This window comes from Bubalus bubalis, chromosome 2 (genome assembly GCF_019923935.1).
Source record: "Bubalus bubalis isolate 160015118507 breed Murrah chromosome 2, NDDB_SH_1, whole genome shotgun sequence".
In the NCBI taxonomy this organism is placed as follows: Eukaryota; Metazoa; Chordata; class Mammalia; order Artiodactyla; family Bovidae; genus Bubalus; species Bubalus bubalis.
In genome coordinates, this window is record NC_059158.1 from 21,254,557 (window position 1) to 21,538,148 (window position 283,592).

Consider the following 283,592-nt stretch of genomic DNA (forward strand, 5'->3'; position numbering starts at 1 on the left):
AAAACAATGCCATCAATGTCGGAGGAGCAGGCTGTCTTGCTGGGGGCTGTAGTTTCAGCTCTGGGGCGGAGGTGGGTGGAGCGAGAGAGCTGAGAGTTGGCCAGGAGCCACACTCGGTTGGTCGCGGACAAACCCGAGGGAATTTAGATTTAATTTTGTCAAAGGTAATCAACAAAATAAAGCACGAAATTTGTCAGTCGAGAGAACGTCAATGTTTACATTTATTAGATGTCTTTAAGGAGCACTAGCACAGCTCTTCCTCGTTAGTATAGTGGTGAGTATCCCCGCCTGTCACGCGGGAGACCGGGGTTCGATTCCCCGACGGGGAGGCTATCTGTAGATTTTTGTGTCTCGTCACCTATTTTAGAATTTTAAACAATCATGTTGTCACTGTTTAGAATGAAATATTACACTCCCTCTTTCTTTCATATAAAAGCCCCGAAACTCACTTTGGTTAACGATCTTGAGCAGGGGAACGCAGATTCTGCGGCCGCTGCTGCGGCTTCTTCAGAATTGTGTGTGTTCAACGATGGCCCCTATTGGGTTCTGGGACTGAGAACTGAACTACCTAGGGACCCTCCTGCCGGTTTTTCGCAACAACCGCACCCTACCCCGCATCCGTCTTTTCTAGTCCTGGCTGCTGTAATAAGAGAAACATTTCAGCTCAGTTAAGTACCAAAGCCAAAGCTACTTTAAGGCCCAGAGGGGAATAAGTGACATAGAACTTTGAATGTTCATTGAGAATTAATATGATTCTGGTTGTCTGGCACCTACCTTCCGTTTACATCCAGAAAGAAGTACTGGGGCAAAGAGCCAAGAAAATCTAAAAGCCCATGTTCAAGTCCTCCATCCTGCTAGACATCAAGCTCTGAAATGCTGATAGGGACATGGCACAGCTGAGGGCTCGTGTGTGCTTCAGCTGAACTGGCTGACTAGGCTACTCCAAACTAGTGCCCCTGGATGAATATAAATTGTGTGGAGGAACATGACAAAAGTGATCACAGACATGATTTGTTAGAGTTTACCAGAGAAACAAATGAATAGGATGTGTGAAGGAGGTTTATCCTGAGGAATTGCCTCCTGTGATAATGGAGACTGGCAAGTCCAAAATCTGCAGAGTGGACAGCAAGTCCATGACCCAGGAAGAGCTGATGCTACTGGTCCAAGTCTGAAAGCTGACTATTAGCACAATTCCCTCTTAGAAGGGAAGCCAGTATTTCAGCGTATTTTTGCAGTTGGATGAGGCCCATTCATATTATGGAGGGTAATCTGGTTTATTGAGTCCACTAATTTAAATATCAATCTCTTTCAAAACATACTCAAAGAAACATCACAAAAACACAGATTAATGGTTGACCACATATCTGGACACTGTGACCCAACAGGTTGACACATTAACCATCACAAATACCTACCTACCTGAAGGGTTACAATAATATCAAAGGCAGATAATACCAAGCATTGTTTAGGATGTGAAGCAACTGGACTCTTTCATACTTGGGAATATAAACTGGTTCAATCACTTACAAAAGTGTTTTGGCATTACATACTAAAGCTTGAACATACACAATTACTATGACTCTGCAATTCCATCCTTAAGTGTTTCCACCCATCAAAAATCCTTATTTGTATTGACTGAAAAACATATATAACAATATTCATAGCAGCCACATTAATAATAGCCAAAACTGGAAACAATCCAAGTGCCTTTGTAGAAGAGATGGACTTTAGTAATGCGTTGATATCTGGGCCTGATTTTGAAGAGTGGAGATGGTACACAGATGCTTGTCAGAACAAGAGAGAAGGGATTAAGGGGCTTCAACGACAGAGGAAGCTCAGAGTAAGAGTATCCAAGAGGGATGAGGACATTCCTGTATTTGACACCCTGCTGGCTTCTCTCCTGCTCCATCCCTTCCATCTCCTAGACTTCCTCCTCCCTTACACCTTTCTCCTTTTTACTTTTCCATGTATTCTCTACTCCTACCTGGACCTTATTTCCCCACTTTGTTCTGCATGGGAATCCAAGTACTGAGTTTCTGAATTCATATTTGTTTCCTGAATTGACTGTAAAACCAAATAAATGTTTACAACCACATTTAATAAAGTTGACCAAAAAAAAAAAAACAATCAAAAAATGAGCAGATCTAAATAGACATTTCTTCAAAGAAGACATACGTATGGCCAAAAAGCACATGAAAAGATACTCAACATCCTAATTATCAGAAAAATGCAAATCAAAAGTACAATGAGGTATCACCTCACACCAGTGAGAATGACCATCATCAAAAAGTCTACAATCAGTGCTTGCTTGTTGAGGGTGTGGAGAAAAGGGGAACCTCCTACATTGTTGGGAGGAATGTAACTTGGTACAACCACTATGGAGAACAGTATTTTGAGGGTCCTTAAAAAACTAAAAGTAAACTACAATATGATCCAGCAATCCCATTCCTGGGCATATATCCAGAGAAAACTATAATCCAAAAGGATACATGCTCCTCAGTGTTCATCACAGCACTGTTTACAATAACTAAGGCATGGAAGCAACATAAATGTGCATCAACAGAGGATTGGATGAAGAAGACGTGGTGTATATATACAATGGAATACTCAGTCATGAAAAAGAAATAAGCAATGCCATTTGCAGCAACATGGATGGATATGGAGATTACAATACTGAGTGAAGTAAGATTAAATATATGATATTGCTTATATGTGGGACCTAAAAAAGGTAGAAATGAACTAATTTAAAAAACAGAAATAGAGTCACAAATGTAAGGAACAATTACTTTGCCAATAAAGGTCCGTTTAGTCAAGGTTATGGTTTTTCCTGTGGTCATGTATGGATGTGAGAGTTGGACTGTGAAGAAAGCTGAGTGCCGAAGAATTGATGCTTTTGAACTGTGGTGTTGGAGAAGACTCTTGAGAGTCCCTTGGACTGCAAGGAGATCCAACCAGTCCATTCTGAAAGAGATCAGCCCTGGGGTTTCTTTGGAAGGAATGATGCTAAAGCTGAAACTCCAGTACTTTGGCCATCTCATGCGAAGAGTTGACTCATTGGAAAAGACTCTGATGCTGGAAGGGATTGGGGGCAGGAGGAGAAGGGGACGACAGAGGATGAGATGGCTGGATGGCATCACTGACTCGATGGACGTGAGTCTGACTGAACTCCGGGAGATGGTGATGGACAGGGAGGCCTGGCCTGCTGCGATTCATGGGGTTGCAAAGAGTCAGACACGACTGAGCAACTGAACTGAACTGAACTGCACTGAACTGTGGTTACCAGATTGCTGGGGTGGGGGTGGATAAATTGGGTAATTGAGATGGACATATATATACACTACTGTGTGGCACAGGAAACTACTCCATACTCTGTAATGACCTATATGGGAAAAGAACTGAATCACTTTTGCTGTACAGCAGAAACTAACACAACATTGTAAATCAACTATACTCCAACAAAAATTTTTAAAAGGATGCTGATGGTTCAGATACCATTTTACAGTGCGTTACTGTGCAAGTCAATCCTGTTTCTTCATCTTTAAAATGGTGCTAATATTATCTACCTGATTGGGTTAAACTGATAATTAAGTGAAATAATCCATGTAATGCCAATTCAGTGCCTGTAGTAAGGGTTCAAAAATTGTAGCTGTTAGAGAATATACTATTTTTATAAATCTTGAGTTCCCTAGAACAGATAGCAGCTGTGAAAGCACCTCCACCCTAGAAAAGGATGGAATCTAAGTTTGATGCTGAGGACCCAAGTTGACATGGCCAGTAAATAAGGAAAAGTAAGTCACCTTCCTCAAATCAGGATTAATATTATCTTCACACAGTAGTAGATTTAGTGCTGCATTTCAGATTGATGTCAATGTTTCAGACACTATACTCCCTGGAGTTGGCAGGTTGTTGGACCTGACTTGAGTGACTGCAGAGCGGTTTCAGTTGATTGTGTCATTGACGTGAGAGTCTTCGGTAACCTTCCTTGTGCGGATAAAACCGTAGTCGGCAGGATTCGAACCTGCGCGGGGAAACCCCAATGGATTTCAAGTCCATCGCCTTAACCACTCGGCCACGACTACCTGCTGGGAGTGTTTTATTGTTAGCGAGTTTGAAGGTACAGTGAGTGATATGCCATTTAATCACTAGGCACCAAAGCATAGTGAAAGTTGTTTTGGTGTACAACTGGCGTGGTAACAAAGAATTTCCTAAGCCCATTCTCACTTTCGGATGAAATAAGTCATCCATGGCAAGTAGAAATTCAGTGGAGGAAGATGGAATTCAAAGAATCATTCTGAGACAAGGGATTCGAATTTTCTATGCCCTAGAACTGAGGGTGACCCTAGTAGTCTCACACCTGCAAGTGCCAATGAGACTGGAAACGGGTTGGAAGAAATTTGAGGAAATCGGAAAGCGTGCAGTCAGTCGCGTTTGCTTTCAGCGTTAAGCTCTAAAACAGAAGTATCTCCGATAACCTTCAACTGCGTTGACATTTCCCTGTCTCAGAAGTATTTGAAACCCAATTTGAGCCAGAGTACGAGGTGAGAGAATGGGGAAGGTCCAGGAGCTGAAGAAAAAGATGCTGGGAAGATCTTCAACCCTCATGCTGGGAAAATCTTCAACTCCTCACTCCTTTTCTTCTTCCCTGAGAGGAAAGCCCGTAGCCCAGGAGCCTTAGGGAGAAACAGCTTATATAACAGCTTGAGGACATTCACGGTATAGAAAAACAAACCAAATAAAATAAAATAACCTACATGACCATGTGTGTAATGCCAGACTAACTGTATTAATAGGATTGTGGATTTAGAGACTTAACTCAATGAAACCCCATAGAACTGGATTCTCTTTCCTTTTTTTTTTTTTTTTTTTTTTAATGAGGAATTTAGGACTATAGGATTGACTTCTGAGAGTTGAAGTACTTTGCCAAAAGCACCATTAAGTAGATTTAGACAGACTTTCAGATACAAAGGGAGAATGCCTTTCATGGCTGAGGCCCTCAAACTCTGATAACTAAAGCTCTCCCATATCTTGTCATTTAGGGAAGGCAAAGAGACAGTTTTTCCTGTGGTGGGTTGAACTGTGTCACCCAATAAGAAATGTTGAAATCCTAAGCTGAGGTACCTGTGAATATGACTTTGAGTATATAGTTCTTGCCAAGAATATCAAGTTAAAATGAGGTCATACTGGATTAAGGCCCTAAATCCAATGATAGAGTCCTTATAAGGAGAGGAAGATTTGAAACACACATAAAAATAGACACACAGGTACAAAGGCCATGTGAGAGGGAGGCGGAGATTGGAATAAAGCAGTTGCAAACCAAGGAACTACAGGGATTTTCAGCAACCACCAGAAGCTAGGAGAGAGCCATGAAACAGATTTTCCTTCAGACCTTCTAGAACCACTTTAAACACACCTTTAATTTAGATTTCTGGCCTCTGGAATTGGGAAAGAATAAATCACTGCTGTCTTAAGCCACCCACTTTAATGGTAATTTGTTAAGACAGCCCTATGAAGCATTGCTCCTGTCTGTTTATGCTTGAAACAAGATTCTTCTTGCCACTTTAGCACTTCCAAATTCCACCAGAGAGCCTCGTACAAATATTGGGTTGGCCAACAACGTTCATTCAGGTTTTCTGTAAAACTCGAATGAACTTTTTGATCCATCCAGTAGTTACTCCCTTTCATATAGTAAACTAATTTTGGAGAAAACTCTCCTAGGGAGGTAATCCGAACTAAAGGAAATCATTTATGTGCAAAGACATATATGATACTTTTAGTTATAACAATAAAATAAACATTTCCAACAATGGAGAGGGATGATTATGTAACTCGGGTTATATATACCTGGGAGAATATTACCAAACCATTAAAGACAATATTTTGTAAGAAGTTGTGAATGGCTCAGGGAAAAAGTACAAGATATAATGTTAAATGAAAAGAGTAGGATAAAAAAATGTATATGCCATAAAACCTCAATTATGTAAAATTTTACATATTTTACATAATTGTGGGAGAAAATACACTGAAGTGTTGCTAGTGTGGTTTCTTGGTTATGCAATTGTGGGTTATTTTTTTTTTTTTCTTTGTTTTTCTAATGTGAAGCAGACATCATTACTCAAGTTTTAAAAACGAAGAAGCAGAAATAGTGATTTTATTGCTGGAACAAGAGAAATACAATCTCTAGATACAAGGCTTTCATATTAGTCTGTAATCAAACATTTAGCTCAAGTGGTCATTTTCTTTTTTTTTTTTAAAGTGGTCATTTTCAAAGGGATTATGTTTGCTACAGTGGTGAAACCCAGGGCTTTATCTTTGTTTTCTTATGATGCTAATAAGTTAACAATAAAAATAATTTTAAAAAAAGTAATCCCACAATGATGAAAAGAGCATGAAAGCAAATGACAGATGGTAAGAAACATAGTTTACCTCCCCAAATTTCAGTATCTTGATGCAGTTGAGATTTAGTTCTTAACTCATGCAAGAGTCCATTGTAGACTTTTGAGTCAGCAAAGAAAGGGGAGCCCATTTTTGCCCTTGTGGTGATTCAAGGACCCAGGCTTTTTCTATCTTAAGGATCTGCTATCTCATAGGGCTGGAGAAAGTTCACACGTCTTTAAAGTCTAGGGGTACATGTTACTTTTGCATTCATAATCTGTTTGTTGTGACTAATCACTCAGCCACCCTGAGATGCAAACTGTTATGCAGATTGTTACACAAATTGTTATGCAAATTGAGATGCAGGTATAGATGCTGGCTGGGTAACTTATTCCCATAGACAACTCCCATAGATAACTATGGAGGATGGAACATGGATTGAGGTGAACATTACAATTACCAGCAACATTTGGGGAGGCAGAAAAGAATTCAATAAATAGCAACTGAGTTAGTAGAGTGAATAAAGCTGAAACCTTACTGTCTGCAAGGTGGAAAGCTACCAATTATAAAGTTATTAACATCTGTAAAGGATATTTCAGATCCTTGGAAAAGCTAATAGGAATTGGGAAAGAAAAAAATAAACAAGATTAAAGGAAATTACTCTCTGAGAAAACTGTCATGGGAAGACCAAACCACAGAGGACATATCAGGCATCCTGATTGCAATGGTCTGTCATATAAAATCATTCTAAAATGGGTCCATCTACTGGTGTATCAGGTTCATAATACCAATTAGGCTTTGCAGGCTACCTCTTAAATAGGATTGGACTGCTAAGGGGCCACCAGAATTCTGAGGAAAGATATGTACCAAAGCAAATAAATAGAAGAAAGAGCCTGATGGAACTAGAAACTAGTAAATAACAGAAGGGGGGGAAAAAAAACTATTATTAACTTTCTCAGAGAAATAAGAGAACATTTTGCACCTATGGGACAATAATAGGATGCTGTTATTTTTGAAAGAGCATCAAGAGAACAAGAACTCTTGAAATTTTTAAAAACTGTGATGATAGGAAAAAGTTTGATGGAAGAGTTGGAAGATAAAGTTGGAAAATTTTCTCATAAAGAGGAAGAGAAAAGAAAGATGAAAGATAGGAAAATGGTAGCTAAATTAAAAGCTCATTCTAGGAAGTCCAACTATGTCTGATTGAAAGTGTTCCAGGACAAGACAACAAAGAAAATAAAGGGTGACAATTACTTATAAATGCCCCCCAAAATTCACCAGACCTAAAAGTTCCACCTATTGCTCAACACAGTGAGCGAAAAAGACCAAGAATCTACCCAAGTGTCTACATTATTTAAGAATGGCATTTAACTTCATCACCACAGCAATATCTAGAAGACAAAGGAGTCATGCTCACCAAGTTGTAAAATAAAGTGATTTCCACTCTGGAAATCTCTACCTGACTAAACTAAATCATTTGTGAAGTTAGTAAATATCTTTTCAGAAATGCATTATAGTTGGTGGTGGGAAGGGATAACCAGGAAACAGAGACCTCATGAGAACTTAAATCTGGGTGTCTCTAATGGGAAATCAGAACCCAGGGGGTGGAATCACCTTCTGGCAGCAGGCATGTCTGGCAGGATCTGGAGTTATGGAGGAGAGACAACTGCTACTGCCAGGAGATGTTACATGAGGCAGAGGGGGCAGTTACAGTGCGGCCTCTTCAACTTGGACGTATTTCTTCCGTATTTCAGACATCTTTATGCAACTCAAGCTGTCTTGGCTGAATGCCCATACTTCTCCGGGGCTTTTGTTGGGAAGGTTCAAATCCGCATAGCTACAATTATTTACTTTTAGTAAAGACGTTTCTCCTCAACCCTTTGGGTTGACAGTCTGGATTCTTCCATCTCTTGCTGTTGCCTTCCTCTAAGGCAATAAACAGTCCTGTCACGTCTCCTGCTTGACATCAGAAAAACTTCACTGCCCATGAAAGAGGTAGGTCACAGCTTTGGAACTGTGGTGCTGGAGAAGACTCTTTGAGAGTCCCTTGGACCTCAAAGAGATCAAACCAGTAAATCCTGAAGGAAATCAACCCTAACGATTCATTGGAATTCCAGGACTGATGCTGAAGCTGAAACTCCAATACTTTGGCCACATGATGCAAAGAGCTAACTCATTGGAAAAGACCCTGAGGCTGGGAAAGACTGAGGGCAAGAGAAGGGGGCGACAAAGGGTGAGGTGGTTGGATGGCATCACCGACTCAATGGACACGAGTTTGTGCGAACTTCGGGACAGGGGTTTAGTGAAGGACAGGGAAGCCTGGTGTGCTGCAGTCCGTGGGGTTGCTAAACAGTTGGACACTGAGCGACTGAACAACAACAGCTTTCTCAGTGAAAACCAAGTTACAAAACCCTGTTTTGAAAACATTCAAAGTGCTTTACCCTTGGTCTCCACGAGGTGGAAGCGTTCCGTGAAACAGAAGTCATCTCTTGGCATCCCACTCTCTCCGCCCCCCGGTCCACCCCTGCCACAGCGCCAGGACTGGTTGGCACATCACGTCAAATAAAGTCATTCACAATTTATGTATCACGAAATTCAACTTCCAAGAACGTCCCTTACGTTCGAAGTCGAGAACTCGGAACAAACACTCGGGATGCAGCGAGCCCCGCCGTTCCTCCGACAACGCCAGCAGGGAGCGCGGCTCTGCAAACACCGTATCTGAGCGCCGGTCACTGCATCTGGGCAGCCCGGGTGACTGGTCGCGCGGAGAGCCGCCCCGCGAGCTGCAGAAAAGGCAGAGGAGCGCGAGAAAGCACGGACCTACCACTTCTATCCCGAGAAACCGATTTGCTCTTGAGTTTTGCACTAGGAGCTCTGGTTCGCGCAAGAAAAGGTGTGTGTGTTATGGAGGCAGATAAGAAAACAAGGATGAGGATGCAAATTTCGGCTTTTCAGAGGACGTGTTATGGCAGAACTGAAACTATATGGTATCAGGAAGGAGTGCTATGGGGCTTGCTAGTTGTAGGGTTCCATGGTGTAATGGTTAGCACTCTGGACTCTGAATCCAGCGATCCGAGTTCAAATCTCGGTGGAACCTAGCTACTTTTACTTTCTGACTTTATTTACTTATCTTTCCAGTTTTCCTTTTAGGGAGAGTTGGCGGGGAATCTGCAATTCACATTTCGCCTTTTCTTTATAGACTTTAGTACATCATTTTGGAGTTTTGTGAAAGTTTAAAATGGCCATTTTAAAGTATACATTCTGTTTTAAATTGTCTTGATACCAAATAGGAAGAATTTTAAAGTACAACTTTAAATACTCAAAGCCAAAAGTAAAACTAGTTTTTTAATTTGTTTTTAAAATATTCTAGAAGTAAAGAATTAAGATGCAATCACATCCTTGTTATTCCTCATCATATTCTGATGAAAATGTTAGCTAAAGAATGCTCTCATTGTATTAATTTTATATTAACTAATTGAATTTTTACTAATTATTAATATTAGATAAAACACACACAAATTACTGTTTCCCCACATTATTAATTATTGCTGCTACTGCTAAGTCGCTTCAGTCGTGTCCGACTCTGTGCGACACCATAGACGGCAGCCCACCAGGCTCCCCCGTCCCTGGGATTCTCCAGGCAAGAACACTGGAGTGGGTTGCCATTTCCTTCTCCAATGCAGGAAAGTGAAAAGTGAAGGTGAAGTCGCTCAGTCCTGTCCAACTCTTCGCGACCCCATGGACTGCAGCCTACCAGGCTCCTCCATCCATGGGATTTTCCAGGCAAGAGTACTGGAGTGGAGTGCCATCGCCTTCTCCGATTAATTATTGAAGCCCTTGAAATAGTGAAAATCCACCCACACTTTAATTGATTCATAGTGTTTCAACATATAAAGCATACTAAGGAGATTTTTTACTCTATGTTAATAGCTGAAATCCTTATTCTCATTTATCTATTTTTTGTTCTTAGCTGAATTTTCAATTACCAATAGATGTTAGTGATCAATCTGGAGAAGCAAATTGCTAAAATAAAGGGGGAAAAGCTACCTACCCATACTTTTTCTTTCTTTGTTATGTTCTTATGTTTGCAGATACTTCAGCCTAACATATAAACTGCTTTTATGAAGACACCAACTGCCTGATTGTAATTTGAAATCTTAACTCCTTAGAAATTTAGGGAAAGGCCATATTTTCATGTCTACCAAAGATACAGTTTATGCAATGTCCTGCATGAACACCATTATCAGAAACTGCTTCCTGGTCGATGTATATCCCTGGGGCCTCAAAACCCTTCGTTGTAGGTACACATTTTCTCACCTTCCCTGAGTTCATTTACTTATAAAGCCATGAAAATTTGATAGGTACAAAGGACCTCAGTTGGCACTGATTCCTATACTAAGGATGTCCACAATACTATTTTTAAATATAGGACTCCATAATAAAAACATTTACTAATTCAATTCCAATACTTGACTTCAAAATACGGAGAAACCACCTAACAATGTCAACAACCGCTATAGGCAGTGGAGTCCTCAGGGAACCACCTTCTACTTCTGTTGGCACAGTGGAACCAGCATGGTAGGATGGGAAATGGAGACGCTCTGGGACTGAATTCTTAACTCTGTGAATGTCTAACTGTGTAATTTTCAAGATGTAAAACTACTCTGTACCTCAATCTCTTTACTTTATGTAAAAGAAGGTAAGGCCTTCTTTGCTATGTTTTACGATGGTAAGTACCTTGCTTAAGGAAGACGCTCCACAAATACCAGTGCTCTTAAGGACAACACTCCACAAACACTAGGGCTGTCTTTTCCCCCTTTTTCTTTTCTCTCTTCCTCTCTATATTCCCCCTGCCCCCTTCTCCTCCTCCTTATTCTTCAGAAAGAAGGGTACCTGAGAATGGAAAGGGGACATTTTGGTGCATTTGGATCAATTCAAGTACCATGGTCAGTGATGCTTCCTTCCTAAAAATATTCTTGCTACCAGAAGCAGCCTATCCTCTATTACAAAACACTAGCCTATACTTGGAGAAGGAAATGGCAACCCAACTCCAGTACTCTTGCCTGGAAACTCCCATGGATAGAGGACCCTGATAGGTTATAGTCCATGGGATCGTGAAGAGTTGGACACAACTGAGCGACTTCACTTTCACTTTTCCCTTTCATGCATTGGAGAAGGAAATGGCAACCCACTCCAGTGTTCTTGCCTGGAGAATCCCAGGGACGGGGGAGCCTGGTGGGCTGCCATCTATGGTGACGCACAGAGTTGGACACGACTGAATCGACTTAGCAGAAACAGCAGTAGCACCCTCAGTTCAGTTCAGTCGCTCAGTCGTGTCCGACTCTTTGTGACCCCATGAATTGCAGCACGCCAGGCCTCCCTGTCCATCACCAACTCCCCGAGTGCACTCAGACTCAAGTCCATCGAGTCAGTGATGCCATCCAGCCATCTCATCCTCTGTCGTCCCCTTCTCTTCCTGCCCCCAATCCCTCCCAGCATCAGAGTCTTTTCCAATGAGTCAACTCTTCGCATGAGAGGGCCAAAGTACTGGAGTTTCAGCTTTAGCATCATTCCTTCCAAAGAAATCCCAGGGCTGATCTCCTTCAGAATGGACTGGTTGGATCTCCTTGCAGTCCAAGGAACTCTCAAGAGTCTTCTCCAACACCACAGTTCAAAAGCATCAATTCTTCGGCGCTCAGCCTTCTTCACAGTCCAACTCTCACATACATCTCCATACATGACCACAGGAAAAACCATAGCCTTGACTAGACGGACCTTTGTTGGCAACGTAATGTCTCTGCTTTTGAATATGCTATCTAGGTTGGTCATAACTTTCCTCCCAAGGAGTAAGTGTCTTTTAATTTCATGGCTGCAGTCACCATCTGCAGTGATTTTGGAGCCCAGAAAAATAAAGTCTGACACTGTTTCCACTCTTTCCCCATCTATTTCCCAGGAAGTGATGGGACCGGATGCCATGATCTTCGTTTTCTGAATGTTGAGCTTTAAGCCACCTTTTTCACTCTCCACTTTCACTTTCATCAAGAGGCTTTTGAGTTCCTCTTCACTTTCTGCCATAAGGGTGGTATCATCTGCATATCTGAGGTTATTGATATTTCTCGCAGCAATCTTGATTCCAGCTTGTGTTTCTTCCAGCCCAGCGTTTCTCATGATGTACTCTGCACAGAAGTTAAATAAGCAGGGTGACAATATACAGCCTTGATGTACTCCTTTTCCTATTTGGAACCAGTCTGTTGTTCCATGTCCAGTTCTAACTGTTGCTTCCTGACCTGCATACAGATTTCTCAAGAGGCAGATCAGGTGGTCTGGTATTCCCATCTCTTTCAGAATTTTCCACAGTTTATTGTGATCCGCACAGTCAAAGGCTTTGGCATAGTCAATAAAGCAGAAATGGATGTTTTTCTGGAACTCTCTTCCTTTTTCCATGATCCAGCAGATGTTGGCAATTTGATCTCTGGTTCCTCTGCCTTTTCTAAAACCAGCTTGAACATCAGGAAGTTCACGGTTCACATATTGCTGAAGCCTGGCTTGAAGAATTTTGAGCATTACTTTACTAGCATGTGAGATGAGTGCAATTGTGCGGTAGTTTGAGCATTCTTTGACATTGCCTTTCTTTGGGATTGGAATGAAGACTGACCTTTTCCAGTCCTGTGGCCACTGTTGAGTTTTCCAAATTTGCTGGCATATTGAGTACAGCACTTTCACGGCATCATCTTTCAGGATTTGGAATAGGTCAACTGGAATTCCATCACCTCCACTAGCTTTGTTCGTAGTGTTGCTTTCTAAGGCCCACTTGACTTCACATTCCAGGATATCTGGCTCTAGGTCAGTGATCACATCATCGTGAATATCTGGCACCCTATCCTTGCTTAAAAACCAGGTGAAAAATCTCAACTGAAGTAGTTACCTTGCTTGAGGATATTGATTTTTTTCAAGACCTACCCCCACCATCTTGCACTGCCTATAGGACTCAGGGAATCACTATATATTTCTATTTTATATACTGAAAGAATTGTAATATAATGCTAATTCATATCAAAAAGAAAACCAGAGTAGGGTGTGGGGGAGTGATAGATCAGGAAAAAAGAAACACAATGTAGAACTAAATCAAATTTATCAATATGGGTACACTTAATGGAGATTCTGAAGTTAGTGTGTTAGCTAGAACAGCTGGGAATTGTAACAGTGTGTATGGTAAGTTGACTGTAACCTGAAGTCAGTATAACTACAGTAAATGAAGAAGCCAAGATTTCTTTGGTATGAGGTAGAGAAAGATATCGATATCTTAGATTGTTTTAAAACACATAGGGAACGTGCAATGGATTTATCACACGTGACACCCACTCATCTTCCCTCTATTATCTCCCTGGAGGGCTCCCTTACAAAACCCCCTAAGAAACAGATTGGTGACGAGAGAGCCAGGGTCCTTGGGAAGTTCTCTAGAACCTGTCCTCTGTAGAAAGGTTTGATGGTAATGGATACATCCCTAATTTTTTTTTAATTATTTACCTTTTTGATCCGCTTCCTCCATTTCTCCCACTTGCCCTAGCCCACCTTTACCTTTAGTAACCACACATCTGTTCTCTGTATCTATAAACCTGTTATTTTTTCTTTTTTTAGATTCTACATATAAAAGGTATTTGTCTTTCCTGTCTGGCTTATTTCACTTAGCATCATTCCCTCAAGGTCCATCCATGTTGCAATAGATGGCAAGATTTTATTCTTTTTTATGGCTGAATAATATTTCATTGTACATATACTATAACCTCTTTATTCCTTCATCCATCGATAGACAGAGGTTTTCATACCTTGGCTGTTGTAAACAGTGCTGCAATGAACATGGGAGTGCATATATACTTTTCAAATTAATGATTTCATTTTCTTCAGATAAATATCCAGAAGTGAAATTGCTGGATCATATGATAGTTCTATTTTTAATTTTTTGAGCAATCTCCATACATTTTCCATAGTGGCTGCACCAACTTATCTTCCCACTAACAGTGCACAGAGGTCCCCATCCTTGTCGACATTTGTTATTTCTTGTTTTCTGGATAATAGGCATTATAACAGATGTGAGATGATATCTCATTGTAGTTTTGATTTGCATTCATCTGATGATTAATGATGTTGAGCATTTTTCATGTACCTCTTGGCCATATATATGTCTTTGGAAGACAGATTTATTCAGATCTTCTATCCATTTTAAAATCAGATGGTTTTCTTGCCTTTCACTTGTATAAGTTCTTTCTATATTTTGGATATTAAACCCTTATCAGATATATGATTTGCAAATATTTCCTCCCATTCCAATGGTTTTATGGTTTTAGATCTTACTTTCAAGTCTGTAAGTCATTTTAAGCTCCTGGACATAGGTCTTGGTGATGGTTTTTTTGGATTTGGCATCACATAAAAGTAAAAGCAACAAAAGCAAAAATAAACAAGTGGAACTATATCAAATTAAAAAGCTTCTGCACAGTAAAGGAAGCACTAAAAAAGCAAACAACAAAACATTAATCTCCTCTCTTCAAACCATCAGAATAAAGAATCCTTGCAGTTTGAGGAGGAAGTGTTACCTGCCAGTTTGACACAATAGCCTATGTGTCTGCTGCTGCTGCTGCTGCTAAGTCGCTTCAGTCGTGTCCGACTCTGTGCGACCCCAGAGACGGCAGCCCGCTAGGCTCCCCCGTCCCTGGGATTCTCCAAGCAAGAACACTGGAGTGGGTTGCTATTTCCTTCTCCAATGCATGAAAGTGAAAAGTGAAAGTGAAGTCGCTCAGTCGTCTGCGACTCCTAGCGACCCCATGGACTGCAGCCTACCAGGCTCCTCCGTCCATGGGATTTTCCAGGTAAGAGTACTGGAGTGGGGTGCCATTGCTAAATGATGCCAAAGAGCAAGAAACTGCTTAATACAAATACAGTTTCTGATAGAAAATGTGACATTCTGAAGAGAATTGAAGTTCTCTCCACTCCAGTACTCTTGCCTGGAAAATCCCATGGACGGAGGAGCCTGGTAGGCTGCAGTCCATGGGGTCGCTAGGAGTCGGACACGACTGAGGGACTTCACTTTTACTTTTCACTTTCATGCTTTGGAGGAGAAAATGGCAACCCACTCCAGTGTTCTTGCCTGGAGAATCCCAGGGACGGCGGGGCCTGGTGGGCTGCCGTCTATGGGATTTCACAGAGTAGAACACTACTGAAGCGACTTAGCAGCAGCAGCATAGCTACTTAGACCAATGAGCTTACTACCGTCTAAGTAGTCGTGGCCGAGTGGTTAAGGCGATGGACTAGAAATCCATTGGGGTCTCCCCGCGCAGGTTCGAATCCTGTCGACTACGACATCCTTCTCTATTGAGACATAGCCAGTTGGGGAAGAATGCTGTTACCTTAGAGAGAAGCTGGATTGTTCTCCAACCTGGCTCTTTATGTTGCCGGTGAAAGGCTCCCCGCCGCTGGAAGCACACGGATTATACCTCCCCCCCCACCCCAACAGCAGTATGGGGTCTAATTTATTATTAATTTTAAGTAATTCGACCACAGCCCTAACGGTGCTTTCTTTCCCCACTACAAGAGCCCAGGCTTTGATGGTACCTTCCTCTTTCCTCCAGTCAAAATCCTGCTTAGAAGGCAACTTTTCCTAAAGAAAAAACTTGGCAGAAACCTTTCCCCTTTATCAGGACTCTTCTCCAGTCAGGTATGTCTTTGTTCATGTACAAAAGGAAACTCCATGAAATCTTGGCTCACATATAAGTGAAAGCCAGAACTCATAGCTATGGTAATGAACCCAAATTGGATTTTAATAGGCAAGCCACTACATAACTGAAGAAATTATTTAGGCCATTCTTTTGGTAGCCAAAACAAAAAAGTCAGCATTATGCCAGATTAACTTGTCCTGGGGTCAAGGACGCTGGTAAAAAGAGAGGAGCTAAAAGTGAGATGAGGTTTTGACTCATTCTGGGCACAGAGTTCAGATGCAAAAATCCCATTGGGTCATTAACATGTGTGAGTTAATGCATTTAAGTGTTAAAGCAATGTCAACCACACTTGAATGCCTTTCTAGGAATTCCTAGGAAAATTAGATTATCTCACTTGGCAATTTAATGGGGCTGATCCTCACCTCTCTTGCGGAGATCTGCACAGTTGTCATACTTTACTGCATCTCAAGAATGCATCTATTAATTTTTCTTAAACCCAATGCATTCCACATTCATTGATTAAATGCCAGATACTTTCCTCTTTCATGCATGTGTTCAGAGGAATGAAATAGTTAAAAAAAACATCGAGTTGCAACCTCAGAAGGGTCAGTGATGTTGAGTTGTGATAAGTTTTCTTTGCTGAGCAGGGCCTGCTTAATGAAAATAACTTGGTTTTGGCTATTAAGACCTGGATTTCCAAAGGATGAACTTGATATTTCTTTGCAAAACGCATTTCTCATCTCTCCATCTCTTACATTCAGCATACAGGTTGCTTTGACTCTCAAAAACTAAATAGAATTCTAGAATGTTAAAGTCATGAAATGTTAAGGCCCTTCTGTGGAAACAATTCCTAACTTTAGAGTTGTGGAAAGTGACCCACATGACATCAATGTACAGAATTTAAAAACAAAAATTTGTTCAAAAAGATACCTTAGAGAGAATGTTGATAGTTTAAGCAGAAGTTCTTCTCTTTCCAAATACTGCTTTCTGGAGGAATCCCATGGAAAATGAAGCTCCAGTTCTGGGGTCTGGAATAGCGATACTGAGCCAGGACTGACCATTACACAGAATCTTGCTTTGTGGAGTATCAGCCTGTAATCTGGTTTCTGAATGCTGCTGTTGGGATTCTAGAACTTTTCTCATTACATTTTTTTTTTTTTTTTCTGTTTTGGTTACACCCTGCAGCATATGGGATTTTAGTTCCCCAACCAGGGATGGAACCCAATCCTCCTGCATTGGGAGCATGGAGTCTTAACCACTGGACCACCAGGAAAATCCCTTTCTATTTAGCTTTAAATCACTGAAATTTCTTATGAATAAGGAAAATAAAACCAAAAATAAAACTGGTGAACAGTGTAAGAAAAACAAGAATTACAGCAATTGCAACAGAGAATGTAAATTAGGAAGTACATTTCCAATTGAAATAAATCTGAGCCACTGATTTAATTTAAAATTTTCTAGTAGCCATATTAAAAAGTAAAAAGAGAAGGCATAATTCTTTTAATAATATATTTTATTTTAACCCAACATATTCAAAATATCATTTCACTATGTAAGAAATTTGAAAAGTTGACAGTGTGATAGTTTACTTTTTTTTTTTTTCATACAAAATCTTCAAAGTCTGCTGTGTATCTTTCACTTAGAGCTCAAGTAGGACCAAGTGCTCAATAGTCACATGTCAGAAGTGGCTAAAGTATTGGACATCACAGATTTAGAGTGTGAAAACATACGACTGAGTTGATAGACGATTGAAACCAAGGGAGAGTCTACACTGAAAGCAATAGGCTATGGTCCAACATAGAAGTATTCTTGGCATGCACTTCTTGGAGCTTTTGGAGCTAGTGCTGCTGTAAGTAAACTTGCTATTTCAGGGCACTCTTTCCTAACTTACTCAGGAGTATCTGTGAAAGCCCAGTGAGTCCTGCTGCCAGCTCCTCTTCCAGGATGGTTGGGGGACAGGTCTTACCCAGCATCATAAATAGCTCCTGTTTCAGCATCAGGAGCATTGTCAAACCTCCAGAGTTTCTATTTCTAGGAAGGCAGAGGCCAGAAAGTCCATGAGCCTCCTTCACCATGTCTTTTTACATTTGTTTCCGTTATGGGAATCATTCATCTCTGATTGGCTGACTTGCTGTCCTTAAAGTCAAGGTGCAGCCTTAAAGTCAAGATAGAATTCCTCAAATGTAAAATTGATTATTGCTTATCCAGTGTTGTCACTCCCAGGTTCTTCACCTTCTGAAATCCCATGCATCCTTAAAGATTGCCTGTCTGTGTCTCCTCCTTTGAAAAGTCCTCAAGTTCCATCCTTCATTCCCCTTCTTCAGTGACCCTTATAGTGTCTTTGCCATAACATTGTTTAAGAAAATGCAATGGTAATATTAGTGCTTCCATATATCTTTGTTTATATGTCTCATATGAAACTACTTCTGTATTTATCATTCTGCCTGGTAGCATATGTGTTTTTGAAGAAATGAACTGGTTAAGTCATCACTTTAGATTACGTAAGCTAATATAGTAGAAACTAACCCCATTTATGAATCTAACTGCTGTGTGTCCTTTAAATAGTACATCCCTTTAGTGCATCCTTTCCTCTCTTTTGTTTCCTTGGCATCATTTAAAAGTCTCAAAAAAGTCATTGGTCGATTAATCCATTATTTTCCTTAAATATTTTATGAATTTTTATTATTTCTTTTGCTACATATGTTAGTCTTTCAGAAGCAACAGAACATCCTAAATTAAATGCTACTATGAGACATCTATGACTTTGAAATGAAAAGTGGCAACAGCAGTAAATGGAAATTGGAAAAACAGAATTCAGACTATTCATTAAGAATTAAGAGAACTAAAGTTGTCTAGCATCTGTTTCCCTTTTGCATGCTTCCTTTTTCAACAAGAAAGGGAGACTATCACAAATCAAGGGCTTCTTCTCAGTGGAGATCTTAGAGTAAGGACTGAAAGGGAACTGAGATAGAGGTTCTAATAACCTTTGGTTGAACAAGGTTCCATTCCATTCTGTTGGACATATGTTTCATTCTCATGTCCCAAATGTGCACTGAGAAACCCACACCCATTATCCCTCTGAAAAAGGGACGCTTTGAGAACTGGTTTGACTGGGATTATAGCTTCAGGCATGGGTGAACTTTGGCTTCCTAATTTACAAAATTGAGGTTAATGACTCACATAGCCATATTTCAAAGGTGATATTTATTCAGCAACTTTCTGTTTAATTACAGTTTAGTAACATTTGTTAGTTAAAAATGCTTATTCGTTGAAAATAGGTTTTGTAACATAAAAGAGACTCTTCAATGCAGAGGGTTCTTAGTCTTGTGTCTATGTTCTCTAACAGTATTTATGAATCCCTGACATGGTTTCTACAGTTGTTAGCTTTGAGTCAGGGCCAATCTCTCTGTGACAGGGTGAACAAGTTTTATTTTACCGTGGGATTTTGAGGCAAAAAATAATTTGAGTCTCTGTCTTAATAACTGCACGACCATCAAATGAGAACAATTTGTTAACTCTATTTTGTTGTTTTGGGAACACATAAAATGACTATGAAAAGATATGTGGGCTCCAAACAAATTCCTTCTAACTGTCTTAATAGATTTGTCTGACATGAACCCAACATCTGTCTTCCCAATGATGAAGTATCACTTACTACTATACCAGGGAAGAAAGTTTTATTGAAAATCACTATCCTCACTGTGTGTGGACTTAAGTTCTAGTGTGTGTGTTTCTTTTAATCATTGTTATTACATGTAATTCTGAAGGGAATGTTAAAGTTTATTCCACTTTGTGGTCTATTTCATGAATCTCCACCAGAGGCTGACAGAGAAGACACTGATCTCACTCCAATAACCCATCAAATGAGGTCTCTTTCCAGTTCTAAGGATAATGTTTTCCCTGGTAATATGGTATAACAGCATGACAGTCAGTCAAATGACACCAAAGAATGGTCACATTGACTGCAAATATACTTTCTGATATGTGACTCAATCTTTCTGGTATGTGATTTAATTTTATGAAAGCTAAGCTTTAGCATGGCTATTTATTCTCATAGCATGTTGTCCTACTGTGTAGTCGTGGCCGAGTGGTTAAGGCGATGGACTAGAAATCCATTGGGGTCTCCCCGCGCAGGTTCGAATCCTGCCGACTACGCAGTAGTTTGTGAAATAATTCCTTCTTAATACTATGCTTTTTGACAAATTCTGGAGTTGCAAGTCCAAACACAAACAGGAACTCTAACCAAGATGTAGGCAGTTACTACCCTTTCCAGCTTATAATCCTGCAATTAACTCACCCTTGCCAGAAAAAACCAAGTCATAATTATTGCATTTTTCCAATAGGTTTGACCTGAATCCTAATATATTTTCTTTTCCCCTGAGAAGAGTCCTAACTTCAGAGATACGTTGGTGTTTCCTGCTTTCAAAATCCTACTTGCTTCTCCATGAAAATTTTACCTTTTCAGGGATTTCTTTTCTCATATGTAACTAAAACCTGTATATCTCCAACACACATATTTTTATCTGTCTAAGGGAAATCGATCAATAACTCCATGCTTGCGTCACACAACTCCAGCATGTTTATGGGGTAAAGAGCCAGAAGTAAATGCTATCTAAAGAAAGCAAAATTCCTGACTGGAAAACTATCTCTACCAAAAGGCAGTGATCAACTGATACAAAGTTTATTTTCCATGCCTATTAAGAATTTTAATATTTATATAATTAAATATAATAATCATGATATGAAGTTCAAATGATATTGAGAGTATATGCAATGAATAAAATCTATCTTCTACCCATGCTCTAGCTTTTCACTTTCTCTCCACAGTGAAATAAATTTTTGTATAACCATCCAGAGTATATATTATTATTTTTCATGTATAGTATTCAATCCACTCTTTATTTTAAGCAAATTTTAGCAAACTAATGTTTAGTAATTGTCTTAGTTATTTCCTTCCATGAAAAATATATTCTGACCTCTACAAAATATACCCAATTGATTTTTTTGACAATAGTACAAAAAAAAAAAAAATTCACTGGAAGAGAGAGAGATAGCCTTTTCAACAAATGGTGCAGAAGCAATTGGACATTCATAGGCAAAAACAAAAACCTTTTTTTGATGTTGATCTAGACCTCATTCCATATATAAAATTGGAATAAATCACAAACTAAAATGTAAAACTATAAAACTTTCAGAGAATAACATAGGAGATCTTCAGAATCTTTGTCCTTTAGACTTGATACCAAAGCCCAATCCTTAAAAGGAAAAAATTGGACCTCATCAAAATTTAAAATTTTACTCCACAAAAAGACACCATTGGGCTTCCCTGGTGGCTCAGTGGTAAAGAATCTGCCTGCCAACGCAGAAGACATGGGTTCAACCTGTGATCCAGAAAGATTCCACATGCCGCAGAGCAACTAAGCCTGCATCATTATTGAGCCTGTGCTCCAGAGCCCAGGAGCCTCAAGTACTGAGCCCATATGCCGCAACTACTGAAGCCAGCACTCTAGAATCCATGCTCTGCAACATGAGAATCCACCATAATAAGAAGCCTGTGGACCGCAATTAAAGAGTAGCCTATGGCTCACTGCAACTAGAGAAAGCCCAAGCAGAAATGAAGACCCAGCACAGCCAAAAACAAATAAATAAACAAAATTATTATTTTTTTAAAGACACTATTAAGGGGTTGAAAAAACAAGCTGTAAATTGGGAGGAAATGTTTGCGCACCACATACCTGACAAAAGACAGTATCTTGCAAATGCACAAGAATTCTGGAAACAACAAATTTTTTAAAAACCTCAACAATCCAATTAGAACATGGATAGAAGACACGAAGAGACATTTCACTAATGGGGACAGATGGATGGCAAATCAGCACGTGATTAGGAACTTGGGCAGAGATTTTGACAGGGCAAAACTGGCTCTAGCAATGGCAAAGTCCCTAGCCATAATGGTGTTACAGCTTTCCTGCATCTGAAGCTTTCAGGTCTGGGCTCAAACCTTTCCATTTCTGAGAAAGTGACTGAAGCACGGGTGCATAGGCCAAGCGAACCTCTTCCAGAAGAAGACTGTATTCTGTTAATGCTGGCAGGAGAATATTGGCAGTGGATACAGATAAAGTGATGACCCCTGCCTCCTCACTGAGACATTGTCTTGGGTTGCCAACACTAGGTCTGAAGCTTCTGTGGCAAAGAATAAGGAAAAGAGCAGAAACTCCAAGAATCTATTGGAGACAAGGCAAGTGATCTGCAAAATTCAGAAGTGAAGTCGCTCAGTCGTGTCTGACTCTTTGCAACCCCATCGACTGTAGCCAACCAGGCTTCTCCATCCATAGGATTTTCCAGGCAAGAGTACCGGAAGTGGGTTGCCATTTCCTTCTCTAGCAAAATTCAGAAGAGAATATATAAAGGATGAAGGACAGCTCAAGGAGGAAACCAGTCAGCACCTTCTGAGGTTTGACTTCTTGCTACCACAAACCATGCCTGCCTCAGGGAAAGTTTGTCCCATAATTGGTGGCAAAATCCTCATTGCAGAAAAAGGCTTGTCCCTACCCTTGGTGGGAGCTTTCGTTTTCAGTTAAGGACCTATTGAGTCCCTGGGGAACTATCTTAATTCCTAAGTCTCTCAGGTTCTGAGCAATGAGACCACATTCAAACAAACTTGCCATATGACTAGACCTCTGAAAATAGAAGAGCTAGATGACTCCATGTTGGGGTGGGGAGGGAAGGAGTCACAGTTGGCTCTGAACCTCGCAAGAAGGGGACTTTGGCAAAATGGAGCCTTATTTCGGAGTCTCCAATAATCAAGAGCAGCAGAGCAAGAGAAATCTGTGTAGCACCCAGGAAAGGGAGTAACTTAAGCTGAACACGAGATATTGTCCACTTTTGCCTGATAAATCTAAGTACATGCTTGGAAGGAGGGAAAGGAGAAAAAAAGGAGAAAGGCAGGACCAAGAGGAAATTCAGAGGAAAGGGCTTTGGGTGAGGGAGAAACTGACTCTTGAAAGGTTTTAAAAGGCTTTGCTGAGTTCTTGTTCTGGAGAGCTGACATTCTAGCCATCATTATTCCCTACCTAGCTATCATAATTCCTGATCCAAAGGGAATGATTGTCATCCTCTTGAAGAAAGGGTTGAAGATTTGTGAGGACTGCAAACTAGAGATCGTGTGACATTAATATTTTGAGAATGACACAGACTATAAGGGCCAGAAAGAAAGCGAAAAGCATAGAGGAGACAGATGAAGAAAGAGAATGGTGAAAAGAGGACAGAGAAAATGACAGTATTAAACTTGGAGGTGTTGGGGAAATGCGAAAGAATCAAGGTTGAAAAATATTCCCTAGCACCTCCCATTAACATAAGCAGAGTGGCGCAGCGGAAGCGTGCTGGGCCCATAACCCAGAGGTCGATGGATCGAAACCATCCTCTGCTATGTGTGGTCATCTTTTTCCTCAAGAGTACTTCACCTACTGAAACATTCGCAAAGCAGAGACTGTAGACAAAAGCCACCAGAAAAAACAAAGCCACCGGAGATGATCTCATGCCATTCTCACCCTCTGGGCTTCCTGGGACAGGAATATCTTATTTTCTCTGCTCCAGCTGTCTTCAGAAGCCTACAGAATAATGGCAAGCACTACCTAGTCTTAGCTTGTCTTCCACTTCAGCTGTCTACTCCCTCACTGCTTGCTTGACTCTCTCTTAGAGAGGCTCAAAAAATATATGTTGACTCCAAGAAGCTTTACTTATAACCACGGCCACACTCATTTCTTCAACTGCTGGTCATTCCAGTATTTGAATGGGATGAAGTCAAGATAAACTGTGGAAGGAAAACATTAGAGAAAGACCTCGAATGATGAGGAATCTCCACCTGTTTGGCAGAAGCAGAGGTGGATTTATATGATTCCACCTTGTCCTAGAGGAAGGAACACAAAGGAGAAAGTGTCCAGTTGAGAGATGCTGGGTAACAGCAGAAGGGGAAAAGGAGCAGAGAGAAGAGGGGAAAAGAATGGAAGACAATGAAAAAGAAGATGAAAGTATTGGTGGACAAAAGGGAAGACATAAGGAGAGAAATGAAGAAGGAAATGGCAACCCACTCCAGTGGGCCTGGGAAAACCCATGGACAAAGGAGCCTGGCGGGCAACAGTCCAGGGGGTCACAAAAGAATTGATTATGGCTTAGCAACTAAACAACAGCAGCGACAACAAATGAGAGAGAAGGAAAGGAGGAGCAGTTGAGTGGAAGTTCAGGAAAGGAAGGAAAAAGTACAGAATTGAGACCACACAGAGTTTGAAGGAGATGGTCCTCACCAAATTGAAACAAAAATAACTTCAAGCTCCGTTTATCTGGTTTCAGGTATGGGACCAGGAGGGAACTTGACACCTGAACCTAGGACTTCCTGACCTGCCACTACATACGTAAAGGAGATCAAGCAAATACCTCGTGCTAGGGTCTCTTCATCAGCTGTGTGCTCCTTCTTCCTCAAGTGACAACCAGTTTTCCTCTGCAAATTTTATGTAACTTGGGTCTGGTTCTTTTCTCCTGATTATGCAGAGGTAAAATGCACCCCCACGGTACAAGTGCAGCCTTTGATTCCAGGAATAAAGCCCCAGAATCAATCTCACCCTAAATACTCAGCCTGACCTTGATGGATGACCCTGAACTTTTGCTTATTTGTCATCAATAATGCAGGGATCAACAATGTTCTGCTTAGCTGCCACTGATTCCCCTATGACCAAGGCCTGGAGTGGATTAGAAATTACCAAGACTTGCTGATTTATTTCCATATTTTCCTTCATGGATTATTTTTTATTTCCACCCCACCAGGTATGACCCACCACCTGGATGATCACTGCCCACCAGAGACTATCTGGGGACTCAGTAAGTTAAGAGTAAGAAAAAAGTACAACTGGCAGATCCATCTACAGGCATACCCATCACTGCTTTTGGGCCCCAGGACAAGTCCACCAGATGCAATGTCATCGTCCTTATCTAGTTGGATCACCAAGGAAATGGTTTTACTTAATTTCTTTAGTTGTGTAGTGGTTTGCTTATTAATACCCATTTTGGATTCCCCACTTAGCAACCATAACTTTAACTTTCACTTGCATTTCATCCAAGATTTCATGGAGTTGCCTTTTGTACGTGAACAAGGACGAAGACGACCCCTGATAAGGGTGAGGTTCTTTGAGCAAGGAAACGCTCGTTTCAAGTTTTTTTCCTTAAGAAAGTCTGTCTGCCTTGTAAGCAGGGTTTTCATCACAGGAAAAGGGAAGGCATCACCAAAGCCCTGACTCTCCTAGGGAGAAAAGAAAACACCATTAGGAGTATGGTAGAATTTCTTAAAGTTAATAATAGTAGTAAGACCCCCATGCTGTTTGGGGCACCATCCGAATGCTCATGCCTTTCCCCAGCAGCCATAAAGAGCCAGGTTGGAGAACAAGCCTTCTCACTTTAAGACACGCACGGGCATTCTTCCCCAACTGGCTATGCCTCAATAGGATTAACCTCTCCCTGGGGAAAGGTACCGTAGTCGGCAGGATTCGAACCTGCGCGGGGAAACCCCAATGGATTTCTAGTCCATCGCCTTAACCACTCGGCCACGACTACTTAACAATTGTGCTGACTACTTGGCAATTGAGCTGTATCTTTACATGACTAAACAGTACAGAATAAAGCTCTTTTCAAAGAAATTTTCTACCAGAAAGTGTATTCGTATTAAGTGAAATTGCTTACTCTTTGACATCATTTAGTCGAATATCTCGCTACTGTGGCAAACTGGCAAGTAACACTTCCTCCTCAGTCTGGAAGGACCCCTTATTCTGATAGTCTGATAGAAGGCGCCTGTGAAGAAGGCTGAGCGCCGAAGAATTGATGCTTTTGAACTGTGGTGTTGGAGAAGACTCTTGAGAGTCCCTTGGACTGCAAGGAGATCCAACCAGTCCATTCTGAAGGAGATCAGCCCTGGGATTTCTTTGGAAGGAATGATGCTAAAGCTGAAACTCCAGTACTTTGGCCACCTCATGCGAAGAGTTGACTCATTGGAAAAGACTCTGATGCTGGGAGGGATTGGGGGCAGGAAGAGAAGAGGACGACAGAGGATGAGATGGCTGGATGGCATCACTGACTCGATGGACGTGAGTCTGAGTGAACTCCGGGAGTTGGTGATGGATAGGGAGGCCTGGTGTGCTGCGATTCATGGGGTCGCAAAGAGTCGGACACGACTGAGCGACTGATCTGATCTGATCTGAGCGACTTCACTTTCACTTTTCACTTTCATGCATTGGTGAAGGAAATGGCAACCCACTCCAGTGTTCTTGCCTGGAGAATCCCAGGGATGGGGAAGCCTGGTGGGCTGCCGTTTATGGGGTCGCACAGAGTCGGACACGACTGAAGCGACTTAGCAGCAGCAGCAAGTAGAAGACATTCTGAGAGACCAGCTTCCTGCTGTCAGCTTCTGATGGGGATCCACGAGATACATACACTCATCACTAAATAACAAATAAATTAGTAAAAGACATTGTTATACCTTTCGCTTACAAAACTGGATGATTACTTTACATTGTAAAAGGCAACAACAAAAAAATTAACTTGTAATCCTGCACAAATTAACCCAGAAACCAGCACTAGCAATATTTTGAAGTATTCCTTCTCTATTCTCAGTATTTCATATGCAAAAATTGTGCGTAGTTGAAGTCATGTTCATTTCATCCTGCTCTTGTCAATGAACATTACATTATAAATATTTTCCCAGAATAATTACAAAGTCTTCCCAAATTTTGTTTTACTGACATTGTAATGATCAATTACACAGATAAAGCAAAAATATTTAAACAGTTATCTTTTTAATGCCTTTTTTTGCTATTACAATGAGAAATAAAAATAAATATTTTTATGCAGTACATGTTTCTCTTTGTTAAGATTATTTCCCTAAGAGAGTACTTCTCAAACTTCGATGGGCATCAGAACCACCTAGAGGGCTTTTTATTAAAACAGACTGCTGCATCTCCTCTTACCTGCCTGCCCCACTCCTAGCAACTTTTTAATTCTGCAGATCTGAATCCAAGCCCAAGAATTTGTATTTCTCACAAGTTCCCAAGTGGTGCACACTCTGCTGGTTGGGGGCGATACTTTGATTAGACCATTCAAGGACAATAAACTTCAAAATAAATTTACTGTGTTAAAGGTTATAAACCGTTTATGAGCCTAAATGGATGTATATAGCAAGTGCCTTAGTTGCAAGACCAAATAACATTTGCAAGAATATGGTGAGGGGAATATAATTCTTATTATCTTAAACAGATGGTTTCTTTTAACTCCCATCGAAGTATATTCCACCTCCGTCATGGTGATCATGTTCTTTTCATAGTTGAAATTCTCTCTACTAGTTTATGCCCCAGCGAAACACTTCACTCCTAGAACTCAGAGATAAAGTCCTTGGTTTTGAAGAGATTCCCTTGGACTGCAAGATCAAACCAGTCAATCCTAAAGGAAATCAATCTTGAATATTCATTAGAAGGACTGCCGCTGAAGCTGAAGCTCCAGTACTGTGGCCACCTGATGCGAAGAGCAGATTCATTAGAAAAGACCGTGATGCTGGGAAAGATTAAAGGCAGGAGGAGCAGGGGACGACAGAGCATGAACTGGTTGGATGGCATCACTGACTCAATGGACATGAGTTTGAGCAAGCTCCACGAGATGGTAAAGGACAGGGAAGCCTGGTGTGCTGCAGTCCATGGGGTGGCAAAGAGTTGGATACGACTGAGCTACTGAAAAACATTTCCATGAAAAGGAATCAGAGCCAAGTCTCCCCTTCATTATCACATTCTCATAAAGCAGATAGTCTCTGACTCAAGAGTCAACTTTATTAATTTAGCTGGATTTTTTTCCCTAACATTTACGCGTTTTCATGTATTTTTGCGTTGTTCTGCATTGAAAGGGACCAAGAATGTCCTCCGGCAGAAATCGTATCCTTGGGAAACCTGTACTGAGTGCCTCCCTTTTCCCCAGGCTCCGGAGGCTGAAGGCTTAGGTAGTTTGGGAATTGTCTCACGGCCTTCACTAGGATGACACAAGTGACCTTCAAAGAAAGGAATCCAGAACCTTGTCTTTTCTAGTTAGAACAGAAATTGCTCAGTCCCCCCCACCCCCCACCCCCAACCCCTCACTCTAAATTGTCGCGGTAATCTGATTTTAATCGTTCTTTTGGAAGCACAAATCAGTTTGATGCCATGGAAGAGATTCCTGATTTAGATTTTAAACCTGAAATTAAATACAGATGACCACCCCCACCCTGCACCTCCAATTCTCGCATTTTTCCTTTATTCGAGTTCCTTCTCCCATTAGTATTTGCGACTGGAGGTTGTTTGGAACTAACTCTAAAGACAAAGCTCCCCTTCTGCGGGTTCCCGAGAATTAGGAGTGATCGTGCGTGTCCGCGATTGTCAGCGGCTAGTGGACAAGCTCCAGCATCCAGGAAGATCCAGTCCTTTGTCTAGGAGCTTTTTATTGAATTACATCACCAGCTGCTTCTTGATTTGCTCTCTTTCATACACGAGGGAGAGACCTGGACAGGGCTAAGAAACTTTTTGTTATCAGACCAACTGTTGCAGAACTTGCCACTAACTAGTTTTCACTTTGGCCTACAAGAGAAGAAGTAAGTCAGTAGTCGTGGCCGAGTGGTTAAGGCGATGGACTTGAAATCCATTGGGGGCTCCCCGCGCAGGTTCGAATCCTGTCGACTACGGTTTTAGTGGGCATTCTACATAGTTAACACCAACTCAGACTGGCTGTCCGTCTTGCTGTTAAAAGCATCATGATATATTCATTAACTGGAGAAGGCAATGGCACCCCACTCCAGTACTCTTGCCTGGAAAATCCCATGGATGGAGGAGCCTGGTGGGCTGCAGTCCATGGGGTTGCGAAGAGTCGGACACAACTGAGCGTCTTCACTTTCACTTTTCACTTTCATGGATTGGAGAAGGAAATGGCAACCCACTCCAGTGTTCTTGCCTGGAGAATCCCAGAGTCAGGGGAGCCTGGTGGGCTGCTGTCAGTGGGGTCGCACAGAGTCGGACACGACTGAAGCGACTTAGCAGCAGCAGCATACTCATTAACTACTGTTGACTCGTCACTATGGTCAACTCAAGGAATGCTGGGGTTCATGTAAAGCAAGATGCACTATAAGCATGAGCCCTGTAATATTTATATTCCCATTTGGTATATATACTGTGTGATGGCAACAACATATGCAATAAAAACAGAGCTTTACAGTTACAGAGTAGACATCTTTTGCATTTTCATCTGGGAATATGTATCTATAAATAGAAGAAAGAATAAAGCAAACTAAAATTTTGAGCAAAGTAAAAATGATCTGTTTATATGGATAATGGAGTACAAAGAGTAGATTCCACATTCTTTGAAGGTCAAAGGAATGTAATGAGACCGTTAAGTAGTGTTTTCTCTGTACAGTATTTGCAAAAAAAGAAGAAAAAAACAAATTAATATAGGTGCATAGTGTCTTAAAGTTAGTGGCACACTGTGAGAGAGAAAATCAGCACTCTGGTTTTGAACAAAGGAGCGTGTTTTACACGTCGAAGCAGGAACTTCACAGAACTCATTATGAAGGAGAGCCTAGACATGAATGTTTGAATAAGTGCTTTACACAAAGGGCTAATGTTGAGAAGCAGCAGATACTATATAAGATCAGTATATGGGTGCAGAATCTTCATATGTGTTCGTTGTAAGAAAAAAAAATTTGCTTTTAAATCTCCCACACAACCTGGTATCATAGTAAGACTATGTAGGGGTGGGGGTGGAATCTTCCCAGCCTCTATGCTATGCTAAGTCACTTCAGTCGTGTCGGACTCTGTGTGACCCCATAGACGGCAGCCACCAGGCTCCCCCGTCCCTGGGATTCTCCAGGAAAGAACACTGGAGTGGGTTGCCATTTCCTTCTCCATCCCAGCCTCTAGTTCATGTGAAATGGCTGCAAATGTCTAATCCAAGAAAACAAAGCAAAACAACTCAAACTTCATCCAAGACAAATACTATATTAAAAAAAAAAAAATCCCGAGTCCACTGCAAAACAGTAGAAGAACAAGGTGGGGGGGGGGGGCGCGGGGAAGGAAAACTGACACCAAGAATGTAATTAGTAAGGAAATAGCAGTAGTCAATCATTTTATCTCATAAAAGGAGATGTTTGGTATTATGTGTATAGCCCAATGCGCAGATGAATACGGCCATGAAAATGTCATTATGGATTCCCCACCCATTTTAAGCTGAAATAGGTTAAATCTGTAGATATTTTAAAAATGACTATTGCGTGCTTGTTTACTTAAAGTCACCTACTTTAAGATTTTCCACCTTTAGTTTCCCTCTCTCTCTCTCTCACTCTAGGTTCAGTGGCCCTGTGGAAGGGTGGAGGGAGTCAGAAATTGTGCAGGTAGAGATCATGGGCAGAAAAGAAATTTGCTGTTCATATATTCTCCAATACTATTAGATTAATTTACTTCCCACTTTTGAAATATTGAGCAATTTCAAATATTCTTTTAGTGTGCACTGAAAGTAAACTTTATTAAAAGAATCGTTATTGCTTTTTATTAGAGTTTTTTTCCCTAGTCGCAGCACAGTGCAAGGTTTTTGTCGTCTTGCACTTGTACTTACTTCTGATACTCCTTTTCTTCCTTATAAAATGAACTCCATTAAACCAGAATGGGATTTCACTTCTGCCTCCTCACCCAAATGCCGATGTGTTTGGACTTACAAGAAATAAAATAGGCCAAATTGATTTCGTCAATAGTTGGACAATATTTTTCAGGGAAAAATAAAGAGACAAAACGCTGTGAGGTTCCACCGAGACTTGAACTCGGATCGCTGGATTCAGAGTCCAGAGTGCTAACCATTACACCATGGAACCATGCATGCCACATATCCCGCCATAACTGTCAGTGATGTGTCACAGTAACTCTACTAAAACCATTTAGTTTAAACTATCAAAATACTTAGTCTACATCCCCTCACGACACTTGAAAAAAAAAATCCTGAGGGATTTAATTTTATTTATTTTTTTTCTCCTTTTTTTTTTGGCCAAATACAAGACCCCAAAGAGTGTCCGCTCCCGCCCCCGCCATTAACTCAGAAACTTGGTTCTAGTCCTTGCTTTCTTCTTAAAAACAAAACAAAAACAAAACACACACAGAATGAGTATTTTGAACATTTCTTGTATCACCAGCACTGGATTGAACGTGTTATATTCATTGTATGATGTAATACTTTAAAACTCGTCAAGGTATTTTTAGTCTTCATATGACAGGAAAATTGAACCTTTGAGATTTTATAGTTTATCTGTACCTCTGCTCAGTTTTGGCCATAAATTAATGTTTCTTCACATAGATTATTTAGTTACCAGGCCCATTGCCTCTAGGAAAGCAAGCTTTAATGTGCTGATTTCTGGCACATTCACGGAAGAAACCTTGCAAGAGAAGTTATGTTTTCGAGAAAGTGGAAAAGGTACACTTGAAACAAAAGTCTGAATTTTGTCAAGTGTAGGGATTGGTGAGCAAATCAGAGATTCAATATTTCAAGATCAAAGACTCATCATACTCTACTTCATCAAGAGAAAAATGTCCAGTAAAGACTGCCAAATTGTACTAAAGATTTTTCTTACTACTATTCTGCGGACACCTTTTTTTCTTAAACCCAGCGCGCTTCCTTAAAGACTAGGTTTCTGGGGCGGGGTCGGTGGATCCCTTGGCGTCTCGCAAGCAATCTCTAGAGCCCCTTTCATCTCTCCTAGTCTCTTACCTCCGTTCGGCTAAGTTCACCGAGGCCGCCCAGCAGCAAATTTCTGTCGAGATTTCAACAGAACTTTAGCCGAGATGAGCCTTGGAATTTGTGCGGGTGGAATTCCGGGGATGCTGGCTGCTTCCCGTCACCCACTGTCCCCGTGGATGTATGTAGGCATTATTCTACAAATGCATGACCTTCAATTTAACGGAAAGACACCTGCTCCCGTAAATGAGGCGGTGCTGTGACTACCCGGGAAAAACACAGGTCCGCGCTCAGGACTATTCTGATAGTTCAGTGCCAGGCCTCCGATGGCAGCCAGAATGTCACCAAGCATTGCCCTTCATTTCTTGTTCACAGAGGTCCTTGCAAGATGGTGTGCTTGCCCGCGCGTCTGGAGGCAGCAGAATGGAGCTCTCCTGCTAACTGTGATCGAAAAAATTGCAAAGGGGGCCCACTTCTCTCAACATCTTTAAATTCAAGCTCCATAATTCATTAACCCCAATGCGGTAACTTAAGAGGCAAAGTTGCACCCACGCCTGAGGCTGAGATTCTAGTCAAACCAGTTCTGGGTTTCTCTCTTCTCTCAGAGAGGTTATGGGGTTTGGGTTCCTCCTGGGTTTGAGGAGGCCAGAAGTTAGACTTCTGGTCAGCACCAGTGGATGGAGCCAGACTCATTTTGAAGCACAAGAAGATCAGAATCTGCACTGCAGCTTATCCTTAATCTTTACCCAGAGTTTCCCATGAGATAAATTATATTTAAATTGCATTTTCCTCATTTCTTTTGAGGAAGGAAACATATAGAACTATCTCTTAAGTAGCAGCATTTCTCTTAAGTCTCAATGGCTAGTCTAAAGTTTGCATAAATTAAATAGATTTTTTCCTAGGCCTTTCTTGTTGGAATTGTTCAATTGGTGGTAGCACCTGGAGTCTCCAAGTCATAATTCTTACATAGATCATGGCTTTATCCAGAATGTCTAGCTTCTGGAAATTTAAGAAATGGAGGGAAATTCCAGGAATTGATGGAAGTATCAAGAGAAAGATAAAAATCACGACCATGGTGGGATTCTTGGTGGTATATTTTTATACAATATACCTCTCTGAAAAGCTAAAAGAAACATAAAAAAAAACCCCATAAAATAAAGTAGTGCAAGCCATATAATATACATATATAGAGAACAGTGCACATATCAGCTTCCTGATTCAAACTTTTTCCAAACACACATGAAATTATCTCTATCTTGACATTTTACCGGCCACAAAGCAAGTCTCCAAAAACACAGCATGATTAGATACAAGCTATTATTTCAAAGCAATATAACTACTGAGGCCATAAGCTCCAGGAAAGTTCATGGAAACCCTAGAGCTTTCTGAAGAAATATTGAGTCTGTTATATACTCAAGGTTTAAAAGGTATGGTTGCCTTACGAGGAAAATAAAGTAATGCATTTTGAAAATGGGGGAGGGGGGGAAGCAGGCATCGAAATATCTATCCAATAAAAATGAAAATTTGCATATGCTAAAGTTAATAGCATTCCCCCCCACCCCCCACAATTGCCCAAACCTGGAAACAACCTTGAATAACCAGGTTCAATGGATGGAAGAAGAAATAAACTGTGGTACATCCACTCAATGAAATTCTATTCAACTGCAAAAAGGTGCAAAATTTTAATGCATGCAACAACTTGCATAAATCTTAAGGCATGTTCTATCTCATGTGAAAGAAGCTAATCTTAAAAGGTTACATTCTGTATGATTCAATTTCTACAACATTCTCAAAAAAGTCAAACAAGGGAGCAGAAAACATATCTGGTTGTCAACTGCTATGTATAGAATTAGGAGATGACTATAAAGTGATTACATGGGGAGGTTTATGGATTGATGGGACTTTGCTGTATCCTGATTATGGTAGTGGTTACACGAATAAACTCATATAATTTCGAAAAGCCAATTTTACTCTGTGGCAAATATTTTAATAAAATGTGTAAGTGATTTAACATTTCACCCAAGTGTCCCTTTGGGAAGGGAAAACTGAAGACACCCTTGAGCCTTGTATAACGATCGGGTTGGGGAATTACTAGAAAGTGAAAGTGAAGTCGCTCAGTCGTGTCCGACTCTTTGCGACCCCATGGACTGTAGCCTACCAGGCTTCTCCGTCCATGGGATTCTCTAGGCAAGAATACTGGAGTGGGTAAACTTCCTGAGAATGTAATCAGAACTAGCTTTGCTTTTTCCCGCAGCACTGCTGCCGCTGCTGCTGCGTCGCTTCAGTCGTGTCCGACTCCGTGAGACCCCAGAGACGGCAGCCCACCAGGCTCCCCCGTCCCTGGGATTCTCCAGGCAAGAACACTGGAGTGGGTTGCCATTTCCTTCTCCAATGCATGAAAGTGAAAAGTGAAAATGAAGTCGCTCAGTCGTGTCAGAGTCAGCTCTTAGCGACCCTATAGCACTACATAGGTTAAAATTTCCGCCGTAGTCGGCAGGATTCGAACCTGCGCGGGGAGACCCCAATGGATTTCTAGTCCATCGCCTTAACCACTCGGCCACGACTACATGTATAGAAAGAAGTTTTTCATTATAAGAAGATACCTGGTAGACATAAAGACAAGACTTTTGTAGACAAGCGTGTGCAGTGAGTTGGGCAAAAACCCTCAGATGAATGAAAGCTTAGGGGTGTGCGTGTGTGCCCAGTCGTTCAATCGTGTTCGACTCTTTGCAACCCCATAGATTGTAGCCCACCAGGCTTCGGTGTCCATGGGATTTCCCAGGCAAGAACACTGAAGTGGGTTGCCATTTCTTACTCCAAAGGAAAGCTTGGCGAGGGAGGTCAAACTCTCCAGCAGCCTCCGACATTTAGGAGCACTGCGATAAGAGCGCTGGAGAAGACAATCCTAAAGGAAATCAACCCTGAATATTCGTTGGAAGGGCTGATGCTGAAGCTGAAGCTCCAATACTTCGGCCACCTGATGTGAAGAACTGACTCATTGGAAAAGACCCTGATGCTGGGAAAGATTGGAAGCCGAAGAAGGGGACTACAGAGGGTGAGATGGTTGGATAACATCAACAACTCGATGTACATGAGTTTGAGCAAGCTCTGGGAGTTGGTGATGGACAGGGAAGTCTGGTGTGCTGCAGTCCATGGGGTCACAAAGAGTCGGACACAACTGGGCGACTGAACAATAAAATCTATACAAGTATCTTTGTTTTCAACAAAGTTCAGGTCATCATCAGCTAGGGCCTGCCTCCCTCGGGGATGAGTTGGGTTCGTGCCGGGGGCTGGGGTCTCCGAAATCGAACCAAATTTACTCAGCAGCGAGTTGAAATCAAACTAATCCTTTTAGGCGTGAGTGGGACCAACACTTCTGCTTGAACTTACAGCCTCCTCGATGAATGATATTGTGCTCAACGGGTTTCAGGGAAGGGAATATTCCCTCTGATTTGTGTCTAAGGTGGAAGGAGAGAAAAACGAGGTTGAAAACCTCTGGATCCCCTCACTCGCTGTCCGTCGGTTCCTAACTTAGGCTCAAAGTATTGTGTTTGGCAATGTATTTACAGAAGCGAATGCGCTTTCACTTTCCAGATGGGTTAAAAAGAGCTATAGTTTGTCCATGAATTTCTTTTTTCTTTTCTTTCTTTCTTTCTTTTTTTTTTTTGAGTGTGTGAGGTCCTAACTGCTTTCTAGAAAATGGATTATGTGGTTCAGTTTGGGGGAGGCAATGCAAAGGCTCATTTCCTCTAAATTAAACCAACATTGCATGTTTCCCATTCTCCTTTTATGTTTGTAACTTGCTGTTCCTTCAGCAGAATCTCCAGACGTTCTACAGAAATGTTTCAGGATAGAATGGTTAAACGTAGATACCAGATCCTAAGATGCATAGATAGACAGGCCCCCATTTTGTGGCCAACAAACTGTTCATAGGTAAGAGGTGTGAGCGGATGAATAGGATGCATCTTGAAAAAGTTGCTAATTGCTTGGATTTAATACATAATATTTAACCAGAAGTAACAAAAGTATTCTTTAAATAGAGTTCTATTCAATTCGTCTATCACTGAGAAAGTCTTATGGCGGGGGGCGGGGGGTGGGGGGCGGGGGGTTGGGGGGACGGGGATAGATCTAACTGAAGATCACATAATTTACTTGTATCTATATCTAGAAAAGATCAACTAAGCCATGCCTGACAAATGGACGAAATGTGGTCAGGAAAAGCAAATTCACATTGCTCACAGATTCAGAGCATTTCTCATGTGTTTTTCCTTTGGCAATCTGGAAAATTCCCAACCATTTTCTTTAAGAGATTGCCAAATCTGTTTTAAAACTTCATACTCTGCTTGTTCCTGGAGGAATATTTGGGGGGTAAGACTTCTATCCTGAGGGTTCCTAAAATGCTTTTTAAATATTACAACTTTTCGTTATGAAAAGCAAAAGTAGCCGCGGGCTTCCCTCATTCGAAGAGGGCCTCTGGAACGTTCTCGCCTCCTTTACTAAAGAGCAGAGAGGTGAGATTTTTCTGAGCGACTAGGAGACAGTCCCGGGATTCTCCTTTTCAACCGGTATTCCCCCTCGAGCAACGTATCGAATAGTCCTTTGGGTCAGGGGAAGGGCAACCCAGGGTACTCTCATCAAAGTCAATCCCTACTTAGCGTCCGATGCTTTCGATGCCTTCATTCCGGGTCCTTCTCGCACTAGCGTTTCCAACTCTGAGGCTGCCCTGGAGATGCCGCTCACCTCCGGCCCTCCTTTTCCGCAGCTCCCAAAACTTGGACTCGAACCGACACGCCTTCAAAGACGTGAGGCTGGAGAAGAATGAATAAAGAAACTTGGTCAGATCTACCTATCACTTCCCTAGTCTCTAGGTTGCCGGAAGTTCCGCTGTGGCGCTAAGAGAAAGGTAGATGCGCTGCCAGGTCCTGGGAGGAGGCGAGAGCGGGGTGAGCACCCGCGGCCCGGAGGAGGGGATAGAGCGAGGGGCTAGCGGGGGAGGGTGGGCTGCGGGTGTGAACGCACAGGCTCTCAATACCCAGGCTCCTAGGCTCTAGGGCTACAAGGACTTTCTCACTCAACTCAAACTTCAGCTTTTGTCTAACACGTCCTTTCTGCTTTGCGTTTTTGCTGACAGTCGGTTCAGAGTTCGCGTTTTATCTTGTAATTTTCAGAATAAATTATTTTCATTTCTGATATTATGTGGAGTTGAGAGTTTGAGGGCCGGGAGAAGCTCCTTTCCCGCATTCTTTGTTACTCACTAGTGTGTAGAGAGCTTGAGTGATCTTCAAGCTCCTGGCTCATGTTCTAGTCTCCCCGTGAAAGAGCGGGTCATATTTTTTCTATCATATTGCTCTGTCTTCCCTTGGTAGGGATGACCTGAGATTTCTTCTCTTCCTTCCACAACTCTCCTCCGATTTCTCAAGTCACAACTACCCTCCTGCTCCTCGTCAACAAACCTTGGCCTCTCCCGCACTCAGTGACCTCCACTGTTCGCATCCCTTTCTGTCCGCAAAGACTTCAAGCCGCTTATTGACCGATGGTCACTGAGGGAGCCACTGCGACTGGACCATACAGTCTCACAGAAAAGCGGCAGCGAAGAAACAGCCGTCTTTTGCATCTCAACCCAAAGAGTCATCAAAAGAAAATTCCCGAGTTAGAAAACCTGAGATCTTTCCAAAGCTTCCTGGACTCTTTTAAAAACTGTAGCCTTTTCCTTCGAGAGAGAGGGCAACAATGCGATCTCGTTGCTCCATGAGCCCATTGACAAAAAAACGAACTCTTCTTTTTCAGAAAGAACACAAAGATGAACAAGAAGGGCCCCCGGATCAAGAGAGAACTCCAGAAGTGAGCAAGAGGAAAGAGAGTAGTGGGGCCCCGCCATGGATTTAAAATATATCCCAACGCCATTTTGCTGGAAGTTCCTCAAATTCCATTTTTGCAAAGCCAACGGTCCCGAGCCTGAGCTTGGAGAGACCAGATGAAATGAGATGTTTTTTTGAGTCTTGAACAAACTATTCCTTACTTCGTGAAAACGAATGACAGCAGTCACGGAAAGGCTCAGAAATCCCCCCCATGTTGTGCATTGATGTCCCTTACATTGTCTTGTTTTTATGTTTCTTGAACTTTCACAGTGACTGAAACACAATGCTGCTGCTGCTGCTGCTGCTAAGTCGCTTCAGTCGTGTCCGACTCTGTGCGATCCCAGAGACGGCAGCCCACCAGGCTCCCCTGTCCCTGGGATCCTCCAGGCAAGAACACTGGAGTGGGTTGCCATTTCCTTCTCCACTGAAACACAATAAATCTCCACAAATTGTATTTACTGATAACCAAATAAATCACCAACAGTGTTTGGGATCCAGCCAACCATCAAAAACCGCCGGGCTCTGTGGCGCAATGGATAGCGCATTGGACTTCTAGCGCAGCAGTGAGGCATTCAAAGGTTGCGGGTTCGAGTCCCGCCAGAGTCGCGAGTGTTTTTGTCACCAAGCGGATAACCTTGCCACCCACTGGTGCATTGTTCTATGAATTGGACGCAGTCTGTGAATTCCAGGTGCTTACATTACTCACTGCAGTTGATTCCTACTTTCTGTAGCTTGCATTTCAGGAGCTCCTTCATAAGCACTCCCACACATGTCAACAGTGATTTGATGACCAAATTATATATCCCTACCCATCTTTTGTGTGCGTATATATACGATAGCAGGAGGAAAAGAAGACTCATAAAGCCAGATATCACAGATAATTGTTGGGGGCTTAAATTATACATGAAATCCTGTGGGAGGCAAAGTAGATTCTGTCACTCTCAAAGTTCAAAGTGTCTTTCTCTTCCCTGGGAGTGGCTACATATTGTAAGTAGAGCTGTTACTAGAGCCCAGCACTTCTGAATAAGAATTTTTAAGCGACCACAAATGGATCAAAGGATAGACAGGTTATACTGATGTTAATGAGAATGCAGTAGTAAGGCAGAAGTAGAAACAGACAGGTGCGTGGGTCATTCCTGGCGTCCAAAGATAAATAGTCACAGAGGGGGGCATTCATAAGGAATGTGATCTGTCACAATGAGAAAAACAATTGCTTGAATGCTTTGCTCAGTTTGTGAGAGTGGGTTCTAATAATGCCTATGTTTTAAGCCATAACTATCTTATGTCACTTCTGTCACTTAATTCCTTTGCAAATCAAAATTATATGTAAAAGTAACTGATTCACAGAAGAGGCTGGTGATCCTTTCCTGGGAGAAAAATATAAGTTAAATGGATGTGAACTCAGCTGAGGAAGTTATATGGTCCTGGCTTCCATACCTGGATGGCAACACAATGTCTGCACTTGCTGTGGCAGAAAATTGGGGAAAGAACAGAATGCTAGGAATCGCTTGGAGAAGAGTAGCACCATGTAGAATTTAGAGGGAAATCGAGAAAGGGTTAATGATGGGTCCTGCACGAGTTCAGTCAGCATCTCCTCAGTTTGGACAAGGCACAGTTGCCCTGGGCTCTGGAACCTTGGGCTAGTTTCACCACAACATCTTATCACTTGGAGAGAAATTGTTTCTTTTTCCTTAGCATGCTTAAAGTATTAGTATACTCTATTTGCAGAATCCCACTTAAAACCTTACCTTCTCACTGGTAACAGTGTTTTGTTTCTAAGAATTTTTACTTCAGAGCAATGTGAATTAACTGAAAATTAAATAGGCTAAAATTATGTATTTGAAAGCTAAGGGGCGAATATGGCTAACTCAGCACCTGGTCACAAGGAAGGAGACTAAAACTGGCTCTGGTCTTGGATGTGAACAAAATCTTTGATGAAGGATCATAAGTTCAGACCCTAATTACTTAAAAATTAATAATAATCCAGAATACCAAGGGATATAAGATCTGCACAGACTTAAGGACAGTATCAAAAATGTTGAAACAAGTTGTCACTAAAAATTGCTTGACAAAGAAGGAGCTTCTTTGGGAGGATAGAAAAAGGAGGAAGTTAATCTTTGAGAACAAGAACTAAAGAGGAGGGAAATGGCTTTGCCTAAAAAACATTTAATAAAAAAATTTTAAATGGCTTTGCCCAACTCCCCATCTGGAATAATGGATTGTCACTGACCAAAAAAAAAAAAAAACCTATGGAGGTAACCAAAAAGTGGGTATCTTTGGTTCTATTTTCTGGTCCATCATCCATAAACCAAATGGTCAAAACACTACAAAAAAAAAAATCAGTTTCCTATATAAAGTGAAATGACCATTTCAATTTTATTTTAAAAACAAATGAACAATATAGACAACAATACTGTATTTCAATCATCAAATTTGCTAAGACTAGAACTTAATTATTCAAACTACTAAAAAGAAATGGTAATTACTCTAAGCTAAGAAATAGCCTACTACAATTTCATAGATACTGGCAGAAGACATGAGACTTCTGGATGAGAGACAAAAGACGGTTTATTACTCACCACAACAGTAGTAGCCAGAAAGCATCATTTGTACTGATTCCCCAAGCATCAAATCCCCACAGGGATCACTGGAGGGACATTTTGGAGGCTAGCTTCCAGATATGCCTAAATGTGCCTAAATGTGGTTTTCTTTGTATTTATCCAGTTTGGATGTAGTAGGGCTTTTTGAATGTTCAGATCAATTTACAGTCATTATTTTTTCAAATATTGCTTCTTTTCAATCTTTTCTCTCCTTGCTTCTTGGCTTTATTAAGTCAATGTGTTATACTTTCTCAACTTCTTGATTGTGTTTTCCTTTTATAACATTTTTATTCTGGATATTTTCATCTTCAGTTCAGTTGCTCAGTCATGTCTGACTCTTTGCGACCCCATGGACTGTGGCACGCCAGGCTTCCCTGGCCATCACTAACTCCCAGAGCTTGCTCAAACTCACGTCCATCAAGTCGGTGATGCCATCCAACCATCTCATCCTCTGTCGTCTCCTTCTCCTCTTGTCTTTAATCTTTCGCAGCATTAGGGTCTTTTCCAATGGGTCAGTTCTTTGCATAAGGTGGCCAAACTATTGGAGTTTCAGCTTCAGCATCAGTCTTTTCAATGAATATTCAGGACTGATTTCCTTTAGGATTGACTGGTTTGATCTCCTTGCAGTTAAAGGGACTCTTAAGAGTCCTCTCCAACACCACAGTTCAAAAGCATCAATTCTTTGGTGCTTAGCTTTCTTTATAGTCCAACTCTCACATCCATTTTCATCTTACCAGTTTATTAATTTTCTTTTTCCTAATTTGTTTTAAAATGCATCCACTATTCTTAAATTACTTTTAAAAGATTTGTTTTAAAGTTTCTGTTTCCTTTCCCTATTGTCAGGTTTTTTTTTTTTTTAATGAGTCAAAAGTTCTTAATTTTATGTTTCATTTCCTTTGTCTATATTAATTTCAGCTAATTTTGAATCACTCTATTGGAACTCTATTGTATGGATTCCAGGAGAGTCTATTTCTGCTGTCAGATGTTTCTCTTAGTTAAGGTCAGTTTTATCGGTGCTTTGGAAATTTGCATCAGAAATCTTTTATCAACAAATAGTGTATTGAATAATTTTATTTTAAACCTCCCCTTGGCATGGGCCCACTGGTAAAGTAAGATCACTTGAAACAATATGTAGTGGTTTGCAGACTATGCTTATAAGTCAGTATGCTTGCTCCTTGGAAGGAAAGCTATGACACACAGAGGGTATTAAAGAGCAGAGGCACCGCCTTGCTGACAAAGGTCCATCTTGTCAAAGCTATGATTTTTCCAGTAGTCATGTACAGATGTGAGAGCTGGATCATAAAGAAGGCTGAACAATGAAGAACTGATGCTTTCAAACTGTGGTGCTGAAGGAGACTCTTGAGAGTCCCTTGGACTGCAAAAGAGATCAAACCAGTCAATCCTGAAGGAAATCCACCCCAAGGATTCATTGAAAGGACTGATGCTGGAGATGAAACTCCAATACTTTGGCCACCTGGTGCAAAGAGCCAACTCATTGGAAAAGACCCTGATTCTAGGAAAGATTGAAGGCAAAAGAAGAAGGGGCAGCAGTAGGTAGCATCACCAATTCAATGGACATGAATTTGAGCAAACTGCCAAAGACAATGGAGGACAGAGGAGCCTGGTATGGCACAGTCTACAGGGTCACAAAGAGGTGGACACAACTCAGAGACTGAACAACAACAAATGCTTTCCAATAGCCATCAAATTTTAAAATGACTTAAAGCTAGCTTGATTTGGTTCAACTTAAAATTTTTAGGTGGGTTAGAAATTACAAGGAATTTCTATAAAAATTTTCATCCATATTAAATTAAGATATTGTTGAGATAGAAATTATAATTTTTATTGTACGTCCCCTGAAAACTCACTAAAACTACAGTAAAAAGATTTTTTTTAAGCTCAAATATGAGAACACAAAAGAAGTGGAAGGTAAGAAACACTAAAACTGAAAAATAGGTAGACAAATCATAACAGACTTCACAGAAACAATCTGATTAATACCAAAGTTTCTTTAAAAAGCTCAGGAACTGAGAGCACTGTGTATTGGAGGCTAAAGGGAAACGAAAAGCAGATTGTTTAAAATTTGAGAAAGAGTTAGAGCCCTAAATTCTCTGCACTTATACTGAGTGTTTGCCCTTCTACCACCCAGGAAAAAATCTGGAGATTTATTCTACAAAGAAAATAAAGAATGGGATTAGACTATTACAGATGAGGATCTGAGTACCTTAAAGAGAACAGGAGAGGATCTGTTCTGTATCTGGATGTAAGGGAATGCTAAAGGCTGAGCTCTTTTTCCTCACCTAACTCTCAGATCTCTGACAGTTAGGGCTTTACCCTCATGGCAGGACTGAAAAAAAAAAAAACGAAAAACAAAAAACAAAAAAACTGGTGTTCAAAAACAAAAGGTAAAAATGCTAAGAATATATGTGAGGCAACTGGTGTAATTTGGTATAGTCTAACTTAACATATAAGCATACTGAGGGCTCTTCTCACCATTACCTCAGACTCTGAGTTATTTTTATAACCTAAAAACCAAAAACCTTGAGAATACTTTCCACTGAAACAGTGGAGCAAATAAATGAACAAAAAATAGATTATGAACAGATTAGCAAGGGAAGATTCAGATGACGGCAGTGTAGCAGGTCTATAGAGCAACCAATTCAGACTATAAGCATGTAGAAGTCAACTGGAAAAATATCCTCAATAAAAAATATTTGAGCTGATTTATTATCTGATTTGATTGATCTCATGGAAAGTTCCACTGAAAGATATTTGGAAGTTAAGGAAGAATTAGCAATTATCAATACATATGAAGGGACTTAGGCACATTAAAAATTTTCTTTTTAAAGCTTGCCTTTTTAGGCAATTATAAGCATCCAGTAAAGAATGAAAACAGAATCATAGCTCACAACAATGCTGTGTATAAGACTTTCATAGAAAAATGACATAAACACTGAATTAAACAAAAGGTAAAGCATAAGTATTTTGGGAGGATAAGAAATAGTGGGTGGTAGTGGCATAAAGCAGTTAATTATTTAACAAATGGAAAATAAGTATATAATGTCTAAATCAATTAATCAATAATAGGAGTTATACTTATTATTTAGGAAAATAAAGTTCTCCAAATCCAAGAATGAAACATTTAAAATGTTAATTTTGGTGGCATCCAGACAAGATAATCTGAAGAATTAAAGTGCATAAGACATATATTTCACAATAAACTTTCTACTAAAAAATGTGTTCAGCTAGAGAAAAAACACCAAGGAGAGTGTCGTTCTCCAGGACAAGCAGCAGTAGGGGTATTATTACTTCTGTACCTGAAGAGGCATGAAGAGAGTGTAATTACTTGAACTCAGAAGACAGCCTTGTAGTGAGGGCTTCCTTGAATGAGGTATGGCCTCCGGTCTAGGAATGTAGCTCTTCTGAAGTGACCTGCAGGCAGAAAGACAAGAAGTAAATACCTGCCGCCAGCCCTCCTAGCGGAGAAGGCAATGGCACCCCACTCCAGTACTCTTGCCTGGAAAATCCCATGGACGGAGGAGCCTGGTAGGCTGCAGACCATGGGGTCGCTAAGGGTCGGACATGACTGAGCGACTTCACTTTCACTTTTCACTTTCATGCACTGGAGAAGGAAATGGCAACCCACTCCAGTGTTCTTGCCTGGAGAATTCCAGGGACGGGGGAGCCTGGTGGGTTGCCGTCTATGGGGTCACACAGAGTCGGACACGACTGAAGTGACTTAGCAGTAGCAGCAGCAGCCCTCCTAGATCCACCTATCTCCTGTTGGGACTCCCACTGACCTAACCCAGATGGAAACCAGAGAGCATGAAAACCCATACAGGGCAGTTCCAAGAGCCTGTATCAGCACAGAGCAGGGTGAAGAGCGTCTCCTATATATATATATCATGAGCACAGAAATAGAATTGACAATGAGGAAAACTGCAAACAATATAGAGGATAGTAGAAAAGAAGGAAAAAAACAGAACTAAAATTTCAAATAAGTTAGGCAGAAAATGAAATGTAAAAAGAAAAGCAAAGAAGATCCAACATGTGAATTACTAGATTTACAAAAGAAATCAAAGTAATAAAGCAGAATATATATTTAACAAATAATTTAGTATCTGGTAGATAGAGCCACAGTTAGGGGCAATGGGACCTGGACAAGTTCCTTCCTTCCCCTCTCTCTCCCTCTTTCCCTTTATTTTTATAAAAACATCTTGTTTTTAAAAATCAATCCTGGTTAAGAATCACTGTTCTACTTCTCCTCTCTCCACAATTCTCTTGTCTTATGTCATAGAATATATCTATCACATCCATCCTCTTCACTTTACAGCAAATACCTTTTGACTAGCAACCCGAGATGTGATGGGAGAAGGTACGCAAAAACAGGAAAGAGTAAGACGAAGAAGAAAAGAGTCAGGTGAGGGCAACAGAGAGGGAGGGACAAGCAGGAGATCTGTGGAAGAATATTCAAAACTTAACCTTCACAGAACAGTTAAAATACTGAATACAGAAATTTATAACCATCACTTCACATATATGTTAAGACCTGCATTTTAATACTGATATATAACTATTCTTCCATGTAGACACTCATAAACAGGCAATTTTTATTGAAAAAGAAAGAACAAAAAGGAAAGGAGGGAGGGAAGGTAGGCATGATGAGAGGACAGACATCTAAATAGCACTGGTCTGAGAAGGGTGACTGAAGGCAGGAGGAGAAGGGGACGACAGAGGACGAGATGGTTGGATGGCATCACCAACTCGATGGACATGAGTTTGAGCAAGCTTCGGGAGCTGGTGATGGACAGGGGAACCTGGCGTGCTGCAGTCCATTGAGTCGCAGAGTCTGACCCGACTGAGCGACTGAACTGAACTGAAGAAAGGGTGAAATATCGGTGGTAATGGGTAAGATCTGGCAATGCAGCCTAAGAAGGTGGCTATGATTTACCAACAGAAGTTGCAGAATTTGAGCATAAGAACAAAAGAACATGTCAGAAGTGGGATTCGAACCCACGCCTCCAACTGGAGACCAGAAACCCCAAGTAGGGGAAGTAGGAACTTGAGTCTGGCGCCTTAGACCACTCGGCCATCCTGACAGGTTCGTTTCTGTATTACGTATAATCTGTTGCTGTGATTAACAACCCATGTGATTAGTATTACATCCAGAGTGCACAGAGTGAAACGCAAGCTCCGAACCGACTGCAAAACGAAAGAGGCAAAAAAGACAAGTTTTGGTGGATGGATGCTGGAGACTGTTGCGATGGCACAAAGTCAGCCGAGGAGCCCAGCCAGGGGATATTGAAAAGCAGCACCCGCCGCACGTCCCTTTACCTCTCCCGCACCGCGCTGCCTGCCTCCCAATGGCCCAACAGTCCCACAGCCCCAAACGGTCCCCGTAGTGTGGGAGTTTCGTAAATCAAAGAAAAGGGGTCTGTGCATTGCAGGCAGATTCGTTACCAACTAAGGTACCAGGGAAGCCCAGAACCGAATAAGCGCTGGTTTCGAAGATTGCTTCAGTCTGCTTCCCGCGGTGTTTAGGCTTTTTCATTTCCACGATGAATTAAAAAGTAGCATAGGCAAGGAGAGAGTCAGTGAGAAGGGCTAGAACTCCCTTTCAATAAACGTGTTTAAACATTAAAACTGTCCGTCGAGGAGTACAAGGCGGGCATATTGCACCCTCTTCCGGCATTTCTCCCCATAATCTCGTTATTCTTCAGTAACGTCTTTCTCCCTCCTTTCTTTTCTCCCATTAATCTCTTCCCAATGGCCTAGGAAAAGGGGATGCGATATAGGACACAGGATAATAGATGTACGAGTTTAAATGGTTGATGGCCGTTACCAAGTAACAAATAGTTTCTCTTTGTCTCTCTTTCCACCCTCACCCCAGCCTCCAGTCCCTGTGGTAAAGGTGACAGGTTTTTAATATATTGTTTATTCTCCACTTTGAGTCAAGCTAGTTCATATTGTCCTTGTTTCCATTTTCTATGATTAGGGTTCCCAGTAGTGCAGACACCAAGTGTAAATCAGTTATTGCAGGCTACTTCGTGTATGGACAATGGTAGAAGAAGAGTTGGTTTTACTTATGTTGTTGTTATACTTGTCTGTAATTTTTGTCTAAATAAGCACCTAAAATATTATTTACTGCTTTCTTGACCTACACTTCCCAAGAATGTGATCTTTTACTTTCTTATGAAAAAAAAAGGCGACTCTTTATTTATTCGTGTATTTATTTAACAATATTTATTTAATGAATACTCAGATTCTGTGGTTGGGTCTGAGTAGGGAGAGGTGACAATACATGAAGCTAGTGAGTGCCAAAGCATACTCCTAAAGTTGGTTTTGCTAACTGTTGCAGCAAGAGAGAATGCACATCAGGAGAACAGTGGAGTGTCTCAGTAAGAGAGTTAGAAAGAAGTGATTATAAGAATTGGACTTTGTAACCTTTTTTCGGCTCAGTTCAGCTGCTCAGTCATGTCTGACTCTTTGGGACCCCATGGAGTGCAGCATGTCAGGCTTCCCTGTCCATCACCAACTTCCAGAGCTTGCTCAAACTCATGTCCATTGAGTTGGTGATGCCATCCAGCCATCTCATCCTCTGTCATCCCCTTCTCCTCCTACCTTCAATCTTTCTCAGCATCAGAGTCTTTTCTAATGAGTTAGTTCTTCACATTAGGTGACCAAAATATTGAAGCCTCAGCTTTAGCATCAGTCATTCCAATAAATATTCAGGATTCATTTCCCTTAGGATTGACTGGTTTGATCTTTCAGTCCAAGGGACTCTCAAGAGTCTTCTCCAACACCACAGTTCAAAAGCATTAATTGTTTGGCACTCAGCTTTTGTTATGGTCCAACTCTCACATCCATACATATCTACTGGAAAAACTATAGCTTTGACTGGACGGACCTTTGTTGGCAAAGTAATGTCTCTACTTTTAAAAATATTGTCTAGGTTGGTCATAGTTTTTCTTCCAAGGAGCAAGCATCTTTTAATTTCATGGCTGCAGTCACAATCTGCAGTGATTTTGGAGCCCAAGAAAAGAAAGTTTCCATTGTTTCCCCACCTATTTGCCATGAAGTGATAGGACCAGATGCCATGATCGTAGTTTGTTGAATGTTTATTTTTAAGTCAGCTTTTTCACTCTCCTCTTTCACTTTCATCAAGAGGCTCCTCAGTTTCTCTTTGATTTCTGCCACAAGAGTGGTGGTCATCTGCATATCTGAGGTTATTGATATTTTTCCCGGCAATCTTGATTCCAGCTTGTGCTTCATCCAACCGGCATTTTGCATAATGTATTCTGCATATAAGTTAAATAAGCAGGGTGACAATATACAACCTTGACTGTAGTTCTTTCTCAATTTAGAACCAGTCTGCTGTTCCATGTCCGGTTCTAAGTGTTGCTTCTTGACCTGCATACAAGATTTCTCAGGAGGCAGGTAAGGTTGTCTGGTATTCCCATCTCTTTAAGAATTTTCCACAGTTTGTTGTGATCTTTTTTTAGGTGATCACTTTTGTTAGGTGATTTGGGGGCAATTTTAAGAAAGTATGGCTTTGCATTGGTTTGTATACTGTCAGGAGGTGGGGGGTAATTCTGTGGTTGGATATCTTAAATCTTACCTAAAGTAGGGCAAACTAAAAATAGAGCTGAAATTAGTGAAGAAATGGTAGTTGTTTGTATGATGTGGGAGAGGGAAATGTTTGGTACTCTCTGGCTTGGACAATGTTCTGTTTATTTATGTTCAGACATGATCATAGAGTTGTCCTGTTTCTGTCTTAATCTATTACAGAAGTCTTGCCTGATATTGATGTTCTGGAAAATTGCTTATATTCAACAAGAAAACATTAAGACATAGCTATAAATGCCAGCTCAGTTCCTGGATGTTCAGGGTTGCTTTTCTCTGATTCATAATTTATACATGCAGACAGCTAGATGGTGATAAAAAGCCATGAAGAAACAGTAAACAAAGAAATATGGGATGTAAGGGAGATTTTGACAATGAATGGGAAGGACTAGAGCTCTCTTCTAGAGAATTAGAGATACCAAGGCAACATTTCATACAAAGATTGGCACAATAAAGGACAGAAATGGTATGGACCTAACAGAAGCAGAAGATATTATGAAGAGGTGGCAAGAATACACAGAAGAGCTATACAAAAAAGATCTTCAGGATCCAGATAATCACAATGGTGTGATCACTCACCTAGAGCCAGACATCCTGGAATGTGAAGTTAAGTGGGCCTTAGGAAGCATCACTACAAACAAAGCTAGTGGAGGTGATGGAATTCCAGTTGAGCTATTTCAAATCCTGAAAGATGATGCTGTGAAAGTGCTGCACTCAGTATGCCAGCAAATCTGGAAAACTCAGCAGCGGCCACAGGACTGGAAAAGGTCAGTTTCCATTCCAATCCCAAAGAAAGGCAATGCTAAAGAATGATCAAACTACTGCACAATTGCACTCATCTCACATGCTAGCAAAGTAAAGCTCAATAATTTCCAAGCCAGGCTTCAATAGTACATGAACTATGAATTTCCAGATGTTCAAGCTGGTTTTAGAAAAGGCAGAGGAACCAGAGATCAAATTGTCAACATCTGTTGGATCATCAAAAAAGCAAGAGAGTTCCAAAAAAACACACATCTACTTCTGCTTTATTGAATATGCCAAAGCCTTTGACTGTGTGGATCACAACAAACTGTGGAAAATTCTTCAAGAGATGGGAATACCAGACCACCTGACCTGCCTCCTAAGAAATCTGTATGCAGGTCAAGGAGCAACAGAACTGGACATGGAACAACAGACTGTTTCCAAATTGGGAAAGGAGTACGTCAAAGCTGTATGTCGTCACCCTGCTTATTTAACTTCTATGCAGAGTACATCATGAGAAACTCTGGGCTGGATGAAGCACAAGCTGGAATCAAGATTGCAGGAAGAAATATCAATAACCTCAGATATGCAGATGACATTACTCTTATGGCAGAAAGTGAAGAGGAACGGAAGAGCTTCTTGATGAAAGTGAAAGAGGAGAGTGAAAAAGTTGGCTTAAAACTCAGCATTCAGAAAACGAAGATCATGGCATCTGGTCCCATCACTTCATGGTGAATAGATGGGGAAACAGTGGAAACAGTGCAGACTTTATTTTTGGGGGCTCCAAAATCACTGCAGATGGTGACTGCAGCCATGGAATTAAAAGATGCTTACTCCTTGGAAGAAAAGTTATGACCAACCTAGACAGCAGAGACATTCAAAAGCAGAGACATTACTTTGCCAACAAAGGTCCGTCTAGTCAAGACTATGGTTTTCCCAGTGGTCATGTATGGATGTGAGAGTTGGACTACAAAGAAAGCTGAGCACCGAAGAATTGATGCTTTTGAACTATGGTGTTGGAGAAGACTCTTGAGAGCCCCTTGGACTGCAAGCAGATCCAACCAGTCCATCCTAAAGGAAATCAGTTCTGAATATTCATTGGAAGGACTGATGCTGAAACTGAAACTCCAATACTTTTGCTACCTGATGTGAATAACTAACTCATTTGAAAAGACCCTGATGCTGAGAAAGATTGAAGATGGAGGAGAAAGGGACAACAGAGAATGAGATGGTTGGATGGCATCACCGACTCAATGGATATGAGTTTGAGTAAGCTCCGGGAGTTTGTGATGAATAGGGTGGCCTGGCGTACTGCAGTCCTTGGGGTCAAAAAGAGTTGAAGATGACTGAGCGACTGAAGTGACTGAAATACTGTTATTATTGAAGGTTTGGGTGGCATTTGAACAAAGACCTGAAAGAATAAAAGGATTGAGTCATGTGAATATCTGGGGTCGATATTTCCAGGCAGAGGGAATAGCAAGGGCAAATTTGACAAAATGGGATAAAACCAGATGTTTTTGAATAAAGGTAAAGAAACCTATAAAGCTGACAGAAATTGTGCAACATATAATCTCCTTACTAAACCTGTCTCCAGTTCAGTTCAGTTCAGTTGAGTTGCTCAGTCGTGTCCAACTATGCGATCCCATGGGCTGCAGCACACCAGGCATCCCTGTCCATCACCAACTCCCAGAGCTTATTCAAACTCATGTATCCACTGTTTCTCAAATCAAAATTATCATCCCTTCCCACCCATTCCTTCATCCCTAGGCCTCATCCAAACTCTCATCCTATCTTTTTTTTTCCACCTCTGATTTTTCTCTTATCAGTGACATTGAGAGACAGAAAAAGTACCTAAAATTTCGTGAAGCTCAGAGATAGAATAAGGATGTTTATTTTAAACATATCTTGGACATCAGGGGAAAAAATCCTTCAGGAGGGATGGTTTGTTTTTTAGGTCAAGTCAAAATGATCTCTGATCCACATTTAGTAATATCTAAATATTTTCTCCAGGTATATATCTGTTATATATTTAACTTCTGAAGTTCTCTGTGTAACTTCTATAATAAAATGGCATTTGCACATGATTTCATAATGGCTAGTATTATGGGTAATATATGAGTCTGTATTTACTTCATGTTTGGTCAGGATTGCACTTGGCTTCACATACAGAAAAAAACAGTAAATAATACCTTAAATAATTTAAGGATTATTGACTCAAAAATTCATAGTCCTGAATTTGGCAGTCCTCATGGAACTAAGTGGTTTCTATCTCCTTTTCTGCACTTATGCTTTGGGATTTTGCTCCTGTGATCTCTTTGCTGCTGCTGCTGCTAAGTCGCTTCAGTCATGTCCAACTCTGTGCGACTCCATAGACGGCAGCTCTCCAGGCTCCCCTGTCCCTGGGATTCTCCAGGCAAGAACACTGGAGTGGGTTGCCATTTCCTTCTCCAATGCATGAAAGTGAAAAGTGAAAGTGAAGTCGCTCAGCCGTGTCCGACTCTTAGCGACCCCATGGACTGCAGCCTACCAGATTCCTCCATCCATGGGATTTTCCAGGCAAGAGTACTGGAGTGGGGTGCCATTGCCTTCTCCATGTGATCTCTCTACAGGTGCTCAAAAACTGTCTCATGAATCAATAAACACTGAATGAACCAAGAACACTATTTCCTTAACTGTCAAGCCATTCCTGTCTTTGGATGAGTTGGGCTGCTAGATAAAACGTGGAGGAGAAAATTAGAGGAAGCCTTGGATTTCTTCCCAGACATTTCATTTCTGAAATTGAGGGCGGGGCAAGGGGAGGGGGACACCAAAGGGTACAACCAAATTTGATGCCCCTACATTATGTCAAGATTAGAAACCTCATCTTTGCCCATCTTTTTCATTCTTTGGAAGATTCTCCTCAGTTACTTTAGTTGTTCCTTAAAAAAAAAAAAAATCTCCTCCAGGTTCTCTTACAGGTTGGTGAGGGACCCTTGTGCATCTTCTCTTCAAACTTATCTGAGAAGTAAATATGATCTCCTTTGACCCAGATTGGCGAATCCTCTTCGGCAGTAATTGACTCTAGGAATAATCTTGATTTCCCCAGCAATTAAAAATGTACTTAAAGAATGTACAGTGCAGAGGTTAAATGGTCTGTTTGGTGAGTAGATGACTTAGGTGGTCGAGCCATGCTTTTGAAAGACCCGGGTTGTTTCTGAAATTATGGATTACTCCAGTTCTTCCTGGAGATTGAAATTGCTAATGAGATTTAGTTATTTATAGGACAATTCAACTTCTAAGCTCAGGGCCTGGATAGCTCAGTCGGTAGAGCATCAGACTTTTAATCTGAGGGTCCAGGGTTCAAGTCCCTGTTCAGGCGCTAGCTTATCTTTTTAAGGCAACACAGGTTGAGGTTTATGTAATATATTTACATGACTCAGTAAAACATGATATAGAAGAAAATAATAAAGACATAGGGTAAAATGTTAAGGAAAGGTGGATCTGGATATAGAGTGTTCCTTATAAAATTTTTATTTTTGTAACCTCTCTTATGTTTGAAATTATTTCCAAATAAAAAAGTTCAAAAGTATATTAGTAAATGTAGAATCACCAGACTTTGAAATTTTAAACATATTTTAGTAAGCTGTGTATGTCCGAATTTCAAAACATCCAAGTATAAACAAAACCAGCATATTTTCAATACATATTTAGGTGTACTGTACAACTTATGTTAGCTAGTATCTAATAACTTCATCAGGTGTTTTTTTTTTTTTAACCAACGTTATACATTTTCCTTTTTTACATATAAAAATTAAAGTACTTTGGCCAATTAGAGCTATGGAAGGTGTCAGTGCAAATGTCCATAATTTTGCATGAATTGAAATTATACTATCCCCACTGCACACTTTGGCACTCTTGTGGTGACTACCTGATTTGGAGGAGTAACACTAAGTTACTTTTATTGTTGCTGCATAATGTGTAGTAACAATATGATCCATGTTAGATCGCTAGTGGGTTTTTTTTTTAATGCTTTACAAATAGCTTACATTTTATATTAAATACAATAATAATTTGAATGTTAGTAACATTGTCAGAGTAACTAACCAGAGAGAAATGGTCAGCTGCTCCGAAACTTTGAGGCATATTGAAATTACATGGTGAGAATTTTAAATTCCTACTGAAGCCTGGCTACCACCTCCGGACATTCTAATTTAATTAGTATGGGTTGCCACCCTTCCGTCAGGAATTTTCATTTTGCCGACATAGGTCTGTATGGTCAAAGTTATGGTTTTTTCCAGTAGTCAAGTAGGGATGTGAAAGTTGGACCATAAAAAAGGCTGAGCACCGAAGAATTGATGCTTTCCAGTTGCGATGTTGCAGAAGACTCCTGAGAGTGCCTTGGACTGCAAGGAGATCCAATCGATCCATCCTAAAGGAAATCAACCCTGAATATTCATTGGAAGGACTGATGTTGAAGCTAAAGCTCCAATATTTTGGCCGGCCACCTGATGCGAAGAGCGATCTCATTGGAAAAGACCCTGAGGCTGGGAAAGATTGAAGGGAAAAGGAGAAGAGAGCAGCAGAGGACGAGACGGTTAAATGGCATCACCGCGTCAATGGAAAAGAGTTTGAGCAAATTCCGGGAGATACTGAAAGACAGGGATGCCTACCGTGCAGCAGTCCGTGAGGTCGCGAAGAGTCGCACATGGCTTAGCGACGGAACAACAAGGTTATTCTAATGTGCACCAAAATTTGGGAACCACTGAGACTTTTCTAAGGGCGGTTCCTGTACAAGCAACATCTCCGTCACCTCAGTTGACAAATGAAAATTCATATTGCACGATCTCGGAATATTTCGAGTCAAATGGCACACTTTGAACCCCCGCGCTGTATCTGACTTCTCTCAGAGAGATGGCAGCCGTGGGTTTCCATCAGAAGGGAGTTGCTTGCTCGGTGAACACACTAATAAGTCAACACGGGAGAATTCAACTTAGAAGAACAAAACCAAAGAGCAGAAAGATTTCCTTTCTGAAAAAGGTAGTATTGTAGTCTCCCCGTCGGGGAATCGAACCCCGGTCTCCCGCGTGACAGGCGGGGATACTCACCACTATACTAACGAGGAAGACCCGCGAACGGACTTTAAAAGAATCTCGGTTAAAGAGACATTCACATGTTGTGCCCTGAACTCTTTCTGGGCAGTGAGTTCCTAGGAATTTCACGGATCTTTAACGATAAGAATATAGGAAGAATCTTTACAATAACAGTCCATCAAAAGGGATTCCTCATGTTATCTAAATTTTATCACTAGTAGCAAAGAAATGTTCATTAATATCAAGGAAGGCATTAAACTTAAAAAAACAAACAAAAAACCTCCCTCCATTCTAAACGACTTCTTTTCTTCAAGTTTATTCATTGTTTTAGATTCATCCCAAGGATTCACTTTCCCCTGGAACTTTCTCTCATGTTAGTGTGCTATTACTGTCTCTGTGTTCTGAAGACTAGGACATCGAAATTAAGATATTGGCAGGGCCATTCTCTCTCTGAAGGCTTGCTGAAGGACTCCTTCCTTGCTTCTTCCTAGCTTCTAATGGATCCCCAAAATCCATTATAGTTTTTGGCTATAGCTGTATGATTTCAGTCTTTGCCTCTGTCCACATATGACTTTCTTCTCTCTGTCTGCCTCCTAGTGTTCTCTCTTGTAAGGATAGGGTAAACCAGTGGTAGGGTTTAGGCTCCGCCCTAATCCAGTATGAATGACCTCATCTTAATGTAACTACATCTGCAAAAACCTGTTTCCAAACAAGATCACATTCAGAAGTTCTAGGTAGACACAAATTCCTGCCTACAATATTTAACTCACTAAAATTAAGGATGAAAGATGAGGTGTTATGTGCAGAAATATAGTTAACGGCACCAAAGTATACATTAAAAGGTATAAAAGTACTGATTAAAATTGCTTATGGGTGAGACAGAAGGGAGGTTTATGGTGTTCAGTCTAAAGAAACAAGAAAATCTCTAGACAAAGACAGGCATCAAACACCTCAAAGGCAGTATTCATGGTTCAGGTTCTTTGTTGGGTGAGAGCTTCCTGGTTTATAGGCTGCTGTCTTCTCACTGTTGTTTCACATGGCAGAAGGGACAGAGAACTCCCTGGGGTCTCCTTTGAAAGGGCACTATTTCTATTTATGAGAAATTAACTCATAACCCAATCAGTTCTCAAAGGTCCCACCTCCTAATACCATCACATCGAGTTCACCCAAATTGTTCCCTTCTACTCCCAGATTAATGAATCATTTTAAGGGAACTTTTAAATGACATACTTCTAAATCTATCACTAGTTTATTACTTTTAAATGATGCCCTTTTTTGATTCCTCTTAGAAACTTGGGAAAGTGTTTTTGTTAATATTAGAAAAGGAAAATTAATGAAAAACTAAACGGTAAACTATTTTAGGGCAGTGACCTTCCTTGATTTGACTGTTAAGGCTTCCTCACCTTCAGAGGCATTCTTAAATGGGCTGTTATCCAAATAGTTTTTAAATAAACACTGAAAACAAATCGAGACCTTAGCGCCTGAACAGGGACTTGAACCCTGGACCCTCAGATTAAAAGTCTGATGCTCTACCGACTGAGCTATCCAGGCCCTCTAAGAGACGCTTTAACTCATTATGTAAAATAAGAACACTAAAGGGATTCTAGTAATAGTCATGCTGCTGCTGCTAAGTCGCTTCAGTCGTGTCCGACTCTGTGCGACCCCATAGACGGTAGCCTACCAGGCTCCAACATCCCTGGGATTCTCCAGGCAAGATCACTGGAGTGGATTGCCATTTTCTTCTCCAATTCAGGAAAGTAAAAAGTGAAAGTGAAGTTGCTCAGTCGCGACCCCATGGACTGCAGCCTACCAGGCTCCTCCATCCATGGGATTTTCCAGGCAAGAGAACTGGAGTGGGGTGCCATTGCCTTCTAGTCATAGTTTTTGAAATTACTTGGGTCTTCCAGGGGGCTTTGATTCTGTTTCACCAGTGACATCAGTAAGTGGGAAGAATTTCAGGAAAATCAAAGATTGGGTAAGGAATGAAGATTGTGATACAAGGAGGAGGGTCATTCCCCATTGTTTCCTCCAGTGTGTTCTTTCAGAGTTGGGATTTCCTGGAATTTTCATGCCAGAGCAAGAAACAAACTTGACGCCCACGTTGAAGTGGTGGTTCCGTCCAGGAAAGGAACTCCCAGAAAACTCACTTATTCAAAATATTCATACATCTTACTTTCAGCACGTGCACCTTTCCTCATCTTTCCTTCACACGTTTTTCCTTCACTCTCCCCAGTCTCCTTTCCCCTCTACTCTTCTCTACATCTTTCCAACCTCCCATTTGCCAATTTGGAAAGTCCACATTTGTCCCCTCCTATTCTACTTTTCAACTGCACGTTTTATCTTGAGCTCCATTCTACTTATAAAGACAAGAAGGATCAGGCAGTTGAAACTGTATCCCCTGCCTCTGTAAGAGCAGGTCTTCATTTGTTCATGAGACTATTAGGAAAGTGGGCTTCAGCTGCCCGCAGCTCTAAAACCAATACTCTATAGGTAAAGTTGGTGGAAAGGAAAGCTTGCTTTATTCTGTAGCCCTACAACCCAGGGCGGACTTGTGTCCAAAGGCCAACTTCCCCCACTGACAATCAGTGGGCAAGAGCTTTTAAAGGGGCATTTCAAGGATGGATAGGTGGCCGGAGGGGGCTATATGCAGAAACAGCACTGTCAGCTCTGACAGTCATCTTGAACTCGGTCATTCAGTGATCTGATCAGCATCATCTTGATTGTTTTGAGTACAGCCAATCTTTAGTGCCAAGGTCAATTTGTTCCCATTTCTTTGAGGCCAGTTCTCAGAATTGTGGCAGCTTCTGTCATCGCTACAGTCTGGTCAACATGCTGTTAACTTCTTCTACCTGGTAGGGGTTTCAGAACCTACAAGACAGCTCAAAGGATATGACTCAGGTTCTTCACTTTGCTTAATGGCTAAATTATTATTATTTTGTCCTGTTTGACTGCTTTCCTTTGCTTCTGCATTTTCTCACTTCTCTCGATTAAATTTATTGTTTGGCTAAAGTTTCTCTACAGACAAAAGGCAAACGGGGAAGGTGGGGAAGGACCATAGTGTCCTGCTCTGTTTCAAGACTGGTAAGCATGTCTGTATAAGCAAAAAAGTAGTGGTAGAGTCACTGCATATAGACGATAATTAAGATGTTGCACGGTTTCCCAATATATTGTGAGCTTTAAAATGACATATTTGATTGAGGCCAATTTTCATCAAGATCAAAGAAAACAAGAAAGGCAAATCAATTGTGTCACCGTCATGAGTGTTTTAATTTAGTTGCCTCTGCATAGTGTTCTTGTGGAAATCTTGGAATTTGAGGAAGAAAACAACGAGTGTTGGTCTAGAGTTTGTGGAAGGAAAAGACACTAGCAGAGGATGGTTTCGATCCATCGACCTCTGGGTTATGGGCCCAGCACGCTTCCGCTGCGCCACTCTGCTTTTCACACCGTAGTGTTTTCTTGCATCTCATTAATTTGTATAAAGATTGGTAGACACCCGAGTCTATCAATTCCTCTTGCTTCCCTTTTCCCACTCACTTCCTCTAACTTACATCTTTCATTCTGAGTCGGCCCCTCATCTTCTTCTCAAAATTGCCGCCTGCACGCAAATCTCTAAGGCGTCTGCACTTTTGCAATTTCCTTAAGGAAACCGAAGCTCTGAAATCCTTTCTCAGGAACTTGGTATTCCAACCCTTAGCTTCTCCTACACTGATTTCTAGGGATGAATTTAGAACTCAGACTCCTTCTCCCCTCCCGCACCCGCCTTCCCGAGCCTCCCACAGCTCACTCCCGGACTCTGAAGTTGGAACTCCTTGGCTCCTCCACGTCAATGGCAAGGCCAGGGACAGGGCAGGGGCACCGCATGGTCGCGCCGCCTAGAAAAACTGAAGACTTGGGGGGAGAGAAGGAAAAGCAAATACTTTTGAGAATTGCAACTTGAAGAGTTCAGGGAGATATGAAGCCCAACGTGATCTACCATAGCTGGATTCTTTGTTCACACTTCAGTGGACAACACCTGTTACCTGTTTATTCAAAACCAGATTTCTCTCCTTTCATTTTCATGGTTATATGCCACATTCTTTTGTATGATTTGTATTGCTCTCCCTCTCTCTCTCTCTCTTTTTTTTTTAAAGTCTTGGACATCGAAAGTGTTGTTTACTGGAGAGATGAAACATTTAAGTGGATTTTTATGAAAATAGATTATCAATGCTCCAAACACCTTAGGAACCAGAAATCATCATTTTCCAAGGGCAGAGAGAACTCGAGTTTCTTGAGATGAAGCTAGCCACCAACATTCAAAATGAGGAAGTGTGATTTTTGCTTCATAAGTCTACTTCAGAAGATGATTGATCGATCCTATTCTGAGCTGTTCTTTCCTTCTCATATCCCCTTTGAATACTGCAGGGCTCTGATCTTACCTTTTTTTTTCTTCCTCTGCTACAGAAGCCACAAACTTTGTCTTAACCTCTTTTTTAAGATAGAAACCATGGAATCATCACTTCCTCCAATATTTTCATTCCCAGTAACCTCCCCAACTACATTAACAGAATAAAACTACCACCTTCAAAAAGAGAATCATTGGCCCAAGGTCTTGTAAGCCAAAAACTTTTAGTCCTGAGTGTTCTCCCAGGAAGACCTTAGAAGGAAGGTTTGTAAATTCAATGAGGTACAACTGGGGTCCAGGCCTTGGTGGTGTGAGTGACCTTCTATAAAACTCTTCAGAAGCTCAATGCAGACATTTTTTTTTCAGTCATCTGAACTGATTTGTACTGAATTGACCTTGAAGTGAATTTTATTCCAGAGAGGAGACAAAATATAAACATTTAAAGGATACCAATAAAGAATATATTTAGGAACCAAAGGTAGAAAAGAACTTTGAAATAAAACAGAAAAATCCAACTATAAAGACAAAGATTGACAACCGTGACTATATTAAAATCAAGATCTTTTCATTAAAAATATCACACATAATTCCACACTCAAGGAATGGGACTATGTTCATCTTATATTTGTTTGGAAGTTGAGTTTTCAACTTTTCATCTGACTACTAACAGCAATATGTTTGGAGAGTTTAAAAGAGGGAGAAAGAAGTCATGACTAGGATGTCAAGAGCTAAATGACAGAGAATTTGACTAAGAGGAAGGGGAAGGTGTTAAGTTTGAAAGATCGTTAATTGGCAGAAAAGGAGGACTCAGCATATTTTCTAAGTGTTTGGGAATTGGGACACCATAGTTCAGAAAAGGCAAATTTAGTTTGTTGGGAATTTGGTTTGTTGCAAAACCGTCTAAATACCAGAGGTTACAAATAGAAACATGCAGGTGAATGAAACATGAAGGTCTTTTGAGTGACTGCTACTTGTCACATGGTTTGCTAGGGAAAGCACCTACATAAATTTTTTTAAACCCTCAACAATCTTGAGGTAGGGAATTGCCCTCTAAATTTACAGATGAAAAATATGTTCACAGATGGTCAAAATAATGTAAAATATCAACACATCACACTTTTGTAAATGATGAAGCTTGAATTCAAACATAAGCACCTGATTCAAGATCCTCATGTTTTCTCCTAATCTGCATTGCCTTTAAAAAAGTATTTCAGATTCTCTACATGAAGACCAAAAACAAAGCAAAAGAAACAACTCACTTCTGATCGATGTGCACCCAAAATGGATCTTTAAATAGCTGTTTGCCAGTTCATGCATATGTGTTTGAGTTGTCTTCTGCAGGCAATGAAAAATTTCTGAAGGCTGTTAATTTGGAAGACTAACTAAAAACTTTTATCAGACAGAATAGAAAGAAAACACTGGATGAATACCTCTCACCTTAACCAAAGCAGGAGGGATATTTAATCACAACAGCAACAACATTTTTAAAAACTCAGTAAAGATTTTAAACCAAGACTTTATTCTAGTTCTCCATGCTCTATGTTTCTCTTTTTATGTGTCTTATAATAAACCACATCCTGCCTCTTCACTTCACATTCCTTCTTTAAGCACAGACTGAAAGAATGTAAAGGGGAAGGTAAGTTAGAGTGAGAGAACAATGGCAACGGAAGGAAAGGGAAGAGAGGAGAGGAGAGAAAACAGTGGATCTTGCAGGGAACTGTGAAGATGCTGAAAATATTATTGTATAGGGACTTGAAGTCCCACATACAGGCTCAGTCCCCATTAATAAAATACTGTGTTAAGATAAAATACTGTGAGATACTGTGAGCACTGGGAAAAGCTCCTGAAAGACGTGCTGATAAAATCTGTATCCTAAATCCTCTGTTTCTTAAGGTTGATCGTGTAATGTGTAACTCATGGTCATCAGGGATGGAATGGGAGAAAAAGACTCAAGGTACGTGAGGTGGGCTCCCAATCTTCAAAGCAGCATCAACTCTGTCTCCCAGTGCACCTCCTCACCATAAAATTACTCCTTTCTTGTCTTTTGGCTTTGCAGATAATTCTTGGTTTACTCCTGTAATTTCTAGAAATAACTTGTTCCTCTTCCTCTCAGATAGAACAGGCTTCAGTCATTGACAGAGTCGTTACTGCTGAGATCTTGTCAGTGTCATGTCAGGATGGCCGAGTGGTCTAAGGCGCCAGACTCAAGATTCTATCTTCCCTCTCTTGGGGCTTCTGGTCTCTGAATGGAGGCGTGGGTTCGAATCCCACTTCTGACAAGACTCAGTTTTGTTCTTGGCACACATGTGTCTTTCATCTCACTCTTGCTTTTCCACCTTCATTCTCCCGAGACTTGAGTATCCTCTCTTATTCTGTAGTTGGGTTCTTTCTACCTCTAAAGACAGTCCCCACCAGCAGCTCCACCCAGGCCTATACTCAGGAAGGTCCTGGTATCCCTGGAAGAGTCACTAAACAAGTCATCTCTACAACCACCAGCCAAGCATTTGACAAATGGAAATTCCCAATCAGAGAACCTGGAGTATTCCCACATACAACTGGGCACATTAAAAAAAAAAATCTCTTTGCCACCGATGACTCCCACTTCCCAGAGAGAAAGAGGCAGTGGATTTCCATTCCAAGGTTGTCCCTTACTCTGTCAGCCTGTTTATCTTAATGAAGCCCAGGAACTTGACTTAATAACAAAAATACAATGTAACCAGAAAGCTCTCTCTTTCCTAGAGAGACCTCAACCCAGACTGCTATGCGCTGGGGGAACATGGCCTCACCACTGGAAAATCAAACAATGTTCTCCTGCATGACCACACCAATGAAAAAGACCCAGACTTTCTCAGTGGTAGCTCAGCTTAAGAAGCTCCCACATAGTCCTAGTTTTTTCTACTGGGAAAGTTACTGGAAAATTCACTGATTTCCCCACATGGAGGAACTGAAAGAAACAAAATGGAAGCAATAATAATAATACTAATAAACCCACTGGAATCAGTTTGTAGTGTTTGTATTTTCATATTATGATATGATATTCATAATATGATATCATGAGAAAGATATCCAAAAGAGTAAGTACACAGTTTCTGGTTTTCCCTTTTGATTTAAAGATAGCATCACAGTACCTATGGTACTATCTCCCAGGTTAAGTAAGAAATGACAAATTGGGGAATGTGGCAAGCACTCAGACCATCATTTCCTAAGTTTTTTAAAATCAAGCTCTGTAACAGTTTCCTGGCTAGAAGAAGGATCCTCAGAGCTTAGTATTCAGCATCCAGCCCAGGTGCTGGGTATTTTATAAAGGGAAGAAAACATTTAAAAATGATTTCTATTTTATTTTACTTTTTAGATGTCCCTATTTATCTCAAAATATACTAGGAATGCTTTGGAACAGAAAATAAAACCAGTTACAGGAAAATAAACAGTCTCAATCTGAAACAATGGTTGGAAGAAGATGAAAATGGAGAATGGAGAAAAATAATTTGGAATTTCATGATTTCAGGGGAAATGCAGGACAGGAAAGAGTGGTGGATGTTTAGGAATCTGCAGAAGTGAGAGTGAAAAAAGTGGAATTTAATGATGGAAGGAAAAGTGACTTTGGATTCAAAAGGATAATTAATCACCCTTGGTAGTTTAGGGCTCATTTTGGTTATTGGTCCATGCATACTTTGTTTCAGAAACACCTTTTTTTTGGTCACAACCTGTATCCATCTCTTTCTTCTCCCCAAAACATATAGATCCTCTCTGAAGTATTTAATATTCTTTAGGAGAGAAATTACCCTCAAAAAAAGTGCTGTTGATTTGTGTGATTTTTATTGGCACTGTTAATCCTTATATGTTTTTATTTTACTCAACACGGTTTGAAAAATCTATTGTCTTGCTACAGTCACATCTGCTCCTATGTGCAGCTGCTACATAGTATGAAATTCATGGATGGCCACTGACGTATACCTGGTGTATATCTAGCTTGCCTGTAATAATCTGGTACTGCAAAATCCTAAACTTAGACAAGGCCAACCATGGAGTTGAGCTGGAATTTCACTGAGGTACATTCCTAGGAGGAAGATTGCTGTGAAATGATTTAAAAGCTATACAGGAAGAAAAACTCATTTAATGTCAAAGCTGCAAAAGTTAAAAGTCTTAATTTTAAGACCAATATCTTACCAAGCTTATGTAGCTCTTCACAGAAGTCATTCTTTTTTACCTTAATAAAAATAAAGATATCTAAATCAAATCATTTTGAAAAGAAATCTCAGAGTGGGCTCAATTTTACTCAGTTTTAACAGTATGAGCATTTCCTTTTGATAACCTAAAAATATTTTCATCAGTGTCATAGTCTTGAAGGACTCGCCCTCTTAGATTTTAGAGATGACATAAGAAGATGACAACGAAATACTTTGTGAGAGCTTTATAACAGATTCTTTTCCGTGTACAGAAAAGCAGTGAGGATTTCATTCATTTTCTCCACAGTAAAAACCCAACATCCAACTGTGGATGACTCATCAGTTGACCCACTAAGGAAAAGACCACAGGTTGTTACGGTACTTTTTTTCTAGGAGGAGGGGATCTCAGAAGGCAGTGCTGGAGGTTGCCTCCACGTGATTCTGAAAGTACTCCAGGATTCTTTGACCGGGGAATTCTCACTGTCGAATATCGGTCAGGGCCCGGAAATATTTGAGTGTCTAGAGCTGAATATCAGGAACTGTCCAATACTTTTATTCTGAAAGTCGTAAGAACAAAATGAGGATGTGTCAGAAGTGGGATTCGAACCCACGCCTCCACTCGGAGACCAGAAGCCCCAAAGGTGGGAAGCAGAAGCTTGAGTCTGGCGCCTTAGACCACTCGGCCATCCTGACACGTTGACCCTACCGATTGACAGTGTTGTACTGTAGACTCTAAGGGGTTGGCGTAGAGCTCCGTCCCAGAAGAAAAGTTTCTGAAATTTGTCGGACTGGGTGGGAGTTGTGAGTTCAGAGACTGACAAACAGAAAGGTAGCAGAACACGAGCGTTAATGCAGACCTGAATAATTCTTTTTGCCCTGGAGACAGGGTGGTAGGGTATTGAGAGACACTGTTCCGCCCCACCCCCACCAACCAGAACTCCCGGTCCAGTCCCCTGCCTTCCCCCCCCCCCCCCCCCGCCCGCCAGAACAGGGACCCAGACTCACACAGATTTCTTCCTATGGCCTTGAACCCCACCTGTGACCTGGACCCCAGGGTCACTGTTTTCTTTGTGATTCAAACCTTCATTAAGCAGGTCCAGTTCGATGCTGCCTCAGGATCGGTGGAAACTTTAAGTGAATAAATAGTCAACCCCACTACTCTGGAAGAGAGAGGGTCATTCCCCTTGTTCTCAACCCGTCCAGACTCCGATTTCATCGCCTGAAGCCGTACTTAAATCATTCATTCCACCCGTCACTGTTTTCTGCCCTGCAGGGTCGCCTGTGCTCTTCAGTAATAATCTTGCCTTTCTTCTCTCTAGAGCTTTCAAGACGCTTCCCAGGAAATATTACCCCTCTGGGGTGACCGCAGCAATTCTGAAACATAATGCGTACATTTATATGACTGAAAAATATGTTTAAGTGATGGAAAATGAAATACACAAAGGGGAAAAAATAAAGAAATGCTTTTGTTGCAATGATTATTATGGGATTAAAGGAGAGGACAAATTAAAACCTCCAATAACTTGGAGTATCACCAAGTTTCTATAATTAGGCTGTGAAGATCCAAATCCATAAGACACTTAACTTAGAGAACTATCACTTTTAAATTTGTAATTTTCTCATCTATTACCCTAATGCAAATGGAAAGCAGCTCTTAAAAATAATGTTATTGTTTGTAGATTTTATTCTTTTTATTGTGATCATTTTTTCTCTATACTAATAGTATGTTTACAAAGTATGCAATATGGAGTGTGTATTTTAATATATACATATGTTGAATTTTTGCATTAATGTTTTCTATAGTTTGAGGCATAGGTATATTTCTATACACCTTTGAAGTCTATTTATGTACTTTTTGTAGAAATGAAAACCTCTGAAAACAGGTTTAAAATATTTGGGGTACTTGAAAATGGATATTATGAAAATGTAATGTAAGCAAGAAATCACAACTGAAATATGCCATAATTCAATTTTCTTTAATACACCCATTCTTGCAGGGCCCAGCACCGTCAATATTTCATGAACCTCTGGGTAATATGTTCCCTAGACACCTGTTTAATATTAATGCAAACTTATTTTAATGTCTCAAAATTTTCTTTCTAAGTCCGGGGAACATTGGATAAATGAAATCTAAGGAGATAGAGGCTTCTAAGTGGTTAGAATTAAGTCATTAAGAAAAAAACCTGTTGTAGATTGTATTTTCTAAAAACGGCCATATCAATATATCTCATGTCATGTATTTTTCTTTTAATGCAATTTTGAGACATTCCTCCTGGAGGTGGGGGTCTATGTTCCATCCCCTTGAATCTGGCTAGGCCTGTGCCTGCTATGGAAGGGATGCTATATGACTTTCTAAAGCTAGGTTGTAAAAGTTGATAGAAACTTTCAATACTTTTCTCTCAAGACATTTGTCCCCAGAACCCAACCACCATACTGTGAGGAAGCCCAAACTAAGCTACAGGGAGAAATCACATGGAAAATACCTGAGGACTCCAGCCCACAGCCAGCAACAACTGCCATACGTTTGAGTAACCCATTCTTCAGATGATTTCCTGCTACTGGTCTTATAGTCTTCCACTTGAGTTTCCAGAAATCACAGAGCAGAGACAAGCTGTCCCCACTGTGCTTTGTCCAAACTCTGTGAGAGCCAACAAATGTGTAGAACCCAAATAAATGATAGGTGTTAAATTAAGGCATTAAGTTTTATTATGATTTGTTATGTAGCAATAGTTAGGTATGGATCAGTCTTGGTCCAATCAGGAGAGAAAAACCAATAATGACAGGGAAAGTTGTTTATTTTTCCAGTTTAATTGAGATATATTTGACATATAATACTATATATATGTTTAAGGTATACAACATAATGATTTGATATATGTATATATTACAAAATGATTACCATAATTAGTTTAATTAACATGTAACACCTCACAAAGTTACAAATTGTTTTTCTTTGTGATGAGAACTTTTAACATCTACTCTCTTAGTAACTTTAAAATATACAATATAGTATTGTTAACTACAGTTGTCAAGTTGTACATTATATCCCCATAAAGTATATTGCTTATAATGAATAGGGAAAGTGTAATATATAGAATTGTTAACTAAAGAAGGGGTTGGAGAAACAAGGAACTGATAAGTAAAAAGTAAAGCAAATACTATTGAATATAAGAATAGCAAATCACTACCCTTAGGACTGCTAAAGCACCTTAGGAAGTGCCCGCTCACCCATGGCTGAGATAAAGCACAGAAGGAAGAGCCCTCTATACTTCACCCTACTCCTAGCTAAGATCAGACCTTGATGGGGAAGGCTTGGGCATGATTCACTGAAGAGCAGAGAAATATCTGTAGGGTTGTGCCAGCAGAACTTGCTTGAAATCTGCCCTCTGGAACTTGCTGAAGATCATTCTTCCAGTGTTTCTTGGAAAATTCTTCCTGGAGAGGCCTCTCACTGAGAGCTCTCCACTAGAAAACACTCAAGGGGGATGCCCGCCAGGGGAAGTTAGTGGCTGCTGCTGGCTGCTGGAGCCTGAAGCAGGGGAAAGCCATGCCTTTGTAGGAGGTAGGCCCTGGGGAAGCAGCAGGCCAAGTAATGCCTGGGAACCAGGATGCAAATCCCCCTTCCTCCTGCAATGATTCTCCACTATTCTCTACTGCAGAGCTTTGGTGCCTATTAAAAGAAAACTATTTAAAGGATTCATACCTATTTCCACAAAGCAGGCAAAAAGGGTGAACTTGGGACTGAGAGACAGGAAATTCATGAGGAGTAGTGGATAATGCAAATTTTGTTACCTAAAAATGGGAACAAACTCTATAGCATGTGACTTTGGGGCTGGACAGCAGGCAGAAACTGGAAAGACCTTGAAAAGATGTTACTGAAAAGTCCTGAAGACAGTTTCTTCCTGTTGCCTGTCTCACCATATTTCACTGAGCTTATGCATTTCTTTAGGTGCAAGAAAATCAGAGGTGAATACTGTACCTAAATATAGGATGAAATCTGTGAAAACTGCAAATCACAGACATTCTGGGAGTTTCTGATCTTTCTTGAGACCACATTCCTTTCTTCTCTGATACTCAGGTGATGAGGAGGAGCTTCAGCAGAGAGGCCCTCCTGGAAAGGCAAGTTTAGGATTATGGAGAATCTGAACAAACTGGCTCCTCCAGAAGGCAGGAGGTAGACTTTTCATCCAAGAAGTTTAGGAAGTTGCTGATGAGTAACAGTGATAAAATTGACCTCACATTTCTTTCACTCCCCTCACTCTCAACTTCATTAATATGCCCATTTCCTGTTTTGTTGTGTTTCTCTATATTTTTATTTATGACACTCTAGATCATAAGAGATCAAATTGTCAACATTTGTTGGATCATAGGGAAAGCAAAACAATTCCAGAAAAAACGTCTACTTCTGCTTCATTGACTACACTAAAGCCTTTGACTCTATGCTGCTGCTGCTAAGTCGCTTCAGTCGTGTCTGACTCTGTGTGACACCATAGACGGCAGCCACTAGGCTCCCCTGTCCCTGGGATTCTCCAGGCAAGAGCACTGGAGTGGGTTGCCATTTCCTTCTCCAATGCATGAAAGTGAAAAATGAAAGTGAAGTTGCTCAGTCGTGTCTGACTCTTAGCGACCCCATGGACTACAGCCTACCAGGCTCCTCCATCCATGGGATTTTCCAGGCAAAGTACTGGAGTGGGGTGCCATTGTCTTCTCCATTTGACTTTATGGATCACAACAAACTGTGGAAAATTCTTAAAGAGATGGGAATATTAGACCACCTTACCTGCCTCCTGAGAAATCTGTATGCAGGTCAAGAAGCAACAGTTGGAACCAGACATGGAACAACAGACTGGTTCCAAATCGGGAAAGGAGCACATCAAGGCTGCATATTTTCACCCTGCTTTTTTTTTTTAACTTATATGCAGAATACATCAGATGAAATGCTGGTGTAGTGAAGCACAAACTGTAATCAAGTTTGCCAAGAGAAATATCAATAACTTCAGATATGCAGATGATACCACCCTTCTGGCAGAAAGCGAAGAGGCTCTAAAGAGCCCCTTGATGAAAGTGAAAGAAGAGATTGAAAAAGCTGGCATAAAACTGAACATTCAAAAAACTAGAATAATGGCATCTGGTCCCATCATTTCATGGCCAATAGATGTGAAAACAATGGAAACAGTGAGAGACTTTATTTTCTTGGGCTCCAGAATCACTGTAGATGGTGACTGATGTGAGAGTTGTACCATAAAGAAAGCTGAGCGCCAAAGAATTGATGCTTTTGAACTGTGGTGTTGGATAAGACTCTTGAGAGTCCCTTGGACTGCAAGAAATTAAAACCAGTCAATCCTAAAGGAAATCAGTCCTGAATATTCATTGGAAGGACTGATGCTGAAGCTGAAGCTCCAATATTTTGGCCACCTGATGTGAAGAACTGACTCATTGGAACTGACCCTGATGCTGGGAAAGATTGAAGGCGGGAGGAGGAGGGGACAACAGAGGATGAGATGGTTGGATGGCCTCACTGACTCAATGGACATGAGTTTGAGCAAGCTTCAGTAGCTGGTGATGGACAGGGAAGCCTGGCGTGCTGCAGTCCATGGGTTGCAAAGAGTCGGACAAGACTGAGTGGCTGAACTGAGGTCATAAGAACATTATTTTGCCCATATATGACTTTGGAGAGAGGGAGGTAGAGTGTGTTACTTTTTTACCCAGTGAGACCTTTAAAAGAGCAGGCTGACTGGCTTTTCATAGATTCTGCAGCCTCTCCTCTGAATGATGGGAGAGCTGTATTCCAGATTGGGACCAAAGCATAGAAACTGGATTCCCCACTTCACCAGTGAATCTTATTTTGCTGAGTTGTTTTTAATGAGTTACTTGAATTTGCTGGCAGTCGGGTTGCTTTTGGTTTTGCTTTTTGTTTTTAATTAAGAGTCATTTTTTTAATGAGCCAGCTATCAAATCCTGAAAGTAGACAGGAAAACAATCCTTGCTTTGTATCAGGAGCACAGGGTCTCTGATCTGGGACTGGAGACCTAGGATTTGTGGTTGAGTTTTCTTCCTCACCAGGTCTCTTTACATTATTGTTGTTGCTGGTCTGAGCTGAGTCCCTAAACAGGCTGTATGTGTGTGTGTGTGTGTGTGTGTGTGTGACCCTCGCAGCCCGTGTGTGTGCTCAGTGTCTGACTCAGTGATCAGTGTGCTCATATTTATATGTGTGTGACTTTGTGTGCTCAGTGTGCTCCTGTCTGACTCTTTGAGACCCCATGGACTATAGCCTGCCAGGCTCCTCTGTCCATGGGATTTCCCAGGCAAGAAGACTGGAGTGGGTTGCCGTTTCCTTCTCCATGCAGTTCCTTTACCTGGGTGGAAATTAACAAATTTTCTGATATCTTTGCCACAGCTCCTTTAGACAGAGTTTTACTATTTGGATTTCAGCCATACTCAGCGGGGAAGGAGAAACATAGCACTTTCTTTATGCCCTGGATCGAGGCTTTAAAAGGTATTTCAGCCTCAAAGACAAGGCTACAAACAGGCAGAGCCTCTCTTCCGCTTCATTTTCAGCGAGGTCGCTCTTCGGGGGTCCTTCTTCACCTCATCCTTATCCTCAACTATCAGTCTCCTTTCTGAAAACTGATATCGAGGAATTTGAGACAGATCTCGCGTGCTTTCCCCCAAGGCTGTAAGAAATTAAGCCTGGAAAATCAGTGCGGAACATACTGCAGAGCAGAAGGCGTGCCTGTAACTAAAATCAAGTGGCCCCGTGGCCCTCACCCGGAAACCTCGCATCATAGCGATGGGCAAGCTGTTCATTCCCCACTCTCGTCAACGTGCAACCTCTGACCCTCGACTGCTCTGATTTTTCAGGCAAAACTCTCAGTGGTGGATTAGGGGTCCTATATTTCCTTTGACAAAAGCCAATCGAACATGGTGTTAAAACTATCAGAGAGTGAGGGAATTTGTTTGCCCACAGATCAGAAAATAGAAAAGGGGTTGACAGTAGGGTGTCAAATTTTCCAGAAACGAATCAAAATAAAGCAACGAAACCCTAACAATTTCAATATATAATCTGCTTTAAGACAAGGAGTTAAAAACTAAACTAATGGGGCTCCGTAGCTCAGGGGTTAGAGCACTGGTCTCGTAAACCAGGGGTCGTGAGTTCGAATCTCACTGGAGCCTTGGAGCGTTGCTTTTAGAGAAAACACATGACACAAATAAAGTTGCTGTGATATATGAATTCTTGATATCTGAAATTCAGGTGTGGAAAACCTCATTTGAAATGCCACCAATACAATTAATACCAATATAAGCTTTTTGATGTGAAGAGCCGACCCATTGGAAAAGACCCTGGTGCTGGGAAAGATTGAAGGCAAAAGGAGAAGGAGCGGCAGAGGATGAAATGGTTAGATAGCATCAGTGACTCAACGGACCTGAGTCTGGGCAAACTCCGGGAGACAGTGAAGGACAGAGAAGCCTGGCATGCTGCAGTCCATGGGGTCGCAAAGAGTCGGACACGACTTAATGATTGAACAACAACAAGCCTTTTAATAAACCAGTTTCTACTGTGATTCAATTTGTTGTAACCTGGAGTCCTGACTAACTTAGGTGCTATAAGCCTAAAGAGATATTGTAATTATCGATTTTATCATACTTACTTAATGGAGTCTAAGCTTCCTTGAAGACAGGAGTCATATCTTGCTTCATATTGTATCTCAGAGCTAGATATAACAATAGAAAACTCAAAAACTGAAAAAGCAAAGAGAATAAAGACTGAAAAAACAAAACCAGAGTGTTCAAGGGTTGCAGTACAACTAGAAAAGATGTAATATGTAAGTAAGGGGAACTCGAGAAGGAGAAGAGAGAAAGTAAGAGAAGAAATATTTGAGAGAATAATGACTGGGAATTTTCCTAAAATTAATGTCAGACACCTAACCACAGGTTGAGGAAGCTCAGAGAACACCAAGAATACATAATAAGACTACAACTAGCTACTTAATTTTTAAACTACAGAAAATAAAAGATAAAGTCCTGAAAGAAGTTAGAGGGAAAAACATCTTACCCATACAGAACCAGAGATAAGAATTATATCAGACTGCTCCTCAGAAACCATGCAAGCAAGAAGACAGTGAAGTTAAAAATTTAAAATCTTGATTGGGGGGAGGGGAGGGAAACAACCCAGAGTTTTGTACCCTGCAAAATTATCCTTAGGAATCAAGAAAAATACTTTCTAAAACCAACAACACTTTAGGGAATTTGTTGCTAGACTACCTGCCTTGCAAAAACAATCAAACAAACTAAAAACATGCTAAAAGGACTTCTTAAGAGGGATGGAAAAAAAAAATAAAGGTCAGAAACTCAGGTCTATATAGACAAAGGAAGAGCACTGAAGGAGAAATAAGTGAAGATAAAATAAAAACTTGTATTTTTCTTATTCTTAATTGATTTACTATATAACAGTTTATTCAAAATAATAGTATTAACTAAGTATTTGATTATGCACGCTTATTTATACACACCTCTCTCTATATATATTTGCTTGTGTATGTCTGTATATATGTGACATGAATGACAGCAATGATACAAGGTACAGGAGAGAGGAATTGGGATTATTTTGTTGTTATAATGTATTCACGCTATTCAGGACATGATATAGTGCTATTAGTGTTATCTGAAAGTAGACTTGGGTTAGTTGTAAATATATATTGCAAACTACTGAAAAAAGTAAAAGAAGTGTAACTGTATGCTAAGATAGGAGAGAAAATAGAATCATATAAATGCTCAATTAAAACCTCAAAAGTGTAGATGACAAAAGTAGGAAGAAAGAACAAGGATAGTAAATAGAAGCCAATAATGACTTAGTAAATATTAATCCAACCACATCAATAATTACTCTGAATATTAATAGTCTAAGTACGTCAATTATATAAGGGAGTTATTATCAAGAAGACAAGAAATAATAAGTGCTGGTGAGGGTGCGGAGAAAAGGAAACCCTTCTGCACTGTAAGTGGAAATGTAAATTTATGCACTCATTATGGAAAACATCATGGAGGCTTCTAAAAAAATTAAAAATAGAACTACCATCACAATTCAGTTGCTCAGTCGTGTCTGACTCTTTGCGACCCCATGAATCGCAGCACGCCAGGCCTCCCTGTCCATCACCAACTCCCGGAGTTCACTGAGACTCACGTCCATCGAGTCAGTGATGCCATCCAGCCATCTCATCCTCTGTCGTCCCCTTCTCCTCCTGCTCCCAATCCCTCCCAGCATCAGAGTCTTTTCCAATGAGTCAACTCTTCGCATGAGATGGCCAAAGTACTGGAGTTTCAGCTTCAGCATCATTCCTTCCAAAGAAATCCCAGGGCTGATCTCCTTCAGAATGGACTGGTTGGATCTCCTTGCAGTCCAAGAGACACTCAAGAGTCTTCTCCAACACCACAGTTCAAAAGCATCAATTCTTTGGTGCTCAGCCTTCTTCACAGTCCAACTCTCACATCCATACATGACCACAGGAAAAACCATAGCCTTGACTAGACGAAACTTTGTTGGCAAAGTAATGTCTCTGCTTTTGAATATGCTATCTAGGTTGGTCATAACTTTCCTTCCAAGGAGTAAGCGTCTTTTAATTTCATGGCTGCAGTCACCATCTGCAGTGATTTTGGAGCCCAGAAAAATAAAGTCTGACACTGTTTCCACTGTTTCCCCATCTATTTCCCATGAAGTGATGGGACCAGATGCCATGATCTTCGTTTTCTGAACGTTGAGCTTTAAGCCAACTTTTTCACTCTCCACTTTCACTTTCATCAAGAGGCTTTTGAGTTCCTCTTTACTTTCTGCCATAAGGGTGGTGTCATCTGCATATTTGAGGTTATTGATATTTCTCCCAGCAATCTTGATTCCAGCTTGTGTTTCTTCCAGTCCAGCGTTTCTCATGATGTACTCTGCATATGAGTTAAATAAGCAGGGTGACAATATACAGCCTTGACGTACTCCTTTTCCTATTTGGAACCAGTCTGTTGTTCCCTGTCCAGTTCTAACTGTTGCTTCCTGACCTGCATACAGATTTCTCAAGAGGCAGGTCAGGTGGTCTGGTATTCCCATCTCTTTCAGAATTTTCCACAGTTTATTGTGATCCACACAGTCAAAGGCTTTGGCATAGTCAATAAAGCAGAAATAGATGTTTTTCTCGACCTCTCTTGCTTTTTCAATGATCCTGCAGATGTTGGCAATTTGATCTCTGGTTCCTCTGCCTTTTCTAAAACCAGCTTGAACATCTGGAAGTTCACGGTTCACATATTGCTGAAGCCTGGCTTGGAGAATTTTGAGCATTCCTTTACTAGCATGTGAGATGAGTGCAATTGTGTGGTAGTTTGAGCATTCTTTGGCATTGCCTTTCTTTGGGATTGGAATGAACACTGCCCTTTTCCAGTCCTGTGGCCACTGCTGAGTTTTCCAAATTTGCTGGCATATTGAGTGCAGCACTTTCACAGCATCATCTTTCAGGATTTGGAATAGCTCAACTGGAATTCCATCACCTCCACTAGCTTTGTTTGTAGTGATGCTTTCTAAGGCCCACTTGACTTCACATTCCAGGATGTCTGACTCTAGGTGAGTGATCACACCATCGTGATTATCTAGGTCGTGAAGATCTTTTTTGTACAGTTCTTCTGTGTATTCTTGCCATCTCTTCTTAATATCTTCTGCTTCTGTTAGGTCCATACCATTTCTGTCCTTTATCGAGCCCATCTTTGCATGAAATGTTCCCTTGGTATCTCTAATTTTCTTGAAGAGATCTCTAGTCTTTCCCATTCTGTTGTTTTCCTCTATTTCTTTGCATTGATCGCTGAAGAAGGCTTTCTTATCTCTTCTTGCTATTCTTTGGAACTCTGCATTCAGATGTTTATATCTTTCCTTTTCTCCTTTGCTTTTCGCTTCTCTTCTTTTCACAGCTATTTGCAAGGCCTCCCCAGACAGCCATTTTGCTTTTTTGCATTTCTTTTCCATGGGGATGTTCTTGATCCCTGTCTCCTGTACAATGTCATGAACCTCAGTCCATAGCTCATCAGACACTCTATCTATCAGTTCTAGGCCCTTAAATCTATTTCTGACTTCCACTGTATAATCATAAGGGATTTGATTTAGGTCATACCTGAATGGTCTAGTGGTTTTCCCTACTTTCTTAAATTTAAGTCTGAATTTGGTAATAAGGAGTTCATGATCTGAGCCACAGTCAGCTCCTGGTCTTGTTATTGTTGACTGTATAGAGCTTCTCCATCTTTGGCTGCAAAGAATATAATCAATCTGATTTCAGTGTTGACCATCTGGTGATGTCCATGTATAGAGTCTTCTCTTGTAGTGTTGGAAGAGGGTGTTTGTTATGACCAGTGCATTTTCTTGGCAAAACTCTATTAGAGTTTATTAGAACTACCATATGATTCAGCAAATTCACTTTTGGGTATTTATCTGGAACTTGAAGGAAATATCCACTTTGATGAACTAAATCAAGTTGACCCAGAGAAAGGAATCCAGAGAGATAAATACTCCAAACTTTCTGTCTTGTCTCATTCTGTTTGCCCCCTCAATTGAAACTCAAGATGAAGTTGCAGGCCAGGGGAACCCAAATTGTGGTCAGTGCAGGCCATACTTCCATAGAAAAAAGAGCAGGCAGAAATCAGAAGATTTTTTTTTTTTAACATTAACAATCCCAAGCACTTGGCTTTCTATCTACATTTTTCTTCATGCACATGATTTTATGCTTATAATGCCTACATTGTGTTAATAAAAGTCAGTTTAATATCCAGTGACATATTTATTGTGAGTCTTGTAAGTTTTCATCTCTTAAGAATAGTTCCAAAGATACTGGTTCTTCTTGTCTAGATCCAGACTTGGAATACAGCATGTGAGTGCTAAGATGAGGTTTATATAAATCACTTAGAACAATGTCTGGCCCATGATAAGCTCCATCCAACTTGTGGCTGCTATTGTTGTTTAGATGAATGCCCTCTAGAGGTTCAGGCAGAGCTAGAGGACTATGTGGTGGGAATGTAGGAGGAGATCATGTGGTGAGATGGTCATTACTAAAGGGCTATGTCGCTTCTCACTGCTCCTTACTTTAAGGTATGTTTTAAACATACGTAACAATCCAGTTTAAAGAGATTTAAAGAAAGAGGAATGTGCCTTGAACTAAAGAGCCCCTTGATGAAGGTAAAACAGGAGAGTGAAAAAACTGGCTTAATACTCAACATTCAAAAAACTAAGATCATGGCATCTGGTCCCATAACTTCATGGCAAATCGAAGGGGAAAAAGTGGAAACAGTGACAGATTTCATTTTCTTGGGCTCCAAAATCACTGTGAATGGTGACTGCAGCAGTGAAATTAAAAGATGCTTGCTCCTTGGAAGGAAAGCTATGACAAACCCAGACAGCATATTAAAAAGCAGAGACATCACTTTGCTGACCAAGGTCCATACAGTCAGAGCTATGGTTTTTCCAGTAGTCATGTATGGATGTGAAAGCTGGACCATAAAGAAGGTCGAGTGCCAAAGAATTGATGCTTTTAAACTGTGGTGTTGGAAAAGACTCTTGAGAGTCCTTTGGACAGCAAGGAGATTAAAGTAGTAAATCCTAAAGGAAATCAACCCTGAATATTCATTGGAAGGACTGATGCTGAAGCTGTAGCTTCAATACTTTGGCCACCCAATGCAAAGAGCCAATTCATTGGAAAATACCCTGATGCTGTGAAAGATTGAGGACAGAAAGAGAAGAGGGTGACAGAGGATGAGATGGTTGGATGGCATCATTGACTCAAAGGACATGAGTTTGAGCAAACTCCAGGAGATAGTGAAGGACAGGGAAGCCTGGTGTGCTATAGTCCATGGGGTCACAACGAGTCCGACACGACTAAGTAACTGAACGAGCAACAAAGATCCAGTACAGCAATGCAACAGACGCCGAAATATGGAAACAGTTCTCTCCCCTCACACTCCTTCCTGCATCTGAATGGGGATATTTGGTCAGTTGATATGAGTCCTGTTTGTTAAGTCCCGTGTGGACAGGATAGTCAGGCTATTCCATTATTTATACAATTCTCCTTCTCACTGACAGGAATTATTCCACAAAAGCCTAAAAGCCTCATATCTGGTATGTATGTGCCAGCTGCGATTACTCTACGCCAAATACAAACAAGCAAACTAACAAACAAAATTGGCCTTTATAATGAGATGCCCCAGGCAGAAAATGAAGATACTGTGTGGGTAAATTGGGTTTGCCTCTACTCTACTGGGTTGTAGAAGCAAACTACCTGGAATGAACCTCGAAAGAAGGTCGAAGCTGGTGGAGGAGCAGGGTGGGAGTGGGGGTGGGGGACACCACCTTGATCTCTGTAACATTCGGCACTTTAAGGAGCCGTTTCCTCTCTGGTTGTTTTCCCACAGGAGATGCCGGACCAGCCGGCTGGCTGTATGACTTGGAATGAGGTTTGCAAGCAGGCTCGGGAAGGATTTAGGGGAACCTGGAGGCACAGCCCGGAGATGCTGGACAGCAAGGTGGATAGTACCGCCAGAAGCGCAGCGGGTGCTGGGAAACCCGCTGGGCGAGTACAGGGCTGGCTCTGCTTCTCTGGGTCCTGATCTGGTAGGAAGCATCACGGACCAGCCAGCGGTGCGCAGTGACGCAATACCTCAGTCAAATAGCTCTTGTCTTCCACGGAAATCGTTCCCTTCTTGGAGTCAAGGCGAGGGGGAACCGGAGTTCGCCCGCCCTTTCTCCTCAGCCTTCTCTTGGGGCTTCTGAAACGAGCATCCCTGAACCCCTAGGAAATGCTGATCCTCGCGGGCCCAGAGGAAGTATCACAAACACGCTTGCGGGAGAGATGGAAGTGTCTCTGCCAAGCCAGCCGCGGCTGAGGAGGGTGGGGAGAAGAGGGTCCCCAGCAGTGCGGCGCGTTCCCGCTCTGCTTGTCTTGGGGAGCCGGCGTGCCGGTCGCTCGGGGCTCTGTAGAGTGCGCACCGAGAGCTAAGAGAAAGCATGCTCCAGTGGCGCAATCGGTTAGCGCGCGGTACTTATACAGCAGTATATGTGCGGGTGATGCCGAGGTTGTGAGTTCGAGCCTCACCTGGAGCATGTTTTCTTCCCTTTATGGTTTCAGTCTCTTTTCACTGTAATGCTTTCTTCTTTCCTCTTTAAAGATAAAAGCTTAAAAGAGGCTGTTACATTTTCCAAGGTGAGAACGCAGATATTCCCATGATTAAGGAGAATATTTGGTCGTTTTCAAACACAAAAAAATCACAAGCCGAAAGGAGGCAAATTGAGCTCGTTCAGGCATATTCGATTCTCCTCTGTCAGGAGATCCTAAAGTTAGATTGTACAGCTTCGAATGAGTCTCCCTCATCCTTTCTTCTCTCCTAGTATAAAACCATCCCTCAGATCTTTGGGAACTGAGCACGGAAGAGGACAACCTGGGTCTTACGTTCTGCCATTTCGTGCAGCCGTCACAGGGGCTCACGAATGACCAGAAGCTGCGCTCAGGCATCTTAACGTTGAGTTCCATAAGACATGCAGTGAGGTTGCTGAACTTCATCTGTGAAATATAAATGTGTTTGAGTCGAGCTCCACCGCCTACTTTACATAAACCAGACTGGGGAACAGAAATTTATCTCCCCCTGCAATGAAACATAGGTAGCTGTGTATGTATTTCTTCCTAATGTCATCAGAAAATAAACGACCTTGTTTGGCAAACGACATTCATCTGGAGGTAGTGTCTGAAATAAATGATCGTATATTGCTCTACTTTTATCCAGTCTCTCCTGGATTTCATTGTTTCACAGGGCCCTCCTTCTCTTGTGTTTCTTACGTATGGTTGTAGCCTACAGTTTCATCTCTATTTTTTCCTCATCTACTGATATACACATTTTTGTATTATATTCATTCCCTTAATTACAGCATCTTTCCAAATACTGATGATTTTAAGATTTCTTTCCCATCCAGTCCCCTCTTTTGAATCAAGACCCATGCATCCTACTGCCTACAGGATATTTCTGTTTAGACATTCTTGCAAGTCTGTAACACCAACATATGGGGAAATCATCAAACTCAAATCCACTCCCTCTCCTGTGCACTTTGTCTCAAAGGCAGCCATTCAGCAAATACTTGATGCCTGCTTTTTGGCAGATCCACTCTAGATGCTGAGATTACTATAGTGGAAAAAAAAAAATCAAATCTCTATCCTCTAGAACCTAATTTCTAGTAGGGAGAAATAAACAATGAACAACTGAACATAAATGTATTTATATATAGTTAGACAAAGTGGTAATAAGTTTATAGCGAAAAACAAAAATAGGATAAGAGGGATCAAGGATACCAGGGTTAGCGGAGTGCTATGTGATATAAGGTTGTTAGAGAAGGCCTAAGCAGTGACATTTAAGCAGAAACCTGAAGGAAATAAGGGAGAAAGTCTTGGATATATATGGTGAACGACAGGTACAGGCAGATGTAAGAACAGAGGCAAAAGTCAAGCTATGGGAATGGCGCCAGAGCATAGTTAGAGAAGAAAAAGGAAAAGAGGTCGCCCTGGCACATAGTAAATCCTCTACATATGAATCTTCAAGTTGCAGAACTTTCAAAACTGCCAATATGCATTTGCTTGTCCAGTCACATGAGTTAGTTCACTTGTCTGGCTTACATTGTCACATGCGTGCATCCTCTACAAGTGGTTGTGCTTTTGTGTATTTTATTGTACAGTACTGTATAGACTACAGTATCTTTCTTCCAAGTCTAGGGGGTCCAGAAGCAAGTGAAAAAGCATCAGTGCTGTATCTGGTACTGCTAAGAAGCACCAGGAATTGGAGGCCCAGAAAAAGGAAGAAGAGAGAAGAGGAAGAAGTAACTGAAGAAATGAAGTGATTCATGATGCAGGCAAGGGAGTTTTCTTTATCTGAGGAGGCACTGTTAGCTTTTGAGCACAGAACCTGAATCTATAATGATACACAAAGGATGTAGCAGCCATTCAGAAAGCAATACTGTGCTACAGTGTCATTTATGGTGAGAAAAAAAGAGCTACTACCCAGATAGATCACTGGATCATCTTTTAAAAGAGGGTAGATAGAATTGAATTCAGCAAGGAATCAGAACTTATGTCTTCAGTGTCAGGCATGAGTGACACTGCACCTTGCCCTCCATCTCCTATTGCTGACAATCCTTCAGCTCTACCGTCTCCCACTCCCTCCCTCCTCCAGTCAGTAGCTCTTCTTGCCTGTTCACTCCATACCAGCCCCTGAATGCCAGCTGTTGTATTGTACTACTCTACTGTGAGATTAAAATGTCTATTTTATTTTTTGTTTGTTATGTATTATTTGTGTGAAAAGTATTATAAACTTATTACAGTACAATACTATATAGCTGATTGTGTTAGTTGGGTACCTAGGTTAACTTTGTGAATAAACTGGACTTATGGACGCAGTCCTGTAATGGAAGTTATTTGTATGTCGGGACTTACTGAATTTTTCAACGGAAGAGCCTCTTTAATACTTTTTGAAACCTAGTGCCTGACATGATATTACATAATACTAGTTAATACAGTGACCAAATGATGTTTGAGGAAACAGTGTGAAAATAAAATTGCCAGAATCACAAAGAATGTCTCCAGGGGTTATTCCTGTTTCCTGTAGTGATCTCTGGCCAGTCAAGGGCTGGATTGTCTCTGATTCCCATGGCTTGATTTGGGAACTCTGTGATGACTCTGATCACACCAATTTCTGTGCAGCTAGCGGTTCAAAACAGAAAGCAACAATACAGTTCTCTAACGTTTCCTTTAAAGCAAAATGCATTTATTTAGGATGCACTAGGCATGAGGAGTTTTAGTTGTAGCATTCAAATTCTTAGTTGTGGTTTGTGGCATGTGACCAAGGATCAAGTCAGGGCCCCCCGCATTGGGAGTGTGGAGTCTTACCCCTGGACCACCTGGGAAGTCCCTTAGGTCTCTTTTATGGTAAGACATTTATATACAATAAGATTCACACATATTAAGTGTAGAGTTTGATGAATTTTGATAAGTGTATTAATTTCCTATTGCTTCTGTAACAAATTAGGACAAACTTAAATGTTGTTGTTCAGTTGCTAAATTGTGTCTGACTCTTTTTAACCCATGGACTGCAGCACACCAGGCTTCCCTGTCCTTCACTATCTCCTGGAGTTTGCTCAAACTCATGTCCATTGAGTCAGGACTGCCATCCAGCCATCTCATCCTCTGTCATCCCCTTCTCTTCCTGTCCTCAGTCTTTCCCAGCATCAGGGTCTTTCCCCAATGAGTGGGCTCTTTGCATCACGTGGCCAAAGTATTGGAGCTTCAGCTTCAGCATCAGTCCTTCTGATGAATATTGATCTCCTTTAGGGGATTGACTCGCTTGATCTCCTTCAAGTCCAAGGAACTCTCAAGAGTCTTCTCCAGCACCACAATTCAAAATCATCAATTCTTCAGTGCTCAGTCGTCTTTATGGTCTAACTCTCACACCCACACCTTACTACTGGAAAAACCATGACTTTTATTTTGTTTTCCATATTTTTAAATTTATTTACCTTGTATCTGTCTCCCAGCATCTTGGGTAATGCCCAGCATGGTGAGATACTTAGGAAGTGAAAAACCATGACTTTGACTATACGGACTTTTTTCGGAAAGCAATGTTTCTGCTTTTTAATATGCTGTATAGGTTTGTCACAGCTTTTCTTCCAAGGAGCAAGGGTCTTTTAATATCAGGGCTGCAGTCACCGTTCATAGTAATTTTCTAGCCCCCCAAAATAAGATCTCTGGTTCCTCTGCCTTTCCTAAATTCAGCGTGTACATCTGCAAGTTCTTGGTTCACATACTGCTGAAGCCTAACTTGAAGGATTTTGAGCATTACCTTGCTAGCAGTGAACTAAAATGGACAGGAATGGGTAAATTTAATGCAGATGACCATTGTATCTACCACTGTGGGCAATAATCCGTTAGAAGAAATGAAGTAGCCCTCATAGTCAACAAGAGTCCAAAATGCAGTGCCTGTGTGCAATCTCAAAAATGACAGAATGATCTCAATTTGTTTTCAAGGCAAAACATTCAACATCACAGTAATCCAAGTCTATGCCCCAATTACTAATTACTAATGCCAAAGACGGAGAAGGCAATGGCACCCCACTCCAGTACTTTTGCCTGGAAAATCTCATGGACGGAGGAGCCTGGTAGGCTGCAGTGCATGGGGTCGCTAGGAGTCGGACACAACTGAGGGACTTCACTTTCACTTTTCATTTTCATGCATTGGAGAAGGAAATGGCAACCCACTCCAGTGTTCTTGCCTGGAGAATCCCAGGGACGGGGAAGCCTGGTGGGCTGCCATCTCTGGGGTTGCACGGAGTTGGACACGACTGAAGCGACTTAGCAGCAATGCCAAAGAAGCTGAATCTGAATGGTTCTATGAAGACCTACAAGACCTTCTAGAACTAACACCAAAAAAAGATGCCCTTTTCATCACATGAAACTGGAATGCAAAAGTAGGAGGTCAAGAAATACCTGGAGTAACAGGCAAGTTTGGCCTTGGAGTACAAAATGAAGCAGGGCAAAGATTAACAGGGTTTTGGCAAGAGAATGCCCTGGTCATAGAAAACACCTTCTTCCAACAACACAAGAGAAGAAGACTGTACACACGGACATCACCAGTCAATACTAAAATCAGACTGATTACATTCTCTGCAGTTGAAGATGGCAAAGCTCTGTACAGTCAGCAATGACAAGATCTGGAGCTGACTATGGTTCAGATCATGAAATCCTTACTGCAAAATCCAGGCTTACATTGAAAAAAGTAGGGAAAACTACTAAGCCATTTGATCTAAATCAAATCCCTTATGATTATATAGTGGAGGTGACAATTAGATTCAAGGGATCAGATATGATGAACAGAGTGCCTGAAGAGCTATGGACGGAGGTTTGTAACACTGTATAAGAGGTGGTGAGCAAAACCATCGCAAACAAAAAGAAATGCAAGAAAGCAAAGTGATTGTCTGAGAAGGCCATACAAATAGCTAAGAAAAGAAGAGTAGCAAAAGGCAAAGGAGAAAGGGAAAGATATACTCAACTGAATGCAGAGTTCCAGACAATAGCGAGGAGAGATAATAAAGCTTTCTTAAGTGAACAATGCAAAGAAATAGAGATAAACAATAGACTGGGAAAGACTAGAAATCTCTTTAACAAAATTGGAAATACCATCATTTCATGCAAAGATAGGCACAATAAAGGACAGAAACGGCAAGGACCTAACAGAAGCAGAAGATTTTAAGAAGAAGTGGCAAGAATACACAAGAACTATACAAAAAAAGGTCTTAATGACCCTGAAAACCAGGATGATGTGGTCACTCACTCACCTAGAGCCAGACATCCTGGGATGTGAAGTCAAGTGGGCCTTAGGAAGCATTACTATGAACAAAGCTATACCTGTGGCGGATTCATTTTGATATTTGGCAAAACTAATACAATTATGTAAAGTTTAAAAAAAAAACAAAAAAAACAAACAACAAAGCTAATGGAGGTGATGGAATTCCAGCTGAGCTATTTAAAATTCTAAGAGATAATGCTGTTAAAGTGCTGCACTCAATATGTCAACAAATTTGGAAAACTCAGCAGTGGCCACAGGACTGGAAAAGGTCAGTTTTCCTTGCTATCCCAAAGAAAGGCAATGCCAAAGAATGTTCAAACTACTACACAATTGCCCTCATGTCAGAAGCTTAGTGGCTTAGTACAAAATTCTTGTCTTGCAGTTTGTAGATCAGAAGTCTTAAAAAGGCTCTCACTGGACTAAAACCAAGCTGTTGGCAAGTCTGTGTTCCTTCTGGAAATTCTCTTAGACAATTCTTTTTCTTGCTTTCTCTAGCTTCTAGAGGCGGCCCACATCCCTTAACTCTGGACCCCATTCATCTTCAAAGCCAGCAATTGCATTACTCTAATCTCTGCTTCCCTTGTCACATCTTCTCTGATTCTCATCTTCTTATGTCTCTCTCTTCCACTTTTTTTAGAAAACAATTTATTCATTTATTTATTTTTGGTTTCCCTCAGTCTTTGTTCCTACCTGGAGGCTTCTCTACTTGTGGTGATCTGGGGTTCCTCTTCATTTCTGTGTGTGGGCTTCCTTTTTTTGGTGGCTTCTCTTGTTGCTTCTCTTGATCTGGCTCTAGGCACATGAGTTTCATAAGTTGCAGCACTGTCTCAGTAGTTTTGGTCTGTAGGCTTTATAGTCAGGTAAGCCCACAAATTTGATTACTTAGATTAAATGAGCCCATTCTTTGGAGGATATAGTAAAAATCCCAGCAAGTTATATTATGTATATTGATAAACTGATTTTAAAGTGTATTGAAAGATCCAAAATAACCAACAGGATACTGAAGTTAACAATCTGGAGAAGGAAATGGCCACCTACTCCAGTATTTTTTCCTGGAAAATTCCATGGACAGAGGAGCCTGGTGGGTTACAGTCCATGGGGTCACAAGAGTTGGGCATGACTTAGCAGCTAAACCTCCACCACCACCACTGAAGAACAAGGTTGGAGGTCTGACATTATTTAGCTTCAAGATTTGTTATAAAACTACAGTGATCAAGACAGTATGGTATTAGTGAAAGAATAAATAAATAGATCAATGGAACAGAATAAAGAGCCTAGATACAGACCTAAACCAATCCAGTCAACTGATCTTTGACTAAGGAGCAAAGACAACTTAATAAATAATTGTATTTTCAACAAACAATTCAGAAACAACTACATGCAAAATAAAAATGAATCTAGACATAGATCCTATGTCACAAATATTAATTCAAGTAGATGATGTGCATGCACACTTAATCTCTCATTAGTGTCTAACTCTTTGCAAACCCATGGACTATAGCCCACCAGACTCCTCTGTTCATGGAATTTTCCAGGCAAGAAAACTGGAGTGGGTTGCCATTTCAAAAGTAGATGACAAGCCAGACCTAAATGTAAAATGTTAAACTTTTCTGGATAACATAGGAGAAAACCCAGCTGATCTCAGGTTTGGTGATAACTATTTACCACACTACACAGCTTACAGGATCTCAATTCAATGCTCAGGGGTTGAACCTGAGCCAGGGTAGTGAAAGCACTGAATCCTGATCACTAAACCATCAGGGAACTCCTGGTGATGACTTTTTAAAAAATATTTAATTATTTATTTGAGTGTCTTATTTGTGGCATGTGGGATCCAATCCCTCTACCAGGGACTGAACCCCAGCTCTGTGCATTGGGAGATGGGAGTCTGAGCCACTGAACTACCAGGGAAGTCCCTGGAAATGATTTTTTAGATACTATACCAAGAATATAATCTGTGAAAGAAAAAATATTGAAGAATTGGAGTCCATTAAAATTAAAATCTTCTCTCTGTGAAAGCCCATGGAAAGAGAATGACAGACTGGAGAAAATATTTACAAAATACATATTTGATGAAGGAGTTCATGATCTGAGCCACAGTCACTTACATTGAAATAATGATTTTTAAATAATAAATTTAAAAAATTTAAAAAATCCAGAATAGCTATGGCTATCCAAAGTGAGAAAAACAAAACTGAGGCCCTGTATTATCAGATAATATTACTTAATTTTTAAAATAATTTATTTAGTTAATCAGAGGATATTTGTTTTACAATGTTGTATCAGTTCTGCCATACAACAACATGAACCAGCCATGGGTATACATATGTCCCCTCCATCTTGAATCTCCTTCCCACCTCCTGCCCCATACCGCCCCTCTAGGCTATCACAGAGCACCAGGTTGAGCTCCTTGCATCGTACAGCAAATTCCCACAGGCTATCTATTTTACGTGTGGTAATGTACATATTTTAATGCTACTCTCTCAATTCGTCCCACCCTCTTCTTCCCCCACTGTGTCCACAAGTTCTCTATGTCTGTGTCTCTATCGCTGCCCTAAAAATATGTTCATCAGTACCATTTTTTTAGATTCCATATATATTCATTAATATATGAATTTGTTTTTCTCTTTCTGACTTCCTTCACTCTGTATAACAGGCTCTAGGTTCATCCACTTCACTAGAACTGGCTCAAATTCATTCCTTTTTATGGCTGAGTAATACTCCATTGTATATATGTACCACTACTTCTTAATCTGTTCATTTGTTGATGGTTATCTAGGTTGTTTCCATGTCCTGGCTATTGTAAATAATGCTGGAAGATATTATTACTTAATTTTAAGTTAAAGAAATTAAGATAGTCTTATTTTAGTGTAAAGACAAACGTAGGCCTATGGGGCAGAATAGAAAGTCTAGGGAAAAACAGACACATATACAGTTCCCTGTTTGATGACACGGAGACAGTGCAATTCAGTAGGGGAAAAATTGACTTTTCAATAAATAATGCTGGGTTAATTGAAAGAATACATTAAAAAATGAATTTAATACTTATCTCACTATACATAAATTCAAAATGGGATATAAATTTAAATGTTAAAAATAAAATACTTAAACTTCTAGACAGAAACATAGGAGAACAGCTTCATGTCTTTAGTGTAGGCAAATATTTCTGAACTAGGATGCAAAATAGCACTAACTGTAAAGGCTGATAAGTTGGACTTCATTAAAATTAAAAAGTTCAAAATACAAAATTAGGAGAACTAAAGATGTACCACAAATTGGGAGAACATATTTGCAATACATATCTGACAAAGGACTTGTATTCACAATACATAAAAGCCAACACATTGGAAAAGACCCTGATGCTGGGAAAGATTGAAGGCAGCAGGAGGAGGTGACGACAGAGGGCAAGATGATTGGATGGCATCACCAACTCAATGGACATGAGTTTGAGTAAGCTCCGAGAGATGGTGAAGGACAGGTAAGCCTGGTGTGCTGCATTCCATGCGGTTGCAGAGTTGGACACAACTGAATGACTGAACAAGAAATGAACTACAAATAATTTTTTAAAAAACTGGCAATCAACCCAATTTCTTAAATAGGGAAGAACATATGGGAAGATGTAAAATATCATAATCATCAAAAATACAAGTCAAACTCACAATGAACTATCACTACATTCTGGCCTGAGTAGCCGAAATTAAAATGATAATACCCAGTATTGGCTAGACTGTGAAGCAACCGGAAGCCTCACAGGTTGCTTTCAGTAGTGTGAACTGTTACATTTGGAAAACATTTTCACAGCACGTAATAAAGTTAAACACACATATATTCTGTAGACCCGCAATTCCACCTTTACATCTATTCAGTTCAGTTCAGTTTAGTCGCTCAGTTGTGTCCGACTCTTTGCCACCCCATGAATCGCAGCACACCAGGCCTCCCTGTCCATCACCAACTCCCGGAGTTCACTCAGACTCACATCCATCGAGTCAGTGATGCCATCCAGCCATCTTATCCTCTGTCGTCCCCTTCTCTTCTTGCCCCCAATCCCTCCCAGCATCAGTCTCTTTTCCAATGAGTCAACTCTTCACATGAGGTGGCCAAAGTACTGGAGTTTCAGCTTTAGCATCATTCCTTCCAAAGAAATCCCAGGGCTGATCTCCTTCAGAATGGACTGGTTGGATCTCCTTGCAGTCCAAGGGACTCTCAAGAGTCTTCTCCAACACCACAGTTCAAAAGCATCAATTCTTCGGTGCTCAGCCTTCTTCACAGTCCAACTCTCACATCCATACATGACCACAGGAAAACCCATAACCTTGACTAGATGGACCTTTGTTGGCAAATTAATGTCTCTGCTTCTGAATATGCTATCTAGGTTGGTCATAACTTTCCTTCCAAGGAGTAAGTGTCTTTTAATTTCATGGCTGCAGTCACCATCTGCAGTGATTTTGGAGCCCAGAAAAATAAAGCCTGACACTGTTTCCACCGTTTCCCCATCTATTTCCCGTGAAGTGATGGGACCGGATGCCATGATCTTCATTTTCTGAATGTTGAGCTTTAAGCCAACTTTTTCACTCTCCTCTTTCACTTTCATCAAGAGGCTTTTGAGTTCCTCTTCACTTTCTGCCATAAGGGTGGTGTCATCTGCATATCTGAGGTTATTGATATTTCTCCCGGCAATCTTGATTCCAGTTTGTGTTTTTTCCAGTCCAGCGTTTCTCATGATGTATCTATCTAATAAATCAATGATTATGTTCATCTGAAACTATGCACAAGAAAGTTCAAGGGGCCTGGGGGTCCCAGAGGGGGATGGGAGCGGAGAACAACAGAGAAAAGGTATTCATGGGAGGGCATACATCAGCATAGTGCCATGTCCACCTGTTGTTCCCAGTGTCTAACAAATGATTGTCGACAATGATGGCATTTGATGATTTTCTTTTAAAAAGGGTTTGTTTGTTTTAAGGTGGAGAAAGGGAGGAGAGGCCGGGAGTGGGAAGCTTGGAGGAGTGGAAGCTTTTCTCATGCTTGTGATTTGGTGACTACTCTAAATGCTGATTCATTAGGGATTATTACGGCTGATGTCAGTGGGTTGTGGTGATGGGTAGAGGGGCAGAAGATGGGGAGAGAAGAAAAGGGGGAGACAGAGAGGGCACAGGCTCATTTAAAGTGATGAAGCCTTTCCTCACCAAGGATGCTTCAGAAAAAAAGATCTGAAATCCAGAGTTCGAACCAAGTGATGTACACGCACGCACAGTGAGTTGGCCATGGAGTCCTGTTGAATGTAGCACAATGGGGCAAAAGGCTTCCCTCTCCCAGGCCTGCCTCAGGAGGAGGGGAAGAGAAAGGGTGGGCGTGGGTGGGGAAGGCAGAGATCTCTGTTATGCTGGTCCATTTAATGATGTAACTTTACATATTATTTTAGCTTTAAAAGGAAATAAAGGTTCAGATTTGAAAGGGGGGTAGGGTCGGGGGTGGGGAAATGCCAACAAAAGAACATTGATTGTAATGTGAGAAAAGTGTATTTTTGTATTTTAATAAATATTGTTCAATTAAAAAAAAAAAAGAAAGTTCAGTGCTTTTTATAATAACCACAAATTGAAAGCCAAATGCCTATCAACATTAGAGTGGATAAGTAAATTGTGGTACAACCATAAAATGGACGTTTATAAATAGGAACAAACTGCTTTTAACTGCTTTAAGAAAAAACAGATGAATCTCAAAGACAATACTGAGTGAAAGAAGCCAGACTTATAAGAATGCAGAGTCTACTTGATTCAATATGTATAAAGTTTAAAAACAAATGAGAGGGAACATGAGGGAGCATGCACGGTGACTAAGGGGTGCAAACTTGTAGAGATCATCATGCTGTGCACTTAAAATCTGGGTGCTTTACTGTATATAACTTATACTTTAATAGAATAAAGGAATAAAAATGACTGAAAGAATAGAAGATATTTAAGCGTCAAGCTAGAAATGATCTCAAACGGTGTTGTCCTGAGTTCTAGGAAGCTTACCACTCCAACAAGAAGCTATAAATCACCACGCCCCTTTAGCTCTCCAATTCATATCCTTAAGAAATATACATAAATTTTCTTTTACCACTCTGTTCTTTTGCTCCTCCTATCATACTCACGAAATTTGGGGATGTTTCCCCATTGTCTTATTTTTTTGTTGTTGGTACAATTATTTTTGAAAGGGGAAGTGTGTTATGTTTTCAGAAAACAAGACAAAAAGTTTTCTTACATTTTTCTGAAATGGAGGAAGTAGTTAAGAAAAGACCATTTAAAGAGAGTAGTTGACAAGTTAGTGACCAGTGGGTGGCCGAAATAGCTCAGTTGGGAGAGCGTTAGACTGAAGATCTAAAGGTCCCTGGTTCAATCCCGGGTTTCGGCAACTGTTTTCTTATTTTTGTAATGTGAACTACGAGATACGGACGCCAAACTAAATGTCCATCGCCTTCAAATATACAATATAATAAGTCTATAGTTCGTTTTATATACTGAGCAATTGCATACATTTACCCTCAATTTCTATTGCAAAACGTAATTCTGTGCCTATATACAGTAATTCTTCCACAACTACCAGTAATTCCTTAAGGTAAAGAGGGGAAAAAAACCCAAAGCAAAACACTTAGTGCTTTATATTTATGTATTTATTTAGATGTTATTAAAGGCATCTATAAGAAGCAGGGCACGAACAATTTCAATTGTCCCGTATTTACAGTAATTCTTTCGGAGTTCAAATTGCTAAAACACGCTCATTCTTTAGCGATGGCTTTCTGAGTGAACATCAGGGGTCTATACACACATTTTGGAATGTAGAAGAATCCTCAAAAGCCAGAAGGTAGTTGATTTGGAAAAGTACAGAGGACGTGGGACTAAGAGCTAATAGATTTCGTTTCTGTGACTTTTGAGCACCTGTAAGCCTTACCAGGACAAGAGCTCTTGAAGACTAGAGAAGTAAAACCTAGAAGACTGGCGGGACTTGAGCTTTCACTATCGAATACTTAAGCAACCACTAGCAACTCACATGGAGAAGGCAATGGAACCCCACTCCAGTACTCCTGCCCGGAAAATCCCATGGATGAAGGAGTCTGATAGGCTGCAGTCCATGGGGTCGCTACGAGTTGGTCACGACTGAGCGACTTCACTTTCACTTTTCACTTTCATGCATTGGAGAAGGAAATGGCAACCCACTCCAGTGTTCTTGCCTGGAGAATCCCAGGGACGGGGGAGCCGGGTGGGCTGCCGTCTATGGGGTCGCACAGAGTCGGACACTACTGAATCGACTTAGCAGCAGCAGCAGCAGCAGCAGCAACTCACACTTCCCCCCTGCACCAGCGTCGGCTTAAAATTCAACAAAAATCATTACTTGTTGATTCATTTGCCTTTAAATGAATATTTTCAGTGAAAATTTAACTAGGGGTAGGTCAGCAGGAGAGTTCAAAAAGTAGGAAAAAAAAACAAAACAAAATAAAACAAAAAAAACAATGCAACCCCAGGAAATGTAAAGGGACATTTCCCAAGGCTGCAGGAGATTCCTTCAACTTTAGGTGATAAAAACTATAGCCTCCCCGAGGGCCAACGAGCTCATCTCACTCGATCTTCTCCAACCTCGTGCTTGGATCCTTCCATTCGCAAAATGGAAGATGAATGATACAGAGAATGCACTGTATCACTGGGTGAAAATTTTAATACCAACTTGAAAACATTAGGTCTCTAAGTTACAAATTATTTGCAATTTGTGATACAGTAGGGACATGCTTTTAAAAATGGAAGGCTCCCTTCACCCACTGTTGAAGATCCTATTACAGTGCTTTTTCTACAAATAAGCTAGGCTCAATTTCTGCACAAAAATTTCTCCGTGGATTTTCTAGTCCAAATACGAAGAATTGAAATAGTATCGATTCCTCATTAAAATCTATGAATGTGGTCTGAGGGAGAGGGATAAAAAAATTATTATTTTTTATAATTTTTTAGACTAAAAGAAAACTGTAAACCAATTTACTTTCATAAAAGACAGACACTCCCGTGGTGGCCGGTTAGCTCAGTTGGTTAGAGCGTGGTGCTAATAACGCCAAGGTCGCGGGTTCGATCCCCGTACGGGCCATTCCTGGCTTGGTTTTGGACTTATGATACCCGCTGGGTGGACCTTTACAACCCACGGTTATTATAATCTGAGGTCCACAAGCTTAAACGTTTCCCTCGTGGCGGTGAACTTTACCTACGGTGCAGAGCGAGGATACAAGTTACACATTCAGAAATCTAGCCACCTATGAAGATCCTCTTTTGGTATAGTTTGAGGAATTCCCCCTCACTTGGCAGTGATCTCTCCCAGCCTCTGTTCTGCCTCAACGCAGAGAAAGAGGCAAGTCTGTTCTCTTTGGAGATGAAAGCTCCAACGCTACCTTTCCACGCCTTCCTTACAACACTCATCTTCTTTTAAAAAAACAGTGGGGAGGGCATTCCTCTTGGTTCTTCTGTCCACTTGAGGTCCGGTTTCCCAGCTCCTGCGTATGTCCGTAAGATTGACGTTTCCGGCTGGTGGGGTAGATACCAGGGATGAAAAGAACCCACTGGGCCTCAAGGGTGTGTGTGCTAAGCCGCTTCAGTAGTGTCAGACTCTGCTACCCTATGGACTCTAGCCCGCCGGCTCCTGTCCTTGGGATTGTCCAGGCAAGAATACTGGAGGCCTTCTTCCAGGGAGTCTTCCCGACCCAGGGGCGAAACCCTCGTCTCCGATGTCTCCTGTGTTGGCAGTTAGGTTCTGTACCACTAGCGACACCTGGGAAGCAAAACGGAGACGCCCGAACAGGGACTTGAACCCTGGACCCTCAGATTAAAAGTCTGATGCTCTACCGACTGAGCTATCCGGGCTCACAACGAGTATACTCATCCCGAGGTAAAAAACCTTCCTCATCGCGTCTCTACCACACTTTTTGACTCAGCATTTCCATAGATGGCTCTTTTTGCCAGTAGCTATGCGAGGAATGGCACTCCACTCCAGTACTCTTGCCTGGAAAATCCCATGGACGGAGGAGCCTGGTAGGCTGCAGTCCATGGGGTTGCTGAGGGTCGGACACGACTGAGCGACTTCACTTTCACTTTTCACTTTCATGCATTGGAGAAGGAAATGGCAACCCACTCCAGTGTTCTTGCCTGGAGAATCCCAGGGACGGGGGAGCCGGGTGGGCTGCCGTCTATGGGGTCGCACAGAGTCGGACACAACTGAAGCAGCTTAACATACATAACATGCGAGGAAAGGGAGATGGCAATGGCAACCCACTCCAGTACTCTTGCCTGGAAAATCCCATGGACGGAGGAGTCTGGTAGGCTGCAGTCCATGGGGTCGCTAATAGTCAGACATGACTGAGCGACTTCACTTTCACTTTTCACTTTCATCATTGAAGAAGGAAATGGCAACCCACTCCAGTGTTCTTGCCTGGAGAATCCCAGGGACGGGTGGGCTGCCGTCTATGGGGTCGCACAGAGTCGGACACGACTGAAGCGACTTAGCAGCAAGCAGCAGCATACGCGGAAAGAGCTTTGCAGGATGGCCTTCAGAGTCAGGACTCTTTCCAGTTGGAAAAAAAAGACCGATGCAGAAGATACTGGTAGGGAAATTTTTTTTCATTTCGTTTTTCTTTAAAGTTTCGTTGATGTAAAAACCTCCCTTCCAATGGTCTTTTTCAGTCAGTCACTTATCTCAAGTTCAAGAAGCGATGAGAAGTAGGAAGAAAAGCTTTCTGGATGGGTCCTTTGGTGATTCTTGAAGTCTCTTTCAGACTCAACGGACGGAAAATGAAGGATCAGTTCCACGAAAATACATTCGAAGGACTTTAAAAACCTGTTTCAGTATCCTTTAGAAAAGGGTACCTAGAAGGGGGGAAAAAAGGGTCAGCCTAACGAGCCAGCCAGGAGTCGAACCTAGAATCTTCTGATCCGTAGTCAGACGCGTTATCCATTGCGCCACTGGCCCTCGCTGGCCAAGCGCTCCTCATGTTCATATTTTCATCATTATCCACAGTTCATGCCAACCAAAGAAATGATAAAATTTTTTAAATCTAGTAAGGGGTTAAAACCAGAGACTAAATTGACTTCGGGAAAGCATGATTTCTTTTCTGATTTGGTTCCATAACATATATTTACAGAAAAAGCTTTCTTTGAAATCAGTGAGGAGTCTTCACTTACTTGCTGACTATGCATTGAAAACTTGTTTACTTGTTTGCTGCTTAGTATGAAATCTCTGTGGACTCAGTTATCTATTTCTTATTCCACTTCAAATCTTGTCTTACCCAGCGTTTATTAGTGCTAGTTTTGAGGTCTTCATTCCGCCCCTCCCCACCTCCGCCCCCCAACACACACACACCCCATTTTTTCCTGCAGAATGTTCATCTGCCCTCAAAATCCTATAAGGGGACAAGGATTCAATAGAAGTATACATTTTAAGAATCTCATTTAACAAACTCAAAAAACAATAAAATTGGCTTAAAAATGTACTTAGCTGTTCAAAGTAGGCAAAACAGCTGAAAATGCAACAGTGCTTTTAAAGAGTGGTTTAGTACGTTAAGAAGGAGACAAGTCTTTGTATGGTTTTGAAATTCAAAACAAAGTGAGAATTTAAAATATATTCTCTCCGTGCCTCAATTTCCTCCTTTCTATAAAAGGCTTTCTCTTAAAGAGAGCGTGGCAAATACCGTGGAGTATTATCTTCCATTTTTATGGCTCTCACCTGCAGCCGCTGGTATCAGGACAAACACTGAAGATGGTTGCCTGGGAATGATTTAAAGTAGCTGCAGCTCTCTATAATCACAAGTCACAAAGAGAAACTATTTCCCAACGTCTCCTCTGTTCACTTTGCTACTGTGATCACTCTTACAGACTTAACAAACCATCTCAACGAAGCCAGTATGTTTGAGCGTGATCCAAGCCTCTTGTAGACAGTGGGTAGGCTGGGCTCTGGATGCTCACAGAGGCTCCGACTATGAAAAGGAACTCTGAAACTCTAAGCTGGCTGGCGCCCACTCTCTTTAAAAATACCAGAACTGCCTTTCAAGAGATTTTTCTGTATGCATGCTGCGTGGGACGGCAGTAAATTATTTGGAAGTTTCAAGAGTCAAGGATACACCGAAAACGAGAACGCTGTGAGCAGGATTTGAACCTGCGCGGGGAAACCCCATTGGATTTCGAGTCCAACGCCTTAACCACTCGGCCATCACAGCTCACCGATTCGACTAAAAACCAATATTTATCGTTTCCCTGCAAGGTTGAAAGACGAGAGGACCACCGGTTTCTGAGTGTCCCCAAGAAGACCTTCTCCAACCCCAAGCTTGCATATTTCACCTAGTTACAATTTCAACTTTTCAGGTATTTAGGCAGAAAAAAAAAAATCTTGGCAATATTCTTTACTTCAAATTTTCTTTCATTCCGTGGATGTGAGGAAATTGTCTTGTTCTACCTTCAAAATGTGTTTAGATGTGAAAAACTTTTCACCCCTCCAACTGCCACAGCCCTGCTCCAAGAAAGCTTCATCTCGTTTCTGTTTCCTTTTACCTTTATCTAGTCAAAATATCCAGAATATGCGATCTGGTGTGACTTAACCTCTAAGGAAAAGTCAGTTAAATTCCACCAATAAGTCTGAATGAATTCACATCAGAAAGAATCCTCTTAGTCTACTGGTTGGGCTATTGGGGGCAAATTCTGGGCCCTAGCTTCCCATCCGGAGAGCCCAGTCTCTGTCGCCCCCATGTGGTCATTGAATGCAGGCGCGGTCGTTAACTGAGCTGAACACCTGGAGACAGTGTCATTTCCCTGAATGTGGATCAAGTGGAAGCATGCCATTTCTTGTGTTAGGCCCATTCCAAAAGAAAAACCATCCCTCTAAAGTGACTTTTAGCAAAATATATCATGAAATACACACAAACAAGCCGCCAAACTTTTCAACCCTTTCTTATTTCTGGGAAATCCCCAAACTGCTGGCACGTAACTGATTTCAGGAATGCTCAAGATCCTTCCTTTCATCCGAGACCGTTTCCGCCTGCTGGCCTCCCACTTAGGTCGGAGCTGGATGCCAGATGCTGAGTTTTAGGAGAACGTCGAGTTTGATTCCGCTAAAGAGGAGGCTCCCCGCAACAGCCAAAGCCGAGAGACCGCCCTGGGCCTGGGCGGGCTAGGGGTGAGAGGTGGGGGGTGAGCGGGGGGGGGAGGTGGGGGCGGGTCTGGCTTGTTCCACTGCGGTTGAATAGCCTAAAATCTAGCCCCACGGAGAAACAGTCCCAGAGGATCTTTCTGGGGTGGTGGGAACAGAGGGGAAGGGCCCTCCCCAAAATGCAGGTAAGAGCCTTCTTTCTCCAGTACAGATACCCGGGGAGTTTTTGAGGACAGAAATCTCCTTTTATCCATCCCCCAACCCCAACTGCTCCCCACAACTCTTCTTTCCCAATCTACGCCTGATGAGCTTTGGAACTACTGGATGGTACTAATAGGAGTAATAATAACTGAACAGTTGTGAGATCGCTGTCTGGTTTCGAAGTGAAGCACTTTTGTCTCTCTGAAGGTCAGGAGAAAGCCACTTTGCAGAAAACCTGTTTGTCCAAGAGAGACGCGCGGCGCAGGCCTGGTGCAGCAGGGGTCTCCTCCGGTTGACCCCAGGCTGGCCCCTCGGTCCTTCCAGCAGGAGGACGCCGAGTGCAGGAGGGGAAAGAGCGGGTGGGAAAGGGGAAACCCGGGCTTCAGAGCAGAGGGCGTCCGGACAGCTTTTCGTTTTAAACCCCTGGGCCTCAAGAGAAGGGCAAATGTGGTATATGTTTTGAAGTCTGGTACCGCAAAAACAACGTACAGAGGTCTTCTGTGGAAATGGAAAACGATCCCCAGGTGAAGCCTGTTTCCGCCCGGTTTCGAACCGGGGACCTTTCGCGTGTTAGGCGAACGTGATAACCACTACACTACGGAAACCAGACATGACGGGCAAACGCTGCTGCTGCTGCCAAGTCGTTTCAGTCGTGTCCGACTCTGTGCGACCCCATGGACTGCAGCCTACCAGGCTTCTCTGTCCATGGGATTCTCCAGGCAAGAACACTGGAGTGGGTGGCCATTTCCTTCTCCAATGCATGAAAGTGGAAAGTGAAAGTGAAGTCACTCAGTCGTGTCTGACTCTTAGCAACCCCATGGACTGCAGCCCACCAGGCTCCTCCATCCATGGGATTATCCGGGCAACAGTACTGGAGTGGGGTGCCATTGCCTTCTCCCTGAGGGGCGAATAGGTAGAGGTAAATATTCTTTCTTGTTCTAGGTCTTTGAAATGTTTCCATTTTTCTGTCTTCGTTTTTTTTTTTTTTTAAATCAATAATAAATACAAGTAGAAATGCGTTTACCAAACACATCTACCACAATGTTCAGAAAAACCTGCTTGAACGGCCAAAAAGTTGGAATGCCCTTGAAGGCTTCCAAGAGAAAATGACACCAAATCTAAGACTTAATAGATGAAAAGAAGTATGATGGTTAGAGGTTAGTAGGGGAATTTTTTTGTTGTTGGGAACTGAACGAAATAGGAATAATCTTTGGGGTGGAGGGGGTGGGAATCCAAGCATTTGAAGCAAGACATGGAAAGAAATAAGACTAAATGGTTATATATGGGCCAGATCAAAGGCAAGATGGATGTGCCTCCCAAACAGGGGAAGGTATATTTCAATTTGAATCTGATGAGAGAGGGAGTGGAGACTAATCTTTAATTCTTGGAGTGTAGATGTCATCTATATTTACACTTAAGGTTTTTTTTTTTTTAAGTGTGATTTACATACATTAAAATGCTCTAAACTTAAGGGTACTTATAGCTCAGTGGGGGAAAACATGTGACAACTCATTCATTGAATAAGCTCAGCAAATAACAATCTGAATAAACATAAAGAAAACTATAACTAGCCAAATTATGTTGAAATTCTTGTAAAACAAAGATTAAAAACATCTTAAAAGCAGCTGGAGGGAAATGATACTACATCTTAGGTTAAATAAAGATTAAATGGAATAAGAAATATTAATTCAAAAGAAGGTAGAAAAGGAGGAACCGAGAACAAGTAGGATAAATGGAAAACAAATAATGATGTCAACTTAAACCCAGATATATATAATTGCTTTTAATGTAAATGGAATAAATAATTAAAAGGCATAAATGGGCTGGCTAAATAGTAAAATAAAGAAAACAAGAGCCTTTTGTGTCCTGCTTACAAGAAATATACTTGAAAAATAAGACAACAGGTTGAAAATAAAGTGTCGGGGAACTATGCAAACATCAACCATTAGAAACCTGGTTGACAAACAGAGGAGACATCAAAGTAAAAAGTAAGACCAAAGATAAAGAACATTTCATAATGATAAAGTGATCAACTCAGCAAGAAGACATGTCAATTCTTATATGAAGCCAAACTGAGAAAACTAAAACAAGAACCACAATAAGCAGAGCTATGGTTGGTGATTTTAAAGATCACTTTTAGTAGCTGATGAGAAACTTACAGAAAAGGGGAAATAGGTAGGAATTGAAGACATGAGCCATAGCTAGTAACTACTCAACTTGATCTAGTTGACATTTATAACACAGAACATCCAACTACTGCAGAATTCCTATTATTTTCAAGTGCACATTAAACCTACACCAAAACAAAAAGGGCCCCCAAACAAGTCTTAATAAATTTAAAAGGATTCAAACAATTAAAAAAAATTTTTTCTGACAATAACAGAATTAAACTTGAGGTCAATAAAAAAATGATAACTAAAAAAATTCTAATACTGGGAAACTTGAGCAGTATGCTGCTACTGCTGCTGCTAAGTCGCTTCAGTCGTGTTCGACTCTGTGCGATCCCATAGACGGAAGCCCACCAGGCTCCCCCGTCCCTGGGATTCTCTAGGCAAGAACACTGGAGTGGGCCGCCATTTCCTTCTCCAATACGTGAAAGGGAAAAGTGAAAGTGAAGTCACTCAGTCGTGTCCGACTCTTAGCGACCCCCTGGACTGCAGCCTACCAGGCTCGCCATCCATGGGATTTTCCAGGCAAGAGTACTGGAGTGGGGTGCCATTGCCTTCTCCAGAGCAGTATACTTCTAAGTAAAATATAAGTACAATGGAAACTAGAAAATACTTTGAATTGAAAGAATGAAAATACAACATGCAACTAAAGTAGTGCTTAGAAGAAAATATATAGGATTAAATGCATATATTAGAAAAAGAAGAAAGGTTTAAGACTGGGACATCTTAGGGAGGAAATGATGTTTTGTATTTTAAGCCAGAGATATATGTCTTGTGGGTTGAGAATGACTTCAGATGGCCAGTCTTGAAGACAGGGAGAACAGGAAGAGGCTGTTAGAGATTCAAGTGAAGAAGGTCCAAGTAAGAACCAAGTAGATGAACAGAGAGAAAAACATCTCACATATGTTAAATGTAAATCAGGAAGACTGTCGTAATTTGATTGGTGGGGTAAGGCAGCAGGAAAAGTCAAGTTTAATAATAGATTTCCAGTGGAAATAATGATCAGTTGAGTTTATGGTGTATGGTGCCAGTGGTACTCATGTGAAATCCTGGTGGCAATGGAAATGTGAGTTTGAAATTAGGCAGAGACCTCTTTCAGACATAGATATTTTGAAAGATCAGCTCCAGGCAGGCAGCCAAGGAAGGGTCAGCTCCAGAGACTCCTCTTTCCCTAACATTTTCCCTCATCACCATGCCTTACTTTTCCACCTTTTCAAGGGACATTCCATTTGAATTTGTTCACCAAACTTTATCCAGTGTCCAAGATGGGAAGTGTATACCTGGACATGAAGAAGAAAGACCCACACAGCTGGCTTAAGACAATGTCAGTTGTACCCTCAGAGCACAAAAGAGGAGCTGTCCATTTGAGGATCCCAAGACAGAGAACATTTAATGGGGAAGGAAGTTTGAATGAAGAATACGGTAGGTCAAGAAAGAAAGAGTAGTTCAACTAAGGAGAAGTCCCTTTAACAAAGACACAATTGAGAATGTCCATGACTTGTTTAAAACTGTTTTATAGAATAACAACCTTTTATCGTTTAGACCTATTAAGTACTGAACACTTCTAGAGGTACAGGGTTTCACTGATTAGATTCAACTCCATTTTAAGAGATTCTTTAAAATGTCAGTCTTCTGACACATTTGCATTCCCAGATGCTCAACAAAGGAGTAATTAATCTGTTAGGCCATGACAATGAGAAGCAAGAAGGTACTTAGGGTGCAATCATTGCCTATAGAATTTTGTACACATTACTAAGTATGGGGAAGTGGACATTTGTAGAGCCTAATTATTTTAAGATATATCTTAGAATGTCAGAAGAAACAGCAGATAAGCAGAAACATCTTTGTTTTTAGGATTTAATGTCTTTATCAGAACTTTTATGTAAAAATCTGTCTAGAAAAAAGTGTAAGACTTCATTTTTCTCTAAACTCATGCTAGATGCTTTATATGCTTTGTCACTAACCACTCTTCTTTGTCACGAACCATTTGTCTCTTTTCAAAAACTTCAGTGATGACCTAGAGTCCAGAATCACTTGAAAAGTAGAAACAGCTATTATAGTACTCAATTCAACATTTACATTAGGTGTTTTTGGTTTTTTTTTTTTAGCCCTTTCTCTTTTTTCCCCCTTACCTTCTTTAGGATGAGGCTAAGAGCAGAAATGCAAAGTAAAATTGAAGGCTTCCTAGAAGTGGTGAGTAGCAAGAAAAGGTTCAATGACAGAGAATTTAAACTAATCACTTCTGATCATAGGTCTTCCTACCCTCTCCATTGTTCCTTAAAGATGCTTGGTACTAATACTTCTACATATTACCTTGAAATTAGAAAAGCCATTAGCTATTTAATAGTCTATAAAAAAAAAAAACACACACAAAACTTGAGTGCCAACCCTACTCCAAGTGTATCTGAGGTTGCAAAAAAATAGTTAAAGCTCTCCAGTAATCAGACAAATCTAAAGGATATCTGAAAGGGCATGTATTTAAAGCTGTTGAATCTCCTTCACTTGATTCCAATAGTTAGACAAAAGGGCAAACCTCTGCTAGGCTAGATTACCTATTCACTGCTAATATCATGATTCAGACAAACAATCAGAGTCCTTAAATTACTTCTGATCTATGATTTGGGAATGCTTCTCGGGGTATTCTTTACCCTTTTACCTCTGTCCTCTTCTACAAAGTACCCCATTTTTCCCAAGCAAAGCTTAAGTTCTGAGTATTAGGATATTCATCCAGTGTCAATTCAAGTTAGTTTCTACTCACTTAGAGAAAAGTATTTTCTGAGTTTTCGCAAAAACCAGAGTCAGAGTAAGACTCTGAGAGGCCCCGCTGGGATTCGAACCCAGGATCTCCTGTTTACTAGACAGGCGCTTTAACCAGCTAAGCCACGGAGCCCGTCTTAGCAAAACGTTTAGTTATACTCTATCTGAACTTAATTTCATATGTCTCTTCGCTATAATGAATTTAGAAACTGGTTTGCCAGGTGATAAAAGCGGCGGGGGTGGGGTGGGGGGTAGGTTGGGGGTGGGGGGGTGGGGAGGAGGGGAGGAGGGGAAGCAAACTTGTGTCAGTCAAAACCAAAGAAAAATGTTCTTTTGGAAGAATAAATACAGGTACTAGATTAAGATGACTATCTCCTCATGAGAAATTGTTTCAGAGTGGACATCACTGGATTCAACTAGACTATAAACTCTGGCAACGGGCGTGTGTGTCGGGGGTGGGGGCTGGGGGGTTGTATGAAGTGTTAGGGGTGGGGGAGTGTGTGTCAGAGACCTTTGTTGAAGCCTAAAAGAAAAAAATGAAATGATCTTCTATTAGCCATCATATTATTTTAGCCACACCTGCTCTCTTCTATATTAGTGTGTTGAAGGAGGGGTTACTGATCAAAGATACTGGTCAAAAGTATGTATTTGACACAAGATTTCTGAAAGAACAGTGGTGTGATGCACCTGTCAAATCACCCTCCAGAATGGTGGCACTTATTTCTCCACTTCAGGAATGTTGACTTCTAATGGCTTACGGCTGGGTTACTCGGCGCTATCCGCAACAGACAAGAGGGAAACCTTGCTCAACAGTACACCAACCCTTGAGTGTAGCTCAAATCCAGCCTCAATTCAGAATATTACTAAAGGGCCATTTCAGGTTCAGATATCCTGGTAAGCTGAACTGAGGCTTCTTTTACAACATCAAGTTCAACTTTTGCCTCTTCCTAATCCTGTTTCCTTCACCCTCTTATTGCGGTCGATTCTAAGAGTGGTCCCAATAAGACTCTAACACCATCTTACACCAGGCTCAAGGAGAAGCAATTGGTTATCTCTGAGGAATTTTAGCAGCAGCCATCCCCAGAAAAGGCTGCTGCCAGCTGGAGCTGCTATGAATCAGCAGAGGCGGCGGGGTAGGGGTCGGGGGTGGGGGCTAGGGGTGGAGGAGGAGGCAAGCTCTGGCCCTGCAGCCGGCCTCGCAGCCTCCCCTGGGTCACTGCTTTGGCATCTCTATCTCCATCGCAATGTTTATTTCCCAGGAAACTGACCTTTAACACAAAGCAAGCAACTGCAGTCTACCATCTAAGTCTGAATAGGGCCCAGGTTCTCAAAAACCACTTAAACATACCAAGTACCTGAGTAGAACCAGAATGTCAGGTACTACTAATAATATTCTGCTATACAAACTTTCAGAATTTTCACCAAAGAACAAAACAAATGAAGACATCTACAAGTTGATTAAAAGATGTACAAAGTTAGTGAAAGGTGCTGAAGGGCCAGAAGAATCATTTATATGTATGATATTAAAAGCAAAATTTTAGTGAAATGGAAAGCAAGAAAAAAAATGGCAGATTCAGCCAACCAAAGAGTATGATTCCCATTTCCAGGAAAAAAAAAAGTGAATACCAAGTATTATATTTAAAACTTTATTTACTAGCAGTGCCTATCCAGAAGAAACTATGTAATTTACATAAATACCTATGCAAACAGGTCAATTCAGTTCAATCCCTCAGTCCAGTCTGACTCTCTGCAACCCCACGGAGTGCAGCACCCCAGGCTTCCCTGTCCATCACCAACTCCTGGAGCGTCCAACTATCTCATCCTCTGTTGTCCCCTTCTCCTCCTGCCTTCAATCTTTCCCAGCATCAGAGAAAGATTTTTCCAGTGAGTCAGTACTTTGCATCATGTGGCCAAAATATTGGAGTTTCAACTTCAGCATCAGTCCTTCCAATGAATATTCAGGACTAATTTCTTTTAGGATTGACTGGTTTGACCTCCTTGCTGTCCAAGGGACTCTCAAGAGTCTTCTCCAACACCACACTTCAAAAGCATCAGTTCTCCAGTACTCAGCATTCTTTATAGTCCAACTCTCATATCCACACATGACTACTGGAAAACCATAGCTTTGACTAGACAGACCTTTGTGGGCCAAGTAATGTCTCTGCTTTTTAATATGCTGTCTAGGTTGGTCATTGCTTTTCTTCCAAGGAGCAAGCATCTTTCGATTTCATGGCTGCAGTCACCATCTGCAGTGATTTTGGAGCCCCCCAAATAAAGTCTCTCACTGTTTCCATTGTTTCCTCATCTATTTGCCATGAACTGATGGGACAGGATGCCATGATCTTATTTTTTTGAATGTTGAGTTTTAAGCCAACCTTTTCACTCTCCTCTTTTACTTTCATCAAAAGGCTCTTTAGTTTCTCTTCATTTTCTGCCATAAGGGTGGTGTCATCCGTACATATGAGGTTATTGATATTTCTCCCTGCAATCTTGATTCCAGCTTGTGCCTCATCCAGTCCAGCATTTCACATGATGTACTCTGCATATAAGTTAAATAAGTAGGGTGACAATATACATCATTGACATACTCCTTTCCTAATTTGGAACCAGTCTGTTGTTCCATGTCCAGTTCTAACTGTTGCTTCTTGACCTGCATACAGATTTCTCAGGAGGCAGGTAAGGTGGTCTGGTATTCACACCTCTTGAAGAATTTTCCACAGTTTATTGCGATCCACACAGTCAAAGGCTTCGGCATAGTCAATGAAGCAGAAGTAGATGTTTTTCTGGAATTCTCTAGCTTTTTCAATGATCTGGAGGATGTTGGCAATTTGATCTCTGGTTCCTCTGCCTTTTCTAAATCCAGCTGGAATATCGGGAAGTTCAGGATTCGTGTACTGAAAGCCTGGCTTGGAGAATTTTTTTGAAGCCTGGCTTGGAGAATTTTGAGCATTACTTTTGAGCATTTTGAAGCCTGGCTTGGAGAATTGTTTGAAGCCTGGCTTGGAGAATTTGAGCATTACTTTGCTAGCATGTGAGATGAGTGCAATTGTGCAATAGTTTGAACATTCTTTGGCATTGCCTTTCTTTGGGATTCGAATGAAAACTGACCTTTCCCAGTCCTGTGACCACTGCTGAGTTTTCCAAATTTGTTGGCATATTGAGTGCAGCGCTTTCACAGCATCATCTTTTAGGATTTGAAACAGCTCAACTGGAATTCCATCACGTCCATTAGCTTTGTTCATAGTGATGCTTCTTAAGGCCATTTGACCTTGCATTCCAGGATGTCTGGCTCTAGGTGAGTGATCACACCATCGAGGTCATCTGGGTCTTGAAGATCTTTTTTGTATTCTTCTGTGTATTCTTGCCACCTCTTCTTACTATCCTCAGCTCCTGTTAGGTCCATACAATTTCTGTGCTTTATTGTGCCTATCTTTGCATGAAATGTTCCCTTAGTATCTCTAATTTTCTTGAAAAGATCTCTAGTCTTTCCCATTCTATTGTTTTCCCTTATTTCTTTGCACTGATCACTGAGGAAGGCTTTCTTATCTCTCCTTGCTATTTTTTGGAACTCTGCATTCAAATGGGTATAGCTTTCCTTTTCTCCTTTGCCTTTAGTTTCTCTCCTGTTCTCAGCTATTTGTGAGACCTCCTCAGACAACCATTTTGCCTTTTTGCATTTCTTTTTCTTGCGGATGGTCTTGATCACTGCCTCCTATCCAATGTAGTGAACCTCCCTCCATAGTTCTTCAGGCTCTCTATCAGATCTAATCTCTTGAATCTATTTGTCACTTTCACTGTATAATCGTAAGGGATTTGATTTAGGTCATACCTGAATGGTCTAGTGATTTTCCCTACTTTCTTCAATTTAAGTCTAAATTTTGCAATAAGGAGTTCATGATCTGAGCCACAGTCAGCTGCCTGTCTTGTTTTAGCTGACTGTATAGAGCCTCTCCTGGAAAAGGCAATAGCAACCCACTCTAGTGTTCTTGCCTGGAGAATTCCAGGGACCGCGGAGCCTGGTGGGCTGCCGTCTACGGGGTCGCACAGAGTCGGACACGACTGAAGCGACTTAGCAGCAGCATAGAGGGTCTCCATTTTCGGCTGCAAAGAATTTAATCAATCTGATTTCAGTCCATTGGAGAAGGAAATGGCAAATCACTTCAGTATTCTTGCCTTGAGAACCCCATGAACACAGTTAACTTCTAAAAACTCTACTATCCCTAACTTAACAGGAACAGTCGTGTTGGAAAGGAGGGAAGAAGTGGAATCCAGAAAAGAGCAGAGGGAATTAGCTCCTCTGCCGGCCTTTCCCTGGGTTGATCCCTGCCCTCAGGGTTCACCTCGCAGTTAAGCCGCTCGAAGGGGGTTTCCCGCCTCTTTTCACAGAGTTGCCCAACCCGGGTCTCCACCTCTCCCATCCCCAAGTTTCTTTTGCTCCCGCTGACCGCAGCCGGTCCGTCGGGCGCCACCACGTGTTTGATGACCAACACTGCAACACCAAGACTCACATACATTCCCGCGCTCGGAGCCGGATACCTGGGGCTCACAGCTGCGGATTCCGGGTGGCGGGGCGGGCAAAACCACCCAGAGGCCAGGCGGCGACAGGGTTCAGGTTCATGGGACCCGAGGCTTCCGAGGAAAGCTTAAAGATCTCCAAGAGTAGAGAGGAATCTGGGTCTTGCGCGCCGGAGCCGAGTCCTTCGAGGCCTCTGGAGGCTTCGTGGTCAGTTCCGTGATGCACCCGTCGCGGTCTCAGGAAGCCCTGCCTGGGGACGTTGGCCTGAATCTTCTCGGGTCAGAATCCGAAGTTTGAGAGAGCTTTAAGTTTTTCCGGAAGAAGGACACTTTCTTGAGGCAGAATGAGAAGCTTTTCATCCATTTTCTAGGCCAATGAAGAAAGACGAGAAAAAGAATGGAAGCAACTTATGCTTCCCACAGTAAACTGCAAAACCATGTTGTTTAAGTGTCGTTTGTAATTTGAAGGGGACAGATGTCGTCCCGGCCGGTTAGCTCAGTTGGTTAGAGCGTGGTGCTAATAACGCCAAGGTCGCGGGTTCGATCCCCGTACGGGCCAAGGTTGACTTCGATTTTTGCCATCTAAAATGGAAACCTGTGCTAGCCTAAGAGTTCTATATTTGGCATTGGAACTTCTTTGCAGAGAAGGAGAGTCTGCAAACTTTCTTGCTAGCGGGTTCTAGAACCTGCTTAGGCGGAGTGAACAGATCCCACTCCAATCAACAAAGCAGAACGATAGCAGAGACCTGGCAGCTAAAAGGTACAACAGAGGGCCTTTCTTTATTTCATTTTGTTTTGTTTTCCGTAAGGAAACTGTTATTTGGAGAGAAAAATAAATCAGAGGAAAAAGAGAGAGGGGAAAAAAAAAAATCAATGTCTCTAGGGTGTTTGCTCTCAATATATCTCCTTTCCTTATCGGGGAACCAAGAAAAGGAAGTGAATCACTACATAATACAGTAAAATTGCTAGAAAGAATTGCCCTGCCATAATAATACAGTAAACGTGGCTGATGCTCAGAGTTTTCCTTACCTGGGATAAGAGTTTTCAGATCCATGTTCCATATTCAATATTAGTGGTGAGATTAATATTAATTGAAAATTGAAGCAATTAATATCCTGGGATATAAATTAAGATGCTATAAAGTTGGTTTTTTGAATAGGAGGGTCCTCAGAATATGGCCATCCACTAAAAAAATGATAAATACCGATTTTAAGGAGCAGTTTAGTGACAATGAAAAGGAAGTTCTCTAAGGTTAAATGATCAGAATGCTGACTCTAAACTCTGTCCTCGGTTATTTGTAAAACGAGAATGATTGTAACAGTCACCTCATAAATTAGTTATGTTTAAATATGTTAATTCATTTAAAAGACATAAATAGTCTTTGGTTCACAATCATGGCTAAATAAGATTTTATTTACACCTGTGATGTCTAAATAGAAAGTACTGAAAAACTAGAACTGAAGTATTGCATAGCAACCTTAAAAAGCAGGTCCATTTTATTCTCACAACACCACATTCATTCCCAAATTCAATGTATTTTTTTTCTACCTGTCCTAAGCATCAGCTCATTTTTTTCCACCTCAGACCGAGTTCCTCATTTGTTCATGGAAAGCTTTATTCATTACTATTCCCTGGGTTCATGTAGAGCTTTCTCACATTGAGTTTTTTTCTAGCTCATTATTAAGGTTATATGCCTTTCATTTATCACTAGCATTACATTTCCATTATTTGCTCTTGGAAGGAAGCTTTTAATTTTTGCTCAGGGATGGATGAGTGGGTGTTTGGATGGATGGATTATTTTAATTCAATTTGTCTTTAAAAATACTGCTGGTATTTCTTCCAAGCACCTATTCTTCTCTTTCCCCAAAAGTCTGCAGGTAGAAAGACTCTTTTCCCTTCTCTTACCATCTTTTACTGTGGTCTCCAAGATGCAAACATATCAAAGTCCTTACTATCAAATGTTCCAATTTGCCATTTTCATTAAAAATGGTTTTTGTACTTGTTACAGAAGAGTTTGCATTACAAAATGCATTTGCATTGGTTCCAAGAAGGTATGTTCTGAAAGGTAAGGTTCATTCTTGACCTTGATAGACTTTTTTCTTTTGTTTCCTTAAACAGAAGCGGACCCAGTATATATGGGACTGATATTCCCGTTTGTAATAAAGAAATTCTAGAAGGTCAATGCAATTAAACTATTAAGGAAGAGTAGTAGTTTGTATGAGGGCCGGTTAGCTCAGTTGGTTAGAGCGTGGTGCTAATAACGCCAAGGTCGCGGGTTCGATCCCCGTACGGGCAACTTTTAAGTCTGACTAGGATGACCAACAATGTGAAGCAAGAATAGAATCAAGTTTAACCAGTTTGTCAGCATTACGCTTAGGCTGCCTAATCTTACAGCTATCTTTAATATTGCAGCCTGAAGCACTTTGGGCAAAATGTTCTTTGCTCTTAACACAAAGGAAAAGCATAACCTCTCCTTTCAATCATTAAAGTGTGATTATGACAATTTAGCTCGCCTGCCTACCTCTGAACTTATAACAGCCAGCAGGGGAATGCTTTTGCTTATCTGTTTAAACCTAAATTTGTAAATCAATCATCTATAAAGGCATACATGCATGCATGCTAAGTCGCTTCAGTCGTGTCCAACTCTGTGTGACCCCATAGACGGCAGCCCACCAAGCTCCCCCGTCCCTGGGATTCTCCAGGCAAGAACACTGGAGTGGGTTGCCATTTCCTTCTCCAATGCATGAAAGTGAAAAGTGAAAGTGAAGACGCTCAGTCGTGTCCGACTCTTCGCAACCCCATGGACTGCAGCCTACCAAGCTCCTCCATCCATGGGATTTTCCAGGCAAGAGTACTGGAGTGGGGTGCCATCGCCTTCTCCCTATAAAGGTATAGGATTTACATATTCATCTTAAACTACTCATAAATTGCCCTGGAACTTAAAATGGGGGTAGAGTCTCCTGAGTTCTTCAATTTATGAATGATGGATATTGGAACAATATCAGTTTTTTAAGAAGGAAAAAGGGTGAAATGGATACCAGGTAGCAACTGTGACCAATAGTAAAGATTGCTCACTCTACACCTCTGCAAACCTGTTGCAATGTGCCTCCTGTACACTAAACCTGCAGCAGTAAAATCTCCAGTTCTCAGATCTCCTTGTCACTAGGATTTCCTGTGTCACATAGCTTTTGCTGAGCAGATGTGCTTGTGTAAGACTCAGTTCAGTTCAGTCATGTCCCGACTCTTTGCGAGCCCATGGACTGCAGCACTCCAGGCTTCCCTGTCCATCACCAACTCCCGGAGTTCACTCAAACTCATGTCCATCGAGTCGGTGATGCCATCCAGCCATCTCATCCTCTGTCGTCCCCTTCTCTTCCTGCCTTCAACCTTTCCCAGCATCAGGGTCTTTTCCAAGAAGTCAGTTCTTCGCATCAGGTGGCCAAAATATTGGAGTTTCAGCTTCAGCATCAGTCCTTCCAATGAATATTCAAGACTGATCTCCTTTAGGATGGACTGGTTGGATCTCCTTGCTGTCCAAGGGACTCTCAAGAGTCTTCTCCAACACCACACTTTTTTTTTTTTTCAACACCACACTTTAAAATCATCAATTCTTTGGCGCTCAGCTTTCTTTATACTCCAACTCTCACATCCATACATGACTACTGGAAAAACCAAAGCTTTGACTAGACAGACCTTTGTTGGCAAAGTAATGTCTCTGCTTTTTAATATGCTGTCTAGGTTGGTCATAGCTTTTCTTCCAAGGAACAAGTGTCTTTTAATTTCATGGCTGTAGTCACCATCTGCAGTGATTTTGGAGCCCCCAAAATAAAGTCTCTCATTGTTTCCATTGTTTCTCCGTTTATTTGCCATGAAGTGATGGGACCAGATGCCATGATCTTAGTTTTCTGAATGTTGAGTTTTAAGTCAACTATTTCACTCTCCTCTTTCACTTTCCTCAAGAGGCTCTTTAGTTCCTCTTCATTTTCTGCCAGAAGAGTGGTGTCATCTGCATATCTGAGGTTACTGATATTTCTTCTGGCAATCTTGATTCCAGCTTATGCTTTATCCAGTCCAGCATTTCTCATGATGTACTCTGCATAGAACTTAAATAAGCAGGGTGGGTGACAATATATAGACTTGACGTATTCCTTTTCCTATTTGGAACCAGTCTGTTGTTCCATGTACAGTTCTGTTGCTTCTTGACCTGCATATAGATTTCTCAGGAGGCAGGTAAGGTGGTCTGGTATTCCCACCTCTTGAAGAATTTTCCACAGTTTGCTGTGATGCACACAGCCAAAGGTTTTGGCATGGTCAGTGAAGCAGAAGTAGATGTTTTTCTGGAATTCTCTTGTTTTTTCGATGATCCAATGGATGTTGGCAATTTGATCTCTGGTTCCTCTGCTTTTTCTAAATGCAACTTGAACATCTGGAAGTTCATGGTTCACATACTGTTGAAGCCTGGCTTGGAGAATTTTGAGCATTACTTGCTAACGTACGAGATGAGTGCAATTGTGAGGCAGTTTGCACATTCTTTGGCATTGCCTTTCTTTGGGATTGGAATGAAAACTGACCTTTTCCAGTCCTGTAGCCACTGTTGAGTTTTCCAAATTTGCTGGCATATTGAGTGCAGCACTTTCACAGCATCATCTTCTAGGATTTGAAATAGCTCCACTGGAATTCCATAACCTCTATTAGCTTTGTTCATAATGATGCTTCCTAAGGCCCACTTGACTTTGCAGTGTAAGACTGGGAGAAATGAATATTGTGAGATAAAGGCTGAATAGCTCTTCTGACATATGTCAACATAAATAAAGAGGTAAACTGAGACAAGTTCAAATTACCAAAAAATAGAGTTTATTCAGGAATAGCAAAGGAATTACAATTCAGGAAACTCATGATATATAGCAAGGTGGGTCTATTGAGGTTTTTGAGGTGGTTGTATTTATGATCAAGAATGCAAAGAAGGGCAAGTCCAGTCAGATTAAAGGCTACTCATTGATTAGGAGATAAGTCTCTGTCTTCTGTAAATTAGGCATTTTAGGGGAAATAAGTCTCCTAGCTCTTACCTACCATTCTTCAGAGGGTGCGTATGTGACATTTCATTTCATATCCTCTGGTTTGATTTTAGCTTGAAATCCTTTCACACATGCAAGGTTGTTGCAGGTATTTTGGTTTATGTGCAGCTACTGTCTAGGATTTTGTGGAACCAGAAGTGGCAGCAGTAAGATTTCTACGGAAGCATGTTCATGGCTGAGTGCTTCTGGCAGTGTAGTGTAATCTATACTTGATTCTGGTCTCCAAGAAACTCTGTGAATGCCTAAGAAATCCCTTTTAATTTTACCTTATTTGTGTGGATTCTATCTTCTGCAACTAAGATCCCTGATTAGTTAACAACATTGTCTGGTGCAGTTATGATAAATCTATACAGCAGGAAACAAAGGCCAAAATAATGCGGTTTAAAAAGACAATGATCTGTATTTGAAGTAAAGTAAAATTTAAAGGAGTTTAGGCAATTGATGGAATATAAGAGAAGGCCTTAACATTGGGAACACTGTAAATGACTTCTAACTTTTTAGTTAGTGTTTGCATGGTGAGATTTACCCACCATAGATCAGTCTACAGTTTCTACTCCTTCATGCACTGTGATCGTTTTACTCATCTTTCTGATTGATAAATATCATATTCTTCTTTTTTCTTTCCTGTGCTATCCCCCAGCCATAATAATCTTTCCTCTTTACCCATGCCACCGATTATGATCCTTGTTTCTCCTTTTGTATTTCTATTCCTGTCCACATTCCTTGATTTTCTTTCTTCCTCAGCACTCCATTCTAGTACCCCCTTACCTACCATTACCACTATCTGAGAGACTTTCACATTTCTACCTCTTTCCTACTGTTCTACTCTTTCATTCACATAAACTTCATACCCAGATATCAGATTTCCTAAGACAACTTTCTTGGACCAGGCCTGTTGGAAGTTTGTTGCCAAACCTTTGATGATGACATAATGCTTCAAGTGATCTATGTCCAAGGTCTTGATAACTTATGCACCTTAGATAAAAGGTGCCTGAGAATTCTCACTCCAGCCCTCCTTGTTACTCACATATGATTTTATAATATATGTTATATAATATATTTATAAAATATATTAAACTGGTAAAGTCTGAACAATGGTTGGATACTTGATCTTATTTTTGGTATTATTTTTAGATGTGATAATGATATTGTGATTATTTTTTTCAAAAGCATCCTCATTCTTAGAGATACTTAAGTTTCAGCCTTTTGTCAGTCATATAGGAGCTGGGAAGAAGGAAAGAATCAGTAATACTGATTCTCTATTTAAAATATTTATATTGTATTCATTATAGTTTTTTGCATTAATTTTTACTTTACTTTCAAATGTTATTGTCTCTATTGCAAAGCTTTTTGGAAGTCTCCTAAATTTTGTGCCTGAGGCAAGTGTCTAACTCATCTTAGTCGGGGCTGTGTTAAATTTATCAGTGACACGGGTCTGAGATTCAAGCAATGTGTCTGAAGTAATGAGGGCTGGGTTATAGGTTAATAACATTGCCATGAATTGATAGAAGGTGTGAGACAGGTACATCGAATTCATCGTACTATTCTTTTTTTGCATATATACTTTTGAAGTTTTCCCAAACGATTTCTCTGTCAAACTTTCCCAACCCATTTAGAAGGCAGGGCCTAGAACAGAGTAAAGGGACAAGAAGCTGTAGAAATAACCACAGAGACGCAGAAACCTCCCAGGTTCCTAGAGGGGACCTGGAAACAAGGCCAGTGAAAGTAAACCATCCTGTCTCTCTATTCGACCCCAGAGGAGTAAGAGTTTGCGTTCTTGTTTTCCTGGCAGCAGGCCTCCGCGATTTCCGGAACAAACGCCCTGAATCTCGTGCCCAAGCAAGACTGCCTGGACCTTCCAGGCAGACAGAGAAGGATCAGGCTTCGCAGCCTCTATTCTGACAAAGGCAGGACTTTGATAAATGTCCAGGCTCCGAAGTCTGGACTACAGCTGTTCCCCGTGGCGCATATTCTTGCCCAGAAGCAGCAGTTTGCAAAAAATCAGGAGGTGTCAGCGGGCAAGGATGAAGGCAAGTAAGTTTCGGCGCTTTATCCCCGGACCCCAATACAACCCCCGCGGGTTTGGGAGCTGAACCTAATCGAAGATTAAGCAGAAGCGTATCTGGCGCGAGAGCAGATGGCATAGGCCTGGACGCTCCCCATCAGCAAAGTCCATCCGGAAGCGGCCTTGCGGACCGTAATAGGTAGCGAGTCATGGTTTCTGGGTGTGCTTGTGAGGGGCGGACACATGCAGGGAGAGATTCAAGCGCTTGAGCTACAGGTGCTGGAGAGATCACGTGCTCTAGATAATGATACCTAGTGGAGAACCGTTACCCGGAAGACAGAAATGTTGCGACTGTGTCAGGCGCACTGTTTGATGATTCTGGGCATCAAGTAAATATGAGATATGTAGTGGTTAGGGGTTGGGGGCGTTAGTCACCAGAAAATAGCAGTACATCTCCACAGCCAGCCTGCTCTCACCTTAGAACCACTTGGACGGCTTTTAAATTTCCCAGGTAATGCCAGTGTGCAGCGGGTGGAAATAACCACTGGGCTACTGTCCGATCCAAGAAGTGCATCTGACTCTTTGTTCTTCTGGGCAGAAACCATTCTTTTAACACTGTCTAGTCGAAGCCGTGAGGCCTAACTGGCACTTAATTTGTGTACGGAGATTCTCAGAAGGAAATTTATCAGCAGGGTACTGAGTCCAACACTTGGATAATACAAGGAATGAGTAGAGCGAGTTCTCATTTTATCCTACTTAATCTGAGGCACTCAGCAGTATTTTTTTTTCTATGTTTAAGCAGATTTTTCTTCAATTAAAAAAAAAAAAAAACCAAGATCATTTTGTAGTTTAAAAACCAGAGATGTTTGAAGATATATTAGCCTGCAAGTTTCAGCCAGGTTGTGGCATGTGTCAGAATTTCTTTTCAAGGCTGAATATTCTTCCATTGCATGCCAATGCCACGTTTTGTATATCCATTTATTCATTGATGGGCACTTGGATTGCATTCAGCTTTTGGCGATTGTGAATAATGCTGGTATTGCATATAATTGGACAAATATTTCCACAACACCCTGCTTTAAGTTCTTTGGGAGTGTATATCCAGAAGTGGAATGGCTGGATCATGTAATTGTACTTTTAATTTTTTGAGAAACTTCCATACTGTTTTCCATAGCAATTGCCCCATTTTACAGTTCCACCAACAATATGCAAGAATTCCAATTTCTCCTTCTTCTTGCCAACACTTGTTATTTTCTGAGTTTTTTGATGGTAGCCAATATAGATGTGAGGTAGTACCGCTGTCGGTTTGATTTGCATATGCTTAATGATTAGTGTCATCACGCATCTTTTCCTGTGCTTATTACCATTAATATATCTTTTTTGGAGAAATGTTTGTTCAAGTCCCTTTCTCATTTTTCAATCAAGCTGTTTTTTGTGTGATTTTTAAAAAGACTGAATAATCTCTTGGATCTGCTATTTTTTGTAGTAAATGGTAGATAAAAGAGAAGGTATGCTCAGAAATACATCTTGCATCATGTTCAGTTCTTCTTGCTTTTTGAATATGTGTGTATAAAGAAGGATTCTTGTTTTCTAGATGGACGAGGTGGAGAGAGAGTACAATCCCAGGTAGCAGAATTGTAAACAAATGCAGGCCTGAGAAATAGCCTGCTGACCTTTGCTAAAGTGTATAGCAACAGCAGGTAAGTCTGGAGAGGAAGAGCTTTATAGATCTTGTAGGAGACTTAGAGGTGCATCTTGTAGTCTAATGTCATCCAATAGAACTTTGCATAATGGTGGAAATGTCCTACATCTGTGTTGTCCACCATGGTAGTCACTGGCTACCTGTGGCTGTTGAACACTTGAAGTGTGGCTAGTACTGTTGAGTCTGTTTTACTAAATGTTGATTAATTTTATTAGCTACATTCACCACATGTGGGGAACTTCTGGAAACATTTTTTAAAAGCAAGTGACTTCTCTAAAAAATAAATTATGAAAGGGAGGGTCTGTGACTTGGCTGGCATGCTCCATCAATTCTACCCTCTGCTCCTTTTCTCTTCCCTCTTCCTATCTGGAATTCAGACAAGACTCCTGGAGGAACAGCAGCTATTCTCAATCTATGGTAATGAAAGCCACTGAGCAAAGACAATTGAGCAAAGAAGACAGAAGGAGCCTGGGAACTTCATGACATTCTTGACCAGTGGTGCCAGCCCTGGATGATTGACCTCAGGACCTCTTGTTAAATGATATATGCAAACTCCTTTCTGTTTAACCCACTGCAGTAAAATTTTCTTTTGCAGTGAATCAAATTCTAACTGATGATATGGCTAATGTGTGTTAGTACCTGCTTTGGGCCAGTGGACTTCTAAGAATTTTTATGTACTAACTTTTTTTTTAAGCACATATATATTTTTAAAATTTATTTATTTTTTAATTGAAGGATAATTGCTTTATGTACTAACGTTTTTAATCCACACAGTGAATGACTCTATGAGATAGATGAAAGGAGCAAGCAGCATTACTCTCACCTGGAAATTTGTTAGAAATGCTGGTTTGGAGGCCTGACCCCAGACCTCCTCAGGCAGAATCTCTGGGAACAGGGCCCACAGTCTGTGTTTTAACAAACCCTCCAGGTGATTCTAGCGTCTACTGAAGTTTGACAACTTTATAGATAGGGTATTTTTACTGTCCCCATTTTACAGGTAAGTAGACAGAGCTGAATTTCAGTCACTTGCCCAATGTCACACAACTAGTAAGACTAACTCCTAAGTCTGTGTTTATAGCCACTGTGTGACATCACATGTTAAGAATTCCTGCTCTAGAGTAGTAGCCTTAAAAATTTGAAAGCATACCCCTTTGAAAAATTATGTACCCCTTGTACATTTTTAGATCAGCATCTAAAAATTTCAAATCATAAGTTCAAATAGTTGTAAAGAATGTGATTCCCAGTACATTGTAATTTGTGGCATTTTAAAAATGTGTACCATCATTCTTCTAAACAAATCTAAATACCGTAGTGAATATTTGGTTAATGGACTATCATCTATTAAAAAAAAATAAATTTTCTTTAACATTTGACATTTTATATCCTCTCTTTTGTATTTGAACTTGTATTTTCATTCCCCCATTCCACAAAAATACATTGTATTGTAACAAGGTTGTTTTTTTATCTACTCTGTTGTACTTCTTCTCTGTATGACTATATAGCTTTAAGTTAACAATTTGTTTCCTGCATTGTTATTGCAGTTTTTGTTACAGCAAATCACTGTGAGTGTATTAATATCTTGATAAGTTATAAACATAAAATAAAATTGAATTGCAAACTCATCTCTTAATGACATGGATGGGACTAATATTTTCTAATTAATTTGTGTATCCATGGATGAGTAGTCCCTGCTGCAAGACTGATGTTGCAAGGTTCAACATCATTTTATGTCTATTTTATTATTAGAGATATGAGCTAATTAAGTAGTTAGGAATTAAAGGAGTTTTGAAATATGAATGCAATTCTAATTTTTCTAACCCCTATATCTCATGCTAAAACCACATTATCATTAAAGTTTTCTGTTAGTCTATTGTTGACAACTGGATTGGACCCTCATTCATGTTTGAAGGCACAGTTCAGTTCACTTCAGTCGCTCAGTCATGTCCGACTCTTTGTGACCCCATGGACTGCAGCATGCCAGGCTTTCCTGTCCATCACCAACTCCCAGAGCTTGCTCAAACTCATGTCCATCGAGTTGGTGATTCCATCCAGCCATCTCATCCTCTATTGTCCCCTTCTCCTCCTGTCTTCAATTTTTCCTAACATCAGAGTCTTTTCCAATGAATCAGTTCTTAGCATCAGGTGGCCAAAGTATTGGAGTTTCAGCTTCAGTGTCAGTCTTTCCAATGAATATTAATGGGTGATTTCCTTTAGGATTGACTGGTTGGATCTCTTTGCAGTCCAAGGGACTCTCAAGAGTCTTCTGCAACACCACAGTTCAAAAGTATCAGTTCTTTGGTGCTCAGCTGTCTTTATGGTTCAGCTCTCACATCCATACATGAATATTGGGAAAACCATAACTTTGACTAGATGAACCTTTGTTGGCAAAGTAATGTCTTTGCTTTTTAATATGCTGTCTAGGTTGGTCATAGCTTTTCTTCCAAAGAGCAAGTGGCTTTTAATTTCATGGCTGCAGCCACCATCTGCAGTGATTTTGGAGCCCAAGAAAAGACAGTCTCTCACTGTTTCCATTGTCTCCCCATCTATTTGCATTGAAGTGGTGGGACTGGATGCCATGCTGTTTGTTTTTTGCATGTTGAGTTTTAAGCCAACCTTTTCACTCTTCTCTTTCACTTTCATCAAGAGGCTCTTTAATTCCTCTTCATTTTCTGCCATAAGGGTGGTGTCATCTGCACATCTGAGATTACTGATATTTCTCCCTTCAGTCTTGATTCCAGCTTGTGCTTTATCTAGCCCAGCATTTTACATGATGTATGTACTTTCTACATATAAGTTAAATAAGCAGGATGACAGTATACAGCCTTGACATACTCCTTTCCCAATTTGGAACCAGTCTGTTGTTACATGTCTGGTTCTAACTGTTGCTTCTTGACCTGCATACAGATTTCTCTGGAGGCAGGTCAGGTGGTCTGGTATTCCCATCTCTTTAAGAATTTTCCACAGTTTGTTGTGATCCACACAGCCAAAGACTTTGCTGTGATCGATGAAGCAGAAGTTGATGTTTTTCTGGAATTCTCTTACTTTTTCTATGATCCAGTGGATGTTGGCTATTTTATCTCTAGTTCCTCTGCATTTTCTAAATCCAGCTTGAACATCTGAAAGTTCTCAGTTCAGGTACTGTTAATGCCTGGCTTGGAGAATTTTGAGCATTACTTTGCTAGCGTGTGAGATGAGTGCAATTGTGTGGTAGTTTGAACATTCTTTGGCATTGTCTTTCTTTCTTTGGGACTGGAGTGAAAACTGACCTTTTCCAGTCCTGTGGCCACTGTTGAGTGTTCCACATTTGCTGGCCTATTGAGTGCAGCACTTTCACAGCATCCTCTTTTAGGATTTGAAATAGCTCAGCTTGAATTCCTTCACCTCAAGAAACCATCTGAGTCTGCAAAAGAATTTTGTTAGTCAGTCTTTAAAGACATTCACTTTCTTACTGATAGCATTATTTAGAGTCATTTTGTCAGATGCTTTGAGGAGGCTTTGTGTCTTGGGGAAATAAGACAAGTATGCTATTGGATGGTTGAAAGTTATCTCCTTTTTCTTAGTGGAGAAGAGTTGTGACAAAAGAAGGTGGGAAAACACAGAGTTTTCAGGCAGGTCAGTCCTAAATGAATCCACATACATGTCCAAGGTCAGGAAAATGATTCCTTGTGTCCATTTATTCCCAGGGATATACATACTCTAGTTTTAAAACTAAAGGATACTAAGTGATACCTCTTAAAATTACTATTGGCAGGTCTATTCCTCTATCCAGAAGCCTGGGAGGGTGGGAACTTAGTCCCCCTCCACTACCAGTGCTGCGTACTTCATATCGAAATGCATGCTACAAGTAGTTTAAGGAATCAGTTGGTAGCTATTTTTACTTTATGTGTTAGATGTGAAATTAATGCCTATAATACATAATATATATAACAGGGAACATATGCTTATATTAATCTAAAATACTAATATCAGTTTCCAGGTATCCATAGAGATGAAACGTGAGGGTCACTCAGAGAGTCATTAGCAGGAGCCCAAGAAAGGGACAGAAAGAACAAAGATGGAGAGTGGCCCCCAGAGGCACCTGACCCTCTACCTGACACAATTCAACTTTCTGTTATAACATTTCCAGCTTTACATTTTACATTATGTGCTTTAAAAAAAATAAACAGAAATCTATTAGTTTTCTGTTGCCACATAACCAGTTATCATAGTTTAGCAGATTATAACAATGCCCAAGTATCTACTCAGATTTCTGTAAGTAAGGAGTGTGAGCAGTAGGTAGCTGAGTTCTCTGCTACCTAGGATTTAACGAGGCTAAAATCATACATGGGGCTGCATTCTAAGCTCTCATGGTGATGGTAGAATCCCTGCATTCTTGCTGTTGGCTGGGTGTTCTCAACTCCCACTGGCTACCTGCATTCTGTTGGCCCCCTCCATCTTCAAAGCCAGCAACGGAGACTCTCTCTCACTTCAATCCCTCAATTCCTCTCACACTTACAATCTCTGACTTCAGAAAGAGCCCAGTCCCTTTCGAGGGTTCACCTAAGTAGATCAGGCTCACTCCTGATTATCTTCCTTTTTTAAAGTCAGTGGTGCTATGTAGCATACCCTAATCATATTCACAGTATGAGGGATTGTGCAGGATTTGTATGCCAGAGGGAGGGCATCTGTGTTACCACTGAATTCTGCCTACCTCAAGAAACAACAACAGAGGTTGGATTTGAGTAGAAATTGCCAGCAGCCCCCACTGACTGGAGGAATTTAATCAACTCAGATACAACAGGTTCAGACCTTCTCTGTGGCAGAGATGGGAATGGCATGGTGATTTCAGATCTCATTTGAGTCTCTTGTGAAGGAAAGTATATAATTTAACTTCTATATGGCACCCCACTCCAGTACTCTTGCCTGGAAAATCCCATGGACGGAGGAGCCTGGTAGGCTGCAGTCCATGGGGTTGCTAAGAGTCAGACATGATTGAGCGACTTCAATTTCACTTTTTACTTTCATTCATTGGAGAAGGAAATGGCAACCCACTCCAGTGTTCTTGCCTGGAGAATCCTAGGGATGGCGGAGCCTGGTGGGCTGCTGTCTATGGGGTCGCACAGAGTCGGATGCAACTGAAGCGACTTAGCAGCAGCAGCAGCAGGGATGGAACTTGGACATTGGTGTCATCAGCATTATAACCTAAACTACTTTGCAAACCAACCGCTAGGAGATTGCTGTGTTTTCTCTTCAGAAAGTTTCAATATGAGTAAAATCTTTGTTCCCTGGAATCTCATTTCAGAAAAAACAAACTCTTCACTCACTCTTGCTCTACCCCATCCAAGGGAAAGAAACAAGAATATCCACTTTTGTTAAGGATGAGTCTTGCCTCTCCATGGAAACTAGGTGTTTCTCAAAACAGCTTATTCAGATGAATTCTCAGGAGGAGCTTCCTTCCTCTTCCCAGGACGACCAGGAGCAAACACAATGCTGATGACTCTGATCTGAAACCCGAGGAAGCTCATGAAAATGACCCGCTGAGCTGCCTAACTCCGTTGGGGTTAGAGAACTATGAAATGCAGAATCTAGGTGTTTGATCTCAAAACATAAGCACTTTAACTATCAGGACAGTTTTTATCTGATTTCTGGTTTTCTTTTAAAGACTGCTATAAAGGAAGAGTGTGAGTTTCTTTTAAGGAGGAAGGAAACTAACCTGCAGAGTGGCAAAAATAATATGGGTATTCAGAGTGGCAAAGAGCCCTTCTTAATTTGCCAGCCCTTAATATATTATCTTTTCATTCTTCAACTGTCTTCCATGAAGTAGGGATTATTATCCCCATTTAACACATGAAGAACTTGAGGCTCAAAGAGTTGGTGGGAAAGCCAGAATTAGAGTATATGATTGTTGAGTTTTAAAGTCCATGCTCTTTTAAATCATCTTGAAGATGCCAGACTTCTGGTCCTCTGGATTTTAAAGAGAACAGAATTTAATATGCTGGAATTTCAATCACTGGAGATAATATGGGTATTCAATAATGGTGCTGGGGTCACTGGTAATCCTCTGGAAATGAAGTAGAGTTGGACTGATACCTCACATATTAAGACAGGAAAAAAAAAATATATCGGAGATCTAAGTTTGAAAAGAAGTAAGGGACATTCTAGAAAAAAATGAGTTATTTTGTTACTCTTGTTGATCTTGTATAGGGAAAAGGCATATCCAAGTTAGACATAAAACAAAAGACAAGACTGATAACCTCACCCTCATAGTCGAAAGTCTGAAATGTCCAAAATTACAACAAAGTGCAAATGAACTTCTTGTTACATATCAAAACATGACTTAATTGACTCATTTAAAGAACTTTCTACAAATCAAAAGAGAAAGACCCAGCAATCATGAAGAAAAATGAGTACAGGATATTAAAAAACAGTTCACAGAAAAGGAAGTACACATGGCTCTTAAACATAGAAGATGTTTAATACCACCACAAGAGAAATGTAAATAAAAACCCCACTAGGAGACCATATTTTACATTTCAAACTGGAAAAACAAAATAGAACAAAACACTTGTATTCTGCTTGTGAGGAATCAACTACGCTTTCCAGAGTGAGTTGGAGGGACTGCCCAGGCAGAGTTGAGCTTTCTGAGTAGGGTGCTTTGGAAACAATGAGAATCCCTCTCCTCACTTCCCCGGGGGCTACAGAGAACTTTCTTTTCTTTTTTACTATTGCCTGATTGCCTGAAGAGCAAATGGGGAGGGGGTGGGGGGTCCAAGTTTCTATTTCTCTTGGAACTCAGAGCTGAAGTATTTAAATCTCTTTAGGAAGATTGTTGATTTGGTCGGTTTTCCTATGTTGGCAATCTAATAACTGTGCAGGGAAATAATTCACACACTTAATACTGCCTACTGAAGCAATTTCTTTCGGTTTGAAGACAAGAAGTGTTTCACAAAAGGATAGAAAAATAGATACGTAATCTTTCAAGTTTATTTCTAAAGGCCAGTATTCTCTCAGGAAAGATTTAGGAGAGCAAAACTTCACCTACCGAGAGTGGGGTTCGAACCCACGCGGGCACTAGCCCATTGGATCTTAAGTCCAACGCCTTAACCACTCGGCCATCCCGGTTGCTGAATACCACTGTTCTGCAATTATTTTTTAACGTTAGAACCAATATATTGTCCTGTGCATTTAAGAAAACACTGAATTATTTCTGGCTTTGTGGAATTGCATCAAAATATGAGGAGGATTATGACTGAGAAAACACAGCAAGCTCTCTGTGCTTTCTGAAACCTCTCACTTTTTCCTGTCCGCTCTCACTAGATCACCTCAAATTCAGAGAAATGCTTGTCTTTTCTCAAGGTTGTTGTTGTTGTTAGTTGCTAAGTAGTGTCCGACTCTTTTGCGACCCCATGTACTGTATCCCTCCAGGCTTTCCTGTCCATGGGATTTCCAGGCAAGAATACAGGAATGGGTTGCTATTTCCTTCGCCAGGGAATCTTCCTGTCCCAGGGATCGAAGCGGGGTCTCCTGAATTGGAGAATTCGCATTCATTACAGCTGAGCCACCAGGGAAGCCCAAGAAAAGAAGAAAGAACTACGAGAAAAATCACAACATTCGTAAGTTCACCTACTATTCATCAGTAGCCGTTGTAAATTCAAACTCCCAAATGGAGGTGCCGGGGATTGAACCCGGGGCCTCGTGCATGCTAAGCACGCGCTCTACCACTGAGCTACACCCCCCTTGCTAATGCTTTGTCCCAAAAGGAATAAACAAGTGGGAGGAGGAGGCCCTAGAGTAGCAGAAATTACCGCACTAACGCCAAGTACAAGGCTTCTCAGGTACCACTACCGAAGGCACTGTCCCAATTTTTCCTTAAGAGATTAGCGGTTTGCCTGCTGAATTCAACCCCCCACCGCACGACAACAGACTGGGGCCCAAGAGACACTATATTGAAACGAGCTTACTTTGGGATTACATTTGGAAATCACTAGTGGACCCAGCGGAGAAGGCAATGGCACCCAACTCCAGTACTCTTGCCTGGAAAATCCCATGGACGGAGGAGTCTGGTAGGCTGCAGTCCATGGGGTCGCGACTGAGCAACTTCACTTTCACTTTTTACTTTCCTGAATTGGAGAAGGAAATGGCAACCCACTCCAGTGTTTTTGCCTGGAGAATCCCAGGGACGGGGGAGCCTGGTGGGCTGCCGTCTATGGGGTCGCACAGAGTCGGACACGACTGAAGCGACTTAGCAGCAGCAGCAGCAGCAGCAGCAGCAGTGGACCCAGAGGCAGTTCAAATTCGTGACTTTGATTTTAATGGCAAAATGCTTTCACTGACAGCCCAATATGTCCATAAAAGAAACACATTGGGCTAGGTATAGGCTGTGGTTGTTGCTCAGTCCGACTGTTTGCCACTCCATGGACTGCAGCCCCCCAGGCTTCCTTGTCCTTCTCTATCTTCCCGAGTCTGCTCAAATTCATGTCCACTAATGCTACCTAACCAACTCATCTTTTGCTGCCCACTTACTCTTCTGTCCTTAATCTTTCGCAGCATCAGGGTTTTTTTTTTCCCAATGAGTCAGCTTTTCGCATCAGGAGGCCAAGGTATTAGAGCTTCAGCTTCAGCATTAGTCCTTCCAGTGAATATTCTGGGTTGATTTCCTTTAGGATTGACTGGTTTGATCTTCCTGCTGTTCAAGGGGCTCTCAAGGGTCTTCTCCAGCACCGCAGTTTGAAAACATTAATTCTTTGGCCCTCAGTTTTTTTTATCGTACAACTCTCACATCCATACACGACTACTGGAGAAACCAAAGCTTTGACTTTACGGACCTTTGGGGGCAAAGTAGTATCTCTGGTCTTTAATACGCTATATTTGTCATAACTTTCCTTCCGAGGAGCAAGCATCTTTTAATTTCGTGGCTGTAGTCACTGTCCACAGTGATTTTACAGCCCAAGAAAACAAAATCTATCACTGCTTCCACTATTTCCCTTATATTTATCCTGAAGTGATGGGACCAGATGCCATGATCTTAGTTTTTTTAATGTTGAGTTTCAAGCCAGTTTTTTCACTCTCCTCTTCAGGTGGTCTGATACTCCCATCTCTTTAAGAATTTTCCTCGGTTATTTGTGATCCACACAGTCAAAGGCTTTCGCATAGTCAATGAAGCAGAAGTAGATTTTGGGGGCGGGGGGTGGGAATGCTATGATCCAATAAATGTTGGCAATTTGATCTCTGGTTCCTCTGCCTGTTTGAAACCAAGCTTGTACATCTGGAAGTTCTCAATTCAGGTACTGCTGGCTACAGACTGGAAGACTAGAACTTCAAGTGCTTCCATAAAAGACAGCACTTGTGACAATAGGGACTCCAATCTTTGCACTCAAAAGTATCCCCCGGAAGACTTATTACAAATGCAGATTCCAGAACCCCTCTTGCAATGATCCTTTAATAAATAGGGTAGATTTCAAGAATCTTAATTTTACCAAGGACTCCCAGGTAATCCTAACATCAACTGTCTTAAATGGCAACAGTCATGTAGGAGTGCTGAAAGTTGTCATGGGGAATTTAAGAATCCATGAAAGAAGCTCCCAAATAGGAAATTTGTGTATCTGGAGGAGACAGAGCTGAAATGAAATCCTGAAGCACAAGTTGAAATAGAATGAAGTAATATTGAACACTTAATGTGTGAATGTCTCTCAGGTAACCAAGAGAAACCCCACAATGAAAGGGTCGTTTCAGTTGTACCAGATAAGCAAAGAGGGTCCAAGGACAACTGTTCAAGTTTCTGGGGCAGTCCAATTTTTACTTGTGGCTCAGCTGGTAAAGAATTGGTCTGCAATGTGGGAGACATTGGTTCGATATCTGGGTTGGAAAGATCCCCTGGAGAAGGAATGGCTATCCACTCCAGGATTTTGGCCTGGAGAATTCCAGTCCGTGAGGTCGCAAAGGCTGAGAGACTTTAACTTTCTTTTCAATCTTTACTTTGACTGTTCGAACTGCCTCGGTCCACAACCAGATCTATCTTTTTGATAAATTCATGTAAAAGAAATGGCCCCCTCAAGTCCTTTGGCTGTTCAATTCTGATTTTGAATCTCTGATCAGATCAAGTTTCCATTCCTAGAAGAGATTCCTGTCCAAATATGCTGCTGCTGCCGCTGCTGCTGCTAAGTCACTTCAGTCGTGTCCGACTCTGTGCGACCCCATAGACGGCAGCCCACCAGGCTCCCCCGTCCCTGGGATTCTCCAGGCAAAAACACTGGAGTGGGTTGCCATTTCCTCTCCAATGCATGAAAGTGAAAAGTGAAAGTGAAGTCGCTCAGTCGTGTCCGACTCTTAGCGACCCCATGGACTGCAGCCTACTAGGCTCCTCCATCCATGGGATTTTCCAGGCGAGAGTACTGGAGTGGGGTGCCATTGCCTTCTCCATGTTCAAATATACTTCGTAGTAAAATCTCAACCAAACCGCTGAAATGAAAATCAACACGTTGTGACGTTCTTCACTATCGGGGCCTCGTGGCTTAGTTGGTTAAAGCGCCTGTCTAGTAAACAGGAGATCCTGGGTTCGAATCCCAGCGAGGCCTTTATCTTCTTGGCTTCATAAGGTAAAACCCTTAAAAGCAAACTCCATGGCCTCAGAACTTCAATCTTCAAAGGCTGCTGGAGAAGATATTTTGAAGACAAGCAAAGAAGCAGGAGTTAGAAAATTAATGGGTTGTTTTCTGGTTGAGTATTAAAATAACATTTTGAGTAACAGTCGTTTTTCAGATGTGTCATTTGCAAATATTTTTCTCTGTCTTGTCTTCATTGTTGTTAAAATGTCTTTCACATAGCAAGTTTTAAAATTTTAATGAAGTTCACCTTTAATTCTTTCAGTAGATAAACAGTTTTCTTAGCACCATTAGTTGAAAAGACTGTAATTTCTCCATTGAATGGTCTTGGCACTATTGTCAAAAGCCAACTGATCATATATGCAAGAATCTACTTGTGGGGTCTCATTCTATTTCATTGGTCTATATTTCTGGCTATAAGTCAGGACCACATGGATTTGGTTACTGTAGCTTTAAAGTAAATTGTGAGATTAAGAAGTGAGAGGGCTCCAAATTTATTCTGCTTTTTCAAGATCTTTTTGGCTATTTGGGGGGTTCCACAAAAGTCAATGCTAATTTTAGGATGGATTTTTTTTAATCTCTAAAAAAAATTGGGATTATGATAGGGATTGTATTGAAACTGCAGATCACTTTGGACTTTATTGACATTATAACCATATTAGTCTTACAATTCATGAATACAGATATCTTTCCATTCACTGATATCTTCTTTAATATCTTCTTTTTTTCTCTCTCTAAAGTTTTCTGGTTTTCAGTGTAAACCTCTGCCTCCACCTTGATTAAGTTCATTCCTAAATGTTTCATTCTTGTTCCTGCAATTGTAAAAGGAACTGTTTCTTAATTTGTTTTGGATTGTTCATTGTAAATGAATAAACATGCAACTGATTTTTGTATGTTGAATTTTGTATCTTTCAATTTTGCTGAATTCTTTTATTAGCTCTAATGTGTGTGTGTGTGTGTGTGTAATCCTCAGCACTTTCTATGTATGACATTATATCTTTCTCTTGACTACTTGTCCTGGCTAGAATTGATATTATTATGCTGAATAGATGTAGTAAAAGTGAACACCTATGTCTTGTTCCAGGTATTAGAGAAAAAGCTTACACTTTTCCACCATTGAAAATGCTGTGACTTTTTGATAAATGACTTTATCATGAAGATAAAATAGTTTCCTGCTATTCCTAATTTATTGATTTTTTTTTTTTTATCATGAAAGCATGTTGTCAAATGCTTTTTCTGCATCTATTGAGACGGTCCTGTTCTTTTTTTCTTCATTCTGTTAATATGTTAAATCTCGCTTACATTCCAGCAATGTATCTTATTTGGCTGTGGTATATAATATGTTGCTGTATTCAGTTTGCTAACATTTTGTTGAGGATTTTTGCATCTATGTTCATCAGGGATATTAATCTGCAGTTTTCTTTTCTTCTAATGGCTTTGATATTAAGGGAATGCAGTCTTCATAGAATGAGTTATGTTCCCTTCTTTTCAATTTTTTGGAATAGTTTGAGAGGGATTGTGTTAATTCTTCTTTAAATGTTTGGTAGAATCCACCAGTGAAAATGTCTAGGTTGGACTTTTCTTTGTTGTAATTTTTTTGATTACTGCTTCAATATACTTAACAGTTATAGGCTGTCAAAATATCTGTTTCTTCATGTTTCAGTTTTGGTAAATTGTGTGTTTCTGGGAATTTGTCCATTTCATTTAGGTTATCCAATATGCAGTCATACAATTTTTCATAGTATTAGCTTGTAATATTTTTATTTGTGCAAAATCTGTAGTAATATCCCCACTTGCATTTCTAATTTTAGTAATTTGAATATCTTCTTTATGTTTTTCTTTGTAAATCTAGCTAAACATTTGTCAATTTTGTTGAATTTTTCAAAGAGCCAAATTTTTGTTTCATTAATAATTTTTCTATTGTTTCCTGCCTGCCCTTTCTGATTGCCAGTCTTACCTGAGTGCCTGCCCTATGGATTTACAACTTGCTTAGCCAGTCCCCACACCTGGCACTCCCCGTTTTCTTCAGTAAATAACCCCACCTCCCAGTATAAAAATGTTTTCTTGATGATTCTACACAAATTGACCACCTCTGGATAGCCAGCAGGCGCATCAGCAATATTCCTAGAACTTTCTAGTAACTACCCACTCTACCTACTCCCAGGGAACCACTATTCTGACTCCTAACAATGCAAAAGCGTCTTGCCTACTTTGTAATGTAAACAATTGGCGTCATAGAATACATTCTCTTTTGCGCGTGATTTCTTTTGGTCAGCAGGTCTGTGAAGTTCATTCTTATACGTTATGGACTATTTTTTCTTGTTGCTTTATAGTTTTTGACGCTAACAGACCTAGGCAATTGCAGATGAGCACTTGGAAAGTTTCTATTCTCTCGACTAAATATCGCAGGATATTTTGGTAAATAGCCCTGGGTTATAGACATGCTTTCACCCATCCTGACCAAAAAAAATTGCTCTGTACAGTCTTGTTTCCGTAGTGTAGTGGTTATCACGTTCGCCTAACACGCGAAAGGTCCCCGGTTCAAAACCGGGCGGAAACATGGCTTTTTTGCTTGAGGTTTCCAACTGACCACATGGTATCTTTGTTTATCTTTAAACACAGGACCCTTCTACCGTAGCACGAACAAGAACAAAGTACCAAACCACAATGAAATTCGTATTGACAACTGAGAACCACCAGGGGAGTGTTTTCATTCAGATTCTCTCTTGAGGTTTACAGAGAGTTTGTTCCTTAACAAAAACCCTACCTGTTCTGGGACCGGGAAAACAAGTATTTAATGAAGAAACAGAAACTCCTGAAGGGACAGAAGGAAGATGGTGAAAAGAGCAAGAGGAAACTTGCGGAAGTTATTTGGCAGACAGAGCACAGGATGAAAGGCGTCAGAGGTTTCTATCCAGGCCTTTGGTCTGGGAGATCCAGCATTCGCTGAGGACGAGAGAAAACTGTCAAAGGGATACGAAGCCCCTTTTCATTAAGCCAAGGGCAGAGGCCTGAGAGGGTAAACCAGGTGCCTGGAAAGCTGAAAATGGCAGTTACTTAGTCAATATATGGAAATGCTGCTTCTAGTTTCCTCAGGGAAACTTTCTTGAGGACTGGAAACAGAACGAGCTAGTTAATATCCTTTCTCCTCAAGTCTGAATTCATGCCTTCCTCGGTTATCCGTAAGGAAGGACTTGGGGACTTTGCTCGTCTTGTTTCGAAGTTCCTCCTCTGAGCTCAGAGCAGCTCCTGAAGGAAAGATGTCGGATTTTTGGCAGATTGGGAAAGCGCAACATGGAGGAGAGTACTGAGGTCATTTAATTCTTGGGGAAATTGATCTCAGGCTAAGTAAAGAGGGAGAAAAAAATATGTATTCTGACAAAGTGGCTGATCTTTAATATGGTAAGGAAGAGAAGGAGTGGCTCCACCGGAGCAGAGTGGCGCAGCGGAAGCGTGCTGGGCCCATAACCCAGAGGTCGATGGATCGAAACCATCCTCTGCTAATACTTTTGTAACATCTCCAATACACGGCCTCGGAGAGTGTATTTGATTTCCTAAAGTTCATTTAGGATTCAGCGTTTTCCTTTTTTCTCCTCAAATGACTGCACAATTTCCTTCTCGTTCAAAAGATAAGATACAAGTCTTATTATCTTTGGAGTAGAGGAAGAGTTGACAAATTTCATGTTTATTTCCAACAAATTAACCGTTTGTGTTCCAGATATTATACACTGAGATAGGATATAATTTTTTATTTTCTTGCGCATTTCCTTACACTCAAAGAAAAAAAACATTGTTATTTTGCCTGAGATCATTGGTTGCTAGAAACCTACATTACCTTTTTACTTGAGTCAGGGGGTTCAGGTTCCTTTCACTCTTTTGTTCATTCTTAGGCATGATTTATAATGTTCAAGTTAATAGAAACATGCTGTGAACTCTTCTCTGAAGCAATTTATGTTACAATAATTGAGAAGACACCTTTCATACACTATCGCTGTTCATACTTACATAAACTGAATTCATGGGAATGTTACGAGAAAAAGAGGCAAAAACCTTGCATGTGAAATGACATAAAACAGTAGACTACATTTACAGTTTTTTTGTGCATCAGAATTCCATGGAGAAACTAGAAGAAAAATAGTTTTACTGATATATTTGCAAAAGAAATTGAGAGAAAATGTCTAATTAAAATAATTTAAAATGAGTGACTATATATGCCAAGAAAATATAAATTCTTCTAAGCAGTGAGAATTCACAAAGAAAAACATCAAAAGAAAAAATATTAATAAAAATTTGCATGTGGTGGATCTGTTTCATTCCTTCCTTTACTTCACTGATGAATATGTTCTTATTTGGCAAAACCAACCATTTTCAATTTATTTTGCTTGCATATTCCCCCAAAAGCATTTTTAACTGGAAATGTCCAGGCACAGGAGATTTGTTGAATAAACTGAGACATATAGATTCAGAGGAGAAGTACCATGCAGCTGCAAAAAAGATATGGAGCGATTAACAGGAGATATTGTTACTTATGTGAGGGGATGTACAGATGAAGATTATAATATGCTATCTTTTTTCAAGAAGGAAGGGGAGTCAGGAAAACAGAAAACAGCAAAGATAGATGAGTGAAACTGGCAATCTAAAAGTGTAGTAATAGTTCTGAGGTACATGAAGTATTGGGTTGTCCAAAAACTTCATTAAGATGTTACAGAAAAACCAGAACGAAATTTTTGGCCAACCCAAAACAGGACTGGTGGGAGAAATAGAGAAGGAACAGGAAATAGTGAAACAGAGAGAGTCACAGACTGTCCTTGAAGTGTGGCTCATAGGAATCAAAAGATGTTCCTCAGAGATTGAACCCTTGGCTTTATTTGTGTAAACTATGCTTTCAGTTCAGTCCCTCAGTCGTGTCCAACTATTTTTGACCCCATGAACTGTGGCACTCCAGGACTTTCTGTCCATTACCAGCTCCTGGAGTTCACTCAAGCTCATGTTCATTGAGTCGGTGATGCCATCCAATCATCTCATCCTCTGTCATCCCCTTCTCCTCCTGCCTTCAATCTTTCTCAGCATCAGGGTCTTTTCCAAGGAGTCAGTTCTTCGCAGGAGGTGGCCAAAGTATTGGAGTTTCAGCTTCAGCATCAGTCCTTTCAAGGAATATTCAAGACTGATTTCCTTTAGGATGGACTGGTTGAATCTCCTTGCTGTCCAAGGGACTCTCACGAGTCTTCTCCAACACCACACTTCAAAAGCATCAATTCTTTGGCGCTCAGCTTTCTTTATGGTCCAGCTCTCAGATCCATGCATGACTACTGGAAAAAACACAGATGGACCTTTGTCAGCAAAGTAATGTCTCTGCTTTTTAATATGCTGTCTAGGTTGGTCATAGCTTTTCTTCCGAGGAGTAAGCATCTTAATTTCATGGCTGCAGTCACCATCTGCAGTGATTTTGGAGCCCAAAAATAAAGTTTGTCAGTGTTTCCACTGTTTCCCCATCTATTCGCCATGAAGTGATGGGACAGGATGCCATGATCTTAGTTTTTTGAATGCTGTTTAAAGTCAACTTTTTCACTCTCCTGTTTCACTTTCATCAAGAGGCTCTTTAGTTCTTTTTTGCTTTCTTCCATAAGGGTGGTGTCATCTGCATATCTGAGGTTATTGATATTTCTCTTGGCAATCTTGATTCCAGCATGTGCTACATCCAGTCTCAGAGAGATCTGACAGAATGTGGTTCACAGGAGAAGGGAATGGCAAACCACTTGAGTATTCTTGTCTTGAGAACCCCATGAACAGTATCAAAAGGCAAAATAATAGGATACTGAAACAGAAACTCCCCAGGTCAGTAGGTGCCCAATATGCTACTGGAGATCAGTGGAGAAATAACTCCAGAAAGAATGAAGGGATGGAGCCAAAGCAAAAAGAATACCCAGCTGTGGACATGACTGGTGATAGAAGCAAGGTCTGATGCTGTAAAGAACAATATTGCATAGGAACCTGGAATGTCAGGTCCATGAATCAAGGCAAATTGGAAGTGGTCAAACAAGAGATGGCAAGAGTGAATGTCGACATTCTAGGAATCAGCGAACTGAAATGGACTGGAATGGGTGAATTTAACTCAGATGACCATTATATCTACTACTGCGGGCAGGAATCCCTCAGAAGAAATGGAGTAGCCATCATGGTCAACAAAAGAGTCTGAAATGCAGTACTTGGATGCAATCTCAAAAACGACAGAATGATCTCTGTTTGTTTCCAAGGCAAACCATTCAATATCACAGTAATCCAAGTCTATGCCCCAACCAGTAATGCTGAAGAAGCTGAAGTTGAACGGTTCTATGAAGACCTACAAGACCTTTTAGAACTAACACCCAAAAAAGATGTCCTTTTCATTATAGGGGACTGGAATGCAAAAGTAGGAAGTCAAGAAACACCTGGAGTAAGAGGCAAATTTGGCTTTGGAACATGGAATGAAGCAGGGCAAAGACTAATAGAGTTTTGCCAAGAAAATGCACTGGCCATAACAAACACCCTCTTCCAACAACACAAGAGAAGACTCTATACATGGACGTCACCAGATGGTCAACACCAAAATCAGATTGATTATATTCTTTGCAGCCAAAGATGGAGAAGCTCTATACAGTCAGCAAAAACAAGACCAGGAGCTGACTGTGGCTCAGATCATGAACTCCTGATTGCCAAATTCAGACTTAAATTGAAGAAAGTAGGGAAAACCACCAGACCATTCAGGTATGACCTAAATCAAATCCCTTATGATTATATAGTGGAAGTGAGAAATAGATTTAAGGGCCTAGATCTGATAGACTCTGCCTGATGAACTATGGACTGAGGTTCGTGACAGTGTACAGGAGACAGGGATCAAGACCATCCCCATGGAAAAGAAATGCAAAAAAGCAAAATGGCTGTCTGGGGAGGCCTTACAAATAGCTGTGAAAAGAAGAGAAGCGAAAAGCAAAGGAGAAAAGGAAAGATATAAACATCTGAATGCAGAGCTCCAAAGAATAGCAAGAAGAGATAAGAAAGCCTTCTTCAGCAATCAATGCAAAGAAATAGAGGAAAACAACAGAATGGGAAAGACTAGAGATCTCTTCAAGAAAATCAGAGATACCAAAGGAACATTTCATGCAAAGATGGGCTCGATAAAGGACAGAAATGGTATGGACCTAACAGAAGCAGAAGATATTAAGAAGAGATGGCAAGAATACACAGAAGAACTGTACAAAAAAGATCTTCACGACCCAGATAGTCATGATGGTGTGATCACTGACCTAGAGCCAGACATCCTGGAATGTGAAGTCTAGTGGGCCTTAGAAAGCATCACTACGAACAAAGCTAGTGGAGGTGATGGAATTCCAGTTGAGCTATTCCAAATCCTGAAAGATAATGCTGTGAAAGTGCTGCACTCACTATGCCAGCAAATTTGGAAAACTCAGCAGTGGCCACAGGACTGGAAAAGGTCAGTTTTCATTCCAATCCCAAAGCAAGGCAATGTCAAAGAATGCTCAAACTACCCCACAATTGCACTCATCTCACACGCTAGTAAAGTAATGCTCAAAATTCTCCAAGCCAGGCTTCAGCAATATGTGAACCGTGAACTTCCTGATGTTCAAGCTGGTTTTAGAAAAGGCAGAGGAACCAGAGATCAAATTGCCAACATCCGTTGGATCATGGAAAAAGCAAGAGAGTTCCAGAAAAACATCTATTTCTGCTTTATTGACTATCCCAAAGCCTTTGACTGTGTGGATCACAATAAATGGTGGAAAATTCTGAAAGAGATGGGAATACCAGACCACCTGATCTGCCTCTTGAGAAATTTGTATGCAGGTCAGGAACCAACAGTTAAAACTGGACATGGAACAACAGACTGGTTCCAAATAGGAAAAGGAGTACATCAAGGCTGCATTGTCACCCTGTTTATTTAACTTACATGCACAGTACATCATGAGAAATGCTGGACTGGAAGAAGCACAAGCTGGAATCAAGATTGCTGGGAGAAATATCAAGAACCTCAGATATGCAGATGACACCACCCTTATGGCAGAAAGTAAAGAGGAACTAAAAAGCCTCTTGATGAAAGTGAAAGTGGAGTGTGAAAAATTTGGCTTAAAGCTCAACATTCAGAAAACGAAGATCATGGCCTCTGGTCCCATCACTTCATGGGAAATAGATGGGGAAACAGTGGAAACAGTGTCAGACTTTATTTTTGGGGGCTCCAAAATCACTGCAGATGGTGACTGCAGCCATGAAATTAAAAGACACTTACTGCTTGGAAGGAAAGTTATGACCAACCTAGATAGCATATTCAAAGCAGAGACATTACTTTGCCAACAAAGGTTCGTCTAGTCAAGGCTATGGTTTTTCCTGTGGTCATGTATGGATGTGAGAGTTGGACTGTGAAGAAGGCTGAGCACTGAAGAATTGATGCTTTTGAACTGTGGTGTTGGAGAAGACTCTTGAGAGTCCCTTGGACTGCAAGGAGATCCAACCAGTCCATTCTGAAGGAGATCAGCCCTGGGATTTCTTTGGAAGGAATGATGCTAAAGCTGAAACTCCAGTACTTTGGCCACCTCGTGTGAAGAGTTGACTCATTGGAAAGGACTCTGATGCTGGGAGGGACTGGGGGCAAGAGGAGAAGGGGATGACAGAGGATGAGATGGCTGGATGGCATCACTGACTCGATGGACATGAGTCTGGGTGAACTCCGGGAGTTGGTGATGGACAGGGAGGCCTGGTGTGCTGCGATTCATGAGGTCTCAAAGAGTCGGACACGACTGAGCGACTGATCTGATCTGATCATCCAGTCCAGCATTTCTCATGATGTACTGTGCATATAAGTTAAATAAGTAGGGTGACAATATACAGCATTGACATACTCTTTTCCCTATTTGGAACCAGTCTGTTGTTCCATGTCCAGTTTTAACTGTTGCTTCTTGACCTGCATACAGATTTCTCAAGAGGCAGGTCAGGTGCTCTGGTATTTCCATCTCTTGAATTTTCCACAGTTTGTTGTGATCCACACTGTCAAAGGCTTTGGCATAGTCAATAAAGCAGAAGTAGATGTTTTTCTCGAACTCTCTTGCTCTTTCAATGATCCAACAGATGTTGGCAATTTGATCTCTGGTTCCTCTGCCCTTTCTAAATCCTGTTTGAACATCTGGAAGTTCACGGTTCATGTACTGTTGAAGCCTGGCTTGCAAAATTTTGAGCATTCTTTTACTAGCATGTGAGATGAGTGTAATTGTGCAGTAATTTGAACACTCTTTGGCATTGCCTTTCTTTGGGATTGGAATGAAGACTGACCTTTTCCAGTCCTGTGGCCACTGCTGAGTTTTCCAGATTTGCTGGCATATTGAGTGCAGCACTTTCACAGCATCATCTTTTAGGATTTGAAATAGCTCAACTGGAATTCCATCACCTCTATTAGCTGTGTTTGTAATGATGCTTCCTAAGGCCCACTTGACTTCACATTCCAGAAGGTCTGCCTCTAGGTGAGTGATCACACCATCATATTTATCTGGGTTGTGAAGATCTTTTTTGTACAGTTCTGTGTATTCTTGCCACCTCTACTTAATATCTTCTGCTTCTGTTAGGTCCTTACCATTTCTATCCTTTATTGTGCTCATGTTTGCATGAAAAGTTACCTTGGTTTTTCTAATTTTCTTCAAGAGATCTCTAGTCTTTCCCATTCTATTATTTTCCTCTATTTCTTTGCATTAATCACTGAAGAAGGCTTTCTTATCTCTCCTTGCTATTCTTTGGAGCTCTGCATTCAAATGGGTGTATCTTTCCTTTTCTCCTTTGCCTTTCACTTCTCTTTCTTTCACAGCTGTTTGTAAGGCCTCCTCAGACAACCATTTTGCCTTTTTGCATTTCTGTTTCTTGGGGGTGGTCTCCGATCACTCACTCCTGTACAATGTCACAAACCTCTGTCCATAGTTCTTCAGGCACTCTATCAGATCTAATCCCTTGAATTTGTCACTTCCACTGTATAATCATAAGGGATTTGATTTAGGTCCTATCTGAATGGTCTAGTGGTTATGCCTACTTTCTTCAATTTAAATCTGAATTTGGCAATAAAAAGTCCATGATCTGAGCCACAGTCAACTCCCGATCTTGTTTTTGCTGACTGTATAGAGCTTCTCCATCTTTGGCTGCAAAGAATATAATCAATCTGATTTCAGTATTGACCATCTGGTAATGTCCATGTGTAGAGTCATTTCTTGTGTTGTTGGAAAATGGTGTTTTCTATGACCAGTGGATTATCTTGGCAAAACTCTGTTAGCCTTTGCCCTGCTTCATATTGTACTGCAAGGCCAAATTTGCCTGTTACTCCAGGTATCTCTTGACTTCCTACTTTTGCATTCCAGTCCACTATGATGAAAAGGACATCTTTTTTTGGGTGTTAGTTCTAGAAGGTCTTGTAGGTCTTCATAGAACTGTTCAACTTCAGCTTCTTCACCGTTACTGGTCAGGGCATGGACTTGAATTAACGTGGATATTGAATGGTTTGTCTTGGAAATGAACAGAGATCATTCTGTTGTTTTTGAGATTGCATCCAAGTACTGCATTTTGGACTCTTTTATTGACTGTGATGGCGTCTCCATTTCTTCCAAGGGATTCTTGTCCACAGTAGTAGATATAATGGTCATCTGGGTTAAATTCACTCATTTCAGTCCATTTTAGTTCACTGACTCCTAAAATGTTGATGTTCACTCTTGCCTTCTCCTGTTTGCTTGATTCCAATTTGCCTTGATTCATGGACCTTACATTCCAGCTTCCTATGCAATATTGCTGTTTGCAGCATCAGACTTTACTTCCATCACCAGTCACATCCACAGCAGGGTGTTGTTTTTACTTTGGCTCCGTCTCTTCATTCTTTATGGAGTTAGTTCTCCACTGATCTCCAGTAGCATACTGGGCACCTACCGACATGGTGAGTTCATCTTTCAGTGTCCTATATTTTTGCCTTTTCATACTGTTTATGGGGTTCTCAAGGCAAGAATACTCAAGTGGTTTGCCATTGCCTTCTCCAGTGGACCACGTTTTGTCAGAACTCTCCACCATGACCCCCGTCCATCTTGGGTGTCCCTACACAGCATGACTCATAGTTTCATTGAAAGAGAGAAACTATGCTTTATCATATCTTAGCTACCTCAAACAAATGCTGTAACCTATAATTTTTATTTTCTGGATCTCTTCAAAGCCTGCAGGGTTCACCAAGGAAAAGACAGGGTTTAATGGCACCAGCACCTTTACTAATAACTAAATAGAGATCCAAAGGACTGAAACCTAACTCCTGAGATTTCTGTACTCCAGGATATCTGGTTTATATGTATGCTTATTCAATGTGTTCTCAACTTTTACAAGAAGCTTGAAATTACAAAATGAAACATTATTTGAATCTCCAACCTCCCCTTCTTTATCTTCTTATTCCCCTTCATCTGAAAATGTCAAATGCCCTAGGAGAAGAATGCTCTATGGGCAGTAAAATGTATTAAAATAAACTCTAATCAGAAGATCCTAGCATTGTCATAAGTATACATAAAGGGAAATAGATTTATAAAATAGATAAAATAATATAGACATTAATAAGTGACATATTTGATATTTCAATTCAGTAGGTAGGCAAAGATAATTTTAAAATAAACTGTGATGACATAACTAACTTTGCCTTTGGCAGAAAACAGAGATGAACATTTACCTTCAACAAGTAACAAATCACATTTCAGATTGATTAGTGATTTAAATACAAAATGTAAAATAATAAAGCATGTAGTTGCAATTAATAAGAAAACTCAGAAGAAAAAAATATTTACTTGGAAACTGTAGCATAAGAAATTTTTGAGCAACTAAGCTTTAGTAAAAATATGCTTTGGTGAAAGCCTACAAAAAAGGTAGGCGATCCTAAATGGCAAATTCATATAAGAAAGAAATTCACCTGAAAATTAGAAATAAATGTGTCTAAGAATGAGATGATGGTGAGGGGGCTGCTTTGGCTTATCACTTCATTGTTTTAACCTAGGACAGTATCCTTAAGCTATCTTCATTTCTTAGAGTCTTTATGAATTGTCATAGTATTCTGATGCTCTCACATTGCCTTCCAGGGGTCTTCTAAATTGTTTCTTCATAAGTTTAAATCGTCCTAAAGAATATAATTGCCAACATTTTCACAATGTAATTGGTAAAATTTGAACATTAAAATAGTCCAGTCCATCACTGAATTTTATCCATTGGTACCCAAGAGCAATTTGATATATGCTGCTGCTGCTGCTAAATCGCTTCAGTCGTGTCCGACTCTGTGCGACCCCATAGACGGCAGCCCACCAGGCTTCCCCTTTCCTGGGATTCTCCAGGCAAGAACACTGGAGTGGGTTGCCATTTCCTTCTCCAATGCATGAAAGTGAAAAGTGAAAGTGAAGTCGCTCAGTAAGTGTCCGACTCCGTGACCCCATGGACTATAGCCTACCAGGCTCCTCTGTCCATGGGATTTTCCAGGCAAGAGTACTGGAGTGGGTTGCCATTGCCTTCTCCATGATGTATGCTAGCATCCTTGAAAAGTATACAAGTCAGTGTTCATGAATTCTTTTTTTCTTTCAAAGGTATTTCTATTTTATAGATACCGTGAAATTTTATCCCTCCATATTGCATTTTTCTATGCTTAAACGCTGTTACTGATTATTATATTACTCTGAAACAGAAAAATATATTAAAAGATAAATATAATTTTAACTATATCTGGTGTGTGTTTTGTATTTCAAGGGTCTCCCCCCTCCCCCAGTCTGAGCTGTTTTCAAGTTTAATAGTAGCAAGTGACCAATAAAAAGTAAAGATGTAATTTTTGAGAAGCATTTAGTATACGAAAAGAACATTTGTATTTGAACTTAGTAAGAGGGATAGCACTTTTTCCCTATCCCTTGTGTCTGCGGGTGAAAGCTTCCAGGGGTTGCAATGAGAAGATTTCCATAGAAATAAGTGTTATCAGAAATTTACAGAGAGGGGATGTGAAATCAGATAAAAACAGACTTTTTATAGGTCCCACCGAGATTTGAACTCGGATCGCTGGATTCAGAGTCCAGAGTGCTAACCATTACACCATGGGGCCTGTCCTGATGCGTGCCTTTTAAATTCTTTGATGATATAATTCTTCCTCCCTAAGACCCTTGATGCGGTTTTCTAAAGGGTAGAAATATATTTTGCATTTCCTCCTCTAGGATTAAGTCATGAACCCTTACCTGTCACATGCCTGTATCTATCTTCTAAGCCAGACTCTACTGGAAAACATTGCCTCCCTAATGTTAGGAATCGTCCTTTCCACCCACCCATTCTCACAGAGTGCTCGGTTTTATGATAACCGTTTTGTACTGTTACTTCACCCAAGGCTCAGAGTTGTCCTACGAGATAAGGATCATTATCCCTATTTTACAGATGAATAACCTGAGGCAGAGACCTGTTGTCTTTCACCCTTTTCTCTCAGATTCTATTACTTCACGGAAAACCGTCTTTTTCTAGGGTGGTAAGCTGAAGCTCCAACACTTTGGCCACCTGATGCAAAGAACTGACTCATTGGAAAAGACCCCAATGCTGGAAAGATTGAAGGCAGAAGGAGAAGGGGACGACAGAGGATGAGATGGTTGGATGGCATCACGGCCTCGATGGGCATGTGTTTGAGCAAGCTCCGGGTGTTGGTGATGGATAGGGAAGGCTGGTGTGCTGCAGCCCATGGGGGTGGCAAAGAGTCGGACACGACTGAGCAAGTGAACTGAACTGATCTACCTCTTTTGCTGACGCGTTATGGAAAGATTTACCAGAGTCGCAGACGAGACACTGACATTTAAGGAAAATGGAATTAAACATGCTTGGAAGATGCGATAGGAGTAAGATCCCTGCAGCCCTGGGATCACAAGGCGGAGCCTGGGGGGTGAGAGGAAAAGGGAAGGAAAGGCCCTCGAGAGTCTTCCTAGGACCGAGTCGAGCCCCACGGTCCTACTTTCACCAACAGAAAATATACAGAGACTCCCAAATGGACACAGAGAAGATTCCCCTGCTGCCGCATCCGTTTCCCGCACACACATCGGCGTCCACACTTGGTGAAAACCTGCAAGACAGTCAGTTTCTGTGATGGGTCCTGGTGAATATTCTGAGTCGCATCCTAATCCAGTATCTCCACAGACTCCTCAGGGTGGCTTTTCGCGGGCAAAGATACCCAGCACAAGTTTAGCAGTGTGTACCCAGCGATTTCTTTAGCGGTACTGGGGAGTCTAGCTTTGCTCCAAGCAGTTTCCTGAAATTCGACGCCCGTCGGATGAGACTGACCTAGCTGAAATACTTTCATGACTTGCAGATTGGGATTGCGTTTCAGGATTTCAGATTTTAAACCGGAGACGGGTTTCGGGGTCCGTGCGCCTCTAGTGGATTTAGACCATGAAGCTCAACTCCCACTACCTGGGGCGGGGGTGGGGTTGGGGCTGTGGAAATCACCAAAAACAAAAGGCCAGGTTTCTTCCAGGATTCCTTTACAGAATGATTTTTTCAGAGTGGCTTTTACTGGACAAAATCTTTAAATTGGTTCTTTCCGAAATGCTGGGTTGGAAGTTTTCCTCTAGAACAGGTGAAGAATGGCCAAGGACTGTTCCTTGTTTGCATAGAGTGGGTAGAAGACCCTCAGGAGAGAGGGTAAAGATCCTCCATTGGAGATCCTAAACTGTCAAAACCTGGTGGGTACAAGAAAAATGTCCTTACAAAGGAGATGCTTTAAAACCTGAGCAGGGAGAACCCAGGTAGATTCCTCTTCCATCGGCATAACTTAGTCAGCAATGGATACACCACCCGATGACATTTTCCAGCGCCCCAGAGAATATTCCCAATGGCCTTGACTCTGCGTGGTTCCTGATATGTTAGCAAAAGTGCACTGCGTGAGGAAGAGGCCTTGACCTGTGCAGCAGCCGTGCCACGTGTAGCAGAGAAAAGGCCTGTACTTCCCCAGGGCCACATCCTAAAGCTTTCCCAGACTCACGCCCTCAGGCGAACTGTGATGAGGACAGCAAGTGAAGCCCTTCGAGCAAGGAATGAATAAAGTGCAGTGCTCAGAGGCTCAAGTCTCCTTCCTGCACCCCCAGAAAGGGAAAAAGAACGCCTTCAGATTAAATCCTCACTTTCTGTTCAGCGTTCAAAAATCTTCAACTGGATGACAAATGTGTAATTCGTGCTTTTCAGAGGCTAGGCCCATGGCAGCCACTGGCCTTCCCCTAGCCAATAGATAACCACAAGTAAGCACATTCAGACTTTAGAATGACAGGGCAAGCATGTAGTCAAAAGAGACTTTCTTTTCAAATTCTCATTCAAAAGTGCAAAATTCAGTGCTCCTATTACATATCCTTCCTCAACTCCAAATTGAGCTATTGCTGTGGCCTCATTAAGACAAAGTCATGGTTGACATTCATCTTCAGGGAAATTTCTGCTCCAGTCCTGGGCAAAGTCTGGTTCTCAGAGTTTACTGTAGACTTGGGATCATTGAAGGAAAAGAGTGAGAAGAAATTTGGGAAAAAGCAGAGCAGAATGTTTTGGAATCAAACATGGACACAAGCTACCCTGGGTTCTGGGATGAAACTTTATGCACTCAGCAAGTTTTTCTTTTCTCTTTAATTTATTTTTTTGTTTCTTTTGGCCACATATCTTACAGGATCTCAGTTCCCCAACCAAGGATAGCTTGGAATTCTAACCAGTATGCCGCCAGGGAACTCTGCACTCAATATTTTTAAACTCCTAACAGGAGCCAGGGATTGTGGGACTGAGAAGTGAAAGGTGAACAAAGCCACAGTACTGGTCTCTCCCCTAGAATATCCTCTGTCTAGAGCAGGAGTGGGGGAGTTATTCAACAAGCAATTAAAACGTGAGGTGGTAGGAGAAGGGGACATTTGGGTGCTGAGGAAACACAGATGGAGCGCGTGAGCCTAGATAAGGGAGCCGATGAAGGCCTGGGTAAGAAGGGCTGAAAGGTCTAAGTTAATATTTGAGGAATGAATAGAGAATCAGAACTGGGGGCAAAATGGAGGGCAAAAACGTTTTGCTGGTAGTAAATACGGAAAGGAAAAGAAGATGGTAGAAATAATTGTATCATAGCTTGTGACTAGAAGATATTTTGGAGGGATGAGTGTAACAGGAACGGTGACAAACGAGGTTGGAGGTGTGGCCAGGTTAGGTTAGGTTTCAACAGTCATGAAAATGTGGGGAGCTGCCCCCAGCAAAGTGGAAATAACTTGTCCTGTACTGGAATTCTCAAAGGTGATAGCAAGGGCTGCTCACTCATGGGTTGCTACCCACAATTTGAAGAACAGTCCCACAAGATCAACTTTGTGCAGAGGTATTCCTAGCATGTCTAAGAATTGAAGGGATTTGCAGTTATAACGGGAAGAGGTGGCCTGAAAGTGTTAAGGGCGCGGACTGCTAGCCCATCTATCGTGCTCTGCTCCTGTGGGCTCAGATGCCTCCTCTGAGCGCCCTCTGTGAAGAGCCCAGCCGTGAGAGAGAACAGAAACGCTCCGTGTTTATCGCCTTCTAATCACAAATTTATCACCTCTCAGTTTAGACTTCCTTTTCCAGTTTTAGGATAAAGTGGCCTTTTTTTTTTTTTTTTTTGGCCATTCTTCTAAAACAAAGTTCTTTTGCCTGCTCACACAGATTTCTTTCTAGGAATAAAGCAAAGGGAAACAGAGGAGAGACGGCGCCTCCGCATCCGGACCTGGGCAGACCTGGGCATGGGTTACAGGACGGGCGGCTTCTCCTGGTGGTGCTGGATTCTGAACACAGCTTCGCTCAGCAGCCGGTGGGCTCCGACTTCCCATCAGAGAAGACTCTGTTACTATTGCTCGTTAAGACTGACGTGTGGTGGGTTGGATTACAAGAGAAAAGGGAAAAGGCTGGGACGAGATTGCAGAAGTAAAATTGAATGTGGAAACAACCAGGAAGGTCCCACCGAGATTTGAACTCGGATCGCTGGATTCAAAGTCCAGAGTGCTAACCATTACACCATGGGGCCCACGAGAGAAGCGTTTGAAAAAGTATCTCTTGTGGCAAATATTCATCTTTGAGGCACTAGATGCCTATTACCGAAATTTAAACAACGTGACCGCACCCCCAACCCTCCAACAAAATTGTACCTTCTGGAGGGGTAATTTTGAAAACGTGTGGGTGTTGTGGTTATCTCAAATGGCTTAGCGGCACAACTGGTTTTCAGGTCAGGGCCAGATGCTGGAAGTCCAGTGATGCTCAGGACATTCCTATACCAAGAATTATCCTTAGAACAGCATGACTTTTGTAAAACATTTTCATCTGGATTTTCAAGGATCTTTTCTAAGGGTGAAGTCCCTGCTTCCACCTTTGTACCCTCTCACTTAATCATCTTCTCATATACAACTGGCAGTGCTGTGCGGGACCTTGTTAGGATTATGACTTTTATTCTGAGATAGGATGTCACAACTTCTGGTTAGGTGTTCTGGGGCACTCCTCTTTGGAATGTATGAGACGTCTGACCATTCTGAAGCCACCGCACAGTTAGGGAGCCAGATCACATAAAAGTGCTTAGGCTGGGAATTCCCTGGTCATCCACTGGGACTCTGCACTTCCATCGATGTGCAACCAGATTGGATCCCTGGTCAGGGAAAAGGATCCTACAGGTCAGTGGCCAAAAAAAGAAAAGTGCTCTGAATGTTAGTCCTAGCCCACAGCCAGTGTCAATTGCCAGACAAACGAGTGAAGATGCTTTTAGATAATTCTAGCCCTCAGCAGTTGTCCTGTAAATGACAAGTCAATGATCTTCTGCCTAAAGCCCCAGACATTTTAGAGCTGATAGCCATTGCAGCTGTGCTCTGACCTAATTCCTGACCACAGACTCCATGAAGATTAATAAAATGCTTTGTGCCATCAAGTTTGGGCTGTTTAGCATGCAGGAACAGTAACCTGAACAGGTCTAGAAACAGGAATTTTCTTGACTTAATCTTAGTTTTGCCCAATGAGAGTGTTCCCAATATTTTGCCACCATAAGTAATGTGAACATCAGTGTCTTCCTATGGGCCAATTTGTTTGTCATATATTTTCAAAACTATTGTTTTTTCACAAAATTGGCAGGCTTGTGTGGGGTCTTGTGAGAGTGGGATGATTAAAGATAAGAAAACTCCCCTCTTTAGATAACCATCTAAGTGCTATGTCCTTTCATTATATTAAGCTGTAACAAGACATTGGTTGGCATGTCATTGACTCAGGGTACATTCTAGGCTCTGGGCTTGGTGCTGGGGTATGGCTGAGAACAAGACTCCTTTGGTAGAACCCACCTCTTCAGGAATGGTTTTATAACAATTTTATTGTTTGTTTTTCTGGATGTAGATCTTAACAGAGATGGAGTGATCTTCTCTTGCTTTGCAGGGCATTTTTTTCAGCAGGTATCTAGAAAACTTGCAGGTTGTTGAGGCTCCATGCAGAAATTAAGTTGAACAAAGAGAAAAAGATGAGAAGTCGAAACTTCTCATCCCATGGCTCCCTCTGCTCCAGCCACAACAGCCTTTGGCAGTTCCCAAAACACACTAAGCAGGGGCCTGGTTTGGGTACTTGTTCCTTTTGCCTGGAACAGATTCCCCCAGGTAGTGACTTGCCACTTTATGCCAACGACTCCTCTTTGAGACCTTGTCCAAGTGCCTTCCTTAAAATTACCCTTCCCAACGTCTTCTTTCCTTTCTTTATTTTTATCCACATCACCCATTAAGGAGCTGATATATTAAGAATTTTATTAATTTATTAATTATCTGGCTGTAAAAAGTGACCTAATGTGTTGTCAGATTCCCTTTCTCCTGTCCAATATGAAATTCTGTGCCAGTATTTGAAACTACTGTCTGTTCTCAGCTAATAAAAATGTGGGAGTGTCACTTGATTTGTAAGAGACAGGTCCATGAAGTCCAAAAATTAGACCTTATTGCAGTGTCTTTAAATATAGATCAATGCAGTTTGCAATTCTGATTCCCTGGTTGCAAAGGTAAGAATGTTGTATTGACATCTCTTTTTAACTGGTTAAGAAAAGGACTACTAGTTCCCTAATGGATTAGTGGTACTTGCTCTGTCTCCATCATGCTCAGAAAAACAAAGAAACATCTATGACTGATAGATAATTTAACAAATAATGTGAGAGTCTGCTTCATTTAAATGACCATACAATGTTAAACTGGCATCTAGAATCATGACTATTTCAGAATCTTATTTGATAAACTCTTCATGGTTCATACCCAGAGGTTTTATACTGAAGTCCTATCATTGTTTTGCCAAGTGTACTCATGATACAGAATGAAGCCCTTGGTGTAACATTCAGACTGCTTGCTCAGCCCTTTGCACTGCTCCCTTTTGCCCACTCCTGTAGACCAACATTCCCAGTGCCTTGAATGTGACACCTATGTTCTTACTTCATCTGCCCAGAATGCTGTTTTGTACACCACTCCCCTCTGCTGGTAACTATTATTTATTTTTTGCTCCTTGGGTTTTCCACATACATCTCTACTGAAGCATTTATTATCTTATTATTTCATTTGTTTGTTTATGGACAATGTGCACATATGACTAAAAATTCAAAGTGCGTAAAAACATCACAATCGAAAAAGATTTTCTATCCATCCCTGCTCCTAGGCTATCCAGCATCCTTTCTGCAAAAATAACCAATACTAGCAATTTGTGTAGTAGTCTTCTGGAGATATTTTAGATTCATACAAGCCCATGTATACAAAAATCTACTGCACATTATCCTGTATGTTGCTTTTGGCCCTTGACAGTAAACCATGGAGATCGTCACCTACCAATACTTGAGGAAACCACATAGTGGTTACAAATACGGATTCTGAAGCTAGACTACTTCGGAATAGCAATAAGCGTACGTATCTGCCTCCTTAGCGCAGTAGGCAGCGCGTCAGTCTCATAATCTGAAGGTCCTGAGTTCGAACCTCAGAGGGGGCAGCTCCTTTTTAAGACTTCTCGGAAGACGCGAGGCTCACTCTCTGAGTTTGGAAGATCTCCTGGAGAAAGAAATGGCAACTCACTCCAGTATTCTTGCCTGGAAATTTTCATGTACAGGGAGCCTGGTGGACCACAGTTTACGGGGTCGCTAAGAGTGGGGCACGACTGTTACTAGCTGTACATTTACAGGTAAGTTTCTCATCATCTCTGGACCTGTATTTTATAATCTATAAAACAAGTATAAACTAATTTAACTCAAAATATTGTTATAAAGAATAAGTGATTTAATGTATACAAGGACATTTTGGGATTTCCTCTATGGCTCAGCAGGTAAAGAATCTGCCTGCAATGCAGGAGACACAGGAGACCGTGGGTTTGATCCCTGGGTGGGAAGATCCCCTGAAGAAGGAAATGGCAACCTGTTCCAGTATTCTTGCCTGAAAAGCCCCATGGACAGAGGAATTTGGTGGGCTACAGTTCAAAGGGTCGCAGAGTCGGTCACGCCAAAGCACACAAGGAAAGTTTTAGGACATTATCTCGCACACACTAAGCAGTAAATATTGCTACTAATATTATGCAAAAGAGCCTTCAGATTTGTTTTTACCTGCAGGTAGAATGATATACTGTAATGTTCTATTTTATTGTTCACCATTCAGATTATTTCTAGTCTTTGGTACTACAAACCGGGCTGCTTGGAAAACTCTGTAACATATCATTTTTCACATTTTCAAAAATGTTAAATTCCTAGAGATGAGGTTGCTGGGAGTATATGTGTGTTTTTAAATACGCTGGATACCGCCCACTTTTCCTGTATGAAAGTTCTCCCAGTTTTCAAGGCCACCAGCAGTGATTGAGAATTAAGTTCACGAAGAGCTTTACTCGGAATTTTCCATTCCTATCCCAGTGACTATCCTGTAGTGAATAGTAGATGCTGAATAACATTTATTAGTTAACTGGATGAAAGGATGGTTTAGGAAATACAGTTGGGTTTTGGTGGCAGCAAGAACACTTAAAATCCCTTTGGCATTAAATCCCATTTAAATGTTTAAAATTGTTAGCTGTTATTCATTGAAGATTATTAGAAGACAGAATAGAAATAGTTAACTTTTACTGATCACTTTGAGCAGTTTTACAGAGATTTCTTTTAGAATGTGGAAAGCGTGGTAAAAGAAAAAAGCATTATTGAAAGTTTGTTAATACCGTAAAGCAACAGGGTGTGTGTGTGTGGGGGGGGGGGGGGGGCGGGGGGGTTAATAATAGAAAATTGGCTCGAGTGCCACTGATTTACCGGCTTTCCAGTAGAAAAAAAATGCTTTATTAATTAAAGTCTTCTTATTTATTATCTCATGTCATTCTGATACATATGCAAAAATACCGGAGAGAAAAGGACAAAAGAACATTGAGTGACCAAGAGCTACTAAACTCCCTCTAAATTTATCATCGCAATTTTTGAGTTATTTCCATTTTACAGAGGAAAGGTCTGGTTATCCATACCTTACATAGCCTGTGGCAAGACACAGTCAAGAAGTGGCCTAGTTGGTCTAAGAATATAGCACAGCACTCAAAACATGGCTAATGCCCAATAACTTTGAATACATGAAGTCATGCTGTAGGAGTGACTGATAAAAACAAAGTCCTGCTTCAGAGCTTTACTGTCACTTTGCTTTCAGAGGTGGCGATTATGACCTAAGACAGGCAGTGGATCCTACTGCTAAGAGCATGGACTTTAAACTTGGCTGCCTAAATCCCATTCACCTAAAATTTTGTGGGGACCTTTGGTCAATTACTTGTGTTTTGCCTTGAGATGATGGAGATGATGACACTTACCTACTCCGTAGAACTGGCCTCACAATCTAGCATACATTGTTAGCACACTGTAATATGCCACATTGCACATGGTGTGTTTGCGAACAGTGCCTTCCACAGAGGGGAATACTCAGAGTGGTTAAATTTCTCCATGGCCACAGAGCAAGTGGTGGAGCTGGGGCCAGAAGTTAGTCCTTCCGTTCCTAATCCAATTCAGGCCGCGAGCTTCACTACATCTTGTGTCTACATCTGCAGTTAGGCAAGTAGCAACTGGAGATCCACGTTCACTGGTCAATCTCCTTTTCGTGCCCAATACATCTCAATCCACAGGATCCTTTCTTCCGTCCACGGGTACCATACCGTCAGCCTCACCTTATCCAAGAGAACTCTGCTACTTCGGGAGCAGCCTCGGCTGGTATCTCCTCCGCCGCCTTTGTTTGAAACAAGGAAGCGAGCGGGAGAAACGAGAACTGCTAATCTGTCCCGCCGAATTTCTCCAGTTTTCAATTTGGTCCGAAAAATTCAGCTAAACACCTGGCTTCCCCCCTCCCCTTGAAAGTACATCTTCGCCACCCCTACCCTACTTTTGTCTTTAGAACTTCGGTTTATCTGTACCTTCAACATGTTAAGGCAGTGGCAAGGCGGGGAGGGACTATAAATTACGGTAAGCCACAGTAAGTTCCTGTGTGCCAACATTCAGGGGCATCACCATGCCCGCCATCCGGCGCCTGGCCCGCAGGGGTGGTCAAGGCATCTTTGATCTCGGCTACAGAGAGACCCGCGGGGTGCTGAAATCTTATTAGAAAAAGTGAACATGACCCCAAAACCTATACCCAACATGCTAAGGGCAAGAGGGTCACCGCTGTGGACGTTATTCTCTCAAGCACCCTCTGGCTTCAGTGGCTAATTGCAACTTGTATTTCCATTCTCACTTGTAAAAGTTCGTCTCAGGGGTATCTATATTTTAAGGAGTTAGAAAGCAATTCAGATCACGTTGTGTAGCTGTAAGATATGTTCCTTAGATCCTGCATTCTGACCTGCAGTATGACATAAAGATCTGGACTTCCCGTGTATGCAAAAATGGCCCCCATTCAGTGCTCGCAAGCTCCCAGACACACTAATAGAACATAAGAAACTGCAAGTATTTGAATCTGGGGCTTCCTGAAAAGCTACTATTAAAAGAAAAAATGTGTTAGGAAATCAGTAAATCTGTTTCGTGGTTTCCTGGAGTTCTCCAGCGTTCGAACTGTTGCCCTCGAGGTTTTTAGGTATTGTGGCTATCCAGCATAAACTTAAAGGGAAGCATCAGATGAACCTGGTTTTCGTAACAGAAATTCTCGCAAAACTGCAACAACTTTCTTGACACCCAGATATTTTATTTCCGCTAAACTACGCTTTTAAAACTGCCACTCAAGGGATAGTACCCCACTCCCACTGAACTGACGGGAAAGGCGCACCGGCTCTTTTCTAGAAAATGTTGAGTGGCTCTGAAAAGAGCCTTTGGATTTTGTAGGGCTGCGAGCCGGCTCACTTGGAGCTGGTGTACTTGGTGACGGCCTTGGTGCCCTCGGACACGGCGTGCTTGGCCAGCTCCCCGGGCAGCAGCAGGCGCACGGCCGTCTGGATCTCCCTGGAGGTGATGGTCGAACGCTTGTTGTAATGAGCCAGACGCGACGCCTCGCCCGCGATGCGCTCGAAGATGTCGTTGACGAAGGAGTTCATGATGCCCATGGCCTTGGACGAGATGCCGGTGTCCGGGTGGACCTGCTTCAGCACCTTGTACACGTACACGGAGTAGCTCTCCTTGCGGCTGCGCTTGCGCTTCTTGCCGTCCTTCTTCTGCGCCTTGGTCACCGCCTTCTTGGAGCCCTTCTTCGGGGCAGGAGCGGACTTCGCTGGCTCAGGCATGGTGAAGTACTGCAGTCACAGAACCACTGAAGAAGAGAAAGCCGAAAGGCACCTTTTTAAGGACAAGGGTTTATGCAAATGAAGTGCAGTAGAGATTTCTGGTGATTGGTGCGTCTTCTGTGTGACATCACAGCTCAGCTTCGCCCAATCAAGGTAGGCATCCTGCATAGTCGCATTTCCATTGGTCTAAACAAAAGTAAAACGGTAGCCAATCGTACCGCTTTCTTTTCGCGCCCAGCGGGGGTTATAAACTTTGCGTTTCTGTGTTCGCCTCTCATTCTCCACGGTGACCGTTGATCTTGAATCATGTCTGGACGTGGCAAACAAGGTGGTAAAGCTCGCGCCAAGGCCAAGACTCGCTCTTCGCGGGCAGGACTCCAGTTCCCCGTGGGTCGAGTGCACCGCCTTCTCCGCAAGGGTAACTACGCCGAGCGGGTCGGGGCCGGGGCCCCAGTGTACCTGGCGGCGGTGCTGGAGTACCTGACGGCCGAGATCCTGGAGCTGGCGGGCAACGCGGCCCGGGACAACAAGAAGACCCGCATCATCCCGCGTCACCTGCAGCTGGCCATCCGCAACGACGAGGAGCTCAACAAGCTGCTGGGCAAAGTCACCATCGCTCAGGGTGGTGTCCTGCCCAACATCCAGGCCGTGCTGCTGCCCAAGAAGACTGAGAGCCACCACAAGGCGAAAGGCAAATAGAAGTCTGGATTACTTCGCAGCAGTTTAAAGGTCTCAATCAAACCAAAGGCTCTTTTCAGAGCCACTTAAAAGTTCCCTTGGAAGAACTGAGCACTAAATATTAAAGCTTAAATACTATATGATAGTTTAAAGTAATCATGTGTATTATGCCAACCTTGGAACTTACAAGACAGTCACTTTTAAAGTGTCATGTAGTCTATAAACTTACCCATCGACAGATACGAGGATTTACTTACTCGTTAAATATTGCCACCCTTGCCCAATTATGAGTTGGGAAGCATAAACGTTATGAAAGGTCTAGTGCTTTCAGTGGCAGTTTTAAGGCCCTTTGGTTTTCTGGGTTTTAGTAATTAAAGATTCCGTGTGTCCAGGGATCAAATCAAACCTGTGTCTTAGGCCAAAGACCATTATTGGAGGCGTTAGTTTTCTGAAAAAGACCTACTTAAACAGTGGGGCCTTGTGGGACTCCCAAACATGGGGGCCCTTTCTCCCTGTTTCTTGGAGGCAGGACTAGCCTTGACCTTCCCTGAGTTCCAAATAGCAGATTTGAACAGTTGCTACTCTCAGGAGCAGACTAGAAACCACATGAGGCAAGATTGAAGAGATCAGAGAAACTCATCAAGATTAGGAGACCTGACCAACTGATATCCTGCATACACCCTAACCTTGTCAGCAACCACGCCCTTGAGAAGTATAAAACTCCTTTTCAAATCTTCCCAGGTTGGGACGGTTTTTTGAGACAAGTTTACCTGGTGGCTTAGACGGTAAAGCGTCTGCCTACAATGCGGGAGACCCAGGTTCAACCGCTGGATCCGGAAGATCTGGAGAAGGAAATGGCCACCCACTCCGGTATTGCCTGGAAAATCCCATGGACGGAGGAGCCTGGTAGGCTACAGTCCATGGGGGTCGCAAAGAGTGGGACACGATCGAGAGACTTCACTTCACTTTGAGACAAGAGGCCGTTGTGTCTCCTTTTGCCTGGCAAAGGAACAAAACTTTTCTACTTCACCCCAAACTGTTTCCAAGATTCAGTTCTAAACTAATGTACAGAGAAGCTGAGCTTTCGGCATCGCTAATTTGACGTCAGTGTACATTGTTTTACATCGTTGAATACGGAAATTTTAAATCTTCAGGTCTTTTATGGAAAAAATTAGCTGAGGTACCTGTTAATTATAACCATTGGTTTATTATTGTGTTCTCAAGTATTTTCCTAGCTCCCTTGGACCCATCCACACAAATTGAGGTGTCGATATGAGGTAATGGCCATACGTTTCAGGATGAAAATGCTAAATTCTACTGTTAAAATACCACCTTCTTGGTCTTTTTATTGTGTTAAAGATCTTGATGTACTAATGGAATTAGATAATTTTCCACTTACTTTCAAGAAGAAAAAAAACTTGCCAGGTAACTTCTAGGCTCTGAGGGGAGGGAGATGATCAGAAAAATTCGGATGTCAGGCAAGGAACTTATCCCAAGTTTCTGCCAGTGGCTTCCCAGATGGTTCAGTGAGGAAGAATCCGCCTGCTAATGCAGGAGACGGAGGATTCGATCCCTGGCTGGGGAAGATCCCCTGGAGAAGGAAATGGCAATCTGCTCCAGCATGCGTGGAGAATTCCATGGACAGAGGTGCTTAGCAGACTACAGTGCCTGGGGTCGCAGAGTCAGACACAACTTAGTGACTGAGTATCGCACATGCATGCAAGGAACTATTATAGATGCAAACTCATGGGATGTGTGGTAAATATACATTATTGGTGGGGATTTAGATTCTTTAAAAACAAAGGAATTACATTCCTAAAATAGAAAAATCAATTATGTTGCAAGGGAATTGTTCGAAAAGAAGTTCATGCAAGGATGTGTTTCTTTATGAAGTAATAACTTGAATTCCTCACGTGCAAATCAAATTGTTTTTCCTGAAAAAAAATGTTAAAGTTCTTAAAATCTGTGTTTAGAGGAAAGATGAGGGGTGATGGTATACAGCTGCATTCCTTGTCAATATGGTAAAAACCACTGGCCCTGGGCAATAGACACGTGGCTAACCTGAAAAAGGAAGTGGTGGACATGTTATATGTGTACACTGTATTTTGAACGGTTAGTGCAAAATTTAAAAAAATGTGAAATATCTAACAATTACATTGATTACATGTTGAAATGAAAATTTTAGATATACTGGGTTGAAATACTATCTAAAAGAATTTCTCCTGTTTTTTATTTTATTCTAATATAGTTGTTGCAGCTGCTCCTGCTAAGTCACATCAGTTGTGTCCAACTCTGTGTGACCCCATAGACGGCCGCCCACCAGGCTCCCGTCCCTGGGATTCTCCAGGCAAGAACACTGGAGTGGGTTGCCATTTCCTTCTCCAATGCATGAAAGTGAAAAGTGAAAGTGAAGTCGCTTAGTCGTGTCTGACCCTTTGCTACCCCATGGACTGTAGTCTATATTTCTCATGTAGTGTGTATTTATTTCTTCTGAAAAATTCTATTATATAGCAAACAATTGTACAGGGAAAGTTGAGAAAAAAATTGAAGTCAGGGGCTTTGGGCAACAATCGAACAGTTCGAGTCGGCATTACCGACTCGACGGACACGAGTTTGAGCAAGTTCCTGGAGTTGGTGCTGGATAGGGAAGCCTGGCGTGCTGCAGTCCATGGGGTCGCAGAGTCGGACACGACTGTTCAGGAGCTGAACTGACTTGAGTCAGTCCGATTACCGATTGGACAGTCCCGGTCGCCTTTTGTCCAATCAGCTTCTGACTCGCTCTATAAATATGTGTCTAAACGGCTTTCTTTAAACCTGCTGACACTATGGCTCGTACCAAGCAGACCGCTCGGAAGTCCACCGGCGGCAAGGCGCCGCGCAAGCAGCTCGCCACGAAGGCGGCTCGCAAGAGCGCGCCGGCCACAGGCGGCGTGAAGAAGCCGCACCGTTATCGGCCCGGCACGGTAGCTCTGCGCGAGATTCGCCGCTACCAGAAATCCACTGAGCTGCTGATTCGCAAGCTGCCGTTCCAGCGGCTGGTGCGCGAGATCGCTCAGGACTTCAAAACCGACCTGCGCTTTCAGAGCTCGGCGGTGATGGCGCTGCAGGAGGCGTGCGAGGCCTACCTGGTCGGGCTCTTCGAGGACACCAATCTCTGCGCCATCCACGCTAAGCGCGTCACCATCATGCCCAAGGACATCCAGCTTGCTCGCCGCATCCGCGGGGAGAGGGCGTGAGCCAGGACGTTTCTCCTCAACCCCAAAGGCTCTTTTCAGAGCCGCCCACATAGACAATGAAAAAGGACTGTTACCTTGCTGTTTACTTCTGGTATCTCTTGTGGCAGAAACTGTTAGGCTTTTCTAAACTTATAATTTTGCTCACCGATGTTATGCTAGTCGTGTTTCTGAGTGGCGTTGTGAAACGTAGGGCCTATGATTACCACGTGGAATTTGTGTCATGCTAACATTCTGCACCTTAAGAGAGAAGTACTGAAAGTCTCCCTTCCCAGGAATCAGTCTTTATATGGAAAGGGAGATGTCTGATTCAAAGTATTTACGCTTCCTCCTTCCCCCAGTCCCGGGCACGTGTAAGGCCAACCTTTAATCAGTGTAAATTTTTGAGTGTGTAAGCCAGGCCTTCTGGGTTCGGGAACAGATACCAAGTCGAGAGGGGCCCAGGACAGATGCCCTTTCTGCTGGCTGGGTAGGGCACCCTCACTTCAATATACGCAGTTATTATTCCTAATTTATCAGTTTTCATTTGAAGATTCTTTTCAGGGGAAGTTAGTAGCCTTAGTTATGTGGATATTTCTAGTTACGTGGACACAAATATTCCAGGTCTCGAAACTCCATTTGTTTTCCTTCCACCTAAACTTTTCCGGAATTTAAAGTTCAATCATCCCATAGTGTGTGCGTGCATGTGTATTCAGTCGTTGCCGACTTTGCGACCCCATGGACTCTAGCCCGTAATGGCTGATAAAAAACGAATACTCAGACACCAGACCATTTTCGTTCATGTTAATGGGTAGATGGTGATGCCTGTAAGAATCACTGGGGGAGTAAGGATGATGATAAGTCTGGGATATACATTTTTAATTTCCCAGAGATCTATGAGTATGCTGCTGCTAAGTCGCTTCAGTGGTGTCCGACTCTGTGCGACCCACAGACGGCAGCCCACCAGGCTCCCCCGTCCCTGGAATTCTCCAGGCAAGAACACTGGAGTGGGTTGCCATTTCCTTCTCCAATACATGAACGTGCAAGTGAAGTCGCTCAGTCGTGTCCGACTCTTAGCGACCCCATGGACTGCAGCCTACCAGGGTTCTCCGTCCATGGGATTTCCCAGGCAAGAGTACTGGAGTGGGGTGCCATTGCCTTCTCCCCTATAAGAGTATAAGAAAGTAAAAAAAAAAAAAAAGTATATATATATATCAGAAAGTAGATGAATATGTATGTCTGAACTTGAATTAAGTCTGGGATGGACATAAAGATTTGGAAGTCGGCCTACAGTTCATGGGGTGGCAGAGTCGGACACGACTGACTAACATACAAGGTATATGGAAGATTTAGAACCGAAGGAACGTCCTAGAGATCCATCCCTCTGACTCCTCTCTTGTGACCTCTCTGCTTTATTTTCCAATAGCGAACTTTTGGTCATTTGCCTGCACATACAAGCCACGAGTCTGGTGACACTAATTTTCTGCTGAAATCCCTATGCTTTCCTCTATTTCCCAATTTGCTTTAATCCTCAGACCAAGTGTTACTTCTCAGTCTTCTCTATGCTCCTTTTGTATTCTGTGCTTACTCCTCTTGCTACGTTGTACTTTATTTCGTTTCTCTTCATTAGATTTCCTTTAGAACAGGCAGTGTCTCATTAATGTTCTATCAACGTATGGTACCTAAGTGTGTGGCATTTGTTGAAAACAAGTGCGTTAACATTAATAAAAGGAAGTCTTTGTGTCTGCAATCCTTGAAAAGGCCAAAACGTTAAATGGCATAAATGTTCCAAACATGTCTCATTCTGGAATTAGAGGACCTTGCCAGGCCTGACTACCAAAATCTTGTACTTTTGTTACAACCCAGTTTGTATTGTCCGGTTTGTACGTAATTTTTCCAGTCCGGGTAACGATATGAATACTTTTGCAAGGCTATCTTCCTACAGTCACCCCAATAGTTTCTGTGTATCTTTTACAGAAAACCATTTAAGGGCTCTCTCCAACATGCGACTTAGGAAATTAAATTTCACACCATATGCTTAATTTCCTCATAGGGACCTCTGGTTATAGGTAACCAATATTTAACATTAAAGATTCAATAAGTTTGAAACTTAGCCTAATACAAATGTTCTCTTGTTCACAACTGCCCCTAAATACTAACTCTGAAATATAGACTAGAACATACCCTACACGACCAGAGCATTAAGTTGAAAGTATCAGTACTGTAATAAACAGTATTTAAGTTTCAGGTGCCATAAATTGTGTTACTCTTTTCCCTGATCATGGAAGTGGCTCTGAAAAGAGCCGTTTATTTGGTTGTTTCCAATCTTGGTTCTTTACTTAGTCTTGTGGTGGCTCTCAGTCTTCTTGGGCAGCAGCACGGCCTGGATGTTGGGCAGGACACCACCCTGAGCGATGGTGACTTTGCCCAGCAGCTTGTTGAGCTCCTCGTCGTTGCGGATGGCCAGCTGCAGGTGACGCGGGATGATGCGGGTCTTCTTGTTGTCCCGGGCCGCGTTGCCCGCCAGCTCCAGGATCTCGGCCGTCAGGTACTCCAGCACCGCCGCCAGGTACACTGGGGCCCCGGCCCCGACCCGCTCGGCGTAGTTACCCTTGCGGAGAAGGCGGTGCACTCGACCCACGGGGAACTGGAGTCCTGCCCGCGAAGAGCGAGTCTTGGCCTTGGCGCGAGCTTTACCACCTTGTTTGCCACGTCCAGACATGATTCAAGATCAACGGTCACCGTGGAGAATGAGAGGCGAACACAGAAACGCAAAGTTTATAACCCCCGCTGGGCGCGAAAAGAAAGCGGTACGATTGGCTACCGTTTTACTTTTGTTTAGACCAATGGAAATGCGACTATGCAGGATGCCTACCTTGATTGGGCGAAGCTGAGCTGTGATGTCACACAGAAGACGCACCAATCACCAGAAATCTCTACTGCACTTCATTTGCATAAACCCTTGTCCTTAAAAAGGTGCCTTTCGGCTTTCTCTTCTTCAGTGGTTCTGTGACTGCAGTACTTCACCATGCCTGAGCCAGCGAAGTCCGCTCCTGCCCCGAAGAAGGGCTCCAAGAAGGCGGTGACCAAGGCGCAGAAGAAGGACGGCAAGAAGCGCAAGCGCAGCCGCAAGGAGAGCTACTCCGTGTACGTGTACAAGGTGCTGAAGCAGGTCCACCCGGACACCGGCATCTCGTCCAAGGCCATGGGCATCATGAACTCCTTCGTCAACGACATCTTCGAGCGCATCGCGGGCGAGGCGTCGCGTCTGGCTCATTACAACAAGCGTTCGACCATCACCTCCAGGGAGATCCAGACGGCCGTGCGCCTGCTGCTGCCCGGGGAGCTGGCCAAGCACGCCGTGTCCGAGGGCACCAAGGCCGTCACCAAGTACACCAGCTCCAAGTGAGCCGGCTCGCAGCCCTACAAAATCCAAAGGCTCTTTTCAGAGCCACTCAACATTTTCTAGAAAAGAGCCGGTGCGCCTTTCCCGTCAGTTCAGTGGGAGTGGGGTACTATCCCTTGAGTGGCAGTTTTAAAAGCGTAGTTTAGCGGAAATAAAATATCTGGGTGTCAAGAAAGTTGTTGCAGTTTTGCGAGAATTTCTGTTACGAAAACCAGGTTCATCTGATGCTTCCCTTTAAGTTTATGCTGGATAGCCACAATACCTAAAAACCTCGAGGGCAACAGTTCGAACGCTGGAGAACTCCAGGAAACCACGAAACAGATTTACTGATTTCCTAACACATTTTTTCTTTTAATAGTAGCTTTTCAGGAAGCCCCAGATTCAAATACTTGCAGTTTCTTATGTTCTATTAGTGTGTCTGGGAGCTTGCGAGCACTGAATGGGGGCCATTTTTGCATACACGGGAAGTCCAGATCTTTATGTCATACTGCAGGTCAGAATGCAGGATCTAAGGAACATATCTTACAGCTACACAACGTGATCTGAATTGCTTTCTAACTCCTTAAAATATAGATACCCCTGAGACGAACTTTTACAAGTGAGAATGGAAATACAAGTTGCAATTAGCCACTGAAGCCAGAGGGTGCTTGAGAGAATAACGTCCACAGCGGTGACCCTCTTGCCCTTAGCATGTTGGGTATAGGTTTTGGGGTCATGTTCACTTTTTCTAATAAGATTTCAGCACCCCGCGGGTCTCTCTGTAGCCGAGATCAAAGATGCCTTGACCACCCCTGCGGGCCAGGCGCCGGATGGCGGGCATGGTGATGCCCCTGAATGTTGGCACACAGGAACTTACTGTGGCTTACCGTAATTTATAGTCCCTCCCCGCCTTGCCACTGCCTTAACATGTTGAAGGTACAGATAAACCGAAGTTCTAAAGACAAAAGTAGGGTAGGGGTGGCGAAGATGTACTTTCAAGGGGAGGGGGGAAGCCAGGTGTTTAGCTGAATTTTTCGGACCAAATTGAAAACTGGAGAAATTCGGCGGGACAGATTAGCAGTTCTCGTTTCTCCCGCTCGCTTCCTTGTTTCAAACAAAGGCGGCGGAGGAGATACCAGCCGAGGCTGCTCCCGAAGTAGCAGAGTTCTCTTGGATAAGGTGAGGCTGACGGTATGGTACCCGTGGACGGAAGAAAGGATCCTGTGGATTGAGATGTATTGGGCACGAAAAGGAGATTGACCAGTGAACGTGGATCTCCAGTTGCTACTTGCCTAACTGCAGATGTAGACACAAGATGTAGTGAAGCTCGCGGCCTGAATTGGATTAGGAACGGAAGGACTAACTTCTGGCCCCAGCTCCACCACTTGCTCTGTGGCCATGGAGAAATTTAACCACTCTGAGTATTCCCCTCTGTGGAAGGCACTGTTCGCAAACACACCATGTGCAATGTGGCATATTACAGTGTGCTAACAATGTATGCTAGATTGTGAGGCCAGTTCTACGGAGTAGGTAAGTGTCATCATCTCCATCATCTCAAGGCAAAACACAAGTAATTGACCAAAGGTCCCCACAAAATTTTAGGTGAATGGGATTTAGGCAGCCAAGTTTAAAGTCCATGCTCTTAGCAGTAGGATCCACTGCCTGTCTTAGGTCATAATCGCCACCTCTGAAAGCAAAGTGACAGTAAAGCTCTGAAGCAGGACTTTGTTTTTATCAGTCACTCCTACAGCATGACTTCATGTATTCAAAGTTATTGGGCATTAGCCATGTTTTGAGTGCTGTGCTATATTCTTAGACCAACTAGGCCACTTCTTGACTGTGTCTTGCCACAGGCTATGTAAGGTATGGATAACCAGACCTTTCCTCTGTAAAATGGAAATAACTCAAAAATTGCGATGATAAATTTAGAGGGAGTTTAGTAGCTCTTGGTCACTCAATGTTCTTTTGTCCTTTTCTCTCCGGTATTTTTGCATATGTATCAGAATGACATGAGATAATAAATAAGAAGACTTTAATTAATAAAGCATTTTTTTTCTACTGGAAAGCCGGTAAATCAGTGGCACTCGAGCCAATTTTCTATTATTAACCCCCCCGCCCCCCCCCCCCCCCCCACACACACACACCCTGTTGCTTTACGGTATTAACAAACTTTCAATAATGCTTTTTTCTTTTACCACGCTTTCCACATTCTAAAAGAAATCTCTGTAAAACTGCTCAAAGTGATCAGTAAAAGTTAACTATTTCTATTCTGTCTTCTAATAATCTTCAATGAATAACAGCTAACAATTTTAAACATTTAAATGGGATTTAATGCCAAAGGGATTTTAAGTGTTCTTGCTGCCACCAAAACCCAACTGTATTTCCTAAACCATCCTTTCATCCAGTTAACTAATAAATGTTATTCAGCATCTACTATTCACTACAGGATAGTCACTGGGATAGGAATGGAAAATTCCGAGTAAAGCTCTTCGTGAACTTAATTCTCAATCACTGCTGGTGGCCTTGAAAACTGGGAGAACTTTCATACAGGAAAAGTGGGCGGTATCCAGCGTATTTAAAAACACACATATACTCCCAGCAACCTCATCTCTAGGAATTTAACATTTTTGAAAATGTGAAAAATGATATGTTACAGAGTTTTCCAAGCAGCCCGGTTTGTAGTACCAAAGACTAGAAATAATCTGAATGGTGAACAATAAAATAGAACATTACAGTATATCATTCTACCTGCAGGTAAAAACAAATCTGAAGGCTCTTTTGCATAATATTAGTAGCAATATTTACTGCTTAGTGTGTGCGAGATAATGTCCTAAAACTTTCCTTGTGTGCTTTGGCGTGACCGACTCTGCGACCCTTTGAACTGTAGCCCACCAAATTCCTCTGTCCATGGGGCTTTTCAGGCAAGAATACTGGAACAGGTTGCCATTTCCTTCTTCAGGGGATCTTCCCACCCAGGGATCAAACCCACGGTCTCCTGTGTCTCCTGCATTGCAGGCAGATTCTTTACCTGCTGAGCCATAGAGGAAATCCCAAAATGTCCTTGTATACATTAAATCACTTATTCTTTATAACAATATTTTGAGTTAAATTAGTTTATACTTGTTTTATAGATTATAAAATACAGGTCCAGAGATGATGAGAAACTTACCTGTAAATGTACAGCTAGTAACAGTCGTGCCCCACTCTTAGCGACCCCGTAAACTGTGGTCCACCAGGCTCCCTGTACATGAAAATTTCCAGGCAAGAATACTGGAGTGAGTTGCCATTTCTTTCTCCAGGAGATCTTCCAAACTCAGAGAGTGAGCCTCGCGTCTTCCGAGAAGTCTTAAAAAGGAGCTGCCCCCTCTGAGGTTCGAACTCAGGACCTTCAGATTATGAGACTGACGCGCTGCCTACTGCGCTAAGGAGGCAGATACGTACGCTTATTGCTATTCCGAAGTAGTCTAGCTTCAGAATCCGTATTTGTAACCACTATGTGGTTTCCTCAAGTATTGGTAGGTGACGATCTCCATGGTTTACTGTCAAGGGCCAAAAGCAACATACAGGATAATGTGCAGTAGATTTTTGTATACATGGGCTTGTATGAATCTAAAATATCTCCAGAAGACTACTACACAAATTGCTAGTATTGGTTATTTTTGCAGAAAGGATGCTGGATAGCCTAGGAGCAGGGATGGATAGAAAATCTTTTTCGATTGTGATGTTTTTACGCACTTTGAATTTTTAGTCATATGTGCACATTGTCCATAAACAAACAAATGAAATAATAAGATAATAAATGCTTCAGTAGAGATGTATGTGGAAAACCCAAGGAGCAAAAAATAAATAATAGTTACCAGCAGAGGGGAGTGGTGTACAAAACAGCATTCTGGGCAGATGAAGTAAGAACATAGGTGTCACATTCAAGGCACTGGGAATGTTGGTCTACAGGAGTGGGCAAAAGGGAGCAGTGCAAAGGGCTGAGCAAGCAGTCTGAATGTTACACCAAGGGCTTCATTCTGTATCATGAGTACACTTGGCAAAACAATGATAGGACTTCAGTATAAAACCTCTGGGTATGAACCATGAAGAGTTTATCAAATAAGATTCTGAAATAGTCATGATTCTAGATGCCAGTTTAACATTGTATGGTCATTTAAATGAAGCAGACTCTCACATTATTTGTTAAATTATCTATCAGTCATAGATGTTTCTTTGTTTTTCTGAGCATGATGGAGACAGAGCAAGTACCACTAATCCATTAGGGAACTAGTAGTCCTTTTCTTAACCAGTTAAAAAGAGATGTCAAATACAACATTCTTACCTTTGCAACCAGGGAATCAGAATTGCAAACTGCATTGATCTATATTTAAAGACACTGCAATAAGGTCTAATTTTTGGACTTCATGGACCTGTCTCTTACAAATCAAGTGACACTCCCACATTTTTATTAGCTGAGAACAGACAGTAGTTTCAAATACTGGCACAGAATTTCATATTGGACAGGAGAAAGGGAATCTGACAACACATTAGGTCACTTTTTACAGCCAGATAATTAATAAATTAATAAAATTCTTAATATATCAGCTCCTTAATGGGTGATGTGGATAAAAATAAAGAAAGGAAAGAAGACGTTGGGAAGGGTAATTTTAAGGAAGGCACTTGGACAAGGTCTCAAAGAGGAGTCGTTGGCATAAAGTGGCAAGTCACTACCTGGGGGAATCTGTTCCAGGCAAAAGGAACAAGTACCCAAACCAGGCCCCTGCTTAGTGTGTTTTGGGAACTGCCAAAGGCTGTTGTGGCTGGAGCAGAGGGAGCCATGGGATGAGAAGTTTCGACTTCTCATCTTTTTCTCTTTGTTCAACTTAATTTCTGCATGGAGCCTCAACAACCTGCAAGTTTTCTAGATACCTGCTGAAAAAAATGCCCTGCAAAGCAAGAGAAGATCACTCCATCTCTGTTAAGATCTACATCCAGAAAAACAAACAATAAAATTGTTATAAAACCATTCCTGAAGAGGTGGGTTCTACCAAAGGAGTCTTGTTCTCAGCCATACCCCAGCACCAAGCCCAGAGCCTAGAATGTACCCTGAGTCAATGACATGCCAACCAATGTCTTGTTACAGCTTAATATAATGAAAGGACATAGCACTTAGATGGTTATCTAAAGAGGGGAGTTTTCTTATCTTTAATCATCCCACTCTCACAAGACCCCACACAAGCCTGCCAATTTTGTGAAAAAACAATAGTTTTGAAAATATATGACAAACAAATTGGCCCATAGGAAGACACTGATGTTCACATTACTTATGGTGGCAAAATATTGGGAACACTCTCATTGGGCAAAACTAAGATTAAGTCAAGAAAATTCCTGTTTCTAGACCTGTTCAGGTTACTGTTCCTGCATGCTAAACAGCCCAAACTTGATGGCACAAAGCATTTTATTAATCTTCATGGAGTCTGTGGTCAGGAATTAGGTCAGAGCACAGCTGCAATGGCTATCAGCTCTAAAATGTCTGGGGCTTTAGGCAGAAGATCATTGACTTGTCATTTACAGGACAACTGCTGAGGGCTAGAATTATCTAAAAGCATCTTCACTCGTTTGTCTGGCAATTGACACTGGCTGTGGGCTAGGACTAACATTCAGAGCACTTTTCTTTTTTTGGCCACTGACCTGTAGGATCCTTTTCCCTGACCAGGGATCCAATCTGGTTGCACATCGATGGAAGTGCAGAGTCCCAGTGGATGACCAGGGAATTCCCAGCCTAAGCACTTTTATGTGATCTGGCTCCCTAACTGTGCGGTGGCTTCAGAATGGTCAGACGTCTCATACATTCCAAAGAGGAGTGCCCCAGAACACCTAACCAGAAGTTGTGACATCCTATCTCAGAATAAAAGTCATAATCCTAACAAGGTCCCGCACAGCACTGCCAGTTGTATATGAGAAGATGATTAAGTGAGAGGGTACAAAGGTGGAAGCAGGGACTTCACCCTTAGAAAAGATCCTTGAAAATCCAGATGAAAATGTTTTACAAAAGTCATGCTGTTCTAAGGATAATTCTTGGTATAGGAATGTCCTGAGCATCACTGGACTTCCAGCATCTGGCCCTGACCTGAAAACCAGTTGTGCCGCTAAGCCATTTGAGATAACCACAACACCCACACGTTTTCAAAATTACCCCTCCAGAAGGTACAATTTTGTTGGAGGGTTGGGGGTGCGGTCACGTTGTTTAATTACATTGTTTAGACCATTGCTCAACAAACCATTGTTGTCTTACTCAAGGAAATTTTCTCTTAAGCTATGGTAATGAAACAATGTATTTGCTGGAAAGCTGCCTTTCTTTAAATTTCATGTCAATTGTTTTATGGCAGGGGATGACTCACTTTATGCCAGTGCTATCTCAAAATGCCTGTTATGGAAGAGGGGCCTGATGAGCAACTCTCAGTTTTGAGGTGATTCTTTAACAGATATATAACTGCTTGCTAAGAGCTAGCAAGGGGGTCACTCTGTCCCTTTCTAATGCCCCTTTCTGATGTCAGAAGCTTCTTTTGTCCCTGTATACGTTAATAAAGTTTTATTTCACGTAAGCTTCAAGTGATCAAGCCTCATCTCTGACCCCTGATCGAAATCCTCTTCTCCAGAGGTCATGAATCCCAGTGTAGCTCACGGCTCTCTTGGTTGCAACTTTTCACTACTTAGCTACTTACTGCGTTTGAAATTGAAGAGGCGGATCTAGTAGTTTTAGATATTAGATGACAAGGAGGCCTACTTCACCACCAGTGTGTCTGAGTACTTGCTCTCCAAGCTGCAGCTGGCCCAGAACCTCATGTGTTATTAAAATCTCAACCTTTTATAGTTGGGATGTACAGTAATTTTAAGATAGAGTACTAACAGGAATTGATGACTTGTCATGCGACAGCATAGTTTTTAATAGTTTTCTAGGTTCTCTTCTAGATCCCTCTCTTTGCAATTTACCCCATTCTGCTCCACCACCTCCATAAAAATACTGTAAAATGATAAGCATTGTTAAAGGTAGTAGATGGCTAAAGAGCAGTTTGAAAAATAATCCTGAGTCCTTTCTCTTGTGCCAGTTTAAGAGTGCAGAATTGGAAAACTTTAAATTTCCTTCACCTCTTCAGTTCTCTTTGAAACAATGCACCTTCTCTATGTTGGCAGGAAAGCCTGGTGCCTCTGAAAAGCCCAAAGGCCTTTTTCTTTTCTTTTTTCTTGTAACATTTTGCAATGTTGAAAACATTCTAATGGAAACACACTAGGAAGGACAAATTTTCTCAGTATATTACAGAAATTACATTAAAGATGATACTCTTAGTAGGAAATAAATCCATAAATCTTGCTGGGTGGACAATTAATCAAAGACAAAATATAATCTATCCCCAAATTAATTCTGAATGTAACAAATAGATTATTTGGAAACTGTAATACATAGAACAGAATTTTAGTAATAGTTCTAAGTATGTTAAAGGTGGCATTTCAAGAGCAGCAAAAAAATTATATTAAAAAATCTTGCTGATTAAGGAATTGGTAGAGAACTGTTTTAAACTGTGCTATGGAAAATTCATAAGCAGTAATAAGCAGACATTAATAACTTGTTATTAAAAACTCAAGGGGAGTTGATTTAAATATACCAGTATAAAGAGGTTTTAGAAGGCCCTATACAGAATAGCATACATTTTCCTGGAGTCTGCGCTTTTACCTGTTCACCAAAATACCAAATTGGCTACTAGGGGAGATCTATGTGTGGTGCGATAACAAATTATTACTTTATTACTTCCCCTTTTCTGTATTTTCCACAACATTCGTGTTTTCTCTAGCATTCAAAAGCAATTCTAAATCTTAAGGTAACAAAAGAGTTACCACAGTCCAAAGGAACAGAGAAGGCCTCTTTTTTTTTTCCCTTTTGGCCCAAGTCCCCTCCCCCACTTACGGCGTGATTTCCCGCCTCCTCCTTTCTTCAGGTTCTCAGTTCGGTCCGCCAACAGACGTATAAAGGTGCATCGCGAGGCTTGGAAGTTAGGCTTTATCGGGTCTTCAGGTGTTCGTTATGTCTGGTCGCGGCAAAGGCGGAAAGGGTCTGGGCAAAGGAGGCGCCAAGCGCCACCGTAAAGTCCTTCGTGATAACATCCAGGGCATTACCAAGCCTGCTATTCGGCGCCTGGCTCGTCGTGGTGGTGTGAAGCGCATCTCCGGGCTCATCTACGAGGAGACCCGCGGGGTGCTGAAGGTGTTCCTGGAGAACGTGATCCGCGACGCGGTCACCTACACCGAGCACGCCAAGCGCAAGACTGTCACCGCCATGGACGTGGTCTACGCGCTCAAGCGACAGGGCCGCACCCTTTACGGCTTCGGCGGTTGAGTGTTCATTTTGTTTCCATTCACCTAACAAAAGGCCCTTTTCAGGGCTTCCCAATTTCCCTGGTAAGGAGCTGTAATTCTCGTTTCATTAAGTACAGAAGATACACTTAATACTTTGGTCTAAAAGGCCGTCTTGTTTCTGCTCCAGGGCGCGTGCGCGTCTAGTCCCACACTTGTACAGCGGGGTCCTGTGCCCCGTCAAGCTTTTATCTTAACATATTTATGCTAGGTTGGTTAGGGCCTAAAGTTGCATGACTAGTTAACGGATGTAGCTAGTCAAGATAAAAGGTTTTGATGGCAAGTAGCTTTTTTTAAAAAACGAAATTCTTGTAGTTAAGCCGTCCTATTAAGAGTAGGGTACTTTGAAGATTTCCATTAATATACCGTACACTAATAAGGTACAATCGAGTCTGGCACCGGCTCTTGTCCGTAGTTGCAGCGTCTTGGCTCAATAGTTGTGGCTCGCGGGCTCTAGAGCACAGGCTTAGTAGTTGGGGCACATGGGCTTGGTTGCCCCGTGCCATGCGGAATCTTTCAGGACCAGGGGTCAAACCCATGCTCCCTGCATTGACAGGCGGATTCTTATCCACTGGACTACAAGGGAAGTCTGGGAGAAGACTTGAAATTAGTATACTCATAAAATCAAGTGAGTTAAGAGTTTAAAAAGAATATTTTTAAATTACTTTTGGTGGTTTTTTAAAGGCGAGGTTCATAATTGGTCCTCATTAGGTGTTTATGTATTTGGTGAAATGAATACCACTGGTGGTAAGAATTGAGAAGGGACAGTTATAGTAATGGATGCAGATAAAGCAAAAGCATAAAATTTCTGGCCCACATGCAGTGCAAATGTTTTATTTAGACATTTTTTCTTAATTTTTTGGGTCACTAATGTAAACATGTTCATGAAAAATGTACTTATTTTCATCTTGTGAAAAGTCTGATTTGGCATCACTAAGCAGACCCACATATATTTTGGACATAAAAAACAATCTATTCAGGATGTAAAACATAAAAATAAATATTTTGAGAGATGCAAATGTCTTCTTTTATGACTTTACTCTTTTTTATTTGGTTTTAATTGGAGAATAATTGCTTTACAATATGGCATTGGTTTCTGCCATACATCAACATGAATCAGCCATAGGTGTACATATGTTGCCCTCTCTCTTGAACTCAGCCCACCACCACCACCCCTCCGCCTCCGCCCCCGCCCCGCCCCTTCCTAGGTTGTCACAGTTGAGCTCCCTGCATCATACAGCAAATTTCCACTGGTTTTCTATTTTATATATGGTAATGTATGTTTCAACGCTAATCAATTCATCCCACCCTTTCTTTCCCTCACTGTGTCCACAAATCTGTTCTCTAGGTCTGCATCTCTTTTGCTGTCCTGCAAATAGGTCCATCAGTACCATCTTTCTAGATTCCATATATATGAGTTAATACTCGATATTTGTTTTTCTCTTTCCGACTTACTGTGATTTTACTATTGATACCAACTAAAGGGGTGCAAGATGGTGAAAAATAAGCATAATCATTAGGAGCAGATGACTTGGGATTAAACCTATACCACCATTCCCTTGTGATAATGAGTTAAGTTATATATTTTTCTGGGTCTTGGCTTCTCCATTTATACAATTGAGTGATAAGGATCACTTTGATTATTTCTCCAGTATCCTTCTGTTCATTTGTATTCACAATCTGGGTGGTAAATAAAGGGGAGGAGGAGGAGCCTTCCTGAGCTTTCTGAGGATGATCACAGCATAACTGATAGGTTTGCTGTAATTTTTGTCTTTCTCTTCCTCCATGTTCTCCCTTTCTATCAACCTCATTTCATTTTTTTGAATGGCATAGAATTTAACTGCCAAAAAGGAACCCAGGCATCATGTGGGCATGAGCTCTCTCTCTTATGTGGAGGCACATAAGAATTACTATGAGAAAGTTGTTTGTTTAAATATTAATAACTGATGTTTCCCTAGACCAGTTATCAGAATCTGTGGGATTTTGTCTTCTCAAATACAACTCATTAGCGCCTCTCATTTCTCCTGGTTCCACAGGCCTTTTCAAATCTAAGGGCAAATTTTGGTTTTTAATATCATTTTTTCATCAATTTCAACTTTAAGAGAATATAATCAAAGGCTGTGGAACTCTCAGCCCCAAGGTTCAGACCCAAATTAAGAGACAGAGCACCAATCTTTCTTTGTTGCAATGAGAGGTCTTGTCCAGGAATTCAAGTTCTTACCTTTCTCCCAAGAGAGGATTGAGTTCAAATGCAAGGGTTTATTTTATTTGTGGTCAATGAATTAAAGTTTGTTGCATAGAAAGATCTTGCTATAAACATCTGCTAGGTTCAGTGGTTATAGAATTGAGGCATCAGAAACCTAGGTAAACAGCCTGGCTTTCCTTTCTAGCTATACTAGGAAAACTACCCTTAAAAAGAAACCATAGTCTTTAAAACTTTAAATAGGAAAAATATATTGTGACTAAATGCCTTGAGAATTAGCATGTATTGCTTAACACAGTTCCATTGCTTGCTCAGGACTCTACCCTAGTGAGTACACTGTAGGACAGTCAGTAAGAAGAGCTCTCCGTCGATAGCAGCAGGAATGTTAGTTAACTAATTCATTTATTTATTAATTATTGAATAACTGCTAGATTTCAGACATTGTACTTGGCACTGGTGATATCACCAGGGGGAAAAGTCCCCACTTTTTTTCTATTAGGGAAAAGACAGAAAGTAAACTAGTATAAAATCATCAAAATCATTTTCCTATTGATACATCCAATGGCCAATAGTTAGTCTTCATTTTACTTAATCTATTGGAAACACTGACATAATTGATCCTATAATTTCTCTTTGATATGCTTTTTTCATTTGGTTCTATTTTATCAGAGGCTCTGTATCTTTTGTTAGTTCATCTCTTCTCCACAGACCCTTAATGTTGGGGGATACAGGCCTAAGTTTTTACTGCTTCTTGCTCTATACTGACCCCCTTGAAGATCTGACCAAGCTCAGACTTTAAATACCATCTGTATATCAATGACTTCTAACTTTATATTGCCAACTCAGGCTTCTCTCCTAAACTCCAGACAGACATAACCTCAATTACTTTCTTTCTTTTCTCTCTCTCTCTCTTTTTTTTTTTTGGCCAAGTGACTTGTGCTATCTTTGTTCCCTGACCAGGGCATCAGCAGTGAAAGTGCTGAATTGTAACTACCGGACTGCCAGGAAATTCCCCCTATCCCCTAATTGCTTTCTTCACATGGATGTTTGACATCCTAAAATTAACATGCCCAAACTAGAATCTTTGGTATTCCCTCCTCCTAATCTTTCATTAAATCACTCCCTAATTTAATTGATAATGACTTCATTCTTCTCCATTCAATTCTTCTAGAAATCTTCCTGGTTTTGCCTTCAAAATATATATGGAAACATCAATTCTCAGTACCACCATGCTCCCACCTTGGTGGGAGGACTATCTTCTCTCTCCTAGGTTACTTGCTTTAATATCCTTAGTGTTTTCCCTGTTTCCATATTTGATCCCCCACCAACCTATGGGAAATTAACTTGATGCCCTGGGAGCCTCCAACAAAACTGTGAGGCAAGTTCTCCCAGGGCATAAAAAGACTCAAATCAAATTAAAATGCTAGAGATGCCTGATTTTTAAAAAATAAATTTAAACATACCGCTTGAGACAAGGAGAAAGACATGGGGTTCAAGAAAATAAGGGTTCAAGGAGATGTACGACAGCTGAATCATGTAAAATACTTAATGCATCTTTTGAGTTTCACTTGCTTCTCTGCAGCAGAATTACAACTCTGCAAATAGTATAAGAAGTACATATTTCAAAATGTTTGGGAAGCCAAGATCAAGAATTTGATCAAACATGACCAGACTCTTAGATAGGTATATAATAGAACATTTAAATTTGTATCTTTTAAAAAAATATTTATTTTTATTTATTACTGGCTGTGCTGAGTCTTTGTTACTGGATGCAGGCTACTTTCTCCACTTGCAGAGAGCTGGGCCTCCTCTTGTTGTGGAGCATGGGTTCTAGGGCTCGTGGTCTTCAGTAGTTGCTGCACATGGGCTCAGTAGTTGTGGCTCTTGGATTTCTAGAGCACAGGTGGATTCTTAATCACTGAACCAACAAGTTGGTCTGTTCATATGACACAGTTTGTGAAAAGGGATGAAGGCCTTCTTGTTTATGGAGGAGACACAGAGATTTGGGTTGAATTCCTGGGTCAGGAAGATCCCCTGGAGAAGGGAATGGCTACTCACTCCAGTATTCTTGCCTGGAAAATCCCATGGACCGAGGAGCCTGGCAGGGTACTGTCTATGGGGTCGCAAAGAGTCAGACACGACTGAGCGATAAACACTTTCACGCTTAGTTTTAAGCCTGTGTTAATAATCACATTCCTATGAAAAAGGAGTTTTAACAAAATCCAATCACTCTTCTGTATTGTTTTGTAAACACGGCCTAGCAATGTGTATTTTATATTTTCAAAAGCATTGTTAGTATTCCTGACAGTTTATCAAAAGTTCAGTTACTTAAATATTTTTCTAAAATTTGAGGAATCAGTTAGAAAAAGGTAGCAAAAGTATAAAAATGTTTGGTGTTTTTTTTTTTTTTTTTTTTTTAAGAAAGTTTTAGTAAAGGACTTTTAGCCATAATCAAATTGGTTCATTCAGCCCAGTGTGATTAATTCTTGCTTTGTTGGTTTTGGATTAAGCCCCCTGCTTCTGATATGGCTTGGAAAATCTTAAAGAAATCCTGTAGTAGAGCTTGACAGTATCAGGTACAGTTATTTGTTAAAGTTCTTTTGATGCTTCTTCTGAAAACCTCAATTTCAGATCTATATTTTGTGAAAGTCACTCGGTTGTGTCCAACTCTTTGTGACCCCACAGACTATAGTCCATGGAATTCTCCAGGCCAGGATAATGAAGTGGGTAGCCTTTCCCTTCCCCAGGGGATCTTCCCAACCCAGTGATTGAACCCAGGTCTCCCACATAGCAGGCAGATTCTTTCTCAGCTGAGTCACAAGGGAAGCCCAATATTTTGTAGCAGGGGCCTGAGAGACAACTGTAAAGAAAAACAGCAATCATCAGTCAGGTCAATGTATAATAGTAATGAATATTATCAGTATGGAGTGGGATAGAATCCCCAACACAGTTATGGTATTATAAATAATGAGGATATTGACATTTCCCCTTTGATATATACTGTAAGTATTTGCTACTGTTGCTTCCCAGTGAGAAGGTATTTATGCTTAGGAACCAAATCTGTTGGCAATATGTCCTTTATATGCATGCAAGTATGGTCCACCCAACTTAAAAAGTATAACTGTTAAACATTTACATGATAACATTTGACCTGGTTAATTTAGGGATGTATAGTTTCTGTTTTTGATTTGTCCTCTTTTTTCAAATATTGCACAATATATACAACAGAACAATTGTCACAATTATATAAGCCTAATTACAAACGTAAACGAGAGAACAAACCTTAAGTATTAAATAGGTAATACCTTAATGGCTTCATTATTCAAAATTTGGTGGTCTAGGTTTAGAGAAGGTAATAGCAAAAAGAAATCAGGCTATAAATATAACAATAGATTTCTAAAGACAAATACTCAAACACTACATATAAGACAGCATTAAATTATGTACTGAATATTGAAGGATTTTTTTTTCTGTGGGGTTTTTTGTTTGTTTTTAAGAACCGAGAGGCTTCTGTCAGAATTATTCAAGATGTCAGTGGAAAGCCACAGAATAGTAATAGATCCTCAGAAAATGTGGGAATATAGCTAAAAGTAATAGCTCCCAATTCAGAAAAACCTCTGCACAAAGGGAGTAAAAACAGAAAAGCTTTATTACTGGATAAGCATTAAACCAGAATATGAAGCACATCACAGGCACTTTTGCTAAAGGGATTGCAAAGCAAGGAGAGAAATGGCTCTCTTTTATACAGCTAGATGGATACAATTCACTCAAAAATTAGTAGACATGGCAATTTGTAATCTTGTAATAATGGAAGTTAGGCCCCTCTCTTTCTGGGAAACAGAGATCCTGTTAAAGTCTTTGACAGTGTTTCAGAGATGGGGCTAGGGTTGTTGAAAAAATATTCCTGAGTTGGGAGACTGGCTAGATGAATATTTAGCATTTGATTTTACAAAAATTAAATATTGATAAGACAAGGGAATTTTTAGCTTCAGATACAAAAATACGTAAACCTAGTCATTTTGTCATTTTTTTTTACATGTAGGCAATTGCTACCCTTCCTTAGTGATCAATGCAAAGAAATAGAGGAAAACAATAGAATGGAAAGACTAGAGATCTCTTCAAGAAAATTAGAGATATCAAGAGAACATTTCATGCAAAGATGAGCACAATAAAGGACATAAATGGTATGGACCTAACAGAAGCAGAAGATATTAAGAAGAGATGGCAAGAATACAAAGAACTATACAGAAAAGATCTTCACGACCCAGATAAACATGATGGTGTGATCACTCACCTAGAGCCAGACATCTTGGAATGCAAAGTCAAGTGAACCTGAGGAAGCATCACTATGAACAACATTAGTGGAGGTGATGGAATTCCAGTTGAGCTATTTCAAATCCTAAAAGAGGATGCTAAGAAAGTGCTGCACTCAATATGTCAGCAAATGTGGAAAACTCATCAGTGGTCACAGGACTGGAAAAGTCAGTTTTCATTCCAATCCCAAAGAAAGTCAATGCCAAAGAATGCTCAAACTACTGCACAATTGCACTCATCTCTCAGGCTAGCAATGTAATGCTAAAAATTCTCTGAGCCAGGCTTCAACAGTATATGAACCATGAACTTCCAGATATTCAAGCTGGTTTAGAAAAGGCAGAGGAACCAGAGATCAAATTGCCAATATCCACTGGAGCATCTAAAAAGCGAGAGTTCCAGAAAAATATCTACTTCTGCTTTATTGATCATTCCAAAGCCTTTGACTGTGTGGATCATAGCAAACTGTGGAAAATTCTTAAAGAAATGGGAATACCAGACTACCTGACCTGCCCTCTGAGAAATCTGTATACAGGACAAGAAGCAATAGTCAGAACTGGATATATAACAACAGACTAGTTCCAAATCGGGAAAGAAGTACATCAATGCTGTATATGGTCACCCTGCTTATTTAACTTATATGCAGTGTACATCATGAGAAATGCTGGACTGGATGAAGCACAAGCTGGAATCAAGACTGCTGGGAGAAATATCAATAACCTCAGATATGCAGATGACACCATCCTATGGCAGAAAGCAAAGAACTAAAGAGCCTCCTGATGAAAGTGGAAGAGAAGAGTGAAAAAGTTGGCTTAAGACTCAACATTCAGAAAACTAAGATCATGGCATCTGGTCCCATCACTTCATGGCAAATAGATGGGGAAACAATGGAAACATTGACAGACTTTATTTCTGAGCGCTCCAAAATCACTGCTGATGATGACTACAGCCATGAAATTAAAAGATGCTTACTCCTTGGAAGAAAAGCTATGGCCAACCTACACAGCATATTAAAACACAGAGATATTACTTTACCAACAAAGATCCATCTAGTCAAGGCTATGCTTTTTCCAGTAGTCATGTATGGATGTAAGAGTTGGACTATAAAGAAAGCTGAGCACCGAAGAATTGATGCTTTTGAACTGTGTTGTTGGAGAAGACTTGAGAGTCCCTTGGACTGCAAGGAGATCCAACCAGTCCATCCTAAAGGAAATCAGTCCTGAATATTCATTGAAAGGACTGATGCTGAAGCTGAAACTCCAATACTTTGGCCACCTGATGCGAAGAACTGACTCATTGGAAAAGACCCTGATGCTGGGAAAGATTGAGGGCAGAAGAAGACGACAGAGGATGAGTTGGTTGGATGGGATCACCAAACAATGGACGTGAGTTTGAGTAGGCTCTGGGAGTTGGTGATGGACAGGGAGGCCTGGTGTACTGCAGTCCATAGGGTCGCAAGTAGTCAGACACGACTGAGCGACTGAACTGAACTGTGGCAATCGCTCTTTGGAATGTGTCTACATTAGTCAAGGTTTCCCCCTTGACCTTGGGTTTCTTTCTATAGCTTCTAAGATTCTAGGAAAATGCTAAGACCTCCTTCAGAGTTTAGGTCTGGATTTCCTAATCTTATTCCTTTTCAATTTATTCCAATTCCAATCCCAATCTTATTCCTTATTCCTTTCCAATTTTGTACCAAGGATCTTTTAAATTTTAAATTCATTGTTCTGGTTTATAAAGCTGCCATGTATTTTTTCATTGTAGAGAATATTTCTGTAATATGACTTTGTTTTTGTTGAAATCCTTTTTAATTGCATCCCACCCTCACCAACTGTTCTGCCGGATATTACAGTGAGCCTGTACTTTATCATCCTTCCACACTAGTGTTAACGCCTATTGAACAGTCATAGGTTTATTTCATGAGGACTCATGGAGCTATCACTGTGATCGAACCGTAAGACTTCATGTCTAAACTCGCTACGAAAGTGCCTTTCTCTCTCCTTTGGTAGATATTAGCTTGTGTTCCAAGAGAAATACCAATCTGGTTGAATCTTAAGCCACATGTATTTGGGTGACATATTTGCTTTCCTTTATGTCTAGGCTATTAGACCCGGAGAAGGTAATGGCACCCCACTCCAGTACTCTTGCCTGGAAAATCCCATGGACAGAGAAGCCTGGAAGGCTGCAGTCCATGGGGTCGCTGAGGATCGGACACGACTGAGCGACTTCACTTTCGCTTTTCACTTTCATGCATTGGAGAAGGAAATGGCAACCCACTCTAGTGTTCTTGCCTGGAGAATCTCTGGGACGGGGGAGCCTGGTGGGCTGCTGTCTGTGGGTCGCACAGTCGGACACCACTGAAGCGACTTAGCAGCAGGCTATTAGACCAAACATTCCACTGAGTAGGTTACAAAGTAAAATACAAAACTATGTTCAAAACATTTCCTGGAAGTGTAAAATGTAACTGAACACTCAAAGGGTGGAAATAGTACTCCTAAGCAGTTTAAAGGAATGTACAGAACAGGAAGAATAAAACCCAAAAGCAAAGAAGCATCACGGCTCCTCAAGTGAAAAAGTGGGGGCCCTTAAAAGGACCTTTTGTTGAATACCGGAGAACGCGGACACTCAGCCGCCGAAGCCGTAGAGGGTGCGGCCCTGTCGCTTGAGCGCGTAGACCACGTCCATGGCGGTGACAGTCTTGCGCTTGGCGTGCTCGGTATAGGTGACCGCGTCGCGGATCACGTTCTCCAGGAACACCTTCAGCACCCCGCGGGTCTCCTCGTAGATGAGCCCGGAGATGCGCTTCACACCACCACGACGAGCCAGGCGCCGAATAGCAGGCTTGGTAATGCCCTGGATGTTATCACGAAGGACTTTGCGGTGGCGCTTGGCGCCTCCTTTGCCCAGACCCTTTCCGCCTTTGCCGCGACCAGACATGGCGAAATCCCAGAAACTCGAAAAAGCCCGACTTGCAAGCCTCGCGATGCAACTTTATACGTCTGTTGGCGGACCGAACTGAGAACCTGAAGAAAGAAGGAGGCGGGAAATCACGCCTTAAGTGGGGGAGGGGAATTGGACCAAAAAAAAAAAAAAAAAAGAGGCCTTCTCTGTTCCTTTGTTCTGTGGTGACTCTGTTACCTTGTTTTAAAACTTTAGCAATTGCTTTTGAATGCGAGCACAAAACACGAATGTTGTGTAAAATATACAGAAAAGGCAGGTAATAAAATAATAATTCACAGATCACTGCTAGTAGCTATTTGGTATTTTGGTGAACAGATAAAAGCACATACTCTTTCAAAGAAAATGTATGCAATGCCATAAATGGCATTTTGGAAATTCCTTGCATTGTTTACATTTTCGTCAATTTCCCTTATTTAAAGAGAAAATGTATTTTTAACGCCTGCTTGTTAAGTTTATGAATTCTCTTTAATAGTTTTAACAAACTCCCTAGTAATCAGTGTTTTTGAAAAATATATTTTTTTCCATTTAGTAAAAATTTACTTCTTCACTGTACTTGGGTTGGGTATACTATACTGCCATTTCTAACAAAGTGTACCAGAATATGTCACTCCCAAATATCCTTCTTAAGCATAAGAATTATAATGAGCTGATGGTTTTGAGAAAAAGCAGACACAGGAGAAGCTATAAAATCAGAATTTAATACCGAGGCCTTCCCTGGTCGCTCAGATGGTTAAGAATCTTTCTGCAATACAGGAGACCTGGGTTGGATCCATGGGTTAAAAAGATCCCCTGAAAAAGGGAATGGCTACCCACTCCAGTATTCTTGACTAGAGACTTCCATGGATAGAGGAGCCTGGCAGGTTACAGTCCATGGGATCACTAAGAGTCGGACACAACTGAGCAGCTAACACATACCATAAGGGAAATTTACATTTATATGAGAAATCTCCATTTGTAAGAGTATCTCCTTCTTTGAGCCAGAAAGAGAAAGATATTAATAACTCACAATAAACTTACCTGAGGAAGGTGCAGGACTTAAATCTGCCACACCTGGTTTACTCTGTGTTTCCTGCTCAATCCCTATAAATGCCACTATCTCCAACATATTTTGTATTTAGATGAAGATGATATTTAAAGTAGTGGTTCAAGCCACTTCTGGGAGTTTTACTCAGTTCCCCTCTGTGTATTCTATGTATACATCAGACATACATGGTATTAAACTTGTTTTTCTCATGTAAATCTGTTTCTTATTACAGGAAGCTCTCAGTCACAGAATGAGTGAAACTAATATATTCATATAAACAATTGAAATAGCATAGATAAAGGTCTGGGAGTGGAGATGTTTTTAAAAACCAGAAAAACAACTTTGGGGAAAGACATTTTCTGAGAACCTCAGAAATTTGTATCATTGCTACTGCTGCTGCTAAGTCGCATCAGTCGTGTCCGACTCTGTGCGGCCCCATAGATGGAAGCCCATCAGGCTCCTCTGTCCCTGGGATTATCCAGGCAAGAACACTGGAGTGGGTTGCCATTTCCTTCTCCAATGTGTGAAAGTGGAAAGTGAAAAGTGAAAGTGAAGTCGCTCTGTTGTGTCCGACTCTTAGCGGCCCCATGGACTATAGCCTACCAGGCTCCTCCATCCATGGGATTTCCCAGGCAAGAGTACTGGAGTGGGGTGCCATTGCCTTCTCCGTTTGTATCATTGAGGGCTCCATAATTCTCTGTCCTTAATGCTGGCCCCTGTCCAGAGTCCCTGCCTTCTTCCAAATTGTTGCTATTTAGTCGCTCAATTGTGCCGAACATTATTGTGACTCCATGGACTATAGCCAGCCAGGCTTCTCTGTCTCTGAGATTTCCCAGACAAGAATACTGGAGTTCGTTGCCATTTCCTTCTGTAGGAGATCTTTCTGACCCAGGGATCGAACCTATGTTTCCTACATTGGCAAGCTGATTCTTTAACACTGAGCCACCAGCGAAGACCAAATTACTAATCCCCCAAATCTCTCAATCTCTTTATTATTCCACCATGTAATTAATATTCATCAATCCTGAATATTCATTGGAAGGAGGGCTGCTGAAGTTGAAGCTCCAACACTTTGGCCACATGATGTGAATAAGTGACTTATTGAAAAAGACTCTGATGCTGGGAAAGATTGAAGGTGGGAGGAGTCATTTCAACTGAAATGACTGACTGAGAGACAGGAGGAAACAAACTACAAGTGTCAGATTTTTGGTTTCCCTGATAGGTCAGTTCGTGAAGAATCCCCCTGCAATGCCAGAGACCCTGGTTCGATTCCTGGGTCAGGAAGATCTCATAAAGAAGGGATAGGAGACCTATCCCAGTATTCTTGGGCTTCCCTTATGGCTCAGCTGGTAAAGAATTTGCCCGCAATACAGGAGACCTGGGTTTGTATGATCCCCTGGAGAAGGGAAAGGCTACCCACTCCAGTATTCGGCCTGGTGAATTCCATGGACTGTATGGTCCAGTTCAATAAGTCAATCAGTTCAGTTGCTCAGTTGTGTCAGGCTCTTTGTGACCCCATAACCTCATGTCCATTGAGTCAGTGATGCCATACAATCATCTCATCCTCTGTTGTCCCCTTCTCCTCCCACCTTCAATCTTTCCCAGCATCAGGGTCTTTTCCAATGAGTCAGTTCTTCACATCAGGTGGCTAAAGTATTGGAGTTTCAGCTTCAGCATCAGTCCTTCCAATGAATATTCAGGACTGATTTTGTTTAGGATGGACTGTTTGGATCTCCTTGCATTTCAAGGGACTCTCAAGAGTCTTCTCCAACACCACAGTTCAAAAGCATCAATCCTTCGGCACTCAGCTTTCTTTATAGTCCAACTCTCATTTCGGCACTCAGCTTTCTTTATAGTCCAACTCTCATATCATACTGGTAAAACTCTCATATCATACTGGTAAAACCATAGCTGTGTCTAGATGGACCTTTGTCAGCAAAGTAATATCTGCTTCTTCATATGCTGTCTAGGCTGGCCATAGCTTTTCTTCCGAGGAGCAAGCATCTTTTAATTTCATGTCCATGTATAGTCAATGGGGTCGCAAAGATTTGGACACGACTGAGTGACTTTAAATGTAAATGTAAATTGAGACCCTGTAATCTCAAGACAAACTCTTCTCCTCTCTTAACTATCTAGAAGAATTCAAAATGGAAGTCTTTCCAGGCATCCCTGGTGGTTCAGATGGTAAAGAATCTGCCTTCAATGCAGGAGACCTGGGTTCCATCCCTGGGTCAGAAATGTCTCCTGGAAAAGGAAATGGCTACCCACTCCAGTATTCTTGCTCAAAGAACTCTATGGGATGGAAAATCCCATAGACAAGAGGAACCTTGTGGGATGCAGTCCATGGGGTCACAAAGAATCAGACATGACTGAGCAATTGAAACTTTTACTTTCCCAGAATTATTACCAGAGAAAAATTTTGAGTCACTCAATTACATGGTAGGGCAAACTAATTGTCCAGTATTTGCTTTTTCTCTTATTGTTCTGTGAATTACCCTGTTGTACTTGGAAGCTGTTATCTAATTCCTGAGCTCAGAATGGCATATAAACTTCATTTTACATTCTTTTTTTGAACTTCCCGCGTGTGTGGGGTTTCCATATGTATGAAATTCAATTTGATCTTGCTTCTGTTAATCTATCTCATCATGTCAATTTGATTATTAGATCTGTAAAAGAACCTCGGAAGGGTAGAGGAAAATTCTTTCTCCCCAATAATACACAAAAAAATCTAATATGGGAAGATACTGCCCAATGCTTGCATAGTAGTCCAGTCTGCAGAGAGGGAAATTAACGTGAAGACCAATTTCAAGAACAAAGTTTAACTAATACTTTCATAAATCTTCTGCCACTCAAACTGAATTGTACCTCTTATGAAGGCTTTGCAGCATAAATTATGGAATTCTTCAGGATCTAATTGAAAGAAATATCTAAATTATTTTGGCAAGATTTTTGGAAAGTTGTGTTATCTCCATTTTCAAATACAAGTTTTATTTTCTTTCTGATTGTGTAGATAGTAAAGAACAGTAAGTGCTTCATCCAATGAAATTGGATTAATAGTCCATTACAGTCCATAGAATTCTCCAGACCAAAATACTGGAGTGGGTAGCTGTTCCCTTCTCCAGAGGATCTTCCCAACCCACGGATCAGACTCTTCCTAACACAGGGATGGAAGCCAGGTTCTCCCATAAAGCAGGTGGATTCTTTACCGGCTGAGCCACAAGGGAAGCCCAATTTTAAAAGTTCAGTTAATATGTGGAATTATAAGTAATGACATATCACACTTGAATATTTTATTTAAAACACAATTTATATTCATTTATCAACTATTTGATTACAGGTTCATTAATTAACATTAATAATAAAGGCAATATTTTAACAGTGTGATGGTCCTTGTTGTGGGGAATAGAAATGATGCAAGGAAGGGTTACTTCTTGCATGATCAACATCAATAACTATAACCATAGCATATTTTATTATTAAAACATGAAGATCTCATAGGCCTTCCTTGGAGCTGTAGCATTTATTCTTGAGAGTTCTAGTTCTGAGATATAGCTGTTTAAAATTACAGACTCAAATAATGCACATGAGTTTTTAAGAGGAAAAAACTGAATAATTAGATTCACTGAAATCAGGATTCGAGTCTTCCAACATCAAATAAATTTAAATTAAAAAGAAAAAGGAAACCTCCCGATTGTTTGTTGTGGTCACTGTTATTTCAAAGAATATTATTTACATGTGATTGCAGTTGAAATTTAAATATAGGAAATAAAAATATTTCAAGAGACTCAGAAAACTTATTCCAGAGGACTAGGAATGAGATAGTAATTCCTTTCATTAAAATGTATTCATTATGAAAACTAGATTACCTGGTGTGGAGAATTGAGGCCCTCTTTAGTTAGTATAGTTACTATAGTATAGTTAGTATGACTTGATCTGAGAGCAGGGTGAGTGATGATAGTGGGGAAAAAGGGGAACAAGAATCAAAGACAGCATTAGGATTTTAAGAACCTGGTTTGCTGATTTATTTATCTTATAAATGTGATTTACAATGTCTACCTTGTCTATTTGTTAAGGCACATCTTCCTAATGGATGAATAGTTCATGTCTTTTACTCGACCAGCATTGATGTAAACAGCCCACTATAAGGTGTATTCTTTGCCTGAAACTACTTGAAGCAAGTATTTTACCTTGTTGGGTTTATTCTCATTTAGGAGGGTGAGTGGTGCGCCCTAAGATTCAACTGAATTAGGAAGGGAGCTAGGCCCGTCATATGGTCCTAAGGTTTTGTTTCACATAGCCATTTTACCCTGTAAAGGAATCACAAAAGGACGTTAATTCTGCCCTCACACCTTGCTATCCGAAACAATGTGAATTTGAAAGTACAGCTCGTTTTGCTGATAAATTGGGTGGCTCTGAAAAGAGCCTTTTGGTTTGAACAGGTTTGTGTTGCAAGCAATGCCAGGCTTCTACTTGCCCTTGGCCTTGTGGTGGCTCTCGGTCTTCTTGGGCAGCAGCACCGCCTGGATGTTGGGCAGGACACCACCCTGAGCGATGGTGACTTTGCCCAGCAGCTTGTTGAGCTCCTCGTCGTTGCGGATGGCCAGCTGCAGGTGACGCGGGATGATGCGCGTCTTCTTGTTGTCCCGGGCCGCGTTGCCCGCCAGCTCTAAGATCTCGGCCGTCAGGTACTCCAGCACCGCCGCCAAGTACACCGGGGCCCCGGCCCCAACCCGCTCGGAGTAGTTACCCTTGCGGAGCAGGCGGTGCACTCGGCCCACGGGGAACTGGAGCCCGGCCCGCGAGGAACGGGTCTTGGCCTTTGCACGAGCTTTGCCTCCTTGCTTGCCACGACCAGACATGATTAACGTACAAACTCACCAATATAAAATATGAGTGTATACAACCAGACCTATCTTATTTATAGTCTTTACTGGGCGCGAAAATAACGGTGGACCATTGGCTAAAGCTGCAGTTTCACCTAACCCAATGAAACCGTGAGTTTGAAATACGCTTATTTTAATTGGACAAAACTATTATGTGACGTTTCCAGCATTCACCACCAATCAGACGCCTGGCATTACTCACTGCCTCCTTTAAGAAGCTGGGAAGGAAGCGCGTTCTTACCGCTTCTCTTTTCTTCCTGTTGCTTTTGGGCTGTTTGGCAGTAAACTCCCGGCCATGCCTGAACCCTCCAAATCCGCTCCGGCCCCGAAGAAGGGCTCCAAGAAGGCAGTGACCAAGGCGCAGAAGAAGGACGGCAAGAAGCGCAAGCGCAGCCGCAAGGAGAGCTACTCCGTGTACGTGTACAAGGTGCTGAAGCAGGTCCACCCGGACACCGGTATCTCGTCCAAGGCCATGGGCATCATGAATTCGTTCGTGAACGATATTTTCGAGCGCATCGCGGGCGAGGCGTCGCGCCTGGCGCATTACAACAAGCGCTCGACCATCACATCCAGGGAGATCCAGACGGCCGTGCGCCTGCTGCTGCCCGGGGAGCTGGCCAAGCACGCCGTGTCTGAGGGCACCAAGGCCGTCACCAAGTACACCAGCTCTAAGTGAGCCGGCCCGCCACGGAGTGATCGGTAAGGCTTGGCCTACACCCCAAAGGCTCTTTTTAGAGCCACTCAATCTTCTAAAGAGAACTGGCACTAACTTTATTCAGTAGGTGTTTCTTATATGCTATTAAGTAATAAGTTCCGGTTTTTTGTTTTCCCTTAAACAAGAGAAATTTATTTGTCACAGTTCTGGAAGGCAGAAGCCCGAGACTGCTGTTAATAGAGGTAGTTTCTTCATAGGCTTCTCGGGCTTCCAGGTGGCCATCTTTTCTGTCTTCACTAGGTATTCTTTCTGTTCACATTTCCTTTGATCTTGTTAGAAATTGCTTTCTCTGTAATGTAGATGGTGCTGCAGCAACACTGGAGGTGTTTTTTTGTGTTTATGTCGAGAAAGGTCAAGTTCATTATCAGACAAATGTAGTAAAGAAAACAAAATACCGTTTGTCCCAAAGCAAAATCAGCTCTCCTTTACGTCTGAAGTTGACAAAAGATTTCGTTGACCATGGCTTGTCCCCTGCATCCTTAATTTTAACGTGTGTGTGCCTGAGTAATGAGTTCCTTGGAACACAGTAGGAAAGTTACAAATCGCATTATTCACTTATGTTTTCCTTGTGGAGCGCTGCTGGCTTTCTTCCCCTTTCCCTGAGTTTAAATTTGTCAAGTATTAAGTTAAAAAGGCAGAAGCAAAACAAATGGAAGTGAGAATCTAATTACAGATCAGGCGGGCGCCACATTTCGTCGATAGCCAATCCAGACGCTGCGCGCGCAGTTTGAAATTTACTAACAATGTCGCTTGTGACTCCATCCTAACGGGAGAGTTCTAAGCCAAGCGGCTTTATGGGAAAAACTCTGCCATTTTCTCCAAACCCTGGTTTCTTTCTCTTTCCAGCATGTCTCTGGGATTTACTTTTGCTGTATTAATTGGAATAAATTTTTTAAAAATAGAGGACTGTTCTCCCATCCTCAAAAGAAGATAAAATTCCATCTCTTCATTTTAGGCCCTTAGGGATGGCATATTTAAAACTATTTTGGTATTTACCCGGAATCAAGGTGGCAATGCTTCCCCCTAACAGCATGTTATTCTATCAAGTGACCACTTGATACAAAAATGACCATTTGTTCATACTGCATATGAAAACGTATAGGTGACCTAACATTTAATTTGCAATATGCCAAGACATAAATGAGTAGCCATGAAAAGTTTCTTAAGACTAAAGTCTTACTATGTGGAAAACTACTCTAAATCTTTGCTTAAGACCTCACATTCAGAATTAATAGGTATAACCTACATCTTTGGAAACTATTATTTTTTTTCCCACTAGGTGACTTATAATTTCAACTTTCTGACTTTTTATATTAGGCATATTAAAAAGAATAATTTTAATTTTAATTTAATAATTTAATAATAATTTTAATGTGTGTTTTATTAAAACAGACAAAATATTTCCCAGAGGGTTTCCTCATGTGCTTAGAATGAAGAAAAATATCCATTAATTAAAGATCTTTTTTAATATGTTTTAATTCTTTAAAAATGACTTTATATCCTGTCTGCTTTAATTGTGAAAATAATGCAGAATACAAAATTGAGAGTATAGGCATGGCCTGTTCATGCATAAAATGACAATGTTCACTATAAAGTTACACCTTAATACTAGCAATATGTATATGTGATGTGAATCTGGAGTTTCATCTAAAATATAGGTCAAATATATCAGTGTCTTTTACTAGTTAGTTCTTGTGGAACAGTGTTTTGAGAATGTGAGGTGACATGTTACATGGCAGAGAAGAGTGAAGTTATCAGCTCAAGAAAAAGAGAGTCTGATTTGAAAAAATTTTTATTTTGGGGAAAGATTAAGAACTTTCAGTGAAAAGAGTAACAGGCCCTTAGCCTTTGAAAATACATTTTTTTAAGTTTGTTATCGCAGTGTTCTAAGTTCTCTAAGGCAGCCGGGCATCACACAAAGCAGTCTAACATAAACGTTGGTCTGGAGATTTCCACCTCTACTCAGGAATCTAAAGTCCTTGAAGAGGAACTAATTACAAGTTTGAGACAAAGGAAATCCTGACGGGTGTAAAACATGTATGCTGATTCAACACAAGGATGGTCTCCCATGTCTGGAGTAACAATAGAGTTAAGAGAGGCAAGAAAACCTGAAAGTAGTGCTAACTTGAGATTTAAACAGAACAGTTTTATAGTCATCCACTGGAATAGTTTGGTATATAAAAAGCCATGAATCCATGATAATAAGCAATTGGAGCAAATACTATATAATGAGCTGAATAAGAAGTTTACATGATGTGTCACACTATTCATATTTTCCCAAGTCTTTGTGCCCTATGTCATGGAGATGAGTTGTCTTCTTCACCTGAAGGTGCCTGGCCTTGCATTCTTAAGGTTTTATTGTACTTACATTAGGGGAAACTTAACCTCCTGTGATGCTATAGGATCAAGTCTCAAAAAAGATCTTCCTGAGAATCTCACTGATGCTTTGTTCACTAAAATTTCATTTCAGGAGAGCAAATTGCATTTTAATGATTTCCATTCTTGGAAATCCATCCAAACTCTTAATTCCCAAGGCAGTCTTAAATTAGCCTGTGTATCAGCTTCTACCATAGCCATCCCCAACACTGTGCATGCGTGCTCAGTCACTTCAGTCATGGAAATTGGATATATCTCAAAGAAGTGTGTGCTGTATTTGAGTCAAATCTTTTGAACGTTAGGCATTTCATCTGGCTCTATATTTTTGCAGAGTTCACACCAAAGAGCTTAACACTTAACATCAAACACCTTCACCTCACTATCAAGGACATTTTTATCAAAGCTATCACCTCTGTAATCACATATTTTTCCCTGAAACTTTGACTTATGCCTTGTTTTCCAGAACTACATCCATCACTTCGTGATCCTGCTGAAGCCATCAGTGCAATTAAACTCATCAGAGTACTCAGAACAACGTCCACTATGGATTCTTCACGTCTGTCATCCTGACAGTCCTCCGATACATTTTCATTGGATCCAAAATCTTGGTGGAGGAAAATCCCTGAACACTATCCTGACTTCTTAAGGTGGAATGCTTATCTCTTTAGGCTACATGAGACTGTAGCTGTTGCTTCCTTCAAACCTAGTGTTAAATTTTGGCAGTGGCCATACTGTGGGACATAGACTTCTAAAAGCCACAAACCATGACTTTGAATAGTTTTTCAGTTGTAATTTGATGGAGTTAAGAAATATAATTGAAGAATATATGCCATTTATCCGTACCATGTGCTGCTGCTCTGATGTTTCAGACTTCAGTCTATCCTATGTAGGAAGGTGAAAGCTTGCAATAGTCCTTTAAGGCCACTCTCATTCCATATCTATTTTCTAGATGCACAGAGACAGGGAGTATTTTGTCTAAATAGCTAGAGGATCAATGACAGAGTCAGATTTTAAGCCTCATGGTAGTGGCCATCACTATAAAAATGATGTATTTTGTGGTCTTCTTTCAAAACAAATAAATAAATGGAGATGGGCCATTTGTATTTGTTTTAATAGTGGAAAAAGTTGCCATTCTTTATTTGGGGGGGAAAAAAAAAGTTTGTCCTTCTTGTCCCCAAGAACAGAAAAGAAAAAAAAGGGCAGTTTATTCTTTTTTTCTTGGCAAACACTGGTCCAGCTCTCTTTAGAGGGTCCTGTAGCCCTACTCCTATCATCATTCAATTAATAACTTTTGCCTTTCCTGTGGGAAACAAGCATGTATAGCAAAGTCTGCCTGTTGATTATAATACTGAAATTAAAAAAACAAAACTGACACCTGTTTCTAACTTTTCCAAAAGACAGTGTTTGAAAATTACAACTTAAATTCACATAGTGCTTGTACACAGACTGTATTTCATCTGTTGGAAATGTGTGCCAATTTGCTGTTAAATCATGCTACCAAGGAGCAGAGAGAAACCTGCCCACTGAAACTGCTGTGTGAGACATGGAATTATATCTCTTATCTGACCATCATTTCTGCTTTGAAAGCGGTAATGAAATTGACAAGAGGTCCCTCCCTGAAGCAGCAGCCCAGCTGGGAAGACCCTTTATTTTCATTTTCCTAGAGGGTCAGCAATTCAGATTTCCCCAAGTGAAAGGCTTAAACTTTCACTCTGGATGAAACCTGAATGCTGTTTATTTGCAATGGATGCTAAACATTAACCTATTCTTTTTCTTAGTTTCTTTTGTCCTCATTCCAAAGGACCAAAACTAGGCCTAGTCCAGGGAAGGGAATCATGAGGTCCTGATTTCTATGGCCTGTTCTACTTAAAGGAAGGCAGCTTTAATGGGGAAAAATCTTCCCCCCTATCAAAATGTAACCATATTTAGGGATAGAGTCTTTAAATAGGTAATGAAATTAAAATGAGGTCACTGGAGAGTGATTGGGTCCTGATCCAGTATGACCAGTCTTCTCTTAAAAAAGGAAATTTGGACACAGACAGGCATAGAGGGAACATATGTGAAGACAGAGGGGGAAACATGGCCATCTATGCTAAGGAGAGGGCCTAGAACCCATCCTTCCCTCATGGCCCTCAGAAGGAAGTAACCCTTCTGGCACTTTGATCTCAGACTTCTAGATTCCAGAAGAGTGAGAAAACAATTTTCTGTTTTTTCAACCACCCAGACACCCAGACAGGAATACCTTGTTAATGCCAGTGGTGAAGGCAAAAGTGAAGTTGCTCAGTCGTGTCCAATTCTTTGGACCCGTTGGACTGTAGCCTACCAGGCTCCTCCGTCCAAGGGATTTTCTAGGCAAGCAAATGGGAGTGGGTTGCAATTTCCTTCTCCAGGAGATCTTCCCTACCCAGGGATTGAACCCGTGTCTTCCGCAATGTAGGCAGACGCTTCAACGTCTCAGCCACCAGGAAATCTGTCAGTAACAGTAACATAGCAGCCAGTAACATAAATATAATGCTACAATCCTAATCCTCTGTCTCTTTACCTGTAGACCAAAGATACTATTAGCATTTACCTCCTTAGATTGAAAAAATAAAAAAAAAAATAAAGAAGAAAAATTAAATAATGCACAGTATCTAAAGATAATATACACTTAACACATGGCAGCCAATAACTAATGTGACTTTTTCCCCCCTATATGCCAAAAGCAAGATGTAAATGCCATATAATTTACTCCTTGAGGGCAGATCTTTGAGTAAAGAGCCATAATATAAACGCTGACATTCAGTCATCCCGTAAATGACAAACTATTAGAGCAAGTTAAATAAAAAACATCCAGATGTATAAGGAGATAAATGAAATATATGAGAATAAAATGCTAAAGATGGAAAAACTGAATAGATTACCAAAGCAGGTCATTTTGATATTCTGAACTAATAAGAGTATACCTGAAAGCAACCTAAACAGGTAGAAGTAGCATAGGCCCCAGAAAACCATTTGAGACTAAAGTTATGCCAATACTTGCTAGCTGGATATGTTGGATTTTACTTTAGTGAACCCATGTGTATGATCAGGCCACACAAGATGGCTGTTCTCTTGCTCTCTGTACATTCCTTGCTTGAACAGCCCCTGCTTTCCATCATCCCACTCATAGGACTGACCTTTTTTCCTAATCATAGAAATTAAACTTCTTAAGTGCTTGCCCCCTGTTCCAACAAGTAATTGTTGTATTCTTAGAACAGAATAGCTTTAGCATGCTGGGTTAATAAAGAGAACCCTTGATGGTTGTTAACCAAAGGAACTGTGAAGGAGATCATCTGTTATTTTCCCTGGTAGTTGATGAGCTCACATGACATCCATTCCCACTGTAATTGGTACACCTTGCCACCCTACCCCCATGAAGACTGCTGCCTTGTCCTGTCTGCTGTTGGTACAGTGGGGAGTCACTCTAGAACTCTGCTTCAGACCTGTAAGATACCCTAGCCAATAAACTGTTGATGTCTCTGTTGCTGTCTCCAGATATTTTCTTTGGTCTCAAGGTTGGGGGATTATAGGACTTGCAGGGCTACAGAGTATAGCCTAACACCATGATTCTCCTGTAAAATGGAGATAATAATGCAGCCCCAGTTTTCTTAGGACTTTATGAGATGATATTCACTGCTTCCAAGTGTGTTCTTGGAAGCCGGATGAGGTCCACAAATGTTACTATGAAAGAGACATTACATAGATTTTTTTTCCTTTCAACAAAATAAGTAATTATTTAATTTAAGAATTAAAAGTATAATAAATGTTTCACCACAGAGTGATCTTCTCTAGGTCATACAGATTTATATTTTCTGAGTTAGACATCAGATCAGATCAGTCGCTCAGTCGTGTCTGACTCTTTGCGACCCCATGAATTGCAGTACGCCAGGCCTCCCTGTCCATCACCAACTCCCAGAGTTCACTCAGACTCACGTCCATCGAGTCGGTGATGCCATCCAGCCATCTCATCCTCTGTCGTCCCCTTCTCCTCCTGCCCCCAATCCCTCCCAGCATCAGAGTCTTTTCCAATGAGTCAACTCTTCGCATGAGATGGCCAAAGTACTGGAGTTTCAGCTTTAGCATCATTCCTTCCAAAGAAATCCCAGGGCTGATCTCCTTCAGAATGGACTGGTTGGATCTCCTTGCAGTCCAAGGGACTCTCAAGAGTCTTCTCCAACACCACAGTTCAAAAGCATCAATTCTTCGGCACTCAGCCTTCTTCACAGTCCAACTCTCACATCCATACATGACCACAGGAAAAACCATAGCCTTGACTAGACGAACCTTTGTTGGCAAAGTCATGTCTCTGCTTTTCAATATGCTGTCTAGGTTGGCCATAACTTTCCTTCCAAGGAGTAAGCGTCTTTTAATTTCATGGCTGCAGTCACCATCTGCAGTGATTTTGGAGCCCAGAAAAATAAAGTCTGACACTGTTTCCACTGTTTCCCCATCTATTTCCCGTGAAGTGGTGGGACCGGGTGCCATGATCTTTGTTTTCTGAATGTTGAGCTTTAAGCCAACTTTTTCACTCTCCTCTTTCACTTTCATCAGGAGGCTTTTGAGTTCCTCTTCACTTTCTGCCATAAGGGTGGTGTCATCTGCATATCTGAGGTTATTGATATTTCTCCCGGCAATCTTGATTCCAGCTTATGTTTCTTCCAGTCCAGCGTTTCTCATGATGTACTCTGCATATAAGTTAAATAAACAGCGTGACAATACAGAGCCTTGACGAACTCCTTTTCCTATTTAGAACCAGTCTGTTGTTCCATGTCCAGTTCTAACTGTTGCTTCCTGACCTGCATACAAATTTCTCAAGAGGCAGATCAGGTGGTCTGGTATTCCCATCTCTTTCAGAATTTTCCAGTTTATTGTGATCCACACAGTCAAGGGCTTTGGCATAGTCAATAAAGCAGAAATAGATGTTTTTCTGGAAATCTCTTGCTTTTTCTATGATCCAGTGGATGTTGGCAATTTGATCTCTGGTTCCTCTGCCTTTTCTAAAGCCAGCTTGAACACCTGGAAGTTCGCGGTTCACATATTGCTGAAGCCTGACTTGGAGAATTTTGAGCATTACTTTACTGGCGTGTGAGATGAGAGCAGTTGTGTGGTAGTTTGAGCATTCTTTGGCATTGCCTTTCTTTGGGATTGGAATGAAAACTGACCTTTTCCAGTCCTGTGGCCACTGCTGAGTTTTCCAAATTTGCTGGCATAGTGAGTGCAGCACTTTCACAGCATCATCTTTCAGGATTTGCAATAGCTCAACTGGAATTCCATCACCTCCTCTAGCTTTGTTCGTAGTGATGCTTTCTAAGGCCCACTTGACTTCACATTCCAGGATGTCTAGCTCTAGGTCAGTGATCACACCATCGTGATTATCTTGGTCGTGAAGATCTTTTTTGTACAGTTCTTCTGTGTATTCTTGCCATCTCTTCTTAATATCTTCTGCTTCTGTTAAGTCCATACCATTTCTGTCCTTTATTAGCTCATCTTTGCATGAAATGTTCCTTTGGTATCTCTGATTTTCTTGAAGAGATCCCTAGTCTTTCCCATTCTGTTGTTAGACATATAGTGTCTTAATTGAATAGTACATTAGTTAACTAGTATTTTTTTTCACAGCTGTACTAAGTACCATTGGGAGCATGGAAATTTATTGTAAGTAGTATGTGGACTTTGGTATTTAAAATGTTGAAACAGAGAGTGAAAATATCATTCTGTTTTCTACTCTCTTTAAGTCTTACTGATTAAGTAACTGGGGACGTGTTAATTTGGTGCTGGTAGGTCTTGAAGGCCTAACACATATTAATCCTTGCTCCCTTCCCTGATTTTTCAATGTCATAACAAAGAACAATTTTCAGGCTCAAAGTGCATGCTCTTGTTCAATCACAGCTGACTCTTTGCAACGCTATAAATTGTAGGCCACCAGGCTCCTCTGTCCATGCAATTTTCCAGGCAAGAATAATGGAGTGAGTTGCCATTTCCTCCTCCAGGAGATATTCCTGAACCAGGGATCCAACCTTGAATCTGAATTCTTACCACTGCACTACCTGGGAAGCCAAACTAGCAGGCAGTAAATAGCATATAACTGAAGTTGAATAACATATATGGGCTTCCCTGGTGGCTAAGTGGAATTGGCCTGCATTGCAGGAAATGCTGGTCCGAATCCTGGGTCAGGAAGATTTCCCTAAGAAGGAAATGGCAACCCACTTGTGTTCTTGCCTGGAAAATCCTATGGACAGAGAATCCTGGCGGCCTACAGTCTGTTTGGTCACAAAAGAGTGGGAAACAACTTAGCGACTAACAGGCAACCACTGGGAGATTGAACCTCCCTCTGGGAGAAAGAGTGGAAACAGTAGCTGACTTCATTTTGGGGGGCTCCAAAATCACTGCAGATGGTGATTGCAGTCATGAAATTAAAAAACACTTACTCCTTGGAAGGAAAGTTATGACCAACTTAGACAGCATATTAAAAAGCAGACATTACTTTGTCCACAAGGGTCCGGTCTAGTCAAGGCTATGGTTTTTCCAGTAGTTGTGTATGGATGTGAGACCTGGCCTATAAAGGAAGCTGAGTGCCAAAGAATTGATGCTTTTGAAGTGTGGTGTTAGATAAGACTCTTGAGAGTTCCTTGGACTGCAAGGATATCAGTCCTGGATGGTCATTGGAAGGACAGATGTTGAAGCTGAAATTCCAATACTTTGGCCACCTGATGCAAAGAGCTGACTCATTTGAAAAGACCCTGATGCTGGGAAAGATTGAGGGCAGGAGGAGAAGGGGAGGACAGAGGATGAGATGGTTGGATGGCATCACCAATTCAATGGACATGGGTTTGGGTAGACTCCGGCAGTTGGTGATGGACAGGGAGGCCTGGCGTGCTGTGGTTCATGGGGTCTCAAAGAGTCAGACAAGACTGAGCAACTGAACTGAACTGAACTGGGAGAAAAAATGCCATCCTGCCAGGTCTCAAAGACTGCCTTTTCATTTAGAATTTCTCACTTATTACAAAGGGGAGAAAAGGTAAAGAAATGAGTGAAATGAACTGTGGAGCTGACTCAAAGAAGAAACTGACATGTCCTAGATTTTCCCCTTATAGAATCTGACCATGTAAAAAAGTGAACAGTAGTGCCATTACCAAAAGGGGTGAAACATTTAAACTTAAGAACGTGCAGCAGCACCAAACTACATGAAAAATCTAAAGGTAGGACAACCTGCTTCTATGCGTGCTCAGTCAATAAGTCGTGTCCAACTCTTTGCGACCCCCATGGACTGTAGGCCGCCAGACTCCTCTATCCATAGGATTCTCCAGGAAACAATACTGGAGTGGGGTGCCATGCCCTTCTCCAGCGGATCTTTCCGACCAAGGCATCTCCCTGCGGCTCCTGCATTACAGGTAGATTCTTCGCCTCTAAGCCACCGGGGAAGCCCAATACTGCTTTTATCTACTTCTAAAGTTACATAAACTAAGTGCCAGTTCTCTTTGGAAACCGTGGATGGCTCTGAAAAGAGCCTTTGGAAGTGCTGGAGTCTGATCAAGCAGCCAGTGGCTCACTTGGAGCTGGTATACTTGGTGACGGCCTTGGTGCCCTCAGACACGGCGTGCTTGGCCAGTTCTCCGGGCAGCAGCAGGCGCACGGCCGTCTGGATCTCCCTGGATGTGATGGTCGAGCGCTTGTTGTAGTGAGCCAGGCGCGACGCCTCGCCCGCGATGCGCTCGAAAATATCGTTCACGAACGAATTCATGATGCCCATGGCCTTGGACGAGATACCGGTGTCCGGGTGGACCTGCTTCAGCACCTTGTACACGTACACGGAGTAGCTCTCCTTGCGGCTGCGCTTGCGCTTCTTGCCGTCCTTCTTCTGCGCCTTGGTCACCGCCTTCTTGGAGCCCTTCTTCGGGGCCGGAGCCGACTTGGCTGGCTCAGGCATGACTGACAATAATTACAAGATGTCAGGAAAAAGAAGGATCTCCCAGTACGTCCATTTTATAATGCAATATGCAAATTAGATTTTGTAACGTTCTATGTCTGATTGGCGAATACTCGTTGTGACATCACATTCAATTTTGTCCAATGAAAAAGCTCACTTTAAGGACCTACACATTACTCTGCAACTTTAACTGCAACTTTACCCAATGGAATAGCTTATTTTTCGCGCCCAACTGCAGCTATAAAATGTGCAGTTTTCTTTCACTTTAGTCTCTTCGGCTGTAGTCTTGAAGAGTTGTAGTATGTCTGGACGTGGTAAGCAGGGCGGCAAAGCTCGCGCCAAGGCCAAGACCCGCTCTTCGCGGGCCGGGCTCCAATTCCCCGTGGGCCGAGTGCACCGGTTGCTCCGCAAAGGCAACTACGCCGAGCGGGTCGGGGCCGGGGCCCCGGTGTACCTGGCGGCGGTACTGGAATACCTGACAGCCGAGATCCTGGAGCTGGCGGGCAACGCGGCCCGGGACAACAAGAAGACGCGCATCATCCCGCGTCACCTGCAGCTGGCCATCCGCAACGACGAGGAGCTCAACAAGCTGCTGGGCAAAGTCACCATCGCTCAGGGTGGTGTCCTGCCCAACATCCAGGCGGTGCTGCTGCCCAAGAAGACCGAGAGCCACCACAAGGCCAAGGGCAAGTAAGGCGTCAAGAGCCACGCATTCCAAACCAAAGGCTCTTTTCAGAGCCACCTACGTTTTCTGTTGAGGAGCTGAGACAGTAGTATTAACCTTAGTCTAAGTTGCTTCAGTAGTAGTGTCTGACTCTGCGACCCCATAAACAGCATCCTTACCAGGCTGTCCTGTCCCTGGGATTCTCTCGGTTGCCATGTACTGCAGTGCATCAGGTTCTTCCGTCCAGGCAAGACGCTAGTTTTCGTGCTGTCAGCGCTAGTTTTCTCGCTCGCTTATGCAAGTACAGATTACCTCATATATACACAGGGTCTACCACTTGGTAGCAAGAAAATGGGAATTTTTACAGAAGAAATATTTTCTTGGAGAGTGGGAATAGATCTAAGTGCACAGCTGTTTCCAGAGATCTCTGGGTGGCTCTGAAAAGAGCCTTTGGGGTTTGCTTCTCAAGCGCCAACTTTCTACTTCTTCTTAGGAGCCGCCTTCTTCGCCTTTGCAGCTTTGGGTTTTGCTGCTTTAGGCTTGGAGGTTTTGGGTTTCGCCGCTTTTGGCTTCACTGCCTTGGGCTTCGCGGGGCTCTTAGCAGCCTTCTTTGGCTTTGCCGCAGTTTTGGCCTTCTTGGGGCTCTTGGCCACTTTTTTGACACCAGAGGCCGCGGGCTTTTTCGCCTTCTTAGGCGTCTTCTTAACGGCTTTCTTTGCTCCCGCAGCCTTCTTGGGTTTCTTAGGGGTGGCCCCTGCGGGTTTCTTCGCTTTAGCAGCCCCCGCCTTCTTGGCTTTGGGCTTGGCTTCCCCGGCAGCCGCCTTCTTGTTGAGCTTGAAAGAGCCGGAAGCCCCGGTGCCCTTGGTCTGCACCAGGGTGCCCTTGCTCACCAGGCTCTTGAGACCCAGCTTGATGCGGCTATTGTTCTTCTCCACATCGTAGCCGCCGGCTGCTAGCGCCTTCTTGAGCGCAGCCAAAGAAAGGCCATTGCGCTCTTTGGAGGCGGCGACAGCCTTAGTGATCAGCTCAGAAACTGGGGGCCCGGTAGCCTTGCGCTTCGCCGCTCCACCGCTCGCGGTCTTCTTGGTTGCTTTCTTCTTGGCAGGAGACTTCTCCACCGGCGCCGGGGCTGCCGTCTCAGCAGGAGCGGTTTCCGACATGGCGAAGGGAGAACCTGCTAGAAGGAGAGAGACTCAAATTCCAAAGAGCAAGTTTTGCAATGCCGTCTTGCTCCGGCCCGGGCTTATATAAGTCGGTGCTGCCCTGTGATTGGTGGAGCGTCCGATCCACCGCCCTCAGGCAGCCGCTTGTCGTGGTTGGACTCCCAAACTGTGTTTGTTAGTCCCCAAAATTTGATTAAATGTTAAAAACAGTGGTACATAATTTGACTCTTTGAAGGTTCAAAGGAGGAAAACAGCCTCCAATTTCACATACTTGTTTGTGTTTTTATGACTCACGCGCAGTTAATGAAAGATATTTTTAAAAATCCCTTCAGCTTTTCCTATAGATTCACCGGACCTAAGGCATCGAGCTACGTAGTTGCATATTGCAATAAAGTTTTAGTAAGTATCAAGTGAATGTTTTTTAAAAGGCTTTGTCGCCAAGCTCAGCCTTCGATTTTTGCAAGAGGAAAGATACTAGGTTCCTTGATTTTGCTTTAACTTTGCTTCGAACGGCAGCAAGTAACACAGGTGCAGGACGGCCAGTTGCCTACAGCCACAAATTAAGCACATAGATTTTACTTTAAAAACCGGTTTTGCCTTCCAAGGAGTTTACAGGTGCCAGTATCTTTAGAGAATGGGATTTCGCAGCTCGGTCTAGTTCTGTGGTCAAAGTGACTTCTTCCATGAGGAATAGAAATTGCTTTGGCTTCAGAATCCAATGACCTGTCTTCAAATTCAAACAAATTTAGTATGTTTTTGATTGAGAAGCTTTCTCCCTTTAATTTGTAAGCAAATCCATTAAAATAAGAAGAAAGAAAATGTCTTAACCCAGAGATGTATTTTAGGAAAAAACTGAAATCTGCTAAAAATTATTCAAGGGCTTCCAGCAACACCGGAAAGGCTGTTTAGATGACATGGGTCTCTCTCCGTCTTTCAGAAGCTGTTTTCCTCCTTTGGAGCTTCAGCACTTTCCACTGCTCTCCCTCAAACTCCATCTCCACCAACATTTAACAAATTGAATGGTCAGGAACACCTTCTTTTGTAGGACCTCAGTGTGGATATTTCTGCATATTTAATGAAGATAGACCTGTATCTTTCAGTGAAATAATTGGCCTCCTGACTACAAGTGTGGATTGGATAGTAAGGGAGTGAGTGGAGGTTATAGAAGTTTAAGAGAATTCAGGAAAACATTAACATCCAAAGGACCTGAGGCAGTGACTGTGAGGTGAAATGGAGGGTGATGTTTGTTATTTATTGGGAGGGGGAAGCTTGGAGAGGATTTTGTCCCTGGATGCAATGATGATTAGGGTCTCTCATGCATTCAACAGTCAGTTCTTGTGAAAACCTGTAGGCTGACATGCTTCATGTCTTCAGGGGTTCCTGGAGTTGAAACTATAGCCTACTATAGCCAAATCTAGACAGTGGCTTATTTTTGTATGGCCAAGCTAAGAGTTTCTCTATATTTGAAGAATATTTTAAAGATGTAACAGAGACCATATGTTACCTGCAAAACCTAAAATATTTACTTTGTGGCTTTCACGGTCTTGAATTCCTCCTCAGATAATTCATGTTATTCTTACAGGTCTGCCTTTTTCAGAATTATGAAAACCCAGATCTAAAGAAAAGATCTTAAGAAAATGATTCAATCAAGCATTTCCCACTGTTTCAATCACGAAACTTTCAGAAAACTTAGGAACGCTGGCGGTGGGGGGGTGTCTGCTTTACAAAAGGAAGGGGGCACAATGTAGCTAACATTCATTGAGCATTTATAGTCTTAGTATGGCCTACAAACTAATTCACTTGCCACATTTTACAACTGTTGTAGGTGGGTCCGAAAGAAGCTGAGTAATTGGGCAATTGACTGCTGTGAAGCTCGAACCTCGACCACTATTTCTTCCTGCAACAGGGAGACAGGAGACATTATCTGAAGTTATATGGTACTACTTGGCAAAAGGTGGGGGGAAAGCGCCTCATTTGTCATTACAGAACTGTCCGCACAAAGCACTAGTTAACAAGGAATGGGCCACTTCTTCAGTCACTTCCTTTAGCCAGGGATTAAAAATTATCGTCCTAATAAAATGCTTCTCCTAGTAACAGTTTGACTAGGAGCCCAGGATACAGCCACTTCTACATAGTATTGACGTGGTACAATAATATTTGGGTCCACGAAACGTTTCATTTAAAATTCATGGCGTTTTTCATTTGCTGGTAATATGTATACTCGACAATGAACAGCTCCTTTTTGGTGACAATTGAGGGGCTCTTAAAAGAGCCTTTGGGGGTAGGTATGTGTTAGCTGGAGGAGCCACAAAGCTTATGCTCTCTCCCCGCGGATGCGGCGGGCAAGCTGGATGTCCTTGGGCATGATGGTGACGCGCTTGGCGTGGATGGCACACAGGTTGGTGTCTTCGAAGAGCCCCACCAGATAGGCCTCGCACGCCTCCTGCAGCGCCATCACGGCCGAGCTCTGGAAGCGCAGGTCGGTCTTGAAATCCTGCGCGATCTCGCGCACCAGCCGCTGGAACGGCAGCTTGCGGATCAGCAGCTCCGTGGACTTCTGGTAGCGGCGAATCTCGCGCAGAGCTACCGTGCCGGGCCGGTAGCGGTGCGGCTTCTTCACGCCGCCGGTGGCCGGCGCACTCTTGCGAGCCGCCTTGGTGGCGAGCTGTTTGCGCGGCGCCTTGCCGCCGGTGGACTTCCGAGCCGTCTGCTTAGTGCGAGCCATTTGGTAAGTAGTGCCAACTGCCTAACACTGATGTGAGCGCTCGGCCGTCCCAAAATATATAGCGAACCTCGCGTCTTGATTGGACAATAGGCTGCTGCTCTCTCGCCTACCCCGCCCTTCCACGCCCATTCTTTCTGTGTTTAGGAAGCATTGTCTCGCCTCTACTTCGGACGCTAGGATTACGTGGTGAGGGAGGAAATATCTTGTTGGCTTTCAAAAAAAAAAACCCTGCAGGATGTATCCAAATTCTTAAATTTGTCGTCTAGAGCAGGGGTCCCCAACCTCCGGGATCTAAATGTCTGGTGATCTGAGGTGGAACTGATGAAATAAAAGTAAGAATAAAGTGTGCTAGTCTCCCCGGAGTGTCCGAATCTGTGATGCCATGGACTGTAGGCTACCAGCCTCCTCTGTCCATGGGATTTTCCAGGCAAGAATACTCAAGTGGTTTGCCGTTTCCTACTCCAGAGAAATAAAGTGCACAATAAATAGTCGCTGGTCAGTTGCTCAGCCGTGTCCCTGCTCTTTGCGACCCCATGGACTACAGCATGCCAGGCTTCACTGTTCTTCACTATCCCTTGGAGTCTGCTCAAATTCATGTCCGAATCAGTGATATCATCCAACCATCTCATCTTCTGTCGCCCCCCTTCACCTCCTGCCCTCAATCTTTCTCAGCATCAGGATCTTTTCCGATGAGTGGGCTCTTCGCATGACGCAGCCAAACTATCGGAGCTTCTAATGTGCTTAAATCATCCCGAAACCATCCTCCCACCCAGGCGCGTGGGAAAACTGTCTTCAAAATCGGTCGCTGCCGCCGAAAAGGTTGCGGACAGCTGGCCTAGAGAATCTGAAAGTGTCTTGCATTTTAGATGTAAGATGTCATGATTTGACAAGCTTGAATAACTTCAAAGGAGTGTTTAAGTGGAGGCCATGAAGTTGAGTCAACCCAGCCACTACGTTCTGTTGCACAACTCTTATAGCTTAGTAAAACGGAGCTTGGTTACCTTTTTCCTTGAACTTCATGTGTTATTGCTAGCCATACTGCTTCGTGAGCTATTTGCCCTTTAAGTGCGAGCAGTCAACACAAGGTTATTTTGCCTGGGTTATAAGAAACGACGTCAAACGAAAATCTGCCAGTTGTTGACGGAAATACTGACGGAGAACTGGAGCTTTGACCATACTCAAATTATTTTTCAGACCTTAATCTTCCCCACACAACCTAACGACTTTAGCGCCTACAGCTCTTTACCTGAGTCAGTGGGTGGCCCTGAGAAGGGCCTTTAAGGTAGGGTAATTAAATGCACCTTTAACCGCCGAAGCCGTAAAGGGTACGTCCCTGGCGCTTGAGCGCGTACACCACATCCATGGCGGTAACAGTTTTGCGCTTGGCGTGCTCGGTGTATGTAACCGCGTCCCGAATCACATTTTCCAGGAACACCTTCAGCACCCCACGAGTCTCCTCATAGATGAGACCGGAGATCCGCTTCACGCCACCACGACGAGCCAGACGACGAATGGCGGGTTTGGTGATGCCCTGGATGTTGTCACGAAGAACCTTGCGGTGGCGCTTAGCACCCCCTTTCCCAAGGCCCTTACCGCCCTTGCCACGACCAGACATACCTGCAACCACACTCGTTACAGCGCCGTAGCTTGCCAAGGCAGTGTTTTATATAGTGATGTTTCGGACCTGATTGGGAACCGCTCAGACCAGCCGTGACGCCTCTGGGAGTTTCCGGACCCGAAGCCCCGCCCACATTTTGAGCAAAATGGAGAGGTGCTTAAAATACAGAGTCAAAAAAAGGGCCTAATAAAATCCCTCCGTTCAGCTTCTGCAATACACTGTGTTGCCCTTGCCCACAACTGGAAAACCGTTCCTTTGTTTGGGTTAGACCTTGCTGTCCTTTTCTCTTTTTTTGCTCTCTCCTAGGCATTGATCGTACTAGCGAGTTGTGGCTTCCGGAATGAATGGCCCATCTCGAGAGCCGTGATTTTAGTCTTTTGGGGGTTTTTGTGAAACCTCGTGGCTGAGAGCCTGCTTATAGATAGCTTCAGGGTGGGCTTCCTCATCGTTCTCAGCAGTGGTCTCCCCTTTTCCTTATCTTGTACTCATCCTATCATCTTCCTTTCTCTTCCCTCACTCGCTGCCACATTTTTGCTGGTAGAACTGGTTTTTTCAAATGTTCTTCGTTTCACTTAGAAACACTTCAGGAAATTGAGGAAGCTCAGCTTTTACCGCCGTTTCCTCTGGCGAGTCCATGAACAAGTGAAAATGCTCTCGACTCCTTTCCTGCCCTTCTCCCCCTATCCCCTCCCCGCCCCCACCATCACCACGTTCCTTTTCTCTCCTTTCTTGAATTGAGAAATCAAGTGCACCCCAAAGATCTGTGCCTTTAATAGTGTCTTTAATAAAATGCTGAATGTAAAGACCAGGAACAATTTTATTCCAGGAATTTAAAAAATAAAAAACTTTCAAATGTTTCCTTGACTTCTGGCTATTTGAAATGACCTTTCGGGCCCTGGCGTGTCTGCTAGGTAGCAGATTTTATTTCTCCGAGAAAATGCCTTCTCTAACGAATAACACATTTACTTTTTCTCTTTTTCCGAGCTTCAGAAATGTTTACCCTTTCTCTTTCAAATGTGTGTGGTTGATTATTTACTACTTGAACAAATACCTAATAGTATTCTCCAAGTTTACTTTATAATGTCTGTAAATACTATATGTGCAAATGACTGCATGCCCATCTTCTATTAGTTAATCCATTTCTTATTGAGTTACTTGTCTGGCTTTCTTCTTCCTTCTCCTGTTTAGTAATGGAATCGGAGTGCTTAACCTTAAAGATGTTATTGGGCGGGTAATCTCAACAATCCTCTTCCCTTGCAACTATAGAAAAACCAGACAGCTTTCTGCCTTGTTACCTAGCAGTTGTTGAAAAGGGTGTTTGCTATGACCAGAGCATTATCTTGGCAAAATTCTGTTAGCCTCTGACCTGCTTTGTTTTGTACTCCAAGGCCAAATTTGCCTGTTACTCCAGGTATCTCTTGACTTCCTACTTTCACATTCCAGTCCCCTATAATGAAAAGGACATCTTTTTTGGGTGTAAGTTCTAGAAGGTCTTGTAGGTCTTCATAGAACTGTTCAACTTCAGCTTCTTCAGCATTACTGGTAGGGGCATAGACTTGAATTATTGTGATATTGAATGGTTTTCCTTGGAAATGGACAGATATCATTCTGTCATTTTTCAGATTGCATCCAAGTACTGCATTTTGGACTCTTTTGTTGACTCTGATGGCTACTCCATTTCTTCTAAGGGATTCTTGCCCACAATAGTAGACATAATGGTCATCTGAGTTAAATTCACCCATTCCAGTCCATTTTAGTTCACTGATTCCTAAAATGTCTACATTCACTCTTGCCATCTCCTGTTTGACCGCTTCCAATTTGCCTTGATTCATGGACTTAACATTCCAGATTCCTATGCAATATTGCTCTTTACAACATCGGACGTTACTTCCATCACCAGTCACATCCACAACCGGGTGTTGTTTTTGCATTGGCTCCGTCTCTTCATTCTTCCTGGAGTATTTCTCCACTGATCTCCAGTAGCATATTGGACACCTACCGATCTGGGGAATTCATCTTTCAGTGTCCTATTTTTTTGCCTTTTCATACTGTTCATGAGGTTCTCAAGGCAAGAATACTGAAGCAGCTTGCCTTTCCCTTCAGAACTCTCCAACATGACTTGTCCATCTTGGGTGGCTCTACATGGCATGGCTCATAGTTTCATGCAGTTAGACAAGGCTGTGGTCCTTGTGATCAGATTGGTTAGTCTTCTGTGATTGTGGTTTTTTCATTCTGTCATTCCTCTGATATGCAGATGACACCACCCTTATGGCAGAAAGTGAAGAGGAACTAAAAAGCCTCCTGATGAAAGTGAAAGAGGAGAGTAAAAAAGTTGGCTTAAAGCTCAACCTTCAGAAAACTAAGATCATGGCATCTGGGCTCATCACTTCATGACAAATAGATGGGGAAACAGTGTGAGACTTTATTTTTCTGGGCTCCAAAATCACTGCAGATGGTGATTGCAGCTGTGAAATTAAAAGGCGCTTACTCCTTGGAAGGAAAGTTACAACCAACCTGGATAGCATATTCAAAAGCAGAGACATTACTTTCCAACAAAGGTCCGTCTAGTCAAGGCTATGGTTTTTCCTGAGGTCATGTATGGATGTGAGAGTTGGACTGTGAAGAAGGCTGAGTGCTGAAGAATTGATGCTTTTGAACTGTGGTGTTGGAGAAGACTCTTGAGAGTCCCTTGGACTGCAAGGAGATCCAACTAGTCCATTCTGAAGGAGATCAGCCCTGGGATTTCTTTGGAAGGAATGATGCTAAAGCTGAAACTCCAGTACTTTGGCCATCTCATGCGAAGAGTTGACTCATTGGAAAAGACTCTGATGCTGGGAGGGATTGGGGGCAGGAGGAAAAGGGGACAAGAGAGGATGAGATGGCTGGATGGCATCACTGACTCGATGGATGTGAGTCTGAGTGAACTCCGGGAGTTGGTGATGGACAGGGAGGCCTGGCGTGCTGTGATTCATGGGGTCGCAAAAAGTTAGACACAACTGAGCGACTAAACTGAACTGAACTAGCCCTCTGATAGATAAGGATAAGAGGCTTATGGAAGCTTCCTGATGGGAGAGACTGACTGAGGGGGAAACTGGATTTTGTTCTGATGGGTGGGGCCATGCTCAGTAAATCTTTAATCCAATTTTCTGTTGATAGCAGGGCTGTGTTCACTCCCTGTTGTTTGACCTGAGGCCAAACTATGGTACAGGTAATGAAGATAATGGAGACCTCCTTCAAAAGGTCCCATGCACACACTGCTGCACTCAGTGCCCCCAACCCTGCAGCAGGCCACCATCAACCCATGCCTCTGCCAGACTCTTGGACACTCACAGGTAAGTTTGGGTCAATCTCTTTTGGGGTCACTGCTCCTTTCTCCTGAGTCCTGGTGCGCACAGCATTTTGTTTGTGCCCTCCAAGAGTCTGTTTCCCCAGTCTTGTGTAACTTCTGGCTCTATGGCGGGGTTAATGGTGACCTCCTCCTAGAGGACTTCTGCCATATGATTATATAACAACAATGTATGTTGCTCAAGGACATGTTTCTCCTTCTTAACAAGAACCTTCTGATTAATCTTGTTGATTTAAGATGTATGTTGTGGGAGTGGGTCTGGTAAAAGTATATAAGGCCTTGATAAGACTAGCAAGTGGGGCACTCTCTGTCCCCCTTCTGATGTCTATGTCAGAATCTTTCTCTGTCCTTTTTCACTGTAATAAAGCTTCTGCTACACAAAAGCTGTGAGTGATCAAGCCTGGTCCCTGGTCCTGAAGCTAATTCTTCAGAGATCACAAATCCAAGATTGTTCACCATAAGCTATTGTTATTGTTCTTGCATTGTTCTTCATTCAAAGTTAGTTTATTTACTAGTAATTAGTGCCTTTCCTAATTCTCATTTCTCCTGTCCTCCAAACACATATATATTTACACATAAACACACAAAGACACACACAGACATACACTAATCCAAAACTAGCCCTTTGGAGTGTTTTCCACTCCATGAGCTTAACTTCTCAAATCTTTTCTTCCATTCCATAGAATCTTACTTCTCAACACAGATTGGCCTTTTACCAAGTCAGAATCTTAAATATGAGACAGGCAAGCACAAAATTTTCCTTCTTCCTTGGTCCTACCCCAGAGCAATCACCATCCTTGCTTTCATTCTCAAAGGTTCCTCAACCATCTATGCCTCCATGTACTATTTCACTTAAAGAAATTTGAGGATGTAGAATTTACTGGTCCCTTCATCTTATTATGCCTTCTATTATTTATTTTTTGCCCTGCATCTTTTGGGATCATATTTGCCTGAGCAGGGATCAAACCTGAGCCACAGCAGTGAAAGCACGGAATCCTAACCACAGGGCTACCAGTGAAGTCCCCACTCTGCCCTACTCTTGTCTGCTCATGACTTGAAGCCAGAATTGCAAAACCCTTTAAGAAACCCCTTACCTTCTCCTGAGGCTTTCTCAAGACCTAAATGTATTCTCTAATATACACAACTGTTCATGCCTAACACTATCTCCTTGTTTTGCCTAACCTTGTTTCCAAAATTCTGTAATACAATGTGACCAATGATAGTCTTCATAGTCCCTTCTATCTCCTAATTTAGTCAGTTTTCATGCCTAAATATATCAGATAATAGCTGCCAGAAACTCTGATTCCCTTTCATTCACTTCACCTTACTAGCACCACCAGGGTTGGATGGATATTGAGAAAATAAAAATCAAGATAAAGATTGGGGTCCGTGGAGCAGGAGCCCCCTGCTGTCTTGCTCCCTTGGGTTTCAATAGGGTCAGAGGCTACAGACACAGTTCCTAAGCTTCTAATCTTTAAAAGCAGACTGGTTTCTATAGACTGTTTCTATTTCCCCAAAATTCATATGTTGAAATCTAATCTCTAACGTGAGGGTATTTGGAAGGTAGGGTTTTGGGGAAGGGCTTAGGTTTTAAGTACAGGGCCCTCATCAGTAGTATTCATGCCTCTATAAAAGAGACCCCATTGACTCTTCCACGCATGGAGAAAATAGCCATCTATGAGTTAGGAAGAGGGCTCTTACCAGACACTAAATCTGACAGCGCCTTGATCTTGGACTCCCCAGCCTGCAGAGCTGTGAGAAATACATTTCTATAATTTATAAGCCACCTAGTCTGTAGTATTCTGATACAGCAGCCTGAGCAGGCCAAGACACTCGTTTTCTGCAAGTCATGTTTTTAAAAAGTACTCAGGGTTGGTGCCTTTGATTTTAGTGGTTATTCTAATTTCTTTCTTTCTTTCTTTTTAAGAATTTTTGGATATTTCCTAAAACCACCTTTTCTACAGCCAACCTTAGGCTTCTAATAGAGCATGTCCTCACTGAGCCATAGTACACTTCTTAACTTCAGATCTCAATCAGCATCCAAATCCCAGATGTCCTTACTGAGAAACTGCAAAATGTTAAAACAGCCTAACTTCTGCCTTTCCACTTAAAGGAAAACAGGCTTTTCTACCCGGTTCTATTTTTTCTTTTTCTTAAACAGTTACTCTTACTTTATTTTCCTACAGCCTTGGGAGGCTTATACAGATCTCCTCATTTCCTTTGAGGGTTTGTTCAAAGAATCCCAAACTGAGATCTATTGGCTTTGTCTTCCCAGCACTTGGCTACCTTCAGAAAAGACAGACTTTTCTAGAGCTAGTAAAGGATTAATATGTATATTCTCTAAATCCGGGGAACTATCACCAAGCTCACAAATGAAAACACATGTGAAAATACTTTGGAAACTATAAAGTTTTATATAATCCTTGTCATCAGTATTATACCTACTCCCCATAGAATTCAAGAAGTATCTTGGATGAAGTGTGAAAAGCAGGAGGTGGGAAGCACTCAGTAATTACCTGAGGCTATCTTGTGTCTCAGTTCAGTTCAGTTCAGTTGCTCAGTCATGTCCGACTCTTTGAGACCCCATGAATTGCAGCACACCAGGCCTCCCTGTCCATCACCAACTCCTGAGTTCACTCAGACTCACGTCCATCGAGTCGGTGATGCCATCCAGCCATCTCATCCTCTGTTGTCCCCTTCTTCTCCTGCCCACAATCCCTCCCAGCATCAGGGTCTTTTCCAATGAGTCAACTCTTCTCATGAGGTGACCAAAGTACTGGAGTTTCAGCTTTAGCATCATTCCTTCCAAAGAACACCCAGGACTGATCGCCTTTAGGATGGACTGGTTGGATCTCCTTGCAGTCCAAGGGACTCTCAAGAGTCTTCTCCAACACCACAGTTCAAAAGCATCAATTCTTCTGTGCTCAGCTTTCTTCACAGTCCAACTCTCACATCCTTACATGACCACAGGAAAAACCATAGCCTTGACTAGACGGACCTTTGTTGGCAAAGTAATGACTCTGCTTTTCAATATGCTATCCAGGTTGGTCGTAACTTTCCTTCCAAGGAGTAAGCGTCTTTTAATTTCATGGCTGCAGTCACCATCTGCAGTGATTTTGGAGCCCCCCAAAATAAAGCCTGACACTGTTTCCACTGTTTCCCCATCTATTTGTCATGAAGTGATGAGCCCGGATGCCATGATCTTAGTTTTCTGAATGTTGAGCTTTAAGCCAACTTTTTCATTCTCCTCTTTCACTTTCATCAAGAGGCTTTTCAGTTCCTCTTCACTTTAGTGTTACAAATCAGCATTACATTCATTCAAATAGAGTTTGATGAGCACCTGCCTGTGTCAGGCTTTTTCTATTCTGGAGAACCATCAGTGAATAGCGTGATTTTTTTTTTTTTGGCCTTATGATATGTATATGGTGAGAGAAAAGGGGCAAAATTTTACATTTAAAAGTTTCACACAGAGTAGGAGAAATATTGTATGACATCCCTTATATGCAGAATCTAAAAAAGAAATGATAAAAGTGAACTTATTTACGAAAGAGAAACAGACTCACAAGCTTAGAGAACGAACCAGGGGGAAAGGATAGAAAGGGAGTTTGGAATCGACATGTACACGCTGCTATTATCTAATTAAGATATTAATGCTAATATCTATTAAGATATTAATAGATAACCAACTAGGACCTACCCACTTTATAGTACAGGAAATTCTGCTCAATATTTTTGTGGCAGCTTGGATGATAGGGGAATTTGGGGGAGAATGGATATGTGTATATGAATGGTTGAGTCCCTTTGCTATCTACCTGAAACTATCGCAACATTTGGCTATATAATCAGCTATACTTCAGTATAAAATTAAAAGTTACAAAAATAAAACAGGTTCACACAGACTTAGGAGAATACTCTCCTGGTCCTAGAATTTCGTAGGTGTGAGTGTGATGTCAGGTATGGGATAAGCCCACAAGTGGTGTGGAAGGCATTACTGCCTCAAACAGGCTCACTGTGGCTTCTACCTCTAGAAAGTCACCAGATGTTGATGGCATGCATGACGCCTGTCATGAGTATTCATTGCAAGGACTGATGTTGAAGCTGAAGCTCCAAAACTTTCGCCACATGATGCTCTTGCCAACTCATTAGAAAAGACCCCGATGCTGGGAAAGATTGAAGGCAGGAGGGGAAGGGGACCACAGAGGACAAAATGGTTGGATGGCATCACCGAATCAATGGACGTAAGTTTGAGCAAGCTTGGGGAGATGAAGGACAGGGAAGCCTGGTGTGCTGCAGTTCACGGGGGTCGTAGAGTCGGACAAGACTGAGCGACTGAACACTGATGCCTGTGGATTGCTCCTTGTGCTTGTCTGTGTTCGGAGGTTCCTGAAAGCTGGCAAATAAAAGCCAGAGGACTGATTTGTTAATTTCCCAATATCAAATATTAGAATGGGGGTGAAGAATAAACAGCTCAGAACTTGATCCTGCAGGGTTACCAGGGCTACCGCTAAACAGAAATACAGTTCGCAAAAGGGCTTCGTTCAACACCCTGTAGCCAGCTTCAACCGGATTCATTATTTTTTGGAGTTGTATAAAACAAACTGATTGTCAGTTACGTTAGAGGTCTGCCCACTATTGCTAGATCCTGGGCCACATTGCTTGACTTAACCTAGATATACTCTGCCCCTCCTTGGACCCTGGACAATTTAATCAGTAACTGACTAGAACTTATACTTGCCCTTCCAAGCACTGCACATACACAGCAGGACAGTCAACTAGAGTTCTGCATCCTGAGGCTACTCTAACTGGGCTAGGAACTTACTCTGTTCTTTAACTTAGGTAGGTAGAGTTCTGTGTTAACTGATTCCTCCCTACAGACTTTACACTGGAGAACTCAGACAGGGCCCAGGTGGTGTGGAGACACTCTTACCCCTATTATAGCAGTCATCAGTAAGCTTTTAACAGCTTACAAAATTATCACGGCGTGTTCAGCCTTGACAAGTACGCTTCATATCTGTATTGTGACTAAGATTATGTAGTCCCTGGATAAAATTTCTCAGCTTTAGGAAGACCTATCCTTGTGTAACAGCTGTTCTCAGTGAAAACGGAAGTGGCTCTTAAAAGAGCCTTTGGGAGGAAGCTAATGCCCCCAAGCCAGTAAACGACAGTTTATGCCCTCTCCCCGCGGATGCGGCGAGCAAGCTGGATATCCTTGGGCATGATGGTAACGCGCTTGGCGTGGATGGCACACAGGTTGGTGTCTTCGAAGAGCCCCACCAGATAGGCCTCGCACGCCTCCTGCAGCGCCATCACGGCCGAGCTCTGGAAACGCAGGTCGGTCTTGAAGTCCTGTGCGATCTCGCGCACCAGCCGCTGGAACGGCAGCTTGCGGATCAGCAGCTCCGTGGACTTCTGGTAACGGCGAATCTCGCGCAGAGCTACCGTGCCGGGCCGGTAGCGGTGCGGCTTCTTCACGCCGCCGGTGGCCGGCGCACTCTTGCGAGCCGCCTTGGTGGCGAGCTGTTTGCGCGGGGCCTTGCCGCCGGTGGACTTGCGAGCTGTCTGCTTTGTACGAGCCATAGCGTGAAGAGTTGTGTCGCGGAAGAAGCAACTGAACGACTGGGTCCAGGACGAGACTTTATACAGATGATCCGATCCTGATTGGCCAGACTTTGCTGGAGTAACCTGATTGGTTAAAAACCGATTTTCATTTGAATCTTACCAACCCTGAAAAGGTTTTGTTTTCTGTCCTTCTTAAACTTGTGTTTAAAAAAAAAAAAAAAAAGCAAAACTTGTGTTTTGTATTTTTGTAGGGAAGAATTATGGCCGCACTGTATCTTGTCTGAGTTTTTGGTTTTCGACTGAAATATTGATTTCACCAATAAAAAAGGAATTTGGTCCAGAATTTTTGTAAGTCAGGGACTAAGTTGTTCTAAAAGAAATTCATTTTCACTGGGGTCTTTTTCCCTTTTCAGATAATATGGGGGGAAATTACAGCAAAGTAATGTATTTGCTATCTCTAAAAAATTAGTTACACTTCATAACTGAATCAAGATCTGCATTTAATGTTTGTGTCAAGATCTAAAATGAAGTTTCAAAATAGACTGGCACACTGGTCCTATGAAGACAGAACTTTAGATTTGCCCAGCGTGGTGTAGGGAAGGTGGGGCGGGGGATTGCTGTGTGCTTGAATACTAGTAAGTGGTCATCTAACTTAATTTTGATTCAAATGGTTGGACTTCAAAATGTGAACTGCGTACTGACTAGAAGGCCTGCAGTGATGCTAGGTTTACACTGATCAAGTGATTAGGTGTTGTTTTGTAAACAGAGGTAGCCCTGAAAAAAACATTTGAGAAGTTTTAACTATTGGACCATTGGGTTCTAATGATAAAGACCCAGAATCAAAATTGGTTTAATGCTGGAACAAAACAATCGTCAGAAATGTTTCTTGGTTCGCAGTGTCATGGTTTTACAGTGGAGTAAACTGAGAATTTGTCTTTCTTTACCAGATGTTAGATGAATTGATGCTTTTGAACTGTGGTGTTGGAGGGACTCTTGGGAGTCCCTTGGACTGCAAGACCCAACCAGTCCATTCTAGAGATCAGCCCTGGGTGTTCTTTGGAAGGAATGATGCTGAAGCTGAAACTCCAGTACTTTGGACACCTCATGTGAAGAGTTGACTCATTGGAAAAGACTGATGCTGGGTGGGATTGGGGGCAGGAGATGGGGACGACAGACAATGAGATGGCTGGATGGCATCACCGACTCGATGGACGTGAGTCTGAGCGAACTCCGGGAGTTGGTGATGGACAGGGAGGCCTGGCGTGCTGCAATTCATGGGGTCGCAAAGAATCGGACACGACTGAGTGACTGAACTGAACTGAATGCATGTTCAGTCAATAGGGGGCTACATATTTCATGCACAGTACTGTAACTTTAGCCAGGCATGACAGGTTTCAAGAGTGCTCAGTTCTTCCACAGAAGTTATGGGTGGCTCTGAAAAGAGCCTTTGTTCTTAGAGGTTGGAGTATGAATTCAGACCTTATTTGCCTTTAGCTTTGTGATGGCTCTCAGTCTTCTTGGGCAGCAGCACCGCCTGGATGTTGGGCAGGACACCACCCTGAGCGATGGTGACTTTGCCCAGCAGCTTGTTGAGCTCCTCGTCGTTGCGGATAGCCAGCTGCAGGTGACGCGGGATGATGCGCGTCTTCTTGTTGTCCCGGGCCGCGTTGCCCGCCAGCTCCAGGATCTCGGCTGTCAGGTATTCCAGTACCGCCGCCAGGTACACCGGGGCCCCGGCCCCGACCCGCTCAGCGTAGTTACCCTTGCGGAGCAGGCGGTGCACTCGGCCCACGGGGAACTGGAGCCCGGCCCGCGAAGAGCGAGTCTTGGCCTTGGCGCGAGCTTTGCCGCCTTGTTTGCCACGTCCAGACATAGTGCAGTACTCAGAAGCTACACCAGAAATAACTAAAGCAAAGTAGCTCACAATTTATAGCCACAGTGCGCGCGAAAAAGCAGCGGTTCCATTGGCCAAAGTTGCCTTACTATTTTAAACGAGACAAACACAATTTCTTACAATGCGTGCTCTTATTGGACAATGTTGGCATAAACGTCATCACTAGTATTCACCAATCAGATAGAGAAGTTTACTAAGACTCATTTGCATATGGAGTTGTGACTATAAAAGGGACTCTGTCCTCCCTTTGTTTCTCGGAGAGTTTGTAAATTCTGTCAGCATGCCTGAGCCAGCTAAGTCCGCTCCGGCCCCGAAGAAGGGCTCCAAGAAGGCAGTGACCAAGGCGCAGAAGAAGGACGGCAAGAAGCGCAAGCGCGGCCGCAAGGAGAGCTACTCCGTGTACGTGTACAAGGTGCTGAAGCAGGTCCACCCGGACACCGGCATCTCGTCCAAGGCCATGGGCATCATGAACTCCTTCGTCAACGACATCTTCGAGCGCATCGCGGGCGAGGCGTCGCGCCTGGCGCATTACAACAAGCGCTCGACCATCACATCCAGGGAGATACAGACGGCTGTGCGCCTGCTGCTGCCAGGGGAGCTGGCCAAGCACGCCGTGTCTGAGGGCACCAAGGCCGTCACCAAGTACACCAGCTCCAAGTGAGCCGGCTCGCAGCCCTACAAAACCCAAAGGCTCTTTTCAGAGCCACCTACACTTTCAGAGAAATAGCTGGTGCACTTGCTTGTAGTCTAATTTCACTCAGATCACGCGGCTGGTTTGACGGCGGAAAAGGTAAGTTTTTTTAAAGCTCTCCGCAAGCAGTCTTGGATAAGCATTTAGGCAGTGTATTTTTGCCTGGAAAATTCCATGGACAGAGGAGCCTGGCAGGCTATGGGGCCTCAGTCGATCATGGCTCTGCAACTGAGCGCAAAACTTGCCATACAAATTTAGTATGGGTTATTTGGCGCCCACTGAAATGGATTTTCAGTTTTGCCCTCAGCTACGGCACCCCACTCCAGTACTCTTGCCTGGAAAATCCCATGGACGGAGGAGCCTGGAAGGCTGCAGTTCATGGGGTCGCTGAGGGTCGGACACGACTGAGCGACTTCACTTTCACTTTTCACTTTCATGCATGGGAGAAGGAAATGGCAACCCACACCAGTGTTCTTGCCTGGAGAATCCCAGGGACGGGGGAGCCTGGTGAGCTGCCGTCCGTGGGGTCGCACAGAGTCGGACACGACTGAAGTGACTTAGCAGCAGCAGCAGCAGCACAGCAACCGAAATTTCTTTTTTTCAAAGCGAGTAACGCCCCCCGCCTCTGATTGGGCAGCAGTACTATTTGAAAAGCCCGCCGTGGGTTGCAATTGGCCTGCTACTCTACCAACAGTTTTGCGCATTTTGTAGAGATTTTCTCGAAAGTAAATTACTACCTTTGTCTTTGGGAATGCACAAGGCTCAGAAGCCTAGAGCCATAAATACTGAAAATTAACGGTTCTGTGTTCTGCAGTCGGATCCTGGGCGAAACTGCCTGTTTCTATTTCCCATCCTCTACAGAATAGGTACTGCAACATTAGCCCTGTCTACGAAGACCTTAGGGTGAGTTGGAATGATTTATGCCATAGTGCTATGGGAATATTAAAGGTCCGGGACGGTACTTAAAGAGAAAATGTTGAACAAGAAACCCAGCAGCTTGGGAAAGCCGCGTTCTTCCAGTGTTTAATCAGGATGCAACGGAAGGGAGACATCCAGGACTCATTTGGCCGGGGAAACAGTTTTCTGGTAGTGTCTTGAGTCCACAATTAAAAATCCCGCGAAAGAAATCGGAGAACTCGGTGTTAAAGAGAAGAGCATATTTATTTAACGCATGGGCTAGTTAGGATTATTAGGAAATGGAATTTCTCAAGGCATGATCGAAAGTCCTTCAATTCCCCATTCCTCTGCATTTTTCAGTAGTGCCTAAATTTTCAGTTGGAATCATTAACATCTTTCGCTACCCTGGCATCCCCTTTCACCAACAAATGATTGCTTTTGCAGTTCTTTTTTTTCTCCCCATTAACAGTAAAATAAGCCCCTACGCTCATATCCCCACTTAAGACTGCAACATTTAGTGTCTTTCTCTTTGTTACTTCCCTTAAAGTTGGGGATATGGACCTATCTCAGATGCACAGTTTTGTCCCTGTCACAGGCAACAAGCTTCCTGGAAGTTATGCCAACATGTCAATGAGTCCTGCAAAATATACAGGGTTTGTCATTCACTCCTCTTTTTCCGGTACCTGCGCCCCTGTCATTAGGTCTTGGAAGCTGGCAAGAGCAGTCCCCTAATTTCATCCTGAACACACCGACTTCTTATTCATCACCTCTATTATTTGCTCTTTCTGAGATTTTTTTCCTTCCACTGTTAAGAGATCTGAGGAATAATTACCGTCAGTGGGTGATATAAGTATTGCCCTCTTCTGCCACCTTGTGTCAAGGAAACAGAAGGACAGGTCAAAGGCCTTAGGTTTTCCAGATCCAATTGAAATGCTTCAACTTTTTACTGACAGTAAATTGGAATAAGTAAAGTGATAATTTCTGTCTCTGTTTAATCACTGGATTTAAGTTAGCGTCCCTAGAAATCACTTGTGGGCATGAGAGAGAGGGAGAGAGCTATTGTTTTGTGGTCTGGTCAGAGCTGTCCAAATAAAAAGTCAAAAATCAAACATTCTGCACCCTAAAATAAATAAAACAAGAGGGTCATGGACACACTAGTTCTGGTCCTCAAACGATAAATATTTGAATATTTTCTGTAAATCTAAACACCTGACAAAATCCTTATTTTTGCTGGGAGGGAGCATGAATTTTACACTTTGAGAAGATGCTCAATCTATGGTTACAATATCCAAGAACAGTCTTAAAATTTATTCTTAAATAGAACCCAGAAGAAAATAGTGAATTGTTTCATCTTTCTTGACAAATGTTTTCCTTTGGATTAATCACATGTGCCTCTGGTGATCTGTGAGATTAGAAAACTTGCTACTGAGGATAGTACTTTAAGAACCACCTCGATGGAAATTGTATTTGCCATGGGCATCAGTGTAAGCAGATTGAAAATGAAGTGAGATTTCACCTGGCACCTGAACTGCATATAGTGATTCTATACAGTTATAGGACTTTAATGTGGAAAAAAATACAGTTGATAAAAGGGTTTTAATGAAAGGATTTCTAAAGACTCCATTGCCAGGTTGACAAAGAAGTTGCCTTTATATTTTATTATTAGTTAATTAATTTATTTGGCTGTACCAGGTCTTAGCTGAGGCCCCCAGTATCTTCGATCTTTGTTGCAGCGTGTGGGATCTAGCCCCTTAATCAGGGATGGAAGCCTGGCGCTCTGTTTTGGGAGCATGTTGACTTAGCCACTGGACCACCAAGGAATTCACTTTAGAACCAAGTGAAAATCAGATATGACCCTTTGGCCTTCCATTCCAGACATTTATGTAGATAGATATTAGGTAGTCTCATGTTTGGTTATATATTGTTGCATAGAAATAGACTTAATCAATGGTATTATAAAGAAAAGCCTTTCATGTAGATACTTTGTCAACCCTTTTGAATAAGCATTGTGTTATTTAAATAAAAACGTCATAATATGACTTGTTCTCAGGCTCTAGGTAAATAAAAATTATTCATCCAAAGAAAAAAAGGGAGGTTAGGGGAACGGGACATATGCATATCAAATTCACGATAGAGTTACCCTAAGAAAAGGGATGTTAGGGCTGGGGGTGCAGCTGAAGGGTACTTCAATTTTATGTGTTGTTGTTTTCCATAAATATAAAAGAAATTTGTAGTGAATATATATCATAATGTTAAACAGTAGATGGATTTTGTGTGGTCATTTTTGTACCCTTGTAATTTTTTTAAAGGTGAAAAAAACAATTAATAGTGTTGTTTGGTGTATTTGAAATTGTAGCTTTTCATGTACTTAACAAACAAGCAGTGCCTAAGATGTGACAGGCCATGGTCTAGATACTACAGCAGTCACAGGGGGACAAAATACTTAAGGAATAAAATAAAATATACTTTTATACTACATAGTGATGTGTTAAGGAAAACAGAGCAGCGGGGAGAGATTTTTGAGAATTGTTATTTTAAATAAATTCCAACTCCCTTTAACCAAATTTCTGAAACTGAAATTAGCTATATATGGTTTTATTTAATTCTAAATTCTTGTTTACAATACGATAGTAGGAAAAGATGGGTTAACACTAATTCTCTGCTGTCTGAGATACGGCACCTGACATTAAAGCCTTTCTGATTTGTGACTTATTTTCGTCTCAAAATTTTCTTGGAATAAAAATTTACTCCTGGATTACCCACGTTTTCATTAGGTATAGAAAGACGGGCAACAGGGTTGCTAAGACTACAGTCCTTCATTTCCTCTAACCACCGCGCCCCCTCGCGCCCCCTTCGCGCCCCCCTCAGGAAAAATACAAAACAGCTCCCTTAGGAAAAATACAAAACAGCTAGCAGAGGATGGTTTCGATCCATCGACCTCTGGGTTATGGGCCCAGCACGCTTCCGCTGCGCCACTCTGCTCAACGCGATGCAAAGTGTTCAAAGTTATTCCTTTATTACATCTTACGTAAAGGGCTGTTTTTAGAAACTGGGGAAACTTTTCTTTCAAAGCCCATTCATTGATGTTACTCATGCTACAAACAAAAGAATGAATCCAAAACAGATTGATTTTATATATTCTGAGAGCAGAAAATTGGATGTTTCTGTTAGGAAAACAACCGGTCGCCAACCAGTCTGCCCCTTTCACCTAGCAGAAGTGATTGCGGATCTTACAGTTACAAAATATATGAGTAAGTCAAAATTCGAAAATAGAACATTTCCGAACTCAAAGCCAGAGCATTTTCAAAATTAGAAAGTTAAGGAAAAAAACAAACACTCTTGCATTGGCCGGGAATCGAACCCGGGCCTCCCGCGTGGCAGGCGAGAATTCTACCACTGAACCACCAATGCTTGTGCTATCGGCCTTTGCTCATTTTCTAAATGGCTTTTATTTATTTATTTATTTTAAAAACTCGCTACATCGAAACTATATATTAGGTTTAATTTTTTGGTTTTACTGAATAGAACCTTGTAATGTTCCCTCTTCCCTTCTTTTTAGGAAACCCTCCTTTCCACTGCAAGTTAAGAGCGTCCCTCTGCAACACCGGAGGCTGGTCTGGGTGTGAATGACCCAGTCCTGGGCGTGCCCCAGCGGAGGGTAGCCCCCTTCCCACCTTGAGAGGTGGGGGAAACTGTGTGTGTGTATGGAGGAGCTCCATGTCCGGGCGGGTTCTGGAAGATAGGGAAAGAGGAGAAAAGGGGGACGAAGGCAGGAAGGAAGGAGAAAATGGGGACGAAGGGGAGATCCAGGAGGAAGCGAATCTGAGAAGAGGAAGGGAAGCATGTCAGAGCAAAAGGAGGAAGATGGAGAGGAATGAGAGGGAAAGGGGAGAGAAAGGAGCCTAGTGCTGTTCCCTTCTGGTCACCCCAAAGGAGAGGCAGTGGGGGTTTTAGGAATTCTGTGGATTTACCTTAGGTTCCGGTTGCTATGGTAATGAAAATGGCACTAGAAACTCCTTCCAGTCAAATAGAATAAAAGTCTAATTAAAGAGTGATTGTGTGTGCAGCTCAGTCATGTCTGACTCTTTGCCACCCCATGAACTGTAGCCCACCAGGCTCCTCTGATTTTCCAGGCAAGAATACTGGAGTGGGTTGCCATTTCCTTCTCCAGGGGATCTTCCCAACTCTGGGATCTAACTTGCATCTCTTGCGTCTCCGGCATTGGCAGACTGGTTCTTTACCACCCACCTGGGAAGCCTACTTAAAGTTTAATTTTCCCCCAAAATATACAATCGTGACTCTCATACAAGTGTAAAAGTGAACCCCTTTGAAAAGATTTTACCTCTTTAATGGGATAACTGGTGAGGTGTTGCTGCTGCTGCTGCTAAGTCGCTTCAGTCGTGTCCGACTCTGTGCGACCCCATAGACAGCAGCCCACCAGGCTCCCCCGTCCCTGGGATTCTCCAGGCAAGAATACTGGAGTGGGTTGCCATTTCCTTCTCCAATGCATAAAAGTGAAAAGTGAAAGTGAAGTCGCTCAGTCGTGTCCGACTCTTAGCGACCCCATGGACTGCAGCCTACCAGGCTCCTCCGTCCATGGGATTTGCCAGGCAAGAGTACTGGAGTGGGGTGCCATTGCCTTCTCCCAGTTAAAAGGAGAATTCAAAGAGTGGACGCCATTTATAGATCAGGAATATTAAAAGTAAAGTCTAAATAAAGTCCAAACTGGCTTTTATACTGCTGAGGATTGGTGAGGAAGGTGGACTGGGGAGGGAAAAATTGTGCCCTCAGAAGATAGAATTAATTTGCATGTCTATGGACAGCAATTGGACCATAAAAAAGGCTAAGCCAGGAAGAATTGATGCTTTCAAATTGTGATGCTGGAGAAGACTCTTGAGAGTCCGTTGGACTGGAAGTATATAAAAACAGTCAATCCTAAAGGAAATCAACCCTGAATACTCAGTAGAAGGACCGATGCTAAAGCTGATGCTCCAGAACTTTGGCTACCTGATGCAAAGAGCCAACTCATTGAAGAAGACCCTGATGCTGGGAAAGAGTAAAGGCAAAAGGAGAAGGGGGCAGCAGAGGAAGAGACAGATAGCATGACGGGCTCAATGGACATGAAACTGAGCTAACTCCAGGGAAACAGTGGAAGACAGAAGAGCCTGGAGTGCAGCAGTCCATGGGATTGCATACAGACACTACTTAGCCACTGAACAAGACAGGAATTATTTTCTATTGCTGCCAGTTATCAAAAATTTACAGAATTGTAAAATACCTCTCATTGAATCAGAATCAGATGATACTAAACGGTGTGCTATAATTTTCCTTTGAGGCATACATTTCCCTGACAGTTCCTTCCCGTTTTAGGAAAATTCTGTGAACTCAGCACAAACAAAAGGACTAAATTCACAAGTTAAACTCTTTAAGAAGCTCTCCATTGCTCAAAGCCATGGGTGCTGGTCTGCTGTTTCTGACTGCTGCTGCTGCTAAGTCACTTCAGTCGTGTCTGACTCTGCGACGCCAGAGACCGCAGCCCACCAAGCTCCGCCATCCCTGGGATTCTCCAGGCAAGAATACTGGAGTGGGTTGCCATTTCCTTCTCCAATGCATGAAAGTGAAAAGTGAAAGTGAAGTCGCTCAGTCGTGTCCGACTCTTAGCAACCTCATGGACTGTAGCCTACCAGGTTCCTCCGTCCATGGGATTTTCCAGGCAAGAGTACTGGAGTGGGGTGCCATTGCCTTCTCCTATCTTTCCTAAAAGTCTAGGGTGGGAGATTCTTACCATGTGGGTACACACATTCCTGTAAGATTTGTATAAACTCCTTAAAAGCCTGTGCACATACACACACTGGAATTCAGTTTGGGGCTTAGGATGACAGTCCCTGATTTGTCCGTCTGTTCCTGGAAGAACCCCTTCCAGGGCCTGAAAGGGAACTCTTGTATGACGCTCTGAAATGAATTATCGGAGGAGGCACAGGTGCTGACAAAGCAAGAGACTATTGGGAAGGGGTCTTGCGGTGGAGAGCAGGAGGGTAAGGGAACCCAGGAGAGCTGTTCTGCCAATCTCTGGTTTATGGTGATGGGATTAGTTTCTGGGTTGTCTCTGTCCAATTGTGGAATCTGGAGACACACCTCGAAGGACACGCAAGATAGTGGAGTACAGTATATTATGCCAGCAGGTCCAGGGGGAATCAGTTACCAACAAGGACCCTGTTTCTGAGAGGCCCAGTTTTATGCCCCCCATTACGTTTGTGACTGGTTATATGTTAGCAACCTCTTTCTTGTATATGATTTTGGTGCTAGGAGAACGAAGAATTAAGGTTAAAGGGAGGGGGGACAATGATTATACATCAAGGGGGGATGTCTCCATGGTTAATCTATCAGGGGCATCCTGACCTCAACTACAATCTCCATTTGTCATCTGTAGGGAAGGAAGTCTCCAGGAGACCTGGTTTTCACTAGCAACAGTTTCCTCACTCTTGGGCAGGGTTCAAGCCCAGTTCACATCCTGTCTTTAAGATGGGTGACAGGCTTCAAGATGGAGTCTCTCCTGCTTTCCTCACACTGGCCCCAACACAATCATTCTGACTCAGGGTACTTCCTTGTGGCTCACACATTGCTCAGCCAAGATGGATGCCAGCAAGAAAGATTCTGGGAGGTGGTGGGACACATGGCATCTCCTTTGACCTTTCTGAATACCTCTGGTTGGTGGTGGCTTGTTAATTCTGTATAAGGAGGTCCTGACCTCCTGTTGTAAAATAATTCCTGCAAACAGTTGCTATGGTGCCTGCAGAGTGGTCAGTTTCAGTCAGTGTATCCTCTCATAGTTTCCAAGTGTCTTTTAACCTGGAAAGTGGTCTTAAGTGCCATCTCACCATACTTCTCATTTTTTCATTCCTGCCCCTACCTTCTTCAGAAGCTGCAGCCTCTCCTTTAAAAAGGCCTCACTCTGGGGGTTCAGCTTAGATTAGGGGTGGGGGTGGCTGGGAGCTAATGTATAACTAGGTGTAGATCAACCTATATTCCTTAAAATCATGCCAAAGGCCACACATGCCTGCCTTACACTCGTATCCACATATTGTATGATTAGGCCGCCCAAGATGGCTGTTCCTTTCCTCTTTGTACCTACATCCCCTGCTCCACCAGTGCCTGCTTCACCTACACCTTACTCACAGAACTGACTTTCCCTCGTAATCATAGATCCTAATCAGTAAGTGCCTATGTACTTGCCCTAGCTCCATCTACTCTGTTGTTTATCAAAAGGATGGTGAGGGCGGTGCTCCTCAGCTGTTTTCCCTGGCAACAGATAAGCCAACCTGACGTCATTTCCTCCTATATCTGGGTAAACTGGTAATCTCCCTTGTCCCCTGAGAATGAAGGATACTTTCATGTCCTGCCCTCTGTCTGCCACACACCATGGGGTGTTGCTCCAGGACCCTACTTCAGATATGTAATATTTCCTCTACCTTTCTAAATTCTTGGCTTAGACACCCCTGTAATAAAAAGAACAGATTAACAGGAGAAAAACAAAGAGTAGTTTGACAAAATGTATACCTCCTATGTACATGGGAAATACTCAGGAAAACCAAGTAACTCTGAAATGACTCAAAGCTACCACTTCAAATACCTTCACCAGCTGAAGACGAAAGGTGTTGTGGGAGGGAGGCTAGTTAGGGGAGGTTTTCCAGCAAACACAGTTCAGTTCAGTTGCTCAGTCATGTCTGACTCTTTGCAACCCCATGGACTGCTGCACACCAGGCCTCTCTGTCCATCACCATCTCCTGGAGTTTGCTCAAACTCAGGTCCATTGAGTCGGTGATGCCATCCAACCATCTCATCCTCTGTTGTCCCCTTGTCCTTCTGCCTTCAGTCTTTCCCAGCATCAGGGTCTTCTCCTATGAGTCAGTTCTTCACATCAGGTGGGCAAAGTATTGAAGCTTCAGCTTCAGCATTAGTCCTTCCAAAGAATATTTGGGACTGATTTCCTCTAGAATTGAGGAGAGGCACAGTCATTAGCAAAAGAAAAGAAAGTGTTATCTTGGACCAGGACACACCCTATTGGGGGGTAGGGGAGGGGAAGAGAACAGCAGGGGGTCTTTATCATGCAGATTTTCTCTAGAGAAGGGGAGGAACAGAGAGGACCCAAGAGACAAGATCATCTCCTTAGTGCGGACCAGAAAATTCCAAGCTGGTTGAATAAGATTCCTGGGGAAAGTTGAAGCAGCAGTTAATTCAGAAATTACAGTCTAGGTTTAGTATCATGGACTTTGGCATGAGTGGCACTATTTTGAGCCTGTAGGGATAATAGTACAAGGACAAAAGTAGGGCTAGCGCTCTGACCGTAAGCTCTGCAAATGTCTCAAGTGTTAGGCTATCAAAAACCAAAAAATCTAAACGTAGTAATGTGCAACAAAATTCATATTTTATGACAAGAGAAGAAAAAATTAATCATAAAAAAATTTCTCCACCCTTTGGCCTCCCCTCTTCCCTCCATTGTGCATTGTGTACCTGAGTTAAACATCACCAAGCCTGCTCAACCATAAAAAGCAACATTCTCCCAGCACCAAGACAACTCAGTCCTGGTCCGTGTGTGGGTTGGAAAAGAATTTCCAGATATGAGGCAGAATGAGAGGAGAATAAAGTTTATTAGAGTAGGAGACACTGTCAGAACACCGGGGAAGCTCAAGGGAGAACTGACGTTGAACAGGGAGGGATCTTTGTCCACTTTTATACCCAGGGTACAAGGAGTAGGATACAGATTCTGTGGGTCACTTGCTGATTGGATGAGGCACGTATACTGGGTGGAGGTGGAGTAAGGTAAAAACCTTCTCCCCATAGGGTAGGAGGGGAGACAAGTTATACTGCTTAGCAGGACCTGAAATCTGTTAATAGTTACAACATGGGGAAGGGAAGGATGATAAAGGTCTGGTTTTTCTGTTCCTGCATTCCAAGACCCTCTTTGGTTTTATCTGCTCTTCCATCCTTGGGTCACCACAGACTCTTTAAAAGATAACAGTCTGTTTAAATCTTGTAAGAGGCCATGACTCAAGGGTTATTGCAAGGGATGACATGGGGAAATTTTTAGGGTGACAAAACCTTTATATGGTGGTGGGATCAAACTCTAAGCCTTCTCTGGGCTGAGAAGTCTAGGTTTGTCTCTGGCCAGTAGGAATCCTCCTGCCCTTCCTGTTTGCATGGGAGAGGAGAGAATTTTTCTGTCTGCTTCTTCTCCATTGCTTTCAGCTCAAAATAATCCTTATGCCAGCATGGTGTATTTTGGGGAAAGCATTCTCTGAACCACTTCCTAGGGAAATGTCAAGAGCCAAGAAAAGAACCATATAATTTTGATAAGAAAGAAAAAGTTGGTCTTGATTGATAGTAAGGTTTCTTATAAATCTGTAGTAATTTAACCAATAGAGGAATTAAACATAAAGAGCACGGACAAGTTAACACATATCTATCAATAAGAAGTTGATGTCTGAATGCAGGTGAAAGAAGTGGATGTCAGTACCAGGCTCCACCAGCAGGATGTTACCAAGTAGAGCGCGGGTAGGGAAACAAGGAAGGATGATTCGTCCAAGGATGGACGTGAGAGGATCGAGGAACTGAGTCAGGCGGGCAGCCAATCAGAAGCACCAGGAGAGACCTACCAGTGTCACATGGGTCGGAGAACAAATAGGAACAAAACTGAGGCTGAACCAGAGCCAGCGTGGTGGACAAAGTCTTGTCTCACAGCGAGGATGGAAGGGACCCTTTCGCCCCCAACCTGCTCCCAGCACGCCCTGACTCGTCAAAGTAAATTCTCCTGCTCTGACCGTTGCAGCAACGATTCTCTGGGCTTTTAAGTTCTTTAGAATGACTGTTGGCTCGTCAAAGCAACGTTCTTCTGAAGGTGGATTTGAAGAGGCAGGAGGGACAGAGCCACATCAGGAAAGTTCAGTTCAGTTCAGTCGCTCAGTCGTGTACGACTCTTCGTGAGGCCATGAATCGCAGCACGCCAGGCCTCCCTGTCCATCACCAACTCCCGGAGTTCACTGAGACTTACATCCATCGAGTCAGTGGTGCCATCCAGCCATCTCATTCTCTGTCGTCCCCTTCTCCTCCTGCCCACAGTCCCTCCCAGCATCAAAGTCTTTTCCAATGAGTCAACTCTTCGCATGAGGTGGCCAAAGTACTGGAGTTTCAGCTTTAGCATCATTCCTTCCAAGGAAATCCCAGGGCTGATCTCCTTCAGAATGGACTGGTTGGATCTCCTTGCAGTCCAAGGGACTCTCAAGAGTCTTCTCCAACACCACAGCTCAAAAGCATCAATTCTTTGGCGCTCAGCTTTCTTCACAGTCCAACTCTCACATCCATACATGACCACAGGAAAAACCATAGCCTTGACTAGACGGACCTTTGTTTGCAAAGTAATGTCTCTGCTTTTGAATATGCTATCTAGGTTGGTCATAGCTTTCCTTCCAAGGAGTAAGCGTCTTTTAATTTCATGGCTGCAATCACCACCTGCAGTGATTTTGGAGCCCCCCAAAATAAAGTCTGACACTGTTTGCACTGTTCCCCCATCTATTTCCCATGAAGTGATGCTACAGGATGCTATGATCTTCGTTTTCTGAATGTTGAGCTTTAAGCCAACTTTTTCACTCTCCTCTTTCACTTTCATCAAGAGGCTTTTGAGTTCCTCTTCACTTTCTGCCATAAGGGTGGTGTCATCTGCATATCTGAGGTTATTGATATTTCTCCTGGCAGTCTTGATTCGAGCTTGTGCTTCCTCCAGCCCAGCGTTTCTTATGATGTACTCTGCATATAAGTTAAATAAGCAGGGTGACAATATACAGCCTTGATGTACTCCTTATCCTATTTGGAACCAGTCTGTTATTCCATGTCCAGTTCTAACTGTTGCTTCCTGACCTGCATATAGGTTTCTCAAGAGGCAGATCAGGTGGTCTGGTATTCCCATCTCTTGAAGAATTTTCCACAGTTTATTGTGAGCCACACAGTCAAAGGCTTTGGCATAGTCAATAAAGCAGAAATAGATGTTTTTCTGGAACTCTCTTGCTTTTTCCATGATCCAGCGGATGTTGGCAATTTGATCTCTGGTTCCTCTGCCTTTTCTAAAACCAGCTTGAACATCTCGAAGTTCATGGTTCACATATTGCTGAAGCCTGGCTTGGAGAATTTTGAGCATTACTTTACTAGCGTGTGAGATGAGTACAATTGTGCAGTAGTTTGAGCATTCTTTGGCATTGCTTTTCTTTGGGATTGGAATGAAAACTGCCCTTTTCCAGTCCTGTGGCCACTGCTGAGTTTTCCAAATTTGCTGGCATATTGAGTACAGCACTTTCACAGCATTATCTTTCAGGATTTGAAATAGCTCAACTGGAATTCCATCACCTCCACTAGCTTTGGTCGTAGTGCTGCTTTCTAAGGTCCACTTGACTTCACATTCCAGGATGTCTGGCTCTAGGTCAGTGATCACACTATTGTGATTATCTTGGTCATGAAGATCTTTTTTGTATAGTTCTTCTGTGTATTCTTGCCACCTCTTCTTAATATCTTCTGCTTCTGTTAGGTCCATACCATTTCTGTCCTTTATTGAGCCCATCTTTGCATGAAATGTTCCCTTGGTATCAACTCTAATTTTCTTGAAGAGATCTCTAGTCTTTCCCATTCTGTTGTTTTCCTCTATTTCTTTGCATTGATCACTGAGGAAGGCTTATCTCTTCTTGGTATTCTTTGGAACTCTGCTTTCAGATGCTTATACCTTTCCTTTTCTCCTTTGCTTTTCGCTTCTCTTCTTTTCACAGCTATTTGTAAGTCCTCCTCAGACAGCCATTTTGCTTTCGAGTATGGGAATTCTGTGGGGTGAGCATGAGGGTGGCCTTTGTATCTCACCTGCAGTTTTGGGTCCCTATGCTAGGTGACTATGCTAGTCCTCTAGCTACAAGCCGGTCAGAGAAAAGAGTAATGCCACTTTGGACTATTCCTCAGTGGCACCTGAGAACAAATTTCTCAGAAAGAAGGCTCACTAAGGGTTGAATTAAATCTAGCCTAATGTCCTTCATTTACAGGAGGAGATATTGAGACCTGGAGAAGGGAATTGATCCAGTGGCAATGGGTATTTCTTTTTAGCAGGTAATGTATATTGAAGGGTTTTGAAAGCATTATGAAAATTCACAAAATCAGACCATCTGTTGAGATCATTTCTGTTACATGCCACTACTTCCTTCCCTGAGTACCTGTAAAAGAACCTCCAAGGCCAGGATTCTTGTCCCAGTGTTTAGTTGAGGGAGCGGAGAGATTAGGGTTAGCTCCTCATCACTCAGATGATAATGAATGAAATCAGGAATTGAATATAGGAATATCTATACCTTATAAATATAAAATATATAATTACCATTCAACTTTATGGAAACCCAGAGTGTCTGAAGCCTGATACCAGGTACCGAGGAGTGACAAAATGAATGATGAAGGAAAAAAAAGTCCCAAATTTCAAGTAACTTTAAGTGTTAGGACAAAGAGACACCTGGGAAGTTCTGCTTAAGAATGCAATGCAGTAATTTATGATAGTTCTAAAGGACTGTGGGATACCCTCATGTGAGCAAGGGTAGATTCTTCACAGAGGAGGTGAGATCAATCTGAGGGACACTGAAGAACTTTCGTATATGAAAGTGTGTTTGTAAGGATTTTGTTTGTCTTTGAAGTCAATAGAATCTGAGTGTGTATTCTGTTTTGAATCAGAGAGCCCCCAACAGCATCCTCTTTGGTGATTATATCAGTGCAGCTTTTTCTGCACAGGGTTTTACATTTCATATATTGGTAAATTTAAAACTTTTAGAAGAAGAATTTTTTATTGCTTGCATTTTCTTTCTCATGCAGTTAAATGTACTTGTTTCTTAGAAAACATAGTTTGAGAACATGGATCATATACTTTCTTTGCTCTTTTGTACCTTTCCTTTCTTTTTTCTGTGGGGGGGGGAGATGTGTTAATTTTTTTATGTAACATATTGGATGCAGAAAAATGTCTTTTAAAAAAGATAAAAGTACTCCACTCCAAATGACTGGAAATTCACCTCCCAGGTGATCAAGTCACCTGCTCAGTGTTTGGAATTGATACTGTGCCATAACTACTTCCTGGGTATCGATTTGGTTTGAGCTTGTCTTTTTTTGTGTTTGCTTTTGACATTTGACAATGTCTTTTGACTTTTCAAAAGATAATTTTTTTTCTCCTTAAAATTTAAATTTAGATTACAAATATAATCTCCAACTGACAATTCATTGTCAGACTTTGAGGCTTTGGACCCTGGCTCCTGGATGAATCACTCAGAAAGGAGGAGAGAAGATGACTTGCTCAGAAGCAGGGCAGAGCCGTGATCCTGCAGGAGCCTGCCCACAGCCAGCAGTAGCAGCGCACCTCGGTAGAATTCCTCACAACACATTCGGCAGAGTACTTCTTGGCTGCCTGTTGAGCCCTCTGGACAAAAAAAAACCCTGAATTTCCATTCACCTGGATCAAGACTGCAGAAAAGGTCCCAGAAAAGACCTCCAACAGTGAGGTTGAGTTTACTTTTCCTCTTTCAACAAGCCAGACTACTAAGAACTGTGGTGCTGGAGAAGACTTTTGAGAGTCCCTTGGACTGCAAGGAGATCAAATCAGTCTATCCTAAGGGAAATCAACCCTGAATTTTTACTGGAAGCACTGATGCTGAAGCTGAAGCTCCAATACTTTAGCCACATGATGCAAGCAGGCAACTCACTGGAAAAGACCCTGAGGCAGGGAAAGGTTGAGGGCAAGAGGAGAAGGGGAAAACAGAGGATGAGATGGTTGGATGGCATCGACTCAATTGGCATGAGTCTGTGTAAACTCTGGGAGTTGGTGATGAACAGGGAGGCCTGGCATGCTGCAGTTCATGGGGTCCCAAAGAGTCGGACACAACTGAGCAACTGAACTGAACTGAACTGAAATGTGAATCCTAGAACTGGTCAGTGATTTGTATGTTTAATTAAAAACAGTTGGTTTATACTGGCTTCTTAGCTCGAATTCCCTATCTGTGGTGATCAGGATGTGCTCCTACCTCCAAATGTGGGGAGTGTACTTTTCACATGAGAGATTTGTTCTCTGTTTTCCAGGGCATAGAGGATGGTCAGAGTTTCCTTCTTGTATCTGCTGCTTCTCAAGCAACTTCAACTCAAAATAATGCCATTGTGATATTTTAGGAGGTGGCCCACCCCGAGCCCCAGTACTAGCAAGATCTCTTTATTCATTTTAACCATTAGCACAGCAGTCCTTAAAGTGCGGTCCCTGATCTGCACAACCTGAGAATTAATTAGAAATGCAATTCTTGGCCCTCTCTCCAGACTTCCTACTTTAGAAACTCTGGGAGTGTAGATGGGTTGACTCCCAGGGATCTTGGATTTTAAAAGCCCTCCAGGTGGTCTTGATGCAGGTTGAAGTTTTAAGATCCACCATGATGTGTCAGAAAATTAGACTGAGGCAGAAATGTACCTTGTTGGTACATTTTGAATACCGGTATTCAAAGGAAACATGCTAATTGTATTTCTTAGTTATTGAACTTTCTGTTTTTGTATTTAGTAGAAGAAGTAATTAGAAAAAGAAGCAGTTAAAATTACTACAGTGCAACTATTCATCAGTTCAGTTCAGTCTCTCAGTCGTGTCCACCTGTGACCCCATGGACTGCAGTATGCCAGCTATTCATTAAATCAGCCAAAAACTGACTCACAGTGTGCAAATATTTTTCTCAGCACTTTGATGAGCTCTGAAGGCCATGTGGAAGAAGTATACATTATAATCTATGCTACCTAAGGGAGCTAACATAATAAGCTTTTCTTCTTGAACAAAGGAAGTGCATTAAACGAGCAATGAATATTGTTATATACTGTGCTAGTTTTATGATTTAGATTCTAATCGCTTTAGGGCTTAAAAGGAGACAGATAACATAGATGGTAATTGAGTCATGAAAAAAATTCCAATAAAGAGTGTGTGATTCAGATAAATAAATAAATACAAATTTATTTGGTAGATGAAATAGGATAAGATACTTCAATTTAGGATAAATGGAAAGTATAGACATGAGAGGAGATCCAGGTAAAATTGTGGGGGAAAGATCATTGTGCAACCCAAATATTGTTTTAATGTGGGAATAGTGTTAAAATTTAAGCTATTATCATTAACTTTATATGTATAAGGGAGGGGGGCTTTGTATGGCTTTATGGACTTCTGTTGTATCTCCTGTAATTAAGAAAATATTTGTGATGTGTAAGCACATTTGAATGTGTATAAAAATGTTATGTTTCCTAAGCTTTTATTTTAGACTCACAGAAGTTTAAGACTCTTTACCAAGTATACAAACTAGTGCTATAAAGCCTGAGACTTTAAATATTTCAAGCTTACAGTATTTTAGAGGATCATAATGCACCAGTTCTCAGGACTTGTGCAATGACTATAGGTAGACAGTAGGAAATAAGTGCAGTTTTTTGTCAGTGACATTTTATTTGAAGAAGGTCGGCATAACAGTTCTAAGAGTAGACTAAAGCAACTTGGGTGGATTAAATTAAATTAAATTAAAATTATTAATATAATTAATAATAATATTAATTAATTATTAAGTTAAATAATTTAATTTATTAAATTATTAAAATAAGTAAACTTCAGGTTTTAACAAGGCCTATTATTTGGGTATTCCTATTTCTTGATTAAGAAAATCTTTGCAATCAGCCTCTTAAATGCACCCTTTACATCTTTGTTCCTAAGTGTGTATATAAGGGGGTTCAACATGGGTGTGATGATTCCATAGAAAAGGGATACCATCTTTCCCCTGTCCTTGGAGGCAGGGGATGGTGGTTGCAGGTACATATAGATAGCAGTGCCATAAAAAAGAGACACCACTATCAAATGGGAGCCACATATTCCAAATGCCTTTCGCCGACCTTCCACTGATTGTATTCTCAACACTACTTGGACAATAAAAGCATATGATATCAGAATGAGTGTCACAGGTATTAGAAGGAATAGCACACTGATAAAGAATAGTTCAGCTTCATTTGCTGTTGTGTCTACACATGACAACCTGAGCAGAGCAGGGACTTCACAGAAGAAGTGATCCACTTCGTTGTGGCCACAGAGTGGCATCTGCAGGGTCAAGGTGGACTGCAATACTGAGTTGCTGAAGCCACTAATCCAGGATGCAGCTGCCAGCTGGAGGCAGAGCCTTTGGTGCATGATGACGGAGTAGTGGAGAGGCCGACAAATAGCTGCAAACCTATCAAAGGACATGACAGCCAGGAGGAGACATTCAGTGGAACCCAAAGCCAGGGAAATGAAAAGTTGTGCCACACAGCCACCATAACTAATCACCTTCCTGATGCTGCATATGTTTACCAGCATTTGTGGAACTATACTTGTGGTGTAGCAAAGGTCCAAGAGTGAGAGATTGGTAAGAAAAAAATACATGGGGGTATGGAGCTTGGAATCCAGACGGGACACAATAATTATTGCTAGATTGCCCAGGATGGTCAAGATATAGGAAATCAGGAACACCACAAAGAGTGGAAGCTCCAGCCATGGTCGATCTGAGAAACCTAAGAGGATGAACTCTTGGGGGACACTCTCATTGATCCTATTCATGTTAAATGGTCAGCTCTTGGTTCTCTGGAATATAAAAAGTAGGTTAACAAGCACATTTACTTACTGTCAGTTTTAAGCATTTTGCTAACAATTTGTATAAACTTACAGACTGATGCTATTAATAATGTGAAAATATATTGACAAAAATATACATATTTATCTTTCCAAGTATTTCAAGAGTTTCTATTCTTATTTAAATATATTAGCAAAATAAATTTCAAAAAATTTAAAGTAACATGTTTCCATATTCATAGAATTTATTTTATATAAAATATCAAAATTTGATCTTTTGTTATTCTGTAAATTCATTGTTCTCACTTCTTTCTACCCTGGGTACCTTCTATTAGATATATATAGACACAGTTCCTGCCATTTGAAATCATTCTGTGAGAGTGTGCTAAGTCACTTCAGTCGTGTCCAGCTCTTTGCGACCCTATGGATTGTAGCCTGCCAGGCTCCTCTGTCCTTGGGATTGTCCAGGCAAGAATACTGGAGTGGGTTCCCATGCCCTCCTCCAGGGGATCTTCCCAATCCAGGGCTCGAACCCACATCTGCTGCATCTCCTTTGGCAGGTGAACTCTTTACCCCTAATGCCATCTATTTTCTCCTAATGCCAATGACATTCCCTGTGTAAAAACTGTGTAAATTACAATAAATTAAAATTGTGTAAATCTCACCCCCTCCAAAAAAAAAAAAAAAAAGAACATGTAGAAAGTATCTAATAATGGATACAAGTGAGGACATATATTTTTTTTTATTTTAGAAGCTCAGAATTCATATAAGATTATTTAATGATACAGAACTGGACTTAGGCTCATAGGCTGCTGCTGCTAAGTTGCTTCAGTCATGTCCGACTCTGTGCGACCCCATAGACGGCAGCCCACCAGGCTCCCCCGTCCCTGGGATTCTCCAGGCAAGAACACTGGAGTGGGTTGCCATTTCCTTCTCCAATGTGTGAAAGTGAAAAGTGAAAATGAAGTCGCTCAGTCGTGTCCGACTCTTGGAGACCCCATGGACTGCAGCCTACCAGGCTCCTCCATCCATGGGATTTTCTAGGCAAGAGTACTGGAGTAGCTTGCCATTGCCTTCTCTGAGGCTCATAGGCCACCTTGCCTAATTAGTTACATTACACTGGGAATGTTTCTTATCCTCTGATCTTCGAGTTCTCACTTGTGAAGGTAATCCTGCTTTTTTACCTTGTCTTGCTATGAAACATATACACACATTGTTTAGTCTAGACCTGGCCCTTAGAAACAGAGCAGTGTGGATGAAAGAAGTTAGAGTGTTTCAAAGTCTCTGAGGTTGCTCAGAGAGGAGTTACTTATGGTTTATAAAACTATAAATTTTCTAAGGTTACCAATGAAAGATGGCTGTGCCAGTTGAAAACTCACCTTCCTTTTTCCTCCTTAGCCCCCAAACTATCAACCCTCAAAGTAAGGATCCTAGTAACCACCTGCTGTGAAGTATAAATGTGATTTTTCAGTAAAAATTGGCTGGCATAGTGCCTGGCACATAGAAACATGGTTATGTTAGTCAAAGTATGATAGTGATGTGGGAACTCGGAGACACTTTGCCCAGTCACTTCAGTCATGTCCGACTCTTTGCTATCCCATGGGCTGTAAGCCTGCCAGGCTCCTCTGTCCATAGAATTCTCCAGGCAACAATACCAGAGTGGGTTGCCATGCCCTCCTCCAGGGGATCTTCCCAACCCAGGGAACAAATCTGCATCTCCTGTGTCTCCTGAATTGCAGGCGGATTCTTTACCTCTGAGCCACACAGGAAGCCCTCCTGAGATGCTTTAAGCAAAAGCTATTCAGGGCCCTGAATTTCCTAAAACTGCTGATATGTCAGTTCCACCTGCTAAACATGTATTCATCCTGAAGAAATCTTAACAGGACACTCTAAATTATTTTATTATTTTATCAATATCAGAATATAAATTTTTCATGATTATTCAGGTTCATTTGAATGTTAGCGATGTGTGTTTTAATTTTGTTCTTATTCTTCGACTACTAGTCCCCTAAAAATTGCCTTGCTCTCATTTGACAAAAACTTTGAGAAACATAGTTATAGATATAGACACAAAATGATGTTCAAATATATCTCTAAATGAAAAAAAGTAGTGACTGAACATTTTAAAAATGATGATTCTATCCATTTTAAAAATCGTATTTTATACATACATACATAAAGATACTAATACATAAATTAAAAATTACCTTGAAAAATACAGAAGAAAGTGTCACTCCTAAGAAAGGGGGATGGTGGAAAGTAAGCAGAATTATTTATAAATTTACCTGTTTTTTGTTCTAATTTTTAAAAAGCAGATATTATTCTTTTAACATTAAAAAAAAATCCTCACTTAAAATTCCACAGGCAGAAGAATCTGGTGGTCTACAGTCCATGGGGCCACAAAAAGTTGGACACAAGTGAGGCACTGAGGGCACACACACACACACACACACTAATTTACTCGCTGTATTTAACTCTCAGCAGCATTGCTTTGGTTTAATACTTTGATCCCCATCAGGGTGCAGATCTTTGCAAGAAAATTAATTTTTTAAACTCTTCATGTTTTTCAAAAATTATGTCCGAATCTGCAAGGATTTTTTTCTAAGGGATGGATTGTGTGGGGGCATTTTGTATTTTCTTGGCAAAAAAAAAAAAAAAAAAAAATGTTGCCAAGGAATGGAGGAATCAGGTAAAACAGGATAAATGGCATCAGTAGAGAGATTTCACACAATCCATAATTTCCTTGAATTGCACAAGTGTTGAACAGATCCCCTCTAGTCCATGTAACGGGTGAATGACACTCCCCAGTCTACCCAGGACTGTTGAGTTGTCTCCTACTGTGCTTACAGTTTGGTAATAAAACCACTTTCATTCTCAGTATTCCTGTTTGGATAAGGTATAGTATCTCTCTAAATGTAATACTGAAGAGTGACACAATTCTTATATTATTGCTCAGGAGGTATCTCATCATGGAAGACATTGCATGTATTTTCTCCTCTCACATGGACAATGTCCTTTCCTGACTGATCCTAGATAGGATGTTACTTCCTAAAACAGCCAAGGAAGTCCTCTCTATGGAAGATTACGGTAGAGGGAATCAGTTAATTTTATTTTAATCAACTGACCCCTCTCCCTCTGAGATTCACTACTTACAAACATGATAAACTGCTTCTGCATCAATTTGATATATTAGTTCACATATCTCGTCATATGTAATATCCTCTCATGTTCTGTAATGAGGGCACGATAAGGGGGAAAATATTTATCACGCCAGCAGAAAGCACTGGAGCAGAATAAGATATAAAGATGATGGAGCCAGAAAGTAATGAGGAGAGAAAACAGGAGGTTTCAGAGCACTGAATTCTTATATTCTGCTTTACTCTTTTTTTTTTTTTTTGTACATTCACCTGTCTTTCAAGCACACAGTAACCTCAAATATTTATCCATTCTTGAAAGTATATCTTTAGACTAAGTAGTTGGGCTATCATTTTTGCATTTTAGAAGTTTTAAGTAATTTGAATTCTGATTCATATCCCCAGTGTTAGGACTGAAGTGTTTATTAACAAAACAAAAGAACAAAAACCTAGGAAGTCCTTATCTGCTTCTCTGAAATTATATCGGACAGGCTCCTGAGTATTACCTGTGGACACCTCTCTGCTGCTGCTGCTGCTAAGTCGCTTCAGTCGTGTCCAACTCTGTGCGACCCCAAAGACGGCAGCCCAACAGGCTCCCCCATCCCTGGGATTCTCCAGGCAAGAACACTGGAGTGGGTTGCCATTTCCTTCTCCAATGCATGAAAGTGAAAAGTGAAAGTGAAGTCGCTCATTCGTGTCTGACTTTTCGCAACCCCCTGGACTGAAGCCTACCAGGCTCCTCTGTCCATGGGATTTTCCAGGCAAGAGTATTAATTGCTTGCAATTGTGGCTAATTCCTGACAGGCCACTGAGAAGATTCCTCCGCTTTTGAGTAAACATACATTGCCAGAATGGATACTGTTTATCTCATTTTGAGTAGCATTCAAGAGGGCAGCAGAAGAAAACATTTGAATTATGAGAGATATCAAGGAGATTAGAAAGGGAGTATAACTGGGTTAATACAGATGTTATTGGAAGTTGATAGAAGGAGAGAAGTTTAGAAAGCTGCTGATGAGATATTAATAAATTTTATCTGTGATGTATTAATCTTATATCTATCATCTCTCTACTGAATTGTCTTATCCCATATCTGACTTTGAACATTCAAAAAGGTAAAGTTCAACAGAGTCTTGGAAGCATCATTTTAAGCTACACTATGGAAGGAGGCTTGAGATGATAGAAGTAACAAGAATTTTAGTCCCCAAATAGCCAGTAAATCATTGTATAACTGAGCAAGTTATTAAATAGCTTTGGATATCAGTTTTACCTTCAGTAAGACTATGGGCATGATATTTTCCTTTTAGCACAAAAACTGTTTACTATTACATTTTCTCAAATTATTTCATATCCCTATGAGGTAGGCTTCCAAATACCACATAGATACCATATTCTTCCAGGAGTAAAAAGATGACTGTGCTTATGTTAGTCAAAGTATGATAGTCATGTGGGAACTCGAAGCACTTTGCCCAGTCACTTCAGTCCTGTCCAACTCTGCCACCCATGGACTGTAGCCCACCAGGCTCCTTTGTCCATGAGGATTCTCCAGGCAAGTATACTGGAGTGGGTTGCCATGCCCTCCTCCAGGGGATCTTCCCAACTCAGGGCTCAAACCCAGGTCTCCCACACTATAGGTGGATTCTTTACTGTCTGAGCCACCAGAGAAGCCCAAAAGGATGAATGATAGGAGTAATTTTTCACATGGCAAATACACTGTAAATTGGCTCATCAATACAAGGAAGTTTGCAAAAAATTTTTCCATTTTATTAAAGATTAAACTTTAAGGCAGAAACTGAATTTATATTTTTAGAGAAATTCTTTCCTCAGGTCCTGGATCTAGTAAATAACAGATTAAAGATTAGAACCTAAAGCCGACCTGCTCTAAAGTTCTTATTTCCCATAGATTTTATGGATATGTTCAAAATATATTTGTATAAAAAACATTTGAACATATTTGTACATAATATATAATATAATTTGTATGTACATATGTAATTTATACTTAAAATATATAATGATATAAAATATAAACTATATCACATATAAAATATATACTTACACGTAATATATAAAAAAGTTTTTAGAAGCTGAAGCTGGATAAAATCAGATTTTTCCTAACAGATAAGTTGTTGGTCTTTGCTGAGATCTGAAATATAAACAGTCCATGAAATGCATGCTTAGAATACTCAAATTTTCGTGTCATTTTATTTAGTAATTTTTTGAAATATATTCTACTTACCTCCATCTTAAACATTGGCGATAGATCAATTTTATGTCCACAAAGACTTGAGTTTGAAATAGGGCTAATTTAAAGTACACAGATAAACTGTCATCTTCATATGCTATTTAGTTGTATAATTGATTTGATGAATTTCATTCAGCTTCTTTTAGTTACACTCAAAATGTAGCAAGTCATGATGTCCCCATTCAGAGTTAACTGGAAGATAATAATGAAGTATTACAGATGATCTGAATGGTGTTCTGGCATCACTTGTAATTAGTGCACAAACTGCTATTTTCAGATTTTTTTTTTCCAACTAGTTTTTCAAAATGGATGATCAATATTGGTATTTGTTTTGGTCTCTGGCAGAAATCTCAAACACTGAATTGCAAAAGTCATCCCCCATAGTTTATAGCAATTAACCACATACCCAGTGGGAAGAGAGAAGGAGGAGAGCTTTATGGAGAGACATTCCTCTTTCATCTTTGATTTGCTCAGCAAACCTTTTCTCCAGGGACTTAATCCTCAACTTTGTCTAACAAAATGACAGTGGGGACTAAAATATCTTTCAAAGACAGTTTGGACTTTCTGCTATTGAATTGGAATTCATTTTCCAGTCTAAAGTGACTTACTTATTTCTCTCAGAAAGAAATTTTTATTCTGTATGTAAATTTGCTGAGAACCCATCTGAGGTTATGCTACCAAACCTTTGATTTGTGTATCAGAAAATAGACCTCAATTTATTTTATCTTAAGAAAATTGCTTAACTTGGTTTATAACACATTTTACATAAAGCAGTTTTAAAGAATTTATGTAGAACCAATATATTCTATATTTTTTATAGAGTTTTAAAATTTCCAGGTTTAGTAACCAAGTTCTTCTTCAACTCATGATTATATAGATTGTCTTGTAAGATTTAAATGTTTTATATTATAGTATTTATTCTGGCTAAAATATTATATTTTTATTTTAATTATTCAAGTTATTTTCAATTTCTTTTCCAGATGAGTAGATTTAGAAGACATATATTTATAATTCAGAAAAAAGGATTATGATTCTAACAAACATGGGGAAAACCCATAAAAATCCCAATAGGAAAGCAATTTTATGAATAGATAATTTGTTGTTGTTGTTCAGTCACCAAGTCGTGTCCGACTCTTTGCCATTTAGTATAGCAAATCCAAATAAACAAGACATGTAAGAAAGTGTGCCCAAATTCTCAAATAGAGAAAGAGATATTAAAATGATGATGATAAAGCTCTTCATATTCACCAGACTGGAAGCAAAAGAAGAATTGAATTTTATTGCCAATGAGAATGAAGGAAAAGTGCTACTCACAGATTACTGGTGGAAATTCAAAGTGTCACAAGTTTTCCTGGGGAAAATATGGCAATGGTTTCTAAAAACTATATAAACTCTCAATCTAGTGCTGTTATTTCCAGGAATCATTCCCCTAAAAAGGACAAATGAACAATAATGTTTAATGCAGAATTGTTTTAATGACCAATGATGAAGAAAACTATAGGGTCCTTTGATAAGAAATTTACTAGATAATTAATATATTCACAGAATGGAAAGCGTTCATTCATCTGAAACAAGGAATTATAGCACTAACACATGTCTTGGAGATGTTTTCTTGGGTTTTGCTAAATGAGGAAATAAAAAATGCTGAAATAAATACATAACATGGTCCTACTTTTATAAAACAATAAATTAAGACAATGAAATATGATTTTATTATGTTTGTGTGTCTGTATGAGATTAGATGAGAAAATATCTAGTTTTTTTTAAGAATAATAAGAATGACTCAGTTCAGTTCAGTTCAGTCGCTCAGTCGTGTCCAACTCTTTGCGACCCCATGAATCACAGCACGCCAGGCCTCCCTGTCCATCACCAACTCCTGGAGTTTACCCAAACTCATGTCCATCGAGTCGGTGATGCCATCCAGCCATCTCATCCTCTGTCGTCCCCTTCTCCTCCTGCCCTCAATCCCTCCCACCATCAGAGTCTTTTCCAATGAGTCAACTCTTCGCATGAGGTGGCCAAAGTACTGGAGTTTCAGCTTTAGCATCATTCCTTCCAAAGAAATCCTAGGGCTGATCTCCTTCAGAATGGACTGGTTGGATCTCCTTGCAGTCCAAGGGACTCTCAAGTCTTCTCCAACACCACAGTTCAAAAGCATCAATTCTTTGGCACTCAGCCTTCTTCACAGTCCAACTCTCACATCCATACATGACCACAGGAAAAACCATAGCCTTGACTAGACGGACCTTTGTTGGCAAAGTAATGTCTCTGCTTTTGAATATGCTATCTAGATTGGTCATAACCTTCCTTCCAAGGAGTAAGCGTCTTTTAATTTCATGGCTGCAGTCACCATCTGCAGTGATTTTGGAGCCCCCAAAAATAAAGTCTGACACTGTTTCCACTGTTTCCCCATCTATTTCCCATGAAGTGATGGGACCGGATGCCATGATCTTAGTTTTCTGAATGTTAAGCTTTAAGCCAACTTTTTCACTCTCCACTTTCACTTTCATCAAGAGGCTTTTGAGTTCCTCTTCACTTTCTGCCATAAGGGTGGTGTCATCTGCATATCTGAGGTTATTGATAAATCTCCCGGCAATCTTGATTCCAGCTTGTGCTTCTTCCAGCCCAGCTTTTCTCATGATGTACTCTGCATAGAAGTTAAATAAGCAGGGTGACAATATACAGCCTTGACGTACTCCTTTTCCTATTTGGAACCAGTCTGTTGTTCCATGTCCAGTTCTAACTGTTGCTTCCTGACCTGCATACAGGTTTCTCAAGAGGCAGATCAGGTGGTCTGGTATTCCCATCTCTTTCAGAATTTTCCACAGTTTATTGTGATCCACACAGTCAAAGGCTTTGGCATAAGAATGACTAATTCTTAATTAATATTATTATGTAATTAACAGTAGCTTGAATAATCTGTAAAGGGGCAGAAGGTAATATCTAGAGGAAGATGGGGCATGAGGTAAAGCTAGAAAAGAAACAAATTGAGACTTTGTGTATATTTAAAAGTTTTTAAAATTAATGACACTGGTTACTTCTCTACACAAGAGTAGGAGTAAGGTTGAGGATAGTTAGGGGACAAATGGAACTAGGGTATAAATTGTATTTATAGTTTTGTGTGTGTGTGTGTGTGTGTGTGTGTTTTAACAGATTGCATTTCAGTGAACAAAAATCACAGTTTAAGAATAAAGTAAAGAAAGGACTAAATAAAATATAAATAAAGGTAAATACCTATTCTGCAGAACGGACCAAGTATATACAAACTGAAATTGTTTCAGAATTCTTTCAATTTAGAAAGTATCAAGTAATGCACACTTATCCAAGATCTTGGAAATAGGGAAGGCTCTACTGAGGTTATTATTATTATCCAGACACCAGTGCTGAGTGCTTTGAAAGGATTATTTCACTAGGTCCTCATAAGTGCCCTGTGAGACGGTCATCCATTATTTCCAAAGATACATAGATATAGAAATAGAGGCTTAGACTGGTTAAAATAAAATATGTTAGGAAATTGGTTACATAAGTGGAAGTCCAACTTCTATTCTTTTACTTTTTTTAACCTCTGGCACTGCTACCAAAGAGTTATATGCTTCCCTTCTTACTGTAAGTAAAAGCAGGATCCGGCTGCTCCAATACTCAAAAAGCCAATAAGGAGGCCAGGTGGTGGAAAGGGAAGTCTGTTTTATTTTAGATATTGGCAACAAGTGCAGGGCAAAGAGTGGGCAGACTCCTGTCCAAAGGTCAACCTCACTGACAATCAGTGGGCAAGAACTTCTATAGGCTAAGGAAGGGCCTACATGCAGAAACTGCACAGCCATCTTGTAATGGGTCATCAGTGGTCTGACCAGCATCATCTTGACTTTTTAAAATACCATTAATCTTCAATTCCAGGGTATGTTTGTTTCCATTTCTTGAGGAATTGTGGCAGCTTCTGTCATGGCTACAACATGCAGTGAACTCTCTACCTGGTGGGAGTTTCAGTATCTATAAGATAGCTCCCAGGATATGGTTCAGAATATTGTCTATAGCCCTTAAGAAGGAACTAAAGGTCTTTGACTATGCTTAATGACTAAACCATTACTTGGTCTCCTTTGTTTTCCTTCCTTTCTGTGTGTTCTCACTTCTCTGAATAAATTTATTCTTTGGCTGAAGTTTTTCCACAGACAAAAGGCAGGCAGAGGACACAGTAGACAAAGAGCATAGAGTCCTGCTCTGTTTCATTACCACCGAGACTCATTTTTAAGAGATCAATTTAATTAGTGTAGCTCTCTTCTTTTGCTTGGAAAGAAGCTCTAGAAGAAGCTTATTTGGTATGTTACTCTTTGACTATCTGACTTTTTAAAAAATGGGAAATGTATTGCATATTAGAACAAAAGCCTGCAATGTTAAGGTAGGCAGGGAATGAAAGTCTGCAGTACAAAGGTAAGCATTGCTGTGTTTTCTGTAAGAGAAATGTTGCAAAAGGCTGGAGATAATGGCATGCCTAGGAGGCAATGAGGGTAGAGATACATTCAAACTCTACTAAAGTTTAAAATAAGCCTTTAGGGTCTTCTCTGGTGGTCCAGTGGTTAAAACTCTGTGTTTCCAAGGCAGAGGGGAAATGTCTGATCCCTGGTCAGGGAACTAAGATCCTGCATGCTACCTGACACAGCTAAAAGATGAATAAATAAAATGAAATTTTAGCAGTAGAGTCCCAAGAGAGTGGTAGTATTCCAAGAAATAAAAGGGAATGCTGAAGCTTGCTCCAAATAAAGACAGTCATCACAGCGATTTCCTTGCCTAAATGCATTTGACCAAAAGTGAAAGTGAAATCGCTCAATCGTGTCTGACTCTTTGCGACCCCATGGACTGTAGCCTACCAGGCTCCTCCGTCTATGGGATTTTCCAGACAAGAATACTGGAGTGGGTTGCCATTTTCTTCTCAAAAAAAAACACATATTAGTACACATCTTCTTTATCCATTCATTTGTTGATGAACACTTAGATTGCTTCCATATCTTGGCTATTGTAAATAATGCTGCTATAAACACTGGAGTTCATGTATTTTTTCCAGTTAGTGTTTTGATTTCCTTTAGATATTAACATACATATATATATATATATATATATGAATAAAATTCAGCATAAAAAAGAATGAAATTCTGCTATCACAACAATGTCAACAGACCTATATTATGCTTATAAATTCATCCTAAACTTTAACTCCTCAGTACCAATTCAATTGATCTCTCACTCTTTTGAGAGATTTTGACATAGTTTTTAAATTTCCCTCCCTACATAAAGGTTTTTCAAATACCTATAGGGGAACATTGCCTTGTAGTTCAGGCTGTCAATTCATTTTTGTCACTTTGTTGTACACGAACAACAAATTTCTGAGTTTTTCTCCCTCTATTCTCTTCTAATAGTCCTTTACCAGCTAAAGGTATCATCTTATTTGCATACAGAATCAGTAACTTCAGGGAAAAAGCAACTTCAGCTCACTTTTTCACAAGTTCTTCACTATTGAACATTAATTGAACCAATATTTTTTATCTTTGTTGTTCCTGTGGCTCCCTGGTATTTTAACAGAAATGATTTTCTTTTTTATTATGCCTTTTCTAGTTTTTGAAGACTTCTGAAAGCAATTCTATCTTGCCTGGAAACAGAATTCTTTTTTTTTTTTTTTTTTTTTAATTTTATTTTATTTTTTAAACTTTACATAATTGTATTAGTTTTGCCAAATATCAAAATGAATCTGCCACAGGTATACATGTGTTCCCCATCCTGAACCCTCCTCCCTCCTCCCTCCCCACACCATCCCTCTGGGTCATCCCAGTGCACCAGCCCCAAGCATCCAGTATTGTGCATTGAACCTGGACTGGCAACTCGTTTCATACATGATATTTTACATGTTTCAATGCCATTCTCCCAAATCTTCCCACCCTCTCCCTCTCTCTCAGAGTCCATAAGACTGTTCTATACATCAGTGTCTCTTTTGCTGTCTCGTACACAGGGTTATTGTTACCATCTTTCTAAATTCCATAAACAGAATTCTTGATGCAGATATGAGCTAAGTTTGTAATTAACAGCACAGATTTTCCTGATGTGGGTGGCTTCATGGGCAATGTCAGAGGTGGATTTACCATGCAACTGATTGAGCTTAATCTTCAGACCATCATTTCTGTGGGCCTCTTCTAAGACTCTGGGAAGGAAGGATCCTAGCAATGTTCACATAAATACCTGTGTTTGAAAAATTTGTAAAAACAAAAAACAAACCAAGACAAAAAAACATATCCATAATTAGTTAAAACCACTAACTCCAATTCCACCATCATAATTCTTATGTCAACTGGTAATAAAGTAGCTGTAAGAATTTTTGTCAACTGACTAAGAGAAAGTTGTTTTAGAGATACAGTTACGAAGTTCACAGTCATTTTCTATGTGTAGGTTAGTAGTTGTTAGCCCTTCTGGTATAGGAATGCTCTGATTCTAATCGCTTTTAGGAATGATCTGATTTCTGACTCTGCTAACTTGCCAGGACCATGATATAAGGTACAGGGCCAGGATGTAGAGATGTCTGATGATGCCAATCATCTGAAGCATGTGGACTGTGGATAGTTATTACACAGCTGTTCAAGTCTTAAAATGAATACATAATCATTGTAAGGATTCTGACTAATGAAGGAATATCTTTTCAGGCAATTAAAAGAGAATCCAGAACACAAATGAATACAAACAACTTTTTCAAAAAGTTGGTATTGCTCATGTGAAACTTGAAAGACTGTTTTGCAGTGTTCAAATAAAATGAGTCATGTGGTGCACAACCAGTACAGTGCAATCTCTGGAGCAGCTTAGAACAGCTTAGAACTCAGCCTTACCTGCCATCTTTACTCAACCCCTCCCCCTCCCCCTCCCCAAGCCATGCATAGCCCTCCCTGTACCATCTTTGGAAAGGAATGAACAACTGAGGAAAATAGAAAGTAGAAAACCTTAAGTTAGTGCTTCAAAGGGTAACTAATACAAATTCCCAATATTCCTCAAAATTGGGAAAGGATTACGTCAAGGCTGTATATTTTCAGCTTGCTTATTTAACTTATATGCAGGATACATCATGAAAAATGCGGGCTTGATGAATCACAAGATGGAATCAAGATTGCTGGGAGAAACATCAACAACCTCAGATATGCAGACGGTATCACTTTAATGGCAGAAAGGAAAGATGAATTAAAGAGCCTCTTGATGAAGGTGAAAGAGGAGAATGAACAAGCTGGCTTAAAACTCAACATTCAAAAAACTAAATTCTTGGCATCTGGTTCTATCACTTCATGACAAATAGAAGGGGAATATGTGGAAACAGTGTCAGATTTCATTTTGTTGGGCTCCAAAATCACTGCAGACAGTGACCGCAGCCATGAAATTAAAAGATGTTTGCTCCTTGGAAGAGTAGCTATGACAAACCTAGATATTGTATTAAAAAGTAGAGACATCACTTCACTGATAAAGGTCCATATAGTCAAAGCTGTGGTTTCTTCAGTAGTCATGTATAGATGTGAGAGTTGGACTATGAAGAAGGCTGAGCACAGAAGAATTAATGCTTTTGAACTGTGGTGCTGGAGAAGACTCTTGAGAGTTCCTTGGACAGCAAGAAGATCTAACCAGTCAATCTTAAAGGAAATCAACCCTGAATATTCATTGGAAGGACTGGTGCTGAAGCTGAAGCTCCAATACTTTGGCCACCTGATGCAAAGAGCTGACTCATTGGAAAAACCCTGATGCTGGGAAAGTTTGAGGGCAAGAGGAGAAGGAGGCGACAGAAGATGAGATGATTGGATGGCATCACTGACTCAATGGACATGAGTTTGAACAAATTCCTTGAGATAGTGAAGGACAGAGAAGCCTGGCATGCAGAGAAGCCTGTTCATGGAGTTGCAAACAGTCGGACATGACTTACTGACTGAACAACAACAAAAATAGTACTAAAATAATAAAGGCTTAGTTAAAATATTCTTCCTGGAAAACTCTCTTATTACTCGTTGTTATATTTGGCTATACTTCTGATAGCTTACAGTGAACGATGTCAGATTTGTGATCTCTGAAGATTTAGCTTCAGGACCAGGGACCAGGCTTGATCACTCAAGAACTTTTGTGTAGCAGAGTTTTATTAAAGTGAAAAACAGACAGAGAAAGCTTCTGACATAGACATCAAAAGGTGGACGGAGAGTGCCCCACTCGCTAGTCTTATCAAGGCCTTATATATTTTTACCAGACCCATTCCCACAACATAAATCTTAAAATTAACAAGATTAGAACTAACAGTAGAAAGGTCTCACCAGACCCACTCCCACAACATACATTTTTAAATGACAAGATTAGTTAGAAGGTTCTCAAGAAGGAGAAACATGTCCTCAAACAGGATACATTGTTGTTATATAATCATTGGTACTGAGTTTAAGGAAAAGCATATCTTTGAGAAAGATGAGTTGTTTTGTTGTGCAATCATCAGCTCTGTCCTTTCCTCCTCCTTGAGAATTCTAGATCCCTCTCTCCTCCTCCGGGACGCCGGACTTTTCTTATCAACCTACCTAGGAATTGACTCTCACTTCCATTTTGGACAATACAAGTACAACACAAGTACTTTTGAAGGCTTTATCCTGGTGGGCTCCTCGGATCATCCCCCACCTAGAGCTGATCCTCTTTGTGGTTGTCCTCACTTTTTATCTGCTGACTCTTCTTGGCAACATGACCATCATCTTGCTTTCAGTTGTGGATTCCCAGCTGCACACACCCATGTATTTCTTTCTGGCCAACCTCTTATTCCTAGATGTGTGCTTCACCACAGGTTCCATCCCTCAGATGCTCTACAACCTTCGGGGTGCAGATAAGACCATCAGCTATCTGGGCTGTGCCATCCAGCTCTACTTCGTCCTGGCTCTGGGAGGGGTGGAGTGTGTTCTCCTGGCTGTCATGGCGTATGACCGCTATGCTGCAGTCTGCAAACCCCTGCACTACACTGTTATCATGCACCCGTGTCTCTGTGGGCAGCTGGCTTCAGTGGCATGGTTGAGTGGCTTTGGCAATTCTCTCATAATGGCACCCCAGACGTTGATGCTACCTCGCTGTGGGCACCGGCGGGTGGACCACTTTCTCTGTGAGATGCCAGCACTAATTGGCATGGCCTGTGAAGATACCATGACCCTTGAGGCACTGGCATTTGCCTTGGCAATCTTTATCATCCTGGCACCACTCATCGTCATCCTCCTCTCTTATGGTTATATTACACGAGCCGTGCTAAGGATCAAGTCAGCTGCCAGGTGAAAGAAAGCCTTCAACACCTGTAGCTCCCACCTCATTGTTGTCCCTCTCTTCTACGGTACGATTATATACATGTACCTCCAGCCAGCAAACACATTCCCAGGACCAGGGCAAGTTCCTTACTCTTTTCTACACAATAGTCACTTCCAGTGTTAACCTCCTAATCTACACACTGAGAAACAAAGATGTTAAAGAGGCCATGAAGAAGGTACTAGGGAAAGGGGAGGCAGAAGTAGAGTAAAAAGTCATCAAATCTGGGGACTGTCTTTTGATCCACCTTCTATATATACTGTTAGACCTAGCAAATAAAGGAGTGTTCTGACATTACAGACTGAGAAGGGACTTAATGAGATGCGGGAATTCAATGGTTTAGCTCGGTTGAGAAAGTGCAAATTCCTGAGCTGACCATCACTTGTATTCCTCTCAAGTCCTTCTAAGTCAAGAATTCATCAAAAGGAGGTCTCCAATACAGAATCAGACAGAATCAGACCTATGCTTACAAAATACTATCCATGAATGTAGACACCAGGCATTTTTGTACCTATTCCAACTTCCAACACAATGATCTGTACTGAATAAGTCTTCAGTATGGGATTTCCTTGTGGCTCAGATGGTAAAGAGTCTGCCTGCAATGCAGGAGACCTGGGTTCAATCCCTGGGTTGGGAAGATCCTCTGGAGAAAAACATAGCAACCAACTCCAGTATTCCTGCTTCCAAGGGCGGAGGAGCCTGGCGGGCTACAGACCATAGGGTAGCAAAGAGTTGGACAACAGAGTGACTTCATTTTCACTTTCAGGTCCTCAATATATGTGAAAGGAATGAACTTAGATTTAGTGAAGAAAAATTCAAATGTGCTTTTTATAGTGCCAAATGCCACAATAAGATGAACTCTGGGGAACTGCTGGGATATTTATGATTGGGTGTTTTCTGGATGCTGAATGTTTCACATTTACATTAATAATTGCAGTATCTCACCAGTTGTAAGGAAAATATATTTGACCCTTAAAGGCAAGCATGTTTCTTCAGACTTGAAATGTTGTCAATCAGATAAATCCCATCTCATAACCTAGGAAAACATATATGATGTTAGAATTTCATGACAAGTGAATAGGGTTCCAAAATTTGGGAGCATGGTCAGTGTTATCACTGGGAACTGGATAAAGCATGGGTTTAACAAGTTCACATTTAAACCCACCCAAAAATATTTAAGAAAGCTTAGATTAACCTAGGGGCCCTAGAAAAATATCAAATAGCTAATAAATTTTTCTCAAAGCATATCATTTTTATACATAAAGTGAATATTTTCCTATTTTGAGCACTAACTCTTATACTTTGTCCAAATATATTAGTTTTTATTTTAGATTAATTATGGCCTATAAAAATGAGTTTTAGGTTTCATTTTTATTATTCCCATAAGAAGGTAGAAAAATTAGAATATAATTGATTCTTCCTAATTTATAAACTAAGTGAAAGGTGAAACTAAGCCATGATGATGTTTACTAAGGACATTATTAATGCTGCCCGTGTACTGAATATAAATATTCCTGGTTTAGCATTTCTCATGTCTTTCACTGAAAACAACTTATAGTATGTGTCCTATTGCCATGAAAATCTACAATATGTTATGTGCATGCTATGTCACTTCAGTCATGTCCATCTCTGTGCAACCCAATGTACTGCAGCCTGCCAGGCTCCTCTGTCCATGGGATTCTCCAGGCAAGAATACAGGAGTAGGTTGCCATACCCTTCTCCAGGAGATCTTCATGACTCAGGGATATAGATGAAATGTCCTTTTAGAATCATTCCCTATTGAACAATGATAAAAATTAATTTTTTATCTCATCTCTACACTATTTAGATATGCATTACTCTAGAGTAAATAATATCTTGAAGTGGAGGCAAGAAATCAAGATACAGAGTACAAATCTCTATGAATATATCAATTTTGGAAGCTCCCTATGGAATTCTCACCTAATACTTTTCAAATTTTCCCTTTTTTCCCCCACAAGGAACAATTTTCACAGCACTCTTCTCAGGAAAATTTAGAATCACTATTATAGATTATAAGGAATATTGAGTATCATATCTCAAAGGGAAAACTTCACTGTGTCCTTAATTACATTATGATGGTCCAGAGTCACCTTTTACTTAATTTATAATATAGTTTTAAAAGTTTACTTAGGACCCATCACAAGCACAGAAATTGAAACTGTAATCAAAAATCTTCCAGCAAACAAAAGCCCAGGTCCAGACGGCTTCACAGCTGAATTCTACCAAAATTTAGAGAAGAGCTAACACCTATCCTACTCAAACTCTTCCAGAAAATTGCAGAGGATGGTAAACTTCCAAACTCATTCTATGAGGCCACCATCACCCTAATACCAAAACCTGACAAAGATCCCACAAAAAAAGAAAACTACAGGCCAATATCACTGATGAACATAGATGCAAAAATCCTTAACAAAATTCTAGTAATCAGAATCCAACAACACAATAAAAAGATCATACACCATGACCAAGTGGGCTTTATCCCAGGGATGCAAGGATTCTTCAATATCCGCAAATCAATCAATGTAATACACCACATTAACAAATTGAAAAATAAAAACCATATGATTATCTCAATAGATGCAGAGAAAGCCTTTGACAAAATTCAACATCCATTTATGATCAAAACTCTCCAGAAAGCAGGAATAGAAGGAACATACCTCAACATAATCAAAGCTATATATGACAAACCCACAGCAAACAGTATCCTCAATGGTGAAAAATTGAAAGCATTTCCTCTAAAGTCAGGAACAAGACAAGGGTGCCCACTTTCACCATTACTATTCAACATAGTTTTGGAAGTTTTGGCCACAGCAATCAGAGCAGAAAAAGAAACAAAAGGAATCCAAATTGGAAAAGAAGAAGTAAAGCTCTCACTATTTGCAGATGACATGATCCTCTACATAGAAAACCCTAAAGACTCCACCAGAAAATAACTAGAACTAATCAATGACTATAGTAAAGTTGCAGGATATAAAATCAACACCCAGAAATCCCTTGCATTCCTATACACTAATAATGAGAAAACAGAAAGAGAAATTAAGGAAACAATTCCATTCACCATTGCAACGGAAAGAATAAAATACTTAGGAATATATCTACCTAAAGAATCTAAAGACCTATATATAGAAAACTATAAAACACTGGTGAAAGAAATCAAAGAGGACACTAACAGATGGAGAAATATACCATGTTCATGGATTGGAAGAATCAATATAGTGAAAATGAGTATATTACCCAAAGCAATTTATAGATTCAATGCAATCCCTATCAAGCTACCAACAGTATTCTTCACAGAGCTAGAACAAATAATTTCACAATTTGTATGGAAATACAAAAAACCTTGAATAGCCAAAGCAATCTTGAGAAAGAAGAATGGAACTGGAGGAATCAACCTACCTGACTTCAGGCTCTACTACAAAGCCACAGTTATCAAGACAGTCTGGTACTGGCACAAAGACAGAAATATAGATCAATGGAACAAAATCGAAAGCCCAGAGATAAATCCACGCACATATGGACACCTTATCTTTGACAAAGGAGGCAAAAATATACAATGGATTAAAGACAATCTCTTAAACAAGTGGTGCTGGGAAATCTGGTCAACCACTTGTAAAAGAATGAAACTAGAACACTTTCTAACACCATACACAAAAATAAACTCAAAATGGATTAAAGATCTAAATGTAAGACCAGAAACTATAATACTCCTAGAGGAGAACATAGGCAAAACACTCTCTGACATACATCACAGCAGGATCCTCTATGACCCACCTCCCAGAATATTGGAAATAAAAGCAAAAATAAACAAATGGGACCTAATTAACCTTAAAAGCTTCTGCACATCAAAGGAAACTATTAGCAGGGTGAAAAGACAGCCTTCAGAATGGGAGAAGATAATAGCAAATGAAGCAACTGACAAACAACTAATCTCGAGAATATACAAGCAACTCCTACAGCTCAACTCCAGAAAAATAAATGACCCAATCAAAAAATGGGCCTAAGAACTAAATAGACATTTCTCCAAAGAAGACATACAGATGGCTAAGAAACACATGAAAAGATGCTCAACATCACTCATTATCAGAGAAATGCAAATCAAAACCACTATGAGGTACCATTTCACACCAGTCAGAATGGCTGCGATCCAAAAGTCTACAAGTAATAAATGCTGGAGAGGGTGTGGAGAAAAGGGAACCCTCTTACACTGTTGGTGGGAATGCAAACTAGTACAGCCACTATGGAGAACAATGTGGAGATTCCTTAAAAAACTGGAAATAGAACTGCCTTATGATCCAGCAATCCCACTGCTGGGCATACACACTGAGGAAACCAGAAGGGAAAGAGACACGAGTACCCCAATGTTCATCGCAGCACTGTTTATAATAGCCAGGACATGGAAGCAACCTAGATGTCCATCAGCAGATGAATGGATAAGAAAGCAGTGGTACATATACACAATGGAGTATTACTCAGCCATTAAAAAGAATACATTTGAATCAGTTCTAATGAGGTGGATGAAACTGGAGCCTATTATACAGAGTGAAGTAAGCCAGAAAGAAAAATACCAATACAGTATACTAACGCATATATATGGAATTTAGAAAGATGGTAACAATAACCCTGTGTACGAGACAGCAAAAGAGACACTGATGTATAGAACAGTCTTATGGACTCTGTGGGAGAGGGAGAGGGTGGGAAGATTTGGGAGAATGGCATTGAAACATGTAAAATATCATGTATGAAATGAGTTGCCAGTCCAGGTTCGATGCACGATACTGGATGCTTGGGGCTGGTGCACTGGGACGACCCAGAGGGATGGTATGGGGAGGGAGGAGGGAGGAGGGTTCAGGATGGGGAACACATGTATACCTGTGGCAGATTCATTTTGATATTTGGCAAAACTAATACAATTATGTAAAGTTTAAAAATAAAATTAAAAAAAATAAATAAAAGTTTAGTTTACTTATTTACATATGAAGTAGGAATAATCAACTGTATTCTAATTGTTCTGCTATCTCCTAGGAATAACAGAATATTCTCTGTAATAAAAATAGAAATGTTTCATTTTCATCCTCTATAGATTCTTCCTTTCACTAAAATGTGCTTCATCTTCATCAGATCAGATCAGTCACTCAGTCATGTCCGACTCTTTGCGACCCCATGAATCGCAGCATGCCAGGCCTCCCTGTCCATCATCAACTCCCGGAGTTCACTCAGACTCACGTCCATCGAGTCAGCGATACCATCCAGCCATCTCATCCTCTGTCGTCCCCTTCTCCTCCTGCCCCCAATCCCTCCCAGCATCAGAGTCTTCTCCAATGAGTCAACTCTTCGCATGAGGTGGTCAAAGTACTGGAGTTTCAGCTTCAGCATCATTCCTTCCAAAGAAATCCCAGGGCTGATCTCCTTTAGAATGGACTGGTTGGATCTCCTTGCAGTCCAAGGGACTCTCAAGAGTCTTCTCCATAGACTGATCTTTTACATAGAGCAAGTAGGAATGAACATCAAGATTCACTCACTGTGCACAATTGTTTTTCTCTTAACTATGGTGCTTAAACTTTCTCCAAGAGAAATAAATATTATACATATGCTTGTGTATGTGTGTGTATATATATATACATGTTTATGCTCACTGTGATTTTAAATTAAAAGCCATGAGAAGACAACTCAATAAATGCTTATTAATCAGATTATCAGATCACTTTTCATCTTGTTATTTTTGTATGCCCTGGGATTTTGTGGTTATTTCTTACACAGTAATTCTGAAAATAGATAACTGATACAATTTTATGACTCATTTTATAAGGTCACCATAATTTGGGTAACAAATCTGACAAAGACATTACAAGAAAGGAAAATTACAGATAGATGGCTCACGAAAACACATACAAAAATCCTAAACAGTCATTAGCAAATTTAATCTAGTGTTACATAGAAAGTATGAAATATTGTCAACATGTAGGGTTTATCACAGGAATAGAGTGATATAACATTTGAAAATCAGTGATATATGTCAATTTTTTTTAATTGGAAGGAAAACCTATACATTCAGTCAAATCATTTGATAAAATTCAATACCCATTTCATAGTATATCTCCAGTTTTCTAAAATACTCTGTGAATTTTAAAAAGTTTTAACTTCTCTATGTCTCAGTTTCCACATCAACAAAATGAAGATAAAAGTGTGGCTATTTTAAAGGGTGTTGTTGAGGTTAGTGAGCACCAATGAGATATTATTGCTATTATTATTAAACTCTGCAAATTCTTTCCCATTTCCAGGCCCTTGTTAGCTGGGCATTATTTTTAATTTTTTTACTTTAAAGACTACTGACATTTTTTGGTTTATTTATCTTCGTCTGTTCAGCAAACTAAAGACTTGTCTATATTCATATTTTCTAATTTGTTTGGTCTTCTGTTTTCTTTTTAAACTACTATTTCCTTTAAATTACTCATTATAAGAACTTGTGAAAACAAAAAAGGAATTTCTACACTAAAAGGAGCATTTTTCCCCTGACTAATCTCACCTTCATGCCCACTCAGATGTGAGCTCTGTTACTGGTTTGTGAAGTCCTGAGTTATTATTCATTTTGGGGGGGATTAAATCTTAATTATTTTCCTTTTCTTGTTTTACTTGATGAGCTTTCATTCTTCCACAGATATCAGCCTCTATTCCCTATGGATTGTCCATGTTAAGCATCTAATAAGTGTCCCTCCTTATTTTCTTCATTCTCATATAATCCTATGCTGCTGCTGCTGCTGCTGCTGCTAAGTCGCTTCAGTCGTGTCCAACTCTGTGTGACCCCATAGACGGAAGCCCACCAGGCTCCCCCATCCCTGGGATTCTCCAGGCAAGAACACTGGAGTGGGTTGCCATTTCCTTCTCCAAGGCATGAAAGTGAAAAGTGAAAGTGAAGTTGCTCAGTCGTGTCTGACTCTTCGTGACCCCATGGACTGCAGCCTACCAGGCTCCTAAGTCCATGGGATTTTCCAGGCAAGAGTACTGGAGTGGGGTGCCATTGCCTTCTCTGCATATAATCCTATATAGGCATATAATATCTAAAATCATATTTAGAGCATTTCAGTCATTTTTTATATACTTAAGATTATGCTGAGGACTTGCCTGGAAGCTCAGTGGTAAAGAAATCTCCTGCCAATTCAGGAGATATGGGTTGGATCCCTGATCCAGGAGGATCCCACATGCTGCAGAGCCACTAAGCCCATGCACCACAACTATCGAGCCTCTACTCTAGAGCCCCGGAGCTGCAACTCCTGAGTCCACCCTAGCACAACTAGTGAAGTCTGTGCTCTAGAACCCGTGCTCTACAACAAGAGAAGTCACCATAGTGAGAAGCCCGTGCACCGCAAAAGAGTAGCCCCTGTTCTCCCCAACTAGAGAAAAGCTTGTGGCAGCAACAAAGACCAGCACAGCCAAAATAACTTTTCTTTTTGAAAGATTATGTCATCTAATCTTTCTTGCATGTTTATTTTCTTACTCAGTAATATTGCTGGCAAATCACTGGTGTAGATTATTATTCAGTCAATTCTTCTTCTAGGGAGTAAGTTTTTCTCTGTCTTTGGCTGTTTCAAACATTGTTACAATAAAACTCCTTGTTTCTGTGTCTTTCAGTTCAGTTCAGTTCAGTTGCTCAGTCGTGTCCGACTCTTTGCGACCCCATGAATCGCAGCACGCCAGGCCTCCCTGTCCATCACCACCTCCCGGAGTTCACTCAGACTCAAGTCCATCGAGTCAGCGATGCCATCCAGCCATCTCATCCTCTGTCTTTATATACTGATAATTTAATCCATAGGATAAATTTTCGTGAATGCGATAGATATGTTGATGGATATTAACTGTCCTATTTATTTCTAAAAATCTAGTGACACTTTGAATTTCTACCCAGAATTTCTGAGAGTAGCCATTTTCCTTCAGCAAAGTTAAGACTGGGAGTTACTGCTAGTTACATTTTTTTTTCAATCTAGTAAGTGATCATCATAATTACTTTAATATATTTCTCTGATTATTTGGAAATATAAAATCTCATACAGATTTGCTATTCTGAGTTGTATGTTCATATTATTTGACATTTTTCGACTGTGTTATTTGTATTTTTTCTTAGCCATTGTAAAAACTTTTTGTATTGTAGATACTAGCTTTTCTCATAATTACAGATATGTTTTTCATGTGTCTACTCATACGAAAAATTCTTTTGGAACCTCATAGCACAATATATAAGAATAAATCCTGGATAGAAGAGACTTTAGAAAAATATGAATCATTTTTAAAATGTTGCCCTGACCCCAAATCTAGGAAACTAGATTAAACCAAAGAGAGCTTCTTAACTAAGCCTAGAAATGCCAGATACTATATAAGAATCTATGAAAAAAAATGATAGAAACATTTGGATATAATAAATAAAACTTCTTTATGTAAATCTAGGTAATAAAAATATTTCTATGGTTTACTATATAGAAATTGACCTCAGACAGAATTTCGGTTTTCTTTTCTATGTGACTTCACTAACTTAGCTTACAAAAAAAAAATAAAAACAAAAACAACTAACTCCCAATTTGATAGCACAAAATCCAAACATTTGATAAAGCATTTTAATCTTTATCGTCATTCATTTTTGTCTTGGAAAAAGTTGAGACAGTCTCTAGAGAAAGGGTATTGTGGAGTAAATCTAAGCTAAAAACGAAATGCCATTTCTTGGAGAGCTAGCTCCTGCCTGTCTCCTCCCATTGGATATCATGGTCAATTACCACTAAACACAGGAGAATTGCTGCTTTCCCTTAAGCCAGAGCACACACCAACATTAACAGAGAAAGTTTCCTATCCTCATTTATTTTGCAAATCTGGTGAGGAAAATTCTGAAAATAGCAGTTACTACCATAATACTTTGGAATGAAATGCTGGAAAAATCTATTCTGATTGACTGCAAGATTTTATTCCTATTCTTCTATTTTCTGAGTTAATCCAGAATGGAGAGCTCATAATTTGCCACTTAAAGACTGCAACAAAGGATTGAACAAACTTAATCATAACCATTTTATAACTGAATAGCTTATGAAGAGGCTGTTAACTCCACATGCTTCTAATTAGTGCTATTAGAATTAAAAGGTTCTTGGACACATACAGACACACAAATCATCCTATTGCCAGTGCTTAAAATGAAGGTATGTAGAACACTTTTCTAAAAATGATTCTGTAAAACACATTGAAATTTGGATATTCTGAGTGCTCAGCTTATGAAGTGTTTTAGCATTATATTTTAGAAAAATTTGACTCAACCTCTTAATTTCATTATTTGTTTATAACACTACTTTGCATATATTTGTTATCTCTACCGAAAATTAAAATTTTAGAGTAGAACAGTCTTGCATTCTAATCTTCAGTCTGTTCAGTTCAGTTCAATTCAGTCTCTCAGTCGTGTCCAACTCTTAGCGACCCCATGAACTGCAGCACGCCAGGCCTCCCTGTCCATCACCCACTCCCGGAGTTTACCCAAACTCAAGTCCATCGAGTCAGTGACGCCATCCAGCCATCTCATCCTCTGTCATCCCCTTCTCTTCCTGGCCCCAATCCCTTCCAGCATCAGGGTCCTTTCCAATAAGTCAACTCTTTGCATGAGGTGGCCAAAGTATTGGAGTTTCAGCTTTAGCATCAGTCCTTCCAATGAACACCCAGGACTGATCTCCTTTAGAATGGACTGATTGGATCTCCTTGCAGTCCAAGGACTCTCAAGAGTCTTCTCCAACACCACAGTTCAAAAGCATCAATTCTTCTGTGCTCAGCTTTCTTCACAGTCCAACTCTCACTTCCATACATGACCACTGGAAAAACCATAGCCTTGACTAGATGGACCTTTGTTGGTAAAGTAATGTCTCTGCTTTTTTATATGCTGTCTAGGTTGGTCATAACTTTACTTCCAAGGAGTAAGCGTCTTTTAATTTCATGGCTGCAATCACCATCTGCAGTGATTTTATGTATGTACTAACTTGAGAAAATGACCTCTCTGAGCTTTCTAATTCAAATTTCTGCCCAAATTAATCTCTCGTGAAATGCAAACAAAACTTCTCTCTCTGGTCTAAGCTAACTTACAATGTTGTATGAAAAAAATTATTTAATAACTGAATAATAAATTATTATGTATTCTTATGCTCCAGCAAGAAGTATTTAGAACTTTATACATTCACAGAGGCATGGTAATTTCTTGAGAAACATAAATGTAAATGAAATGAAATATAAATGGAAAGCAGTTTTGGAATGTAAATTCCAATGTTTCAGAAGATTAAATTGCTTTCCAAAGCTGTTATCTTGCCCAGTTGTGACTTAGTGGCAAGATGGGGATTACAACCTTTGTCTTTCTTATCTGGAAACTCTTTCCATAGCAAAAGCTTTAAAATTTTTTAAGACTTTGTTGAACCTCCCCATTATGAATTCTTGAATCTCAGTCATGAAGTAGTTGCAATGTCACTGGTGTACAGGAAAGCAGGTGATAATGGTTTATATTTAACTAGGCAGTATAAATTGAAATGGAGAAGGCAATGGCACCCCACTCCAGTACTCTTGCCTGAGAAATCCCATGGACGGAAAAGCCTGGTAGGCTACAGTCCATGGGGTGGTGAAGAGTCAGACACAACTGAGCGACTTCACTTTCACTTTTCACTTTCATGCACTGGAGAAGGAAATGGCAACCCACTCCAGTATTCTTGCCTGGAGAATCTCAGGGACAGAGGAGCCTGGTGGGCTGCCATCTATGGGGTCGCATAGAGTCGGACACGACTGATGCGACTTAGCAGCAGCAGCAGCATAAATTGAAATATCCTTAGGTACACATTGGTCTTGATTTTCAAAATTCTTATAATCAGGCAACTTTTTAAAACTTTACCAACAGGTGCCCAACACTCCCATACTCCAGACTTTAGAAAATCTCCGTGTAGAACCGTAATCCAGATTGTTAACCAAGGATCTACTAAGAGATAAAGACTATATTTATATCAGGTTTGTTTTCTTATGGTATTAAAGTCTAAAGAAATACTGATCCTTATAGTAAAAAACAGAGTAAAAAAGCAGAGTACAAGTAAGACATTTAAAGTTACTATATAATACATAAAAATTTTTATTAAGATAGGTATTATAATACTTTATTAAAAATACAATGAGCAGGAGTAAAGTTAAATATTAAAGTCTGATTTACACTCTCCCCTTTCCTATTCTGCAGAGTTACAACTTTAATGCCTCTGTATTCTTCTAGGTAATTTTTGTACACATGAATACTGACAATGGACTATTATATTGGATTATGTAAACACATGGAAGCATGCTAAATAGATGTTAAGAAACTTGTCTTTTCTCTTGAAGATTTGAGCATTTTTTTCACATTGATATTTATATCTGTATCTCAGACCTCATTTTATTGACATTTGTATAGCAACGGGCATAGCAAAAGCTTTCATTAACATGTCCTGAGAGCTGTAGAATAAGGGAGCAAAGTTAAAATACATATTGAATAATAATTCAAAACTTACATTCCTATCATTAAATTCACATCATTATATCAACAAAATAGTAGTAAAATAATTTAAGGTAGTGTTAACAAGGTAGACAATTTTGGGATGAATAAAATTTGTACTGGTAACTTTGGCTTATACAATTGCTCCTTCTTATCTGTTGTTTCTGCATCTGAGGATGGAAAATATTTGGAAAAAAATTATATAAAATTCCAAGAAGTAAACTTAAATTTGCTGCCCAACTATTCATATAGTATGTGCATTATATTAGGTCTTATAAGCAACCTAATGCATGTGAGCTAAGTCAGTTCAGTCGTGTCTGACTCTGTGACCCTGTGGGCTCAGCACACCAGACTTCCCTGGGTCCATGGGATTCTCCAGGCAAGAATATTGGAGTGGGTTGCCATGTCCTTTTCCAGGGGATTTTCCTGACCAGGGATTGAAAGTGCATCTCTTATGTCTCCTGCATTGGCAGGCATGTTGTTTACTAGCACCACCTGGGAAAATAGAAGTAGCCTGCTGCTACTGCTAAGTTGCTTCAGTTGTGTCCGACTCTGTGCGACCCCAGAGACGGCAGCCCACCAGGCTCCCCGTCCCTGGGATTCTCCAGGCAAGAACACTGGAGTGGGCTGCCATTTCCTTCTCCAATGCAGGAAAGTAAAAAGTGAAAGTGAAGTCGCTCAGTCGTGTCCAACTCTTAGCGACTCCATGGACTGCAGCCCACCAGGCTCCTTGGTCCATGGGATTTTCCAGGCAAGAGTACTGGAGTGGGGTGCCAGTAGCCTAGAGATGATTTACTAACATCCAAACTAACACCCCCAAAAGATGTCCTTTTCATAATAGGGGACTGAAATGCAAAAGTAGGAAGTCAAGAAACACCTGGAGTAACAGACAAGTTTGGCCTTGGACTACAGAATGAAACAGGGCAAAGGCTAATAGAGTTTTGCCAAGAGAATGCACTGGTCATAGCAAACACCCTCTTCCAACAACACAAGAGAAGACTCTACACATGGACGTCACCAGATGGTCAATACTGAAATCAGATTGATTATATTCTTTGCAGCCAAAAAATGGAGAAGCTCTATACAGTCAGAAAAACAAGACCAGGAATTGACTGTGTCTCAGATCATGAACTCCTTATTGCCAAATTCAGACTTAAATTGAAGAAAGTAGGGAAAACCACTAGACCATTCATGTATGACCTAAATCAAATCCCTCATGATTATACAGAGAAGGCAATGGCACCCCACTCCAGTACTTTTGCCTGGAAAATCCCATGGACAGAGGAGCCTGGTAGGCTGCAGTCCATGGGGTCGCTAAGAGTCGTACATGACTGCGAGACTTCACTTTCACTTTTCACTTTCATTCATTGGAGAAGGAAATCGCAACCCACTCCAATATTCTTGCCTGGAGAATCCCAGGAACGGGGGAGCCTGGTGGGCTGCTGTCTATGGGGTTGCACAGAGTCGGACACGACTGAAGCAACTTAGCAGCAGCAGCATGATTATACAGTGGAAGTGACAGATAGATTCAAGGGATTAGATCTGATAGAGTGCCTGAAGAACTATGGATGGAGGTTCATGACATTGTACAGGAAACAGGGATCAAGAGCATCCCCAAGAAAAAGAAATGCAACAAAGCAAAATGGCTGTCTGAGGAAGCCTTACAAATAGCTGAGAAAAGAAGATAGTGAAAGGCATAGGAGAAAAGGAAAGATATACCCATTTGAATGCAGAGTTCCAAAGAAGAGCAAGGAGAGATAAGAAAGCCTTCCTCAGTGATCAGTGCAAAGAAATAGAGGAAAACAATATAATTGGAAAGACTAGAGATCTCTTCAAGAAAACTAGAGACACTAAGAAAACATTTCATGCAAAGATGGGCACAATAAAGGACAGAAATCATATGGACCTAACAGAAGCAGAAGATATTAAGAAGAGGTGGCAAGAATACACAGAAGAACTATACAAAAAAGATCTTCACAACCCAGATAATCATGATGATATGATCACTCACTCACCTGGAGCCAGACATCCTGGAATGCCAAGTCAAGTGGGCCTTAGGAAGCATCGCTATGAACAAAGTTAGTGGAGGTGATGGAATTCCAGTTGAGTTATTTCAAATCCTAAAAGATGATGCTGTGAAAGTGCTGCACTCAATACACCAGCAAATTTGGAAAACTCAGCAGTGGCCACAGGACTGGAAAAGGTCAGTTTTCATTCCAATCCCAAAGAAAGGCAATGCCAAAGAATGCTCAAACTACTGCACAATTGCACTTATCTCACACACTAGTAAAATAATCCTCAAAATTCTCCAAGCCAGGCTTCAACAGTATGTGAACCGTGAACTTCCAGATGTTCAAGCTGGATTTAGAAAAGGCAGAGGAACCAGAGATCAAATTGCCAACATCTGTTGGATCATGGAAAAAGTAAGAGAGTTCCAGAAAACCATTTACTTCTGCTTTATTGACCATGCCAAAGCCTTTGATTGTGTGGATGACAACAAACTGTGGAAAATTCTGAAAAATATGGGAATACCAGACCACCTGACGTGCCTCCTGAGAAATCTGTATGCAGGTCAAGAAGCAACAGTTAGAACTGGACATGGAACAATGGACTGGTTCCAAATTGGGAAAGGAGTATGTCAAGGCAGCATATTGTCACCCAGCGTATTTAACTTATATGCAGAGTATATTATGCAAAATGCTGGGCTGGATGAAGCACAAGCTGGAATCAAGATTGCCTTGAGAAATATCAGTAATCTCCAATAGGTAGATGACACCACCCTTATGGCAGTAAGTGAAGAAGAACTAACAAGCCCCTTGATGAAAGTGAAAGAGGAAAATGAAAAGCTGGCTTAAAACTCTACATGTGAAAAACTAAGATCATGGCATCCACTCCTATCACTTCATGGCAAGTAGATGGGGAAACAATGGAAACAGTAGAGACTATTTTCTTGAGCTCCAAAATCACTGCAGATGATGACTGCATCCATGAAATTAAAAGATGCCTGCTCCTTGGAAGAAAAGCTATGACAAACCTAGGCAGCGTATTAAAAAGCAGAGACATTACTTTGCTGACAAATGCTCATCTAGTCAAAGCTACAGTTTTTCCAGTAGTCATTATTGATGTGAGAGCTGGACTATAAGGAAGGCTGAGTGGCAAAGAATTGATGCTTTTGAACTATGGTGTTGGAGAAGACTCTTGAGAGTCCCTTGAACTGCAAGGAGATCAACCAATCCATCCTAAAGAAAATCAGTCCTGAATATTCATTGGAAGGACTGATGCTGAAGCTGAAACTCCAGTACTTTGGTCACCTGATGTGAAGAACAGACTCATTTGAAAAGACCCTGATACTGGGAAAGATTGAAGGTGGGAGGAGAAGAGAGAAACAGAGGATGAGATCGTTGGATGGCATCACTGAAAATGTACATGAGTTTGAGCAAGCTCTGGGAGTTGGTGATGGACAGGAAAGCCTGGTGTGGTATAGTCCATGGGGATCACAGAGTCAGACACGACTGAGTGACTGAATTCAACTGAGCAGGAACTCTGGCCCAACTATGGCCTTTCCTTCTTCACATTTGTAGCTAAATGGACAGACATGAACAAAGGCAATTTGGAATATCAATGGTCATTATGGGGGACTTTTGAAATCCCTAAACTTAGTTTCCTCAAAACTGAATTGGGCTATGATAGCACAGTAAATTTCCAGAACTGAATGAAATAGTTATTTTAATTGATATTTTGACGCTTCCCTCAAATCTGCAGTCTAAAATTGCCCCTTTGCAAAATAAGATTTTAAAATTAACCAAGGCAAAGAAATGATTAAGGAAAGATAAAATGGCTCCTGAAGGCTCAGGCTGTTCTTGCTTGGCTTCTTTGTCTCAAGCTCCACTTTTGACATCATTTTCTTCTTTTCCTTTTATGATACCTGTTCCTTTACTATATCCTCAAGTTCCCCACAATAATTCTCTCACCAAAACTTCCCCTTCTCTTGGAAACTCTCCCCACTCCCCTTTCCTCTGAATTATCAGAACCTGTCCCTTTAAACGTAAGCCTTCTGAGGATCCAGAAGCTAAACAGTTTCCTATATTCCAAGGACTAGACCTCAAATTTGAGCTGAAGTCAAGGATTTTCCCAAAGAAACCAAATATTCTCACAGATATGCTGAGGAATTTAATAAAGTCATTTCAATCTGAGTTCTCTGACTTAGTATCAGTTAGTTTTTATGCAGTGAAGGCCAGGCCTAGCACTGAATGAAAACTCACTAATTGGGAAAATTCCAAAAGGTTTCTAGAATTACAACTGGGAGACCAGTCCACTAATTTATATACTCAGGCTTGGGCAAATGCTAGGCAGCTTCATCAAATGATTGGCTTTTTCAATATTGTTGATGGAAGCAGGTTTGCACACAAAAATCTCATGAACGTGGTCATGAATATTATAATGGTCTTCAAATCATTTTTATTGAAAATTCTGATATTCCTTCAGATGTTCATTCTGCTCAGGAAGCTCTTAACTCTGTGTTTATTAATAGGCTGAACTGGGACTTTTCCGTCTTGTGAAAAAGGGGACCAGGATAGAGTAAGAAACTGTGTCCAATCCAGATTTAGTTAATCTGGCAAAGCAGCTTTTTCACACTCTAGATGAGTCAACTATAAGGAAGATGAGCAAAATTCTTAATTACAGTAAACTACGCCTCCTAAGTGAAACTAAACCCTCCTACTTTCTGCTATTCAATACTGTTGCAAACTTTAGACCTCTACCCACCTTTCCAAAGTCCTCCCAGTTCTCAAAGACAGTGTTCTGAGGAACTTGAGATGCTCTTCCCAATCCTTTAGTCACGAAGTCGTGTCCAACTCTTGTGACCCCATGGATGTAGCCCACCAGGCTCATCTGTCCATGGGATTTCCCAAGCAAGAATACTGGAGTGGGTTGCCATTTCCTTCTCCATGGGACCGTCTTAATTCAGGTATCGAACTCGTGTCTCCTGCATTGCAGGCAGAATCTTTACCGACTGAGCCACCAGGGAAGTCCCCTTAAACATTATCTTAGAGAAACATTATTCCTGATTGAGGATGAATCTCTTCTAGTCCTAATTGTTCTGGAGTCACACTCTGGGTGCTCAGCCTCACTACAATAAAACAGCCCCTGACTGAGAGAACTGAAAAATTTCACACAGTAGGGATCTCCAATGAACCCCAAGAGATTCCTATCTCTGAACTTATTTCCTTTAGCTTAGGCCTATAAAGAGATACAGACTCTTACCTCCACCCTATCCATTTATTAGGCTGAGATTTCTAAGAGAAGTATCATGCCCACATTTCTTTTTCTCAAAAGGGGAAAACAGTTCTAGAAATGGATACTTGTCATCAAAGTAATCAATCAGGTGAATTAAATGCTTGTTAGACATCTTTTATTTGTTGGTCTCTGACAGGATTGGAACTGATTTTGGAAGCACTGTTCATTTGTCCCGAATGAAATCAGCTACTACCTTCTTTATGGGAAAAATCTCCAACTGATGTTGGCAGAATTCATAGCACACCTCCCATCAAGATTCATACCTTCATACCTCTTCCTAGAATTAGTCAATATCCTATAAGTTAAAAGGTCCTTCAAGTCATAAAGCCCATAACAGAAGATTACAAGGTCAAGCCTCATTCCTACACTAACCCAGGTAACACTCCTATTTTACTGGTGAGAAAACCTAGGACTAGGGGTGGAGTTTTGAAATAATGTGCAATTAAAAAATACAATAGAGTCAATAACACAATGTTCATCTCTTTCTCTGTCTTACATAGGGTGGTACTTTTGGCACAATGTTGTAACTTTTCTTTATCATCCTCCTTACTTTCCTTATGAAATCCTCAAAGACAGATAACACTACGTTTCACAATGCCTGTAAATATATTTTGATAAATAAAAGTTTATGAATCCCCAGAGTAATTCTGCATTAGGAGTTTTTATAGAGATTGCTGCTGAAGATTAAGCACAAAAGAACAACAAAAAGTCACTAATCAGGGAATAGGTCTCCTAGAAACTCCAACTAAATCCTTGCTTAACAAAATGCCATTTAAAAGCAAAGGGATCGTTATTCCCATTATGTTGGGAAAGTTGAGATTTGATGGTGTGCATGATGTTGTTGGGTAAATCCTCAGGGCTGCTGAGTAGCTCTTAGAGGCAACTGTAAAGCAAAGGGAACACAACAGTGATGGGAGCTGAGTCATGTTAGCTTTCCACTGCTATCGGTCCTTAACTGACTGATTCTCCACTAAGACGTAACCCTAGAGATTGCTCCATTTTGTGAGTGATAATGAAACTCAGTTGAAACTTTTTAATAACTGCATGCAGCATGGGGAGAGCATGTTAATCAGCTCTCCTGTTCAAAGAGCTGAATCCCTGTGGACATAGAGAAAACAAGATCATGGTTTTCAGTAGTTCAATTCTGTCATTATAATGAGATCTCTAGGGTCTTGTTTTCCTTCCAACTTGTGTAAAGAGCAGCAGAAGTTGAAAATCACTCTCCCTCTTGCTCTAGTTTTAAACAGTACTCATTGACCTCATCATGACCTTAAGAATCCCTTCAGATTCTCTGTAATCATCCAGAGGGAAACACATGAGTGAATGTAGCCATGTTTGAATATTACAGGAAAATAGAAATGGCCTAAGAGAAACTACTTTTCTCAATAGATCCAAACATTTCACATTCTTCAGTTTTTTCAATCTATAATTTCATCTCTTCTTTCTGATCTCCTGTAGAACATAACTGTTAAGACAAATAAGTCACTTATTCAGTGAAATAATTGGCAGGTTATATTTTCTTTTCACTTAGAAGACAAGAAGAAAGCAAATGACTCAAACAAAAGCCTGCATTTCTTCTTAGTTTGGATTTATCAATTTTATGTTCATATAAACAACTGCAAAATATTTAATCATAGAAAACAATGTACTATTACATCTAACCTTTTCCCAAACTTGTTCACATTCTTACCTTGAAAAATACCAAGAAGGAAATCAAGCTAATGTGTTTTCTTTTTTAAAAAACCTAGCTATCTATGTAAAAATATTTTTTGTTTACAAGTTCCATTTGAGCATATGGAATCAAAGTGAAGTTTAATTTACAGGGAAATGAAAGTTTTTAGTGTAATAGATTTTTGGTCTCAGTTCTACAAATCATTTTTCTGCTTTGATTTTGAACATCATATGTTTTCTCTATTTAAATATCAAACTGTGAAAGAGCCAAAATTATTTATTTCCTACCAAATTCCTGGGTATTTTGAGGAAATAATGAGGTGATGAATTTAATTATGTGGTTACATTAATGTGGGTCAGACATCTGGGTAGCTGTAGAGCTCTGGATCAATGTGATCTTGTTTTAAAAGGCAAAATCATGGGCTCTATAACCACATGTGTGTAACTACTTGTAATAATTTTTATGTTTTATGGATGTGATGCAAACATTTGTATTCTTTGGGAGGTTACAACTGTTCTAGAGACTAACCTAAATATTAAACTTTAGCCAAACTACTTTATTCGCTTCCAAAATTTTATTTAACTCTTTCAAATGTTAAGGTAACATATACTCATGGTTATATGTTACATTTTTATATGGCTATGTTAACCTTTTTTTTAATTTAGAAGACCAAAACTTGAAAATCCTCTTCCTTCAAACTCTCTAATTATCTTTGCATATTTATGTAAACCATAGAAATGGGAATGCACTATATCTGAAATTTTGAAATGTTTATTTTATATACTTAACATAATTATATTTTAATACATTTATTAATGTAAATATATTGTTTTAAATATAATTTAAAATTAATATAATTTTAGTATGTTCAATATAGTTAATACATATGCTTAAATATTTAATATAGAATATACTTAAAATATACTTAAATATTTTATTTTGTCTTCCATATCAATAAACCACAACAGGGGTTTTTTTGTGATTTTTTTCTGTTACTTTACAACTCTGCAAACATTTATTTAACCACTATGCAGCCAATGAACCTTTAGTCTGTTTCCTTTTTTAGCTACAATGTAACTGTGCTACATAGAACTTTATGTATACTTATAAAAGTAATCCTAATAGTTAATCCCATGAGGTGAAATTAATGAGTCAAAGACCTGTTATTTGGCACAATCATCCTCCAAAACTTTAAACCACATACAAGGTATGAGTGCCATTTTCTAATATCTTTACAAACTTTGAATGTTACCAAGCTGAAAGGTATTTGCAATATAATCGGAGAAAAATAATCTCATTGTTTTGATTGTAGTTATTTAAGTGTAGAGATTCCCCTTCATGGATCACTGCCTTGTTGTGGCAAAGGGGCTTGCAGAACTCAATAAAGCTTTGAGCCATGCTGTTTAGGGCCACCCAAAATGGACTGGTCATAGCACAGAGGTCTGACAAAATGAGATCCACTGGAGGAGGGAATGGCAAACCATCCCAGTATACTTGCCATGAGAGCCTTGTGAACCACATAAAAGGATAAAAAGTTATGACACTGAAAGAAGAGTCCCCCAGGTCTGAAGGGTTCCAATATGCTACTGGGGAAGAGCAGAGGGGAGCTACTAATAGCCCCAGAAAGAATGAAGTGGCTGGGCCAAAGCAGAAATGACGTTCAGTTGTGGATGTGTCTGGTGATGAAAGAAAAATCTGATGCTGCAAAAAGTATTGCATGAAATGAATCAAGGTAAATTGGACATGGTCAAGCAGGAGATGGCAAGAAAAAACATCGACACCTCAGGAATCAGTGAACTAAAATGGATGGGAATGGGTGAAGTTTATTCAGATGACCATTATATCTACTACTGTGGGCAAGAGTCCCATAGAAGAAATGGAGTAGCCCTCATAATCAACAGAAGAGTCCTAAATGCAGTACTTGGGTGCAACCTCAAAAATGACAGAATGATCTCTGTTCATTTCCAAGGCAAGCCATTCAACATCACAGAAATTCAAGACTTTGCCCCAACCACTGATGCTGAAAGAAGCTGAAGTTGATCAATCCTATGAAGATCTAGAAGACCTGCTAGAACTAACACCAAAAAAAAAGATGTTCTATTCATCACAGGGGACTGGATTGCAAAAGTTCGAAGTCAAGAGATATCTGGAGTAATAGGCAAGTTTGATCTTGGAGAACAAAATGAAGCAGGGCAAAGGCTAACTGAATTCTGCCAAGAGAATGCACTGGTCATAGCAAATACCCTTTTTCAACAACACAGGAGACGACTTTACACATGGACATCATCAAATGGTCAATATCGAAATCAAACTGATTACATTCTTTGTAGCTTAAGATGGAGAAGCTGTATACAGTCAGCAAAAACGAGATCTGGACTGACTGTGGCTCAGATCATCAGCTTCTCATAGATAAATTCAGGCTTAAACTAAATAAAGAAGAGAAAACCACTAGGTCAGCCAGGTATGACTTAAATCAAATCCCTGTGAATATGCAGTGGAGGTAACAAATAGTTTCAAGGGATTAGATATAGTAAACAGTTGCCTGAAGAACTATGGTTGGAGGGCCGTAATATTGTACAGGAGGCTGTGAACAAAACCATCTCAAAGAAAGAGAAAAGCAAGAATGCAAAGTGGTTGTCTGAGGAAGCCTTATAAATAGCTAAAGAAGGAAGAGAAGCAAAAAGCAAAGGAGAAAGGGAAAGGTATATCCAACTAAATGCAGAGTTCCAAAGAACAGCATGGAAAGACAAGAAGGACTTCTTCAATGAACCGTGCATAAAACTAGAAGGAAACAAAAGAAAGAGAAAGAATAGAGATCTCCTCGTTGAAGATATCAAGGGAATGTTTCACCCACAGATGGGCACAATAAAAGACAGAAACAATAAAGACCTAGTAGATGCTGAAAAGATCAAGAAGAGATGGAAAGAATACATGGAAGAACTGTAGAAAAAAACATTTTAATGAACCAGATTATAATGATGGTATGCTCACTCATCCAGAGCCAGACATTCTGGACAGTGAAGTGAAGTGGGCCTTAGGAAGCACTAATAAAGCTAGTGGTTATGATGGAATTCCAGTAGAACGATTCAAAACCCTAAAGGATAATACCATCAAGGTGTTGTATTAAATACATCAGCAAATCTGGAAGACCCATTAGTGGCCACAGGGCTGGAAAAGGTCAATCCTCATCCCAATTCCCAAGAAGGTTAGTACTAAAGAATGTGCTAACCGCAGGACAACTGCACTCATCTCCCGTGATAGTAAGGTCATGCCTAAAATCTTGCATGCTAGGCTTACGCATATGTGAACCAAGAACTCCCAGAAGTCCAAGCTACGTTTAGAAAAGGAAGAGGAACCAGATCAAATCGCCAACATTCGCTGGATCATAGAGAAAGCTAGAGAATTCCAAAAAAACATCTACCTCTGCTTCATTGACTACACTAAAGTGTTTGACTGTGCTGAGCATAATAAACTGTGGAAAGCTCTTAAAAAGATGGGAATACCAGGCCATCTTATCTGTCTCCTGAGAAACCTGTATGTGGGTCAAGAAGCAACAGTTAGAACTCTGTATGGAACAATTGATTGGTTCAATATTGAGAAAGGAGTACAACAGTGCTGTCTGCTGTCACCCTGTTTGCTTAACCTATACACTGAGCACATCATGAGAAATGACAGGCTGGGATGAGTTATAAGCTGGAATCAAGACAGGCAGGAGAAACATCAACAACCTCAGATATGTGGATGATACCACTCTAATGGCAGAAAACAAAGAGGAACTAAAGAGCTTCTCGATGAGGGTGAAGGAGGAGAGTGAAAGAGCCAGCTTAAAACTGAATATTAAAAAAACTAAGATCATGGCATCTGACCCCATTCAGTTCAGTTCAGTCGCTCAGTCATATCCGACTCTTCGCGACCCCATGAACTGCAGCATGCCAGGCCTCCTTTTCCATCACCAACTGCCGGAGTCTACCAAAACTCATGTCTATTGAGTCAGTGATGCCATCCAACCATCTCATCCTCTGTTGGCCCCTTCTCCTCCTGCCCTCAAACTTTTCCAGCATCAGGGTCTTTACAAATGAGTCAGCTCTTCGCATCAGGTGGCCAAAGTATTGGAGTTTCAGCTTCAGCATCAGTCCTTCCAATGAACACCCAGGACTGATCTCATTTAGGATGGACTGGTTGGATCTCCTTGCCGTCCAAGGGACTCTCAAGAGTCTTCTCCAACACCACAGTTCAAAAGCATCAATTCTTCAGTGCTCAGCTTTCTTCACAGTCCAACTCTCACATCCATACATGACTACTGGAAAAACCATAGCCTTGACTAGATGGACCTTTGTGGACAAAGTAATGTCTCTGCTTTTTAATCTGACCCCATTACTTTATGGCAAATAGAAGGGGGAAATGTGGTAGTGACAGATTTCCTCTTCTTGGGCTCTAAAATCACTGCGGATGGAGACTGCAGCCATGAAATCAAAAGACAATTGCTTCTTGGCAGGAAATCTATGCAGACCCTAGGCAGTGTGTTGAAAAGCAGAGCCATCACTCTGCCAACAAAGGTCTGTGTAATCAAGGCTATGGTCTTCCCAGTAGTCATGTATGGTTGTGAGAGCTGGACCATAAAGAAGGCAGAACACCAAAGAATAGATACCTTTTATCTGTGGTGCTGGAGAAGACTCCTGAAAGTCCTTTGGACAGCAAGAAGATAAAACCAGTCAATCTTAAGGGAAATCAACCCTGAATACTTGTTGGAAGGACTGATGCTGAAGTTGAAGATCCAGTATTTTGGTCATTTGATACCAACAGCAAACTCATTGGAAAAGTCCCTGATGCTGGAAAGACTGAGGGCAGAAAGAGAAGAGGACATTAGAGGATGAGATGGCTGGATGGCATCACCAATGTAATGGACATGAACTTGGGCAAACTTTGGGAGATGGTGAGGGACAAGGAGGCCTGGCATGCTGCAGTCCTTGGGGTCACAAAGAGTCGGACACAACTGGGTGACTGAACAATAACAACAATTACAGAGACTAAAGCAATTTTATTTATTTGGGAATTATCTGTATTACTATTTTAGTAAAATTTGCCTCATTATTCTTTGCCTATTTGTCTTGTCCAGACAAGTATAAATTTTATTTATTTCAAAAAGTTTATCTTTTGGAAAAATCCTTTGATAGTTAAAAATTTTGGCTCTTTTTTTCATTTATATGTTGTAAATATTTTTCTCTGTTTTACATAAACTATTAGCAGACCTTATCTGAGAACTAAAAGAGCCATTGCAACTTGTTCATCTGAGCTTTCCAGGTGGTGCTTTTCCACGAGATAAAGAATCTGCCTGCCAATGCAGGAGGTGCGAGAGATGCAGGTTGGATCCCTGAGTTGGGAAGATACCCTGGAACAGGAAATGGCAACCTGCTCCAGTATTCTTGCCAGGAAAATCCCACAGATAGGGAGCCTGGCAGGCCCCAGTCCATGGGGGTCACAAGAGTTGGACACGACTTAGTGATGAAACCACCGCCGCCACCACCAATGAGTTTTAAATAGCTTCAGGTTGGGAAAATATGTAAGCTCTAATGGGTCACATCAGTGACTATGATTAGTGCTTATTCTCAGGTTTTGCACCACCCTTAGAGCAACTGTTTAGACTTTGATTTCACTGGTTGTGGAAATGATGTTATCATTTTGAAGGTTTGGGGTGGGGGAAGCTTCAATTTTATCTTCTCCAAAAGATAATCAATGTGGTTTCCATGTTTCATTTGAATGCAATTTAAAGAACACCAATCAAAAAAAAAAAAAAAAGAACACCAATCAACCAAATCCCATATATTTATTCTATATTTACTATATTCCAGTAACTTTACCAATCTAAGTAAAAATAAAAATTATAAATCAAGTGAGAAAAAGAAACATAACATGCTTTTTTGTATTATTCTTTTGAAAAACTGATTAAAATAGAAAAAATTAGACTTTCAAACTTTTTCCTTAGACAAAAGACTCTCATTTCAATTTAAGAATAAAAGGTTTTCAAAACCTGTTCATATTTGCACTATGTTGCCAAGCTTGATTTTTTTGCCCCACCAAATACCAGGAATACTTTCCCACAGAAATAAAAGTTCAAATTGTGAGGATACGGACAATTGTGGCCCCAGTCAGAAAGCAAGAAAAGAACCTAAGAGTTTTGATTCTCAATCATTTGATGTTATTGCAAGATTTCCCCTAAGAATATACTCTATTCCCTTTGGCGGCCCAGCTAATTACCCAAAAGAGTGTTCAGTCCCCATGATCTCAGTAAGAAAGTATGTTATGCCTGCTTTCAGGCACCATTTTTGATGCTGAGAGATTAGTTCTCTGGTTGGTTTGTTTTTGGTTTTCTCCAATCTGGATCTACAAGAGTGTCCTCAGCTGCACTGCTTATCTTCTGGGGGCTTTAGCTGACAGCTCCTGAAGGCCTCCTGCAGGCTGGGTATTTGGCCCAAATGGCAGGCAGACAGAAGGAATACTAATGCTATTTTCTGTTTCAATTGCCTCTTTTCTCCATAATTTAACTACCATATGGCACTTATTCCACTTTGCCTTTTCTATGAGGTAGTGATATACCATTACTCCATCACTTTACTCAAATTATAACAAAAGGAGTTCACACAGCCTTTACAATTCTTATCTTCAGGAAGAAACTAGACTCTAATGCATGGGAGACAGTTTGGCATCCCCTTTCTTGACAAAGTTAAGATCTTTGTAACCACTTCTGTATAATTTCTGGTGCATTAGTCTCATATCACCCTGTTGTTACTTTCTACCTATATTAACTGCATAATCTCCATAAAATCCCAGATAACAAATCCCAACCAGGGGAAAAAAATATTAATACGTGGTTTCCCTAGATCGCTTGGGAAAGATGAAAACAGGTAAGCCTAAATAACTAGGAAAAATCAAGAAAATTTTCTTTCTTTCCCTTTGGTATACTGTATTTGGCTGTGGAAAATAAATTTGCTATAAAAACTTTGAAGTTGAGAAGTTTTCACCAAAAATAAGCTTTTTATTAGAAAACCAAAATATGTGGCTATGATATGCGCTACTCTGTTTTATCTTTTTCCAAACTTACTTATTAATATATTAATAATAATATATTAATTGAAATAATTCTTGATCCCCTAAATCACACAGCAATCTAGATATTTTATAATATTCATTTAATAATTTTACTCTTGTTATTTATGCCTAAGTTATCAAAAAATCAACAGTACTAAGAGTTCGAGGTGTGTTTTCTTCTGTGCCCACTGTTATGCTTTTTTTCACGCTTGTCTCCTTTTCATGGAAATCCCTAAGAAATCACCCAACTAAAGATTTAAAAAAAAAAAATTCAACATTTCTATTTTCTTAGGTGAGCAAGTGTTTAATGTCACAGAATAATTAAATTCCTCATTTTATTCTTCTATGGATACAGTCTTTACAGGAGGAACTCTTTATATAATCTTTTTTAAAAAGGTTACCATACTTCCCCAAGACAGAGTATATAGTTTTTATGACAATAACACTAGTTAATGGAATTATAAATTGTGGTAGAAAGAAAATTATGGCAGATGTAGATTTTGAGTTTTCAGTTAGCTGATCAATTCTGGAATTTTAGGAACTCTTAAAATTTTGCTTTTAACAGTTTTTTCTTTTTTTAAACAAAACAAAATTTTATTTTTCTTCATAATCATCAAGAAGAAAATGTAGGCAATTTTAACAAGAAATCAGAAGAAAGAAGTTACTTTCACACTTACAGTAAATATACACTTTATTTAAATTTTCTTTCAATTGTAGTGGTTTAAAAAATAATTGTGATATTTAGTTTCATTTATACTCTAATGCTCTTTATTCCAAATGAAAATCTGTCTTTTATGAATCCAGGGCTCTCTTTATTCTTCTGAGCCATATTCAGTTCAGTTCAGTTCAGTCACTCAGTCGAGTCTGACTGTTCGAGACCCATGAATTACACCACACCAGGCCTCCCTGTCCATCACCAACTCCTGGAGCTCACCCAAACTCATGTGCATCGAGACAGTGATGCAATCCAGCCACCTCATCCTCTGTTGTCCCCTTCTCCTCCTGCTCCCAATCCCTCCCAGCATCAGGGTCTTTTCCAATGAGTCAACTCTTCCCATGAGGTGGCCAAAGTACTGGAGTTTCAGCTTCAGCATCAATCCTTCCAATAAACACGCAGGACTGATCTCCTTTAGGACGGACTGGTTGGATCTCCTTGCAGTCCAAGGGACTCTCAAGAATCTTCTCTAACACCACAGTTCAAAAGCATCAATTCATCAGGGCTCAGCTTTCCTCACAGTCCAGCTTTCACTTCCAGATCAGATCAAATCAGTCGCTCAGTTGTGTCCGACTCTTTGCGACCCCATGAATCGCAGCACGCCAGGCCTCCCTGTCCATCACCAACTCCCGGAGTTCACTCAGACTCACATCCATCGAGTCAGTGATGCCATCCAGCCATCTCATTCTCTGTCGTCTTCTTCTCCTCCTGCCCCCAATCCCTCCCAGCATCAGAGTCTTTTCCAATGAGTCAGCTCTTCGCATGAGGTGGCCAAAGTACTGGAGTTTCAGCTTTAGCATCATTCCTTCCAAAGAAATCCCAGGGCTGATCTCCTTTAGAGTGGACTGGTTGGATCTCCTTGCAGTCCAAGGGACTCTCAAGAGTCTTCTCCAACACCACAGTTCAAAAGCATCAATTCTTCGGCACTCAGCCTTCTTCACAGTCCAACTCTCACATCCATACATGACCACAGGAAAAACCATAGCCTTGAATAGACGGACCTTTGTTGGCAAAGTAATGTCTCTGCTTTTGAATATGCTATCTAGGTTGGTCATAACTTTCCTTCCAAGGAGTAAGCGTCTTTTAATTTCATGGCTGCAGTCACCATCTGTAGTGATTTTGCAGCCCAGAAAATAAAGTCTGACACTGTTTCCACTGTTTCCCCATCTATTTCCCATGAAGTGATGGAACCGGATGCCATGATCTTAGTTTTCTGAATGTTGAGCTTTAAGCCAACTTTTTCACTCTCCACTTTCATTTTCATCAAGAAGCTTTTGAGTTCCTCTTCACTTTCTGCCATAAGGGTGGTGTCATCTGCATATCTAAGGTTTTTGATATTTCTCCCAGCAATCTTGATTCCAGTTTATGCTCCTTCCAGCCCAGCATTTCTCATGATGCACTCTGCATATAAGTTAAATAAACAGGGTGACAATATACAGCCTTGACGAACTCCTTTTCCTATTTGGAACCAGTCTGTTGTTCCATGTCCAGTTCTAACTGTTGCTTCCTGACCTGCGTACAAATTTCTCAAGAGGCAGATCAGGTGGTCTGGTATTCCCATCTCTTTCAGAATTTTCCACAGTTGATTGTGATCCACACAGTCAAAGGCTTTGGCATAGTCAATAAAGCAGAAATAGATGTTTTTCTGGAAATCTCTTGCTTTTTCCACGATCCAGCAGATGTTGGCAATTTGATCTCTGGTTCCTCTGCCTTTTCTAAAACCAGCTTGAACATCAGGAAGTTCATGTTTCACATATTGCTGAAGCCTGGCTTGGAGAATTTTGAGCATTACTTTACTAGCGTGTGAGATGAGTGCAATTGTGCGGTAGTTTGAGCATTCTTTGGCATTGCCTTTCTTTGGGATTGGAATGAACACTGACCTTTTCCAGTCCTGTGGCCACTGCTGAGTTTTCCAAATTTGCTGGCATATTGAGTGCAGCACTTTCACAGCATCATCTTTCAGGATTTGAAATAGCTCAACTGGAATTCCATCACCTCCACTAGCTTTGTTCGTAGTGATGCTTTCTAAGGCCCACTTGACTTCACATTTCAGGATGTCTGGCTCTAGGTCAGTGATCACACCATCGTGATTATCTTGGTCGTGAAGATCTTTTTTGTACAGTTCTTCTGTGTATTCTTGCCATCTCTTCTTAATATCTTCTGCTTCTGTTAGGTCCATACCATTTCTGTCCTTTATTGAGCTCATCTTTGCATGAAATGTTCCTTTGGTATCTCTGATTTTCTTGAAAAGATCCCTAGTCTTTCCCATTCTGTTGTTTTCTTCTATTTCTTTGCATTGATCGCTGAAGAAGGCTTTCTTATCTCTTCTTGCTATTCTTTGGAACTCTGAATTCAGATGTTTATATCTTTCCTTTTCTCCTTTGCTTTTCACTTCTCTTCTTTTCACAGCTTTTTGTAAGCCCTCCCCAGACAGCCATTTTGCTTTTTTGCATTTCTTTTCTATGGGAATGATCTTGATCCTTGTCTCCTGCACAATGTCACGAACCTCATTCCATAGTTCATCAGGCACTCTATCTATCAGATCTAGGCCCTTAAATCTATTTCTCACTTCCACTGTATAATCATAAGGGATTTGATTTAGGTCATACCTGAATGGTCTAGTGGTTTTCCCTACTTTCTTCAAATTAAGTCTGAATTTCACAATAAGGAGTTCATGGTCTGAGCCACAGTCAGCTCCTGTTCTTGTTTTTGCTGACTGTATAGAGCTTCTCCATCTTTGGCTGCAAAGAATATAATCAATCTGATTTCGGTGTTGACCATCTGCTGATGTCCATGTATAGAGTCTTCTCTTGTGTTGTTGGAAGAGGGTGTTTGTTATGACCAGTGCATTTTCTTGGCAAAACTCTATTAGTCTTTGCCCTGCTTCATCCCACATTGAAGGTCAGGAAGGGCGGCGGTGAGGAGATACCCCTCGTCCAAGGTAAGGAGCAATGCCTGCGCTTTGCTGGAGCAGCCGTGAAGAGATACCCCACGCCCAAGGTAAGAGAAACCCAAATAAGACGGGAGGTGTTGCAAGAGGGCATCAGAGGGCAAACACACTGAAGCCATACTCACAGAAAACTGGTCAATCTAATCACACTAGGACCACAGCCTTGTCTAACTCAATGAAACTAAGCCATGCCCGTGGGGCAACCCAAGACGGGTGGGTCATGGTGGAGAGATTTGACAGAATGTGGTCCACTGGAGAAGGGAATGGCAAACCACTTCAGTGTTCTTGCCTTGAGAACCCCATGAACAGTATGAAAAGGCAAAATGATAGGATACTGAAAGAGAAACTCCCCAGGTCAGTAGGTGCCCAATATGCTACTGGAGATCAGTGGAGAAATAACTCCAGAAAGAATGAAGGGATGGAGCCAAAGCGAAAACAATACTCAGCTGTGGATGTGACTGGGGATAGAAGCAAGGTCTGATGCTGTAAAGAGCAATATTTCATAGGAACCTGGAATGTCAGGTCCATGAATCAAGGCAAATTGAAAGTGGTCAAACAAGAGATGGCAAGAGTGAATGTCGACATTCTAGGAATCAGCAAACTGAAATGGACTGGAATGGGTGAATTTAACTCAGATGACCATTATATCTACTACTGCGGGCAGGAATCCCTCAGAAGAAATGGAGTGGCCATCATGGTCAACAAAAGAGTCTGAAATGCAGTACTTGGATGCAATCTCAAAAATGACAGAATGATCTCTGTTCATTTCCAAGGCAAACCATTCAATATCACAGTAATCCAAGTCTATGCCCCAACTAGTAATGCTGAAGAAGCTGAAGTTGAACGGTTCTATGAAGACTTACAAGACCTTTTAGAACTAACACCCAAAAAAGATGTCCTTTTCATTATAGGGGACTGGAATGCAAAAGTAGGAAGTCAAGAAACACTTCCATACATGACTACTGGAAAAACCATAGCCTTGACTAGATGGACCTTTGCTGGCAAAGTAATGTCTCTGCTTTTTAATATGCTATCTAGGTTGGTCATAACTTTCTATATTAGGGTCAATCTTTTTTTTTTTAATTTACTTTTTAAAGTTACTCTTTATGTACCACACTATCTTTCCTTTTTTCACCATTCATCCTGATTGCCATGCATTTCTCTGCAAGATAATCATGTTGTTCTGGTATTTCTAAAATCCTAAGAGAAGACAGATTATATCCAAAGTTGTCATTTTATTATTGGATAAAATGTTCTCTCTGATCCTAGAAATCTAGATTACAGAATTCTATTTCTTTCAAAGAAATTAATGATAGAGATCTGAGTTGACAGCATTTCATGGGAAGAACTGGGATGTTTAGTAGATACAATAATAATCTAAGTGAAAATGATGACACTCTTACAACATTAATAAGATTATAATAGTCCAGATGATAGTAGGCAGTTTTTTGTGTTTTTCAAATCATGTCTTGGATACCAAGATTAGTCCCGGTTGTCAGATTTCCAGAAGATCATTGTCAACATTTAGGGTATTTGGAAGACATCTACTAGGGTGATAATATACCTGATAACCTTGTTATAAGAATTGCTGAAGGAAGCTGAATGCTTTGGCCTAAAGAAAATTTAGGTGTGGTAACTCGTTTAAAATATTTTAATGATGGTCATATTAAGATATGATATATGCTTAATAAGATTAACTGCAAATCATATGTTTGAAATGTATTGTGTATTGGTAAGATCCTGAATCTTATGTAAAAAATTACCTCTAACCCTAATTCTTTTCAGATTGACCAAATTTATTGCATCAAAGGATTAGCTATCTATTTGGACACACATATGGACATCTGGTCATGGTGGGGCAGAACCCCTTTAAGACTGTGAATAAACAATATAAAGATTTCATGTTTAGAACATTTTCTGACTTAGAAGTCACATTTTGCCCAAAACTTACTTTCAAATCACTGAAAACGATCAGTCCAGATAGTATTAATGTTATATTTGATTCAAACATATTAAGATTAAACTGTCTAATCCTTAAACATCTCAATTCAATTCTTCATTTGTATGCTGTGATATCCTTTTCATAGGCTGGGTGCAGGTTTTCATAAAATTGTATGATACCTCAGATATTATGAAAGCTTTTCTATTTATGGATAGGTTTGTGTCATCAATTTCTTATGGTATATATAATAACTGTTAGCATCCAGATTTAGCCCAGATAATACCCCAGGAGTGGGAAGGGATGGAAGATGAAAGAATGCACTTCAAGGACTTCTGGTTTTCCTTCTTAAATGCAAAAATGATACCACTGCACTAATTGGTGTAAGAATCTGAATTGATAAAGGTAGATAATTATAGATTATATTTCAAATCTTACATGAACATATTGCCATATTATTTAATGTCAAGATGATTTAAAAATTTTCCAAGTTTCAATTATCTTGTATTCAATCTATGACTTCTTTCTCAAAATCCTCTTTCTTTATATCCTTAAGCACAAAGAATTGGGCTTCTTTTTGTGTGACACAAAGACACATGAATAACTTTCCTGATTTATTTTTTAATATGGATAAATAAATTCTGGTGTATTAAGAGGAATATCATGCAGTGGTATTAATTCAGAACATGAATAATCTTAAGCTATACACGATATCTTGGGGAAAAAAACAGTCCTGTTTTTCTACTTTATTTATATTCACAATACTTTTGACAACAGATTGTAGGGGGGAGGTTTCCACACATCAAGGAATTCTCCAATACCAGCTGGGTCTCCTGCATTTTAATTTATTTCTGAAATTATCTACCTGGAGTTTGCATCAGATTTCACGAGCTCAGCTACATGAGATTGCACACTTCAGATGCTGACCACAAGTCCCAGATTGTCACCTGTACTTCCGACCAAATTACTATACTTCTGACCAACTAGCTATAAATCTGTGTTCCCACCGCCCACTCCTTGAATTCAACTATTTGCTAGAATGGCTTACAAGACTCAGGGAAAAACTAACTATGCTTATGAGTTTATTGTAAAGGATATACAAAAAGCTATAAATAAACAGTAGAAGAGATGGAAATTGGGTTATTGCTTAACTAACTTATCAGACCCAATAAAGCTGAAAATTAATCTAGTTGGGGAGTGAGGACAGAGGAACACAAGCAAGTTGATCTATTTTACAAAGCATTCATACAGTTTGGATTGTGAAACACTAATTATTTCTGAATGTGAGCATCCAAATAAGTCTCTGGGGGAAGTTTTCTGAAAGAAGGTACAAGACCCAAATAGACTTTCATTTCTCCTTTCACTCCACCAGCCACATGATCATCCTGAACCCAACTTTGGCAAAACAACAAAACAGTGGTTTACTCTACTTCGAGGCTTATCAGAAAGAAAACCATACTCAAATACCAAAGTTAGTATAGTTAGTTAATGTACTGAAAATAGGAGGAAGAGATGAAAGTCTACATACTGAATTGTAGGACTACTCTATCCATGTTCTCCTACTGATTCTGGGATCACTGTCAGGCTTGTGTATCAATCTACCAGAGATTACTGAATATTCATTCTTGTTTAAATTGTCCAACCCAAAACAAAAATCCTACTGATATTGAAATTTATGGGCTGCTAAAGGTGATGGCTAAGTCAGAAACATCTCCAATAAGACCCAACAAACCACCAGCCCTGTCCACACAAGGTGTACCATTGTCACGTTATTACGTTAGTGCTTCACTCCTGGAAAGGAGTCGATCAGTTCAGTTCAGTCGCTCAGTCGTGTCTGGCTCTTTGCGACCCCATGAATCGCAGCACGCCAGGCCTCCCTGTCCATCACCAACTCCCGGAGTTCACTCAGACTCACGTCCATCGAGTCAGTGATGCCATCCAGCCATCTCATCCTCTGTCGTCCCCTTCTCCTCCTGCCCCCAATCCATCCCAGCATCAGAGTCTTTTCCAGTGAGTCAACTCTTTGCATGAGGTGGCCAAAGTACTGGAGTTTCAGCTTTAGCATCATTCCTTCCAAAGAAATCCCAGGGCTGATCTCCTTTATTTTTTTTTTTTTTTTTTTAAATTTTATTTTATTTTTAAACTTTACATAACTGTATTAGATTTGCCAAATATCAAAATGAATCTGCCACAGGTATACATGTGTTCCCCATCCTGAACCCTCCTCCCTCCTCCCTCCCCATTCCATCCCTCTGGGTCGTCCCAGTGCACCAGCCCCAAGCATCCAGTATCGTGCATCGAACCTGGACTGGCAACTCATTTCATACATGATATTTACATGTTTCAATGCCATTCTCCCAAATCTTCCCACCCTCTCCCTCTCCCACAGAGTCCATAAGACTGTTCTATACATCAGTGTCTCTTTTGCTGTCTCGTACACAGGGTTATTGTTACCATCTTTCTAAATTCCATATATATGCGTTAGTATACTGTATTGGTGTTTTTCTTTCTGGCTTACTTCACTCTGTATAATAGGCTCCAGTTTCATCCACCTCATTAGAACTGATTCAAATGTATTCTTTTTAATGGCTGAATAATACTCCATTGTGTATATGTACCACAGCTTTCTTATCCATTCATCTGCTGATGGACATCTAGGTTGCTTCCATGTCCTGGCTATTATAAACAGTGCTGCGATGAACATTGGGGTACTCGTGTCTCTTTCCCTTCTGGTTTTCTCAGTGTGTATGCCCAGCAGTGGGATTGCTGGATCATAAGGCATGTCTATTTCCAGTTTTTTAAGGAATCTCCACACTGTTCTCCATAGTGGCTGCACTAGTTTGCATTCCCACCAACAGTGTAAGAGGGTTCCCTTTTCTCCACACCCTCTCCAGCATTTATTACTTGTAGACTTTTGGATCGCAGCCATTCTGACTGGCGTGAAATGGTACCTCATAGTGGTTTTGATTTGCATTTCTCTGATAATGAGTGAATGGACTGGTTGGATCTCCTTGCAGTCCAAGGGACTCTCAAGAGTCTTCTCCAACATCACAGTTCAAAAGCATCAATTCTTCGGCACTCAGCCTTCTTCACAGTCCAACTCTCACATCTGTACATGACCACTGGAAAAACCATAGCCTTGACTAGACAGACCTTTGTTGGCAAAGTAATGTCTCTGCTTTTGAATATGCTATCTAGGTTGGTCATAACTTTTCTTCCAAGAAGTAAGCGTCTTTTAGTTTCATGGCTGCAGTCACCATCTGCAGTGATTTTGGAGCCCAAAAAAATAAAGTCTGACACTGTTCCCACTGTTTCCCCATCTATTTGCCATGAAGTGATGGGACCAGATGCCATGATCTTCATTTTCTGAATGTTGAGCTTTAAGTCAACTTTGTCACTCTCCTCTTTCACTTTCATCAAGAGGCTTTTTAGTTCCTCTTCACTTTCTGCCATAAGGGTGGTGTCATCTGCATATCTGAGGTTATTGATATTTCTCCCAGCAATCTTGATTCCAGCTTGTGCTTCTTCCAGTCCAGCATTTCTCATGATGTACTCTGCATATAAGTTAAATAAACAGGGTGACAATATACAGCCTTGACGTACTCCTTTTCCTATTTGGAACCAGTCTGTTGTACCATGTCCAGTTCTAACTGCTGCTTCCTGACCTGCATATAGGTTTCTCAAGAGGTAGGTCAGGTGCTCTGGTACTCCCATTTCTTGAAGAATTTTCCACAGTTTATTGTGATCCACACAGTCAAAAAAATAGAAATAGATGTTTTTCTGGAATTCTCTTGTTTTTTCGATGATCCGGTGGATGTTGGCAATTTGATCTCTGGTTCCTCTGCCTTTTCTAAAACCAGCTTGACCATCTGGAAGTTCATGGTTCACGTATTGCTGAAGCCTGGCTTGGAGAATTTTAGGCATTACTTTACTAGCGTGTGAGATGAGTGCAATTGTGCAGTAGTTTGAGCATTCTTTGGCATTGCCTTTCTTGGGGATTGGAATGAAAACTGACCTTTTCCAGTCCTGTGGCCACTGCTGAGTTTTCCAAATTTGCTGGCATATTGAGTGCAGCACTTTCACATACTAACTGCCTAAAAAAACAATAAACTATATGGTCATCTCAATAGAAGCAGAAAAATTCAACATTCATTTATGATTAAAACTTTCAGTAAACTAAGAATAAAAGGCACTATCACAAACTGAAAAACAGCTTCCAAAACATTAAACTCCAGCTCTATTTTTCTCTATCAGGAAAAAGGCAAACTGCTAACTCTGGCCACTACAGTTCAATACTGTCCTGGGGGTTCTGGCTAGTGCAATAAGGGAAAAAAATAAAAAGCACTTCTATGGAAAGGAAGAAGTAAAACTGTCCTTATCCATAGATAAGATAATCCATGATCATCTATAGAATCTACCCCCCAAAAAGTTATTAAAACTAATTGGTGGATTTAGTAAGGTTGGAAGTTAAACAATCAATAGAAAAATTATATCTCTACATAATAACATTAAATCCTCAAATTGAAATAAAAATACATTTTGCAATAGTGTCAAAAATATGAGCTACATAGGGACTAAATTTTAAGATGAACTTAGGCCAGGACTCCATTCATCAGTTGGCTCGTGTGTGGCTCTATTCCAACAGAGGGTCCATGATGGTATTTTGTGTCTTCTGGTATCAGTGTTATCTTGGCCCCTTCTACCCAATAATCCTTGAAAACTCTGAGAATTTCCATTTCCCAGTACACAGTTATTCTGGCAAATATTAGGGTGCCATTTAGAAAAGAACTGGGGAAATTGTTACTAAAGATCAATACAAAGCCTCAGTTTATGAGTGTCATGACATTGGCTGTCCTTCTTCAGTGGACACTGTCTCTTTTTAGCTCTGTGATCTCTTCGGATTCTCAGTACCAGCACATATCTGGAAACTGGACAAAGAATTCTGACTTTAAAAAGTGGAGGCGAATTGCTACTTATCCCTGTGTGTTAGGGCCCCTTGGAAAAATGGCTGAATCCAGAAATGTAGTTGAAAAGTTTAATAAAATTAACCTGGATATTTTGTGCTAAAAAGTAAGGAAGTGTTCAAAGAATGACAGGGACATATCAAAAGGACAGAGAAATGTGGTTGTATAAAATGTTCATATGATGGGAAGCTAGGTAAAGGGTTCACAGTAACTCTCTTCACTATGACTCTTCTGTAAGTATGGGCTTCCCAGATGGCTTAGTGGTAAAGAATCCACCTGCCAATCCAGGAGGCCTGGGTTTGATCTCTGGGTCAGGAAGATCCCTGGGAGGAGGGCATAGGAACCCACTCCACTATTCTTGCCTGGAGAATCCCATGAACAGAGGAAACTGGTGGGCTATAGTCCATGGGGTTGCAAAGGAATTGGACATGAATTTGAGACTAAACATCAACAGATACTATTACAACTCTTCTGTAAGTTTGAAATCATGACAAAACCAAAATGTTTTTTAAAAAAACTTCTGGGGATTTCCCTGGTGGTCCAGTGGTTAAGGATCCACCTTGCTGTGTAGGATACAAGGGTTTGACCCCTGATTGGGGAACTACAATCCCACATGCCTTGGGGCAATTGCAAACAGCTAAAAAATACTTTTAAAAATACTTAAAAGAAAAAAGTCTTTTTAGAACACTAACTCTTTTTAGAATGGTCTCAGGCTTGACTAAGTCTTCTCAGCCTTAAAGATGATTTCAAGGAGATAGACTTCTTATCCAATATAAAAACAAGTGCCCCCTTTTCTTCCACTATGATACTCAAAGTCTAAAGGAAGTGCAGATTTTAGTTACCTTCCATATGTCCCACTGGTTTTCCTTTCTAGACAGAAGAGCAAAATTGTCTAACTGATTCACTGGAATATGTATTCCCAAAGGCTTCAGTGAAGACAGTAAAATATTTTTAGATCTCCAATCTGAGAAGTTCAGAAACATTTTAAAGTATTCAGTTCAGTTCAGTTCAGTCGCTCAGAAATGGTCTTTATTACTTTAGACTAGTCCTTTAGGAGTCTGAAGGTCTGATCTCGGATTCCTGGTGCGCAATATGCTGAAGCCTACCATGGGCTTCACAAATGGAAAGTGATCCTGGTGCCCAGCACAAGTTGAGGGTCAAAGGGACTGAGGCCGAGGTTGTAGGTATAAACCATACATTTGTTTGGTGAGTGTTTGCTCTCTCACACTGGCCTCCTTGTAGGAATTATCTGTGCAAGTTCAGAAGCCAGTTTCAAGGTAAAGTGACAGAAGGGCAAATATCCTCAAGAACAGAGACCACAAATCAGCTTCCAAGGATTAACACCGATTTTCAGAAGAAAGGAAAAAATAGTGAGAGAAGAAGAATTACAACAGAAGTAAATCCTGACAATATTTCCTCATGGATACTTTAAGAGAAGGCAAATTCTATTTTAATAATTTAATTATTTTTGACAACGACTTTTTTTCTTATGCTAGTCTACTTGTTTCCTAGCCATAAAAACATAATTGGCAGTCATATTTAATGGTATTAATGGTATATAATGACTATATTTTTCTTTGACATATCTAAGAAAAAAGAGGCAATAGGAAGAATTGCATTAGGAAGCAACTACTAGACTGGAACATAACTTTTAATGTAACTAATAATATATAATCATAGAAGTAGAATTCATGTAAACAAATGAAGTACTAAAAAAATCCAGGCTTATGAAATTCCAGATAAATTTCAGAATCCTGGATTCCAACACAGAACTTTTACCCAACTTTAAGAATTCTATACATTCACAAATAACAATTATAAGCTATTGTTAATGATATCAGAAATGTATAGTTAACCTAAAAATCATCAGTTTTTTTTATTGTTTAGATAACATTAGTAGTTTATTTGCCAAAGATCCACGTGTACTGATATAGCATATAGGTAAAATATATTTCAAAGTGTTTTTAGTTTAGAATACTTTAAGGAAACTTGATATAAACAGACAAAATCTTTCAGACTTTTGAAAAACTATCAGTGATAACTGATTCATCCCACTGGATAAAATTTCTATCAGTTTAAGATTTCACTAATTCAAGCTAAAGTGGAATGAGGTTCTTATTTTGATACTGGTAGTCTATTAATTTGATTGTATGTTACCATTCTTATCTCTAAGCATGGACTGCTGACTTGTTTTTTCACATCAGATTCACTTTTGAGAACAAATCAACAATCCTAAACTTCTTAAGCAGATTGATAATTCATGTACCTTTGTGATCAGTGACTCTGCTGCTGCTGCTGCTAAGTCGCTTCAGTCGTGTCCGACCCTGTGTGACCCCATAGACGGCAGCCCACCAGGCTCCCCCATCCCTGGGATTCTCCAGGCAAGAACACTGGAGTGGGTTGCCATTTCCTTCTCCAATGCATGAAAGTGAAACGTGAAAGTGAAGTCACTCAGTCGTGTCTGACTCTTAGCGACCCCATGGACTGCAGCCCACCAGGCCCCTCCGTCCATGGGATTTTCCAGGCAAGAGTACTGGAGTGGGGTGCCATTGCCTTCTCCGGATCAGTGACTCTAACCATAAGCAAATGCAAAATAAAAATAAACCATGTAGTAAAATACTTTCCCAAATCTTTAAAATATTCTGTGGATCATATTGCCTTAATTTGTGCCTGAATGGATGTCTCTTAATTTTTTAAAAAGATTTAAGTCTCTAAAAATTATTTTTGTTTTCCAGATAAATAAATACATATATATGTGTATATACATAAAATATATAGTGAACAGTGATTTCATATGTTGGGAAGGATGCAGATGTCCATCTGCCTTTGGGCCTTTTCACTACAAGGTTCTGTAGAAACTTTACACTTACTTGGCCCCCAAATTAAATTGGTTATTTCCACTAATTCAAAGTACTCCTTTTATTCTGTATTCCTACTTTATTAAGCATCTGTGCAGCCCACAAGACAAACTTGAAGACCTTGCTTCACCACTGTGTCATCTGTCATCTAATAAATCCCCCAGTGCTACAGATTTTCTCTCCATCACTTGTCCAGCTGTACACTTCTTTTCTCAGAGTTGGGGGCAGTATAGCTGATTTACAATGTTGTATCAGTTTCAGGTGTACAGCAAAGTGAATCAGTTATACATATACATATATCCTCTTGTTTTTAGATTCTTTTCCCATAAAGGTCATTACTTTTGAGCATTGAGTAAAGTTCCCTGTGCTATACTTAGGTCCTTATTAGTTATCTATTTTGTAGATAGTGGTGTGTACACTTCTTTTTCTTGCAGCTTTCACAGAATAACAGATCACCAGCATTTTTCACCTAGATAATTGTAGCCATCCCAAGATTGTCTCCTACTTTCCAATATTTCTCTTTTCTAATTCATTGCAGCCAGAATAAGTTCTAAAATCCAAATTCAGTCATGTAACTACTTTAAATTACTTAACACTCCTCTCTTTTTTAACATAAAGACAGAATTTGTTAACATGAACTACAAGACCATGCATACACTAGCCTTTATTACTTCTCCAGTTTGAATGAATTTCATTCCCTCATCACATTCCACAATACCAAGCCATTTCAGCTTCTCCCATGTGCCACTCTTTTACTTGACTCTAGTCCTCTCATGTTAAAGCTCTTGTGTGGGGTACTACTTCTTCCAAGAAATGTCCCTTGTCTCTTGGGTTTTAGGTAAATACCTCATCTACGTTTGTGCTATGTCAGTCATGTCTGACTCTTTGCAACCCCGTGGACTGTAGCCTACCAGGTTTCTCTGTCCATGGGATTCTCCAGGCAAGAATACTGGAGTGGGTTGTCCTTTACTCCTCCAGGGGATCTTCCCCACCCAGAGATCAAACACAGGTCTTCTGCACTGGCAGGTAGGTTCTTTACCACTAGTGCCACCAGGGAAGCTCGACTTCTTCCAAGAAACATCCCTCATCCCTTGGGTTTTAGGTAAGTACCTCATCTAAATCCATATATCACTATTATAGTTGCCATATTATTCTTTGCATTCCACTCTAAACTATAAGCTCTGTGAGGGCAAGGATCATCTACATATTGTTTGTCATATAATCCTGAGAACTTTGCATAGTGTCAGGTATATGGTAGACATTTATATTTTATCTTTTCTTAAATATACCTCAAGTTTTCATTCTGTACAAATAGGACACTTACAGTTGACAAAACTGCCAAAGGTTTTTCAATAGAGACTGGAAATTGTAAATGAATTATAAATAAAGAGAAGATTATTGATAAAAAATAAATTTAAAAATTAGGAAGACAAGCAGTAGTACTTTTTTTGCAGTGGGGCAAATAGTAATAAAGAAAGAAAAAAATAAAACTACAGGAGTGCAGGTATGATCAGGCAAATGGGACTTTGAAATAGACATGTTCTTCATTTCTCTACTTCTAACATTATAAGATCCCTAACTCACTAACTCCAATTGAATAACGCAGTAGACTTCACTGCTCTAGTTCCAGTATACTGCCTAGATGAAATAGATGACTAGATATTAAAAAAAACAGATGCTGTATAGAAACACAGTAAGTAACCCTTCTTTAAAACCCAGCAGCTCTTGAGCTACGTGACCAGGAGCACTTAAAGGATAAACAGAAATAGTCATAGATTGAATACAAGATAATTGATTGAAACTTGGAAAATTTTTAAATCATCTTGACATTCAATAATATGGCAATGTGTTCATGTAAGATTTGAAATATTATTTATAATTACCTATCTTTATCATTTCAGATTCTTACACCAATTAGTGCAGTGGTATTTTTGTGTTTAACAAGGAAAACCAGAAGTCCTTGAAGTGCATTCTTTCATCTTCCATCCCTTCCCACTCCTGGGGTATTATCTGGGCTAAATCTGGATGCTAAAAGTTATTATATACACCATAAGAAATGAATGAGAAAAATCTATCCATAAACAGAAAAGTTTTCATAATATCTGAGGTATCTTATAATTTTATGAAAACCTGCATCCACCCTATGAAAAGGATGTCACAGCATACAAATGAAGAATTGAAGTGAGATGTTTTTTAAGGATTAGATAGTTTAATCTTAGTATGTTTGAATCAAATGTAATGTTAATACTATCTGGACTGATCGTTTGCAGTGATTTGAAAGTAAGTTTTGGGCATAATGTGACTTCTAAGTCAGAAAATGTTCTAAACATGAAATCTTTATATTGTTTATTCATAGTCGTAAGGGGGTTCTGCCCACCATGACCAGGAATTTTCATATGTGTGTCCAAATAGACAGCTAATCACTCCTTTGATGCAACAAGTTTGGTCAATCTGAAAAGAATTAGGGTTAGAGGTAATTTTTTACATAAGATTCATGGCACTGAAACATGTATAATATCATATATGAAACGAGTCGCCAGTCCAGGTTCGATGCACGATACTGGATGCTTGGGGCTGGTGCACTGGGACGACCCAGAGGGATAGTATGGGGAGGGAGGAGGGAGGAGGGTTCGGGATGGGGAACACATGTATACCTGTGGCGGATTCATTTTGATATATGGCAAAACCAATACAATATTGTGAAGTTAAAAAATTAAATTAAAAAAAAAAGATTCAGGATCCTACCAAAACATAATACATTTCAAACATATATGATTTGCAGTTACAACCAACATTCATGGGCAAGTGAATTAATAAATTTACAATTTATTTTGCCGAAATACATCATAATGTTTTTATTCACATGCACGAGAATAAACATATCACTGGTCTCATTTTTTCTTTTTAGCAAAATTTGACAAAATTAAAGAGAAATATGGACAAGTCCACAGTCATGGCTGAATAGATTTTAACATGTATATCAGTTGCTTTCTCAGCAATTTATAGAGCTAGATGAAAAATATTAGGAAAGCCACAGATATTCTGAATAGCCCTATTAATTACCCTGGTTTAATTGATACTGACATTGCAATGTTTGTTAGAAAACTGTTCCCAAAACAAAAGTTCAATTTGTTTTCACCACTAAAAGTTATAGCAGGCATCAATCTGGGGGACTAAGAAGGAACTTTGCCTTATAGCACCTTCAAACTTACAAATTAGACACTCTCTTTTCTTTCAGCTGTTGGAAATGGCAGACCTCAGTGGGTGCATTCTCTGGTGAATGGTGACCATCCAGCACTTTCACGAAAATGCCCATGTGAAGTTCCTAAGAATTATCTGACTAGAACTTTTAAAAAGAATTCAACATTTTTGTTTCCTCAGGTAAGCATGTGTTTGATGTCTTAGAATAATTAAATTCCTCATTTTACTCTTCTGTGACTATGGTCTGTTACAGGAGCTCATGAGATAATATTTTTAAAGGCTGCCATACTTCACTAATAGTTTGAATGGTAATAACAGCAGTTAATAGCATTACAAATTATGATGGGAAAAAGTATGTTTGATACAGATTTTTGTTTTTCAGATAATCAATTCTGGAATTTTAGAAACTATTAATTATACAAAGCAAAACAAAATTTTTATTTTTCTTCATAATCATCAAGGAAAAAACAGCATTTTAAAATTTTATCTTCTTAAATTTTATTTTTAATTGGAGGATAATCGCTTACAATGTTGTGTTGGTTTCTGCTGTACAAAGACATCAATCAGCTATAAGTATACATATATTCCCTCCCTCTTGAAAAAAAACCATTTTAAACAAGAAACAAGAAAAAAACAAGTTACGTTTCATGTTTAAAAAGTAAACATACTTTTAATTTAAATTTTCTTATCAATTTTAATTGTGATATTTAATTTCACACAGAATGGATATGAATAGCTATGTCTGTGGAATTTTGTGCCCTCCTCAAGTTGATAAATATTATTTTCAATAAGCCTTATAATGATGATGAATAGATTCATATTATAGAGCCATTTCTTTGAATAACAATTTTAAAAAAATGATCTCCTAATACAATAAAATACTCCAGTGGAAAGAAACTGGAAAGAACTTCGAAGTTTTCACCAAAAATAAGATTTTTATTAGCAACTCAGTACTTGGAATGGTGCTAAGAAAGAATAAAAAATAAGTAGCCCTATCATCGAGGAACTTACAATCTAATAGGAAAGATAAGAAACTTAAATATAATAAAATTAACTAGAAGAATGGTCATTTCATTGTGTAAAAATACAATAGTTTAGAAGAAGTGATGGAGCATTTTAAAATCAAAGAGTCCCAGATAACTTTACAAATATTAAAGAATCTGCCTGCAAATGCGGGAGACCTGGGTTTGATCCCTGGGTTGGGAAGAGCCTCTGGAGGAAGGCATGACAACCCCATTCCAGTGTTCTTGCCTGAAGAATTCCATGGACAGAGGAGGCTGGTGGGCTACAGTCCATGGGGTCACAAAGAGTCAAATATGATTGAGCCATGAAGCACACACATCATATTAGAGAAGCACACACATCATATTAGAGTTGACCACTGAAGCACAGGAAGGATTTGGACAGGGCATTTGCACAGGACAATGTGGGAAGGGGTGATGTCATCATATTAATAATAAAGAAACATTAGGGAGAATGCTGAGAATGCTCATATGGAGTCTACGGCATATTAGCATGATGAAAGAATGTACAAATAAAGGATACAGGCTGGGGCTGGTTATTAGGTCACCCCCACACGCACCACTCTCACAAAGGCATTGTTAGTGGATAATGGAGAAGGTTCAGATATGTATACACACTTCTGAATTCCAGTTATCTTCTCTGTGACTCAGGCTCATTTACATGGGAGCTATAGACCATAGTAGTAGTGTTAGTCTCTCAGTTGTGTCCAACACTTTGTGACCTCCGGGGCTGTAGTCCGCCAGGCTCTTCTGTCCATGGGATTTCCCAGGCAAGAATACTGGAGCGGGTTGCCATTTCCTACGCTAGGGGATCTTCCTGACCCAGGGATCCAACTGGGTCTCCCACATTGCAGGCAGAATCTTTACCATCTGAGCCACCAGGGAATAGTTTTTCCATTTAAAAAATCAGGATGAAAATAGCTACAAGGTTTTTATTAAGAGGCTTGAAAGTATCTACTCAGTTTTATAACTTAGGATATATAGTGGGCTTCCCTGGTGGCTCACACAGTAAAGTTACATCCATATTGTGTGTACCTAAGGTTTTGGGTTGATTCACCTTGACTCTGGATATACTTAGGTGTATTTATCCACATCTAAAAAACAAATCCAAGAATGTTTGATACATTGGCTAAAGTTATTTTAAGCACAACATAAACAGTAATGTTTGAAAAAAAAATTTCCTAGGACATTATAACTTAGCATACCTCTATGTTTCATTGTTGCCTCCCCAAAACCTTTTTCAGCGCCCCTTTCACTTCCTTATTCCTTAAGGTGTAGATGAGTGGATTCAACATGGGAGTCACCAGGTTGTAGAAGAGGGTGAGAAACTTGCCTTGGTCTTGGGAAGAGCTGTTTCCTGGCTGCATATACATATAGATGATGCTCCCATAGAACAAGGAGACCACAGTGAGGTGGGAGCTACAGGTATTGAAGGCCTTCCGGCGCCCAGCAGCTGACTTGATCCTCAGCACAGCTGCTGTGATGTAGCCATAGGAGACAAGAATAAGAGTGAGGGGCAGTAGGACAATGAGAATGGCAAAGGTGAAGCCCAGCATTTCCACTGCATGAGTGTCCACACAGGCCATCTTGATCAGGGCCGGCATTTCACAGAGGAAATGGTTAACTCGTCGCTGACCACATCTGGAGAGAGTCATTGTCAGTGGGGACATGACGATGGCATTGACCAGTCCACTTCCCCAGGCCACAGCCACCAGTCGTAAGCACAGCTGGGGGTGCATAATGACCGTATAATACAAGGGCCTGCAAACTGCAGCATAGCGGTCATAGGCCATGACAGCCAGAAGGAGACACTCGACTCCTCCAAC

At 41.0% G+C, this 283,592-nt stretch overlaps 17 protein-coding genes, 2 long non-coding RNA genes, 40 other non-coding genes and 1 pseudogene across 64 annotated transcripts in view; 29 read left to right on the forward strand and 31 right to left on the reverse strand.

The window, feature by feature from the left end:
- Positions 1-257: 257 nt before the first annotated feature.
- Positions 258-329, forward strand: TRNAD-GUC. The gene has a single exon. It is a non-coding gene; the product is annotated as a tRNA-Asp (tRNA).
- A 3,668-nt stretch (positions 330-3,997) lies between these two features.
- Positions 3,998-4,079, reverse strand: TRNAS-UGA. The gene has a single exon. It is a non-coding gene; the product is annotated as a tRNA-Ser (tRNA).
- Positions 4,080-9,397: 5,318 nt separating this feature from the next.
- TRNAQ-CUG lies at positions 9,398-9,469 on the forward strand. Its single transcript has one exon. It is a non-coding gene; the product is annotated as a tRNA-Gln (tRNA).
- A 6,174-nt stretch (positions 9,470-15,643) lies between these two features.
- On the forward strand, positions 15,644-15,725 carry TRNAS-AGA. The gene has a single exon. It is a non-coding gene; the product is annotated as a tRNA-Ser (tRNA).
- A 4,430-nt stretch (positions 15,726-20,155) lies between these two features.
- On the forward strand, positions 20,156-20,237 carry TRNAS-AGA. Its single transcript has one exon. It is a non-coding gene; the product is annotated as a tRNA-Ser (tRNA).
- Positions 20,238-23,439: 3,202 nt separating this feature from the next.
- On the forward strand, positions 23,440-23,511 carry TRNAM-CAU. Its single transcript has one exon. It is a non-coding gene; the product is annotated as a tRNA-Met (tRNA).
- Positions 23,512-25,603: 2,092 nt separating this feature from the next.
- On the reverse strand, positions 25,604-25,685 carry TRNAS-AGA. The gene has a single exon. It is a non-coding gene; the product is annotated as a tRNA-Ser (tRNA).
- Positions 25,686-28,739: 3,054 nt separating this feature from the next.
- TRNAS-UGA lies at positions 28,740-28,821 on the forward strand. Its single transcript has one exon. It is a non-coding gene; the product is annotated as a tRNA-Ser (tRNA).
- Positions 28,822-30,921: 2,100 nt separating this feature from the next.
- Positions 30,922-30,993, reverse strand: TRNAQ-CUG. Its single transcript has one exon. It is a non-coding gene; the product is annotated as a tRNA-Gln (tRNA).
- Positions 30,994-34,332: 3,339 nt separating this feature from the next.
- On the reverse strand, positions 34,333-34,414 carry TRNAS-AGA. Its single transcript has one exon. It is a non-coding gene; the product is annotated as a tRNA-Ser (tRNA).
- Positions 34,415-36,421: 2,007 nt separating this feature from the next.
- Positions 36,422-38,172, forward strand: LOC123332270. The gene is made up of 2 exons (XR_006549110.2): positions 36,422-36,750; positions 37,635-38,172. It is a non-coding gene; the product is annotated as an uncharacterized LOC123332270 (long non-coding RNA).
- A 51-nt stretch (positions 38,173-38,223) lies between these two features.
- TRNAR-UCU lies at positions 38,224-38,311 on the forward strand. The gene is given in 2 exon segments: positions 38,224-38,260; positions 38,276-38,311. It is a non-coding gene; the product is annotated as a tRNA-Arg (tRNA).
- A 6,986-nt stretch (positions 38,312-45,297) lies between these two features.
- Positions 45,298-45,404, reverse strand: TRNAL-CAA. The gene is made up of 2 exons: positions 45,367-45,404; positions 45,298-45,343 (listed from the first exon to the last, which is right to left on the reverse strand). It is a non-coding gene; the product is annotated as a tRNA-Leu (tRNA).
- A 6,550-nt stretch (positions 45,405-51,954) lies between these two features.
- TRNAK-UUU lies at positions 51,955-52,027 on the forward strand. The gene has a single exon. It is a non-coding gene; the product is annotated as a tRNA-Lys (tRNA).
- A 1,671-nt stretch (positions 52,028-53,698) lies between these two features.
- On the reverse strand, positions 53,699-53,770 carry TRNAD-GUC. The gene has a single exon. It is a non-coding gene; the product is annotated as a tRNA-Asp (tRNA).
- Positions 53,771-55,216: 1,446 nt separating this feature from the next.
- On the reverse strand, positions 55,217-55,289 carry TRNAK-UUU. Its single transcript has one exon. It is a non-coding gene; the product is annotated as a tRNA-Lys (tRNA).
- A 1,813-nt stretch (positions 55,290-57,102) lies between these two features.
- TRNAM-CAU lies at positions 57,103-57,174 on the reverse strand. Its single transcript has one exon. It is a non-coding gene; the product is annotated as a tRNA-Met (tRNA).
- A 3,116-nt stretch (positions 57,175-60,290) lies between these two features.
- Positions 60,291-60,398, forward strand: TRNAL-CAA. Its single transcript has 2 exons — positions 60,291-60,328; positions 60,353-60,398. It is a non-coding gene; the product is annotated as a tRNA-Leu (tRNA).
- Positions 60,399-62,871: 2,473 nt separating this feature from the next.
- Positions 62,872-62,978, reverse strand: TRNAL-CAA. The gene is made up of 2 exons: positions 62,941-62,978; positions 62,872-62,917 (listed from the first exon to the last, which is right to left on the reverse strand). It is a non-coding gene; the product is annotated as a tRNA-Leu (tRNA).
- Positions 62,979-69,385: 6,407 nt separating this feature from the next.
- On the forward strand, positions 69,386-69,458 carry TRNAT-CGU. Its single transcript has one exon. It is a non-coding gene; the product is annotated as a tRNA-Thr (tRNA).
- A 6,846-nt stretch (positions 69,459-76,304) lies between these two features.
- Positions 76,305-76,398, forward strand: TRNAI-UAU. Its single transcript has 2 exons — positions 76,305-76,342; positions 76,363-76,398. It is a non-coding gene; the product is annotated as a tRNA-Ile (tRNA).
- An 11,593-nt stretch (positions 76,399-87,991) lies between these two features.
- TRNAF-GAA lies at positions 87,992-88,064 on the forward strand. Its single transcript has one exon. It is a non-coding gene; the product is annotated as a tRNA-Phe (tRNA).
- A 1,642-nt stretch (positions 88,065-89,706) lies between these two features.
- On the forward strand, positions 89,707-89,780 carry TRNAI-AAU. The gene has a single exon. It is a non-coding gene; the product is annotated as a tRNA-Ile (tRNA).
- A 694-nt stretch (positions 89,781-90,474) lies between these two features.
- Positions 90,475-90,547, reverse strand: TRNAK-UUU. The gene has a single exon. It is a non-coding gene; the product is annotated as a tRNA-Lys (tRNA).
- Positions 90,548-91,576: 1,029 nt separating this feature from the next.
- On the reverse strand, positions 91,577-91,649 carry TRNAR-ACG. The gene has a single exon. It is a non-coding gene; the product is annotated as a tRNA-Arg (tRNA).
- A 1,161-nt stretch (positions 91,650-92,810) lies between these two features.
- On the reverse strand, positions 92,811-92,892 carry TRNAS-CGA. Its single transcript has one exon. It is a non-coding gene; the product is annotated as a tRNA-Ser (tRNA).
- A 1,659-nt stretch (positions 92,893-94,551) lies between these two features.
- On the reverse strand, positions 94,552-94,624 carry TRNAV-AAC. Its single transcript has one exon. It is a non-coding gene; the product is annotated as a tRNA-Val (tRNA).
- Positions 94,625-99,003: 4,379 nt separating this feature from the next.
- TRNAT-AGU lies at positions 99,004-99,077 on the reverse strand. Its single transcript has one exon. It is a non-coding gene; the product is annotated as a tRNA-Thr (tRNA).
- Positions 99,078-103,944: 4,867 nt separating this feature from the next.
- TRNAI-AAU lies at positions 103,945-104,018 on the forward strand. Its single transcript has one exon. It is a non-coding gene; the product is annotated as a tRNA-Ile (tRNA).
- Positions 104,019-105,681: 1,663 nt separating this feature from the next.
- On the forward strand, positions 105,682-105,755 carry TRNAI-AAU. The gene has a single exon. It is a non-coding gene; the product is annotated as a tRNA-Ile (tRNA).
- Positions 105,756-110,260: 4,505 nt separating this feature from the next.
- On the forward strand, positions 110,261-113,863 carry LOC102392085. Its single transcript, XR_327553.4, has 3 exons — positions 110,261-110,568; positions 112,134-112,239; positions 112,619-113,863. It is a non-coding gene; the product is annotated as an uncharacterized LOC102392085 (long non-coding RNA).
- A 5,396-nt stretch (positions 113,864-119,259) lies between these two features.
- Positions 119,260-119,342, reverse strand: TRNAL-UAA. The gene has a single exon. It is a non-coding gene; the product is annotated as a tRNA-Leu (tRNA).
- Positions 119,343-119,884: 542 nt separating this feature from the next.
- On the reverse strand, positions 119,885-119,956 carry TRNAA-AGC. The gene has a single exon. It is a non-coding gene; the product is annotated as a tRNA-Ala (tRNA).
- Positions 119,957-122,720: 2,764 nt separating this feature from the next.
- Positions 122,721-122,794, forward strand: TRNAT-AGU. Its single transcript has one exon. It is a non-coding gene; the product is annotated as a tRNA-Thr (tRNA).
- Positions 122,795-125,308: 2,514 nt separating this feature from the next.
- On the forward strand, positions 125,309-125,381 carry TRNAV-AAC. The gene has a single exon. It is a non-coding gene; the product is annotated as a tRNA-Val (tRNA).
- An 871-nt stretch (positions 125,382-126,252) lies between these two features.
- Positions 126,253-126,324, forward strand: TRNAM-CAU. Its single transcript has one exon. It is a non-coding gene; the product is annotated as a tRNA-Met (tRNA).
- Positions 126,325-135,866: 9,542 nt separating this feature from the next.
- On the reverse strand, positions 135,867-135,938 carry TRNAQ-CUG. Its single transcript has one exon. It is a non-coding gene; the product is annotated as a tRNA-Gln (tRNA).
- A 3,861-nt stretch (positions 135,939-139,799) lies between these two features.
- On the reverse strand, positions 139,800-139,871 carry TRNAQ-UUG. The gene has a single exon. It is a non-coding gene; the product is annotated as a tRNA-Gln (tRNA).
- Positions 139,872-142,749: 2,878 nt separating this feature from the next.
- Positions 142,750-142,822, forward strand: TRNAM-CAU. The gene has a single exon. It is a non-coding gene; the product is annotated as a tRNA-Met (tRNA).
- A 3,161-nt stretch (positions 142,823-145,983) lies between these two features.
- On the reverse strand, positions 145,984-146,575 carry LOC102400663 (histone H2B type 1-C/E/F/G/I). The gene has a single exon (XM_006040867.4). It carries the CDS (start codon positions 146,534-146,536, stop codon positions 146,156-146,158), a length of 381 nt encoding a protein of 126 aa, XP_006040929.1. The 5' UTR covers positions 146,537-146,575; the 3' UTR covers positions 145,984-146,155.
- A 216-nt stretch (positions 146,576-146,791) lies between these two features.
- On the forward strand, positions 146,792-147,359 carry LOC102400351 (histone H2A type 1). Its single transcript, XM_025296178.3, has one exon. It carries the CDS (start codon positions 146,843-146,845, stop codon positions 147,233-147,235), a length of 393 nt encoding a protein of 130 aa, XP_025151963.2. The 5' UTR covers positions 146,792-146,842; the 3' UTR covers positions 147,236-147,359.
- Positions 147,360-149,661: 2,302 nt separating this feature from the next.
- Positions 149,662-150,980, forward strand: LOC102400013 (histone H3.1). The gene has a single exon (XM_006040865.4). The coding sequence runs from the start codon at positions 150,040-150,042 to the stop codon at positions 150,448-150,450; it is 411 nt and encodes a 136-aa protein (XP_006040927.1). The 5' UTR covers positions 149,662-150,039; the 3' UTR covers positions 150,451-150,980.
- A 1,773-nt stretch (positions 150,981-152,753) lies between these two features.
- On the reverse strand, positions 152,754-153,193 carry LOC102392737 (histone H2A type 1-J). Its single transcript, XM_006058423.4, has one exon. It carries the CDS (start codon positions 153,146-153,148, stop codon positions 152,762-152,764), a length of 387 nt encoding a protein of 128 aa, XP_006058485.3. The 5' UTR covers positions 153,149-153,193; the 3' UTR covers positions 152,754-152,761.
- Positions 153,194-153,412: 219 nt separating this feature from the next.
- LOC102392428 (histone H2B type 1-C/E/F/G/I) lies at positions 153,413-154,007 on the forward strand. Its single transcript, XM_006058422.4, has one exon. It carries the CDS (start codon positions 153,455-153,457, stop codon positions 153,833-153,835), a length of 381 nt encoding a protein of 126 aa, XP_006058484.1. The 5' UTR covers positions 153,413-153,454; the 3' UTR covers positions 153,836-154,007.
- Positions 154,008-157,169: 3,162 nt separating this feature from the next.
- Positions 157,170-157,242, reverse strand: TRNAM-CAU. The gene has a single exon. It is a non-coding gene; the product is annotated as a tRNA-Met (tRNA).
- Positions 157,243-161,749: 4,507 nt separating this feature from the next.
- LOC102411647 (histone H4) lies at positions 161,750-162,295 on the forward strand. Its single transcript, XM_006045644.4, has one exon. The coding sequence runs from the start codon at positions 161,874-161,876 to the stop codon at positions 162,183-162,185; it is 312 nt and encodes a 103-aa protein (XP_006045706.1). The 5' UTR covers positions 161,750-161,873; the 3' UTR covers positions 162,186-162,295.
- Positions 162,296-166,151: 3,856 nt separating this feature from the next.
- Positions 166,152-171,779, reverse strand: LOC102409669 (histone H4). 4 transcript variants are annotated; one of them, XM_044938288.2, is made up of 2 exons: positions 171,323-171,779; positions 166,152-166,297 (listed from the first exon to the last, which is right to left on the reverse strand). In XM_044938288.2, exon 1 carries the CDS (start codon positions 171,648-171,650, stop codon positions 171,339-171,341), a length of 312 nt encoding a protein of 103 aa, XP_044794223.1. In that variant the 5' UTR covers positions 171,651-171,779; the 3' UTR covers positions 166,152-166,297; positions 171,323-171,338. The 4 variants fall into 4 exon arrangements, with proteins under 4 accessions (XP_044794223.1, XP_044794221.1, XP_044794222.1 ...); XM_044938286.2 differs by having other exon boundaries at positions 166,152-166,439; XM_044938287.2 differs by lacking the exon at positions 166,152-166,297 and adding an exon at positions 166,447-167,265 and having other exon boundaries at positions 171,309-171,778.
- Positions 171,780-176,722: 4,943 nt separating this feature from the next.
- Positions 176,723-177,593, reverse strand: LOC112587905 (histone H2A type 1-D). Its single transcript, XM_025296128.3, has one exon. It carries the CDS (start codon positions 177,555-177,557, stop codon positions 177,165-177,167), a length of 393 nt encoding a protein of 130 aa, XP_025151913.1. The 5' UTR covers positions 177,558-177,593; the 3' UTR covers positions 176,723-177,164.
- Positions 177,594-177,781: 188 nt separating this feature from the next.
- Positions 177,782-181,767, forward strand: LOC102409993 (histone H2B type 1-N). The gene is made up of 2 exons (XM_006045639.4): positions 177,782-178,280; positions 181,136-181,767. Exon 1 carries the CDS (start codon positions 177,877-177,879, stop codon positions 178,255-178,257), a length of 381 nt encoding a protein of 126 aa, XP_006045701.1. The 5' UTR covers positions 177,782-177,876; the 3' UTR covers positions 178,258-178,280; positions 181,136-181,767.
- Positions 181,768-188,102: 6,335 nt separating this feature from the next.
- LOC112587924 (histone H2B type 1-C/E/F/G/I) lies at positions 188,103-188,839 on the reverse strand. Its single transcript, XM_025296293.3, has one exon. It carries the CDS (start codon positions 188,615-188,617, stop codon positions 188,237-188,239), a length of 381 nt encoding a protein of 126 aa, XP_025152078.1. The 5' UTR covers positions 188,618-188,839; the 3' UTR covers positions 188,103-188,236.
- A 16-nt stretch (positions 188,840-188,855) lies between these two features.
- On the forward strand, positions 188,856-192,388 carry LOC102410332 (histone H2A type 1). 2 transcript variants are annotated; one of them, XM_006045640.4, is made up of 2 exons: positions 188,856-189,307; positions 192,270-192,388. In XM_006045640.4, exons 1-2 carry the CDS (start codon positions 188,919-188,921, stop codon positions 192,370-192,372), a joined length of 492 nt encoding a protein of 163 aa, XP_006045702.2. In that variant the 5' UTR covers positions 188,856-188,918; the 3' UTR covers positions 192,373-192,388. The 2 variants fall into 2 exon arrangements, with proteins under 2 accessions (XP_006045702.2, XP_045020611.1); XM_045164676.1 differs by lacking the exon at positions 192,270-192,388 and adding an exon at positions 190,387-190,659 and having other exon boundaries at positions 188,861-189,307.
- LOC102410987 (histone H4) lies at positions 190,993-194,821 on the reverse strand. 2 transcript variants are annotated; one of them, XM_045164678.1, is made up of 2 exons: positions 194,416-194,821; positions 190,993-191,171 (listed from the first exon to the last, which is right to left on the reverse strand). In XM_045164678.1, the coding sequence occupies exon 1, from the start codon at positions 194,782-194,784 to the stop codon at positions 194,473-194,475; it is 312 nt and encodes a 103-aa protein (XP_045020613.1). In that variant the 5' UTR covers positions 194,785-194,821; the 3' UTR covers positions 190,993-191,171; positions 194,416-194,472. The 2 variants fall into 2 exon arrangements, with proteins under 2 accessions (XP_045020613.1, XP_045020612.1); XM_045164677.1 differs by lacking the exon at positions 190,993-191,171 and adding an exon at positions 191,267-192,341.
- Positions 192,618-203,915, reverse strand: LOC123464546. The gene is made up of 3 exons (XM_045162036.1): positions 203,302-203,915; positions 194,478-194,786; positions 192,618-193,186 (listed from the first exon to the last, which is right to left on the reverse strand). Exons 1-3 carry the CDS (start codon positions 203,708-203,710, stop codon positions 192,759-192,761), a joined length of 1,146 nt encoding a protein of 381 aa, XP_045017971.1. The 5' UTR covers positions 203,711-203,915; the 3' UTR covers positions 192,618-192,758.
- Positions 203,916-204,997: 1,082 nt separating this feature from the next.
- LOC102411314 (histone H2A type 1) lies at positions 204,998-205,623 on the reverse strand. Its single transcript, XM_006045643.4, has one exon. It carries the CDS (start codon positions 205,563-205,565, stop codon positions 205,173-205,175), a length of 393 nt encoding a protein of 130 aa, XP_006045705.1. The 5' UTR covers positions 205,566-205,623; the 3' UTR covers positions 204,998-205,172.
- A 206-nt stretch (positions 205,624-205,829) lies between these two features.
- On the forward strand, positions 205,830-212,574 carry LOC102409329 (histone H2B type 1-C/E/F/G/I-like). Its single transcript, XM_044938295.2, has 2 exons — positions 205,830-206,376; positions 212,545-212,574. The coding sequence occupies exon 1, from the start codon at positions 205,867-205,869 to the stop codon at positions 206,245-206,247; it is 381 nt and encodes a 126-aa protein (XP_044794230.1). The 5' UTR covers positions 205,830-205,866; the 3' UTR covers positions 206,248-206,376; positions 212,545-212,574.
- Positions 210,085-210,156, reverse strand: TRNAM-CAU. Its single transcript has one exon. It is a non-coding gene; the product is annotated as a tRNA-Met (tRNA).
- TRNAG-GCC lies at positions 210,515-210,585 on the reverse strand. Its single transcript has one exon. It is a non-coding gene; the product is annotated as a tRNA-Gly (tRNA).
- Positions 212,575-222,827: 10,253 nt separating the features above from the next.
- LOC112587867 (olfactory receptor 2B2) lies at positions 222,828-224,007 on the reverse strand. Its single transcript, XM_025295954.3, has one exon. The coding sequence runs from the start codon at positions 223,817-223,819 to the stop codon at positions 222,878-222,880; it is 942 nt and encodes a 313-aa protein (XP_025151739.3). The 5' UTR covers positions 223,820-224,007; the 3' UTR covers positions 222,828-222,877.
- A 13,611-nt stretch (positions 224,008-237,618) lies between these two features.
- Positions 237,619-238,809, forward strand: LOC102397435 (annotated as a pseudogene).
- Positions 238,810-282,980: 44,171 nt separating this feature from the next.
- Positions 282,981-283,592, reverse strand: part of LOC102411977 (putative olfactory receptor 2W6) — a 930-nt gene continuing 318 nt past the window's right edge. The window contains exon 1 of the mRNA XM_006045645.4: positions 282,981-283,592. This exon is cut by the window's right edge and continues 318 nt beyond it. Within this exon, the coding sequence (XP_006045707.4) occupies positions 282,981-283,592 (612 nt within the window).

Excerpts from the sequence above, each read along its gene's own strand:
- LOC102400663 (XM_006040867.4), bottom strand. The coding sequence starts at position 146,536 with ATGCCTGAGCCAGCGAAGTCCGCTCCTGCCCCGAAGAAGGGCTCCAAG.
- LOC102400351 (XM_025296178.3), top strand. The coding sequence starts at position 146,843 with ATGTCTGGACGTGGCAAACAAGGTGGTAAAGCTCGCGCCAAGGCCAAG.
- LOC102400013 (XM_006040865.4), top strand. The coding sequence starts at position 150,040 with ATGGCTCGTACCAAGCAGACCGCTCGGAAGTCCACCGGCGGCAAGGCG.
- LOC102392737 (XM_006058423.4), bottom strand. The coding sequence starts at position 153,148 with ATGTCTGGACGTGGCAAACAAGGTGGTAAAGCTCGCGCCAAGGCCAAG.
- LOC102392428 (XM_006058422.4), top strand. The coding sequence starts at position 153,455 with ATGCCTGAGCCAGCGAAGTCCGCTCCTGCCCCGAAGAAGGGCTCCAAG.
- LOC102411647 (XM_006045644.4), top strand. The coding sequence starts at position 161,874 with ATGTCTGGTCGCGGCAAAGGCGGAAAGGGTCTGGGCAAAGGAGGCGCC.
- LOC102409669 (XM_044938288.2), bottom strand. The coding sequence starts at position 171,650 with ATGTCTGGTCGCGGCAAAGGCGGAAAGGGTCTGGGCAAAGGAGGCGCC.
- LOC112587905 (XM_025296128.3), bottom strand. The coding sequence starts at position 177,557 with ATGTCTGGTCGTGGCAAGCAAGGAGGCAAAGCTCGTGCAAAGGCCAAG.
- LOC102409993 (XM_006045639.4), top strand. The coding sequence starts at position 177,877 with ATGCCTGAACCCTCCAAATCCGCTCCGGCCCCGAAGAAGGGCTCCAAG.
- LOC112587924 (XM_025296293.3), bottom strand. The coding sequence starts at position 188,617 with ATGCCTGAGCCAGCCAAGTCGGCTCCGGCCCCGAAGAAGGGCTCCAAG.
- LOC102410332 (XM_006045640.4), top strand. The coding sequence starts at position 188,919 with ATGTCTGGACGTGGTAAGCAGGGCGGCAAAGCTCGCGCCAAGGCCAAG. Across the intron at positions 189,308-192,269 it reads CACCACAAGGCCAAGGGCAA|GTGGGTCCGAAAGAAGCTGA; the intron begins GTAAGGCGTCAA and ends CAACTGTTGTAG.
- LOC102410987 (XM_045164678.1), bottom strand. The coding sequence starts at position 194,784 with ATGTCTGGTCGTGGCAAGGGCGGTAAGGGCCTTGGGAAAGGGGGTGCT.
- LOC123464546 (XM_045162036.1), bottom strand. The coding sequence starts at position 203,710 with ATGGCTCGTACAAAGCAGACAGCTCGCAAGTCCACCGGCGGCAAGGCC. Across the intron at positions 194,787-203,301 it reads CATCCGCGGGGAGAGGGCAT|GTATGTCTGGTCGTGGCAAG; the intron begins AAACTGTCGTTT and ends GTGTGGTTGCAG. Across the intron at positions 193,187-194,477 it reads TACCCTTTACGGCTTCGGCG|TTGGCACTACTTACCAAATG; the intron begins GTTAAAGGTGCA and ends AGTGTTAGGCAG.
- LOC102411314 (XM_006045643.4), bottom strand. The coding sequence starts at position 205,565 with ATGTCTGGACGTGGCAAACAAGGCGGCAAAGCTCGCGCCAAGGCCAAG.
- LOC102409329 (XM_044938295.2), top strand. The coding sequence starts at position 205,867 with ATGCCTGAGCCAGCTAAGTCCGCTCCGGCCCCGAAGAAGGGCTCCAAG.
- LOC112587867 (XM_025295954.3), bottom strand. The coding sequence starts at position 223,819 with ATGAATAGGATCAATGAGAGTGTCCCCCAAGAGTTCATCCTCTTAGGT.